General features: G+C 40.1%; 1 protein-coding gene across 1 annotated transcript; it reads left to right on the forward strand.

Moving 5' to 3' along the window:
* Nucleotides 1-127,433: 127,433 nt before the first annotated feature.
* Nucleotides 127,434-226,940, forward strand: LOC124805064 (protein AMN1 homolog). Its single transcript, XM_047265489.1, has 6 exons — nucleotides 127,434-127,606; nucleotides 156,014-156,291; nucleotides 168,470-168,684; nucleotides 183,683-183,848; nucleotides 225,899-225,967; nucleotides 226,098-226,940. The coding sequence occupies exons 1-5, from the start codon at nucleotides 127,581-127,583 to the stop codon at nucleotides 225,964-225,966; spliced, it is 753 nt and encodes a 250-aa protein (XP_047121445.1). The 5' UTR covers nucleotides 127,434-127,580; the 3' UTR covers nucleotide 225,967; nucleotides 226,098-226,940.
* The last annotated feature ends 61,418 nt before the right edge of the window (nucleotides 226,941-288,358 follow it).

A 288,358-nucleotide genomic window follows, 5' to 3' on the forward strand; every position in this document is an offset into this window, starting at 1 on the left:
ACTGTAATCATCAGTGGAGACTTCTATCATCCCACAATTAACTGCGAAAATTAGTTTTGTTAGAGGTTGGCTTGATAAGACATTCTGTGAAACATTATTAAATGCCTTCTCTGAAAATTACCTAGAACAGATAGGTAGGTACCCCAGTCGTTGTGGAAATATATTGGATCTAATGGCAATAAATGGACCTGACCCTTTTGAGGATGTTATCAGTGACCTGGACACAGCTGTGGCAAGAATGATTACCAAAGCACAAAGGACAACTAAAACAAGCAGATAGATATATATGTTCAGTAAAATAGATAAAAAATCAGTAGTGACATCTCAATGAGGAACTTGAAACTTTCAGCAGAGGGCAGGAGCATGTAGAGGAGCTATGGTTCAAGTTTAAAAGAATAGTCGACCATGCACTGGATACCACATAGAACAGTTCGTAACAGGAGGGAACCTCCATAGTGTAAAGTCACTATAAAGAAACTTCTAAAGAAACAAAGATTATAGCATAATAGGTGTAAGACAAAGCATAGGTCTGTAGATAGAGAGATGCTGAATGAAATACGTTTGACTGTAAATAGAGCAATGTGTGACGCCTTCAATGAGTACCAAAGTAGAATACTGTCAAACGCTATTACGCAAAACCCAAGGCAATTCTGGTTCTCTGTAAAGGCTGTTAGAGACACCAAAGTTAGTGTCTAGACGCTGATTAAAGAGACAAGAACTGAAACTGAGAGCTGCAAACGAAATGCTGAAATGATTAACTCAGTTTTCAAATGTTCCTTTACGAAGTAAACCTCTAGTGAACTGCCGCAATTACATTCTCATACCACTGAAAAGATGAATGAAAGAAATACTAGTGTAATTCGTGTTGGGAAAGAGCTGAAATCGTTAAAATTGAACAAAGCGCCAGGACCTGATGAATTCCCTGTCAGATTCTACACCGAAGTTGTGGCTGACTTACCTCCTCTCCTAACTATAATGTAGTAGTAGTAGTAGTAGTAGTAGCTTATTTCACCTGTAGATCTCCTTTTTACAAGGATATAGGACATGTCAAAGTATTTACAAGTTTAGATCAATTTAAAATAACCTAATTCGTATACACATATATTTACAGACTTTTAGTTAGAGGCAATCATTAGATTTACTCCTGGTATACAACACTTTTTCAAGAATAACTCATTAAGTAATGTAATGCAATACTGTTCACTCATATCTCACTATCAGTCGCTACACACACTATATACACATTGTTTCATAACACTTCACTTTTCACTACACACACAAATGCGCTCGCGTGTGTGCGCGCACACACACACACACACCCACACACACACACACACACACACCCACACACACACACACACACACACACACACACACACAAGTGATCTCTGGGTCATTTTCTGCAATGCAACTTCCCATTTGCTATCCTGAAAAACTGAGTCAGCATACCTTCATAATGAGTGAGATAATGAGCTCAGAAAGAAGAAGAGGTGTTAGTATTGTGCTATGCATAGCATAGAAGGGGGAAAAAAGAAGAAAAAAATATAAAGTGAAGGTGTGTTGTTTGAGGCTCTCCTGACAGACATGTTGTATATATGGTTCTTGGGCGAGACGTCGGATGTCATAGTGAAAACTCCACAATATTTCATCAGCTGATGAATATCAGCTGATGAAATATCAGCTGATGAAATATTGTGGAGTTTTCACTATGACATCCGACGTCTCACCCAAGAACCATACATACATAAAGAGAAGGTGTTACGTGGAATATTGGATGTTTTACAATCATTATTAGTAATTATTTATTTGTATAACTTTTTTTTATCAAACCCCTACTCTGTTTTATCTAAGTAATCCTTCAATGTATAAAATGTATTGCACAACAGGTACTTATTAGCTGCCTTTTTAAATAAGTGTATTTTTGCAATTTCTTTAATCTCTTTTGGTAATTTATTGTACAGTTTTATTCCTTGGTAGAAAATGCTGCTCTGAGTTTTATGTTAATTTTTTCTTGGTTAATGGAAGTTGAGTCTGTCTCTTGTTGCATGGTCATGGACAGAGCTGTTTGTGTAGTAATTACCAATGTTATTTTTGATGCATACAACTGAGTGGTAAATGTATTCACATGGAGCGGTTAAAATCCCCAGTGTTTTGAACAGATCTTTACAATGAGCTTGACTAGTATTTTTGGTTATTATTCTTATGGCTTTTTTCTGGAGTTTGAAAATTGTGTTCATATTTTATGCGTTTGTTCCACAAAAAAGAATGCCATAGCTAAGAATTGAGTGTACATATGAATAAGATGTAACTAAAAGACACTGCATGTTACACACTGATGATAGGATTCTAAGGGCATAACATGCTGATGACATTCGGTTTGCAAGTACCTTTGAGTGTTCACACCACTTCCACTGACAATCAATATTCATTCCTAGAAATTTTGCATTTGTTACAGATCCTATAAAGGTCCTACCTACATTTAATGTAACGTTGTCATTTTTCCTCTTCAAACTGAAATTCATGGCATTAGTTTTTTATGTTCAATGTCACTTTATTGCTTATTGACCAATCATAAACTTCCTTGAGAGTTTCATTTGCTTTCTAGGCAAGGAGTTCGCTTGTTTTCTCAGGGACTAAAATATTGCTGTCATCAGCGAAGAGAATTTTTTCACCATGAGTAACACACTGGGAAAGTCATTGATGTATATCAGGAGCAGTGTTGGTCCTAATATGCTACCTTACAGAACCCCTATATTAATGTATTTTGATTCTGATAAGTGTTTTACTAAATGTTTAGATCTATTTAAAATATGCGTTATCTCTACTCTTTGTACCCTATCTGTTAGGTATGATTGAAACCAGTCATTAGCTACCCCTCTTATTCCTAATGCTTCTAATTTATTTAATAGAATCTTGTGGTCGTCTGTATCAAACGCCTTAGAAAGATCCAAAAAATATGCCTGTGAAACACTCATCTTTATCAAGAACATCAAGTACACCTTTTGTGAATTCTACACTGGCTGACTACATATTTTTGCCACTTCGGAAACCAAACTGTGATTCGCTTAAAAGATTTATTCAGGTAATTCATTACTCTGCCTTTCATAATTGCTTCTATTATTTTTGAGAATGCTGACAGCAGGGAAATGGGCTGGTATGTCTTCTGCATTACCTTTCTTAAGTAAAGGTACAACTCTTGCCTGTTTTAACTGCTCTGGAAATGTCCCTGATGTGAAGGATTCATTTATTATGTTTGTTAAGGGGCCTTGTATAATCCCTATGCATTGTTTCAGTACCCACATTGGTACTTCGTTTACGTCTACTGACTTTTTATTATTTAGTTTTTGAACAGTTTTATGACTTCATTCTCTGTGTTTGGATGTAACATCATTGTATTTAGTGTAACATTATTTACAGGTTTTATATTTGTTTTGGGGAATTTTTGCTGTAACTTCTCTACAATACTTGAAAAATGCCCGTTTACATAGTTTGCTAAGTGTCATAGGTCATTTATTACCTTATCCTCCCCCATTAGCAGTATGTTATTCTGCATTTGTTTGCCTCTCCCCATTTCCTTTTTTATAACATCCCAGATGGCTTTGCTTTTGTTCTCTGTATTATATATTATTTTGTTATTAAATGATTTTTTTGCAGCAATCAGCACCTTCATATAGATCTTTTTGTATCTATAACAGAAATTTAAGAATTCTGGATCACTGCAAATCTTTTTCATGAAACTGAGGTGTTTAAGTGTTTGGGAGGACTCCTTAATACTTATTGTTATCCACCTGTTTTCGTGAGATGTTGATACAGACATGTATACTTTTGGAAATGCCTTTTCAAAGTTCAATTTAAACAATGTGGAGAATTTAGAGAATTTCATATTCACATTGATTTCCTTATACACTTCATCCCAACTTTACTTTTCTAGTACTTTTGAAAAATCTTTTATTTAGATTTCTGATAGATGTCGTTTGTAGGCTTTCAGGGAATGATTCAATGCCTGATTTTACTGTTGTTATTTGACATAGATGCTCTGATAGTCTGAGATCTTTTATAGCTATGTCACATTTTTCCCTGTCCATATTTGTGGCCACATGGTCAATTACTGATGCAGTCGTTGTAGTAACCCTTGTTCCACTATTGACCAATGGGGACATGCCAAAACTTTGAGGATGTTTATGAAGGTGATCAATTTCTTGGTGATATCAAGTTCAATAGCTGATATTTCAAAGTGTTTGTCTTCACTTATTGTACTGAGGTCATGTCTTGATTTTAACTGTGTCCCTTTTCTGATATAAATGCGTGATCCTCCACCCCTTGAAGTAGTTCTGCAGTAAGAGATTGCCTCATACAATGATAATACTAAATGTTGAATTTCTGTGTCTCTACACCAGTGTGCAGTAATATAAACTGCTGTGCAGTTCAAAGATTGGAGCTCAACTTCTAATAGTTGTATTTTAGTTGTTTTAATTTTTTATTGATTGCATGTTTTGATGGAGGATTGATAAGTCTGTGAAATGCCCCATTTTACTCTTTTCAGTGGTTTGTTTTTCTTTGTGACATCTGGTATATGTGATATTTGAAGGGCTAAAATCTGTTTTGTGGGTGATTGTTTCAGTATTTTTTAAACTGCTGAAGGTACTCTTCAGGCAGTTGAACCTGTTGTCTAAAAAAGACCTACTTTCCCTACCTATGACAACAGGTATTTGACCATGTGTAGCCCCTGATCCACCCCCTGTACTTTCATGAATCAGCTGTACCCATCTTCCCTTCCCAGTCCTGTTTAGGCATAGGCCACGCCTAATGAAACCCCATCTGTTGATAGTCCCGACAGGCACCAGACAAACATGAGCAAAGTTGCCTGTCCTCGGAGCCATCCCTAACCCCACATTGATTCGCCTCACAGCTCCATCAAGGTGTGGTCGATCATGACGCTGGAACAGCTCAACAATGTTTACATTGGTGTCATGAGTTAGGGAAGCTATCTTGTCCTGGTCACCATCTATGTCGTATGCCCCATCCCTGTCCAAACTGTATCCCACCCCACTCACTATCACTACATGGTCCTCATTTGTAAAGTCTTTACATAAAGACCATAGGTCCTCTATCACATGACTTAATCCTGCATTTGGCTTGAAGATACTGGTGGCCTGGTACGCTGCTCCTAAACTTTCCTGTAACTGAGGGCGTACACCTCGTCCATGGCTACTACCTAGCAGCAGCAGTTTCTTCTTCCTAAGAGTTTGTACATTCCCCAGCTTCTTGGACTTGGTTGAAGTGTGCTGCACATTTACTGCTCTTCGTTCTACCTGAGGCTCTTCTCCACTTAACTCTGGCTATGATAGATACCTGTTTTACGATGTTGATGATAAAACTATCAGATCGCATTCTCTTTCTTCCTATACTCCTACCAGCTGCAAGTTCCCAGCCACCCTCCTCCCCCTATCTCCCTTGATCCTTATGAGTTCCTTCCTTGCTTCCTCCAACTGTGCCTGAAGGGCACAGATTTTCCTTTCCTGTTCCCAATCAAAATGACCCTATTGCATACTCTGCAGTTCCAGGAGGGAGCCTCTTCTGTTCTCTCGACATTCTTCCCACTGCATCCCCCCAGTGAAAATATTTCCTACAAGATTGGCAACAAATCCCTCTACTCATTATCCTATAACAGCTCCCACATTTCTCACTCATGGCCAGCTTCGAAAGAATAATTAGGTTTAAAGAAAGGTTTTAAATTTATCAAGAACGCGAGGTTGGCAGTGTGTAAACAAAAAACGACACAAAGACCTTATGTGCGGTGGTTGTTGTTTTTGTACTGATTTAGAGATACAATGACAGAAGAATAAATTTGTAATTACTTTGCTTTTAGAGAATTTGCGTTATTAGGCGTGTTTGGTCAGGTATTTAAACGTTTATAACTCGGAAAATTTTGGTCTAAATTCCGTCTATCTAACTATAGTTCAATTGTTTTATCTTGCTGCTCGCGCATGCCCACCCAGACGCGGGAGATTGCTGCGTTGCTAGTTGCAATCGACGCACGCGCCAAGAGAAGTAGCGCCATAGTATAGTATAGTTCGCAAACTTACGTTTAGGGGGGAGTGCGCAGTTTATGAAGTAAAGCCACCACGGCCGCATTAACCCTTTCGCTGGTGCAGAGACGTGCTCCCCACATTCTGTGCTGTGCGCGATTTTGTCATCACTGCACTGCTCGTCTGTGCAGACACATGGTGTTCCGACTGCTTTGACACACTTATCATTCGATTTCACCAAAACTATTTGGCACAAAAATTTGATTTTTACACATACTCTTGACTGATACCTTCTCCCCTCCCTATAAATGACTTAATTTTGTCTCGATGTTCAACGCAGTTATTGTGCAGCATTAAATGTAGTAAACCATTGCACGAAATTTTGAAGAGTTTGCAGAGCTAAAAGTATACTTTCAGTATGGTCGATTTTAGTTGCCACAATATTGAGAATGAAATGTGGACAAGATACCTAAATTTCATATAAATTTACTGTATAACAAAATCTTATTTAATTTGAATACCAGATAGGTGTCATATGTAATATTGAGAAATATGCTGTCTTTCGTGTCTGTAATAAAACTTTTATTTATACTAGAGTCATTTCGCTTTTTTCTAAAACGTTCTGATTAAAACAAAGTTGGCGAAGTACACAAAACTGAACTGTGGGCGTAATAAAAGATAGAAACTAAAATATATTGTCAGTGAGGTGCAGTACACAAACAATTTGTGTTTGTCACAACGGACATCAAATACTTGCCAAAACATAGATCAGTCAACGAAAACATTGAATATGATGTTGCCAAAGCAGCGAAGCAAAGAATTGCATCAGACAATCAAGTAGCTCAGCAACGTATGAGCCGAAATTCTGATCTAAATAATACTTTTAATACTATCGCAAAAGAATATATCTCAATATGAATAGTGAAACAGCAACTGCGGAAGAGAAGGTATACAAACAAAACAGATAACATGAATATTGTTTGTGTGCCTTTTCATTGTTTTTAACTGCTGTGAAAAGAAATATTGGAGGATAAAATTAGAAAAACCGAAAACTTATTATGATTATAATGAAGACACTTTGATATCGTTTTTAAATAAAGAAAATAATAACCACTGAATAAGGTTTGAACTCAGAACCTCTCACTTAGCAACCAAACACCTTAACCATTACGTTATCGCAGATTGGCATTCAACATAACCTCTGGAGGAGTCTAAAATATCACACAAAATACCGACAAACACTGTTGGTATGACTATGAATTACTCACGTTTCGTCGAAGTACAATAGGAAATAAACAATTACCGTTGTTCTTTATTGCGAAAAAGCGGTCGTGAGAATGATTCAAACACGTTTCCTTGCTATTGCCTGAATTAGGAGGCTTATTGCTTGTTTGCTTTAATTAATTAATAGAATATGAAGCGACTGGTATAAAGAATGCTTTTTCCAAACTCTCTATAAACGAAAGTCTGCTATCAAGACATTGCTTTTGTTCAATTACTTTATTTATGACTGAACGTTTCCAAAACTGAAGACGCTCGGTCATGCTCTACACTGCAGTCGAGCTCTGGCAACGTCGTTCTCTGTTCATTGGCTACTGTGTTTTGTGACATCAGATGCACAGAACAGACCTAAACTCGGTCGCCATCGTAAATGACGTGCACTATAGTAAACAGTACGAAATGTGTTAGTTAAATATGACTGATAAACGTTTAATTACACTTTTATTGCGAAAATGGACACTGATGAAACTAGTAGGTTTCTTCTTTTTAAACGAATTTTGCACTATTAAGAAAACTTGTATAGAATTTATTTTATGATTATCGGGACTTCAGCTAAAGAACAAGTTTGTTCAAGAAAAGTTCTGCTGGGATGCTAATATTCAGTTGCGTGATAAGAACAGACACTACAGGAAGTATACAAAACAAAGAAAATTTAAATTTGACACTATTTCCTCTTAAATAAGTTCTTTTAGTGGACAAAGAAAATATCTGAGCTCTCACTCGGTGGCCATCTTGGAACACCAGCATAGATTCCTCAAACAAAAAACCGTGCACAGATTAGATTAGATTAGATTAGTTTTCCATTCCATAGGTCTGTGCTGTGGAGATCCTCAAGGATGTGAAATATGTCATTTTTTTTAAAGCTGAAATAACGATACTAATAGCATGAATATATACAATACATCATTTGTTTCTATTAAAAAATTCGTCGATGGAGTAGAAGGAGTTGGCCATTAGTAAGTCTATCAGGCTCCTTTTAAACTGATCTTTATTTGTAACTAAATGTTTTAAGTTTGTTGGCAAATTATTGAAGATGAGTGTTCCTGAGTAGTGGACCCCTTTTTGAACTAAAGTCAGTGCTTATAAGTCCTTGTGCAGATCATTTTTGTTGTGGGTATTGTATGTATGAACTGAGCTGTTAGTTGGAAAAAGAGATATATTATTTAGGACAAATTTCATTAAGGAGTAAATATACTGAGAGGCAGTAGTTAGTATACCCTGTTCTTTGAAGACGTTTCTACAGGACATCCGTGAATTTACTCCACAAATGATACGTATTACACGATTTTGGACCCTGAAAACTTTTGTTTGACTTGAAGAGTTACCCCAAAATATTATTCCATATGACATTATGGAATGAACGTATCAAAGTATGCAAGCTTTTTCATTTTTATGTCGCCTATGTCTGCTAACACTCGAATTGCAAACACAGATTTGTTAAGGCGTTTCTGCAGTTCTATAGTGTGCTCCTCCCAACTGAATTTATTATCAAGCTGTAATCCCAGGAATTTAAGACTGTCAACCTCTTCTATCTGCTCTTCTTCATACTTTATGCATATGCTGGGTGGAAACTTCTTACAGGTTCTGAATTGCATATAGTGAGTCTTTTCGAACTTTAATGCCAGTGAGTAGGCTTTAAACCTTTTATTAATATCCATGAAAATATCATTAGCAGATCTTTCTAGTATTACACTCGACATGCTATTTATTGCAATACGAACTCTGCTTCTGGCAATGTAACTGATGAGAGATCATTAATGTACACAAGAAAAAGCAATTACCCTAAGATGGATCCTTGTGGGACACCACATGTAATTTCTTCCCATTCTGATGATGACTGATGACTTAATTCACTAGTCCCTTACATTGACACCCTTTGTTTCCTGTTAGCGAGGTATGACTTGAACCATTTTGCAGCACTGCCTGTGACACCATAGAAGTCTAATTTATTTAAAAGGATGTTGTGGTTCACACAATCGAATGCCTTTGACAAATCACAGAAAATACCTGCTGCTTGTAACTTGTTATTTAATGAATTAAGTACATTTTCACTGTAGGTGTAAATAGCTTTCTCGGTATCGGAACCCTTCAGAAATGCAAACTGTGTTCTTCATAATATGTTATTTGTGGTCAGATGGTATGAAGCTGCCTATACATAACTTTTTCTAAAAGTTTTGAGAATGCTGGCAAAAGTGAAATCGGTATGTAGTTTGATGGTATCTCTTTATCTCCTTTCTTGAATAGAGGCTTAACATCTGCATATTTTAGCCAGTCAGGAGATGTCCCAGTTATAATTGACTGGTTACACAAGTAACTTAGAATTGTACTAAACTCACAAGAACATGCCTTAATTAACTTTGCTGATATTTCATCGTAACCACTAGAATGCATTGTTTTTAAAGATTTTATTATGGAAGTTATTCCTTTTGGTGAAGCGAGTGACATATTCATGTACCTGAAGCTATTTGTAAAGGCTAGTTTCAGATATTCAAGGGCATTATTTACTGATCCTGAAAATCACATTCTATCAATAATGGATATAAAGTACTTGTTAAATAGATTTGCCACACTATGCCCATCGGTTACTAATGTGTCATCTACCCTTAGTGCTATTTGGTCCTGTTCCTCTCTGGTTCTACCAGTCTCCTCTTTCACTATATCCCATATTGCTTTTATTTTGTTCCCTGACATTGTTATCTTCTTCTCGTAGTGCATTTGTTTAGATATCTGAATTACTTTTTTTAATATTTTACAATATTCCTTGTATTTAGCTAAATCATCAGCATTGGAGCTATTCTTGGTCGACAGATACATTTTACTTTTTGCCTTACAGGAAATCTTTATTCCTTGTGTAATCCATGGTTTTATTATAGACTTATGTTTAATTTGAGTAACTTTTAGAGGAAAATAGTTTTCAAACATGGTACTGACTTTGTTTATGAATGTGTTATATTTTTAATTCATCTCATGAGCACTATAAATATCTTTCCAGTTCATATCTTTGAGCAGTTTTCTAAAACACACAATTTTTGTTTATGAATGAAGTAAAGCTGTGAGTACCGGGCGTGAGTCGTGCTTCGGTAGCTCAGATGGTAGAGCACTTGCCCGCGAAAGGCGAAGGTCCCGAGTTCGAGTCTCGGTCGGGCACACAGTTTTAATCTGCCAGGAAGTTTCATATCAGCGCACACTCCGCTGCAGAGTGAAAATCTCATTCTGGAAACATCCCCCAGGCTGTGGCTAAGCCATGTCTCCGCAATATCCTTTCTTTCAGGAGTGCTAGTTCTGCAAGGTTCGCAGGAGAGCTTCTGTAAAGTTTGGAAGGTAGGAGACGAGGTACTGGCAGAAGTAAAGCTGTGAGTACCGGCCGTGAGTCGTGCTTCGGTAGCTCAGATGGTAGAGCACTTGCCCGCGAAAGGCGAAGGTCGCGAGTTCGAGTCTCGGTCGGGCACACAGTTTTAATCTGCCAGGAAGTTTTATATCAGCGCACACTCCGCTGCAGAGTGAAAATCTCATTCTGGAGCCAAAATTTCTTTGTTTCTTCCTGTTAAATAACCCAAAAGAGCTTCTAGATGATTTAATGAATAGATTATAATTTCCTGCAGGTGCTCGGTAAATGGTTACTATTATATAGGATCTGTTATGGAACTCTACTTCTGTTGCACATGCTTCTAGATGCTGCTCTAAACAGAATTTATTAATGTCAATGTCCTTGAATTTATGGCAGTTTTTAATAAATGTGGCAACTCCTCCTTTATCCATATCTACTCTGCAGAAGTAGGAAGCTAGCTTAAATCCTGAAATGTCTAACATATCTACACCAGTGGTCACTTGACATTCAGAGAGGCAGATTATGTCAATTTGGTTAGATGAATTCATTTCATCGATACAAATGAGTAGTTCATCAACTTTATTTCTGAGTCCCGGAATGTTCTGGTGTAATAAAGATAACTGATACTGCATGCTACTGCTTTGGCGAAGATGAACTGGCAGTTTCTGATTACCTTCTGTTAAACATTGTTTAAATGGAGGCTGTATGCTAAAAACTGACTCCTGTTCACTTGTTTTCTCAAACTGAGTGTGTCTGCCAATCACTCTTAAAACTTGTTTTCTTTCCCCCTTCCCTATCCTAAAAAAGGAATACCTGTGACCACTGGTATTTTACCACTTGTGACAGTGTCCCCCCTTAAGTTTTCTGCAATCAACCCAGACAGTTTTCCCTTCCCTTTCCTACTGAGGTGAAGGCTATGCCCACCTATCGATAGCATCCACAGGAATCAAACCAATATGGGACCCTATAACCGTCCTAAGCAGCCACACCAACTCCAAGTTCACCCTCCCTACGGAAGAGTTCAAATGAGGCCAATCATGGCGTCTCAACACAGACACAAATCCCACACTAGTATGCTTCGTTGCTGATGCTATCTTCACCAGGTCACTCTCTATGGAATATTCTGAGTCTCTGTCAACGCTATTTCCCAGACCACCCACTATAACCACGGCATCCTCCTTTGTCAAATCCTTGCATATAGAACCTACATCCTCTGTTACCTGACCCGGATCTGCACTAGGCTTGAAAATGTTTGTGACCTGGTACTCTGGACCTAGATTTTCCTGCACTAGTTGGGCAACACCTCTACCATGGGAACTACCTAACAACAGAACTTTCTTTCTCTTTACAAATTTCCCTACCTTTTTCAAGTCCTTGAAAGCTTGTTGTGCCCTTTCTACAGCTTCAGCTACATGAGGCTCATCCGATTCTGACTGAGGCAACAGGTCAAATCTATTTTCAAGATTTATGACAAAGCTGTCTGATGCTCTCCTTTGCCTGTTCTCCCTATTACCTGTTGCCACTTCCCACCGCTGTTCACCTTTCTCCCTCTTTAACCTGTCCAGATCCTCCCTTGCCTTGTCTAGGTCAGCTTGAAGGGGCTGCAATTTTCCCTTCCTGTTCCAGTATTTTCCTATCTCTACTGCAGATCCTACAAGACCACTGGTGAGCCTCATTTATGTCCCCATTTCCCACGCCGCTACATTCGCCCCAATGAAAGAAACTACAGCACCCATCACACCATACCCCGGAACTAACGATCCTACGGCATGTCACACACTTCTCACTCATGGTAAACACAGAAATCGTATAAACTGATTTAAGTACTGACTAAAACGTAAAAAAAAGGACCCTAGAAACTATTCAGGAAGATATAAATATATTGAAAGAGTACTGAATAAAGAAACTGGTGATTACATATAAGTTTAAGTCACTGTTTACTTACGATACACGCGCATGAAATGAAGCCTAAAATCGGTGCTATAGGCGCGAGAAAGAAAATAAACTTCTTACCCCGTTTAATCTTCTTTAACACTTCACTAACACTTCCACTAATGTAACAACACTTATATTATATTTATACCGACTGGAAAAGTACCTATAAGTTTAATTCACTGCTTACTTACGATTCGCGCGCGTGAAATTAGGGCTAGGATTCGTGCTACAGGCGCGAGAAGAAAAATACGCTTCTTACCCCATTTAATCTTATCTTATACTTCACTAACACTTCCACTAATTTAACAACACTTACATTTATAACACCTGTACACATTTAAAAATAGCTTAATAACAACGCCTTTTATAATTATTTAGTGCAGCAAATACTCGAAGAGTCCACATTGGCGCAGTGTTGCCACAGTTCTTGCAGAAAACATCAAGTCACACCTGTCTACAAGAAGGGTAGTAGAAATGATCCACAAAACTAGCATCCAGTATCCTTAACATTGGTTTGTTGTAGAATCATAAAACACGCTCTGAGCTCAAACATACTGAGGTATCTTGAACAGAATGACGTCCTCAATGCCAGCCAGCATGGATTCCCGAAACATCGAACATGTGAAATCCATCTCGCACTTTTCTCACGTAAATACTGAAAGCTTTGGATCGAGGCAGTCAGGTAGATGCAGTATTTCTAGATTTCCAAAAGGTATTTGACTCATTACCACACCTAGGCTTATTGTCAAAAATATCATTCTATTTGGGCGTGAAGTGCAATCAGGTATAGGAACTAGGCCTAAGCACAATGAGAAACTCAGACAGGAGAGTACTGCAAATGTTAGAATAAGGAAAGATTCTCATAAAAGTATAATTAAAAATAATGTAAGTATATTTCATCAAAATATTGGGAGTTTAAAGAATAAAGTAGATGAGCTTCTGGTTTGTTTAGAAGATTTAGAATCTGAGAATGAAATAGATATACTATGCCTGTCTGAGCATCACATTGTTACTGATATGGATAAGGTAAATGTAAGTGGATATAAGCTCTCTGCACATGTAATGAGAGAAAATATGGAGAAAGGTGGAGTTGCCATATATGTCAAAAGTTATCATTGTGCAAAAAGTATAGAAACAAAAAAGTTTTGTGTAGAGAAACATATAGAAGCATGTGCCTGTGAGCTTAAATTAAATAAAGGCACATTTATAATTGTAACTGTATATAGGTCCCCATCAGGAAATTTTCATCTATTTCTGAAAAATTTGGACTCCTTGTTGTGCTATCTGTCAGACAGGGGGAAGCAAATTATTATTTGTGGGGACTTCAATGTAGATTCTCTGAAAGAGGGTAATAGGAAAAATGACTTTGAAGTATTACTCGGTTCTTTCAATTTGACACCCGTTATTGATTTTCCTACTCGGATGGTAAAGGATAGCAGCTCACTGATAGATAACTTCTTTATAGACCAAGATAAGTTTAACCAGATAAATGCTCAGCCTGTTGAGAATGGTCTTTCTGATCATGGTGCTCAGCTAGTTACAATATATGACATAGCTCCATTCAGCAATACTAAACAGTCCTCCAAAGTAGTACGTTCAGTCAACGATTTAACAATTGCAAATTTCAGGGAAAGCCTACAGCAGTTAGACTGGGATGAGGTGTACCGTGAACCTGATGCCAATTTAAAATATAATTTATTTCATGACATTTTTGTAAATGCATTTGAAAACTGCTTCCCCAAGAAAATAGTTAAATATACTCGTAAGAAACCTTGTAACAAACCATTGCTTACTAAGGGTATAAAAATATCTTGTAACCGGAAAAGGGAAATGTATCTGGCAGCAAGAAAGAGTAGTGACCCAGAAACTATCAAAAATTATAAAAACTACTGTGTTATATTAAGAAAAGTTGTTAAAAAATCCAGGAGTATGTGTATCATGTCTGAAATCAGCAACTCTGATAATAAAATTAAAACAATTTGGAATATTATTAAAAGAGAAACAGGTCAACCAAGAGCAGAGGAAGACAGTATTACCATCAAATTGAATGAAAACTTTACGAACAAAAAGTCAGAAGTTGAAAATATTTTTAATAATCATTTTCTAAATGTTGTGGATATAGTAGGATCCAGGTGTTCATTAGAAGATGCTAGGCTGTTAATGGAAGAGGCCATACCTATGCAATTTGTTACAATTGAAATCTCACCCACTTCTCCCTCTGAAATTAGGAAAATAATAAACTTGCTTAAAAGCAAAAACTCACAAGGAATTGATGGCATTTCCAGCAAAATACTAAAAGCTTGTTCTCAACAGATAAGTAAGATTCTCAGCCACCTGTGTAATAGCTCTCTGGAACAGGGCATTTTCCCTGATAGACTGAAATATGCTATTGTTATACCTTTGCATAAAAAGGGGGATAGATCTGATGTCAACAATTACCGTCCAATCTCCCTTCTAACAGCTTTATCCAAAATTTTTGAGAATGTAATGTATTCAAGAGTAGCTTCACATATCTGTAAAAATGAAGTACTAACAAAATGTCAGTTTGGCTTCCAGAAAGGTTTTTCAACAGAAAATGCCATATATGCTTTCACCAGTCAAATTTTGAATGATCTGAATAACCGAACACCACCCATTGGGATTTTTTGTGATCTCTCAAAGGCTTTTGATTGTGTAAATCATGAAATTCTGCTAGACAAGCTCAAGTATTGTGGCATGAGTGAGACAGTGCACAAATGGTTTAATTCGTACCTAACTGGAAGAGTGCAGAAAGTTGAAATAAGTAGTTCTCGTAACATGCAAAGATCAGCACATTCCTCAAACTGGGGAACTATCAAGAATGGGGTTCCACAAGGGTCAGTCTTGGGTCCTATGTTGTTTTTATTATATATTAATGACTTGCCATTCTATATTCATGAAGAGGCAAAGTTAGTTCTCTTTGCTGATGATACAAGTATAGTAATCACACCTGACAAACAAGAATTAACTGATGAAATTGTCAATACTGTCTTTCAGAAAATTACTAAGTGGTTCCTTGTAAACGGATTCTCACTGAATTTTGATAAGACACAGTACATACAGTTCCGTACAGGGAATGGTATGACGCCATTAATAAATATAGACCTTAATCAGAAGCATATAGCTAAGGTAGAATATTCCAAATTTTTAGGTGTGTCCATTGATGAGAGATTAAATTGGAAGAAACACATTGATGATCTGCTGAAACGTTTGAGTTCAGGTACTTATGCAATAAGGGTCATTGCAAATTTTGGTGATAAACATCTTAGTAAATTAGCTTACTACGCCTATTTTCACTCATTGCTTTCATATGGCATCATATTTTGGGGTAATTCATCACTGAGGAATAAAGTATTTATTGCACAAAAGCGTGTAATCAGAATAACAGCTGGAGTCCACCCAAGATCATCCTGCAGACATTTATTTAAGGATCTAGGGATATTCACAGTAGCTTCTCAGTATATATACTCTCTTATGAAATTTGTTATTAACAACCAAACCCAATTCAAAAATAATAGCAGTGTGCATAACTACAATACTAGGAGAAAGTATGATCTTCACTATTCAAGATTAAATCTAACTTTGGCACAGAAAGGGGTGAATTATACTGGCACTAAAGTCTTTGGTCACTTACCAAATAGTATCAAAAATCTGACAGATAACCAACAAGTATTTAAGAAGAAATTAAAAGAATTTCTGAATGACAACTCCTTCTACTCCATAGAGGAATTATTAGATATAAATTAAGGAAAAAAAACAAAAAGTAAAGTTGTTATATTAACTTAAGTATGTTGTTAAATTAACCTAATTATGTCATGTATTGGAAAATTCGACTCGTTCCAGATCATTACAAAATATCGTATTCATGATCCATGGAACTAGTATTAATCTAATCTAATCTCAGTGACTGGACTGAAAACTTTTTGGTATGGAAAACACAGAATTTCTTGGATGCAGAGTCATTGTCAGATGTAGAACTAACTTTGGATGTGGCTAGGAAAGTGTGTTGGGACCCTTGCTGTTCATGTTGTTTATTAAGGACCTTGTAGACAATGTTAATAGTAACCATCTCTTTTTAGATGACTCAGTTATCTATAATGAAGGAAGCTGCATAAATATTCAGTTATATCTTGATAAGATTTCAAAGTAGTGTAGAGATTCGCAACTTGCTTTAAATGTGCAAATGTAAAATATTGCACTTCACAAAACGGAGAACTGTAGTATCCTATGACTATAACATCAATGAGTCAGTGCTGGAATCGGACAACTAATACGAATTCCTGGATGTAACAGTTTTTAGAGATATGAAATGGAATGATCACATAGGTTCAGTCATGGATAGAGCAGGTTGTAGACTTCACTTTATTGATAGAACACAGGAGAAGTGCCATCAATCTGCGAAGGAGATTGCTTATAAATCACTCATGTGACTGGTTCTAGAATACTGCTCAAGTGTGTGGGACCCATAACAAACAGGACAGCAGGAGATATTGAATGTATACAAAGAAGGGCAGCACAAACCCAATTGTTTCACTCACATTGGGATCTTGAGGATAAGATTAGAATAATTACTGAATGCACAGAGGTATTCAAACAGTCATTCTTCCTATGCTCTATATGTGAATGGAACAGGAAGAAACCCTAATAACTGGTACAATGGGATGTACCCTCTGCCATGCACCTTAAGGTGCCTTGCTCAGCATGATGTAGAAGTACCAGCTGAAGATTATGCAGTGATCTACAGAATGTATGAGATTTAACTAATGTAAACGGTAAGTGGGGCGAAAATTCTGTATTTTTGTTTGTACTTTTCAAGAATATAGTCACTACCTCAAAAATCAATCGAGAGATATTTTTTAAAAAATATATATGTTTAAGTTATTAACCCAAGTGCTTAAAATTAATGATAATGCCTTACAAAATAATTTATTGACATTTCGTTTTTACAGTGTTTTATTAACACTTCGTTTCTATAATGTTTTTTTGTACTTGTTTCACTGATCTATAAATAAAATAAGCTTGGTGAACTGCAGCTTTACCTGTCTGCTCACAAGATTTAGGTTTACCAAAATGATTTATTCTACAGATAAAATAATATTTGTGGTGGAGCTTTACGTTTCACATAAAATCTGCTCCAAATCAGGTGATGTAAAATGATAGTCACTGTCCACAGATGTCCACGATGACTACAGAGCTAAATCACATTACAAATTATATTGTAAAATTCTAAGCAAAGTAATCAGAACCTCCAAATGTATTTACTTTCAAGAAAAAATAAGTGCCTCTAATGACAAGATGAAAACTATATGGAACATAGTAAAAACTGAAACAGGAAAAACTAATCAGGCAAATGAGGAAATTATGTTAAATGTAAATAATGAGTTGATTAGAGATGCCTCCAGAATTGCAGACACTTTCAAGAACTTTTTCCTTTCATTAGCATTCCTTTCACTTGCATAGTTCCTCGGAAGACAGCTTAAAATCTTTTAAAAAATGCTTTTCCACAGAAGTTTGATAAAATTGAACTATATCCTACCTCACTGAAAGAGATTTCTAATAGTATTATCTCTCTCAAAAACAAATGTTCCAGTGGTTATGACGAAATCAGCACTACCATAATTAAATGTCTCTCCTCATAACTTTGTGACATACTGAGTTACTTATGTAATGAACCCATCCACAGTGATACTTTTCCAGGTAGGCTTAAATATGCTATTGTCAAACCATTACACAAAAAGGAGACAAATCATCATTTCATTATTGGCAATATTTTCAAAAGTGTTTGAAAGGGTTATGTACAACAGACATTATAATGTAAGGATCTACGGATTGCGCGTAGCCGTATGGTACGTAACACACACTAGCCAGCTGACCTGTCTGAAATACTGACAATTTGCTTGGCCAGTACAGTGTGTCTGGCAGGAGAGCTTCGCAGAGAGTACGTCACTGGCCGTGCCATCCACAGCGCGCCGTATTAACTAGCGCGGCCTTGGGCGCGAATATGTCTCTCTTCTTAGCTCACCATGGAGCCTTTCGATACGACTGTGATTAGCCAGTGTTAGGATGTTAGACACAGTGATGATGGGCACGCATAGCGTGCGTGTTTTATGATCAACATTTTGTTAATAAAACTGTTAAAACTTACTTCTCTTGTTTGCGTATTGCTGTACCTCAAGGACCCACCGCCTACAAATCCTGACAAATATTTCGCCTAATTATCATCCGGGGCAGCAACACAAACTACCCCCTTATAGAAGTAGTGTCAGTATGGGGATAATTATGGAAAATCTACAGTCTCGAAGAGGTGCAGCAGAACGTGAACTTCGAGCAGCAGCAGCGTGAACATCTTCTGACTACGCGGGGACATCCAACGCTGGAATTCAGGTTCGTCTACTCCAGTTTGGCTAGAATACGAAAGGCAGCGATGGATATTTATTTTACATTGAGTGACACATTGGCGTTAAATTAGCCAAAATGTTGCAATCCAGTCAGAGTAACGTTGTCGATCGACAAACTGTTATTAATGGACTGCAAGAAGAGATCAGCAGTTAAAAGCAGAAGGAAGCGAGTGTAACATCCCGAAAGACTTGTCAAATGATAGTTCATGCAGTACAGGTAAAACTAAAATAAAGATTTTTCATTATTGCCATCAGTACCAGTGTTAAGCGGGAAAGCCGAAGATGTTGTGAAAGTGTTTTTTCGTAAACTTGAAAGCGCCGCCCTGTTAGTATCATGGACAGATCCCGAGAAGCTAGTGGCTGACAAATTAAGAATTCAGGGAGCAGCACAAGATTTCATTTGCGCGGAAGCTACTTGCGTGAAAACAGAAGATTACATTGAGTTTAGAATGATTGTTGTTCAGAGTTTTAAACGTAAAAACGAGATCAGATTTTACAGAGATCAGCTTTACAGTTTGCGAATGCGACGAGACGAATCTATCGAGCAGTTTGTCGACAGAATTCGAAACATCAACGCTCAAACGTACGAGTTAGTAGAAGATGAAAATGAAAATCGAATTCAGTTGTTCGATGCCGACCAGAGAGCCTTCGACACATTCATTCATGGGTTGCAGCAAGCAAAGCTGTTCGATTGGCGCGACGTACAACGTTTCAGGAAGCAGTAGAATCAGCTGTTGGTTTAATTTAAGCAGTAAGACGACCGAATGAGATGCAGAAACAAGAACGCAAAGTTTTCAGCACAACAATACAGGCCTACAGATGCAATAAGCTGGGTCACAAGTGTAAGGATTGTAAAGAGAATCGAATCTGCTATCATTGCGGGATGCGGGGTCATGTTTCGTGAGACTGTCGCAACAAGAAGAAAGGTAATGCGAACAACAGACAATCTGCCAAATCTTTAAACGAGTATGGGTACGTACGGGCCACGACTCCGTCCGCACCTTGCCAGAGAAACTGACTGCTGTTAGTTCCAGTGAAAGTCAGACCGAAAATGACTTCGTGATAGGTGCCATATATCGTGGGAGAAACATGAAACTACTTATTGACACAGGAGCACAAATTTGGTGTTGCATAGATAAACGGGATAAATTGAAACCGCTGCTATTAAAAGTGAGAGGGTTAAACGGAAGAAAGCTACATAACTATGGAGAAGTTGACTTAGAATTAATTATTGGCCAAGGCCAAGGTGAAGGTGGAAATAAAGATAAAGATAAATACGCAGCAAGAGTGCAAATAGTTTCAAATAACGAAACGCGTTACGACGGTGTACTTGGATTTAATTTCTTCTCCGCTATCGAGGCTGAGATATTTGTCGCAGAAAGAAAGATCAGAGTAGGCAGTAGCAACTACAACCTAGGAAATCGTTCTTCAGATCGTACTCAAAGTAGCAGCAATACTGACGACGTGGGAATGGACCGCCCAAACGATGCATCAGTTCAAACTGTCCGAGTCGACGTTCAAATTGATCAGCCTCAGCAAATTCCCAAGGGAGAAACTTTGTTATTAATTGAGCGATCCGAGAAAAGTGAGTTATTGGATAGAACGCATTGTTATGTTGCTAAAAGTGTAGGTGTCGTTAGAATGGTGACACAGAATGTTGCAAAAGTCCCGGTTACAATAACGAATATGAGCAATGAGGATGTTGTTTTGCCTCGAGGAACGAAAGTTGCTGAAGTGTCGAACGTAAGTAAAAGTGACGTAATACAGATTCCAGATGAGTTAACAAATGCTGCAGTTATAAACACAGATTTTTGTAACAGTACCGAAAAATTGTAACGAGGAGACGAAGTTAATAATGAGCTGAAGTGCAAGATTTGGAAAAAGTTAGAACATTTGACAGTTGATGAACAGAATATTTTAGCACATGTTCTGTTGGAGTATGTAGATTTAATCCGAGAACGTGCAAATTTACCTGTCAATCGTTTAGTTCAGCATCGAATTCATACAGGGAATGCAGCTCGAAACACACAGAAACCTGACTGAGTACCATTCAGTCAAAGAGAGTTGGTAGAAAACATGATTAAAGAACAATTAGAAGCCAGAATTATAAAACCAAGAGATCATTCAGACCCACCGTGGTATTCGCCTGTTGTAATTGTAAAGAAGAAATCAATTTCTGGAGAACCACAGTTCCTTTTCTTTACTGATTACCGATCTTTGAATGCTGTGACCACATCCGGCATTTACCCCATACCAAAATTAGAGGAAACCTTGGATTACTTAGGCAGATGTCAATTTTTTTCAGAATGTGATTTAACAAGCGGTTATCACCAGTTAACAGTGCATGCAGATGATCAAGCAACAACTTAATTTGTAACTGGAACAGGAGTATACAAGTATCTTCATATGCCATTTGGACTTCGTAATGTTCCAGCTACATTTCAACGATTGATGGATTCAGTTTTACGAGGGCTCACCCCAACACAAGCACTTGCTTACCTTGGTGATGTAATAATTTTCAGAGAAAACATGAAGCAGCATACTGAGAGACTACAAGCTGTTTTTGAGCGTCTAAGAAGCGCAAACCTATCTTTATCAATAGATAAATGTCATTTTGCACAAAGTAAAGTTAACTATCTCGGTTATGTTATAACCAGTGAAGGTGTTAGACCTGATCCAAAATTAACTGAAGATGTAAAGAATTTTCCTGGGATTGTCAAATTTCTACAGACGATTTACAGCTGGTTTTGCGAATATAGCACGTCCAATGACACAGCTGCTAAAGAAAGGAGCCACATTTAATTAGTCAACAGAATGCAAAAAGGCAATGGAAGAACTTAATACTGCTCTAACCACAGCCCCAGTGTTAGCCTATCCGGATTTCAGTAAACCTTTTATTCTTTTAACAGATGCATCCAATTTTGCCATAGGTGCAATCTTGTCTCAAGAAGTTGATAGTCATGAAAATCCAATCTCATATGCTTCCAGACAATTAAACAAAGAAGAATGTAATTATACTACTACTGAAAAGGAGGTTTGTGCTTTGGTTTTTAGTACAACACATAATAGATGTTTCTTAACAGGAAGAGAATTTACAGTTATTACAGATCATGTCGCACTTAAATGGTTATTGAACTTAAAGGATCCCAGTTCCAGATTAACAAGATGGGCATTAAGACTGAGTGAGTACCAATTTAAGGTTATTCACCGACCTAGTAAACAACATGTGACTGCTGATGCAATGAGTGGAAAAGTCAATGTTTGTGTTACGATAAGTCGAGAAGAAGAGTTAAAGGCAGCTCAAGAAGAAGATCCACAATGCAAACTATGGAAAAATGATCAACGTTTTGTCGAAATAGATGAAATATTTTACAAAATCGCCTAGTTATTCCAGGAAGCATGAAATAGCAAATCATGAGGGAACAACACGATTTTTTAATATGAGGACATTGCGGTAAAAAAGCAACAAACATTAAAATAGCTCAAATGTTTTGGTGGTCGAGCCGCAAAGCTGACGTTTTCGAATTTGTTTCACAATGTGAGTCCCGTAAAAGACGGAATAATGTAGGAAAAAGTACAGTACCATTGCAAGAACTGCCAGAGACAAGTGAACCATTTGAATGAATAGGACTGCCTGAGGCTAAAGATGGAAACAAATTAATATTGACAATCTTAGATCATTTCTCTAGATACCTTCACATGATACCAATACCTGATCAGAGTGCTGAGATTATAGCAAAAGTTTTTGTAAAAGAATGAATTCTTAAGTATAATTAGTGATCAAGGAACGAATTTTGTGAGTGAAATACTTAAACAGACTTGTAAGCTCATGCAAATAACTCAGTTCTGGACTACACCAGCACACCCTGAAGGAAATGGAAGAGTCGAGCGAGTCCACAGAACATTTATTAAAATGGTTAGCCATTATGTGAGCAGCAAACTCGACAATTGGGATGTCTGTTTACAGTACTTGGTAAGCTGATACAATGCCAAAATGCACAGCTCAATTGGCCTAAGTCCATATGAGATCGTCTACAGGAGAAGAATGCATTCACCCTTGGACTTTGCACGATCGACTCCCGGAATCAGCAATTAACACGTATGGGATCTGGCTCGCAAGCTAAAGGAAGCATGGAGGGGAGTGCAACAGCGAAATCGTCAATCCTTTCTTCAGCAAGCAAGACAACACGACCGCCAAGCAGCAGTGCCACAGTATAGAGTTGGAGATCTTGTGTATCTGAGCAACGTGGTGTTAAAGAACAGTCAAGTCAAAAGGTTTAAGAAGCTTTGGGAAGGACCATATCCAATCTTGGAGGTGTTTTCGCCAGTCACTCTCAAGGTCCAACTGCCCTTTCGTTCTATTGTCGTTCATGTCAATCGCGTAAAGCCATTTCAGGGTAGATTTCCTGTAGTATTGCAAGACGACGTAGACCGACCGAGAGGCAGACCTGCTGTTCTCAAACACAGGAAGCGAGAATTGCGAGGTCACAGTCCAGACTTCGAGGCTAAGGCATCGCCAAGTTCCGAGCGATCCTGTTCCAGACACCCCTACAATCTGCGTTGACCTCTCCAATGAAATTATCGTATTATAGAATATGCAAAGAACCATTGCTAACCACACAGTTTTCATTGAACAGATTGTAAAGCAATTTGTCTCACGTTTAAACGTACTTCGTAATGAAACGAACGCAAATATCCAAGAATTAAATGCTGTGAGTTCACACTTAGATTCAAACACTCTTTTGTTAAGGATTACTGATAGTTTATCAAATGCTAGAATTGATGCCCTTAACTTATGAACAGCCTTATAAAGTAGTTCAAATGATTGTTTGAGCAGTGTACTACTACATCCAGAACAATTTTTACTGATCTTACTATCAACTGAGCGAAAGCTAGATTCAACATATACTATTATTTACCCTGTTAACTCTTACAGTTTGTATGCTTACTACAAGCTAACCACCACACACTCTTTAATGATTGAAGATGAATTAACTGCTACTGTTTCTATACCCATTACTAGATCAAAGCATAATTTTGAAATCTATAAGATTTATACTTACCCTGTGAAATGGAGACAGACACATATTCATGTAAAGTATGTACTGAATGATTATCTACTGATAAGCCAGGATCGAAGATATTTTGTGTCCCTAAATGAAAATGATTTGCATGTGTGTAAAGGTAGTCATAAGTTAATTTGCCCTGAATCAGCAATATTCTTATATAGTAGAGTGTACAGCTGTGAGAAAGAATTGTTTATGAATCTTTCCCCAAGAGATGATTGTCCTAGAATTTTAACACATGCCGCCCAGTGTAGCCGAGCGGTTCTAGGCGCTTCAGTCTGGAACCGCACGACCGCTACGGTCACAGGTTCAAATCCTGCCTCGGGCATGGAAGTGTGTCATGTCCTTAGGTTAGTTAGGTTTAAGTAGTTCTAAGTTCTAGGGGACTGATGACCTCAGCAGCTAAGTCCCATAGTGCTCAGAGCCATTTGAACCATTTTAACACATCTTTACCATCCATTTCTTAAACGATGTTCTGAAGGCATAATTTTCTTATTTAACTCCACCCTTGATGTCACATCTACATGTAAAAATTATGATACACCTGAGCTACCCTTTACACTCAAAGTGAATAATAGTGGATTAATCTTGAATGCCACTCATTGTGATTTATGATGTGAACTATTTGATATGCCTAGTGTATTGCCAACTACATTTCATGCAACTGGACATTTGCCATTAACGAGAATGTTATCTGTTTATTACAATGATTCATAAATATTAACATATGGGAAGCATTCCTTATCAAGTTTTTCTGGAGACAATGATTTAATTAAGGACATCCACAAAAATTTGATTTCTTCCAATAATGAGTTAAACTTCATTGAAGCAGCAAATAGAATTAAGTCCTTCGATTCATCCAGTAATGTTAATGCATACTTGATTGTCAGTATTGTGTTTTATTGCTTTTATTAATTTGTCTTTTGTCAACAGCATTTGTCATGTGTGAAATTGTCATCTTGAAGGCACACTTCTCTGTACCAAAAGTTACTGTGTCTGCAAATGAAATACATGTTGCAATGGCTTGTGATGCCACAAATGGCGAAATATATTCATAACGCACAGGAGGTCGTTTTGAGCCACCTATGATTGCTCTTTTTCTCTGGGGAGAGTGATGTAAAGGTCTACGGATTGTGTGCAGCCATACAGCATGTAACACACACTCGCCAGCTGACCTGTCTGGAATGCTGACAATTTGCTTGGTCAGTACATGTCTGTCGGGCCGGAGTGTGATGCAGAGAATACGCCACTGGCCGCCGTCCGCAGTGCGCCATATTAACTAGCGCGGCCTCAGGCACGAATATGTCTCTTTTCTCAGATCACCATGGAGCCTTTCGATACTACTGTAATTAGCTGGTGTTAGGATGTCAGACACAATGATGATGGGTATATGTAGTGTGCATGTTTTATGATCAGCTTTTTGTTAATAAAACTAGATAAACTTACTTCTCATGTTCGCATATTGCCGTACCTCAAGGACGCACCGCTTACAAATCCTGACAAGTTTTTCGCCTAATTATCATCCGAGGCAGCAACGCAAACTACCCCCTTATAATCAACACTTAGTACAGAAAAATATACTCATTTGCAATCAGTTTGGATTTCGGAAAGGATTGTCAACTGATCAAGCTATATTCACTTTTACAGATGATACATTAGAATCAATAAATCAAAATTTATTACCACTTGGAATATTCTGTGATCTGGATAAAGCTTTTGATTGTGTTAAGCATGATGTCCTTATACAAAAGTGAAAATATGGGATAACAGGAGTAGGGGTCTCATGGTTCTCGTCCTATCTTTTTAATAGAAAACAGTGTGTGTCTATATCAGGCTTACCACATAACAATAATTATTCAAAATATGAAACCATAAGACAATGGGTGCCCCAGGGCTTTATTTTAGGTCCCTTGTTGTTCCTATTATATATTAATGACTTTCCATATCTTATTTGCAGATGATACAAGTACTGGTATAAAAAACAGTACCCGTGATCTCACTGAGGAATCAGCTAATGAAATATTTGTAAGTATCAATGGGTGGTTCACAGAAAATTGATTATCACTGAATTTTGACACGACTCACTACATACAGTTTAGTACCTCACAAAGAATACCTGACCATATAAGTATAATGTATTCAAACAATGAAGGTAAAGCTGTAGACAGTATCAAATTTTTAGGGCTACAAATTGACCACAACCTAAACTGGAAAACACGCACTCTTAGACGTAATGAAACGCCTTAGTTCAGCTACATTTGCAGTACGCATGATAGCAGGAATAGGTGATTTAAAAATGAAGAAGTTAGTTTATTTGGCCTACTTCCATTCACTAATGAGTAATGGAATTATCTTTTGGGGAAATTCCTCTCACAAAGACAACATTTTCAAAATTCAGAAATGAGTCATTGGAATTATATCTGTTCTCAGTCCTAGATCATCACGCAGAGACCTCTTCAAGAAACTTGATATTCTAACTACTACTTCGCAGTACTTATACTAATTGATGTCCTTTGTCGTTTCCAACATGTCTCTTTTTACACAAACTAGTGCAAAGCATGATTATATTATCAGAACCAAAAACAATCTGTATAAGGACTATAAAAGCTTAATACTAGTACAACAAGGAGTCAAATACATGGATACTCACATATTCAGTAGCTTACCATAGCATTTCAAAGGCCTTGTAAGTGATAAAGATCGTTTCAGAGTGAATTAAAGAATTTCCTGTTGGCCAACTCCTTCTAGTCCATCGATAAATATCTTCACAACGATTATAGCTCATAACTGTCTGCATTAGAATTGTAAAATGTCCATGTATGTGAGTAACAAAGAAAAGAACCTTTGACTCGTTCCACATCCCAGAAACTTCTCTCCAACAGATCCATGGAAAACGTCTATATGTATAAACAGAATGAAAATGTGGGGTCACAGCCAATTTTTTATTTGCTGAGAATACTGTGGTACTTTACCACTCGCTTGAAGTTCCAAAAGCTCCTTCAACAGGTCGGTTATGTTTTCAGCATGTAACATTCAGAGACTGAACTACACACCATATTTTTCAAACCTGTATCTCAGATTTCTAATTGCACTATTATCCTTGCGTGTGGCACACTAAGTTGCTTTGTCTCACACACTAAATTGCTTCACTTGCTTCTTCAGCAGCACATTCTCTACTTGTGTTGTGCTTTCAGCATTTTTGGGAGTTGAAGGACCATAACTTTGACCATCATAAACAGGTGTACAATGCTCCAAAAGAATGAAATTCCATCCTAAAATTATCATAATAGTTGTACTGTATAAGCAATGAGAATTATCAGGCTCTGTTGGTATCTAAAGAGACTTCATAGATCTTGAGCTGCCTACAGTATGAATTTTTCTTTGGTGTCTGTCCTGCTTTTTAAGATACACTGTTTGTTTCCTTCGCTTATAAGTATCTGTGTGCTACGATTTTACTTTGACATGGTTCTCTGTTATGAATCAATAGCTTATTACACATTCTGTACTCACTGTTACAGGTTGTTTATCCTACCTTATAAAATACACTGGTTTTCTGCCTTACAAGTGTTATTGTGAAATGTCATTTATTTGTCGTACTGTAATTAATATTGGTGCATAACTGTTGCTATGATATATCATTTTGATACAATTCTGTATTATGAATCAATATTTTGTTACATATCCACTTTTATCGAGGTGCTGCCTTCTGCTCATTGTTACTGCCATTGTATATGTTTATTTGGCTTGTAGTTATTTGTGGAAATAAGAAGATGTATATTGTCAAATTCCCTATATTTTTGAAAGTATATTACATGATGTGATACGCATTTAATTAAACCTGTAGCTACCTACAATGCACATATGCAATAGCATATACATAATGATACCTATCGCATTTTTGTCTTCACTTGTTAGTATTCATAAAATATAGGTTGTCTACCTCATTCGTAAATGTTGTAGCTATGTGCTGTCATTTAGACATGGTCATAAACTATGTGCAGAATTACATATGTAATATCATAGACCTTGAGCATCCTACCACATTAATTTTTGTCCTTATATATTTTGTATTATTATAAAATATACAGGTTGTCCGCTCTGTTTTATATCCTGTGTAATATGGTGTCACTGTGACACTTCTGTACTGGTTGCACAGTTGTTGCACCTTATGTCACACAAAAAAGTAAAGTATGAATCACTTGTTAAACCCCCCCCCCCCCCCCGCCTGCCCCCCTCTCCCCAACCATTCATTTCCCACTCCCTGTACTGATTGTACTTTTGTATTGCCAAATTGCGTTATAGATGTAACAAATTTGTATTGATTACTTATTGTGTGCATAATTTTTTAATAGCGAGTAATGGGCAGTACTGTAATGGTTAGCATAGGATTATCACTTTATACTGTATTTACTACAGTATTTAGGTTGCCATAATGCTGCACTGTGAGGATATGTTTATATAGCACTATAATGTCCTTGCCATGCATTTTTCGCAGTTTACTCAAGGACAGAAAATCGAGTATGAATAACTTGTTTACTCTCCCTCTCCTCCCCCCCCCCCCCCCCAACCCTTCCTGTCCTTCTATGTGTGATGGTCATAGTTTTGTATGCACATAGTAGATGACAGACTAATTAATTTGTATTAATTGCTTATTCCTTACATATCTATGTAATAATGAGTAACAGATGACATCATAATAGTGAACATCGGATTATCACTTTATACTGTATTTGTAACATGCTACACTGTAAGGAAACTTCTTGCTGCAAGGTGTTACAATTCATCTACTACAATCGTGCACTCTGTCAACCATCTATAGACCTAATAGATAATGAATAGCAGCTTCTGGGTAGTGTTTACGTTTTAGCAAGAGACATGGAATTGTATGAATAAGAAAGAGAACGTTCTCCAGAGAAGATTCTTGGAGCAAAAGAACATTCTCTGAGCACATTCACAATTTCGTATAAATAAAACAATTCTATGCATATTCCGTGACGAGGGAGTTCTTTCTCGCTACCTGCCTTCCTTCTTGAGAAGGTTCTCTGTGTGTATCATATATCTTGTCCGGCACAAAACGCACTCGCCATGTTACATTTCACTCAACTCGCTCAGACAGACTGACTATTCAGTGTACAAATATTGAACCAGCATCAATGTTTTCTGGAAAATTTCGATTTTACTTTTGTGTGGCAACAAATTATTAAGACGATTATGGACGGTTAACAAAAACGCATTTTCTTGCGATGTTACCGAATTTTTGACATATGGGAAACATTTTTGTTATTGAAATTAGATGAATACATAATGAGAACGAAATCTTAAGATTACATGACATTTTCATCTACTCCAAACTGGAACTCTGTTAGAATTTTCCCAACACGAGATATTTCTAGGTTCACACGATGGATAATGGTCTGCTCGCCTGTCAAGTATATAAGCGGTCGCCCATTGTTATAGACCAGTTATTAATTTTTCTGATTCACTACTTAATTCTAACATTAATTTACACTGTAAGAAGCCATGATGACTAACATCTGGAAATGTCAATGGCACAGTTTTAGCTGTTGGGCCCAACGAATATGAGACAAACGGGAACTGCAACGAACTTGTGGCTTTACGCTAGAAGGCTCGTCCGCCACACTTCGCGAAGGCTCGTCTTCGCGGAGGGCCCTCGGAAAATCAATAATTAATTGAAAAAGTATACACTAAAGGTCTTAATATTATCGTGTGCTGTCGCGAGCTTGCATGCATTTAAACACACAGTCAAGAATGATTAAACTCGTCTGAAACAGTTACTCATTCCCCACCTGACACGGCTGCTGTCACTTGTAACAGCTGCACTGCCACGACCTCTGACGGACGTGCCACAGCCTGTCCTTCTCGTGAGCCACGTTTGGTGTATACTTATATCTTCTTGTACATCAGTCTGAAATCTTGTGTGGCCTGTCAGTGAACTTTGAATACGAGAAAGTATGGCGCCAGAACTCGTATTTTTAATTTGAAATACGTGATTTATATCACAATATTACTCATTTATACTTTGTGGGTGGGCCTCTAAGTGTAGCAGTAAAGTGTATGCCTGGAAATCAAAAGCTTTTTGTAATCTATTAAAGCAATACATTCGAGAAATCCCAATCATAAAGTAGGATTAACTTCTCATAGGCGAGGTTCACTGACATGTAAAATTTTGTAAATGACAGCGTGATTACCTTGTGACTGCAAAATTGTTTATTTGTAAAACACGGTATTGCTTTTTTGACCTAGTGGCCATTACCGAGTGGAAAGAATTCAACCTTAGTACATGTCAACAGGTAAACATTATCTGACATGAGATGACACAGAAGCTGGTTGAATTATATTAAGTTCTTGATTCTTTTTTCTTGTATAAACTGTAATCTTTGAATTGAATTGTGAATATGTTGCTTATACTGTGCGTTATTTTTGGATGCATTCATAATATTGGGTGGAGTAAATGATATAAAAACAAAGTTCCTTTATTCAAATACCGACTTGTGGATATTTGTTCCTGCCTATGACTCTGTGTGTGAACTACTCTATTTAAATGCACTATAGGTATATTCTTCCTATTCAACTTTATTTTAGTTTGCATCCATTTTTGTACTTTCTCTCATTTGATGGAGAACTCCATAATAGAAGCTTTTGACAGACCTGGTATTGAACTATATTAAATCTTGACATGGAATGAGTAAAGTGTAAGTATTTCTGCTTTGAATGGTGTTGCTTCTTGCAACTGCTACATACTGGTAGTGACCGAGGCATTCTTCCTTGCAAATGCTAAAACTGCACACTGCAACAGCAGTTACTGAAAGGTGTTCACACATTACTAGCAACTACTAGAAACAATACATTTTAACAAGAATCAATGCAAGTATATGTTTTTAGTGCGATTTTATACACAAAAACAAGCAAACGCACACACACACACACACACACAGTGTGTGTGTGTGTGTTTGTGTTAATAATCTTTGATAGTTGTCTATCACATGTAAATATATTTTCTTTCAGGTTCATATCTAGTAATGAGTGATGTTGGTTATTCACGAATGGCGTTGTTGTACTTTTGTGGTTGTTAAATAAATGTTCTGTTTCATAAATGGCATTGGGTGTTGTCTCAGTATGGTAGCAGAACATGGCTGCTAAAGTTTTCATGAAGTGCAAAGCTTGTAGCCGATTTCGATGATAACTTGACGTTCTGGAGGTGTAAAAGACAAGATAATGGCTGATGGAGGACAGAAAAGTGAAACACTCACTGGTGAAGATAATTGGAGTTATGGAAAATAACAAGGAGAACTATTTTAGTGTGTTATGAAATCTTTGAGGATTTAGTGAGCTGATGAAGTCAGATGATAGTGGACTATATTACGAAACCAATATTGCTAAATGGATCAAGATTAATGCAAAAACAAGGAAACAGCTTATTCTGTCACTTGACACCAAGCCTTTAATTCATGTTGAGGAATGAAAGGCTGATAAAGAGATTTACAATACGCTACATAAATTTTATGATGTCCACTCAGCCAAAAATATTGTGGAGAAGCGTCTAGTGGTATACAAGGCCATTTAGCCAAATTGTAGAAAGTAAAAACTCAACTTTCATTGATAGAGAAGTCAGCCAATGGTGGTGACCTCTGTGCGCAATTACTCAAAACATTGCACAAAGGGTTCTATTACATTTGTATTAAATGGCATGATTTACCTAATGAAGGGAAGGAGTGGAATACATTACAAAAACGATATTTAATTTATAAACTGAGATTGACAGATCTTGATGACAGAAGTGTTGCTACAGTAATGATGTCGAGAATGATGATTCACAAACAGCAGTAAAGGTGTAAACGAACTTTATCTGAAGCAGGCACAATAAAAACGTCTCATTATAAAAGGAATGACGAGAGAAAATGCTTTTTATTTGCTAAATTCAGTCGCTTCTCAGAAAAATGTAAAACAGAGTTGGTTTGTTTTGAATGTAAGAAAAAGGGCCATTGATCAAATAAATGTATTAACATTTATGAACGCGAAAATTTTGTTTTTTAAGAGGATAGTCAATGGAATTGTGCATACAAAGATGTAGAAATAAGTGACGAAAGTGTTAGCAACCATTTCTATGGCGCTGAACGACACGTTGAGAACAACTTTGAAGCTGGTAATGAAGACAAAGGAAGCCACAATTTACGTGAATGGTGAAATTTAAAAAAGATCATGCTATTGTTAGATTCAGCACATCCACCAAGGAGACAGAAAAAAGCAGTGCAATCAGAAAAATTTGGGAAGAATTGAAGAAAGCAATGGAGGAAGAAATGAGTACTCTGAAAAAATGAAACATGGCAATTAGCTAAAAGAAACAGAGTAATTGAAAATTGATGGGTTTTTGCTTCAAAATTAGTTACAATAATGAAGTGGTTTGATATAAGACTCGATTGATGGGCAAAAAGATGTATTCAACTTTTGGAATAGATTATGCTGATACATTTAGCCCAGCTGCAAGCTTTAAGACAATGAGATCCCTCTTGACTGTTGTAATTCAACTTGATGGGTGTATCAGGAGATTTGATGTGAGAATAGCATTTCTCAGTGGTATTCTGAAGGACGAAATATACATGTAACAGCCAGATGGATTTTTTGCCACGTACTACTTATTACAATCTTCAGAAAGACTTACAAAGTAGTTAGACTATAATATTTTATTTTTTTATTGCAATGAAAAGCTCATATTAACATTGAATCAATAACAACAGAATTATTATATATAATCAAAGAATAAACAATCTGTCCCTTGCGCGCGCCGCCACAGAATAATGCTATCCTTCACTGTGCATCTACGGAGGTTCTGCTGGCGACTCCCACACAGCCCCCCTCCGATAGAGCGGAGCTCCGGGAATGTAGGGGTATTTATATATCACCCGACGCCCAGCTCTTGTGTGTACTGAAAGCATTGGTTGAACTTCTTCAGCTTATGTTGCTGGTACTGATGGTACCGCTTCCTCTGGTGGTGACGAGGTGGTGTCATCCTGGTCCAGTGGTGTGAAAGGTGACGCTTGGTGCCTGACCTCTGTGTCCTCTTCAGTTGGTAACACATGTGCTGGTTTGAGCCGTTCCAATGATACTACTTGACTCTTTCCATTTAGATCTATCTCCATGGTATGTTAATCCTGTGAGAGCACTCTGCAAGGTCCAGAATATGGAGGCTGCAGCGGTGACTTGACAGCGTCCGTCTGTAGCATCACATGTGTACATGAGCGTAGATCTTTGTGCACGAAAGTATTTACCGCTCCATGTCTCGAGACAAGAGATGGGCGAAGTCTGGCCATATGCTCGCGTACCATTTGCAATGTAAACGGCAATTCGGTCTGTCGTACCCCTTCTTTATCGGTGAAGAATTCTGCAGGCAGTCGTAAGTGTTCACCATAAACTAATTCTGCGGTAGATGCAACTAAATCCGTTTTCAATGCTGTGTGTAGGCCCAACAAAACTAGTGGAAACGCTGACGACCAAGATCGTGCATGGCACATTAATGCAGCTTTCAATGTTCTATGCCAGCGTTCCACGATCCCATTGCTTGCTGGTTGGTACGCTGTGATGCGATTATGTTGGAACCCGCAGAGGTTGGCTAATTCTGAAAACAACGTCGATTCAAACAGACGCCCCTGTGGTGACATGTAAAGGGCACCCGAAACGTGTGATCCAAGATGAAAGAAATACACGTACCACCGTTTCTGCTGAAATATCCGGTAACGGAATCGCCTCTGCCCATCTGGTGAAGCGGACCACCGCAGTGAGGAGATAACAGTATCCTTCCGACGGCAAAAGCGGTCCCACGATGTCCAGGTGCACATGTGTGAAATGTTGTGTGGCAAGTGGAAAGTTTCCTACCGCTTTGTGCACGTGTTGTCCCACCTTGGCCCTCTGACAGTCCAGGAACATTTTTGCCCAATTAGGGCAGTCTCTATTTATACCGGGCCACACGAATCTGTCTGTCATTAGTTTGACGCTGGCGTTTATCCCCGGATGAGCCAGTCCATGGATGCTATCAAATAATTATCGTCGCAATCTCTCAGGTACGAACGGTCTCGGTTTTCCTTGCGATACGTCACACCAAACTCGGAAGTGTTCACCTGTAGGTTGTATTTGTTCCAAGCGTAACCCGGACGTACTGTCACGAGAGAGTTTAGCAAGTTGTTGGTCTGTTTCCTGTGCTGCAGCTATTTCCTTGTAGTCAATAGTCTGAGAGATTCTTTCCAACCTAGACAGGAAATCAGCCACGGCGTTCTCAGCTCCGTTTATGTGCTGCAGGTCTGTCGTAAACTGGGCGATAAACTCGAGTTGTCTAAATTGTCGTGGTGAGCAACCATCCATGTTCTTACTGAAGGCGAAGGTAATTGTCTTGTGGTCTGTGAAAACAGTGAATGGTTTACCTTCTACTTGCGGTCAGAAATGTCTGATGGCTTCATAAATTGCCAGTAGCTCCCTATCATATGCACTCCATTTTACTTGTGATGATGTAAGCTTGCGGGAGAAGAAACCTAGGGGCTGCCAATTGTTTCCCACCTTCTGGTGTAGAGCTGCACCTATTGCCTGCTGACTCGCATCCACAACAATTGCCAGTCGAGCTTGAGGAACCGGAAGTGCCAACATTATTGCCTGACGTAGACAGGTTTTGATATTGTTGAATGCCATCTGTATCTCTGATGTCCACTGTAAAGGTCGTTTGCCTACTGTATCCTTGTCGACTAGTGCTGACGTCAAAGGTGCTTGAATGGCCGCCGCATTAGGCAGATGTTTTCTGTAGAAGTTAACTGCTCCAAGAAACCGGTGTAATTGGCGATAGTCGATGGGGCGAGTCATCTCTTCGATAAGGTCGAGTTTGTCTTGCAGTGGGCTGATACTGGCTGCTGTCACTGAGTAGCCCAAGAATGGCACCTGACGTCGACGAAGAAAACACTTTGATTCATTGATTGAAATGCCATATACGTTGGTAAACAGTCCTTAGATGTAGTGCAATTCCTCAGACAACGAAAAAACCAAGATGTCGTCGAGGTACGCGAAGCAATATGGTAAACCTTTGAGGACTTCGTCAATGAAACGCTGCCAAGTTTGTGCCGCATTTTTTAACCCGAACGGCATACGGAGGTATTCGAATAAACCGAATGGTGTCGTGACAGCCGTCTTCGTTATATCAGCAGGTGCGACCGGTGTCTGGTGATACGCTTTTTTGCAATCATTGACAGTAAAAATGGTCGCGCCTGCAAGTGCGTGCGTAAAATACCACATAGGTATCGGATAACGATCGGGCATGGTAGGAGTATTTAGTGCCCTGTAATCTCCGCATGGTCTCCAAGTCCCATGTTTCTTCTTTACGAGGTGAAATGGCGATGACCACGGACTGTCGGATCTACGGGACGATTCGCGAGCGTAATAATTCTTCGCTGCAGCAAAACGATCCGGACCTAACCAGCGTGGGCGTTGAGACACTGGTTGACCGGGTATAGTCCTGATGTGATGTACCGTATTGTGGACATGGATTCGCAGTTTGCTACTTGTCTGCAATCAGACGTGGACATTGGGCTTCGTCCTAGGGTGCCTCTAATGCACTGTGTCCCCCGTCGAATGCTCACTAAGCTAATAGATACCTCAAGTGCATAATGAAACAAGAAATCTGCACCCAATATTGCGTCTGACACATCGGCAATTACGAAAGTCCATGGTAAACTTTCATGGAACGCGTGGTCTACCTCTATCTGACGTTTTCCATAAGTCGCTATCGACGTCTGGATTGCTGCTGTGAGTTTCGACTGAGATGGAGGGAACTTCACATCACAGTTTCTAACAGGCAATGCACTAACGTCCGAACCTGAGTCGACTAGATAAGCACGGCCGGACTTAACATCTGTAACAAACAGCCGATGGGACAGTGAAGATAAAGAAGAAAGGTTACTCACCCGCAGCTGCCCCTCGTCGATCTCACCTCGTAACAGTAGGCGCTGGTGCTCGAACTCGCGACCGGCGGCGCCTAACGCCGGCCGCTGTCGCCATTTGGGTGATTGCAGGGTGATGTGCAGCGCGTCGCCTCGCTTCCGAATCGTCGATGGTACCAGCAGATACGCTCCTTAGACACAATGTCATCTTCCTTGCTCTTCTTGTTTGTGCCTGTCTTGCCTCCGAGCAACGTTGATATCTGCTGCTTCAATCCGTCAACTTGTTTTCGTAGGTCATCCAGTTGTTGAGAAACGTCCGGCTGTTGGAGTCGTTGTATCGCCGCCGTTTCCTGTGAGTCTGTACTGTTGTGTCCGAACATCACCGTCTACGTATGCGCTGCGTCTAACGAGGTGTAGACCTTGTCGGGTAATGAGATCAACGACGAGATATATTGTGCGTCTGAGAGCGCCACAGCCGTTCTAACTGCCTCTCGCAACTGCACACGCCATACATATTGCAGTGTCGTATTAGGCAACTCGGTGTCGTTGACTAAACTTCGCAGGTGCCGCCAAAATTCCGAAGGTGACTTATCTTCTCTTTTTTCACCGTGCAATACTTGATGGATACGTTGTTCCACCGGCAGACGTAGTCGCTCAATGAGTAACTGCTTAAAACGCGTATACTTTTGCGAGGCGGGCGGCTGATGTATTATATATGCGCTGATCGTCGCTGTTTCATTGTCAAGCGCACTAACGGCGATCATAAATTTTGTCTCTTCGTTTACAATGCCATGATGCTGGAAAGTCAGGTCAAGCATTGCAAGCCACAGTTCAGATTTATCAGGTATGAACTGCGGTGGGCGTAATTTCATCTTGCTACTGTTCTCTGTCGAAAGGCCGTTACTTGATGGCGCAGAAAAATTCAACACAGCGTTTTCTTGTTCTTCAATGTCGCGCCGTAATTCCTCAATGTTCTTTAGCAAAACGTCGCTCCGATCCGACCCGCGCGGACTCGCCGATCTCCTGGTAGACGAAACTGAACTGGGCTGCATTTGTTCGTCTACAACGAAATTCTTTATACGGAGCCACCACTTTAGCCACGTACTACTTATTACAATCTTCAGAAAGACTCACGAAGTAGTTAGGCTATAATATTTTATTTTTTATTGCAACCAAAAGCTCATATTAACATTGAATCAATAACAATAGAACTATTATATATAATGAAAGAATAAACAATCTGTCCCTTGTGCGCGCCGCCACAGAATAATGTGCGTCTACAGATGTTCTGCTGGCGACTCCCACACATTTGATGATTGTACAGGATATGCAGTTAAATTACCGAATAGTCTGTATGGTTCAAAGCAAGCGTCAAAATGTTGGTATGGATGTCTTGTTAAATTTCTTACTGAATGTAATGTCTAGGAGAGCTGTTCAGATGCATGAATGTTCTGTGGTGAAAACCTGGTACTGCCTTTTATGTTGATGATGGTTTGGCTATGGGCTTTATTGACTCAGAAAGTAAGTTTATTGAATAAATCGGTAAATATGTTCAAATAATTGTAGAAAAGGTTGATTACTTCTTGGGCTTACAAATCAATAAATTTGGTAACTGCGTTAAGAAAATCCGTCGGCATATGTGAAGAGAGCTTAGAGAAACATGGTAAGATGGATGTAAAACAGTTATCTTTATCTATTGAACCAGGATGGATTCCAGGTGAGTCACATCCTTTTAGTAGTACTGAACTGTATCTACAAATCGTTGGAAGTTTGACATATTTAACACAAGGTAAAAGATCAGAGAGTTCAAGATTCACCACCACAGGACACATTTTGCATTGCTCAAACGAATGTCCAGGTCTTAAATCAACAATTACAGGTGGCATTAAATTTTAGGAGAATAAAGACTGTAATACTGAGGCTTATAGTGAGGCTGATCATGGCTGGGACAGAAGCACAAGACGACCAGCAAGCGTCCTACTCAAGTTCCATGGAGGACCAATTGTGTGTAAATCAAAATAACTGCAGTGTGTTGCTCTTTCTTCTATGGAGGCAGAATATGTGGCTCCTAGTGAAGCTTACAAATCACTTGTTTCGTTAGATGAACTTCTGAAAGAAATTGCAATTGTTGATGAGTCCTCAGTTCCTATTTTGCAAGGAGATAAACGAAGTGTTATCAGATTTATCAATGGATTATATTTGTATGAAAGACCAAAACACGTGGAGACAAGGTATCATTACACTCATCAACCAGTTAAAGAGAAGAAGGTTAGAGTGGATTAAACACCACCAACCAATAGACATGCAACAGACACTACGACAGAAAGGGTTGTCATTTAGAAAGTTACAGATGATAAACGAACTTGTTGGTGTTTGCGACAGTGGGTGAAAGTATCAGTGTTTCCAGGGTTGTTCTATGTATGTATATCAATAATATTTTAAAGTTCTCTGTTACATGTCGTTATATTTTCTTTGGGGTTCAGCTATAGTGATGAGTGGTGTGTTATTTATGAGTGGTACTGTCATACTTTTTGGTGTTTAAATGAATGTTTCGTTTCAAAACGAAATTTGATGTTTGTCAACAATCAATGTACTACAACCATCCTCCAACCCCAGTGAAAATGTAAAAGCAAATAATGCACCCCCTCATGCTTTCGTTACTGGATCTACTGCAATAGTGAAATCTTTATAACTAGAGTTAATCAAGTGCAAGAGCATTCAATACAGTGGAAGTACATTCACACTTTACTATATAATTCTACAGGGTGACGATTACTGAATTATATGAAATAAAATCGTCATAAAGCCTGAACGATTTGCGTTATAACGTTCAAACTGCCCACTTGGCCATGGGGCATGATGGGAAATAGTATGTGCATTATTGTTTGGTTTAGTGATGAAGCCTATTTGGGGGACTGAGAATCCGCAATTCGCGATCGGAAAGTCTCTTCACTCTCAGCAGGTTACTGTGTGGTGTACAACATCCAGTTCCGGAATAATTGGTGCGATATTCCTTGATGGCATGGTGATTACCGAATGGTATTGAAGGTTTTGGAACATTAAGTCATCCCCATTATCCAAAGTGATCCTGATTTCAACAACAACTGCTTCATGCAATACGGAGCTCGACCCCATGAAAGCAGGAGGGTGTTTGATGTCTAGAGTAGCACTTTGGAGACCGCATTCTGGCTCTGGGGTGCCCTGAGGTACTGGCATGGGTCTTGATTGGCCGCCATATTCTCTGTATTAGAACACATGCGACTCCTTTTTTGGGGGGCTATATTACAGACAATGTGTACAGCAATAACTCCAAAACCATTGCTGAGTTGTAAACAGTCAAACAGTCATTCAGGAGGTCACCGACAGCATCAATGTTCTGCGGGTCATGCAGAATTTCGCTATTCGTCCTCTGCACATCATGGCCAAGGAAGGCAAACATATCAAACATGCCATAACCTAAATTCGATTATCTGTACTGATGTTTACATGTTGAATAAAGTGTGTACATGCTGTAGTTTGTAACTAATTTACTTTTTTTAAAATTTGGTTCAATAATTGTCATCCTGTATGTATAAATGTGCACTTCGATCTAAAATATTTTTGCTACATGAACACCTGGCACAATAACTATGTACTCTGTCACTAATACTACAAAGCGTACTCTATTTGAAAGAGCAACACCATTCAAAGTCCAAATACATAGTTATTCCATGACAAGTTGTGATAAAGTTTAATACCAATTCTGTCAATAGCTGCTAACATGGAGTTCTCCATTAATCATGAGAAAGCACGGAAAACGGATGTGAACTAAAACGAAGTAGAATATAAACAATGTACTTACAGTGCATTTAAAAGTAGCAGTTTAGATTTGTAGCCAAGAAAAAATGTTCACAGAAGAATATCCGACAAAACCAGAGTCTGTTTTATGTGAAATAAAAATGAAGAGATAGAAAAAAATCAACCAACAAGTTGCAATGGGTTGGCTGACTTTTTTCAACCTCTCCAAACTTATACAGGTGCTCAATTGCAGCCACGTGTGAGGTTTTGAAATAAAAATATGGAATATTATAGATGAGAGCAAAATTCAAGCATAATACAAGCAACATATCTAAAATGCAAATCCAAAAAAGAAACACACACAATACGTCGTACTCAGGTACACAATGCAACGAAAGCAGCTTCTCTTTGCTACGAAATGAAAACAAATATGGACGACTTAAAATCACCAAATAATAAACTGAGATGATGGATTGAGAAATGTGTCACACTCCAAGTGGCAGGACTGCGACCCAAGTTAGTGTTACCAGAATAAGTTGTTTCATCCCATGTAGCCAGTGACAGGATCAAAGACTTTACAAAAATAGTTGACTTCTTGAGGGCGCTGCAGGTGCAGGATATTTTGAACCTTTGGCTGGACGCAATTGTGGTGGTAAGAGTCTGGTAAGTTGTCATGTGATGTGGCTCGTAAGGACACAGATCGAACGTTATATATTCATTGATGCATGCATACAGTATTTGTTACTCATAACTGTACTGTCTACACATTCCACTCTACATAAAGAAAAGTGACTTAGAATTGCGCACATTTAATTGCACAAGTAAATTCGGGAAAGGACCCAATATTAATATTCACAGATAGGTTTAGATGTTTCATATTAGGGACTTTTGGTCATAGCACTTACATTTTCAGAAGGAATTCGCTCTTTTTGTAACAGTGATTGCTATTTTTGGTAGTACTGATGGAAATGAGGCTCAAAACGTTTTATCTTGTGGTACTGTAAAATATCTCAGATCTTAGTGAAAATGGCACATAGCCAGGGGTCACCAACATGCTGCATATGGCAATGAAATGGTAGTACTGTAGTGTACCAGATACCGAAAAAATCATCTTTTCCAAAATACATTTCACTTAAAAAATCGGAGCGCTAAACAACGACATGATACATACCGTTCACACTCATGCTAATGTAATAAGCGGCATTTAGTTGTGAACAAATATTGTTATGAGACATTTCTTGTGCTTAATAAAAAATCGTTAAACAGTGACTATTTGCAGTTCGTTAATAAATTAAATTGCTATCTTCCAGTTATCTACTTAAATGAGAATTACGTTTGCGACGCAACTGAAAGAAAGATGTGTTATTATGCCTAACCAAAGGAGCATATGTTACCACCACAATGGCTGCTGGGGCGCCTCATGATAGACCACTTAAAGGACTGTGGGGTCCTGGACAGGCCATAAAGAAACAAGCAATGATATGATGTATTGTATGTGACTGTGCTAATTCGAGCAGGCTTCAACTGTATATTGCTGTATGGATTACATGTAAAAACCTCACATTTTGTTTCCTAATAACTTTTTATCTTTGTTATACAAGTGGATAGTGAAGGTGCATGAATTTCTGTAATTATTTAATCACCTGCTTTTTTCTCTCAGAATTGAAAATAACAGTGAATAATTAAGTTTCCCAAATCATGTATGTGGTGGAAATGAGAATGTGTAGAATGAATGTTGTGCAGTAGGATTGGGGTATATCTTTATAATAAGTGCACTCCCCAGTCTTGTGGCCTAATTTCAGTTACTTGTATAATCATGTATCTTATAATTACAAGAACACGTTTTAATGCACAATGTGTCATTTAGTATTTCAATTTAGGGCACTTTTTTTTACAGTTGGACAGAAAGCATCTCATAAAAGACTATTATGCACACACTGCTCAAACAGACATCAATTATGACAGCCAAATTTTTGTTTATTAAACATCTTACCAATGAGGCATGACTATAATCATGTTTCAGATAAAGAAGTGTTTATCCCTGTTGATGTGCTTGGTTCACCCACATGACTCATCTAAGAAACGAAATGCAATGGTCTACTTTTCGAGCAATATCTTATTATTAAATGTTGGTGGAGTCAACAATATTTTTGAAATAATTGTTTAATTTTTAATGAGGAATGACTATAATCATGTTTCAGATAAAGAAGTGTTTATCCCTGTCGATGTGCTTGGTTCACCCACATGACTTATCTAAGAAACGAAATGCAATGGTCTACTTTTCGAGCAATATCTTATTATTAAATGTTGGTGGAGTCAACAATATTTTTGAAATAATTGTTTAATTTTTACTACACAATGGTAATAACAGTTATGGACATTAAATGCGACATACTGGTCAAATTATTTACGAATTGGAAGGTTGATTAAAATATTAATAATAATCAACAGTCATAGGGTGAAATTGGAATTGTTGTAAATGTTGTTTGCCATCTTTTACAATAGCCTGGCAAGTATTTCTGTGGTCAGCCAGAAAGCGATGGATAACATACTGACCATAGTTCCCAGTCTGGAAGCCCACATTCTTGTCCAGCCCACTGAAAGAAACGTTTCTATCCTCTGTTTGCTCAGTGAGTTCAGGACTATGATTATAAATGAAGATTTTGAGTTCTAATTGATACATATGTTTGATAAAGTTTTAGACGCACAACATTGTGATATTCATTATATTCATACTGACAGTTAATCTCTCTATCCTAAACAGCATTATGAGCAGTTCAGAGGTAACCTCTACAGTAAGTTACTACTAAATTGTCTTTCGCCCTGAGTACTAATAATCAAAATAAACGCTCGCACAAAAGTGGAAAAGAATTGTCACCACTTGCCATGAGGATTTGTTAACATTACAGGTGACACACTAACAGCTACTTTTGCGAAATCTAAACAATCCAGGACGGTGTACAATCCTCATGAGTTCCAATCACATATCAGCCTATCACTACGTCTTCCTACCATACTGCTGTGATCATATGCGTGGGTCTTGCTCCAATCTCTATGCTCCAGCACACCCTATTGCTGTGGCAACAACGTAGCAACAACACCAGACATTTAGCACTATGTGTTATCAGTACAGTGGCCCCATCCCAAAAGTCCCCTCTGATGCTCAAGACAATGTGATTTAGTGCCACATTCTCAGCACAGTCATGAACATCGTGCAATGTGCAAGCACAGCTTGACACCCCATGAACCATTTTTTTCTTAAATTTCTTTCTCTAGTGTTGTTTTTGTAATGTATGTTATACCTTGTATGTGTTTGTGTTTTGCATTGTAAGTCTTATGTAAGTGATAGAGTAGGGCGTACAAATTACTATATTGTACTCTACACCATGTTTTTTTGTATTCTGTATTTATTGTTGTGTGTATGCCAACAGTGTGCCTGAAGTCCCCATAAACTGAAGCAAATATCCCCACTGTCATTGCGAATGGACCATCAGTTCAGGGAACATCTTGTAAAGGTCGATTACAGTCAGTTCGCATTTCTTCTTAATCCACGTGCAACAGCAAAAGTCGGAGTCAGAAAAGGGGGGGCTTAGAGTATCATTTCCATATGAATATTCTAGAAGAATTTAGTGTTAAATACACTACTAGCCCCGGCACCTCGCAATGTAGCGATCTGTGTAGAATAATTTTGCCTCTGAAAGCCTTGTCTGCAGAAAACAATGGCGGATGGTGCTCCCAGACCGGCAGTTTGACAGGTAAATTCACTGACAGACAGGTTGTCCTGTTAGGAATGTGCCCTCGGAAGCATAGCAACATCTCTAGGCGGTGGACCGAACCACAGCTATGCACCATCGCACCAGCAACTGTACTTAGCTGAACACGTATTTCGATAGGAATTTCCCATGTGTAAAGTATGAAAGAGATGTCAGCACCTCATCCTTGCAGAGCCCGAAATGCTGCATTGTAGCTTCGCTGGGTTCGCCAGTGCACCCGGACTCTGGTGTCGGCATCAGGTGTTGGGCGGCGGGATGTGTTTTTTATTATTAGCGATCTTTTGTTTAAACTATATTCCATCTACATATATACTCTGCTAGCCACCAAGCTGTGTGTGGTGGAGGGCACTATTTGCATCAAAGTTATATTTTCCTCCTGTTCCACTCGCGGTTCGCGCAAGGGAAAAACGACTGTCTGAACGTCCCAGTACGACCTATAATATCCGTTGGTGATCACTGCATGGAATGAAAGTTGGTGGTAATAGTATATGATCTACATCCTCGGCGAAGATAGGATTTGGAATTTAGTGAGCAGCCCCTCCCGTTTAGCGCTTCATCTATCTGCATGTGTGTCCCACTTCAAACTTCCAATTAGATTTGTAATGCTCTCGTGATGGTTAAATGTACCAATCACGAATCTTGCCATTCTTCTCTGAACCTTCTCAATCTCTTGAATCAGACCCAACGGGTAAGGGACCCCCCATACAGATGACCAATACTCTTAAGACCAATAGGATGCCGTGAATTAAAAAAAAGCTATGCCATACATGTGAAGAATATCCATTTAATTAATTTGCATAAATTTTTTATATCAATGTGGTATTAGCGGTACAATAGTTAGGGGAAGCTGTGTGTGAATGGGTAACATGGAGTAGAACAGCAGGTTAAGTGCAGAACACTAAGTTAATTAGAATAATTTTTATGTGAAACACAGTACAATAGTTTAAGGGGGTGGGGGTGACATGGAAAACCACTTAACAGAACAGTAGGTTAAGGACCAAACATGGGGTTAAGACACCCAGAGTACAGTGCTGAACATTAGATTATGCAACATGTTTGCCCCATGTAATTGCACCTTGTAAGAACTAGATGTTTCCAAACAGCAGAGAATGATGAGCAAGAGAATCCAACCTCCACAAACTGAAATTTTTATAAATAAATAGTATATCCTTTCCATATATTCCCTACATTGTCTAAGTTGTTTAAACAATATTCCATGCAGAGCAATCGAATACCCTCCAAATGATCGACCAACTGAGTCTTTGACTTAGGATAGTGGAGGTGCTCTTTTTATACGCCATTTTCTAAGGATCTTGGATGAGGTCGTGCACTGTGTATGTTAGTACACGTTAGTACAGGATAGCCTGCCATAATGGTTTGGTAAGGGGATGTGGCGGTCGGTTGAGGATCGTGGTGGAGCCTTTAACTATTTCAATCCAAGTCCAGGTGGGTGTGGCACTCGCGAAAATCTGACAAAATTTGAATTTCCCGCCTGGGGGGGGGGCGTGGCATGGGGAGCATGACAATTCCCCACCAGAGAGGTTAATTAACTGATCAGTTTAATTAAGTAGTCAATGTGGCCTATCTTCCCATCATTTTTCTTAGGTTAGTAGAGGTTGTATTGTCCTGATAGAATTTGTATTTCCCACCACGGGGTGTGTAACTTTCCCACCAGAGAGGTTAATTAATTGATCAATTTAATTAAATAGTCAATCAAATTGATAAGAGTGCCTGTCAATCAAAAGGAAATGGTGGTGACATGGAAAAGCACTTAACAGAACAATAGGTTAACTCAGACCTGAAAGTGTGCCTGTAGCAGCGAGGGGGGAGGGCATTGGGTGATCAGGTGGGGGGGAACAATAGGTAAAGGGCAGGGACATGGAAAATCGCTTAGCAGAACAATAGGTTAAGTACCTGTCAACCAAAGGAGAACAATAGGCTGGCATGGAGAAGCACTTAACAGGCGTGCCCCTGAATGCATTCCTGCCCCTGATGTAGGCAACTTGCACTAACATAATGCGCCAGATAATATGTGGCAAAGAGTACAGAAGACTAGAATCTTGTGACAGATGTCAAAAGGTGAGAGGAAGTAATAGAATTATTCAGGGACAGATGTATTCAATGGGACCTCAGAATAGGTTGGATTTAGTAGCGGTGGACCTTTTTGGCCCTTTGACAGTTTCAGGGGGAGGTTGTGAGCACGTATTTGTACTAGTAGATGGTTTTACTAAGTATGTGAGATTTTATAATATTAAAATGGCCAATGCTAGGGTAATTGTGAATAAACTAGAGAAAGATTAATTTGTAAAAATTAGGGTACCAAAAGCAATATTATCTTAGGGCCACAATTTATTTTCAAGCGATTTGAATAATGTTTAAGCAAAAGAAACGTAGAACTTATTAAAATTTCTGCCTATTTTCCACAGGGTAATATGTGTGAAAGGATCATGAAAGAACTAAACCGTCTCTGTAGAACATACTGTCACAAGAAGCACTCTGCTTGGGCCAATTACTTAGAATATTTCGAAGATGTGATTAACCATCTTAAACATAGAACCACTGGTTTTGCTCCAGTAGAATTAATTTGTGGGATTAGACCAAATAACCTCTTATTTGATCTAATAGAGTTCCCTAATCTTACTGAGTTGGCAATGGAACATAAGAAAAAATTAGCATGAGCTAATATTAGAAAAAAGGCTCTAGAGAGGAAAAGGCGACATGATGCAAGGGCAAGTCCAACGAGTTTTCAGATTGGTGACCTAGTGCTTGTGAAAACCAAACAGAAATCAAAAAAGCTTACAGCTGAGACGAAAAAGTTTACCAATGAATATGTGGGACCTTTCAGGATTGTAGCCAAACTTCATACCAATGCTTACAAACTAGGGTATTTAAAGTCGCACAAAGCATTGGGATAAGAAATATTATTTATTTGAAAAGGTACCTATTCAAGAAACAATTAAACAGCAGCAACTAGAGGCCTCAGAGGGCATTGCAATCTATGCAATGCTAGGTGTCTGACGAAAACCAGGTGCTTCAGCTACTGACAATGCTATTTCATTTTCCTTTCGTATTGCCAATCCTCCTCTTCTGACATTCTGAGCTTAATCATCTTTAATTTTCTTCGCTATGAGTGTAAATAGTGTACCTAGTGTAGTACAAGAATAGAGAGGCAGGAGAAAGCTAGTGTTCCAGTAGTGAATTAAAACACTAACCAGAATGAATGAGGATTGGAAATGAGAGAAAAAGAATCCAGTAATATGACTGTGCAACAGATGATTAGTTTTTGCAGAAATGTGTGACCTGTAAAGATGTTGTGGTAATAAATGTGTTCAAGGCAAGAGAGAACTGCCTACTAAATAAGTATATGAAGCTGTACAGAGTGTGTTGCAGAGCTATAGAGGAGGGCTTAAGTGGAATCTAGAAATTCTCTTTGAATTTTGGTTATGAGATATAATGAAGAGCCACAGTAGTTGGCTAGTGTAGAAGGTGTATTTGCAGAGACACAGAAGTTGGCTGGAGTCATGTTCAAATGTTTCTATAGAGTATGTATCCTTTGTGTGTAATAGTATGCAAGATGTGCTCCAGAGCTACTGAAGATGGCCAGAATAATTTTCAGTAATTTTATAAAAATTGTTTTCTCTTTTTGTAAGGTGTATATGAAGGTGTTGCAGAGCCATAGAGGGGGGCAGAACATATTTTTCTATGTATTTAATGATGTTGTTTTTCTTTATGTATATGATAGCTTATTTTATGGAAAGTCATGGGGCTTAATTAGTAACTGTAGAAGAATTATTTTTGCTGAGAGAATAAGTTCATAGAAAGAATATTTGTGGATTTTTTTATCAGCAATATTTGTAAGAATAACTTGCTTAATGATTAAAAGGAATTTGGAAAAGAATTTAGTAGTAGAACCAGTTTTGGATACTGTTGCTTAATGATTAAAAGGAACTTGGAAAAAGAATTTAGTAGTAGAGCCAGTTTTGGATACTGTTGATTTTTTTTAGAAACAGTTAATTTATTGTTGACTGAGGTGATTAATACAAAGTTTAACTACTGTATATACGATGATGGATTTTATTTGAAAATGAATTTGTCTGAGAAAAGGCTTTGGGTGAATAAGAAGTAAATTGTGAAGAAAAGTAAAATTTTGGAAAAGTTCTTAGTGAAGTTTTGCTTTTGAATTTGCGAGGAAGATGTAGGGACTATAGTAAATATGTGTATTAATTTAGGATGTAGATATTAAGAATAGACACTTAGATGTACTGTTTATTGCAGGTGCGAAAATTGTAACAAACCCAATAAGAGACTGTGAGTAACTCGATGTGAGACCGAGCTGGACACTGTACCCCTGTGACAAGCCATGATGCGCCCCTTATGACAGTGTTGAATAATGTGATTTTTGGAAAAAGATGGAAATTTTTGTAAATTAAATTGCATGCATGCTATGAAGCCCTAGCCTTTGATAATTGATGCAAAAATGTATAATATTGTCAAGTCATGTAATTTAGATATTTTGATTATTTAAGAAAGACTTCAGTTGAAAATAGATTTTAGTAGGAACTACTTACAATTGACAGTGTCGGTGTAGTTAACGAAACCATTACTAAAAAAAAAACCTCGTCCATTTTAAGAACCATAAAATATAATCAGGAGAAATTTTAGGTTCTTAGGGGGTGTGTACATTACAGTACAGCCTGCAGTATTGGAGCCGTTGGCTATGAAGGAGAGAGCAAGTTGTGTCTTAGCCATGAGTCATTCGCACTTGTCGTTGAAGCTAGCCATGAGATATAGTATCCATGTCACTTCGAGCAAGTGTATGTTCATGCCACCGATGAACTTAAATAAACTATATTAAATATTATTCAATAATTTTGAAAATCGCTACACTAGTTTTTGTTATTCAGGAGAAAATTGTATAAAAATTTCAACGTTGTAGCTATCATAGTATCGGAGATAGAGAAAATTACTTAAAAGGTCAAAAACCGACACTTAGGGAATTAAATTCAGTTAGGAACTATAACAGTTTACCTTTTACAAAACTGTTGAGGCTTTCGTGGCCACTTGTTGACACACTGCCTATTGGCTTCTGTCTCGGGCTCTTCGGCCGACGTTCATCTAATGATTTTTCTGACGTTTCGCCAGCACGAGTGGCTGGCATTGTCAGAGCTTCACCCTCCATTGCCGGTGGTGAACTGGAGCCGAGCTCGCGGGCGCAGACTATATGTACCTGGCGCGCCAACGTCCGAGGGCATCTACGCGGTCATTTCCGGTGCGGTTCTCCTCTTGCTACCTGCGACGGTCGTTCGCTGCAGTACGGGAAGCCAGGATCCGTTTACCTTAAGGCTTTCCTCTTTCTTGTTCAAACTGTTCGCGTGATTTTGTATTTCTACAGCTTCTCTGAACAAGCGCGTGTGATAGTGGTTCTCTACAGCCAGAACTTCCGTGTCGCCGAATTTTATTACGTGGTCGGTCTCATTCAGTGCGTGCTCTGCCACGGCCGATTTCTCCACCTGCCCCAACCTGCAATGTCGTTTATGCTGTTTGATCCTGGTGTTAATGGATCGTCCAGTCATTCCGATATAAACTTTTCCGCATGTGCATGGTATACGGTATATTCCCGACATTGCAAGTGGGTCTCTTTTCTCCTTCGCTGATCTAAGACACTCTTTGATCTTCCTTGTCGGTTTGCAAATCGTCTTTACGCCATGTTTGCGCAATATACGGCCGATTCTGTCCGTCACTCTGGGAATGTATGGCAGAAAGGCCGTACTCGACATTTCTTTTTCTGGTTCCTTACTTCGCCGAGTGTTTGGCTCTGTTACACTTCTAATATAATTTGTGGAGTAGCCATTGCTCCTCAGGACAGTTTCCAGGTGTTGCATTTCTCGTCTGAGGTGTTGCGGCTCACATATTCGTCCTGCTCTCGTTACGAGCGTACTAATCACGCCTCTTTTCTGGCTCGGGTGGTGGTTTGACAGTTTGTGCAGGTATCGGTCCGTGTGAGTCGGTTTTCGATACACGCCGTCCCTTGTGACCAGCACATCTAGGAATGGCAGTTTCTTGTCCTTTTCTAGTTCCATGGTAAATGTTATGTTGGCATGGAGGCTGTTCAAGTGTCTTAGGAAGTCACCGAGGTGTTCTTCACCTTGGCTCCACACCACGGAAGTATCATCGACGTACCTGTACCACACCACACGTCGTCCGATCTAATAGGTCTCGGATCTGGGGGGAGTCGAGAGTCAGCTATTGGACGTGCAGGTCATGTTGAACGTTTCACTCTTTATTATGTGTAAAATGAAGAAGTAATTGGTTTCTCGCGTCTAGATTGTGTTGCCATGAAAGCAGTTGCATTTCCGAACAGTTTGTTGAAAGCTGGAAGTTTTGTAATTGTTTTGTTGGAAAGTTAGCCACATGAAAACTTTCAGCCTGTGTGTAAATTCCGCGTGGTGTGTTTCGTATTCGTTTTTGGAATATTTGGCGAGCAGTTTCTGTTAAACAAATCCACTGAAAAGGATCGAGAGTGAAACTCACTATTAGTAGCGGAACTGTAACTTAGAAATCACGTAATTATTCGGGTCGGACTTCGGTACATTTCTGGCTGCTTTGCGTGTGGTTTGGATTACATGAAGTGTTAACTGAGAACAGTGCTCTTGTTAGTTAAGTATATTTGAACTTCATGACAGGTTTTTTTCATTTGAGCTAAAGGAAATAAAAAGTATTAGAATTTTGACATTCTACTAAAGGAATGAAGCAACCACCTTCCGCCCGAAAATTATTATAAGATATTACAGGATAGCTGGTAACTAGAGTTACGCGGACTTTGCAACGTAAGTATAGTCGTCGTTTTATCAACGCTGCTTTTTCAATGTACTAAGAGTATCTACGTTTGCAGAGAAAGGGTTGGTGAACTGACGCCGTACTGAGGTAGGTGGAACTATTGCAAGTGAGCAGTACAACCGAACGACGAACGAAAGAACAAAATCCCGCCACGTCGCAAGCCAGTGTCGTTGTTCTTTTTGTTGTGTGTGCGTCAGGTTTTTGAAAATGAAGCGTTCAGCGACATCGATCACCATCAGTGTCAGCAGCAAACGACATAGAACTGTGGAATAAGAAGAATAGAACTGCCACATAAGTAAATAATCTGTTTTTGTAAATATGTGGTTTGGTGTAGAAATCGGGGAAAAATTTAGTTTGTCAAAAAATTCTCGCCGGTAGTTCAGTTTCTTCTTCTTATTAACAGCGCAACTCCAGGATTTTATTCTGTATTGCGAGGGCCGACAAGACGAGAAGGAGGCTGGACCACAATGAACTCTCCCTGCCGAGGGTTCAGTCCCCTATCGAAAGCCTGTAAAGAGAACTGCCACAAGAATATTAAAAAAATTCGTGATAGTAGCAGTGTAATTTGTTTTTTGTATCGTTGGTTTATTTCTTATTTCATACTTGTTCTTGTTATAGCTCACATGGTGGAAATGCAACCTAAACTGGAGGCAACGCTGGAGGCTGAAAACATAGACCAGCCATATGCTATGGAACAGCCTCCAGCAGCGAATACACAGTGCCAATAGTCACATAAGCGTAGAAAAAATAGAAATATATGTGTATTAGTAGCTATGTAATTTAAAAAATTATGTTCCGTCTTGTTACAGCAACAGTTCTAGAAGGGTGAGACCTCCAAGAAAGGCAGCTGGAGGCTGTTCACCAGCTGCAGCAGCAGTGTCCAGCGCTCTGTGAGACAGCAGAGCAGTCCTGTAAGTGGTAAAAGAGAATTCTATTGTTTGTTTGTGTCTGTAGTACAGACAGTTTTTCTTCTTCTCTAACAAGTGTGTATATATGTCTTTTTGTTTTTGTAGACGAGATGGATCGGAGGCACAACATCGATTCTGATAGGGATAAAGAACCTAAAAGAGTCACGGAAATGGTCCTAGATGAAGAGCTGCAAAGGCAGTGTGACCTGGCCCTTTTAGAAGATGACTTTCCTGAAGGGGTGGTAGAGATACCTGACGATGTCGATGGAATGTTGACGCCATGGATCCAGAGTGTCAAAAGTAATTACTCACTCTATTTATATAACAATGCAATCGCCATCTGTGTTCTTCCTTTCCTTGTAGCAGCAGCAGCAAGCAATGTCTGGAATGTTACACTTCTTTTCTTTTCGTTATTCTCGCTCTTCTACAGAGGCTACATACCTGCAGCAGCAGCATACTGTGATGTGGGTGCCGGTAGCGGCTAAACCTTCCTCGCCAAAACGGCATCCGGTGAGGCACGCCGCACCAGCAAAAACACCGCTAGTCGCCGGACGAGAGGCCCATCTGTGACTGTCGAGGCCGCACCGACACCACGGCTGTGGATGGAACGACGAGCTACCACGACCCAGGTTAGAGAGTGAGACCTGCAGCGGCAGCAGCATGGCATAAGGAGCCGTCGCCACAGCCAGGCTGTTCCCACTGGCCTGATCTGGTAGCACTGCCTCATCCTCCTTCTCAGCCTCGCCAGAATTATCGCCGGCAATGAAAGGTATTTGTGCCTCAGGACACACCCAGGTGCATCTCGCCAACTCCATCATCAACAACATGGACCTCATCACACTCTAATAATAGTATTATTCGTAGTAGAGATCATCCAGTGGCTAGTGGCAGTTCCCTCTTCCGTCCTCTAAGTGAAGGACATCTGGCCAGTGATGCTATACCACAGTTAGAATACTCGGTGATTGCAGACGCCTTTGAGGAACGAACCTCGTTCACATGGATCGAGAATCCGGCAGGAGGGTACTCCGACCCTGTCGGGCTTAAGAGTCATGCCTTCCTGTCCTGGTAACGGAGCTCCTCAAAATAGTCAACGATCAGCAGTAGCCCGCCATCAAATGCAGTGAGGTGCTCTGTATCGAACTGTCAGTTCCCAATAACCCCCTCACCCCCAAAGTTTATTCTCGTACTGAAGAGATAAGTCCTCATTATCTTGGGGGAAAAATGGCGTGATAACGTGGAGGACGTCAATCGCCGAGTGGTTTCGGGAATCCACCTTGAGTGCTATACTGGCCCGGTTTCCTGAGATGGAAGTCAGAAGGTCAGTTAAAGCACTGAACCGAATACTACAACTGGAGCTCCATACACACGTCCATGATCCGGTAAACGGAGGGTCCAGTTATATCAGGCTCCCTAAGGACATAGCTAACAAGCAGGCATAATGTCAGAAATAGAAAGGATAAGGGTTGTTTTGCGTGGTCAATCCAGGCTTTCGAGAGAAATTACAACTGCAGAGACTGTAAAGGCAACAGTGATGAAATCTAAATGGAATTTTTATATTTTATGAAGTTGCCAAGACCGTTAATAGTTAAAGTTCATTACTGATAAAATGATGTAATATCTTTCAAATTTTTTTTTGTTTTGTTTATTCTTTGGTAGCAAAGATGTGATGATTCTGGGATAGCTGCTAAAAAAGTCAGTAAAGAAGTCTTAAGCAAGCCAAGTGGCTTCTGTTCATGGTGATTTAAAATTAGACTAAATATCGTCAAGCAACATCTTTTGGGAACTGCCGCAAATATTACGTTACAGCAGTTATATTTGGTGACCCCGACGTGATAATAAGAAAATATGACGACAGACGGGAGCGTTTCCGAAGATCGCCTGGAAGCAAACAAGGTTAGCATCGAAATTCCGCCTTTTGGAGAGAAAAACCCAAAATTTGGTTCTACCAAGTAGATGCACAGTTCAGCATTTGCAAAATTGTTACAGAAGAAACTAAATTTAACCACCTAGTGTCACAATTAGAGAATATTTGGGACATTATTTGCAGCACAGATGTGAATAAATATTCGTCGGCTAAGGAACGTCTACTATAGTTCAATTCTTTTATCTTGGCGGCTCGCGCATGCCCGCCTAGACGCGGGAGATTGCTGCGTTGCCAGTTGCACACGACGCACGCGCCAATCGAAGCAGCACCATAGTATAGCATAGTTCGCAAGCTTACGTTTAGGGGGGAACGCGCAGTTCATGAAGTAAAGCCACCACGGCCGCATTAACCCTTTCGCTGCTACAAAGACGTGCTCCCTGCATTCCGCGCTGTGGGCGATTTTGTCACTGCACTGCTCGCCCTTGCAGACACATTGTGTTCCGACTGCTTTGACACTCTTCATCACTCGATTCCACAAAAACTATTTGGCTCAAAATTAGATTTTTACCTATCTTCTTGACTGATACCTTACCCCCATAAATGACTTAATTTTGTTTCGATGTTCAACGCAGTTATTATGCAGCATTAAATATAGTAAACCATTGCACGAAATTTTGAAGAGTTTGCAGAGGTAAAGTCCATAGAGTATACTTTCCGGATGGTCGATTTTAGTTGCCACAATGTTGAGAATGAAATGTGGACAAGATACCTATATATTTCATTTAATTTAAGTACCACATAAGTGTCGTATGTAATATTGAGAAATATTCCACCTTTCGCGACTGTAACAAAAGATTTACTTACACTGGGCACGTTTGGCTTTATTTTAAAGCACTTCAATCAATCAAAAGGAAGTAGACAAAATACATTAAACAAAACTGTGGACTTACAAAAACATTAGGACTTGAATATACTGTCTGTCAGTGAAGTGCTCAGAGCTATGTCAAATATAATTTTGTGTGTGGCACACACAAACAGCATTTATTTGCTAAAACACTGATGAGCCAACACAAACGTTGAATATTGTGCTACCGCAGCACAAAACTACGAAAGGTGACTTGGAAATGGAGGACACAAAATACAGTCCTCTTATGATACTTCAAAAGAGAGAAACGCGTCTGGTCTAAATAAGTCGCTTATTACAATTGCAGAAGAGGGATATACAGGGTGATTCAAAAAGAATACCACAACTTTAAAAATGTGTATTTAATGAAAGAAACATAATATAACCTTCTGTTATACATCATTACAAAGAGTATTTAAAAAGGTTTTTTTTCACTCAAAAACAAGTTCAGAGGTGTTCAATATGGCCCCCTCCAGACACACGAGCAATATCAACCCGATACTCCAACTCGTTCCACACTCTCTGTAGCATATCAGGCGTAACAGTTTGGATAGCTGCTGTTATTTCTCGTTTCAAATCATCAATGGTGGCTGGGAGAGATGGCCAAAACACCATATCCTTAACATACCCCCATAAGAAAAAATCGCAGGGGGTAAGATCAGGGCTTCTTGGAGGCCAGTGATGAAGTGCTCTGTCACGGGCTGCCTGGCGGCCGATCCATCGCCTCGGGTAGTTGACGTTCAGGTTTCATAACTAACCTTTTTCGTAGGACTCTCCATACAGTTGATTGTGGAATTTGCAGCTCTCTGCTAGCTCTGCGAGTCGATTTTCCTGGGCTGCGAACAAATGCTTGCTGGATGCGTGCTACATTTTCATCACTCGTTCTCGGCCGTCCAGAACGTTTCTCTTTGCACAAACACCCATTCTCTGTAAACTGTTTATACCAACGTTTAATACACCACCTATCAGGAGGTTTAACACCATACTTCGTTCGAAATGCACGCTGAACAACTGTCGTCGATTCACTTCTGCCGTACTCAATAACACAAAAAGTTTTCTGTTGAGCGGTCGCCATCTTAGCATCAACTGACGCTGACGCCTAGACAACAGCGCCTCAAGCGAACAAATGTACAACTAAATGAAACTTTATAGCTCCCTTAATTCGCCGACAGATAGTGCTTAGCTCTGCCTTTTGTCGTTGCAGAGTTTTAAATTCCTAAAGTTGTGGTATTCTTTTTGAATCACCCTGTATTTCAATACCATTGGTAAAACTGCGACTGTGGAACAAAAACAAGAAATAGAACATGAATACCATTGTGTATGTGCCATACCTTTCACCGATGGAAGTGCTTTAAAATAAAGCCAAACGCGCCCTGTGTAAATAAAACTTTTATTACAGTCGCGAAAGACGGAATATTTCTCAATATTACATACGACACCTATGTGGTACTTGAATTAAATGAGATATTGTTTTACAGTAAATATTATATGAAATTTAGGTATCTTGTCCACATTTCATTCTCAACATTGTGGCAACTAAAATCGACCATACGGAAAGTATACGCTATGGACTTTTACCTCTGCAAACTCTTCAAAATTTCGTGTAATGGTTTACTACATTTAATGCTGCACATCAAAACAAAATTAAGTCATTTATGGGGGGAAGGTATCAGTCAAGAAGACGTGTAAAAATCAAATTTTTTGGCCAAATAGTTTTTGTGAAATCGAATGATAAGAGTGTCAAAGCAGTGGGAACACCATGTGTCTGCACAGGCGAGCAGTGCAGCGATGCACAGCGCGGAATGCGGGGAGCACGTGTCTGCAGCAGCGAAAAAGTTAATGAAGAGGCAAAGCACTAGAAATTTCATTCAAACGAATAAAATTCGTGAAGTAAGGCACTCCAATTTTGTTTTTAAATAAAGAAAACATTAAGCACTGCACAAGATTTGAACGCATAACCTTTCACTTTGCAGCCCAACACCTTAACCATTCCGCTACCTCAGCTCATTGCATACTGCAACTCCATAAGGCCTCTAACACCTCACGCAACTACTTATAAACACTGTTGGTATGACTATGAATTACTCACGCTTCGTCGAAGTACAATAGGAAATAAACAATTACCGCTGTTCTTTATTGCGAAAAAGCAGTTCGTGAGATTGAAACAAACACCTTTCCTTGCTATCGCCTGAATTAGGAGTCTTATTGCTTGTTTGGTTTAATTAATTAATAGAATATGAAGCAATTGGTATAAAGAATGCTTTTTCCAAACTTTCTATAAAAGAACGTCTGCTATCAAGACATTGCTTTTGTTCTATTACTTTATTTATGACTGAGCGTTTCTAAAACTGAGGACACTCGTCCGTGCTCTGCACTGCAGTCGAGATCTGGCAATGTCGTTCTCTGTTCATTGGCTGACTGTGTTTTGTGACGTCAGATGCGCAGAACGAACCTAAACTCGGCCGCCAAGATATATGACGCGCACTTTAAATATTTTCAAAGACAGTGAAGATAAGCGTATTAAGAGATTAGTTACTGGTATTGATTTGGGAGACCAAAAACCTAGTCAGTTATTACGCAAAATGCAAGCCATGGCAGGTGCAAATGTGTCAGAAGAAGTCCTAAAGACACTTTGGCTATAAAAACTTCCTGATTCTATAAGGAACATTTTAATTGTCAATGATGAGGGACTCGAAAAGGTGGCTATAATGGCTGATAGAATAACAGAAATAAATCTCCGTTACGAATTGTTCGTCACAAAAAGTTGTGCTTGTAGCCAACAGGATGTTTCGATAACAGTGGGTGATCTGAAGAGGGGCAGCAGCCTTTTCAGTAGTTGCAGGGGCAACAGTCTGGATGATTGACTGATCCGGCCTTGTAACACTAACCAAAACGGCCTTGCTGTGCTGGTACTGTGAACAGTTGAAAGCAAGGGGAAACTACAGCCGTAATTTTTCCCAAGGGCATGCAGCTTTACTGTATGGTTAATAATGATGTCGTCCTCTTGGGTAAAAATTCCAGAGGTAAAATAGTCCCCCTTTCGGATCTCCGGGCGGGGACTACTCAAGAGGACGTCGTTATCAGGAGAAAGGAAACTGGCGTTCTACGGATCGGAGCGTAGAATGTCAGATCCCTTAATCGGGCAGGTAGGTTAGAAAATTTAAAAAGGGAAATGGATAGGTTAAAGTTAGATATAGTGGGAATTAGTGAAGTTCGGTGGCAGGAGGAACAAGACTTTTGGTCAGGCGAATACAGGGTTATAAATACAAAGTCAAATAAGGGTAATGCATGAGTAGGTTTAATAATGAATAAAAAAATAGGAATGCGGGTGAGCTACTACAAACAGCATAGTGAACGCATTATTGTGGCCAAGATAGACACGAAGCCCACGCCTACTACAGTAGGACAAGTTTATATGCCAACTAGCTCTACAGATGACGAAGAAATTGAAGAAATGTATGATGAGATAAAATAAATTATTCAGATAGTGGAGGAAGAAGAAAATTTAATAGTCATAGGTGACTGGAATTCGGTAGTAGGAACAGCGAGAGAAGGAAACGTAGTAGGTGATTATGGATTGGGGGTAAGAAATGAAAGAGGAAGCCGCCTGGTAGAATTTTGCACAGAGCACAACTTAATCATAGCTAACACTTGGTTCAAGAATCATAAAAGAAGGTTGTGTACATGAAAGAAGCCTGGAGATACTGACAGATTTCGGATAGATTATATAATGGTAAGACAGAGATTTAGGAACCAGCTTTTAAATTGTAAGACATTTCCAGGGGCAGATGTGGACTCTGACCACAATCTATTGATTATGAACTGTAGATTAAAACTGAAGAGACTGCAAAAAGGTGGGAATTTAAGGAGATGGGACCTGGATAAACTGACTAAACCAGAGGTTGTACAGAGTTTCAGGGACAGCATAAGGGAATAATTGACAGGAATGGGGGAAAGAAATACACTAGAAGAAGAATGGGTAGCTTTGAGGAATGAAATAGTGAAGGCAGCAGAGGATCAAGTAGGTAAAAAGACGAGGGCTAGTAGAAATCCTTGGGTAACAGAAGAGATACTGAATTTAATTGATGAAAGGCGAAAATACAAAAATGCAGTAAATGAAGCAGGCAAAAAGGAATACAAACGTCTCAAAAATGAGATAGACAGGAAGTGCAAAATGACTATGCAGGGATGGCTAGAGGATAAATGTAAGGATGTAGAGGCTTATCACACTAGGGGTAAGATAGATACTGCCTACAGGAAAATTAAGGAGACCTTTGGAGAAAAGAGAACCACTTGTATGAATATCAAGAGCTCAGATGGAAACCCAGTTCTAAGCAAAGAAGGGAAAGCAGAAAGGTGGAAGGAGTATATAGAGGGTCTATACAAGGGGGATGTTCTTGAGAACAATATTATGGAAATGGAAGAGGATGTAGATGAAGATGAAATGGGAGATACCATACTGCGTGAAGAGTTCGACAGAGCACTGAAAGACCTGAGTCGAAAAAAGGCCCCGCAAGTAGAAAAGATTCTATTAGAACTACTGATGGGCTTGGGAGAGCCAGTCCTGTCAAAACTCTACCATCTGGTGAGCAATATGTATGAGACAGGCGAAATACCCTCAGACTCCAAGAAGAATATAATAATCCCAATCCCAAACAAAGCAGGCGTTGACAAATGTGAAAATTACCGAACTATCAGTTTAATAACTCACGGCTGCAAAATACTAACACGAATTCTGTACAGACGAATGGAAAAACTAGTAGAAGCCGACCTTGGGGAAGATCAGTTTGTATTCCGTAGAAATATTGGAACACGTGAGGCAATACTGACCCTACAGCTTATTTTAGAAGCTAGATTAAGGAAAGGCAAACCTACGTTTCTAGCATTTGTGGACTTAGAAAAAGCTTTTGACAATGTTGACTAGAATACTCTCTTTCAAATTCTGAAGGTGGCAGGGGTAAAATATAGGGAGCGAAAGGCTATTTACAATTTGTACAGGAAGCAGATGGCACTTATAAGAGTTGAGGGGCATGAAAGGGAAGCAGTGGTTGGGAAGGGAGTGAGACAGGGTTGTAGCCTCGCCCCGATGTTATTCAATCTGTATATTGAGCAAGCACTGAAGGAAACAAAAGAAAAATTCGGAGTAGGTATTAAAATCCATGGAGAAGAAATAAAAACTTTGAGGTTCGCCGATGACATTGTAATTCTATCAGAGACAGCAAAGGACTTGAAAGAGCAGTTGAATGGAATGGACAGTGTCTTGAAAGGAGGATATAAGATGAACATCAACAAAAGCAAAACGAGGATAATGGAATGTAGTCGAATTAAGTCGGGTGATGCTGAGGGAATTAGATTAGGAAATGAGACACTTAAAGTAGTAAAGGAGTTTTGCTATTTGGGGAGCAAAATAACTGACGAAGGTCGAAGTAGAGAGGATATAAAATGTAGACTGGCAATGGAAAGGAAAGCGTTTCCGAAGAGGAGAAATTTGTTAACATCGAGTATTGATTTAAGTGTTAGGAAGTCGTTTGTGAAAGTATTTGTATGGGGTGTAGCCATGTATGGAGGTGAAACATGCACGATAAATAGTTTAGACAAGAATAGAATAGAAGCTTTCGAAATGTGGTGCTACAGAAGAATGTTGGAGATTAGATGGGTAGATCACATAACTAATGAGGAGGTGTTGAATAGGATTGGGGAGAAGATAAGTTTGTGGCGCAACTTGACTAGAAGAAGGGATCGGTTGGTAGGACATGTTCTGAGGCATCAAGGGATCACCAATTTAGTACTGGAGGTCAGCGTGGAGGGAAAAAATCGTAGAGGGAGACCAAGAGATGAATACACCAAGCAGATTCAGAAGGATGTGGGTTGCGGTAGGTACTGGGAGATGAAGAGGCTTGCACAGGATAGAGTAGCATGGAGAGCTGCATCAAACCAGTCTCAGGACTGAAGACCACAACAACAACGAGTGACTTGATGACAAGAATTTCGGAGCTAGAGCAACAAATGGCCGTGCTGTCAACTGACTATCGAGGCAGGTCTCGTAACAGAAGCTGTGAGAGTCAATGTAAAAGAAGTCGTAGTAAGTCTCGAAATAAATACAAACCCAAGGGCAAGTACTGTTATTACCACTTTCGCTTTGGGCAGACCTGCAAGTCTGAAAAATGCACATTTTCATGTAGCTGGACTGAAAAGGGAAACGCGACCCAGCAGCTGAATTAGCGGCAAGTTCTGCTGCCCAAGTCCATTGCCGCAAAATGCGCTTATTTGTAACCGACAAAAAAACGGGATTGCAATTTTTAGTCGACAGTGGGGCGGATGCTTCTGTAATTCCCGCTCACGCAAATGTTAACGGTGAGTCACCATATAAATTGTATGCTGCAAATGGTACCGAAATTCCTACATACGGAATCGAACTTCGTACTATTGATTTGGGACTGCGACGTCAATTTCAATGACCATTTATAGTTGCGAAAATCAATAACGCTATATTGGGTGCCGATTTTTGAATAAATTTCAATTATTAGTAGATGTCCATAACAAAAGATTAATAGATGATGTAACCAAGCTCAATGCTGAGGGTAAAGTCATGTCAATCTCAGAGGAAAACGTCCTGAGCACCATGACCCAAAACACAAAATTTACAGATCTACTGTTACAGTATCCAGACATAGCTAAACCTAATTTGGTACCTAGCGAAATTAAACATGATGTCAAACACTATATTACCATGGAAGGCCCGCCTGTGTTTTCTAGGGCAAGACAATTAGACCCAAAGCGCATGGCGATGGCAAAACAAGAATTTAAATGGCTCAATACGTCCTTGTGGAGATTATAGACTGTTAAATAAAAGAACAATTCCAGACCGTTATCCTGTACCTAGAATAGCAGATTTCCATTGTATTCTTCAAGGCAAAAACATATTTTCTAAAATCGATCTCTTTAAAGCCTATTATCAAATACCTATTGCTGAAGAAGATAAGAACAAAACAGCTGTAATCACACCATTTCGACTGTATGAATTTAATGTCATGACCTTTGGCCTGCGGAAAGCACCTTCAACATTCCAGCGATTCATTAATGAAGTTATGTTTGGGCTAGATTTTGTGTTTCCTTACCTCGATGACATTTTAATCGCCTCATCCAGTATTGAAAAACACCGAACACACCTGAAACTAGTCCTGGAGCGATTGTCTAATTATGGACTTCGAATCAACATATCAAAATCAACCTTCGGAGTAAATGAAATTGAATTCCTGAGGGATCCCGTCCACTACCTGAGCAAGTGCAAGCAATTTTAGAGTGTAAGTTACCTGACAAACGGCATGAGCTCCGCAGATTTCTTGGCATTGTCAACTACTACCGTCGCTTCCTTAAAGATGCGGCACAGACTCAAGCTGTTTTGCATGACTATCTTAAGGGAGCAAGAAAGAAGGATAATAGACAAATTCAGTGAACTGAAGAAGCAAAGAAAATGTTTGAGAAATCTAAACAAGATATAGTAAATGCTGCATTATTGGCTTTTCCGAACTCGGAGTTACCCCTAGCATTATGTACAGATGCATCAGATATTGCTGTTGGTTCTGTGCTCCAGCAACTGGAAAATGGAAATTGGAGACCTGTTGCATTCTTTTCACAGAACTGAGTAAATCACAGAAGGGTTACAGTACCTATGACCGAGAATTATTGGGAATTTACATTTCTGTAAAAAAGTTTAAGCATTTACTGGAAGGAAGAGACTTCATAATCTTCACTGATCATAAGCCACTCACATTTGCTTTCAAGCATAACAGCGATAAGGCATCTCCTCGACAGATGAGACAGTTGCAGTATATTTCACAATTTTTGACCGATATTCACAGTTTAGATCGCAGTTGTTTAATAATCTGAGTATAGTATGTGGAATGAAAATTCAGCACACAACGCCATATCATCCTCAGTGCAATGGTAAAATTGAGCGACTACATAGAACTCTGAAGTCTGCAATCAAGGCCCATAACAGTTCTAATTGGACAGAAATTCTGCCTAGTGTTCTATTGGGGTTGCACACTGCAGTGCGAGAAACATTGAACCATTCCATTGCACAGATGGTATATGAAAAACTATAAAACTTCCTGGTGAATTTTTTTAAGAGCCCACGACAAAGATTGACCTTGATTCATTTGCATCTAAATTGCAAAAGCAAATGCTTCGTCTGAAACCTAGTAGACATACACAAAGCAAATCAAGATCAGTATTTGTTCCAAAAGATCTGCAAACCTGTTCCCATGTCTTCCTGAGATGTGATAGGGTTAGAAGACCATTAGAACCTACATATGATGGTCCCTTTCCTGTCGTTTCTAGACATGAAAAATATTTCACTATTAAAAGGAAGTGCAAACACATAAATGTGTCAGTGGACAGACTTAAACCGGCTTATCTCCTGCAAGAAAAATGGGAATCAGAGAAGGAACTTCCAAACTTTTCCAAGGATACTGAACCACAACATCCCACAGAGGAACCATCTCCAAATATCAGAGTATCGAAATAAGGACGGAGAATAAGGTTCCCACCTCGATTCTTAGAGCAGTTGTCTCTGTGCAGAATTAATCAAATATCATACCAGACATTGTAAAAAGTTTTTGATATTATTTTGTATCATATCTTTTGTCATTACAATACGTTTTTTATTGTTTTATATTAATGTTGTGCTGATATTTTTTTAAAGAAAATTCCTTCATCACCATGTATTAAATCGTAACCATGTTACTGGTGGGGGAGTAGTGTAAAGGCAACAGTGATGAAATCTAAATGGAATTTTTATATTTTATGAAGTTGCCAAGACCGCTAATAGTTATAGATCATTACTGATAAAATGATGTAATATCTTTCAATTTTTTTTGGTTATTCTTTGGTAGCAAAGATGTGATGATTCTGGGATAGCTGCTAAAAAAAGTCAATAAAGCAGGCCAAGTAGCGTGTGTTCTTGGTGATTTAAAATTAGACTAAATATCGTCAAGCAACATCTTTTGGGAACTGCCGAAAATATTACGTTACAGCAGTTATAAGACCATCCTGATTGTCCCTGTTTATACCATGTAGGTGATAATATTCTTGGGTGTTATAACTTTGCCGGCCGGAGTGGCCGTGCGGTTCTAGGCGCTACAGTCTGGAACCGCGTGACCGCTACGGCCGCAGGTTCGAATCCTGCCTCGGGCATGGACGTGTGTGATGTGCTTAGGTTAGTTAGGTTTAAGTAGTTCTAAGTTCTAGGGGACTGATGACCACAGCAGTTAAGTCCCATACTGCTCAGAGCCATTTTTTTGTTATAACTTTGATGGTACTGAGTTCCCTGTCCTGGGACATACTTAAATTTGAGGCGCTGAATTCCGGAATATCGATTCATGTTTATGACTTGTAGAAGAAAAGTAAGTCAGAAGAGCAGAACAACGGTATAGTCGTCAGCCCCCTCCAGTTTTCGAAATTTGCCGGTGAGTGCAAGATGCACGTAAACATGTTGCTGTTCTCTGAAGATTACAATTAGCGTTAAGTTTGGATCAAAGATATCTCCTGATTCCTTTCCATACAACTGAATAAGCATGTCGGTAAACAGCATATTTGCTTAAGGTGCCACAATGCCCTTTCCTCAGACAAGTTACTAGCAGCGTATCCAGCACACTGCACTTCCAGGGACGTGGTACGTATTATCATACCTACTGAGGAAAACAAATTCATAAAGTTTAGAAACGCTCACCATCAGGAGTGATGCGCGTCGTTTGTAGTGTACGCCGACTTTGAATGCCTCATAGCTCTTATGACCTGCTGTCAAGGTGACCTAGACCTCACGTACCACCTTTACAGAAAAACACATACCATACGGGACAGTGTATCAAATTGTATCGTTCTATGATTCGAGTCTTAACCGCTACAAATCGTATGTCAGGGATAACCCTGCAGCTTGGCTGCTCACTGAGCTCGAAAAACTTTCACGGGAGTTGATAAGCTTCACAGCGACAACATTCCCATGACCAAACCGAAGGAGAATGAAGATTTGTACAATAATGCGGTTGACTGTCATATTTGTGGGTGGCTGTTAGATAGGAAAACGGAAACTCCAGCAGGGACCACTGTCAGCTCTCAGGGAAGTACCATGGTGCAGCTCACAATAGGCGCAATTTCAAATACCAGCTGCCAAGGCACATATGCGTTGTCTTCCATAATTGAAGCGGGTATGACCATAATTTAAGCGGGTATGACACTCGATTTCTTATTAAACGCTTGGCTGATTTAGGCTGGGAGAAAAATCAGATCAGTGTCCTACCCGAGAGCATTGCGAACTATACACGACTGGCCATTAAAATTGCTACACCAAGAAGAAATTCAGATGATAAACGGGTATTCATTGGACAAATATATTATACTAGACCTGACATGTGATTACATTTTCACGCAATTGGGGTGCATAGATCCTGAGAAATCAGTACCCAGAACAACCACCTCTGGCCGTAATAACGGCCTTGATACGCCTGGGCATTGAGTCAAATAGAGTTTGGATGGCGTGTACAGGTACAGCTTCCCATGCAGCTTCAACACAATACCACAGTTCATCAAGAGTAGTGACTGGCGTATTGTGACGAGCCAGTTGCTCGGCCAGCATTGACCAGACGTTTTCAGTTGGTGAGAGATCTGGAGAATGTGCTGGCCAGGGCAGCAGTAGAACATTTTCTGTATCCATAAAAGCCCGTACAGGACCTCCAACATAGGTCGTGTATTATCCTGCTGAAATGTAGTGTTTCGCAGGGATCGAATGAAGGGTAGAGCCACGGGTTGTAACACATCTGAAATGTAACGTACACTGTTCAAAGTGTCGTCAATGCGAACAAGAAGTGACCGAGACGTGTAACCAATGGCAGCCCATACCATCAGGCTGGGAGATACGCCAGTATGGCGATGGCGAATACACGCTTCCAATGTGCATTCACCGCGATGTCGCCAAACACGGATACGACCATCATGATGCTGTAAACAGAACCTGGATTCATCTGCAAAACATGACATTTTGCCATTTGTGCACCCAGGTTCGTCGTTGAATACACCATCGCAGGCCCTCGTCTGTGATGCAGTGACAAGGGTAACCGCAGCCATGGTCTCCGAGCTGATAGTCCATGCTGCTGCAAACGTCGTCGAACTGTTCGTGCAGATGGTTGTTGTCTTGCAAACATCCCCATCTGTGGACTCAGGGATCGAGACGTGGCTGCACGATCCGTTACAGCCATGCGGATAAGATGCCTGTCATCTCGACTGCTAGTGATACGAGGCCATTGGGATCCGTATTACCCTCCTGAACCCACCGATTCCGTATTCTGCTAACAGTCTTTGGATCTCGACCAACGCGACCAGCAATGTCGTGATACGATAACCCGCAATCGCGATAGGATACAATCCGACCTTTATCAGTCGGAAACGTGATGGTACGCATTTCTCCTCCTTACACGAGGCATCACAACAACGTTTCATCAGGCAACGCCGGTCAACTGCTGTTTGTGTATGAGAAATCGGTTGGAAACTTTCCTCATGTCAGCACGTTGTAGGTGTCGCCACCGGCGCAAACCTTGTGTGAACGCTCTGACAAGCTAATCATCTGCATATCACAGCATCCTCTTCCTGTCGGTTAAATTTCGCATCTGTAGTACGTCATCTTCGTGGTGTAGCATTTTTTAATGGCCAGTAATGTATTTCACTCCCCAAACGAATGACTACAAGAATTACCCTCCACTTCCTTGACACGCTATTTTTTATGCAGGCGCCACTCCAGAAATTCGTTGAAACTCTACCTCGGGAGGATATGCGTACCACTAGAGCTGCATTTCCCGACGAGGGCAAGTTTCAACTTGTGACTAGGAAGGGGGTTTTCCCATATAAGTATGAGGACAATATCACAAAACTCAACAAAATGGGGCTACCTGATATAACTGCATTCTCCAGCTACCTTACAGGCGATGCCATAATGGATGCAGAATACGAGCATGCCATGAATGCCTGGCTGGAATTCAACATCTCCACTTTAAGAGAGTACACACGGCCTTACATGGACACAGGCCCGTGCTTGCTTACGGACGTTTCTGAGAAACTCTGAAGTCTATGCATGACCGCATATTCTCTGGATCCCACCTTTTATTGCATGGCACCTGGGTTCTCTTGGGACGCAATTCTCAAGAAAACGAAGTGCAGCACTGAATTATTGACCGATGCTGACATGCTTCTTTTCTTTGAGCGAGGATTCCATGGGGGACTTTGCCAATGAGTCCATAGGCAAGCGAAGGCAAATAACCCACGGACGAGTGACAGCTTCAGTGCATCCCTTGATTCGAGTAACAATTTATCTGGACGTAAATAACTTATACGGACACGCCATGCAGCAATCAATGCCGATTGGTGAGTTTCGATGGGGGCCCGAAGACGAATGCAAGGGATTAGGTGGAAAATCATGGGGGGGGTATGGCAGCTGATTCTGATGTAGGGTCTGTGGTGGAGGCAGATCTCACATATCTTATTAGTTTGCACAGTGCACACGCCAATTTGCCACTATGTCCAGAGCAACTAGTTCTGTGAGGAGTTTCCATCCCAAAACAGATGACAACACTGGGGAATAAGTGGAGATACAATGTTCATTATCATAATCTCCAGCAATGTCTCAGTGTGGAGTTGGAGCTGGTTAGAATCACCAAGGCTCTGTCCTTCAGCAGTCCCATGGCTGAAGAGTATATTGATTTGAACACGAGACAGAGAACTTCTGTAACATGTTCCTTTGAGAAAGATTTATATAAATTAATGAATAATTCAGTTTCGACATAGCAATGGAGAATTTGAGGCAACGACTTGAAATTTTGGTCAGAAGCGAATGGAATTGGCGTTGTGGAGTAATAAAATGCATTGCCAGACAAAATTTTAAGCTGATAACCATATTCAATAAGAACTTTGTTTCTGTGGAGATGTCGAAGACTGCAGCAGTGTTTATGAAACCTATTTATGTGGGGATGTACACACTAGACCTATTCAAACTCCAGATGTGCCGCTTTCATTATGAGTTTGCGATAATTCTTCTCGCAGATCCTAAATTACTTTATGTACATACAGAAAGCTTCATCTATTTGGTGAAGAACTTCGATCGATATGAAGTAATGAGGTAGCACGGTAGTGAATTCAACACAGCCCCATACATGGTCGATAATCCTAATGGTATTATTCCACAGAACGACGAGGCGAATGGATTGCCGATTGTGGCGTATGTAGGATTGTGATCACAAACATATGCGCATTGCACATTGGAAGGTGCCACTCAGGTGCGGACTAAGGATGTCTGTTGTAAAACATCGAGAGCTCTCTCTATGGCAGACTATTTGTGGTGCCTGTGTAGTGGTGTTCGCGTTGCTGCACCGCAGTCACCGCATATGGTACGGCAGACCAGTATTTGATTGAGAGGATACGAGGTGTACACTGTACTGCAGTCTAAAATCGGCCTGTTGCCTAATGACGATAAAAGCGTCATTTATGTTGGCGGGATTAAAAGTCTCCCATACTCACCCTAGTCACTTGTAGCGAGAGAAGGGGTGGGGGACTCTGAGTGAAGGACAAAATGAGTGTGAGAGGGAGAGAGAGTGTGTGCAGAGTGGCAGTATGACCCTTTTATCATAGTGTAAGTAATTTTGTGTCTGGGTGGTGTGCATATTCTTTATTTATATGTACTACGCACATGTGTATACACACTCACTCACTCCCACACACACCATGCGTGTGAAACGAAAAATATATATGTATATTTATTAAAAAAGCATAAACAGAAAGAAAATATTTATATATTTACACTCCTGGAAATGGAAAAAAGAACACATTGACACCGGTGTGTCAGACCCACCATACTTGTTCCGGACACTGCGAGAGGGCTGTACAAGCAATGATCACACGCACGGCACAGCGGACACACCAGGAACCGCGGTGTTGGACGTCGAATGGCGCTAGCTGCGCAGCATTTGTGCACCGCCGCCGTCAGTGTCAGCCAGTTTGCCGTGGCATACGGAGCTCCATCGCAGTCTTTAACACTGGTAGCATGCCGCGACAGCGTGGACGTGAACCGTATGTGCAGTTGACGGACTTTGAGCGAGGGCCTACAGTGGGCATGCGGGAGGCCGGGTGGACGTACCGCCGAATTGCTCAACACGTGGGGCGTGAGGTCTCCACAGTACATCGATGTTGTCGCCAGTGGTCGGCGGAAGGTGCACGTGCCCGTCGACCTGGGACCGGACCGCAGCGACGCACGGATGCACGCCAAGACCATAGGATCCTACGCAGTGCCGTAGGGGACCGCACCGCCACTTCCCAGCAAATTAGGGACACTGTTGCTCCTGGGGTATCGGCGAGGATCATTCGCAACCGTCTCCATGAAGCTGGGCTACGGTCCCGCACACCGTTAGGCCGTCTTCCACTCACGCCCCAACATCATGCAGCCCGCCTCCAGTGGTGTCGCGACAGGCGTGAATGGAGGGACGAATGGAGACGTGTCGCCTTCAGCGATGAGAGTCGCTTCTGCCTTGGTGCCAATGATGGTCGTATGTGTGTTTGGCGCCGTGCAGGTGAGCGCCACAATCAGGACTGCATACGACCGAGGCACACAGGGCCAACACCCGGCATCATGGTGTGGGGAGCGATCTCCTACACTGGCCGTACACCACTGGTGATCGTCGAGGGGACACTGAATAGTGCACGGTACATCCAAACCGTCATCGAACCCATCGTTCTACCATTCCTAGACCGGCAAGGGAACTTGCTGTTCCAACAGGACAATGCACGTCCGCATGTATCCCGTGCCACCCAACGTGCTCTAGAAGGTGTAAGTCAACTACCCTGGCCAGCAAGATCTCCGGATCTGTCCCCCATTGAGCATGTTTGGGACTGGATGAAGCGTCGTCTCGCGCGGTCTGCACGTCCAGCACGAACGCTGGTCCAACTGAGGCGCCAGGTGGAAATGGCATGGCAAGCCGTTCCACAGGACTACATCCAGCATCTCTACGATCGTCTCCATGGGAGAATAGCAGCCTGCATTGCTGCGAAAGGTGGATATACACTGTACTAGCGCCGACATTGTGCATGCTCTGTTGCCTGTGTCTATGTGCCTGTGGTTCTGTCAGTGTGATCATGTGATGTATCTGACCCCAGGAATGTGTCAATAAAGTTTCCCCTTCCTGGGACAATGAATTCACGGTGTTCTTATTTCAATTTCCAGGAGTGTATTTATTCATACACTATGGTTGGTTGGTTGGTTTGGGGAGGGAGACCAGACAGCGTGGTCATCGGTCTCATCGGATTAGGGAAGGATGGGGAAGGAAGTCGGCCGTGCCCTTTCAGAGGAACCATCCCGGCATTTGCCTGGAGTGATTTAGGGAAATCACGGAAAACCTAAATCAGGATGGCCGGACCCGGGATTGAACCGTCGTCCTTCCGAATGCGAGTCCAGTGTCTAACCACTGCGCCACCTCGCTCGGTCATACACTATGTATATGGATTGTGTAAATATACAGGGTGGTCCATTGATAGTGGCTGGGCCAAATATCTCACGAAATAAGCATCAAACGAAAAAACTACAAAGAACGAAACTCGTCTAGCTTGAAGGGGGAAACCAGATGGCGCTATGGTTGGCCCGCTAGATGGCGCTGCCATAGATCAAACGGATATCAACTGCGTTTTTTTTTTTAAATAGGAACCCCCATTTTTATTACATATTCGTGTAGTACGTAAAGAAATATGAATGTGTTAGTTGTGCCACTTTTTTCGCTTTGTGATAGATGGGGCCGTAGTAGTCACAAACGTATAAGTACGTGGTATTACGTAACATTCCACCAATGCGGACGGTATTTGCTTCGTGATATATTACCCGTGTTAAAATGGACCGTTGACCAATTGAGGAAAAGGTCGATATCGTGTTGATGTATGGCTATTGTGATCAAAATGCCCAACGGGCGTGTGATATGTATGCTGCTCGGTATCCTGGACGACATCATCCAAGTGTCCGGACCGTTCGCTGGATAGTTACGTTATTTAAGGAAACAGGAAGTGTTCAGCCACATGTGAAACGTCAGCCACGACCTGCAACAAATGATGCCCAAGTAGGTGTTTTAGCTGCTGTCGCGGCTAATCCGCACATCAGTAGCAGACAACTTGCGCGAGAATCCGGAATCTCAAAAATGTCGGTGTTGAGAATGCTACATCAACATCGATTGCACCCGTACCATATTTCTATGCACCAGGAATTGCATGGCGACGACTTTGACGTCGTGTACAGTTCTGCCACTGGGCACAAGAGAAATTACGGGACGATGACAGATTTTTTGCTCGCGTTCTATTTAGCGACGAAGCGTCATTCACCAACAGCGGTAACGTAAACCGGCATAATATGCACTACTGGGCAACGGAAAATTCACGATGGCTGCGACAAGTGGAACATCAGCGACCTTGGCAGGTTAATGTATGGTGCAGCATTAGGGGAGGAAGGATAATTTGCCCCCATTTTATCGATGGCAATCTAAATTGTGCAATGTATGCTGATTTCCTACGTAATGTTCTACCGATGTTATTACAACATGTTTCACTGCATGACAGGATGGCGATGTACTTCCAACATGATGGATGTCCGGCACATAGCTCGCATGCGGTTGAAGCGGTATTGAATGGCATATTTCATGACAGGTGGATTGGTCGTCGAAGCACCATGGCCCTCATGTTCACCGGATCTGATGTCCCTGTATTTCTTTCTGTGGGGAAAGTTGAAGGATATTTGCTATCGTGATCCACCGACAACGCCTGACAACCTGCGTCAGCACATTGTCAGTGCATGTGCGAACATTACGGAAGGCGAACTACTCGCTGTTGAGAGGAATGTCGTTACACGTATTGCCAAATGCATTGAGGTTGACGGACATCATTTTGAGCATTTATTGGATTAATGTGGTATTCACAGGTAATCACGCTGTAACAGCATGCGTTCTCAGAAATGATAAGTTTACAAAGGTACATGTATCACATTGGAACATCCGAAATAAAATGTTCAAACGTACCTACGTTCTGTATTTTAATTTAAAAAACCTACCTGTAACCAACTGTTCGTCTAAAATTGTGAGCCATATGTTTGTGACTATTACAGTGCCATCTTTCACAAAGCGAAAAAAGTGGTCCAACTAAAACATTCATATTTCTTTATGTACTACACGAATATGTAATAAAAAATGGGGGTTCCTCTTTAAAAAAAAAACGTAGTTGATATCCGTTTGTCCTATGGCAGCGCCATCTAGTGGGCCAACCATAGCGCCATCTGGTTTCCCCCTTCAAGCTAGACAAGTTTCGTTCTTTGTAGTTTTTTCGTTTGACGCTTATTTCGTGAGACATTTGGCCCAGTCACGATCAATGGACCACCCTGTATATATCTAAGCACCATGTGCATCTTGTAAATAGAATGATTTTTAAGTTTTTCACCTAGTGCTAGGCATCGAAGCCAGATTGGTTTTTCAGTGTGTGTGTATGTGTGTGTGTGTGTGTGTGTGTGTGTGTGTGTGTATATTTATCACTGTCCATCAGAATTGCTAGAAAATCTTTGCTACTGAGGCTTTGAAAATTAGTTTCTAAGTGTACACATTCCATCAGAATTATTGTAAAAGCTATGCTACTAAAACTGTGGAATTTAGTTGCAGTAGTAAAGAAATAGTATTAGGCTTTAGCGTAGATTTATACATCTGGAAAAACCGTAAACGTTCTCATCCAGTGCTACTAGAAAATAAATCGTAAAAAATTTTCTCAGGCAGTGTTACTGTTGTAGCATGTAAGCTAAAAGTATCTCTGCTTCAAATATCAGACTCGAATTGTACCTCAAGACCTATTTTGTACCTCAAGAACTATATTGTAACTCAAGAACTATATTGTACCTCAACATTTGAACTGTACCTCAAGAACTGAATTGTAATCTCAAGAACTGAATTCTAACCTCAAGAACTACATTTTATCTCAAGACCTGAGTTGTATCTGTGTGAATTTAATAAACGATAAAACTCGTTACCATACCTCTTTGTTGTTTTTATTTACAAAAAAACCAATCCTCTATTGCATTGTGTGTATATATAAAGGATGTGCATGACATCAATGACATTAGTTTTTCTGAAGACGAGTGCTATCAAGGAGGGGAAGTTTATAATGATAGATAATAAAATGTATAGAATGGTTGTATGGAATTACACTTATTTTGTTTTATAGGAACAGAAGGCACGTGACCGCATCCGCTTCCAAAGACATAAAGCAAACACGTCTGAAATTATATCTCCTGCACTTGAAGAAAACCACAGACATAGAATCTGGGCGAAACTGTATGCTCTCAGAGTGTGAACAGGATGAAGAGAAATCATATACATATTATTAGGTAAAAATTCATTTATTTCTCCTGGAGCTTAAACTTCATTTTATATCATCATAAGGAGAGACAGCAACAATATTTCCACATATCTTCTTCTAGAGTCCATGGAGAGCAGGACAAATAGAATTTCAGGTCTGGAATAGCAACAAACTTGAAGATTCGACACATCCATGAGACCTTCTCCTTCCCCTTCAAGTAGATGATCGTATCTGTGTGGTAAAATAATCGGAACTACTTCACCATATCTTTATAGGGTACGCCAGTGTGTTAACCACTTTGCACTATTCCGTGTTTTAGCTCACTTAACATCCTTGAAAGGTCTCGGCAAGGCAATGTTTGCTGAGAATGTCTCTATTATTCCAGCATCTTCTGTGTATGCTACAAATGCAACATCTTTAAATATGAACAATCTATGCTCATCATCATAGAAACGCTGAACGACTGCAATGAAGTTCATAGCTTGAGATACCATTGTGGAATGCTCTGGGTACGGCGCAGCACATGTTCGTTTATACAGCTTGTTGCACAACACCGGTGAGCGGGCAGTAGATGATCACACGGTCATGTAGGACTAGAGCATACATGGCAAAGTGTTCTTGGAAATTTTCTGAAGATTTAGATTCAGTTCGCACATCTAAAGGTCCAGACCTAATTATCTCATTCTGTTTCGAGCAGTCTATTATGATGATCGGTCAAAGCTGCTTGAATTTCAGTGGACTGGGTAGATGCTCTCCTCCTTCTTCAGCATTTTCATAGTAAGAAGCACGAAACCTTGCATGCATGACATATGCTAGGCTGTATACATTTTCATCCCACTGCAGGTGTAAATTGCCATATGGATATAATTTTGAATTCGGGTAGGCTGTGACGTTAGTTAACTTGCAGTTGTCGAATACAGCGGAATCATTTATTACATTCGTTCTATCAATCTGAAATGCAAGTATGATAAATCTAGGCGCGTCTAGTCGAAAAGAGGTTTTAATAGCACATGTTTCTCCACTTGCAGTCGGTAACCCTGGGTATTCGGAAACCTTCTAGTAGCGGAATGTTAACAATAGATATGTACCGGAATTCAGAACTATTAAAAGCTTTAAACGCTCCTCGTCTGATACACTGACGTGAGGCATTTTCCATATATATCTTGCTGATTGTGATCATATTCTCCTCTTGAGCTCCTTGAATGTATGAGTTATTATTCATCGTGCTATGTACCAGATGAGCTCTGATTTAGCATGCATAATAATCTGCTTCATGTCTTCATAATAGCCCATAAGTATTTTTAGAGGTATGTGTGCAGTAAATCGTTTCTACTCTGCAACTGCCCTACCCACCAGATCGTCCATGAACCATACTGCATTTTCTAAACCAATCAGATCTGTGGGTGATGCAGAGAAGTGTGCATTAGGGGTTGATGTTATTACATTACATTAGATTTATCGTTATCCATGGATCCCTTGGAGAGGAGTCTCTGGAAGGTGGAAAGAGTGAAGTTTTTTTTAGATACTTTTTTACTCAGATAAATGGATATTGTGCAATTCTAATGCAGTGAGAGTTATGAGCTATAATCCTTGTGAAGATATTCATCGATGGAGTAGAAGGAGTTGGCCAACAGAAAGTTCTTTAATTCACTCTGAAATCGATCTTTATCACTTATAAGACGTTTTATATGCTCTGGTAAGTTATTGAATATATGAGTGCCGATGTATTTGACTCCTTTTTGTACTAATGTTAAGCTTTTATAGTCCTTATACAGATTCTTTTTGATTCTGGTATTATAATGATGTTTCGCACTATTTTGTTGGACAAAATGGAAATGACAAAGGACATCAATGAATATATGTACTGAGAAGTAGTAGTTAGAATACCAAGTTCCTTAAAGAGGTGTCTTCATGATGATCTAGGACTGACACCAGATATAATAATGACTCGTTTCTGAATTTTGAAAATGTTGGCTTTGTGAGAAGAGTTTGCCCAAAAGATGATTCCTTAACTCTTTAGTGAATGGAAGTAGTCCAAATAAACTAACTTCTTCATTTTGAAATCACCTATTTCTGCTATCATGTGTACTGCAGACATAGCTGAACTAAGATGTTTCATTAAGACTAGAATGCGAGTTTTCCAATTTAGGTTGGGGTCAATTTGTAGCCCTAAAAATTTGACACTGTCTACAGTTTTAATTTTATGGTTTGAATACATTATACTTATAGGGTCAGGTATTTTTTGTGAGGTACTAAACTGTATGTACTGGGTCTTGTCAAAATTCAGTGACAATCCGTTTGCTGTGAACCACCCATTGATACTTACAAATATTTCATTAGCTAATTGCTCAGTGAGATCAAGAGTACTGTTTTTTTACCAATATTTGTATCATCTGCAAATAAGACAAAATTTGCATTTTGTGACACTACATATGGAAGGTCATTAATATATAATAGGAACAACAAGGGATCTAAAATAGAGGCCTGGGGTACCTCTTGTCTGATGGTTTCATATTTTGAATGACTGTTGTTATGTGGTAAGCCTGATACAGACACACCATTTTCTGTTCAAAAGATAGGATGAGAACTGTGAGCCTGCTACTCCTGTTATCCCATAATATTTTTTACTTTTGTATAAGGATATCATGCTTAACACAATTTAAAGCTTTAGCCAGATCACAGAATATTCCATGTGGTAATAACTTTTGATCCATTGATTCTAATGTATCATCTGTAAAAGCGAATATAGCTTGATCAGTTGACAATCCTTTCTGAAATCCAAACTGATTGTAAATGAGAATATTTTTCTGTACTAGGTGTTTATAATGTCTATTGTACATAACCCTTTCAAACACTTGTGGGAATATTGGCAATAGTTAAATGTGATGGAAGTTTTCCACTGATGATTTGTCTCGTTTTTTGTGTAATGGTTTGACAATAGCATATTTAAGCCTATATGGAAAAGTACCTCTGTGGGGGGATCCATTACATAAGCAACTCAGTATGTCACAAAGTTATGGGGAGCAACATTTAATTTTGGTAGTGCTGATTTCATCATAACCACTGGAACATTTGTTTTTAAGACAGCGAATAATGTTAGAAATCTCTTTCATTGAGACAGGATATAGTTGAATTTTGTCAAACTTCTGCAGAAATGCATTTTTAAATATTTTAAGCTGTCTTCTGAGGAACTATGCAAACCTAAGTTGTCTGCTAATTAAAAGAAAGAGTTGTTGAAAGTGTCTGCAATTTTGGAGGTATCTCTAATCAACTCATTATTTACATTTAACATAATTTCCTCATTTGCCTGATTAGTTTTTCCTGTTTCACTTTTTACTATGTTCCATATAGTTTTTATCTTGTTTTTAGAAGTTATGCTGACATTGTGTGTACGGTCGACCTCAGACCTACTGGGTTCATAACATATCTCTTCAAACACGAATACTATAGCGTTGCATGTAAGGTTGTATCCCACTGTAGCGCTGCCGCTGGTTTTCTTGAATGATCCCCCCCAGATTATGAAACTCTTGCATGGAAGGGTCAGCACGTCTTGGTGCTGAACGACAATCCGAATTTCATCTTTCTTGCCAAATGTGGCTGAAGCATAAGGTTTATGTGAGAAGTATTCCTTACGTAAAATTCGCTCACCATACTCTAGTGGACTGGTTATATTGAGTGAGGACGTCACTGCGAGATTTCGAGCCCACTTATTGAAGAAACTCGTAGATTGCACGCGATATCACTTTGCGGTTCAGCAGCAAAATTACGTGCTGTGGATTGCGTGCACTGGTTTTATACTGTAACGTTATTGTACAATGATTTCCTCACAGTGAAGGTCCACAAGTAGATTATTCTGGTCCGCAATACGCAACTCAAAACAGTCTGATATCTGAACTGTCACTGGAATGTATATTGCAGCTGAGGGGAAGAATCCGTAAATAGTATGAATCAGACTGTTGAGATAGTTCGTTGCAATGTTATACTCGATTCGTATTGTGCTGACAGGTAGTATGTCCACAGTCTGATCTGGCTTGTAAAATTTACTAGGATCCTTTCTCAAATCCTGTCCTTTTGTGACCTTTCTGGCTAAAGTCAGTCGTTGTATTCGCAGTCATTATTTCAGATTTAAGTTTATCGATGTCTGCTCGTAGCTCAGTACCTTTTCCAGACTGTTTTGAGACTTTATTTAAATAGGCGATATCGTATGTACCAGGTTCTATATCCACAATGTCTTTTTCACCTTTAACATCCATATGCAGTTTGTTGTTAGCGTCGCTGATATTTGGGATGCTGTTGCACGTCTCCAGCCCAATCAATCCAATACCCCATTCGCCAGTGCTCAAATCCATTGGCGGTAAGAAATTTGCACGTAAAAGAGATGATCGTTCTTTTAAAGTCGAGGTGTACGACATTGCATCTGAACCTCAACTGATGAAGGAACGTTAAAAGCTCGTCCTTACATATTTTTTTCTTCTTTATAACTGTCAAGAGAAACATGATGTCCGCGGAGGTGTGTATTAAAGTCCTGCTATCGCCGAAAATGGTAGAAAACACGGCTTCTGCGAGTGAAGTGTCGTTGTAATTTTCTGGCTGTTGCAGGTTACCAAATCAGTCGAAATAGTGGACGGTGCCCGCATTTTTCATAACATACGACACCCAATGGATGCAGGGACGTCCAGCAACATCTAATTCACAGCACCAAATTCACCAGTTTTTCACATAGTCTTCGGTAATGTATTCCGCATAAACGACCACGGAATCTTGAAATGTTGAATTTTTTGTAGCAGACTTAATAAGATCAGTATTTGTGAGTGGTCGATACGGTAGGACTGCTAATGGGCTTTTTTTATTTATGAATAGATCAATCCATTTTCAGTACGGTTTCAACTACAGTCCTTTACCGATGGCTGCGGCTTCCATCATGCGGTTATGTCTTCTTGCCTCTTCTAACTGCGATTGGGAGTTTTGCGTGTTCTTGATCGTTCGAGCAACAGCTGCAGCACCACCAGCGAAGGACCCTACCGCCGAGAGAGTGCAGAAGGCTGGGATGAGAAATGGAAGAAAACCACCAGACGTCTTGGGTACTGGTAAAACACGAGGTGCTTTAACCGAACCTCCTGTTTTTCGTCCCGCACCTTTCTGCTTCACAGTGTTTTTAGCTGCATATATCGCTGTCAGGACACAGTTCTTCAAACAGCTCTGCTTCCCGCCCTTGTCCTTCTCCTTGTTCAGTGCGCAACGTTCAGCATTCATAACTTGCTTGAAATTCATCACTCCTAAACACAACTTAATTTTTCAACACATGGTTTTGTCAACCGCAAATGCTGCAGTGTGTTGATCTACAGCAATATCCTTTCTTCTGCGTATCGCCTTAGCCTTATAAGCTAAAATCCTGTCTGCAATGTGACGACTTGGGAGATCTTTATTTGCAGCACATGCAACGTCGTGTTCCATACTTCGTCGAGCAGATTAATCCTCTTATCACCTCGTGCCAAGCGTTTTTGAAGCTTTGTTCCAGGCCCGCAATAATTATTCCCGGAATGTGTAATTTCAATGGCAGTTTGTCTAGAATACCACCACTCCTCTAACGCGGCTCCTAGCAAGCGTGTTATGCTACTGCGGTCGTTGTGGACTGCACACCCCATTATATAGCAAATCGTTAGCACCAATCCAACTGTTTTGTGCTGCAGGAAAACCAAACCATTTGATTAGCGCTCCATTTTTTCGACGTCTTATGACTCTCTCCACGAGAAACACATCCAGTCCTGCGCTTTTCTGCAACTCGTCGGTGCAGAAGCAACCTGCCGTTTCTTCACCTTTACTATCCTTCAAGATATAAGTTCTAGGATTCGTTATTTGCACTTTTGAAACTATAAATATCTCTGACGACCAGTTTGGCAGGTATGATTTTTCAAATGCTGTCTTGTGTTTTGAGGCATGTACCAAACCAACCTACATTAAATTTCTGTTTACGTGGATCCAACATTTTAATGTGATAGTGCACTGTATCCATGAGTCCATTACCACGAACGTTGATTTGTCTCTTTTTTATTGTGCTATGCTTGGTTCAATTACACTGAACAATTATTTCTGGAGGACATCTGTCAATTTGTACGAGTCGCGAAGATTAAAATGCATCCACATTTGACCTTATATTCTTCTGTTCAGAGGTTCCTCGATACCTGGCTTCAGGTGGGTGAAGGTTGAGCAGTGATGTATTCCATACTGCTGCATCATGGTCTTGAAATACCTATTGTAAAACTCTCCACTGTGATTGGTTTGGAGGTTGTCTGTTCATCGATTCGTCGCCTGTCTGCATCAAACACTCGAAAACATCTGTAATATTTCTACCCATTTTTGTTTTAACAGGTAATGTCCAGGCAAATTTAAAGTATTATCAATAACCATGAAAATATATTTGAATCCATTCTTCTCATGTGAATATTTCCTCATATCTACAAGATCAGCCTGTCATAAGTCATCCAAACCTTTAATCACAACATGCCTATGAGGGTATGTTTAAGTTCTCGAACTACTGTCTCCTTACTTATTCAATGATAACTCTCTCTCTATTCCTGAAGATTATTGATAGAGCCTCATTTGAATGAACTGCATTACCTACAACAGCTGACACCATGAGCAGACATGTCGATCTATTAGCTTGTTGATATTGTCGTAATATATATATTGAGGGATTCGATTGTTCACTGCTTTATGGCCAATGTCAATACCATCAACGCTGCTGCAGTTGTCGTTTTCACAATCAGGTATTGGTTTTATGATTATTTTATATTTCTTGTTGCTCAGGCTTTTTGCAATCTTATGTACATCAGTTAAATGCAATATTCCACTCTACATTTTCCTATCAGTAACTGAATAAGTTATACGTTTTTTGGCAGGTCTTAGGAAAATAAGATTCATTAAGCCAGCTGTCCTCTCAAACCGCCTATCACCAATCTGTATTGTGTCATCAGTTGCATTTATATGATGCATGCCTAACATGTACGGTCTCCCCCTGCTAACGCCGAATGTTCTATCTATCTGACCAGGAGCTTGACAGATAATAAATTCGTCAATGGTGACACCAGCATTATCGTGTGGTTTCGTTTTTGCTGAGAGCTGCCTGAGATATTCAGTAACAGGCTTAAAGGTCTCTCTTAGTGTTTGCTGTCAATCCATATGCCCTAACCTAAGCACCCGTAATTTCTCTCGAATTGCTTACCGCGCTTGAATCACTTTCTGCTTCCTTGACATCTCAGTGTATACTAATCAGACGTCTCCACAGCGTGAGGCTTTATATAGCCGCTCTTCTTCTTCCCCTTACTATGTGCCTGCTCCCCCTACTCAATAACAAGGGACTCTACGTGCCGGCCGGTGTGGCCGAGCGGTTCTTCAGTCTGGAACCGTGCGACCGCTACGGTCGCAGGTTCGAATCCTGCCTCGGGCATGGGTGGATGTCCTTAGGTTAGTTAGGTTTAAGTAGTTCTAAGTTCTAGGGGACTGATGACCTCAGATGTTAAGTCCCATAGTGCTCAGAGCCATTTGAACCATTTTTGAGCTCTACATCTATTTTCCCCTCAATATCCTCGACCTTTTCAGTTAAGTCGGTTAGTTTCTTACCGATTTCATTAACTAACTCATTTAACGCACTGATAATTATCAGAAGAGTCTGGTAATACGTCTCTAGTACCCTACACATACTTCCAACATTATGCACAATAGCCTGAATTTTCACATCCATGTAAAGGCGAATGTCCTGTCTGTATACACCCATTCTCTCAGGTTGAGAGGTGGACATGGGAGCGAATTTGTCCATGATATTGCATATACTGATGTACTAACCTCTCTTACCTGGCTACATATACAGAAACTCTTGAAAGTTTCGCCTGTACCTACCATCACTCAGCTTTCTTGTTCTATCGGTAACGAGAAACCCATACTGTGAATGAGCCCAGCAATCAGCACATATCTTTACAAAATCATTAAACGACATGTCAGTCCTTACACGTGCCTGGTAAACGCGTTTTAAATTCAGATTGTCTTGTTTGGAGGCTATAATGAGGTTTGCATTATCCCTAACCAACTGTTTAGGGATTTTGGAATATGTTTGCCTTATCTAAAATACTTCAGCACACATATGAAGATCGAAACAGAAGTATTTTCGAATTGGTATTGTTTTTCCACAGCAACATCGTCAAATATGAAGACAGTGTTTGGCTCTGCTATTTCAGTTGGGGAGATATCACTGCTTTCACTAAATGTCGTGTATACAACATCATCTACATCGCGCAGTATCTCCTATAATAGCAGATACTTGGGCTGAAACAGTGTTTTTGAGAATACACAAACACGTTCAAATGGACTCCATCTACATGTGTTGCGAGGTGCCAGGGCTAGCAGTGTATTTAACACTAAATTCTTCTAGAGTCTTCATATGGAAATGATGTTCTAAGCCCCCCCCCCCCTTTTCTAAATCCGACTTTTGCTGTTGCACATGGATTAAGAAGAAACGCGAACTGATTGTAATCGACCCTGCAAGTGGAGTAGAAAAGAGTTTCGCACCTGCAATAATTTCATTTGATAGAAATTAATTAGATAAGGGACAGTTTCATTAACATAGTGAGAAATGAAAGGCTTGCTCTACCGATTAACAGAATGAAAGTTCTGTCCAAAATAGCAATTTGATTTATTATGACTGAACTCAAAATAATAAACAAAACACATGAAACATTTACAATACATCAAATTGGATACTCAAATAAATGCTGTGAAGGTGAGGTTGTCCATAAACTGGATTTTCACATTTATGACCAAGTGGTATGTTGGGCTAATTCCTTGCAACTCAAGTCTTAAGAGAAACACCCAGCCAACCCAACATTAATTGCTGCTGCAATAGCGAGAACTCAGACAATGAACACCAAGACAGAACAAAATTAGAAGAGACGAACAGGCGCGCTCTGCTGAGCTCTGATTATCACCTAGCAAAATTCCCTAATCTTTTGCTGCTGCGAACATACATTACCAAGCTGTCTTCTTAACTGCAAGGACACGATCTGGCATACCAGAGGCGATGACTGGTTGCTTTGATGTCCCGTCGTGGTGATGATAATGTTGCGAGTATAGCCCGAAACAAATTATCCTGTTCTGGTTGTTCCAGACTAAAGACTTCCTGGCAACACAAATGCGCCTCTGACGGTACAGTGAGTAATTTTAACAGACGAAGTCACACAGTAACTCCGATACAGTCAACTTTAGCCAAAACTGCTCAAGACGGACAACATAGGTCGCCTGTACGCAGAACGCTCAAATGCCAACTGTACTCGGAAAGTTACGTTGAAGTCGAATCTTCAGCAACTTCGTCAAACAGTTACAATTAGATGAAAGTATGTTAGACAGCCAACGGAAGGCAGGCTGTCCATAGCAGCGAGAGCTCAGTCTTATAACCTACTCCGACTGAAAAGCAAGAGCCGACTCTCTCAAGAGCACCTGTACAAGCCAAACACAGAACATTCCCGCCCCCACGACAGTGGCCGTGGTTAAACGTTCCAATGAGCAACTCGAAAACCGGCGAAAAATTCCACTCTATTGCCGACGCACTACTATTCCACCAATGGGGATACTTGGCGCCAATTTCTGCGCCGATTTTGCTACGTCACGGAGCTATCCCCTGAGCAAGCCAATCACAGTTATAGTTTTGCAGAAAACGCGTGAATTTGCCCACCAAGACTGCCTGGGAACACAAGTCATTCCCACGCCTCGCTGGTAGCCCGCCAGAAAGTGTTTTCACTAAGTTTCTGCGAAGTAACAGAATCTCTAGCCCAGCCGCTCCGTCAGGCCCCTGTGGGCGTGTCGCCCCCGCTCTTATGACAATGTCGGCGTCTGGAAAGCATCCACTCGACTCCCTCACACCCGTCGGCCTAACCCTTTCAAGATCAGTGGAACCCGCCTATCACCAGTCCACCTGGGTGTCGAGAGACGCTGCGTGGGAAGTCCACGTGTGAAGGAATAGCAACTTTTAATTGCATGCAATTAGAGAGGATAATCGAATTACTCAGAGTAAGATAGAAATATGAGAGGGGGCTCATGCCACCTCTCAGTGTTAGCAGTGTCCTGAGGACATTAGTCTTACCAGAATTGGATGGACCTGCAACAACTGCTCGTATATTATCAGGAAGATGAATTCTGTTCTTCTTCTTCTTCAGGTCTTCTCTTGCATTTTCACAGGACCAGTCACTGATAACAAAGTCCTTGTGATGAGGATGTTTCATCCACCCTGCCATGATACTAACTACGCCAGGTACTGACAAGTAGTTTCCATATATAGAAAGATATACTTGAAGGGACGGTAACAGTATGTATAGCCACTACAGCTCCAACACTAAACCAACTGAGCTATATTGGCTACACAGGGAAATCAGCTATATGTATTTTACCCATGAAGAGTAACTTTCATTTGTCAATAACTGGTGAGGCAATGTTTGGGGCAATTGTATGCTGCTCCATCATTATAGGTGTAGCATTGAAAAATAATGATATTAATAAGCGTAAAACTTTGACTATAATGAGAGAAATGAAATAAATCACAAACGCACTACACTCGTTCATCCTCTGCTGTGCGGTGCGGTGTGGGATCCTTACCAGGTGGGATTGATGGAGGACATCGAAAGGGTGCAAAAAAGGGCAGTTCGTTTTGTATTATCACATAATAGGGGAGAGAGTGTGGCAGATATGATATGCGAATTGGGATGGAAGTCATTAAAGCAAATACGTTTTTCGTCGCTGCGAGATCTATTTACGAAATTTCAGTCACCAACTTTCTCTTCCGAATGCGAAAATATTTTGTTGAGCCCAACCTAAATAGGTAGGAATGGTCATCAAAATAAAATAAGAGAAATCAGAGCTCGAACAGAAAGGTTTAGGTGTTCGTTTTTCCCGCGCGCTGTTCGGGAGTGGAATGGTAGAGAGATAGTATGATTGTGGTTCGATGAACCCTCTGCCAAGCACTTAAATGTGAATTGCAGAGTAGTCATGTAGATGTAGATGTAGATGAACACGATTTGAGATTATGTATACATACTTTATTTATTTAAATATCGTATGTAGGATGCAGAATTTAAAAAAAAAAAATCATCAGACTCTTTCTTCTTCTTCTTCAAACCTGTACAGTATTTCCCAAACAAAGCGATAAATTCCGCGCGTATATCTCTCAAGCCAATGGATACATCACAGTACTCGGGTTTTTCACACACACGTTTAATCTGTTTCTCTTTTGGTTCAGCGTTCTTGTGCAAACAAAGGTACAAATCCAAATCATCAACATGTACACTGTGCACACATAGGATGTTTTCAACAACCAACGATTCAGTCTCTCTAGTGCAAGATGTAGCGCAGTATCCATATTATATAAGTTCATAACTGAGGCGTGCCTTACATAAACACACTTGTCACTCGATTTCACACATAGTGCATAGTCATCATACACTTTCGTAATAGATAGTGTCACACCAGTAAGGCGAATGTCTGGGGGAGAACGAGTTGGATAATACTCTGTAGCCATCTGCTGATTGATGTAGCGCTCTGCACGACATATTTCGTCCCAGTCGAACTCAGAAATTGGCACTTTAACACTCTGCAATGCATTTTCAGTTTCTATTTTCGCCTGCAGCCCCCAGACATGACGTGCTTCTATACCAACATTTACACGCTTCATTACACTGGGAGTTAAATTGTATATAGAACTGAAAAGCATGGCTGCACTTGATACCTTCTTATTCACAGCATCTGCACTCTGCATCTGCACTAGCACAGGGATGTTCTGCTTGGATGGGTCATATGTTGGTGACCAGTACTGTCCTCCATCTTGCTGTTGTTTAGGATCAACAGCAGCTTTCGATTTGTTGGGAGCAGATCCCGTGTCCTCATGTACAAATGGGTGAGTGGGACAGACAACAACAGCTCCTTGTCCAGCTCCAGCCAGTAGGCTATGTGCTCTACAGGATCCCATGTGGTCGCTACAGGTTCAGACATACCAGAGGTTGTTGCTGCCACAGTTCCAGAAACTGGTGCAGGTGTCAACAAGATGGCAGCTAAGGTTGCTACAGGTCCAGACGCGGCAGAGGTCGTCATGGTGGCACTCGTCCCTGCAGGCTTGGACGAATCGAGGGCTAATGCTGAACAATGACGAGGAAGCATTACATATGGACCAATATGCGAAAACAACCAATAATAACCATACTAACAACAATAGTAATAATGCTTACCACAGAAAAAGATGTGATATGGGGTACTTACCTTTCTGCTTCTTCCTGTTATGCAGGGCTGTGTTGGATTGCAACTTCTGTTGATGCTTCATGGTTCTTCTTCTTCTGCTACTGCTGACTGACTGAGCAGGGTTGAGGTCCCAGACTTTCTGAACCTGCCCTATACCCCCTCCAATGACGTTACCAGATACCACCATCCTACTAGCTGAAGTCTAACATGTGACTGGATTAAGGATTCCTATTAGCTCCCACCATTTTTCCCCCAGACTGCCATCTTAGATTATGTCATGGGAGGGATGATGGCGCTCTCTGGTGGCAGTACTGTGTGCTAGGTCAGTTGAGCTCCGGACCTCATGGTGAACACACTGGATGGAGCTTGTGCCTCAAATTGTTTAAATAAACACTGCATACAAACTAAAGACTTACTTCTATCCTATCTAGCACAGCCTAAGTCCTTTTCTCGTCAATTCCAAGGAGTAGGTGGCGGTCAGATGCCTTAGGTTAGTGGAGGTAGCACAAGTGACCTATTTTCTGCTCATTTTCTTAGGTTAGTGAAGGTAGCCCAAATGAAGTTTTTTCTGCCAAAATCTGAACATCCAGCCATTTTCTGGGGGAGGGGTTGGGGGAGGGGAGGGGAGGAGGTTAGGTTAGTGGAGGTAGCTCAATTGACCTATTTTCCCACCAAAATTTGAACTTTATGCCATGATGTCATTGCGACATTGCCACATCTCTCTCCGCCATCTTGATTAAATCTAGCAACAATACAGAGTGAGGTGGTGCTCTCTTTGTCCTACTACTGTTTATCATGGTATCCTCTTGAAGGCTTATATCACTGATGCGGCATTAACTAACAAATTATTATAAGGATGACATGTTTGTGATAAATCCTCAATGTACCATTACTTTGAAAGGACATAGCGCGAGTTATAATTCAAGATAGCTAAATACAAAATCAGTAGGGTTAGTCAAGATGCAGTCAGGTAAAGTCAGGCAAGATGTCATTGTGGCTGTATTGGAAATGATAGAGGCTGTGTATGGCCCTTTATGATCGTTTGAGATGTTAACTGGGGTAACCATTCTTGCAATTGAATTAAAGGAGCAGCGCAATATACCTTCGGTCAGTATATTCATTGCAGTTTTCGAAGATATCGATATCTTTTCTTGCTTTGAAAATGTGAATCTGCAAACTTTTCGAAAAATGATTTCACAATATGCTTTGTAAACAGCACATTAGGAAATTTGGAACTAATGATATATTGATACTTTCATGTTTTCATTTTGTCCACCTTTGTGGATATTATCTTTTGATGTATTATTTATATATAGTTCTGTGGCTCTGGCTCTACTCGTATGACACATTTTAGAATACATATGACATAATTATTTCCCCTCATTACAGTCTTGATGTTCCCTACATCAACATTTACATTTTGTACATACTACGAGAGATGTAGAAATACATGTACATTTTCTTTTTAACCACATTGCCTACATTGGGTTCTCTGATGATGGTTGACACTACTCACTGACTTGTCCTTTGCAAGGAGGACTTGCTATATAGAAGCACATTTATTTTCTTGCTTTCTGATTTTACTGAATACATCTTTGCATATATCTACCTTACTCTGCAAATATTCCCATACACCTTTGAAGACTTACTTTGGGAATCTGCAATCTATTGCATCACCTAAATACCCATATATTTACACATAGAACACCCACTTCTTGATCTTATTTTGCTTGCAGTTATCTTTCATATCATATTTTAATACTGTTCGTAGAGTGGAAATTCGATACTGTGTGTTATATTATTTTTGGATTTAAGTTTTTTTACTATATATCAGACACCTTTAGTAGCGACATATATTTCTGCTCTCTGACACATAGGTCAGTTTTTATCGTTCTATGACATTATATATTATGTCTTCCAGGTAATATTCACAATGTTATTTTATTACTGTTCTCCTTTTACTTTCAAATGGTTCACTAACTTAGATGTAACATCCTGTATGGTTTGGCTGTTGGCAAATATGTTCTATAAATTCCCTTGGAGTGTTATTGATCTCTCAGTTGTTGTACTGGCTCCTTATTAGTATGTTTGTTAACTTGACTACATTGTCATTGTTTTCTTTTTTTACAGTGGGACCTGAGGATAGTGTGATGGGACACTGAAACTGGTTGCATAAATAAATTAAATGTAAAAGAAATGGCTACCGGTCTTTTCATTTTCGTTTCATTTTTGGGAAACGGTTCTACTTTTATATGGGAGTGAAAATTAGCTGTGGAAATTGAAATATGTGCACTAGAAGTGCTTTTCCAGAATCAATATTGGAATGTTTACATGATCATCTAGAAGTGGAACTGGGAAATCGGTTTATGAAATCTGATTCTGGGTGAACCTTGTAAACATACTGAACATCTGGTCCACATGCAACGGTCTATGTGCACAGACACCTTTGCAAATGTGTGAATGCAGTGAATTGCCAAAAGTCTCGTGGGTGCACACTAAACTGTTTCAATTAACCGCTGCATTGCTATCTATCAGTCTTGGAAAGAGAAATCAGAGCCAAGGGCTTCGATCTTATACCTTGGTCGTGATGTAGGATATTCTTTTGTGATCTGCGTTCACAAGTCTCACATATAAATATGCAGAAAGTCAGTCAGAGATAGAAAGGACGGCATAAATGATCAAAACAGTGGCTCGTTAAGCAACAGCAGCTTTCACATATTAATTTAGTTTGTGATTTACAAGGTGAAATTGACAACTGACCAAATTATTTATGAATGGAAATGGAGAAGGACAAATTCGTAACTCCTTGTATTCCTTTCCCTCTGACACTGACTCTCCAGCTACACATATGTTCCCTATTACAGGTTTTTTATCAGCTGCCTCTTTATCCTGACCACTGAATACCTTACACACACTGAGGTAAATTTTCCACAAGTCTATGTGACCCCTACACACATAAAAAAATACACTAACGAACACACTAGAACACTGATTCAACAAAGAATGAGTTAAATACCTTTAGCTCACAAAATTTGGGGCGATTTCCAGATCATATGCTATGATTTGTGTGTGCAGATGTGATATGTGGCCACAAATTTAAGAAATTTTAAATAAACTTTCAACTTAAACTTTCAGTTTCGGCACATCTAATATATACACGATTTTCCATATCTGTGCAGATCAGTGTGCAGACATTTTCTCCAACAGATCATTCTTTGTGGATTATCCTTAATAAAGAGTTAACTTTTCTATTTTCATCACCCACATTATAAATCTATTTTAGGAGCTTTATCGTCAATTTTTCTCTAAATATCAAAATTGAGCTGTTTATGAACCTGTGATAGAAGATTTTATCCAACCAACGATCCAAATCAATTTTTTCACATTTAACTATAACAGTCAGATAACTATTGACTATTCATTTAATACCTAAATCACTGTAGATTCTTGGATCTAAAGACAAATTTTCAACAGCTGTTGCCATATGTCCTTCAACCCTTATTGCCAACTTTACCTTCTAAGTTAATCAAAAGCAGGATTTTGAGAGTATCCTATATCAAGTCAGATTGTACATTTTTCACATTTACTCTACATCAGTTTCTTATTCTCTCACTTGGTTGCTTAGATATCGAATTATAATTTGATTGTATATTGAATACCCAGTTGAAAAGCCAACAAGGTTGGTGACAAAGGGAAGCAGAATGTCGGGTTTATTCTTTTTTAATTTCACTTCTGTAGGTTTACAATTTACTCAGCATCGAAAAGAATCGATATCCAGATTGTTGACCATGGTAACAATTCAGGCAAATACATTCATAAATTAATATACAAATGTATGTACCTACACTGCTGGCCTACTTTCATAGTCGTCCATTAAAAGTGATTCGTTAGAATCAGTAGAAAGCAGTTAGCTATGATCAGATTTTTTTCTATCATTTATCAGCCCAAAATTTCAGGCTGATATCATTACAAGTCAAATTGCTAGCATTCATACTACCAATCATGTTGGAATTGAGAATAATCATACAGTTTCCATGTGGAGTATTATTCGAGATATGACCATAAAGTAATTTGCATTTTATTTGTAACTTCATTGCTCATGATAATCCTCATTACAAGTAGTAGGCTTACATGAAGACAAGTTCCTTATCATTGGATTAAAGTTTTTATGCAAACCGACAGTGACCACATTATAAAACATTTCTTAATGGAGTTTCACTAACGAATATCGATTAGTGTGCGAAACCTAAGGATAAGAGTAGCTTTCGCATGATGTGTCACTGCCAAGTAACATATCTCGATGAAACCTGTACCATAAAGAAAAATAATTACTACATTATACCCTGAGGTGAAAAGAGTCATCTAATATCTCTACATATTGGGTCAGACCTCCTTTTGCCGTGCAGACTGCAGCAATTCGACTTGGCAGGGACTCAACAACTCATTGGGATTCCCTTGCAGAAATACTGAGGCATGCTGCCTCTACAGACATCCATAATGGCGAAAGTGTTGTGGTGCCGTCTGCTTCACATCTCCTGTGCAGCAAGCTACGTAAATTTAAGTATTAACTGTGTTTTCTTACTTGTCACTTCTTTTTCCATGTGTTTTTGCTTTTAGGAAGCTTTAATTTTTGAGAACTAGTAATAGTGTTCCATAGATTTCGTGTTTGTTTTGAATACAGTCCAGAGACAGTTAGTGCTTATTTTCATTGTTTCCAACAAGAAGTGTCTAATAACCACAGTTTAGTCAGCTTTCAGCCGCCTTTAGTGAATTAGCAGTCTAGTTAATAGTTCATTACTTAACTCATTACAGTAAATTGTTGATTTCTTAGGATGGATAGGATGTGTGACTGCTGCGTGCAGACGCAGGTGGAGCTGGCCACTGTTCGCGAACACCTGAACGTGCTGATGGCCGCGTTCAGCCGTCTTCAGGCTGCTGCCTCGGAGTGTAGCGGCAGTGGGGAGTCTGGTGCGTCGCATGGCACACCCCAGGTGTTACATGCTTCACTCATGGTCCCTGCTGTTGAGACATCTTCGCGGGTACCGGGCGCAGTTGGGCCACCCTCTCCCCAAGGGGAGTGGTGGGATCAACGTCGTTCGTGTCGCACGAGGCGTAGGGTAAATGTGGAGGCTGGCCATGTGGCATCGCCCGCTCTGCCTGTGAGTGGACATGTGGCCGCTCCTTCTGCAAGGTCCAAGCAGGCACACGGAGTTACGGGGGGTTTATTAGTGACTGGGAGCTCCAATGTTAGATGGGTAATGGAGTCCATTAGTGAAATAGCGGAAAGGTCGGGGAAAAAAGCCAGTGTTCACTCTGTCTGCTTGCCGGGGGGTCTCATCCGAGATGTGGAGGAGGCGCTGCCGGTGGCGATAGAGAGCACTGGGTGCACCCGACTGCAAATTGTTGGTCATGTCGGCTCCAACGACTCCTGCTGTCTTAAACCAGAGGCTCATACGATTCTGCGGAGATCTGGGGTGCAAATTTCTCGACCTCCACTATTGGGTGGAGAAACGTAGGATCCCCCTGAATAGGTCAGGTGTGCACTACGCGCAGGAAACGGCTACAAGGGCAGCGGAGTACGTGTGGAGACCACATGTGGGTTTTTTAGGTTAGAGAATTCCCTCCCTAGGCCCGACAAGACGCCTCCTGAGATGCAACAAGATAGCAGTAGACAAAACTCAACCAGGAATGACAATATTAATGTGGTAATAGTAAACTGCAGGAGCGTCTATAGAAAGGTCCCAGAACTGCTCTTATTAATAAACGGTCACAATCGCCACATAGTACTAGGGACGGAAAGTTGGCTGAAACCAGATGTAAACAGTAATGAAATTCTAACCTCGATTGGAATGTATACTGCAAAGACAGGCTGGGCAGTGAAGGGGGAGGCATGTTTATAGCGATAAAAAGTGCAATAGTATCGAAGGAAATTGACGGAGATCCGAAATGTGAAATGATTTGGGTGAAGGTCACGGTTAAAGCAGGCTCAGACATGGTAATTGGATGTCTCAATAGGCCCCTGGCACAGCAGTTGTTGTGGCAGAACACCTGAAGGAAAATTTGGAATATATTTTGAGTAGATTTCCCGACCATGTTATAGTTTTGGGTGGAGATTTTAATTTACCAGATATAGACTGGGAGACTCAAATGTTTATAATGGGTGGCAGGGACAAAGAATCCAGTGAAATTTTTTTAAGTGCATCATCTGAAAATTACCTTGAGCAGTTAAACAGAGAACTGATTCATGGCGATAACATATTAGATCTTCTGGTGACAAGCAGACCTGAACTATTTGAAACAGTTAACGCAGAACAGGGAATCAGCGATCATAAAGCGGTTACAGCATCGGTGATTTCAGCCATAAATAGAAATATTAAAAAAGGTAGGAAGATTTTTCTGTTTAGCAAAGGTGACAAAAAGCAGATTTCAGAGTACTTGACGGCACAACACAAAAGTTTTATCTCAAGTACAGATAGCGTTGAGGATCAGTGGACAAAGTTCAAAACCATCATACAATATGCATTAGATGAGTATGTGCCAAGCAAGATCGTAAGAGGTGGAAAAGAGCCACTGTGGTACAACAACCAAGTTAGAAAACTGCTAAGGAAGCAAAGGGAACTTCACAGCAAACATAAACATAGCCAAAGACTTACAGACAAACAAAAATTACACGAAGCGAAATATAGTGTGAGGAGGGCTATGCGAGAGGCGTTCAACAAATCGAAAGTAAAGTTCTATGTACTGACTTGGCAGAAAATCCTAAAAAATTTAGGTCTTATGTCAAAGCGGTAGGTGGATCAAAACAAAAAGTCCAGACACTCTGAGACCAAAATGGTACTGAAACAGAGGATGACAGACTAAATGCCGAAATACTAAATGTCTTTTTCCAAAGCTGTTTCACAGAGGAAGACTGCATTGTAGTTCCTTCTATAGATTGTCACACAGATGACAAAATGGTAGATATCGAAATAGATGACAGAGGGGTACAAAAACAACTAAAATCGCTCAAAAGGGCGCAGGTCATCCCCGTTTTCAAGAAGGGACGTCGAACAGATGTGCAGAATATATCTCTAACGTCGATCAGTTGTAGAATTTTGGAACACATATTATGTTCGAGTATAATGACTTTTCTGGAGACTAGAAATCTACTCTGTAGGAATCAGCATGCGTTTCGAAAAAGACGATCGTGTGAAACCCAGCTCTCGCTATTCGTACACGAGACTTAGAGGGCCATACACACAGGTTCCCAGGTAGATGCCTTGTTTCTTGACTTCCGCGAGGCCCTTGATACAGTTCCCCACAGTCGTTAATGAACAAAGTAAGATCATATGGACTATCACACAAATTGTGTGACTGAATTGAAGAGTTCCTAGATAACAGAAAGCAGAATGTCATTCGCAACAGAGAGGAGTCTTTCGAAGTAAGAGTGATTTCAGGTGTGCCGCAGGGGAGTGTCGTAGGACTGTTGCTATTCACAATATATATAAATGGCCTTGTGGATAACATCGGAAGTTCACTGAGGCTTTTTGTGCATGATGCTGTAGTATATCGAGAGGTTGTAACAACTGAAAATTTTACTGAAATGCAGGAGGATCAGCAACGAATTGACGCATGGTACAGGGAATGACAATTGAATCTCAATGCAGACAAGTGTAACGTGCTGCGAATACATAGAATGAAAGATCCTTCATCATTTAGCTACAATACAGCAGGTCAACAACTGGAAGCCGTTAATTCCATAAATTATCTGGGAGTAGGCATTAGGAGTGATCTAAAATGGAATGACCATATAAAATTAATTTTCTGTAAAGCAGATGCCAGACTGAGATTCACTAGAAGAATCGTAAGAAAATGCAGTCCGAAAACAAAGGAAGTAGGTTAGAGTACACTTGTTTGCCCACTGCTTGAATACTGCTCACCAGTGTGGGATCCATACCAGATAGGGTTGATAGGAGGGCAGTGCGCTTCGTTACAGAACATTTAGTGATCGCGAAAGCGTTTTAGAGATGGTAGATAAACTCCAGTGGAAGACTCTGCAAGAGAGATGCTCAGTAGCTCGGTACGGGCTTTTGTTGAAGTTTCGAGAACATATCTTCACCGAGGAGTCAAGCAGTACATTGCTCCCTTCTACGTATATCTTGCTAAGAGACCATGAGGATAAAATCAAAGAAATTAGGGCCCACACAGAGGCATACCGACAATCTTTCTTTCCAAAAACAATACGAGACTGCAATAGAAGGGAGAACTGATAGAGGTACTCTAGGTACCCTCCGCCACACACCGTCAGGTGGCTTGCGGTGTATGGATGTAGATGTAGATGCAGATGCAGGATTTTGTGCACAAACTGAACTCTGGATTATGTCCCATAAACGTTCGTTGGGATTCATGTCGGGCTATCTGGATGACCAAATATATCGCACAAACTGTCCAGAATGTTCTTAAGAACCTTTCGCAAACGACTGTCGCCCGATGATATGGCGCATTGTCATCCATAAAAATTACAGCGTTGTTTGAGAACATGAAGTTCTTGAATGGCTGCAAATGCTCTCCAAGTAGCTGAACATAACCATTTCCAGTCAGTGAGCGGTTCAGTTGGACCAGATGACCCAGTCGGTTTCATGTAAACACAGCCTGTATTGAAACTTCCTGGCAGATTAAAACTGTGTGCCCGACCGAGACTCGAACTCGGGACCTTTGCCTTTCGCGGGCAACTGCTCTACCATCAGAGCTACCGAAGTACGACTCACGCCCGGTCTCACAGCTTTACTTCTGGCAGTATCTCGTCTCCTACCTTCCAAACTTTACAGAAGCTCTCCTGCGAACCTAGCAGAACTAGCACTCCTGAAAGAAAGGATATTGCGGAGACATGGCTTAGCCACAGCCTGGGGATGTTTCCAGAATGAGATTTTCACTCCGCAGCGGAGTGTGCGCTGATATGAAACTTCCTGGCAGATTAAAACTGTGTGCCCGACCGAACCTAGCAGGAGAGCTTCTGTAAAGTTTGGAAGGTAGGAGACGAGATACTGGCAGAAGTAAAGCTGTGAGACCGGGCGTGAGTCGTGCTTCGGTAGCTCAGAATGTAGAGCACTTGCCTGCGAAAGGCAAAGGTCCCGAGTTCGAGTCTCGGTCGGGCACACAGTTTTAATCTGCCAGGAAGTTTCATATCAGCGCACACTCCGCTGCAGAGTGAAAATCTCATTCTGGACAGCCTGTATTATTATGGAATCACCATCAACTTGCACAGTGCCTTCTTGACAACTTGGGTCCATGGCTTCATGGGGTCTATGGCACACTCTTATCAACTGAAATCGGTACTCGCCTGACCAGCCCCCCAGGGGCTCAGCATTCATTTGCTGAGCACGGGCTTGGCGACCCCGGGGTCCTGAGCTGGGGACTGGTCAGCGCCGCCAGTCTCCTGTCACCGTAAACCCCGGACATGCTTCAGCGACCACCGCATGGCGCAGCGGTGGAATGTTGTATGCTGCGGGGAATGGTAATCTTGGCTTGACCGCCTGGATTGCGAGGAAGGTAAACCTCTATAAAAACCCCTCAATCTTATGGTGTGCTGCGCGCCTATAAGATGCATGGCTGTTGGGGTGGAACAGTCGCAAGCGGGCAACCTCTGGGGCACCTGCCGCACCCCAGTTGTATAAGGCTTACTCAGGCACACGGGGCTCTGTCTGAGCGGACCTTTAGTTCCCTAGCTGCTCGTGGGACCACAATGGACCCTTCGACCTCTACGTTTACCCCTACCAGTGGATTGGGTGGGCCACTGGTAGGAAAACACACCCAATCGAAAAAGCGACTTCGTGCTGCGAGTCCTCCAGCGCCTGGTGTTACTAGAGATTTATCAGACTGTCGTAACAGAGCACATGCTGATATCCAGAATGTGTTTTTGATTGTCAAACGGAAGGAAGGTAGCTTTGAGAGAGTTTCTCCCTTTTACATCCACAAGGGTCTTGAGGGAATTGCAGGAACACTGAAATCTGTGAAGCGTCTGCGCAATGGGACTCTGTTAGTTGAAACTTCTAGTTCCCGTCAAGTCACTTCTCTTAGGAAAGCAACCTGTCTCGGAGAGTACGCTATCGAGACCGAGCTCCACTCCACTTTGAACTATAGTAAGGGTGTTGTGACATGTAGGGACTTGGTGGATATCCCCAAGGACGAGTTGAAATCTGAGTGGGCTGACGAAGTATTGTCGACGTGCAGCATATTATGAAACGAGTCGATGGGGACCTAGTCAAATCCGACTCGTTTATTCTCACGTTCAATCGCCCGAGACTCCCAGAGCACGTTAAAGCGGGTTTCTTACGTTTGCCAGTACGGCCATATTTCCCCAACCCAATGCGCTGTTTTAAATGTCAGCGCTTTGGGCATACTACGTTGGGGTGCAATGGGATAGCCACTTGTGGTAAATGTGGTCAGCCTGCCCATGAAGGAGCCGATTGTTCATCGCCTGTGAAGTGCGTGAATTGCTCTGGGAGTCACCCTGTCTGGAGCCGGGTCTGCCCCATCTATCTCGAGGAACGGAAGATACAGGAGATCAAAACATCTAAGCGCATCCCCTATGGTGAGGCCAAGAAGCTCTTTAAGGCCATGCAGCCTCCTGTGTTTACAACATCTTTCGCTTCCACTCTGCAGAAACCGGTACAGTTGGCCACTGTTGCTACACAAACGGAGGTTGCTAGTGTCAGCACTAATACCTGCATTTGCCAGTGCACTTGTGCTGCTGCGGTTGTTTTGCAACCTGCAGCTCTCCCCACAAAATTGGACAAGGCCGTGGTTGCTGACATTGGGGTACTTCCTGCACCTCCCCATATGGCACCTTCTGCCCAGGCGAGTAAAGCTCCAACTGTTGACAAGGTTCTGCATTCTAAGCCCCCCAAGACGAAGACGCCAAAGGTGAAGGTTTTGCCACCTGAGGAGACTAGTCACGGTCAGTCCGATGATGATGCCATCGTACTATCTGACATCTCCCTTGGGTCGCCATCGGAGCTGATGGACATTGATGTCGACCGGGGGCGATCTTCTCGCCCCAGGAATAAATCTCCGGCCAGTACGGGCTCTCCTCCAAAGCACAGGGGCAGGGTGAAAATTCAGCCACCCTGATCACTGGCTCCCATATTACAGTGGAACCTGAATGGGTTCAGGACGCATGTGGCCGAATTACAACTCCTTGTACGAGAGCGCCCCTTGTGCTTATGTCTCCAAGAGACACATTTCCGGACCACTGATGCTCCTTCTTTACGGGGCTATACCGTGTATCGAAAAGATGATCTGATGGGGGAAAGGGCAAAGGGTGGTGTTGCGGTTTTTGTCCATGACATGCACCACTCATCTGAGCTCCCTCTCGTTACGGACTTGCAAGCAGTTGCAGTTGACCTTCTTGTGGGGCAGAGGCTCACAATCTGTTCCGTTTACTTACCGCCTCAGGACGCCATAGACTCTGAGGCTCTCACAGACCTTATTACCCAACTCCCCCGCCCATCTCTCCTTCTGGGGGACTTCAATGCTCATAATGTCTTATGGGGCTCTACGACTACTTGCCCCAGGGGTCGCATTCTGGAAAGCCTCATGGCATCCGAAGAACTGTGCATCCTCAACTCTGGTGCTCCCACTCATTTCTGTACTGCTTCTGGGTCGTCGTCAGCTATTGACCTTTCCTTTTGCTCTCCAGCACTCGTGGATTCTGTTCTGTGGGAGGTTGCCGCTGACCTCCATTCTAGTGACCACTTCCCCCTTTGGATTTGCCTCCTGGATGAGACTGTAGCATTACCAGTGCCACCCAGGTGGAACCTCTGCAGAGGTGACTGGACACTTTTCAGCGATTTAGCTGTTTTGGAACACCGTGCCAGCGTCCACGAATGGGTCGACCATGCTACAGCCGTGATCTCCCATGCTGCTGAATTGTCGATCCCACGGTCCTCAAGTCATCCCAAGAGGCGCCCTGTCCCTTGGTGGACCACTGAGTGCCGCTCAGCCATCCGAGCCCGCCGTGCAGCTCTGCGCCGCTTCAAGTGCCGTCCCTCAGCTGACAATCTTGCGGCCTTTCGGGTGGCAAGGGCCAAGGCGCGGCGAGTGATTAAAGAGAGCAAACGACGGTCATGGCAATCGTTCTTGAACTCTATCTCCCGCTCCACTAGTTCTACAAAAGTGTGGGAAGCCATCAGGAGGATCTCCGGGAAACGCAGCCAACTACCTGTCACGGCATTGCTGCATCAGGGTAGTCTACTCACGGCGCCGAGAGACATTGCCCAGACACTGGCCACGTATTTTGCCGAATCTACTGCCACTATGAACTGTGATCCAGATTTCTGCCGCTACCGCACTGCTATCGAGAGGGATCACTTGGACTTCCGGTCTCCAAATTCTGAACCCTACAACTGCCCCTTCACAATGTGGGAACTGGATTCGGCGCTGTCTGTGGCTCATGATACTGCGCCAGGTGCTGATCAAATCCTGTACAGCATGCTGCAGCAGTTGTTGCTGCCATCCAAGGAAGTACTCCTGAATTGTTTTAATATGATATGGTCATCCGGCACGTTCCCTGACTCGTGGAGGGAGGCGATTTTGGTTCCCCTCCTCAAACCGGGAAAGGACCGAATGCATCCCAGTAGTTATCGGAGTATTGCTTTGACGAGCTGTGTCGGGAAGACATTGGAACGCATGGTCAACCGTCGCCTGGTTTGGCTGCTCGAGACCAGGCAGCTCCTTAGCCACTCTCAGTGTGGCTTTCGGAGATGTCGTTCAACTATAGACAACTTGACCCTGCTTGAGGCGGTCATCCAGCAGGCCTTCTTACGTAACCAGCATTGTCTAGGTGTATTCTTTGACATTAATAAGGCGTATGACACTACTTGGCGCCGCCTTATCCTCAATCAACTCCATCAGTGGGGCTTTCGTGGCCATCTCCCCGTCTTCATTCGGTCCTTTCTTTCCCGCCGCCTCTTTCGATATCGGGTTGGTAATGTGCTATCTGATTTGTACGTGCAGGAGAATGGTGTTCCTCAGGGAAGCGTTTTAAGTGTCACCCTCTTTGCCGTCGCCATTAACAGTATCACGTCCACAATCCGGAGTCCTGCCCAGTGCTCCTTGTTTGTGGACGATTTTGCTGTTTTCTGTTCTTCCTCCAGTCTTGTCACTGCTAGTCGGCAGCTGCAGCTTACGATAAAGCGATTAGAGGCATGGACTGCGAAGACGGGTTTTACCTTTTCTGCAGACAAATGTGTGTGTGTTCATTTTAATCGTTCTCGACGTGCTTTTACCTCCCCTGAATTGCGTCTGAGGGGCACCATTCTTCCTTTTAGAGACACTGTGAGGTTCCTGGGCCTCACTTTTGATTCCAAGTTGTCGTGGTTGCCGCACCTTAAAGACCTCAAGGTGCGGGCCCTGAAGGCGCTGAATATTTTGAAGTGTTTGAGCCATCGGTCCTGGGGAGCAGATCGGGCGCGTCTGCTGCAGTTTTATAGGGCTTTCGTCCGGTCGCGTCCTGACTATGGATGCACTGTGTATGGGTCAGCGAGGCCTTCGTATCTGAAGATTCTTGACGCAGTACACCATGAGGGTATCAGGCTGGCCACTGGTGCCTTCCGTACCAGTCCCATCCCCAGCCTGTGTGCTGAGGCAGGGGAACCGCCGCTCGCCGTCCGGCGGAAACTCCTCATGGTGCGACGAGTGTGTCAATTCCTTGCCTGTCCTCCCTCCCCTGCATACCCTACTGTTGCCCGACCGCCTATGGAACGTCTCTTTTCCAGTCGTCCAAGGGCAACGAGACCATTTGGGATTCGTGCCAAGCATTTGCTTGAGTCCCTTGGTGTGGAGCGTGTGGCACCCCAACTCCAGGGTTTTACCCGCCTGCCTCCCTGGTTGCTCCAGAGGCCCAGCGTCCTTTTAGACTTGTTAGAGTACTGGAGGAGCTGCACTCCTGCGTTTGTTTTTACCTCCTTATTTTACGATATTTTAAACCAGCATCCTGACCATGTACCAGTATTTACGGATGGCTCTAAACAGGGGGACTCTGTGGGTTGTGCTGTGGTTTTCCCTGATCGAGTCATCAAATTACGGCTTCCTGCAGCGTTTACCATCTATGATGCCGAATTGTTTGCGATCTTGCGGGCATTGGAGCAGATGAGATGTGTTCCCAGTCTTAAGTTTCTCATCTGTTCTGACTCTCTGAGTGCCCTTCAGACCATGCAACACTTGTACCCAGCGGATACGGTCGTCCAGAACATCCATGATGCCCTACTCCACCTGCAACGGCAGGGGAAGGAGGTTTCTTTCTGCTGGGTGCCGGGGCACGTGGGTATTAGGGGAAACGAACTGGCGGATGTGGCTGCCAAAGATGCATGTTCCCTCCCTCACGTTGTTGAATGTGCCGTCCCCCTCCATGCTGTTACCTCCCTTTTGCGTTCTCGTGTTATGCGTCAATGGGAAGAGGAGTGGCTGGCAGTCGGTGAAAATAAGCTGCGACTGGTCAAGGCCACCACGCGGCCATGGCGTACATCCTACCAGTCATGCAGGCGGGATGAGGTTCTCCTCACCCGCCTCCGCATCGGGCACAGTCCCTTAACGCACGGTTTTTTACTCCGGCGGGAGGACCCCCCAATCTGTAGTGCTTGTGGTGTCCAGATAACTGTCCGCCACATTTTACTTGACTGTCCTTTATTCTCTGACCAGAGGGCGGTGGTTTCCTTGCCACCGGATTTGCCCTCTATTTTGCAAGACGACGCAACGACTGTGGTTAAGGTCTTATGGTTTTGTGTCCTGTCCAATTTGTTGCCTCGGATTTTAGGGAGACGATTTTAATGTTGCTGCTGTGTGACTGGCTCACCCAGGTTTTAGGTAAGAGGTCCGCCAGTCACGATTACCTACTTGTTTCACTTCGATTTCTGTTCTCTTTTCCTTGAGCTTCCTTCCTTCCCTTTTTTAGTGCGTTTCTTCTCCTCTTGTTTTGCCTCTGTATGTGAGGATTTGTAACTGCGTCAGGTCTGTGTCTTTTAGCCGTTCTCCTTGTTCGCTGTCCGTCTTCGTCCCTTCTCCGCATGTGTTCCTGTTTCTATGCGTTTGGGCGCTGATGACCACGCTGTTTAGCGCCCGAAAACCTCAAACCACACACACACACACACTCGCCTGACCAGGTCACGGATTACCAGATGTCTAGGGCCAACTAATATTCTCATGAGACCAAATGTCCCAGTCTGTCCAACTTGATATGTTTGCTGCATTCTCGGTACACTCTTGACACTACGGTTTTTGAAATATTGAATTCCCTAACGATTTCGAAAATGGAAGGTCCATTCATGCCATGTGTATATGTACGTATATATCGCTATCCCATTACTTTTGTCACCTCAGTGTAGTACAGAATTTAACTGAAAGAAATACTCAAAGATATGACGAAAAATGACACTTATTCAAAGACAATAATTACTATTTCAAAGTTAATTTCATTTTTCTGTAGGAAAACCTTATATTTTCTTTTATAATTACGAAAATCTTTATTTTCATGATGGGTTAAACATTTAATATCTTGAAAATCTTCACAGAAATAATTATATTCCTCTAGAATTCCATATAGAAAACATAAAACTACATTAGTAATTGAAACATTCTTTTCTTCAAATAATGGAGATCTAATATCTTTAAATCAAGAACCTAAACTTAGTTGATAGTTCTTGTGATTAATAAATTCAAATGTAGTCATCACAGATGATTCAGCATTAAATGTGCTTGCAATAGCTGCCATTTACTGGAAATAATTTTTATTCGATTTTATTTTATTTTATTTTAATTTTTTCAGTTGTAGATTTCTAATTTATCTTTCAAAAATGGAGTAATTTTTAAAGGGGAATTGACAGTTTTTATTTACTTTATAGAAGTCTAATAAAAATTATTTATAATAAATGGCTATTCCAAATGGTCTAAAAGTCATCGAATTAAAAGGTATGGATAAAGAAACTTAGAAAACAACGACTTATTGATTTTGTTAATAGTCATAATATTACTGAAGGAATGAATAACAACAACAATGAAGTGAAAAATTATACTGTGAAGGAATTAAGAGTTGAAGCAAAAGAATTTGCAACTGAAGGATATTATAAACTTAGAAAACAATAACTCACTGAACTTATCCACAATAATAATAGCAATGAAATTAATAACACCAATAATGAAATGAATAATTATACTGTAAAGGAACTGAAAGCAAAAGACTTAGGAATTAAATGATATTATAAGGTAAAAAAGGAGAAGTTTATCACAATAATTAATTAAGATTCTGCAATTTGTGTTTGAGTAATTACACAAAGTAAATGCTACAACACCTCAAACATGTAGAAATTAAAGTTGCTGACTATATACAGCCTTGAATACAATACAGAATGGGCATTTAAATTAGGACAGTATGAATCAACTGAGAGAATTTCAAGATAAGTTGGATTGGAATCTTATATCAGGACAGTAACAATTAACTGAAGATTTTATGAGCGAATTTCAAGATAAATTACATTGGAATATTATGTTAATATTATGACGAAATTTATATCAAGATTTTAAGAGAGAAATTCAATTTAAATGAGATTGCGATCTTCTAACAACTGCAAGAATATTGTCTGATAATTTTATAAGAGAATTTAAAGTAGATTGAAATGCAATATCTCATAATAATTAACTAATAATTTTGTAACAAAATTTCAAAGCAAATAAGATTGGGAAATTATATAAAGTAGAAAACTATTATTTGAAGGGCTTGTTAAAGTATCAAAATAAATTATACTGGGTTATAATGTCACAACCTAAAGTGAGTGAAGATTTTATGTGAGATTTTCAAAAGAAATTAAATTGGAATCTTATATAACTTACTCAAATTTTATCTGAATATTTTATGAGAGAATTTCAAGATAAAGTAGATTGGAAGTACATATCAAGATATCTAAATATTACTGGAGAATTTATTAGAGAATTTAGAGATAAAGTAGATTGTGAGGAAATATCACACTTTAATTTGGCTGAAAATTTTATAAGAGAATTTCAAGAGAAAGTATACTGGTATGCTATACTTTATAAACAAAAATTGTCTGAAGACTTTATTGGCGAATTGAGAGATAAAGTAAATTGGAATGAAATATCAAATGAAAAAAAATTATCCAAAGATTTTATAATACAATTTCAAGATAAATAAAATTGGGAGTATATTTTAAAATATCAAGAATTATGTGAATTATTCAAACAAAAATGTCTACTACATGTGAACTAATAGAACAATCTGAAGATAAAGAATGTTTTATATGTTTAAATAATGAAAATCACCAATTTGTAAAAACAGAATGTAACATATGTTTCATGAAGTGTGTATTGATGAATGGTTAAAAGAAAAATTTATTTGTCCATTGTGTAGAAATGTTATTAAGAAAATGCAAATACAATTTGTCATACCCTGATTCAATATATCATTACAGATACAGGGTACTCATAAAAGGTGGAAAAATAGAAATTTTTTATGACTTTACTAAATTCTGTAGTCTTTCCTGATTAGATTGTTATACACATTACCAGGTTTCAAAAGAAAAATGACCTATATATACCAAATTTCCAATTTACAGTCATGTATGCTGCCACACCCCCTTTGTATCTGTTACAGAAACCAGTATTATAGCGAAACCAACTGTGAACTTTCTGTTTCCAGCGATTATACATATGATTCATTGTATATGTTGGTGACAGTGCAGGTTTCTAGTACCTGTAAATCATTATATTTGCTGGTATTTACCTTAATTTCGCTGCAGCAGTTTGTTCACGTGTTACTGAATGTTTGTAGCCCAAGTGTTACGTATATTTGTGGAAGTACATATTCTTTAGTGTGCAATAAATATGAACTATACCACGCATCAAGAAATTCAATAAAAGTTAATTCCGTGATAACCAGTTCACAAACAATGCAAGCCACACTGTTGAAACTAACCTATCTATTGGTTCGTCAGGTAAGAAACTCCCACATGGCACGCCTCCTGGTGATTCAAATTTTTGTGTTAACAGTGACTCTGAAGTGGATTTGTTGTTGTTGATGTGTACATCTTATCTTCTTTGATAAAGGAAGTGGCAAAATGGAAACAATGTCATGTTGTAGGCTGTCTGGAAATAACTGAACAGCAAAGTAACACGAACCGTTTAGCGTCAAAATTAGTTGTTCTGTGTAGATCCTGCGATGAATGTACCTCGAAAATGACTTCGAACATTGTGCATAATTCATATGATGTGAATTGGAAGTTAGTGTATGCAATGCATGCAATAGGAAATGGAAAAAAAGCGTTTTGTGGTTTAATGGACCTTACCCCTCCTCTGAGTAGGCTCAGCAAGTACATAAAAATACTTTTAGGTGCCTTGAGGGATGTGTCTAAAGCATCTATGAAACTTGCAGGAGAAGAAACTATAAATATTAGTGGAACCAGGGACACAGCTGTTGCACTTGATGGGACATAGCAACGTCAAGGACATCGTTCCTTGAATTGTGTTGTAAGTGCTACTTCTCTGGAAAAGTTGTTGATGTTGAGTGCTTATCTAAGTACTGCCACACCTGTCATGGTAACACTGAAGGACATATTGATCATCAGTGTTCTAAGAATTATGATGGTTACAGTGAAGGTATGGAGTGTGATGGAGCTCTAAAAATATTTCGGAGGTCAGTGCATGTTTATAACATTAGATATTCGAAGTACCTAGACGATGGGGACTCTAAAGCTTCAATAAAATTAGTGAGTTCAATGTTTATGATGATAACTTGGTAACAATACTCGAGTGTTGACATGTGCAAAAGAGAATGGATGCTAGATTGAGGAAGCCACGAAGAGAAATGGAAGGAAAGTTGCTATCTGATGGAAAATCTCTGTCTTGACGAGGCAGATTGACAGAAACTGAAATAGACCTTTTTCAGACTTATTATGGACTGGCCATTAGACAAACTGCACCTCTGAATGATTTTACATCTATGAGAAATGCTGTATGGGCCACCTACTTTCATAAGTTGTCCACCTTGTTCTTGGACTTTTCCCTAAAGGAGCAGATTCTTGGTGTGATTATTAAAAAGTAAAAGAAAGTGGTCAAATATGCCGTCGTAAGTATTCTCTTCCTAAACTTGTTATGAATGAAAGAAAACAAATGTTTAGAGACCTTAGCGTCCTTGTTTTACTTGGTAAATGTCTTCATATGGGCACTCAGAATACAAATGAAAGTTTCAACCATTGCATATGGGAAAGATTACCCAAGAATGTTTTTGTAGGACAAAACACAGTAAAAGTTGGTGTACTAGATGCAGCGATATGTTTCAATGATGGAAGGTTGGAAGTTCTGAGAAATTTAGTCATAAAATGTGGCTTTAATATGGAAGATCAATTGCTTGCATGTGACAGACAACGGGTGCATCAAGCTGAAAAATTCGCTCTTCGAGTTACCAAAAAAGCAAGAAGTGCTAAAACGAATGCCAAGAGGAAGCTTGCTGCAGTATGAAGACTATGCTTCAGGAATATTCTGAGGCACAGTTTAATTGGTCTCATATCTTCATTTGCATTTCCCACAAGTTGTATTTTTCAGAATTCAGGTACAAATAGTTTATAAAGCATTGCTCAAATTTTTTCTGTAACTTGCAATAGTCGTACTTATGTAGTAGACCTAAGCTTTATTGCAGAATCAACTAAATTATAGAAAAATAACATTTTTATTTGGAAAAACGTTATAAAAATTAAAATGTGAGATGTGACTTCTTTTATCCTAGTAACATACAGAATAGGTGGAATTAAATAGGAATAGTACCTCAGCCATCATGCCATGCATATCTGGTAAAAATTTGTTACCTTCAAATTTATGAACTCGAATTAAATGGTACCTTAATTTGAGGAAGCATTTTGGAAAAAATTGCATCAGTTTCGTTGTATTTTGTAATAACCCAACTAGATTTAAAAATATTCAAAATACTTCGAATTTGTTTAGAAAGTGTGCTGCATTACCTGATATCAACAAAAAATATGTGAAGAATATACATTATAAACAGTGGCTAGAAGAAATAGATGTTGATTTTGGCATGATATTGAGCCAGAAAAGTAACTTGTATTCTTAAACAATCGTTCTTGAGTAATAATTTAATATGTTAAAATAACTCTATCAACAAATGATACTTTCAGTTTCTTTCATTTGTTGATATAAATTTATAGAATTAAAATTATAACTAAGTCTTAACATTTCTTCACAATTAGGATGTCTATCTTCGATTCTATACAATTATTTTTGTAAATTTATTCATTATGTTCTAATTACATGATAAGAATATTCAGAATCAGTGTCCAACAATTTTAAAAGAATATAAGTAGGTCTCAAATTTTCATTAACTGTTTGAGGAACAACATGAGGTAATAAAGTATTTATTTCTTTGTTTCTTTCATTTATAGTTACTGAACCAATATAAAGTGTTTCTCTTAAATTTAACATTCGTTGCCCCTCTAATTTAATGATTTCTTCATTTTTTACATAATTTTCCAAGTTGTTCTCCACCATAATTTTTATGATTCTTCTGATCTTCATAGGAAGGCATTACTTCTTTTCTAATTTTATATTCTCCATATTTTCGAATTGATGGCAAAACTTCTTGATAAACCTAATCTTGAAAATTTTCTGCTGTACTCATTCTTGACTTCATGATTAATGAATATAGTACAGTTTCGTTATAGAATTTTGTTTCAGAATACAAGAAGAACGAATAGTTCCCCTTGCAGTTTTTATAATTAATATGATGTTTTCCTCTAACATGATCTCTAATTGCCTTTCTTGTGTTTGTAAATTCTAAAAGTTTAGCAACATCTTTTGCTTTAAACCATGGATTATTCTTTAATCAATAATGATAAACACTTCCTTATGATGACATGTAAGATTGCTGATGAACATGTCTCTAATCTACCCCATTTAAGAGAAAATTTGTTATTAGATCTTTTATTTCCCTAATAAATTTTTTCTATATAAACGTATAGTTTTAACATCAAGGAGAGCATCTTGCATCAAATCCATATTTTGTAAATGGTGTAAGACTGAGAATTGAACTGATACTTTTACTTCACAGACACATACAAAAGATGGATATGGAACAATGTGTAGACAAGTGTAAAGGAATGTCATGTAAAAAAGTATAACAGTAAACAATTTCCTTGTGTATGTGATCAAAAATATTTCTGAATTTTATAATAAAAACCATTACAAGTTCTGAGTGAAGCACATTCGAAAATATTACTATGGATGAATAATGATGAGAAACAAGACACTGATACACCAACAAAAAGTGCAAAAAGCTTGTCAAGCAATTAAAAGCTTAGATTCTTTCTATATCATCCATCACATAAATATAATCACAATAATAAATGTACAAATGTACTTAATATTTAAATATGTATTAAATAAGGAATCTTAATAGTCGAAATTTTGGAAGTTATATTTTATACAAATAGAGAAATTAACAGTTGTTCAACTTCATGATTTTTGTAAAAGAAATAATTTATGAGGTTATAGTAAATCAGATAAAGTTAATGTAATTAGATTTCTTAGTAGAGATCATCTAATGCAAGCAAAAATTTGAAGGGATGTTGATTTTTTAAAAAAATTATAGGGTAAACCATTAACAGAAATATTTCCATTTTCTAATGATGTGTTTGCGAAAAATTAGGACTTCCTTTTTGTATCGATTTTGTTGAGAAATCAAGAGACAGAAGAACAGTTCATGATTATTAAGGTGGTAATGCATTTGCAAGCAAATTACAAACTACAAATTTTCCAAATAGTATAAAATCAATTAAACCTAATTATTTCTTTACTGCAGTAACACCAAAAATTATGAAAATTGTAAAAAGCATCTAAGAATACATTGTGGTTTGAAAGTAACTTTTAAACTTTTTTGTGAGTACCAAATGCACACAATTAGAAATAGTATGGAATCTCATTTTCAGACAGATAACTATAAGATTACAAATGAAAGAGAATTAATAAAAAATAAAAAATTGGTAAACAAAATATTTTATGAAGAATAGACTATTGTCAAGTGGGTTGATCATGATGGAAGTGAAACAGAATTATCAGATTACAGCTAGGAATTGATAGGTACTTTCCATTGAGACCACCATCTTACATTTAATTACCAGATAAACTAAAAAATTAAAATTCATGTATTAATGCAAAAAATAAAGATGAAAGATGCTTTGTGTGGGCTATAAAATCTGCTTTATATCCTGTAGATAAAAATTGAAAAAGAGTTACAAAATATAGAAATGTTGGTCTTGATCTCAATTAGAAATTTGAAAATTTTGAATTTCCTGTAGTAGTTGATAATATTCCAAAAATCGTGTGTAGACTTAATGTGTTTATAAATTTTTATTCATTTGATAGGATATAAAGTGCATTCATTAAAATTTAAAAAATGTAAGAGAGAGAAACATGTAAATCCCCTTTATTTCCAGGATAGATTTTTTGAGTCAAATTAGTAAACACGAAGAATCAAAATTTATGTCTGATTAATGTTCACTGCCTTTCGCTAGTAAAGAAAAATTAGATAACCAAACACAAAACCTGTTTAATTAACAAACCATTAAAAGGTAGATATGCCAAATAATTTCTTTTTAAAAATTATCAACACACACAAAAAGTTCAATTTGTTATTTATGCTGATTTTGAAAGTTTATTGTTGAAGATGGACAACTATCAACCAAATCCAGAAAATTCATATACAATGAAATATAAACACATGAAGCAAGTTGATTCTGTTACTATATTAAATATATAAGTGTACACTATAAAGATATTGCCATTTATGGAGGACAAAATTATCATAAGATGTTTACTGAATGCAGTCAAGAAGAGGTTGAAGGTACTGGAATAATGTATTCTGAAATTGTAGAAATGAAACCATTAACTCCTGACAAACAATCAAGTCATAGAAATATAAAGTTTACATGCTGTGTAAATGCCATTGCTCACAGAAAAACAAAAACGTTCGACATAATTATCATTTACCTGGAAAATATATTAGTCCATTATTTAACAAATGAAATTTACAGTTAAGTCATATGAGTTTTGTAAAAATTTATTTACATAATTTATCAGGATGTGATTCGCACCTGCTTGTGAAAGAACTTGGTTATGATAAAAAGAAATAGAGTTAATGCCAAATAATGAAGACAGATATATCAGTCATGCTAAGAGAGCAGAAATTATGAAAGTTTGATTTATTGACACATTTAAATTTATGTCTTCTTCACTCGATAAACTTTCATCAAATTTGAAGAGAGACCAAATGAAAAACTTTAGAAAATATTTCCAGAAGAGTTTTTTAATCTCATGATCAGAAACCGTTCCTTGGAAGAATTTTGAAGAGACACAATTACCAGCAAAAGAAGAATTTTATAATAAAGTGAATGACTGTGAAATAAGTGCTGAACATTAAAACTTGCAAAAAAGTCTGGAAAAATTTAATATTAAAAATTTTGGTTAATATCACGATCTGTGTCTTAAAATGGATGTATTGTTATTGTCCATTGCATTTGAAAATTTTAAAAAACAAGTATAAAAGCATATGATCTTGATCCCTCTTGATATTTTACAGCATCAGAATTATCTGGAGATGGAATAATAAAAATGACTAAACAACCATTACATTTATTACATGATTGTGATGTGATTTTAATAGTTGAAAAGGGAATAAGAGGAGAAGTATCAGTGTTGTAAAATAGAAGTTAAAGCAAACAATAAATATATGAGGGATTTCGGTAGTAAAAAGATATCAAATTATGTAGCTTCTTTAGATGTGAATAATTTACATGGTTATGCCATGAGCCAATATTTACCATGTTGTGGATTTGAATGGGGTGAAGCAAATAATTTCGATTGTATAAAAAGTAAGAGAAACGTCAGATACTGCTCAAATTGGATATGTTTTTGGAGTAGATTTAGAATATCCAAAGGAATTATATGATTTACATAAAGTTTTACTAATAGCTCCTGACAATAATATTGTACCAGGATCTAATGACACTATAATTATGTAGTTCACTATATAAATCTAAAATGGTGTCTGTCTCTTGGAATGAAGACTACAAAAATACATAGCGTCCTAAAATTCAGCCAATCGAATTGGCTGAAGAACTATAGAGATCCAAGTACAAAAATGAAAACTAAAGCCAAATGTGATTTTGAAAAAAAAATTCTATAAACAGATGAATAATTCAGTATTTGGTAAGACAATGGAAAACATTAGAAACAGAGTTGATGTAAAATTAGTATCAGATTTCGATAAATGTGATAAACTTACAGATAAACAAAACTTTAAAGGAAGAACTATATTTAATAAAAATCTTGCTGCTATTCATATGAATAAAACAAAAATTATATTTAGTGAACCAGTCTATGTAGGATTGTGTATACTTGATTTATCTAAAGAACTGATGTGTGATTTTCATTACAGAATAACGAAAGCAAAATATCAAGAAAATATTGAGTTGAGTTAGCAAGATATGGACAATTATCTCTAAACTGAAGATTTTATTGAAGACATGAAATCAATTATTGATGCATTTGATGCTAGTGATTATCCTGAAAATAATACTTATGTTATTCCACAGGTAAACAAGAAAGTTTTAGAAAAAATGGAAGAATTTTGTGGTTTGAGAGCAAAAATTTACGCTTATAAAGTTGGTGATAAAATAGAGAAGAAATCGAAACGAATTAAGGAATGTATTGTTAAAAATAGAAGAAGCTTAGAAGATTATAAAGGTTGTTTGTTTAACAATAGAGAACAGTACAGAAAAAGAAATATGATTCAAAGTGCAAAATATGAAATGTACACAGCTGGAATAAACAAGAAGTGTTGACTCCTCGTGATGACATCAGATTTGTTTTGGAAAATAAAGTAGACACATTACCATATTGGCATTACAAATTTTAAAAATTGTAATAAAAATTTTTCTGTATAAATGGAGATTCTAATCAAGAAGTTCAACAATGTAAGTATCTTGAAAGAGATTCAAAAATTAAGTCACTCAGCGATGAATGTTTATATAACATTACTGGATGTGCTTCTTTAAATTCTACATACAGAGAAAAAAATTTATGGAACTTAATTGTGAGGTTAAGATTATTTTACTACATAAGTTTTACAATACTGATTGAGACCTTCAATTAACTTAAGTATTATAATATAATTACTGATTGGGATGTTCAGTTAACTGAAGTATTATAATATAATTACTGATTGGGACCTTCAATTCATTGAAACAGAATTGATGAAACTGAAATATAAAGGAATGAAGAAATTAAAAATAGAAAAAAGTAATTTCATGATTTGGAATTCACTCGGTGATTTTTTTAATTTTATTTTTCCTATTAAAATTTATAATCTTTAAATGGACAGTGTTGTCTGTCTATAGAAAAAGAATATCAATGAACTTCATAAAGATAAGTAGCAAAAAGATGGATATCATTGGATTTGTAAGGAATGTATATGTTATTACCAGAAAATTAAGTTTAGATGTGAATGTGGTACAACTGCAAGTAAGTCTTATCTCTTACATTCACCTTTTATAATAAAATACACTGTACTGTAGAGCCAGTAAAATTTTAATATGAATTATTGTTAGTGAGCGCGAATTAAATTTTTTCTTACATGCACCATTTATTTAAAAATTTTAAAATTCATTTTCTTAAATTCACCTTTTTTGTGAAAAAATGATTATTTTGCAATAGGTGAACATGATAGGAAAAAGTACCCTTTTTTATTCATTTTCTAAGTAATATATTATAATAAGTATTTTTAAATGAAATTAAGTGAGTTAGAGCTAAAAACGTGGACTGAGCCAAGTGAGCTAGAAACTACATACCAGTACCTGTATACTTACTAGGATCACCACATATGCTTGATGTCAGCATGCAGGCGGGATTTGTTTTTGATATATCAGAAGAGAGGGATGTGGTAAAATCTTATCGTATTTTCTGCCAGGTGATAGTAATTAAGTTTTAAGAGTACGTAGTTTTTCTGTGTTGGATGGTACAAAATAACGAGGAGGGAGAGAATGTTAGGGTGACAAAGATGAATCCAAACTGAAAACGGAGATCTCCTTCAGACTGCAGAACCTATATAAGAAACACCACTATAACTGCTCATACTGTCTTTTCTGCTACCTCATGTTGCAGGACAAAGCTTCGTTTGGCACTGACCTTACACATTGTACACCGAGCTACGACAACTGGTTTCCATTTCCACCATGTGGTCAGAACACGGTATGTTCACATTAACTAAGTTCCAGGGGGGTGTAGTAGGTGGTAGATATAGCGCATTCCGATTTCCACTCAGCTCCGACTTAAACTGGAACAATCATATACATGAAGTTGCAGAGCAGGTGGGACAGATACTGAGGAATAGTTAAAAGATGCAGAGAGATTGTGTAAAACCACGGTAGAGTTTTGTTGTATCGGGTCCTTAGCTGATAGCTTTGGAAAGGTGACTCATTTCAAGATAGGATTGTGCCACAAATATGATTCACCAGTGGCTGTAATCATTAAAAGACATCTCCATAGGATCCAACACAAGTGTATGGTTGAATGGAGAGACCTGATTCCAAATCGCAGACAGAATATCTACCAGAAGGTGTAACACTATAGATCCGAAAAGCCAGTGTACATTTCTTATGACTTCAGTCTAGTGTTGCATTTAAGCGAAACCTCACATAGCATACCATCTACTGTATGTGATCGTTCTCACTCAACCATCATCCTCTCTCACCTAGAATCCTGTGGATGTATCACAGAACCTCTGTTACACTGTCTACATGGTATACGTTACAAATGTTGTTTGTTAGCGTGGGAAATATCTATCAGCAGCATGGGGCAGTAGCAAATATTGGCTTAATACCACGTTCCTTAGTCTAATCACTTTCTGAATTCGGTGAGAAGGTCATTTTATTACAAGCTTTCACCGATGGTGACGTGCACCTACACTTTCAGTCTGTTGATACACACCCCTGTGATCACTGTCCATATTCTGTGTCACGATATTTGTTTAGATTAGATTAGATTTACTTTCATTCCAATTGATCCGTAGTGAGGAGGTCCTCCAGGATGTGGTCATGTTTGTGTGGGAGACCACCTCATTCAGAAGTAATACCATACCTCGATTTATAAACCATATATAATTTTTAACATGGATTAGCGATACTTGTGTGCCCATAGAACCAAGACCGCTTTTTATGCAGGATAACAGAAACATAGTCGTTACGATCGTGTTTCTAATAGCTGGTAGCTTATAAGACGATTACATCTCTCTTGCTAAGACATACTGGAGCATGTCCATCAATTGCGGATTTTCGCTCAGTGTTGTTTCGTGCCACCAGCATTCAGTTCCTAGCGAAGTATCGTACACAGTAGGGGACATGTGAAGATTTGCTGTGATCAGTAGGCTTATAAAGTATGTGTTGGGCTGTCAAATTACTGTGGTCAGTCTTCCGATATGTGCAAAGATAATGACTATGTACCGTGGTATGGGAGGTATGGATCTGATGAGGAAAACTACGATTTCACAGCATCGATAGCCATAAGGGAAATGGAAGATTTTATGTGGAAAATTAGGTCCACTCACAAGGAGGATACAGATATTGATATTTCAACGTGAGATTCGTCCCAGAGCCACCACCTTCAGGCGGAGGTATTTCCGATATTTTGCTCATTATAGAATGTCACCAGATTGGGGCTATAATCGCAATATTTAATTGTAATTATAGTGATGAACATGTGACTGGTTTCCTAGACGACTCTGCCATTCATCTGTGTACATGTCGGAGGTAGCCAGTGACCAGAACGAATTGTCAGTTCTGGCTGGGGCTATCGCGATTGGAAAGTACAAAGAAAAATTCTGACTGGCCTGCTAGTCTTGCCATGAGGATAAGTCCTGGCTGCGGCCCTCACGGCGGCCTCTGGATAGCTGAATAGTGAACTAATACTCAGTATGTGTTAGGCTGCCTCTGCGATAACTGGAAAACTGAGCGATTCGATTCGATCACTATTAAGTGTTGCTGCTGGATGTATTGATAACATCCGAATTTCTACCACTCCAATCATCCCAGGATGCCCTCGATGGCCATGGCCTGGTGCACTCAGGCAGACAAGTGCGTTCACAATTCCAGCTACAGTCATGGCGGCAGTAGACTCCAGCCTCTGAGCGTTGGTGCTTATGGTGTACGAGGGCACAGGTGTGCTGTGTGTGTTCATCTGGAAGGTGAGTGGGCTGTATGTAGGAGTGTTTTCAACGATCTCAGCCATCTAGCCACGACAACTACTAGGATCGTGGTTTAGTGCTTCTCAGTACATTGCAGTGCACTCTGTCTTGTAGTGGTATTTGTTGTTGTTAGTATCCTATCACATGGTAGACCCTTTCCCCCTCTGTCCTCTTCCTTTTGTAGCCGAGAGAACAAACTTAGGAATTCTACAGTGCTTTATAAAAGCCAGTGACCAGAACGACTTGTCATTTCTGGCTAGGGCTGTCGCGATTGGAAAGTACAAATGTGACACTATAAATTCTCCCAAAATTTGATATTCCAAATATCATTTTACACAGTATTGCTTCATTGCTTCCAATCGACATGTCAAATTCCCTATTGGTCAATTTATTCTTTCAAACAGTGGTATTGCGAGCACACACATTAACCAATTTCTCTGCAGATTGTATGAGGACATAGCGTGCAGTTGAGCTGAAATTTGAAACTCTCAGCTTCCTCCAACATAAGGGACTTCTTACCAAACGATGTAACTGTGCCAGTATCCACCAACATCTACACATCTACACCTACATCTTCGTGATTACTCTGCTGTTCACAATATGTGCCTGGCAGAGGGTTCAATGAACCACCTTCAAGCTGTCTCTCTATCGTTCCACTCTCGAACGGCACGCGGGAAAAACGAGCACTTAAATTTTACTGTGAGAGCCCTGATTTCTCTTATTTATCGTGCTGGTCATTTCTCCCTATGTACGTGAGTGCCAACAGAATGTTTTCGCAATTACAGGAGAAAACTGGTGATTGATATTTCATGAGAAGATCCCGTCTCAACGAAAAACGCCTTTGTTTTAATGATTGCCATTCCAATTCATGTATCATGTCTGTGACACTATCTCCCCTATTTCACGATAATACAAAACGAGCTGCCCTTCTTTGTACTTTTTCGATGTCATTCGTCAGTCCCACCTGATTCGGATCCCACACTGCACAGCAACACTCCAGAATGGGGCGGACAATCGTGGTGTAAGCAGTCTAGTGGATCTGTTGCACCTTCTAAGTATTCTGCTAATGAATCACAGTCTTTTGTTTGCTCTACCTACAATATTATCTATGTCATCGTTCCAATTTAGGTTATTTGCAATTGCAATCCGTAAGTATTTAGCTGAATTTACAGCCTTCAGATTTGTGTGACTTATCGCGTAATCAAAATTTATCTGATTTCTTTTAGTACTCACGTGAATAACTTCACACTTTTCTTTATACAGGGTCAATTGCCACTTTCCACACCATACAGATATCTTATCTAAATCATTATGCAAGTCGTTTTGATCATCTGATGACTTTACAAGATGGTAAATGACAGCATCATCTGCAAACAATCTAAGATGGCTACTCAGATTGTCTCCTATGTCGTTAATACAGATCAGGAACAATAGAGGGCCTATAACACTTCCATGGGGAACGCCAGATATTACTTCTGTTTTACTCGATGACTTTCCATCTATTACCACGATCCGTGACCTTCCTGGCAGGAAATCATGAATCCAGTCGCACAACTGAGACGATACTCCGTAGGCACACAGTTCGGTTAGAAGACTCTTGTGAGGAACGGTGTCGAAAGCCTTCTGGAAATCTAAAAATATGGAATCAATTTGACATCCCTGTCGATAGCACTCATTACTTCATGAGTATAAAGAGCTAGCTGTGTTTCGCAAGAACGGTATTTTCTGAATCCGTGCTGACTATGTGTCAATTAATTGTTCCCTTCGAGGCACTTCATAATGTTACAATACTTGCAGAACTAGCACTCCTGGAAGAAAGGCGTGATAGTTCTGCAAGGTTCGCAGAAGATCTTCTGTGAAGTTTGGAAGGTAGGAGACGAGGTACTAGCAGAATTGAAGCTGTGAGGACGGGTCGTGAGTCGTGCTTGGATAGCTCAGTTGGTAGAGCACTTGCCCGCGTAAGGCAACGGTCCAGAGTTCGAGTCTCGGTCCAGCACACAGCTTTAATCTGTCAGGAAGTTTCAGTAGTTTAGTCTGATTGTCAGGTATAACCTCTACCTACACTATTTCACACGAACTATCTACTTCAATTTCGCTACAAGACAAACTACCTCTGACAGCAATAAATACTCCACCACCAACTGTATTTAATCTGTCCTTTCTGAGCACTGTTAGGTCGTTTGACAAAATTTTGACTGAACTTATTTCTGGCTTTAGCCAGCTCTCTGTACCTACAACTATTTGAGCTTCAGTGCTTTCTATTAGGGCTTGGATATCTGGTTCTTTCCCAACACAGGTATGACAATTTACAACTACAGTACCAATCGTTTCTACAACTACCTTACTGCATTTTACCTGCCCTCTTTTAGATGGCAGCAGGAGGAAAGGGAAAAAATCTGGAAGGGTTTGGAAACGAGACAGTTGTTGGATCAAATTCTACCAAATGTACCAGTTCTAGTATCCACCAATAGGAAGCAAGGAAAAACTGCCCGGCACAGAGGGTATTGATGTAATTAATTACTCAATCAATCTGACAAAGGGAGGAAAGTTTCCAGGACATCTACAGCTGGTGATTTACCAGGTATCCACTACTTTTTCAGGACAAAAGAGGGGTTAGTGTGGCACACGACAGACACTAGTTGGGCAGGAAGCAGCCACTTGAGAGAGAGAGAGAGAGAGAGAGAGAGAGAGAAGAATGCCTCTAAGCACTATGGGACTTAACAGCTGAGGTCATGAGTCCCCTAGACTTATAACTACTTAAACCTAAGAATATCACACACATCCATGCCTGAGGTAGGATTCGAACCTGCGACCGTAGCAGCTGCGTGGTTCCAGACTGATGGGCCTAGAACCGCTCGGCCACAACGGCCAGCTAGAGAGAGAGAGAGAGATAGATAGAGAGCATGTGTTTTGACAGGCATTTCTCAGGTACCGATATGAAAGAGTTGTCACCATCAGATGCTTTGTTCGAGTTCGAGAGATCAAAGGAGGCCGAATCCGTTCCGTGGTAGGTGTTATTTAGTATCTTGATCTGTAATTAGGATACTGGGTGGTTTTTGACATTTATGACAGCGCCTAGACCACAGACACATGGTTGGGAGGCCTCAAACGGCGGCTGCTATACTGCACTTCATTCCATTCCTCGGTGCATGCATTTACTATGTCATGGGGAGCTGGAGTTGGTGGTGCAGACATGAGTGCTACCCAAGTGGTGGAGTTCTGTTCCCCACAAAGTGATTGAATAAAGAATATGCATCAGTATATTATTGACATTGATTTGAATTTCGTGTTGTGAGATCCTTCCTCTCCAGTACAGAATGAGTCTTTTTCCCGCCCATTTTTTTTGGGATGAGTGGGGGCAGGGTCAAGGGGTGAATGTTGGAACGTCATCTGGTGGTAACACTAGTCACTAGCTCAGTCGATCCCTGCATGTCAAGGTGAGCACACACTTGAAATGTTTCCAACAAGACAACACCTCCAATCTGCAGCCATGTAATTACATAATTAGGAGACGTGGTTGTTGGATGTGAGTTTTTCCTGCAAAATAAAGAAATTCAACCCCTGAAATCCTGATTGGTTGGCAACCCTGACGCCGTCTACGAGCACTTTTAGCTTGCTGTGTCATGAGATAAGTAATTTAGCTAGTAATTTAATTGTTTTTCTGTATATTCTATAGTATTTACGTGCATTAGTGTCAGATACTCTTAATATATTGAAGATTTCAGTTTTTATTTGCGTCTGAATAGGAAAAGCGAAGTTTCTGTTTAGGATAGTTTCGCCTGTACGCAAACGTTTGTTTACATCTTAACTGACGTTAACACGTGGGTGATCAATTAAGTCACTGTACAGTACTCAGTATTTACGTTTATTAGTGTCATTTAGACACGATACACTTAAGGTAGCAGTTTTTATACGTTTTATTAAGTCATTTTTCGCTTGTACATAAAAATTTGTTTACATTATAAATATGAGGGTTAATCAGACTAAGTTAGTGTACAATACTCATTATTCACGTTTATTAATGTCGGTTGGATTCGATACATTGAAGGTAGCAGTTTTTATACGTTTTATTAAGAAAAGTGATACTGAAAGTGAATTCTGACCTGACATGTGCAACTTCTGAGCTCTTCTTACATGCGGTTAAGTTAGCAGAAAGCTAAAACTAACCTCGCTATTGGCTTAAATTCCTTAGCTTTTTGTGGGCTTTAGTGACTGTGTACTGTAAGCCCGTCAGTTCCTCTAAAGTAGAGTTCGTATTTGTGCTTTACATTCTGAGCTCTTATTGTTAGCTTAAGGATTTGTTTTGTATCTGTATCTGTCAGTATTTACGTTTATTAGTGCCATTTAGACTCGAACATTGAAGATAACAGTTTTTATAGTTTTATTAGGTTATTTTGACATGTACATAAACGTTTGTTTACATTATAAATACGAGGGATAATCAGTAGCTGTAGTTTACTGTGGGTTACTGTTTAATTCTTTAATAATATTCACCACATAGCCCCTATAAGTTTACTGTAGGTCACTTTATTTTTCTTTAGTATTCACTAGATAGCCCCTAGCAGGAAAAAAAGCACCAGATCTAGCTTCTACCATACATTTTTATTGTTTTTCATTCTTGAGTGTCCTTTCTGCCAACGAGAGTGTAGCTGTTAACCTTGTGTGGCAGTAGGTTTCCTTAAGTTTCTTACAGTAAATCACATATTAGCTAGATGGATACGGACTGTGTCTGTTGTGTGCAGATGCAGGAGGAGTTGGCCGTAGTCCAAACACAGCTGGAAGCTTTGTTGGCCACAATCAACAGGCTCCAGAGTGCCACCCTGAGGTGTGGTGGGGAGGGGGTGCCTGGGACAGCCTCTGCCGTACCAGATGTGTAGGGGGGATATCACAGCTCTCTGTCACTGAGCCGACCTCAGGTGCAACTGAGCCGGCAGGCCCACTCTCACCTCAGTGTGGGTGGCAGACTGTGTTGAGGTCTTAAGCCTCAAGGCGAAGGCTGCATGGGGGATGCAGGCTCCAGCCAGATCCCATGAACTTTGCTTTTAGAGTCAGTGTGCTATCTGATGCTGGGAGGGGGGGCAGGAGAGGAGAGGCTGAGCCAGATCAGAATGCATCTTCTGCCAGGATAGTGGCTGCTCCTTCAGCAAGGTATGGACAGGTACATGAGGTTTGTTAGTTATTAGGAGCTCCAATGTTAGGCAGGTCATGGAGCCCCCTAGGAACATAGCGGCTAGGGCGGGGAAGAAGTCCAACGTGCACTCGGTGTGCTTGCTGGAGGGCCTTGTCCGGGATGTGGAAGAGGCTCTTCCGGTGGCTATCGACTGTGCAGGCTGCAGCCAGCTGCAGAATGTTGCGTATGTCGGCACCAACGATGCCAGTCGTTGGGGTTATGAGGAAATCCTTGGGTCCTTTCAATGGCTGGCTAAATTGGCGGAGGTGGCCTCCGTCTCTCGAAGAGTGGAAGCCAAGCTGACAATCTGCAGCATCGTACCGAGGGTGGAGAGGGGTCCTCTGGTTTGGAGTCGAGTGGAGAATCTAAACCAGAGGATGTGTCAACTCTGTGACGAAAATGGTTGTAGATTCCTCAACCTACGCTATGGGGTGAAGGTTGTAGGACGCCCCTCGATAGATCAGGGGTGCACTACAGACAGGAAGCAGCTATGTAGGTAGCACAGTACTTGTGGCATGCACATGTTTTTTTTTAGTTTAGGTTCCTCCCCCCAGGAAACAAACTGTTGGGCTGAAAAATTACCAGTTCATAATACTGACATGGGTGTGCTGACCGTAAAAATTGTTAGTTCGCCTTAACAGGTCATTCCAAAGGACTTAAATATGCTAAATCTCATGTTAGTAAATTGTACAAGTGTCTGTAGCAAGATCCCTGAGTTAGTCTCCAAAATAAAGAGTAGTAATGCCAATACTGTATTAGATACCGAAAGCTGGTTGAAACCAGACATAAATAGCAGTGAACTTCTGAACTCGCATTGGACAATGTTTAGGAATGATAGGACTGATGCTATGGGAGGTTTTAACGCCGCAAAAGCATATCCTCCTATTTCCATCTATTGTATTATAATTTTTTTCCTTATTTTGTTACCTGAAGATATGACATTTCTGTGTCTTTATATATTGTAATTGTTTTATTATATATATGCATTTATGTCGATGTATAATTGGTTTGTTTTGTAAATACACTCCTGGAAATTGAAATAAGAACACCATGAATTCATTGTCCCAGGAAGGGGAAATTTTATTGACACATTCCTGGGGTCAGATACATCACATGATCACACTGACAGAACCACAGGCACATAGACACAGGCAACAGAGCATGCACAATGTCGGCACTAGTACAGTGTATATCCACCTTTCGCAGCAATGCAGGCTGCTATTCTCCCATGGAGACGATCGTAGAGATGCTGGATGTAGTCCTGTGGAACGGCTTGCCATGCCATTTCCACCTGGCGCCTCAGTTGGACCAGCGTTCGTGCTGGACGTGCAGACCGCGTGAGACGACGCTTCATCCAGTCCCAAACATGCTCAATGGGGGACAGATCCGGAGATCTTGCTGGCCAGGGTAGTTGACGTACACCTTCTAGAGCACGTTGGGTGGCACGGGATACATGCGGACGTGCATTGTCCTGTTGGAACAGCAAGTTCCCTTGCCGGTCTAGGAATGGTAGAACGATGGGTTCGATGACGGTTTGGATGTACTGTGCACTATTCAGTGTCCCCTCGACGATCACCAGTGGTGTACGGCCAGTGTAGGAGATCGCTCCCCACACCATGATGCCGGGTGTTGGCCCTGTGTGCCTCGGTCGTATGCAGTCCCGATTGTGGCGCTCACCTGCACGGCGCCAAACACGCATACGACCATCATTGGCACCAAGGCAGAAGCGACTCTCATCGCTGAAGACGACACGTCTCCATTCGTCCCTCCATTCACGCCTGTCGCGACACCACTGGAGGCGGGCTGCACGATGTTGGGGCGTGAGCGGAAGACGGCCTAACGGTGTGCGGGACCGTAGCCCGGCTTCATGGAGACGGTTGCGAATGGTCCTCGCCGATACCCCAGGAGCAACAGTGTCCCTAATTTGCTGGGAAGTGGCGGTGCGGTCCCCTACGGCACTGCGTAGGATCCTACGGTCTTGGCGTGCATCCGTGCGTCGCTGTGGTCCGGTCCTAGGTCGACGGGCACGTGCACCTTCCGCCGACCACTGGCGACAACATCGATGTACTGTGGAGACCTCACGCCCCACGTGTTGAGCAATTCGGCGGTACGTCCACCCGGCCTCCCGCATGCCCACTATACAGCCTCGCTCAAAGTCCGTCAACTGCACATACGGTTCACATCCACGCTGTCGCGGCATGCTACCAGTGTTAAAGACTGCGATGGAGCTCCGTATGCCACGGCAAACTGGCTGACACTGACGGCGGCGGTGCACAAATGCTGCGCAGCTAGCGCCATTCGACGGCCAACACCGCGGTTCCTGGTAGTCCGCTGTGCTGTGCGTGTGATCATTGCTTGTACAGCCCTCTCGCAGTGTCCGGAGCAAGTATGGTGGGTCTGACACACCGGTGTCAATGTGTTCTTTTTTCCATTTCCAGGAGTGTATTATTTGTATTTTTACGCTGGGTCTGGCCTAGGGAAAACTATGCTATCGAACGATTACATCGATAGGTCGTGTGGAGAACCAAAGTGTTTAGGATCTTTGGTAGTGTTAACTCTGCTGCATGGAGCACGGGCAGAGGGAGTCTGGCTGGAGTAGGGCGGTGGAGCAGGTGTGTTGTGTGACGCTCCCGCGAGTTGCCGTGCTTTCGGGGTTTGGCAGCATGTAATTACACTCGACCTGCTATGATAGTTTCTGACACGGTGTCGCGGACGCGAAGCATTAGCTAGCGCATATCAAGAGCCCGTTTCGCCTGGTGACTGTGTCGAGAAGAAGGCGCGCCAACATCCAGCTTCTGCAACGGCGACGGCCGACAATGAGTGACTGTCGCCACCTCCTCGATCGACGACCTCAAACCTTCAATCAACCAACAAGGAAGACTGGAAGCATGTAAAGTTTTAGAACTGTATGGCAGACCTCAGCTTTACAAACTTAAATTTTTCTCACTAAATTACAGCAACGTAGCATGAACCTTTGTTGCTCATTGCCCCAATTGCATTACCAAGCAGGGTCCTTCCTTTTCCTGAATGAACCCGAGTGTCGTTGAAATTCAAACGCCAGCATTAAAGTGATATCATTCCATTTCACTGCTTTAATTTCAAAGTTCAGTTAAAGTATTCATAGCTGGCTACAGCATTTAGATTACACAACCACAAATTAAGAGTGCGAGTTTTTTACCATATTTTAGCTTACCTGTGACTGCAGCTCAGCCTGGTACGTACTAAATTTTACTATTGTTAACTGTTCAGAATCATTTAATTCAAGTTCAAAGTTAAATCTCTTATTTCTAAATTGCGTAGATTCAAGTAGCTTTTGAAATGATTGTTGAGGTAGCCCAAGACTAACCTTATTTTATTGAATTTCGTAGTGCTTCAGAAACAAAGTTCACTATTAATTTCAGTCACTAAATTAACTTTCAATTTTCTGGGTTTATTAATTCTTTTGCTAAATTAAGTGAGAGTGTAGCGAAATTTATTACTTCTGACAAACATTCAGTTTTCACACAACACGTGTCACCCTTCAGTTGCCACGCTTTTAGTGCTAAATATATGTGCATTAATCTTTCAGTTATAGTGGTTGTCCATGGGACGGCGACTGTAATTTTCCCCAAATCTCAAGTATCTAATTAATGCCAATTAATTGTTAACGTAACGACTGCACATTTACTTTCTTTATTAACTTTACCCCTTTTCAAAATTAATTTCCACCAATTTCATTTGCATTTTTCCTTCATTTAGATGTAACCCTTTCCTCCCTCTTTACCGACAAATTAACTTCGGTGACGATTGCTTTTCCCAAATTTCCATTAGGTGCACGCGGTTTAATTTTTCACAGTCATTAAGGTCGATAAGTGAGGGGGAGGTTACAAGGTGGTGAGTTCATTGCAGTTAAAAGCTATTTAAATGCAGTTGACATCGATACTGGGTCGGACTGTGAAGGTCTGGATAAAGCTCTCAATGAGACAACAGGTGTCCATTACATTAGGATGTTTTTATAGACCACCAGCATCTGCAACAAACATCGCAGAACGTTTCAGGGAAGTCTTGAGTACATAGGAAATAAATATCTAAATTATCCATTAGTAATAGATGGAGACTTTAATCTGATGTCCATTGACTGGGAAAATTACACGTTTATCACAGAGGGGAAAGGGAAAAGACTTGTGAGAAGTTATTCTAGGAGTGCTCTTAACATACAACCCTGAGCAACTGGTTAGAAAACCAACTCGAGATTGGAACATGTTAAATATTTGGCGACAAACAGATCAGATCTTTTTGAGGAAGTTAACCTAGAAGAAGGTATTAGTGAGCGTAACTTCGTTGTGGCTTCTATGTCAGTGGGAGTGGGGGAAAAAAAGCAGTGTAGAGTTTTCTTGTTTTGAAAGAAAATAAAAGTGTCATTAATGAATATCTTCATATCTCCAAGTATTCACCATGGGACACCAAGATATTGAGCATTTTTGGTCGGAATTTAAAGGTATTGTCCACCACGTGCTAGAGAAATATGTACCTAGCAAAAATATAGGGGAGGGAAAGGATCCACCTTAGTTCGACAAACATATTAGGAAGCTGCTGAGAAAGCAGAGGATTTTGCACAGTCGTTTTAAAGATAGTCACTGTCCCACCGACAAACATAAATTATGTGAAATGAAAGCAGCTGTCAAAAGGTCAATGAGAAATTCTTTTAACGAATTTGAAAGCAATATTTTACCTGCAGATTCTAAAAATAACCCCAAAAATTTTGGTCATATTTAAAATCTATGATCGCTACAAATACTTCAATACGTTCTCTTGCTGACAGTATGTGTAATGTAATAGATTATGATAAACAGAAGGCCAAAATTCTAAATCTAACTTTCAAAAACTCGTTTACTGTAGAGGACTGCAGCACCATTCCCCCTTTCAATTATAAAACCAATGTTAGAATGGCGGACATAGTATTTAGTGTATCTGGAATTGTAAAACAGTTAAGATCCTCAGATGCTAGTAAGGCAACTGGCCCAGACGGTATCCCTGTAAGATTTTGTGTTGACTATGCTACAAATATAGCACCATTCTTATCCATGATCTATCAGAGATCACTGGAACAGCGGAAAGTTCCGTGGGACTGGAAAAAGGCCCAGGTCATAGCAATCTATAAAAAGGGAAGAAAATCGGATGCACATAATTACCGGCCAATTTCACTGGCATCGATTTGTTGTAGAATCATGGGACATATTTCGTGTTCAGACATAATGACCTTTCTAGATTCTGAGAAGCTCATCTGCAGAAACCAGCACTGTTTTAGGAAACAGCAGTCATGCGAGACACAGTTGGCCCTCCTTGTGGTGATATACAACAGGCTCTAGATACCAGCTCCCAGGTTGATGCCATATTCCTCGACTTTCGAAAGGCGTTCGACACTGTCGCTTGCTCCAAAAAGTGCGCGCTTACGGTCTATCCGATGACATATGCTGTTGGATCTAAAGTTTTCTAACATACAGAGAGCAGTATGTCGTCCTGAATGGTGAGACTTCAACAGAAACAAGCGTAACATCAGGTGTGCCCCAGGGAAGCGTAAGAGTTTCGCTGCTTTTTACAATTTGCATAAACGATCTGGTTGATGGTATTGACAGAGGCATTAGACTGTTTGCCGATGATGCTGTAGTCTACAGGAAAGTAGTATCACACGAAAGTTGTGAACAGATCAATGAGGATTTGTAGAAAATAAATGCATGGTGTAATGACTGACAGTTATCTCTCAGTATTAGTAAGTGTAACCTGCTACGTATAACTAAGCGAAAATCCCCATTAATGTACAAGTACAAAAGAAATGTCCAGTCTTTGGAAGCAGTAACATCCGTCAGGTATCTGGGTGTGACTATTCGAAATGATCTCAAATGGAATGATCATATTACACAAGTAATGGGTAAGGCGAACTCTAGATTGCGGTTTATTGGTAGAATCCTGAAGCAATGCAGTCCTTCAACAAAGTAAATTGCTTACAAATCTTTAATTCGTCCAGTCTTAGAGTATTGTTCGCCTGTATGGGACCCTTCCCAGTTGGAACTGATTCAAGAGATTGAGAAGGTCCAAAGAAGAGCGACAAGATTCGTGACTGGTACATTTAGCCATCGCGAGAGCATTAAAAATTTCATAGAAAGTTTGTAGTGGGTCACACTTACAGATAGACAAAGCACTAAACGGAAGAGGCTGGTCACTAAATTTCAAAATCCGATCTTCGCCGACGAGGATGTAGAGCACATATTATTACCACCAACTTTCATATCACATAATGATCACCATTAAAAGATAAGGGAAATTAGAGCTCGTACTGAGGCATTCAGATAGTTGTTTTTCCCTCGCGAGATCCGCGAGAGGAACATAGGGTGGGAGGAATATGACTATAGCGTGAATAGTGCCCTCCGCCACACACAGCTTGGTGGCTAGCGAAGTATATATGTAGATGTAGATATGTAGATGTAGAAAACTGAACTTCATAAATAAACGGTATATCCTCGGCTACGTAACTGACACTAAAATCAATTTTGTATCATGAGATCCTTTCTCTCAAGCACAGATTGAGTCTTTTCCCACCAATTTCCTGATGGGAGTAGGGGAAGAGGGAATGGTGAATGGGAGGGAGGGGTGGAGGTTCCCCAGAGGAGAAAGGGTTAATTGATTGGTCGATTTATTTAACTAATCAATTATTTATCAAATGTGTGCTTCTACTGGCAAGAGAGAGGGGAGAGGGTTTGAGATTTTCCAGAGGAGTGGGGGAGGAGATGGGGAGGATGAGAGACTTTCTCAGATGGATGGATTATCACCAGGAGTCATAAATCAAATAACAGAACAATAGATTAAGGGGGGAAGGGGGTTATAAATCAATCAAGTTTGCTCCTGAATGTATGCTTGGCCCTAAATGTATGCAACCTGCACTACTAAAAACGCCACAGCAGCGCCATTACGCCGCTACTGCTGTGGTCTTGCTCAAGTGTCCGTTAATCTTGAGTAATATTATAATTAAATTGCACAAACGACATCATGGCTCTTTAGCAACAACTACTTCACTCCCTGGTCGAAATCAGATAATACAGTAACTCCTTCTGAGAGCAGCAAATACGAATAGATGTCCTTTCGAGAACTGAACAAAAGTGTTCTGTCTGTATGCAACTACAATGACACATAAACTGTCTCCGTAACACAGAGAATACAAAGAAGCATAGTTTTTCTACAGGCCTAAGAAGAAACAGTAACTTAGAGAATATAATAGAAACACAACACCTTGGTAGCTGTCACAAAAACTATCTTTGACAGTGCAAAGTTTGTAAACACATGCATCACAAAACACACACACACACACACGTCACATTGGACAAATAGTGCTGACAACCATGGTCACTACAACAGCCCTTCAGTGGAAGAAGAGCACCACACAGGATTGTTGTTGTTGTGGTCTTCAGTCCGAAAACTGGTTTGATGCAGTTCTCCATGCTACTCTATGCTGTGTGAGGCTCTTCATCTCTGTACAAGTTCTGCAAAGTACATTTTTCTGAATCTGCTTACTATATTCATCTCTTCGTCTCTCTCCACGAGTTTTATACCCGACACTTTGCTCAAATACCAAATTGATGATCCCTTGATGTCTCAGAATACATTACTAGTTTCAGTGAACTAAGCTCAACATTATGGAGAAAAATCAAAGTGGGACAAAGTTATTTTTTCAGAGTGTTTTAATTATGGAATATCTGTACAGACAAAATAGTTGTGTAATAATGTGAAATCGTCATAAACAATATGATATTTAATAGTGGTTATTTACTGGCTTCTGATGAATGAGTATTTCAGAGGTATTTGGTAAGTTTAGTGCAGTAATTTCACATATTGTGTTTCTGTGCTCGTAACAGTGGCAGGTTAAGGAGGGAGTGCGGGCCTCTCGTCCTGGGGTGGGGGGGGGGGATGAGGTCCTCCAAATCTCAAGGGCCAATTTCCAGACAATACTAAAATACGTTCATTAAATGAGAGGCATTTGTGCGGAGGTGGGTGGGTACAAGACCAGGACCTCATTTTGTTTTGCCACCCATGGTTCCTGGGTGGTGGGGGCGGGGGGTTGCAAGACCAAGGACCTCTTTTGTTTTGCCACACCAGGCCTCCAACAGGTTTTGTCCGCCGCTACCTCTTTCTTAATACAGCATTACTAAAATATTTTAGCATCACAGTTATAAAATACGGATCTTTCCCTGCAATCTTCCGTCTTTTCCTTATTAAACTTCCGATTTAATTTTTTTGCATCTGGCAACACTGACCGGGTGACGCATTGTCGCGGTACAAATTGATGAAGTTGTGCATTGTCCGTGTAGCGCCTTGTTTCAGTTGTCTCTTGTGATACATTCTCAACCAGTCTTCAGCTTTTGAGACCATAATGAGCGAAAAGTTGAAAGATTTCATCATTAATAATGAGGGCCAATTTCATGGCTATTGTGACTCGCAAGAAGAAATTCATTAACTTCTTATGGAGCTGAAACGGAATAGCGAGTAGTGAGAAGTAGCACTCACCTCTCAAAATATCTAGTGATGCGTCCAGAAGTAAGTCATTAACTGTCTCACTTTATTTCTGTCGGAACTGTGTTGCCCTCTGCAGACAGTATGTTTACAGTGATCTGTTCATCGCATCCTTCCGCTCCATTGGTGGTCTGTGCGAAGGATTTCGTAAACCGATTTCCCAATACCGCTTTTTTCAGTCATGTAAACACTTCAAAATTAATTCTGGAATTACGCTTCTAGTTGCCGATTTTCCAATTCCGCAATCGATTTTCGTTCCCATGTAAACACATCTGGTTTTGAAACATGTTCGGGCTGTCAGGCTTTGTCTTGTTTTTAAAACAAAATCGGCTAATATGGACGGAGTGGCTTTTTGTACAGTGTAGCAGAAATAGAAATATTGGACTGAAGCTGTTTACATCTTGTCTATCTGGAGAGAAATAGTGGTTGTGCTGACTAAATCATAAACTGCAACAGCTGTTTTGCAGGCTCTATAATTAACTGGGCTAGCAAATCCGCTTCCATGCTTAACATGTAAAGACGACAGCGGTAAACAGTTTCAGAAATTCGGTTTTCGTCGTTTGGAAAATGTGTCGCACGTAAACGTAATGCATTTGTGAAGTGCTGTCGAACGTTTTGAGGATCCGTCAAGTGTGAATGAATCGACTTGGTTGCCATCCAAAGATGTTCCCTACCCCGTATTTATTCCACATCTATGACTTGTTGTTGTTACATTGTTTGAAAAGTAGCGCCGTATGATAGTTGTTGGGTATTGTTTGATTAATAGATCAGTCAAAACATTCATACGTTGATGAGACAGTGTATTAAAATACTAAGGTAAACAGATTTTGCCCTGCACTGTCATCGTGACCCAGAATGCAGATCAGATCGCTGCTTCAGATGTAAGCAATTCATATTTCCCTGAACTGCAAAACTTGTTTATTTGTTTTCGAATAATAATGATTTACGGTGTGTTAACTCTTAAGTGTTACGTGTTAAGTGTCTATCAGCTTCTATAGTATTTGTAATTAATAATAAAAAAATTAAATTTAGGATGAGGTGTGATGTTTACTACAACACTTGAAGTAAGAGCAATCCTTGTGTGTTACTAGAATTTTATGTTCAACTGCGAACTTGTTCAGTTTTAATAATTTACGCCTACACCTCGGATTAAATTGCGAAATAGTTCGATTCTAATAATTTCCTCCTAGACCTCGGGCTACGCTGCAGATTAGTATGTTGTGTCAACCAAAATGTCGAGTACATTGGAGTGGACCTCTTTTACATTCTAGCCATGTAAACTGATACGTATTGGTTATCGATCTGTGTTATGTTTGTTGATATCAATGAATTTAATATGAGGTGTGAAATTCATCACACTGCTATAAGGAGATACCATTTCGATGTAGTCCTAGCTCTTTGTCAGGGATTCAAAATGGAGTTTCATATTCTGGTGTAGAGAGAAGTCCTAGAGTAGCCTGCAGTTGATTGGAAATCTGCAGATGTTGAAAAACAGTAAAAAATTATCGTATTAGTCGCACCAACTATAAGTTATCAAAATAACTGGACTTTCAGTGTAGGGGTTCTGGGTAACACTAATGTGCATGTTTGCAGTAAATAGAAAGCTTATAGTGGTCGCTGCAGTTAGTAATGTTACATAGTGTACCGTTGACCTATATAGCTCCACAGCAGCTCCCGATCCCATACATTAGGATCAGACACTTCCCATGGCCTATATAGCTCAAAAACATCTCCCAATACCAATACCAACACCAACATACACCGCCACACATTAGGATTGAACACTTCCCTTGACCTATATAGCTCAACAGCAGCTCCCGATCCCATAAATTGGGATCGAACACTTCCCTTGACCTATGTAACTCAAAAACATCTCCTGATACCACTACCAATATTCATAGCCACACATTTCAATAAAACACTTCCCTAGACCCCAACACACAATACATGCACTGAAACCAAAACAATAAAAACTTACCACAAAAAGTTCTGGCACCACAAACTAGGTTGGCCACCACAATCACACACAGGCACACGTGCGTGCCCTCACACACACACACACACACACACACACACACACACACACACAAAAAACCATTGAAAAAATACTCAACCAAAGGAAAGACCCGACCCACCCACACCTCAACCCCCCCCCCCCCCCAACCAACCCAATCTCACCCCTCACCCCAAAATAAAAAACCCACAAACAAAAACCAACTGCAACATAAAAAAGTCTCAATCACACAGTAAAACTCAACAAAAACTTCAACAAAATATATCCTCAACAACGAAAACACAAACCAACACACTCTCCCCCCCCCCCCCCCCCCCAAACGCTCCGACACGAAATAAACCACCCACCCCACCCTTAGCTGCAGCCACCCACCCACCTACCCAAACCACATTAACCAACCTCTTTTGGCCTATACATTTTACTGACAGCCCGTAAGAAAACCCAAAAAACACAATAGCCCTCAGGGACACTCTTCCGCCAACAGTACTCATCTAAATGAGACTGAAGGTTGGAAGAGCGCCTCTTCCCCTCCCAAGTATTGGCTTAACAGCCCCCCACATCCCCTCTATTGTATTTGTGCAAGCCCCCGTCTCATAATTTTTGAACTCTAAGTTATGGTTAACTACTAAATGATGGAATCCCCTCTCACCCAACCCCCTATATGAAGAAAATGCATCTGAAACTACTGTGGACGCCGGTTCTATGTACTCCTCAATTAACCCCACTAATTCCGCCTTGGACCTCCCTTCCACAACCCTAAAAATACATTCAGAACACCCACCACCCAGAACAACAGCCCCCCACACCCAGAGACCAACCACAGACTTACCCCTCCCATACTTCCTTTTCCCAAACTGTGACTCGTCCACCTCCACAACAACCCCATGACCCCCCCCCCCCTCCCCACACCCAGCTTACTCCTGTACTTAATGAACTCTGAACACACTTCACGGCAAAAATAAAACTAATCAAGCACACTCCTTTCAGTCAGGCGTGTAAAAACTGCGTGGGGATCTATAACAAAAGTAATAACTCACCAGTACAATCTCGCGCATGCCCAACCTAGACCTCTCGAACCAGGTACCGCGCCGTATGGAACGCCAAATGTCGTCTTTCCGGCAGCGCCACATATAACCGTCCCTGGTCCGAGACCCCGGAACTTTAGCCAACTTCATTTCTTCCCCACAAATACAGCATTTCACAACCTCGGCAATTAAACCGAAAAGCTGCAAGACTTGATCAGTTCCAAAGGAGTGTTCCCCATCATATTCCTGAGACATGCACTGTTAATTTTGTCTGTCATATCCATTTCTGAACAAAAAACAACAACCGATTAATTTTACTAAAATTACTACACGACGTACAGCGAACAACACTAAATTAACCTTCACACAAAACCACAAAATCGTTAACTCACTGAAACGAATTCCACTACAAACACAGCTGACACTTGAACAATTCTGGATAATGAGCAAGAGGGCAATTCCATAGTTACGGGTGTTATATGTACCCACACTTTAAAATCAGGAAAAATAATGTAAGGAAAAATTTAATATTGAAAACTTTTAAGGCTTGCATTATATTTCATGTTAGAAATGTTGATACCGGAATTGTTTCATTGTTCTCCTGGTTATTAATCAAAAAAGTAGTGTTACGGGTGTTACCAAAAGTGGACCTGCCCCCTGTTATGAGTTAGGGAATTCTCTAATTTCTGCAAACTTGATGTTGCTTTTATTCTTGTAAAACAACTGTTAAGAGGTATCCCCCCCCCCAAATTTTAGGAAAAATATATCTAAAAACAAAGATGATGTGACTTACCAAATGAAAGTGCTGGTAGGTCGACAGACACACAAACACACACAAAATTCAAGCTTTCGCAACAAACTGATATATATAAAAAAAATCTAAAAACAAAGATGATGTGACTTACCGAACGAAAGCGCTGGCAGGTCGATAGACACACAAACATACACACAAAATTGTAGCTTTCGCAACAAACGGTTGCTTCGTCAGGAAAGAGGGAAGGAGAGGGAAAGACGAAAGGAAGTGGGTTTTAAGGGAGAGGGTAAGGAGTCATTCCAATCCCGGGAGCGGCAAGACTTACCTTAGGGGGAAAAAAGGACAGGTATACACTCGCGCACACACACATATCCATCCACACATTTACAGACACAAGCAGATGTCTGCTCATAGTACAAACGGTTACCTTGTTGTTTGATTTCTGGTGTTGTTACCTTAGATAGTACTTGACTGAATTTCACAAAACAAACATCAGTTTCATCTAGTTTAAAAAGGTTTTACTTTTTCCTACTGACGTCAGAAACATTATTATTTTCACATCCTCCTCTTCATCAACCTCACTCTGGCAGATTCCCATGTAGCAGTATTGAATTTTGGATAGGGTTTGCTTCTTTTTGTCACTTGGAATGTCAACCAAGACAAATAACCCAAATTTTAAATCAGACTTTTCACTCACAAGCACTTCCAATATTGTCTTGTGATTCAGATAGAGAAACAGTCTCCTGATCAGAATCATCAGAATTGCACACTTCATAGAAGTGCATGTAATGTTTTAACTTTGACCTCCTCAGTAATAAATACTGACACCCTTGTCATTAATGACTCTGCTGTTTTTGAAACCAGCAAATCAGTTGTGTTATAAGGCCGAAAGTGATGGCAGCCCTGGATTTGAGGAATCGCTTGTAAATTTTTCTACCTTTCATCCAAAATAGGAATGTTATGCTCCACTGTTATCTTATCAACCTGTAGTACCTTAATTTTAGAAAAATTCTTCAGAGTGTAGTCATAAAAGTCAATTGTGTTGTTAATAATAACTTTCCTAGATCAAACAGCTGTCCACACGCTCCTCTCCAATGCACCTCCAATGCCATCCATGGCTCCTTTACCATGTTAACTGGCAAAAAAGTTCCACTCAACTGTCAATCCAAAGTCTCTCTCAAAATAACATAGATTGGACAAAGCATATTTATTTTTGAACTGCCCAGCACAGTTGTCAGAAAATATAAAAAACTCTTTTAACTTTAGGAAACGCTTTTTTAATCTCCGTTACAACAGTTTTAAGAAAGGTCCACACAGAATATTTTGTGTGTTAAAGGTCGTTACTGATGACTGCATAGGACCTGACTTCATGGTTTGCAAACCAAATGCAGAAAGTGCAAATAGTTACTTGTGAATGCGGCCAGTGTGCGCTCTGTACCTCATCTTGTGAAATTAGAGCATAATTCTCTGCAAAGTCTGTTTGAAGAACACATTTTTCAGCGTCAAGGCTGTTTTTCTTTCCTTGGAAGAAATCACTCTGCTTTATCTTCACTTAGCAATGTTTTTTAAACTGAGGCAATTTGTCAACCAGTGATGCTAAGGCATCATCGCAGCTCCCTGAATGTTCACTAAGACAAGGACAATGTTTCACATCATTTTCCCATTGCTTCCAGACAATCTTTTTAGTTAAGTCAAAGCCTTCTGGGATAAATTTGCTCAATTTAATTCATGACATTCCTGGCATGACCCAAAAAACACAGTCTTCATTCTGTGAATTACAAGTTAATTCGTTCAATAATTCCTTCTGATTCCTTGGAACAGATGGAACAGCTTTGCTCAAAGACTCGGGTATGCTTATGAAATTGTAGTGGTACTTACACACACATACATTATGTGGTGTATATGATGAACCATGGACCTTGCCGATGGTGGGGAGGCTTGCGTGCCTCAGCGATACAGATAGCCATACTGTAGGTCCAAGCACAACGGAGGGGTATCTGTTGAGAGGCCAGACAAACGTGTGGTTCCTGAAGAGGGGCAGCAGCCTTTTCAGTAGTTGCAGGGGCAACAGTCTGGATGATTGACTGATCTGGCCTTGTAACAATAACCAAAACGGCCTTGCTGTGCTGGTACTGCGAACAGCTGAAAGCAAGGGGAAACTACAGCCGTAATTTTTCCCAAAAGCATGTAGCTTTACTGTATGGTTAAATGATGATGGTGTCCTCTTGGGTAAAATATTCCAGAGGTAAAATAGTCCCCCATTTGAATCTCCGGGCGAGGACTACTCAAGAGGATGTTGTTATCAGGAGAAAGAAAGCTGGCGTTCTACGGATCGGAGCGTGGAATGTCAGATCCCTTAATCGGGCAGGTAGGTTAGAAAATTTAAAAAGGGAAATGGATAGGTTAAAGTCAGATGTAGTGGGAATTAGTGAAGTTCGGTGGCAGGAGGAACAAGACTTCTGGTCAGGTGACTACAGGGTTATAAACACAAAATCAAATAGGGGTAATGCAGGAGTAGGTTTAATAATGAATAGGAAAATAGGAATGCGGGTAAGCTACTACAAACAGCACAGCGAACGCATTGTTGTGGCCAAAATAGATACGAAGCCCAAACCTACTACAGTAGTACAAGTTTATATGCCAACTAGCTCTGCAGATGACGAAGAAATTGAAGAAATGTATGATGAGATAAAAGAAATTATTCAGATAGTGAAGGGAGACGAAAATCTAATAGTCATGGGTGACTGGAATTAGAGTGTAGGAAAAGGGAGAGAAGGAAACGTAGTAGGTGAATATGGATTGGGGCTAAGAAATGAAAGAGGAAGCCGCCTGGTAGAATTTTGCACAGAGCACAACATAATCATAGCTAACACTTGGTTCAAGAATCATGAAAGAAGGTTGTATTCGTGGAAGAACCCTGGAGATACTAAAAGGTATCAGATAGATTATATAATGGTAAGACAGAGATTTAGGAACCAGCTTTTAAACTGTAAGACATTTCCAGGGGCAGATGTGGACTCTGACCACAATCTATTGGTTATGACCTGTAGATTAAAACTGAAGAAACTGCAAAAAGGTGGGAATTTAAGGAGATGGGACCTGGATAATCTGAAAGAACCAGAGGTTGTACAGAGATTCAGGAAGAGCATATGGGAACAATTGACAGGAATGGGGGAAAGAAATACAGTAGAAGAAGAATGGGTAGCTTTGAGGGATGAAGTAGTGAAGGCAGCAGAGGATCAAGTTGGTAAAAAGGCGAGGGCTAGTAGAAGTCCTTGGGTAACAGAAGAAATATTGAATTTAATTGATGAAAGGAGGAAATATAAAAATGCAGTAAATGAAGCAGGCAAAAAGGAATACAAACGTCTCAAAAATGAGATCGACGGGAAGTGCAAAATGGCTAAGTAGGGATGGCTAGAGGACAAATGTAAGGATGTAGAGGCTTATCTAACTAGGGGTAAGATAGATACTGCCTACAGGAAAATTAAAGAGACCTTTGGAGATAAGAAAACCACTTGTATGAACATCAAGAGCTCAGATGGAAACCCAGTTCTAAGCAAAGAAGGAAAAGCAGAAAGGTGGAAGGAGTATATAGAGGGTCTATATAAGGGCGATGTACTTGAGGACAATCTTATGGAAATGGGAGAGGATGTAGATGAAGATAAACTGGGAGATACGATACTGCGTGAAGAGTTTGACAGAGCACTGAAAGACCTGAGTCGGAACAAGGCCCCCGGAGTAGACAACATTCCATTGGAACTACTGACGGCCTTGGCAGAGCCAGTCCTGACTAAACTCTACCATCTGGTGAGCACGATGTATGAAACAGGCGAAGTACCCTCAGACTTCAAGAAGAATATAATAATTTCAATCCCAAAGAAAGCAGGTGCTGACAGATGTGAAAATTACCGAACAATCAGTTTAATAAGCCACAGCTGCAAAATACTAACACAAATTCTTTACAGACGAATGGAAAAACTGGTAGAAGCCGACCTCGAGGAAGATCAGTTTGGATTCCGTAGAAACACTGGAACACGTGAGGCAATACTGACCTTTCGACTTATCTTAGAAGAAAGATTAAGGAAAGGCAAACCTATGTTTCTAGCATTTGTAGACTTAGAGAAAGCTTTTGACAATGTTGACTGGAATACTCTCTTTCAAATTCTGAAGGTGGCAGGGGTAAAATACAGGGAGCGAAAGGCTATTTACAATTTGTACAGAAACCAGATGTTAGTTATAAGAGTCGAGGGACATGAAAGGGAAGCAGTGGTTGGGAAGGGAGTAAGACAGGGTTGTAGCCTCTCCTCGATGTTATTCAATCTGTATATTGAGCAAGCAGTGAAGGAAACAAAAGAAAAATTCGGAGTAGGTATTAAAATCCATGGAGAAGAAATAAAAACTTTTGAGGTTCGCCGATGACATTGTAATTCTGTCAGAGACAGCAAAGGACTTGGAAGAGCAGTTGAATGGAATGGACAGTGTCTTGAAAGGAGGATATAAGATGAATATCAACAAAAGCAAAACGAGGATAATGGAATGTAGTCGAATTAAGTCGGGTGATGCTGAGGGAATTAGATTAGGAAATGAGACACTTAAAGTAGTAAAGGAGTTTTGGTATTTGGGGAGCAAAATAACTGATGATGGTTGAAGTAGAGAGGATATAAAATGTAGACTGGCAATGACAAGGAAAGCGTTTCTGAAGAAGTGAAATTTGTTAACATCGAGTATAGATTTAAGTGTCAGGAAGTCGTTTCTGAAAGTATTTGTATGGAGTGTAGCCATGTATGGAAGTGAAACATGTACGATAAATAGTTTGGGCAAGAAGAGAATAGAAGCTTTTGAAATGTGGTGCTACAGAAGAATGCTGAAGATTAGATGGGTAGATCACATAACTAATGATGAAGTATTGAATAGGATTGGGGAGAAGAGAAGCTTGTGGCACAACTTGACCAGAAGAAGGGATCGGTTGGTAGGACATTTCCTGAGGCATCAAGGGATCACCAATTTAGTATTGGAGGGCAGCGTGGAGGGTAAAAATCGTAGAGGGAGACCAAGAGATGAATACACTAAGAGATTCAGGATGTAGGTTGCAGTAAGTACTGGGAGATGAAGAAGCTTGCACAGGATAGAGTAGCATGGAGAGCTGCATCAAACCAGTCTCAGGACTGAAGACCACAACAACAACAACAACAACAACAACAACAACATGATGATAGGAGAACAAAAGGTGCTCGCAGTGAATAAAACGTGGACCATCCTACAGAAATATCTGGATGGAGTTTTTTGAATTTCTCATAAACATCTCCTACAGTCAGAAGTAAATGACGCTGTTGGAATTTCTGTTTACATTCTCCCTTTTTCCATACAGTTACAACATCTTAATGCCCTGGAGCTTGGCGGCTAATGTCGTCCCTAGTGAAGAACTCGTGAATTTTTAGTTTTTCCTCTTCACTTAAGACTGGAGTTCTGTTATGTTTTGTATCACATATGAAAGTTTCAGAGCCAACTATATCGGAAACTATCTTTTTAATAACAGCAGATTTTTTTACTGGGGCTTTTTGGAAGTACCTTCAACAGTTTCTTCACAGCTTTACCAAATGTCTGTCCCAATAGGAGAAGGTTCATTTGGAACTTTTGATCTTGCGAGTTCTAATTTTTTCTTTTCTGTCAATGCTCTCTCTATCTCTCTTATTTTTCTTCGATTCTTATCTCTAAGACGTTGATTGTTGTTCAGTTTTTCTTTAACCAGCAATCTTCTTAATTGGTCTCTTTCTCATTCTTTCTTCAAGTAAGCTTCTCTGTTTTCTTGCTTTTCTTTCATCTTTTCTCGGTGCTTCTTCACTCTTTCCCTTGCTGGTACTGGTGCAATGGTCTGCGAAGACAGAAATCCTGATAATGTAGGCCTATTTATGTATAAACATAACACTGTGCAGAGAGATAAAAGTAAAAGACATTGTTAAACATACACTCGTATGAATGACTAGACTTTGCCTCAATAAGCAGTTTACTGGGCCTATATAAAATTTAAAACTGAGGTTAACAATATTGTTGTTCTTGGAAAAGTTAGAATGGAAAACATAAACTATGTGTAATCAAAAGAATTTTGGGCTTAATTAACTTTCCAGGAGAACGTCAGTTGAGTCAGGTCAATGCCCTAATTAACTTTTATGATGTGGGTGTAGCGCTTAAACAAATGTATGCAGAGGAATAAAAATTTTAGTTTTTGTGCTTAAAACTGTTTTCATATGTGATAAACATAGTTGAAAAACTTTTTTCATTCATAATAATTCCCTTTGGTTATAAATTAAATGTAGGGCCTAGGCCTACTAAAGATGAAGGTGGCATTAAACCTTCCAGTTCAAGTTACGGGTGTTACGCATTTGTTAAGTAACACCCGAAACAAAAATTAATAACGCCTGTAACAGCTCTAAGAGTGTTAAATAAGATTTCAAAATGCCATGTAATGGTATGATATTGTAGAACATGTGCATAACCTCACTTTTACAGGAAGGTATTGTACAGAACAAATTTACTAGATATATATCTAAAAACAAAGATGATGTAACTTACCAAAAGAAAGCGTTGGTATGTTGATAGACACACAAACACACTCACACAAAATTCAAGCTTTCGCAACCCATGGTTGCTTCATCAGGACAGAGGGAAGGAGAGGGAAGACAAAAGGATGTGGGTTTTAAGGGAGAGGGTAAGGAGTCATTCCAATCCCGGAAGCGGAAAGACTTATCTTGGGGGGAAAAAAGGACAGGTATACACTCGCACACACACACATATCCATCCGCACATACACAGACACAAGCAGACATTTGTAAAGGCAAAGAGTTCGGGCAGAGATGTCAGTCGAGACAGAAGTACAGAGGCAAAGATGTTGTTGAATGGCAGGTGAGGTATGAGCGGCGGCAACTTGAAATTAGCGGAGGTTGAGGCCTGGCGGATAACGAGAAGAGAGGATATACTGAAGGGCAAGTTCCCATCTCCGGAGTTCTGACAGGTTGGTGTTAGTGGGAAGTATCCAGATCACCCGGACGGTGTAACACTGTGCCAAGATGTGCTGGCCGTGCACCAAGGCGTGTTTAGCCACAGGGTGATCCTCATTACCAACAAACACTGTCTGCCTGTGTCCATTCATGCAAATGGACAGTTTGTCGCTGGTCGTTCCCACATAGAAAGCTTCACAATGTAGGCAGGTCAGTTGGTAAATCACGTGGGTGCTTTCACACATGGCTCTGCCTTTGATCGTGTACACCTTCCGGGTTACAGGACTGGAGTAGGTGGTGGTGGGAGGGTGCATGGGACAGGTTTTACACCGGGGGTGGTTACAAGGGTAGGAGCCAGAGGGTAGGGAAGGTGGTTTGGGGATTTCATAGGGATGAACCAAGAGGTTACGAAGGTTAGGTGGACGGCGGAAAGACACTCTTGGTGGAGTGGGGAGGATTTCATGAAGGATGGATCTCATTTCATCTTTGACGAGGGCTGTTTGGATGAATCTGGGAGTAGGGCTGAAGGTGAGACCTTTGGATAGGACACAGGTTTCGGATTGGGAGAGAGGTTTGGAGGAAAGGTTAACTACTGAATTAGAGTGTTGTGGTTCCATCCTTCATGAAATCCTCCCCACTCCACCAAGAGTGTCTTTCCGCCGTCCACCTAACCTTTGTAACCTCTTGGTTCATCCCTATGAAATCCCCAAACCACCTTCCCTACCCTCTGGCTCCTACCCTTGTAACCGCCCCCGGTGTAAAACCTGTCCCATGCACCCTCCCACCACCACCTACTCCAGTCCTGTAACCCGGAAGGTGTACACGATCAAAGGCAGAGCCACGTGTGAAAGCACCCACATGATTTACCAACTGACCTGCCTGTGGGAATGACCAGCAACTAACTGTCCATTCGCATGAATGGACACAGGCAGACAGTGTTTGTTTCGTAATGAGGATCACCCTGTGGCTAAACATGCATTGGTGCACGGCCAGCACGTCTTGGCACAGTGTTACACCGTCCGGGTTATCTGGATACTTCCCATTAACACCAACCTGTCAGAACTCCGGAGATGGGAACTTGCCCTTCAGTACATCCTCTCTTCTCGTTACCCGCCAGGCCTCAACCTCCGCTAATTTCAAGTTGCCGCCACTCATACCTCACCTGTCATTCAACAACATCTTTGCCTCTGTACTTCCGCCTCGACTGACTTCTCTGCCCAAACTCTTTACCTTTACAAATGTCTGCTTGTGTCTGTGTGTGTGTGTGTGTGTGTGTGTGTGTGTGTGTGTGTGTGTCCCAAGGTAAGTCTTTCTGCTCCCGGGATTGGAATGACTCCTTACCCTCTCCCTTAAAACCCACATCCTTTCGTCTTTCCCTCTCCTTCCCTCTTTCCTGATGAAGGAACCGTTGGTTGCGAAAGCTTGAATTTTGTGTGTATGTTTGTGTGTCTATCAACAAGCCAGCGCTTTCGTTTGGTAAGTCACATCATCTTTTTTTTTATATATATATATATATGTTAACAAAATAAAGAAATGCAATTAGCTTACCTCAACAAAATGAATTATTATGAGCTATAACAATGTTGACTTCAATATTCTTTGCAACAATAGAACAGTCAGCCATAGATAACACAACTAATACTCATCTGGAAATAGCATAAAACATACCTCTCTGTGGTGCCATAGAGTAGTGCACTTTAAACACTTAGTGAAGGTAAAAATTTAATTTTTTCATATTCATGATTATTTTGCAATGAACAAATGTACTTTTAACTTGGCATTTTTGAGGTTATATTTGTAATATTGTCATTTTAATTTTTTTGTCACAAAGTCTCTTTAACATGGACTGACCCAAGAGCAAACTGAGCCCATTACACCACACAAACAAAAACCCTGAACATACCATCAGAGGGCACAACAAACCGCAACACGACGACATCTACAAACACACCACACTCACATACCAAACTCCGCAGCGTCATGACATCACACACAACACCCTTACGTCACGGGTCAAAGCCGACGCGTGGGATCGGACGCTTCTGTCGACCCTACCATGTCGTAGGGTTCCTTCCCGTTCCGCATAGATATTAGGAGCACAATTAGCTTAATATGTCCTTCACAATCCCATGAGACTGGTATGTAAGAGAGTTGTAACATATTCCTAGATTACTCATTTAATCATTGTTCTTGAAACTTTGTAAGTAGCCTTGGTGTGTCTATCTTTAGGTGTCTGCCAATTTAGGTTCCCAGTGTCACTGTGACACTCTCCAGTGGGCTGAACATTCTTGTGACCACTTGTGCTGCTCTTTCTTATATTTGTTTAATAGGCTGTTCCTTGTAAGCCCTGTTGAGTAGTGTCCAACACACTTGAGCAATAATCTGGGATGGATGCAATGCGCTTGGCCACTCATGCAGAAACATTTGAACTTCTTCCTGAAACATCATTTCTCAGAGCTTTTGCAACCAGAAACACAGTGACAAATGCTTGTTTTGTATCGTATTGTACACTTTGGTTCATTATTGGACTTACATGAACTATTGTTATTGGGCCATAAGAACCGTGTCTCCTGTGCTGCCTTATACTGACAGTAATTGTTTCATTAACATCTTTGTGTACCTGTTAGTTTATGCAATTTGTGATGTACCAAAGCCACATTTTTGTTTGTATTACTTTTCTATTTCTTTTCATACCATGCTCTCTTATTTTTCAATTTCACAGCTCTTTCTCACTAAGAGTGTACATTGTTAGTTTTGCATGCATTACTTTACATTTCTGAGGAGTTCTTCATGACACACTAAAGCACATACACTAATATGCACAGACAATGTGGCCCAACTGAAGTATACGGCACTCTGTGTCAGCATTCACCAATGATGTAATCATGCTGTGGCATGTTCTGTCATATGTGAACAGTTTATTTGAGTATTAGTGTGTGGGAAGAGGGCATTACGAAGCAGGTATGTCACTTGAAGTGGCATTCTCATATGGTAAATTTTGATGTCAGGAAAATTGTTACATTAATGTTTTATTTGTAAAAGGCCATTGCATATGTTGGTTGTGTCGTGATTCTAACACTGAAATTTAACAGCTGTATAGTGAACCATGGACCTTGTCATTGGTGGGGAGGCTTACGTGCCTCAGCGATACAGATGGCCGTACCATAGGTGCAACCACAACGGAGGGATATCTGTTGAGAGGCCAGACGAATGTGTGGTTCCTGAAGAGGGGCAGCAGCCTTTTCAGTAGTTGCAGGGGCAACAGTCTGGATGATTGACTGACCTGGCCTTGCAACATTAACCAAAACGGCCTTGCTGTGCTGGTACTGCGAACGGCTAAAAGCAAGGGGAAACTACGGCCGTAGGAGAATGAAAACTGGCGTTCTACGGATCGGAGCTTGGAATGTCAGATCCCTTAACTGGGCAGGTAGATTAGAAAATTTAAAAAGGGAAATGGATAGGTAAAAGTTAGATATAGTGGGAATTAGTGAAGTTCGGTGGCAGGAGGAACAAGACTTTTGGTCAGGTGAATTCAGGGTTATAAATACAAAATCAAATAGGGGTAATGCAGGAGTCGGTTTAATAATGAATAAAAAAAATAGGAGTGCGGGTAAGTTACTACAAATAGCGTAGTGAACGCATTATTGTGGCCAAGATAGTCACGAAGCCCACGCCTACTACAGTAGTACAAGTTTATATGCCAACTAGCTCTGCAGATGATGAAGAAATTGAAGAGATGTATGATGAGATAAAAGAAATTATTCAGGTAGTGAAGGGAGATGAAAATTTAATAGTCATGGGTGACTGGAATTCGAGAGTAGGAAAAGGGATAGACAGAAACATAGTAGGTGAATATGGATTGGGGCTAAGAAATGAAAGAGGAAGCCGCCTGGTAGAGTTTTGCACAGAGCATAACTTAATCATAGCTAACACTTGGTTCAAGAATCATGAAAGAAGGTTGTATACGTGGAAGAATCTTGGAGATACTAGAAGGTATCAGATAGATTATATAATGGTAAGACGGAGATTTAGGAACCAGCTTTTAAATTGTAAGACATTTCCAGGGGCAGATGTGGACTCTGACCACAATCTATTGGTTATGAACTGTAGATTAAAACTGAAGAAACTGCAAAAAAGTGGGAATTTAAGGAGATGGGACCTGGATAAACTGACTAAACCAGAGGTTGTGCAGAGTTTCAAGGAGAGCATAAGGCAACAATTGACAGGAATGGGAGAAAGAAGTACTGTAGAAGAAGAATGGGTAGATCTGAGGGATGAAGTAGTGAAGGCAGCAGAGGATCAAGTAGGTAAAAAGACGAGGGCTAGTAGAACTCCTTGGGTAACAGAAGAAATATTGAACTTAATTGATGAAAGGAGAAAATACAAAGATGCAGTAAATGAAGCAGGCAAAAAGGAATACAAACGTCTCAAAAATGAGATCGACAGGAAGTGCAAAACTGCTAAGCAGGGATGGCTAGAGGACAAATGTAAGGATGTAGAGGCTTATCTCACTAGGGGTAAGATAGATACTGCCTACAGGAAAATTAGAGAGACCTTTGGAGGAAAGAGAGCCACTTGTATGAATATCAAGAGCTTAGATGGAAATCCAATTCTAAGCAAAGAAGGGAAAGCAGAAAGGTGGAAGGAGTATATAGAGGGTCTATACAAGGGCAATGTGCTTGAGGACAATATTATGGAAATGGAAGAGGATGTAGACGAAGATGAACTGGGAGATACGATACTGCGTGAAGAGTTTGACAGAGCACTGAAAGACCTGAGTCGAAACAAGGCCCCAGGAGTAGACAACATTCCATTAGAACTACTGATGGCCTTGGGAGAGCCAGTCCTGTCAAAACTCTACCATCTGGTGAGCAAGATGTATGAGACAGTCGAAATACCCTCAGACTCCAAGAAGAATATAATAATTCCAATCCCGAAGAAAGTACGTGTTGACAGATGTGAAAATTACCGCACTATCAGTTTAATAAGCCACTGTTGCAAAATACTAACACAAATTCTTTACAGACGAATAGAAAAACTGGTTGAAGCCGACCTCGAGGAAGATCAGTTTGGATTCCGTAGAAATGTTGGAACACGTGAGGCAATACTGACCTTACGACTTATCTTAGAAGAAAGATTAAGGAAAGGCAAACCTATGTTTCTAGCATTTGTAGACTTAGAGAAAGCTTTTGACAATGTTGACTAGAATACTCTCTTTCAAATTCTGAAGGTGGCAGGGGTAAAATACAGGAACCAAAAGGGTAATTACAATTTGTACAGAAACCAGATGGCAGTTATAAGGGTCGAGGGGCATGAAAGGCAAGCATTGGTTGGGAAGGGAGTGAGACAGGGTTGTAGCCTCTCCCCGATGTTATTCACCCTGTATATTGAGCAAGCAATAAAGGAAACAAAAGAAAAATTCGGAGTAGGAATTAAAATCCATGGAGAAGAAATAAAAACTTTTGAGGTTCACCGATGACATTTTAATTCTTTCAGAGACAGCAAAGGACTTGGAAGAGCAGCTGAACGGAATGGACAGGGTCTTGAAAGGAGGATATAATATGAACATCAACAAAAGCAAAACTAGAGTAATGGAATGTAGTCGAATTAAATTGGGTGATGCAGCAGGAATTAGATTGGGAAATGAGACACTTAAAGTAGTAAAGGAGTTTTGGTATTTGGGGAGCAAAATAACTGATGATGGTCGACGTAGAGAGGATATAAAATGTAAACTGGCAGTGGCAAGGAAAGCATTTCTGAAGAAGAGAAATTTGTTAACATCGAGTAGGCCTGTAGATTTAAGTGTCAGGAAGTTGTTTCTGAAAGTATTTGTTTGGAGTGTAGCCATGTATGGCAGTGAAACGTGGACGATAAATAGCTTAGACAAGAAGAGAATAGAAGCTTTCGAAATGTGGTGCTACAGAAGAATGCTGAAGATTAGATGAGTAGATCACATAACTAATGAGGAGATACTGAATAGAATTGGAGAGAAGAGAAATTTGTGGCACAACTTGACTAGAAGAAGGGATCGGGTGGTAGGGCGTATTTTGAAGCATCAAGAGGTCACCAATTTAGTATTGGAGGGCAGCGTGGAGGGTAAAAATCGTAGAGGGAGACCAAGAGATGAATACACTAAACAGATTCAGAAGGATGTAGGTTGCAGTAGGTACTGGGAGATGAAGAACCTTGCACAGGATAGAGTAGCATGGAGAGCCGCATCAAACCAGTCTCTGGACTGAAGACCACAGCAGCAACACAACAACCACATAGGTCATACTTTTGATGAAAATAATAGCTATAGTACTGAACCAAATGCTCTTTGGTAATGAAAAAAAAAGTGATACATCTGCCTGACTACCTTGATTCACCGCTTTCAGGAAATACCTGAGTTTCGCACGATTAATGTTTTTGTAGTCCATGCTGATTGGCATGCAGTAGATCATTTTGTTCAAGATAAATAATTATTTTTGAACTTGGAATATGTTCTAGGATTGTGCAATGGACTTATGTCAGTAAGATTGTACAGGGTTTCATGGATGTTACCTTGCTCATAAACAGGTGTGACCTGTGCTTTTTTTCCAGTCCCTAGACATATTTTTTTGTGAAATGGATCAACTGAATATTATGGTTAAAAAAGGAGCTAATTCAGCACAAATTCTATATGGATTCTGACAGAGGTCCCAACGAGCACAAGCCTTGGAGACGTGTTTAATTTTAAAAATTTTAGCTTCTTCTCAGCATTGGCTGACACTAATATTCATATCGCCTGTCTTTATAGTTGAGTGAGAACTAAACTAGGGTGGTACTTCTGTATCTTCCTTTAGGCCTGGCGGTAGTTTGAGGTACTCTGATGAACACTTGCTGTTGACACTCAGCAACGGAAGTCAGCTATGATTACAAAAGTAAATAAATCAGGCAAGACGGCTAGGAGAGTGTTTGTGCCAGATAAGCCCTTTACCTGACTTGCATTTACCGTGAATCTCTCATTCAACACAAAGTCCCAACTGACTGGAAAAAATCACAGGCGATTCCAGTATATAAGAAAGGTAAAAGAATAGACCTGTAAAATTACAGACCAATATCCTTAACGTCAGTTTTCTGCAGAATCCTTGAACATATTCTCAATTAGAATATAACAAAAATTTCTTCAGGCCAAGAAACTTTTGTCCACGAATAAGTGTGGTTTTAGAAAACACCACTTTTGTGAAACTGAGCTGCCCTTTTGTGACATGATATACTGTGAACTATGGATAAAGGGCTACAGGCAGATTCCATATTTCTAGATTTCTGGAAAGCGTTTGATACAGTGCTCCATTTCAGGAGGTTAAAGAAGGTATGAGCATATGGAATAGTTTCACAGGTATGTGAGTGGCTCGGAAACATCTTAAGTTATAGAAATTGATATGTTGTCATCAATGGTGAGTGTTCACCAGAGACAAGGGTATCGTCAAAAGTGGCCCAGGGAAGTGCGGCAGGACCGCTGTTATTCTATATATACATATATGATATGGCAGATAGGGTGGGCAGCAACTACAATTGTTTGCTGATGCTGCTGTAGTGTACAGTAAGGTGTCATCGTTGAATGACTGTAGGAGAATACAAGATGGCTTAGACAAAATTTCTAGTTGGTGTGATGAATGGCAGCTAACTTTAAATGTAGAAAATCATAAGTTAATGCAGATGAGTAGGAAAAGAACCCCGTAATGTTCAGATACAGTGTTAGCTGTGGCCTACTTGACACAGTCACTTCGTTTAAACATCTGGCCGTTATGTTGCAAAGCAAAGCGAAATGGAACAAGCATTTGAGAATTGTAGTAGGAAAGGTAAATAGACAACTTCGATTCATTGGGAGAATTCGAGGAAAGTATGGTTCATCTATAAAGGAGACTGCTTATAGGATGCTAGTGTGACCTATGCTTAGCACTGCTTTAGTGTTTGGGATCTGTGCCAGATCAGATTAGAGTAAATGATTGAAGCAATCCAGAGGCTGGCTGCTAGATTTGTTACTGGTAGGTTTGAACAACGAGCAAGTGTTACGTAGGTGCTTTGGGAACTCATCTGGGAATCCCTGGAGGGAAGAAGACATTCATTTCGAAGAACACTGCTGAGAAAGTTTAGAGAACCGGCATTTCAAGCTGACTGCAGAACGACCCTACTGCCGCCAACATACATTTTGTGTAGAGATCACAAAGATAAGACACGAGAAATTAGGGCTCATACAGAGGCTTTATAGACAATCGCTCTTCCCTTGTTCTATTTGCGAGTCGAACAGGAAAGAAAATGACTAGTAATAATGCGGTTACCCGCCATGTGCCGCAAGGTGGATTGTGAAGTATCGATGTAAAGGACTTTCTAATTTTGATTTGTTGCCCCCAATTTCATTTCAATTCCTGTGTCCTCCATAAGTGGTTGCACACTAACTTTGACGCCACTGACAGCATATACATACGGCTAGAAATTCTTTGGGTTTTGTGAGAGATCCTATAATGAAGAATTTCATGAGTGGATGTTTTAGTTGCTGGTGAGTCTCCCAGGTTGTGCGGCTGTGGTCCAAAAAAATTTTCAGTTCCTCACATTTCATCCAGAACTCCACTGGATATTTTTGGAGGTGCTCCTGGTGATGCTATCTTGCCCACTGACAAATTTGACGTAGGGGAGCGACATGGCATTTGTAAAGAGGCCGTGGTCAAATTTGCATGTGATCAGGAGAGAGAATCCTTGCCATAGATAAAATTTAACTATTGATCGTCACCTGTTTTTGAGCATAACTCAAATGGCTCTGAGCACTATGCGACTTAACTTATGAGGTCATCAGTTGCCTAATAACTGATCTATTAATTCTACAGAGCCACTGTTAATATATCACGAAGTTTCATAGCATCTTCTTTCCTGCCAAAATTGTACCCATGCTTATATATTTTGTGGCTTACGTGTGTAGCTGTGAATAATAGTTTGCGATTGTAGATAAAAGTTAGGTTTCAGAAAACTTCATTTCATGATTTCCTGACCTGAGAGAATCCTCTACTATAGCTGATTTTTCTGTGTTTCCTAGTTGGCAAAGACTGTTATGTTCTTTCAGTCTTGTCTTCACATTTATCTTAATGTTTCCAATCTTGATTTTCCACAAGTTCACGGAATCTTAAATATTCCACATTGCTGAGAAATGGGGGCTTTCATCCGCTATAGATTGGAGTTCTTGACATATTTTCTTGTTGTTGTTATTGTGGTGGTGGCGGTGGTGGTGGTGGTGTTGGTCTTAATCCAAAGACTGGTTTTAATGCAGTTCTCCATGATGCTCTGTCCTGTATCCTATTCATCTCCGAATAATTGCTGCAACCTACACCCTTTTGAATCTGCATACTGTATTCATCCATTTGTCTCCATCTACAATTTTTACTCCTTATACTTCCCTCCAGTACTAATTTGGTGATCCCTTGATGCCTCAGAATATGCCCTACCATCCGATCCCTTCTTCTAGTCATGCTGTGCCACTCCTTTTCTCCCCAATTCTGTTCAGTACCTCTTCATTAGTTATGTGATCTACCCCTCTAACTGTCAATAGTCTTCTGTAGAACCACATTTCAAAAGCTTCTATTCTCTTCTTGTCTAACTGTTTATTTCCCATGTTTCACTTCCATACATGGCTACATTACATACAAATACTTTCAGAAAAGACTTCATGATAATGAATGTATAATTGATGCTAACAAACTTCTCTTCTCTTTTCTGGCCATTGCCAGTCTGCATTTTATATCTTCTCTGCTTCGGCCATCATCAATTATTTTGCTGCTCAAATAGCAAAAGTCATCTATTACTTTAAGTGTCTCATTTTATAATCATATTCCCTTAGCATCGCATGATTTAATTCAGCTACTTTCCACTATCCTCGTTTTTGATTTTGTTAATGTTCATCTTATCTTCTCCTTTCAAGACCCTGTTAATTCAGTTCAGCTGCTCTTCCAAGTCCTTTGCTGTCTCTGAGAGAATTACAATGTCATCGGCAAACCTCAAAGTTGTTGTTCAAACAAATTTTGGGCTTGCAGCCGGTCGTCGTTCAATACTTCGCACGATATTTCAACTTGGCACCTGCCAGTCATCTTCAGGTGAGCCGTCGCAGGCTGGCGAAAACGTCCTTTGTTATTTGTTCTCCATGGACTTTAATTCCTACTCCAAATTTTTCTTTGTTTCCTTTACTGCTTGCTCAGTGTACAGATTGAATAACATTGGCAATAGGCTACAACCCTGTCTCATTACCTTCTCAACCACAACTTCCCTTTCATGCCCCTTGACTCTGATTTCAATACAAGCTGTAAATAGCCTTTCACTCCCTGTATTTTAGCCCTGCTACCTTCAGAATTCCAAAGGGAGTATTCCAGTCAACATTGTCTAAAGCCTTCTCTACGTCTACAAGTGCTATAAACGTAGGTTTGCCTTACCTTGACCTGTCTTCTAAGATAAGTCGTAGGGTCAATATTACTTCACATATTCCTGTATTTCTCTGGAATCCAAACTGATCTTCCTCAAGGTTGGTTTCTGTAGAAATCTCATTGTTCTGTAAAGAATTCGTGTTAGTGTTTTGCAACTGTGATTTATTAAACTGATAATTTGGTAATTTTCACACCTGTCAGGACTTGCTTTCTTTAGATTTGGAATTATTACATTCTTCATGAAATCTGAGGGTACTTTGCCTGTCTTGTACATCTTGCACACCAGATGGTAGAGTTTTGTCATGGCTGGCTCTCCCAAGGCCATCAGTAGTTCTAACGGAATGTCGTCTACTCCTGGGACCTTGTTTCGAGTTAAGTTTTTCAGTACTCTGTCAAATTCTTCTCACAGTATATCATATCTCTCATCTCATCTTCATCATCTATGTCTTCCTCCAGTTCTATAATATTGTCTTCACCTTCTATGTATAGACCCTCTAAATACTCCTTCCATCTTTCAGCTTTCCCTTCTTTGCCTAGGGCTGGCTTTCCATGTGAGCTCTTGACTTTCATACAGCGGCTTCTCTTTTATCCAAAGGTCTCTTTAATTTCCCAGCAGGTGGTATTCATCTTTTATCTAGTGGTATATGCTTCTAAAACCTACATTTGTCCTCTAGCCATTTTGCACTTCCTGTCAATCTCATTCTTTGTACATTTGTATTCCCTTTCACCTGCTTCATTTACTGCATTTTTATATTTTCTCCTTTCTTCAGTTATATTAAGTATCTCCTGTGTTACGCAAGAATTTCAACTACCGTAAGCCTTGTATTTTTACCTATTTGATCCTGTACTACTGTCACTATTTCTTTTTTTCAAAGCTACCCATTTTTCTTCTGTTGTATTCCTTTCCCCTGTTCTTGTCATTTTTACCTAATGCTCTCTCTGAAATTCTCAACAGCGTCAGGTTCTTTCAACTATTCAGGGCCCATCTCCTTAATTTCCTACCTTTTTGCAGGTTCTGTTGTTTTAATCTGGCCCCTGGAAATGTCTTACACTTTAAAATCTGGTTCCAAAATCTCTGCCTTACAATTACATAATCAGTCTCAAACATCCGGTGTCCCCAGGTTGCTTCCACATGTGCAACCTTCTTTCATTAGTCTTAAACCAACTGTTAGTGATGATTGAATTATGATCTGTGCAAAACTCTACTAGGTGACTTCCTTTTTCGTTCCTTTCCCCCAGTCCAAAGTCAATTACTATTTATCCTTCTCTTCATTTTCCTAGTATCAATTGCATTCCCCCATTGCTATTAAATTTTCATCTCCCGTAACTCTCTGAATAATTTCTTTTATGTTGTCATACATTTCTTCACTTCCCTCTGGAAGGCGCTGGAATGGTATTTATCTTGTCTACAACAATGCATTCATTGTGCTGTTTATAGTAGCTTACCCACATTCCTATTTTCTTATTTGTTATTAAACCTACTCCCGTATTGCCCCTATTTGAGTTTGTGTTTATAACACTGTATTCACTTGACCAGAAGTCCTGTTCCTGTCACTGAACATCAATTCCCACTATATCTAAGTTTAACCGATCCATTTCCCTTTTTAAATTCTCTGACCTGCCTGCCCAATAAAGGGATCCAATACCTGGTTGTATTTCAGAAGGTTTTGGCATTGTTTTGCACTTTAAAATAATCATTGGATTAAGTTTTGTACTTTCAAGACAACATAAAAGAACAACAGTGTAGATGTTCCATCACAACAGTGTAGATAATTTTTTTCATGTACACTTGTTTGCATAGTTGTAGCACCTTTCATGACAACAGTTCTGTCACTCAGCACATCAAATTTTGGAGGAGTTTCATACATATCCGCTATTTTGCTTATTTCTACACGGTTTTCTTTCAATGTCGAATAATAAAGCGATGGAAAGATAATATTTTCTCTTCATACTCGTGTGCCATTTACTGAGATGTTTTGGTTTGCATGACAAGTCCATGACACTTCATGAACCTGTAGCACCAACCAACTCCACCCTTAAAGTCTGCTAAGTTCTACTGTAGTGCTAGGTTACTAGCATGTATTTGAATCATCTTTACATTAATTCCAATGATATTTTGATGGTATCCTTCAATTCATTTCAGTACATCATCTTCCAGTTGTGGCCATTATGCATTCAGTCCTCTATTCGCACATTTAGTCCTCCTCATTTTTTCAGTTCTTTACTAGTCGGCCAATCGCAAATGGTTTTTTTCTGTTGCTGGAGGGTCGAAATGCCGCTCAGTTGCTGTGTTTCCATATTCTTCTGCATATGCTATTATTTTCAATTTACAGCCCGAATCCTCTGGATACCTTTTATTTTTTTCCTTTACAAAACTACCTACTGACAAAAATATTATAATATTACACATAACATAAATCACTATCAGTTCAAGTACACTGGCACTGTAGACTGCAATGAGACATCATAGGATAAACAGTGTTCCGGGTTTGTGATTGCGGGGTGGGAGGGAGACAGTGTTGGCAAGCTTTTAAATCTCCGCAACTCATGTTCATTGGACCTGTGCACTGCTGCTGCCGCCTGGTGAATCCATTGTTGCCAGATAGAGATAGGTTTCCTGTGGCATCAAATATATGGCCATTTTTAAGACTGGCGGGAATTTTAAATCAAATACTGGACATTTTCATATTAATTTTGAGTATGAGATGGACTTGAATTTTGGAAGCAACTTTTTGAAGAAGAAAGTGCATCTTATTCCATAAAATATAGTATGTGATGTTGGCATGATCATTGGTTTTCGGGCCAAGGGTATAAGTATTTCCAAAATGCTAAGTGTGTAAACTGTTCGCGTGCCACCGTGATTAAAAAGTGTACCGTACATGACAAAATAGTGCTATCCAAAACTGGCACCGAGCAACTGTGATGCATCACTGACCATAACGATAGGAGTGAATGATAGCTGTCGTGATGTATATGGACGAATAGATGTGCAACTGTTCAGCAACTGACTGCCCAGATGAACCAAGGCACTGTTAACAGTGTCTCCTCAATGACCGTTAAGTGAATGGTGCTGTGTGTGGGCCTCCACAGTAGGTGCCTGGTTTATGCACCCATGCTGACTGCTGTTCATCAACGACAAAGGCTGGAATTTGCATGCCATGCCGCAACTGGACATACACTGAGGGGCAACAGGTGGCCTTTTCTGATGAATTGTGTTTTATGCTGCATCGGCAGAACCATCTGAAAACAGTGAAAACAGACACCCCGCAACAACATTTGGAAGTGTCCAGGCCAGAGGAGGGAGCATTGTGATCTGGGGAATGTTTTTGTGGCCATCCCAGTGGATGAACACAAATATGCATCTATCCTTGGGAATGAAGTTTGTTTTTCCTCAGCATAAAGGCATCTACCTCCAGGACAGTGCAGTACATGCTTGTTTCAAAGAGCACCAGGATGCATTTAACATATTCCGCTGGCCACCAAACTCCTCGGATTTTAAACACAGTTGAGAATCTGGGGAACCACCTCAATCGTGCTGTTTGCACTGTGGATCTTCGTTTGAGAAACCTAGTGCAGCTGGCCATGGTACTGGAGTCAACATAGCTCCATATCCCTATCAGTACCTTCCAGAACCTCATTGACACTCTTAATGCCCATCTTGCAGTGGTCTGCAGTGCAAAAGGTGGCTATTCATGCTTTTGACAGGTAGTCACATTAATGTAACTGGACATTACCTATTTGGAGGTATCTATTTGCGATGCTACTCAAGTTTTGTTTGAACCTTTCAGCAACTGTATCATCTCAGTCAAGATTTGATAAAAGGAACCAATTATTAATTTATTCTGGTTGTCAAGTATAACCTTTACCCATACTTACAGGAATTCGTACTCCAATTTTACTACAAGATAAACTACTTCTGAAAGCAACAAACATGCCACCGCCTACTGTATTTAATCTATGCTTTCTGAACACTGTTAGGTCCTTTATAAAAATTTTGGCTGAATTTATCTCTGGCTTTAGCCAGCTTGCAGTACCTTTAACTATTTGATCTTCAGTGCTTACTATGATGGCCATCCAGAAAGTAAGGACTGTTACTGCATACTGTCCGTGCACCTTTCTTGTGGCAGCAGCTCACTGGTTTCTGATGTTCATCGTGATGCAAACAGGTACCACATCCAGTTGTAGGTCAGGCCCTATCATTTGGTAAGTGCAGAGATAGCTTTGACCATGACTGTGTTGATTGCTAATCCCACCAAGTGTGAGGTGCCAGGTGTTATTAGTTTTCTGCAGGCAGAAAACGTTAGACCCTGTGATCTTCACCACCGACTTGTTACCATTTGTGGTGAAGGTTTAATGAATGCACCCAGTGTTGGAAAGTGGTGTACAATGTTTAAGAATGAGAGGACAGATGTTCATGACAGAGATATCAGGACGACCATCTGTCACCATAGATGCGCTGAAAGAAAATGTGGATCGTGTCGTGTAAGAGTAGGTGATTCACGATTAGCGACATGCGTGAACAGTGTCAGAAAGTGTCTTGTTCAGTTGAGCACAAAATTGTCTCTCAGCACTTTGTGCGCCAAAAAATCTGTGCATGATGGGTGCCACACAAGATCATAGATGACCAGAAAGCTGAGAGTGGGTGCTGCATTAGATTTCTTGGAGCATTTGCAATGGGCATCAACACATTCCTTGACCAGATTGTTACAGGAGATGAAACATGGTTTTTTTTATAACACCTCCACAAAAAGTGACGATCTGTGGAGTGTCATAATCTGGAGTGTCGTCATCCTCAAGAACCACACAACGGCAAACAAACTCCATCAACTCAAAAACTGATGGCTTCTGTGTTCAGGGCAGGGAATGGGTCCCACTCATCAATTTCATGCCCTGCAACACAACATTCAATAGTGATGCGTAATGTGCTATCCTTGAATGTCTTCATTGGGCCATCCAGAACCACTGAAGAGGCAAGTTCTGGCATGGAATTGTTCTGTTTCGCAACACTGCGTGTCTACACACTGCCCAGCTGACACGAGCCATGCTGTATGAAATATTGCGGGGGTACACCATCGAGCGTACTCCGTACTGTCGGACCTGGCTCCATTGGACTTTTTCCTGTTTCCTCATTTGTAGGAACACCTTGCTACTAAATGCTTTGCAAATAATGAAAACTTGAAGGTTGCTTTTGTGACAGGGTTAAATAGACAGGTATGAAGAGGGTGTACACAAACTGTCACCAAGGCACCACAAGTGCCTGAATGTCTAAGGCAACTATGTGGAAAAATAGACAAAGTGTGTGCCAGAATGTGTGTTTTCAGTTTTTGTGTTGTTATCGTAGACTATGTTGGTACAATTAAACTTTCGTTACTGTCTGGATTGCCCTCGTATTAGTACTTGGAACTCGTGTTCTTTCCCGACACAGCTATGACAATTTACTACTACAGCTTCTAAATCTAACCTCATCCTGTATTTGATCTGCATCCTTTTTAGGCAAACAGCATGATGTGAGATATTTGATAGAAAGGGTAGGTCTTTCAAAAGTACATTTTGTACTAACTCAGAAAATATGCAATACATGTGAAATAAGGGATTCAATATTAGAATAGTGATAACTGCAATAGGAAATTTCATTTACTGGGTAATAGTATTGGAGATATTTCCTCTCGTGGAGACAAAAATATGATGGTCACTGTTTTTGGATGCTATTGGCTAGCTTAGATTATTTGTCACCGTTGATGAACAGAAGCAGTTGCTGTTTGACAGTGGAAGAATTAGGCTTTCAGATCTGTGTATGACCTTTTAGTGGAGTGAATAGAAGCTACTTATTTAGCACCTTAAACATCTGTGGTTTTGTACCTACAAAACAACATTTGCAGGAAGTGTTGCTCTTCTGTTTTCATCTCAAAAAACTTGTTGTGGAAAACCTTTGTTTATTTGTGGAAGTGTATGGAGAACTTGAACTGTTGGGAACAGCTTGCAGAGATTGATTTTTGCAATTCAGAGACAACAATTTTGAGGTGAGTGACAAACTGCATACTGGTGCCTGTGGTCTAGCATGAGCTGAGCTGGGTTAAATGGTGAAATGCTACAAAGCACAGTTAGTCAGTTGGAATAGTGCATTTAAAAACTAACAGCTGCAATATGCTCAGAGACACGACAATCATCCTGCTTTATGACAGTGCAAACCACATGTTTCAAACCAAGTGAAGGAAACTTTGAAAGGGCTTTGATGGGAGATCTTACTCCACCACTACATTCACCAGACATCACCCCTTACGATTATCATTTGTTTCATGTAGCATGGCATATCTGAACAATGTATCACATCTTTTAATGATCACAAGAACTTTCTCCATGTGTGGGTCACCTCAAAAAACCTGAACTTTTTGAACAAATCCACTTGTTACCCACAAAACTGGGAAAAGATTATAGCTGCTGAAGGAAACTAGTCTCATTAAATTATCTTATACCATGCTACTAAAATAAATGTATTTTCTGTCTAACAGACAATAAGAATTAATTTGAGTACCCATTACATAGATCAGATTGGAAAAAAGTTCCTCATTAGTTGTGGGCCTCAGGTGACAAACCTTTATCGTATTGGTAAAGGCAATGACTATGAATATGAGGTGCAGATCTTGTGCTATGTGAGTGGTCAGTGTATGAACAACTCGTCTCTGTGAGGAGACATTTGTTACACAACCGGCATCTGTCTGACATGAAAATAAAGATAAATGGAAGAATAAATGGAAGATAGTGAACTGCTTAGTAGCATTTCTCTCAGGGAACAAAAATTAAGAATGTCAGTCTATGCAATGAGGACATTGTCACAAATTCTGTGTAGTGAGCAAATAAGTGTAGTATATTTTGCACTTGTGTGTCCATACCTCATACTGTGTATGGAATTGAAGTATGGGAAGGTGCAGCAGCCTGACACATAAATAAAGTGCCTATAATTAAAAAGGAGTAAGAATTCTGAGAAATCACAGTGATAGCGTTTATTTATTTATTTACATTTTCTTTGTGTAGAGCCATCGTAATGATGGCTTTTGCAAACATCAGACTTAATACTATGGTTATATTTATACTTATAAAATACACTGTATTCTGTAGCTGTTGCTTCTTATGTTTATTTTTTACATTTATCATATTACAACTGATATGCTAATGCCTCATGTTACAATCACTATCTTAAAATTCATTGAAAGAATATAAACATTTTTCTATTAGAAAATATTTTAATTTTGTTTTAAAAACATTTCCCGTGTACATTCTTAGTTTGGTAGCTTGTTATACCAAATTACTCATACTGATATCACTAAATATTCATAAAACTGTCCAACTGATTTTTAAATGCAATAAACTGTCCAACTGATTTTTAAATGCAATAAGTACAATAAAATTTTCAAAGACATTCATATTTATAACACTAGTAGAGGGTGTGACTATCACATGACAAGGCTTAATACAAAAGCTGCAGACAACTTCAGTTAAATGGGGATCAGATTGTATGACAGAGTCCTGGCTATTTAAAGCGTTCTTTTTAGGAAACTGCATTGAATGCATTTTCATAATATTTGACATTTCCGTACAGAGAAGTGTGATTTGTTCACACTGGTATCATATTTATAAGGTGATTGAGATAGGTCACATATTTGTACTTATTTACACCAGGTTATGACATGAATTGTTCATATGTCCAAAATCCAGAATAAATCTTGTCTTAGTCTGAGGAGAATAAATGAATAAATTTCTAGACCTCCAATAGAATGACCTAGTTGCAAAATAACATAGGAAAAATCTAGGAGTGTAGGCTCAGATTTGATGGTTGCTTCCCCAGATATCCATTGATATTCAGATTTATTTAGTAAATTATTATATTAATTATTCAAGAATGTTAGCCAATTCCCAGACAGTTCTTTTAAAATGGCCTCGTCCTTGTTAATCTGTCATTATGTTCTGCCCTTAATCATATTGAACCTTGTGCTTTTATTTTATTGTGGTAAATAGACTGTAATATGTTATTCCTGGGAATTCTATGTATTTATTGGTTTTGTTTCCATGTTTCAGGTGCATTGAAACTATAGTGAGCAGCAATAGATGCGATTGTGGCTCACTAAAATTACTACCACCTAATCTTAAAACTAGGATTCTTGTAGTCTTCACAAAGAGGGGTAACATTAGTAATAATAGTTTATCCTCTTTGTTGCATCCAGGAATTACCAAACTAGATTTGAGTGAATGTGAAATTGACAATAAATCCTTGGAAGCTGTTTCAGTCTGTCAACAGCTCAGAAAGCTCGACCTCAATCCTGGTCGTAACCAAATAAGAAACTTGTCAGTAACAGGTAATATGATTTCATTGCACATTTGTATTTTTTTTTAAAAAAGAAAAAGAGAGTGGTTAACAATAATGCCTCTGAATTTTTTTTATGAAAACTCTGAAAGCTTTTTAATGAAAAGAATGTTATTAACATTCTACATTTTATTCTACATGTCTACATATTTATTTCTTAACGTAGTCTCCCTGGCAACTAAAACATTTCTACCAACAAGAGGCCAGTTTGTTTATACGATCTGTTCAATTGTTGGAATTTGTTGACAGAACCACAGCCTCACCTCTGCTTGCACTGCTTAAACACTGTCAAAGGGAAGTCCTCCAAGGTGATATTTAACTTCTGGAAACAGATGAAATTTGGATGGGGATAATCCAGAACTCTGTGGAAGATAATTGATGATGGTGAACCCAAGGTACAGTTTGGAGCCCTCTAGAGGCAGAGAGCTGCAAGCAAGTAGACATAAAAAAGAAAGATGTTGATTGTTAATAACATTTGTTTTATTTATAAAGCTGTAAGGGTCTCCACATAAAAATTCAGAGGCATTACTTTTCAACATGCCCCCGTAAAAGGGTCATACTAAATCATGAGCAACTCATTGTTGTGAATATTAATTTTTTTAAGATAAGCTCTGTACTTCCTTTTAGTATACAGACTGTTCTGCCGTTTTTTGACAGTCTCCACATGTTTTCTAACTTTTCCCCACTATTCTGAAAGTGGAAATTTCCTTGTTGCAGCCATTCATTCCAGCTGTCCAAAGACACTGACACCATTTTCTGGATATAATCTAGTGTCCTGTAGTTTTGGCCTCACATCTGTTCTTTTACAGAAATGACAAGAAGACAGCTGGAGGGTGCCAAGTCAGAGCTATAGGGAGAGTGGGAAATACAGTACCAGACTGATGTCCTAATGTTGTGCAGTGACAGAAGCTGTATGAGGCCACTCATTATCATACTGCAGGATGATCTTCCTGCAGCGTTTATTGCTCAATGCCTGATGGAGCTTCAAAATCTTCTGCTTTTTGGCAGACAGCATTTATGGTCAACTCAGGTTGAAGATCAATGAGAATGCAGTCCACTGCAGTGCCTATAACTTTCCCGGAAGATCATATTGTCCTTGCTTTCTCTTTTGATGGGAAATCTTGGAGCCAGCTATAATCATGTGTCACAGTACTCAAGAAATCATGTCCTTCATTTAGAACTCAAGAAGAAAGCTGTGAGTGGTACTTCTATTTTAAACTTTGTGATACTTGGTCAATAAATATGATTCAGTGGGTAAAAATTTTTTAACAAGACAGATTCTCTAATCATTTTCTACACAGCATGATGTTTGGTTGCATTTTGGAACAATTTTATTTACTGTGAAATGTCTGCTTGTTCTGATGATTTTGTGAACTCTTTCCTTGTTGGATACAGTGGAGAAGTTTGAGGGCAATCATTTTGAAGCCCATCTACAGTGCTTGTCTCTTAATACTCCTGATACCCATGGACACATCTCCATATGCACAGTGAAGTCTGAGAAAATATTAGCAGCAGATTTTTACTTTTTGCATAGCTCTTCTATATATCCCTTCCACCATACAGCTTTCCTTCCTTTGCTTAATACTGGCTTGCCACTGAGCTCTGGCTATTCATACAGCTATGTCTCTTTCTCCAAATCTTTTTTTAATTTTGCTGTAGGCAGTATCTGTCTTCCTCATTGTCATGCATACGTCTATAGCTTTGCATTCCGTCTCTAGCCATTCCTGCTTACCTATTTTGCACTTTTTGTCCACCTAATTTTATAGATGTCTGTATTGGGTATTGGCTGTTTCATTAATTGCATTTTTATATTTTCTCCTTTCATCAGTTACATTCAGTATCTTGTGTGTTATCCAGGACTGATTTTGAGGCTTCTATTTTATTGCTTTTTCCGGATCTCAGACGATTGTTGTCAAATGCTCCTGTTGAAACTATTATTGACCTCTTGTTATTTCTACTTATTCATGTTGTACCTTCTTATTTTCCTTCCCCTCTATGGTTTTATTTTGAATCTACAGATCATAACCAATAAATTATGGTCAACCCACACCGGTCCTGCATAGGTTTTGCAGTTTAAATTTGGTTTCAAAACCTCTTACTTATTGTTATAATACCTCCCTGAAACCTTCTGGTGTGTCAAGGTCTCTTCAAAGTGTAAAACCTTTTTTCATGATTCTCAAACCAAGTGTTTGCAATAATTAAATTGTGCTCCGTTACAAATTCTGCCAGGTGGCTTCACGTGCTTTTATTTCCCCCCAGTCCATGTTCTCCAACTACTTTTCCTTCTCTTTCATTTGCCATTATTGAACTTATGTCCCCCATCACAATTAAACTTTCATCTCCCTTAACTATTTGAATAATTTACTTTTATCTCACCATACATTCTTTCAATCTCATCATCATCTGTGGAGCTAGTAGATATTTAAACATGTACTACTGGAATTAGACATACTCCATTACCCCTATTTGGTTACTCCGTGATCCCTATTGGGTTTTGTGTTAATAATCCAGTATTGAGTATTGAAAACATGGACGATTAATAGTTTGGACAAGAAGAGAATAGAAGCTTTTGAAATGTGGTGTTACAGAAGAATGCTGAAGATTAGATGGGTAGATCACATAACTAATGAGGTGGTGTTGAATAGAATTGGGGAGAAGAGAAGTTTGTGGCACAGCTTGACTAGAATAAGGGATCGGTTGGTAGGACATGTTCTGAGGCATCAAGGGATCCCCAATTTAGTATTGGAGGGCAGTGTGAAGGGTAAAAATTGTAGAGGAAGACCAAGAAATGAATACACTAAACAGATTCAGAAGGATGTAGGTTGCACTAGGTACTGGGAGATGAAGAAGCTTGCACAGGATAGAGTAGCATGGAGAGCTGCATCAAACCAGTCTCTGGACTGCAGACCACAACAACAACAACAACAACAACAACAACAATCCAGTATTGAATGGGATTCTGCTATATCTAACTTTAACCCACCCATTTCTCTTGTTAAATTCTCTAACTCACCTACTTATTTAAGGGACCAAGCATTCCACACCTCCACTGCTAAAATGTCAGAATTGTTTTTCTGATGTAGTCCACACCTTGAGATCTGAATGTGGGGACTATTTTACCTCTGAAATATTTTACCCGAGAGCAGGAAATGTAGTGTTTGTACTTTTTGTATGAAATTTCTGCCATTTGATTGTAAATTTATTCCACAAAATTGTGATTTTGGCTTTGTAGCCATTATCAAGTGCAAGGTGAACTGAAAATCAATAAAATGTACAGATCATACAGTGCCGGGCATAATTTGAATAACATATGTAAGTCAGTAAATATTTGAATAACATTACTTACATATCACAAAATTTCCAACATTCTGCCATGACATGGCGTAATTTTGATTTTTGTGTATATGTGTGTGTGTAGTACCCCTCTCGTGAAAAATCTAAATTAAAACTAAAGACCTTTTCCCCCTTGTGTGTCACCCGCCATCTTGTAAAAACTGCTAAGAAATTTCACTTTTTTCAGTTTTTCTTCAGCAACTCACTTCCAGTTCATTTTAGACAGAAGTATCCCATTATCAGTTGTAAAAAGAGTTAAATTTCATGCAAATTTCATACATAATCTGGTGGAAAACAACTACTGAGATATAAGGCAGTGAAAATCTGCAAAAATACCAAGAAATTGCAAAAAGATAGAGACACTAGTGGTTTCACCTTAACGTCATCTTTTGTAACGCAGTTTTCTGCACAGTGCACAATAATAAGCATTGTAGAGGATTTAATTTCCTTGAAGATTTGTGCAGAATATTTATAATTACTTCCTGTACTGACCGAGGAATGTTGCATTAACAGTTTCAATGAAAGTGGGTGCGAAACTAAAAAAACACCATCCTTAGTCAAAAATAGTACTCCTGAATAAATCATCATCTTTAAGCCATTACGTATGCAATGTATACGCGCAGTTTATGAGATTAATGTAATTTCAGGGGAATAAATATTTTCAACACTTTTACCTATACTTATATTCCAACAGAATACAGTTTAAGAATAAATCTCAACTTTTATTTTAACTATATACACAAAATTTTAAGGTGGAAAATTGATCGATTTCTGTTGCTTTGGCTCAGATGTGGTTAATATGCACAGTTCAGTACATCAACTGACAGGCAGTGGATCATTTAACTTTCCTTCTTCTGTGATGTATTCAACCTCTGTTGCCTTACTGCATGATTCAAATCCACAGTGAATGCATACAGTGGAGCATCAAAGTCCTGCTTTTTTGCAGCTGTATTTGTTGCCACAAGTCTTTCTGCATTTGCATGAAGTCACGCTTAACAATGCCTGTGGAGCTGGTTCTTTACTCATTGGCACTGGCATTAGACCGCCAGTATACTTCTTCCGGCATTGCTCAAGGATGTCCTTTTCATTCCTCATCATCGTTTGAACTTGCAGGTAAACTCTATATGCATGATATTGTACTACATTCCCTGTTGGAGATAGGCATGCCAAATCAAATTTGGTGTTTGTAGCAGCTTTAGAAAAGCAAAGATATCGCAACTTGTCCATAGAAATGTTAGAGACACCCATAAAAAGCCACAAGCAAATCTTCTGTTGCTTCCGTGATTTTCTCTTTTTCTGCAGCTCGATATTTGAAAATAGAAACACTTTTGCTGTGGAAAGCATCACTCTCGAGTGGGGTGCAAAATTTATTTTTCCTGCACCAGACAGAGTGGAGGTAGTATCGCAGCTGCTTATTGTGTGGAGAAATAGAATATTTTCCACAGTATCTATGTATGTGAAGGATGTTTTTGATTACAGTGCATCTTATATGTTACCCCATCCGTATTTACAAAAGCACTCATTGTTTGACAATAGAGCTGTCTCCAAAACTGAAAGATCAATGTCTTCTTCAATGACCACAACATAATTGTATTTGGAAGACAACTAAATTGCGGTTTTTGTATCTGCTTCTCCTATTGCCTGCTTGGTGACCATTTATGCTTGCTGTAATTCTTTGTGAAACAATGAGATGAAGTGGGATTTGCTTTTTCCACCTGATAACAATTTATTTTGTGGCATCAGCGGAAACATGATACCCTCAAAAAGAACTTGCGCACAGTATTGTAGCCTGGAACGATGAGCTCTTGTGTGTGCTTATTGTGCTCCTTTTATTTTGTACCCATCGAAGACTACCACACTGTCATTTTGACCGTGATGTCACTGTGCATAGGTCACAAGTCTTTTAAAAATGCAGAAAAACATTCACACCAATTCCAGTGAACTCTGTATAGGAGGTAGCCACCATCTATGCTCCTTTCTTTTTCTACATCACTTGATAAGGATGTGAAGGCAGTGTAAAATGTAGACTTCTGAATGACTTTCTCAGAAAAAAGTTACAGTGGAAAGGGAGCAAGTTTGTACTCTAAGTATTTTATTGGGTCACCATCAGACTGCTTAGAGATGATCACACTATGGAAAAAAATGAGACAATCCGAGGTGCTTTTCCTCTCTTCATGTTTGTATACTTAGCGACTGTTACCAGAGACATGACTGCACATTTATGTCAGAAACGCATGTTCTCAAAATTGCTGTTTACAGTGTTATTCATTTCTTTGGAAGAAACCTCCCAGGACAGATGGCAGTTAATGTCTTCACCTCTAATTACTCCATTACGTATTGAAATTTTGTTGAAATATATGAAAAATTGCTGAAATTTTTTCTCCTTTCAAAAATACTTATTCTCCAGAAATGACGCGAATCTCATAAACTACATGTACATACTGTATACACAATTCAGGAATGCTACTTTTGACTGAGAATGGCATTTTTAGTTTCAAGCTCACTTTCACTACAATTGTTAATGCAACATTTCTCGACCTGTGTTAGGAGTAATTACAGATAGCGAATCTTGAAGGAAATTAAATCCTTACAATGTCCGGTGTTATGCACTGTGCACAAAATTGCACTAAAAAAAAAATTATTGAGGTGAAACCGATGACGTATATAACTTTTTGCGATTTCTTGACATTTTTGCAGATTTTTCACAGCCTCAAATCTCAGTAGCTGTTCGAATTTTCCAACGTGTTATATATGAAACTTGCAGAAACTTTACTGCTGTTTAAAACTGATAAAGGCATATTTACACGTAAAATGCACTGCAAGTCAGTTACTGAGGAAAAACTGAAAAAGTGACATTTCTTAACAGTTTTTACGAGATGGCAGATGAGGCACAAGGTGGTGGTCTGAAATCTGGATTTTTCACAAAAAGGATACTACTTACAACATACTGGAAAATCAAAAATTATTCCACCTTTTGTGAGCCGACCCATTTTTCAGAGATGTCTCTGCTGTGCCATATGTGTTGGCATTGTTACACACATCATGAATGCCTTTTCCTTTATTCTACTTGATAACACATTTGGTTGTTCAGGCTGCTGTCAGTATTGAGCAGAATGGCTAGTAAGTTAACACAGTCTATATTCTGCAGTCTTGTTGGTGGTAGTGGCTTCTATTTTATCACATCTCTGTAAATTGGCTTAACAGTGCACACTATTTCATTGTTTTTGATGCATTAGTGGTAGATTAATTGTATAAAAATGTATATGGACAACAAACTATTTTACTCTTTGGCTTAAGTTTGTTATATATTCAGTAATTTACAATATAATTTTATCACAAAATTTTCTCTCTCTCTTTTCTTGATCCCTCTCCCCATTTTCCTTTGGTACCTCCCTCCCTTTCATTTCTCATCCACTTTTCATGTACTATCTTTGACCTCCTAGTCTCTGATGCCCATCCCCTCATCTTTGTTTCCTCTTGTTCTCGCAACAGAAGGGTCCCCCTCAATAAGGGATCTGTGTGACCTACCTCTCATTTCCAGCCTTCCCCAGTCTATCCCTCTTTTCTCCCTAAGGTGAAAACTAGCAGTCCAGAAAGTTGAGCAATATATTTTTCTGCTTTTATGGGGCATTGTATATCATTATCCGTGAGAGGTGACTACTGAAAGTGACGGATTCAATACACTATGAGCTGAAGCTGCCATCCGGAATGAGTTGGCCCTCTGCCAGGCAGTTTTCAGTAGTGTCGTCAATATTCGATTCTCAGAACAATAATGTGGATGCTATGATCTGGACTTCCTTGTTGTCCATAGAGTGGCCTTTCTTGATGCAGTGTTCATCTACGACTGATATGTCAGGCTGTAGCATCAATGGTGGGTGCAGCATCAATATTCCATGGATCATTGATGAACAATTCATACTGTTTTTCTGGAAATCCATCCCCATACAAGATCTTACACATGCCTGCCTTATGAAGCACCAGATCACCTTCAGAGAACTGAGCAGAGCAACCCATCTTGAGTGGTACGTGTAGATTACTTTCACTTTACATTTGCTGAGGATCTGACACCATTATTGAAGACAGATCCCTGACATAATGCAGGAAGATAACATATTGAAACCTTTATTCATGAGCCTCTTAATATTTGGATATTCACCTATGGTCTGTACTATAATGCTGTATGGATTTTATATATTGGGTAGGCATTATCTTCAAACACTTTGCTCAGTTAAATGGCTCTATTCATGGAGATATCAATTAAAATTTACAACAGGGCGTGTATTTTAATACTTTATATAGAAATTCCATGTATCAAAAAAATGACTAAACAAATGGCCATTAGAAAAGAGAGTAATGAAACATATTTAAAACATATGCCAGAGTAATGCCAGAGTAATGAAACAGATATATGTAGGGGTCAACACAAACTGATCTAGTGCTCCATCTGTCAATGCTGATATATATAGGGTCAGCACAAACTGACCTAGTGCTTCATCTGTCAGTCAGCCATCAAGCTCAGATTTTCTGCCTCCCTTGTGATTTCTGTTATTCCTAATATCTCTGCTTTCTCTTTGACATTCTTGTCCAGAAAGTATAAAGTTATCTCCCGGTTTGTAAGTTTCTCAAGCAATTAGTCTTCTCACCAATAATGTGTGTGTATCGTGCGCAAGTGTTCATACGACACCACCCTGCTGCTTACAAGTGGCCACTTCTAGACAGAAATCCATAGTCGTAGGTAGCATGTCCAGGGTACCAACAAATTTTAGTGAAATACAGCACCCAACAAAGGGATTTATCAAGCCTCTTCTGTCTCCATAGTGAAAGAAATGTTTTCTTTCATCATCACAAATTGTCATTATAGAGTGCTTGCAGGCTACTCATACCTCTGCTGCCCAAGTGGTATTTTGCCAGCCACTATTGCCAGTAGTTGCATGTGTACTGGCACAGTCTGTGGATTTATAAGGCAGGTGAGAGGGCTTTAAAGTCTTTAACAGCTGGTTGAGAAGATGGCTGGATGTTTTGCATAATTGGAGAACAATTGACTGTTTACTACTCCACTTACAGAATTTCCTGGATTGAGAAATGTCTGCATCTACATCTACATCCATACTGCGCAAGCCACCTGACGGTGTGTGGCGGAGGGTGCCTTGAGTACCTCTATCGGTTGTCCCTTCTATTCCAGTCTCGTATTGTTCGTGGAAAGAAAGATTGTCAGTATGCCTCTGCGTGGGCTGTAATCTCTCTGATTTTATTCTCATATTCTCTTCGCAACATATATGTAGGAGGGAGCAATATATTGCTTGACTCCCCGGTGAAGGTATGTTCTTGAAACTTCAACAAAAGCCCATACCGAGCTACTGAGCATCTCTCTTGCAGAGTCTTCCACTGGAGTTTATCTATCATCTCCGTAACGCTTTCACGATTACTAAATGATCCTGTAATGAAGCGCGCTGCTCTCCGTTGGATCTTCTCTATCTCTTCTATAAACCCTATCTGGTACGGATCCCACACTGGTATTCAAGAAGTGGGCGAACAAGTGTACTGTAACCTACTTCCTTTGTTTTCGGACTCCATTTCCTTAGGATTCTTCCAATGAATCTCAGTCTGGCATCTGCTTTACCGACAATTAATTTTATATAATCATTCCATTTTAGATCACTCCTAATGCCCACTCCCAGATGATTTATGGAATTAACTGCTTCCAGTTGCTGACCTGCTGTACTGTAGCTAAATCATAAAGGATATTTCTTTCTGTGTATTCACAGCACATTACACTTCTCTACATTGAGATTTAATTGCCATTCCCTGCACCATGCGTCAATTCGTTGCAGATCCTCCTGCATTTCAGTACAATTTTCCATTGTTACAACCTCTCGATATTCTACAGCATCATCCGCAAAACACCTCTGTGAACTTCCGATGTTATCCACAAGGTCATTTATATATATTGTGTATAGCAACAATCCTACAACACTCCTGTACGGCACACCTGAAATAACTCTTGCTTCATAAGACTGCTCTCCGTTGAGAATGACATGCTGCGTTCTGTTATCTATGAACTCTTCAATCCAATCACACAATTGGTCTGATAGTCCATATGCTCTTACTTTGATCATTAAACAACTGTGGGGAACTGTATCAAACGCCTTTTGGAAGTCAAGAAACAAGGCATCTATGTGGGAACCCGTGTCTATGGCCCTCTTGAGTCTCGTGGACGAATAGCGTGAGCTGGTTTTCACACGATCGTATTTTTCGAAACCCATGCTGATCCCTACAGAGTAGATTTCTAGTCTCCAGAAAAGTCATTATACTCGAACATAATATGTGTTCCAAAATTCTGCAACTGATTGACGTTAGAGATATAGGTCTATAGTTCTGCATATCTGTTCGACGTCCCTTCTTGAAAATTGGGATGACCTGTGTCCTTTTCCAGTCTTTTGGAACGCTACACTCTTCTAGAGACCTGCAGTACACTGCTGCAAGAAGGGGGCCAAGTTCCTTCACGTACTCTGTGTAAAATCGAACTGGTATCCCATCACGTCCAGCGGCCTTTCCTCTTTTGAGCAATTTTAATTGTTTTTGTATACCTCTGCCATCTATTTCGATATCTACCATTTTGTCATCTGTGTGACAATCTAGAGAAGGAACTACAGTACAGTCTTCCTCTGTGAAACAGCTTTGGAAAAAGACATTTAGTATTTTGGCCATTAGTCGGTCATCCTCTGTTTCAGTACCGTTTTGGTCACAGAGTGTCTAGACATTTTGTTTTGATCCACCTACTGCTTTGTCATAAGACCAAAATTTCTTAGGAGTTTCTGCCAAGTCATTACATGGAACTTTACTTTCGAATTCGTTGAATGCCTCTTGGATAGCCCTCCTCACACTACATTTTGCTTCGTGTAATTTTTGTTTGTCTGCAAGGCTTTGGTTATGTTTATGTTTGCTGTGACATTCTCTTTGCTTCTGTCGCAGTTTTCAAACTCGGTTGTTGTACCACGGTGGTTCTTTTCCATCTCTTACGATCTTGCTTTGCACATACTCATCTAATGCATATTGTACGATGGTTTTGAACTTTGTCCACTGATCCTCAACACTATCTGTACTTGAGATAAAACTTTTGTGTAGAGCCGTCAAGAACTCTGAAATCTGCTTTTTGTCACCTTTGCTAAACAGAAAAAAATCTTCCTACCTTTTTTAATATTTCTATTTATGGCTGAAATCATCGATGCAGTAACCGCTTTATGATTGCTGATTCCCTGTTCTACTTTAACTGTTTCAAATAGTTCGGGTCTGTTTGTCACCAGATGGTCTAATATGTTATTGCCAAGAGTCGGTCCTCTGTTTAACTGCTCAAGGTAGTTTTCAGATGATGCACTTAAGAAAATTTCACTGGATTCTTTGTCCCTGCCACCCATTATAAACATAGAATTCTCTAACCAAAAAAACCCACATGTGCACTCCACATGTACTCTGCTGCCCTTGTAGCTGCTTCCTGCATGTAGTGCACACCTGACCTATTCAGGGGGGCCCTACATTTCTCCACCCGATAGCAGAGGTCGAGAAATTTGCACCCCAGATCTCCACAGAATCGTCTGAGCCTCTGGTTTAAGCCTTCCACTAGGCTCCAAACCAGAGGACCGTGATCGGTTCTGGAAATGATACTACAAATAGTTAGCTCAGATTCCACCCCGTGAACGAGGCTTTCCACCTTCACCAACTCCGCCAACCGCCTGTATAACTGAGGATGACCTCTGAACCCAGATGGCAGGAGCCATTGGTGCCAACATGAGCAACAATTTGCAGTCGGGTGCACCCAGTGCTTTCTGTCGCCGCCGGCGCGGCGTCCTCCACGTCTCGGATGAGACCCCCCCGGCAAGCAGACAGAGTGAACATTGGCCTTCTTCCCCGACATTTCTGCTATTCCCCTAAGGGGCTCCATCACCCGCCTAACATTGGAGCTCCCAGTCACTAATAAACACCCCCCCCCCCCTCCGCCGCCGTGTGCCTGCTCAGACCTTGCTGAAGGAGCGGCCACATGTCCACTCACAGGCAGAGCGGGCGACACCACACGGCCAGCCTCCACATTGACCCTTCGCCTCGTGCGACACTAACACCGTTGAACCCACCATTCCCCTTGGGGAGAGGGTGGCCCAACCACGCCCAGTACCCGTGAAGATGTCTCATCAACAGGGACCGTGGGTGAAGCATGTAACATATGGGGTGTACCATGCGACACACCAGACTCCCCACTGCCGCTACACTGAGGCAGCAGCCTGAAGATGGCTGACCGCGGCCATCAGCATGTTCAGCTGTTCGCAAACAGTGGCCAGCTCCACCTGCATCTGTACACAGCAGTCATACATCCTTTCCATCCTAAGAAATCAACAAACATGAAAATACTCAACTCTGACCTTCATTCCAGCCTCTGTAATATCTTAGTCCATCCATATACCACTTATGCTCCACTCGCAGTCCATGACCCAGTTGCAAGATCTGTTCTGTACACTCTAACTTAACTAGTTTTCTCTCTCGCCATCCTCTACCCACTCTCTCAGCTTCGCCTTCTTTATTCTTCCCTCTGTCAGTTTGTTCCTTCAATATGGTCATGTAGACAGCAGACTCCCCATTTTTGTCACTCTCATACTCTGCTTCTCAATAATGGATTTAGGAAACTAGCAATTATTTGATTTTTTTTTTCTTTGTGCACCTGTGCATTGCCTGTATTTCATATGTAGACGAGTGGTTGTCAACTCCTTTTCTTGCTTCTGTGCTGGAATTTACGTTAGGATAACATTGTTACTCTTTTTTATTGTTGTTTTTTTGTTTTTGTTTTGCAGCTCTGTCTCAGTTATTTCAGAGTCTTCCTTACCTGTCAAAACTGTCCATGAGAAGAATTTTTGCAGTAACTGATGAAGTGATTATTTCTGTCAGCCAATATTGCCCATTGTTAAGTGAACTGGATATAGGGGGTTGCACTCACATCACAGATGAGTCCCTCATGGCACTCCGAAATTTAAATTCACTTACTGCTATAAATATAGCACATTCAGAGGTAGGTGCCAAATTATTTATTCAGAAAAGTATGTTAAGAACATTAGCAGAAGTAAAAACAATAACATAATGTGGTTCTTGTTGAAGAGTTCAAAAACTTTCACTCTTGCCTTTTTAAAGATAACTTAAGACTGAGAATGGTGTGATGTTATTCAATAGGAGCAGGATTTATATTCTTATTTAGTCATCTTGTTTTAAGATCCTTCAAATCACTTCCAGCAAACACAAGGATGATTTCAGAGATACGGTACTTTCCAATACAGTCCACTATGTTTAATAATTTGCAACTTACTCATCCACTTACTGATTTCTGACAAGCCTCGGGACTACTTAGACTGGTGCTGTGTCACTATGAGGCTGGAATGGATACTATATGACCCCCTTGGTATGTCAGCACTGCTCTCGGCTTACTGTTCTCGACTTACCAAGCACTAGCAAATGATTTTAATGGTGTTCTAGCATGTAATTTAGGCAAAGGAGATAGTACAAATAGGACAGATATCTATGGGGTAGATATTTTGTGTAAACACTTCTTTTCTTGGCGTGACTAATCTTTCCTTAAATGTGTTGTACTCTCCGTTTTTGGCCTTTTTAGTATAGTACACACTTAGAGACAATCACAGTGCACTATGGGCTATCAGTTACAAGGTTGTTTAAGAGTTCTCATGCGACTGTGATTCTAAAAGAGCAACTACTTACACCTTCTTCAGCATATTCTCTCATTTGTTTGCTGTCACGCAGGTTCAAACAAAAATTTCATCAAGAAAATGTTACAAATGTTAGGTTTGGCCTGAATGTACCATTTACATGTAACTTTGTTCTAGCTTCTTTGCTGTCGAGCAACTACGGGAAGTATGATCTGTATGAAATAAAAGATAAAAGGCAGTAGCCCACTGATTAACAGTTGAGTCAGCAATTGTGACAGGCTCCATCTGTGTTCATCTTTTGTCCCTTCTGAAGATGGAGCCACATAACAGTGTGTGCCAGAGGGCATTTCTGGTACCACTATCATTTTTCCTCTTACCTGTTACGTTCACGAATGGTGCATGGGAAGAATGAATGTCAATAAACTTCCATGTGGGGTCTAATTTCTCTTATTCTTTTCTTCTTCATTTTGCAAGACACGTATGGAAGGAAGTTACATGTCGCCCAACTCTTCTCCAAACGTAGACTCTTAGAATTTCAGCAGCAACATTCCCCCATGATACACAACACCTCTGTCTTGTAGCAACTGCCATTGACATGTTGAGCATCACTGTAATTTTCTCGCATTTACTAAACACTGCCTTTTGATCTGTGGATGAGTACTTATGTAGCCTCTTTGGATCTTTGTTGTATTTACAGTCGTTTCTACTCTGTATATTCTTATACTGAAAATGACCAAGATCTTCTTGTAGTGTAGGCAGTATTTTACACCACAATCAGTAATTAATTTTCTAAGACCATTGGCGAACGGCGAAGACCATTGGTCAGCAATAAAAAGAAATAGGTAGCATTATTTGTTGGCACAGAGTGGCCTTGCCTTTTCCAGGGTCTGTCCTAGCAGAGAGACTATGCAACATCTTTCTTTCCAGCTGAAATCTGTTCACAATGGGTGCTCCAGAAAAGCTTACAGGATGTTATACTCGCCCGGCCTTCCTTTCCATACTGGACAATGAAAGCTGGTCAATAAATAAACACATAAACAGTCTCCACTTTGCTCAGTAAAATATTTCTGTTCTTGGAGATGTCAGTTAAAATTTACAAAGAGCTTGTATTTTAATAATGTATGTAGAAATTCCGTGTATCAAAAGTTTGATTAAACAAATGGCTATTAGATAATGAGTAATGAGACAGAAATACAGGATGTGATCAATAAGTAGTAGGACTGAATTTCTGTAGCGCGAATGGAGCGGTGGAGGGGGATTGGACTGCCTGGGCATGATAGTGGGGAGTCTTCCAGAGAGATTGATGTTTTTTCCAGTTGCCTGCGGGGAACCGGAGGGTGAGCACGTCGATTTTTGTGGTCCTCTGTTTAGCAGAACGGCCGCATTTCAAGATGGAGGAAAACCTTGAGCAGTGCTGTGACATAAAATTCTGCATTAAACTAGGGAAGATCATGACGGAGACCCTTGGAATGATTAAGGACGCCTACAGGGATGATGCTCTGAGCCGCTCAATAGTGTTCGAGTGGCACAAGCTGTTCCGGGAGCGCCGGAGCTTGTCGAAGACGACCAGTGCACCGGTCACCCATAAGCTTCAAGGATTGAAGGATCACTCTCCTTACAGTCCAGATCTGTCACCGGCACACTTCTTCCTCTTTTCCCCGGCTCAAGGGGGACCTCAAGGGACACTGATTCAGCTCTGTAGATGATGTCCAAAATGTCTTGTCAGTGCCTGTAAAGAGGATCACAGAAGCGATTTTCAGAAGGTGTACGTGCTGTGGAAATTGGGTTATACGTGGTGTGTCAAAGCCAAGGGTGCTACTTTGAGGAATACTAAGGATTTGCACCAGTTAGTTAAAAAAAATTAATTAATTCAGTCTTATTACTTATTGGTCGCACCCTGTATTTAGGTTCAGCACAAACTGACCTAGTGCTTCATCTGTCAATCAGCCATCAAGCTCAGATTTTCTGCCTCCCTTTTGATTTCTGTCATTCCCAATATCTCTGCTTTCTCTTTGCAGTTTTTATGCAGAAAATATAAAATTATCTCTGTAAATGTTTGCCAGATAATGAAGGTGGCTAAAAAATGTTATCATGATGTAAGTAACGTGATATGATGCCTGTTGAAATTAAAATTATATGTTGCAGAGCTATTGTTATTTATTTGGTTTTCTAACTACCAATTAAAATTTTGTCTCTCACACAACTGCCATTCTAAATGAGAAGGAATTTTTTCTCTGTCTTACCATTATAAAATCTATCTGATACCTTTTAGTATCTCCAGGGTTCTTCCATGTATACAACCTTCTTTCATGATTCTTGAACCAAGTGTTAGCTATGATTAATTTATGCTCTGTGCAAAATTCTACCAGACGGCTTCCTCTTTCATTTATTACCTCCAATCCGTATTCACCTACTATGTTTCCTTCTCTCCCTTTTCTTACTCTCGAATTCTAGTCACCCATGACTTAAATTTTCGTCTCCCTTCACTACCTGAATAATTTCTTTTATCTCATCATACGCGTCATCAATTTCTTCATCATCTGCAGAGTTAGTTGGCATATAAACTTGTACTACTGTAGTAGGTGTGGGCTTCGTGTCTTATCTTGGCCACAATAATGCGTTCACTATGCTGTTTGCAGTAGTTTACCCGCACTCCTATTTTTTTATTCATCATTCATACCTCTTCCTTATGCTAATGCAGTTTTTCGTATGTTTTAGCATAGATGTTGAAAAGTGTTGGTGACAAACTACAACCCATTGACTATTAATCGACTGTCAATGTTTCATAATATGAAAAAGTTTTCAGATATATCTAAACAGTCACAAAATTTGTTGACAACTAAATTATTTACGTAGTGACATGTTTCGAAGATTATACCTCATCATCAACCTATATTAGCATTAAAAAAACATGTAACACATGTTTGTACAGATATTAAAGCTTCTTTAAATTACTGCTGTGATCGTCCTTTAAAGACGGAGAGAGAGAAGGATAACCAAGTAAGAGTAGTAGTATCGGTCGTCTGTTCAAAGATGGGCAGCACGTTTTGTTTTATCGCGAAATACGGGAGAGAGTGCCACTGAAATGATACAGGTGGGCTGGACATCATTGAAAGAAAGGCGTTTTTGTTGCGACGGAATCTTCTCACAAAATTTCAATCACCAACTTTCTCCTCTGAATGTGAAAATATTTTGTTGACACCGACCTACATAGGGAGAAACGATCACCATGATAAAATAAGAGAAATCAGAGTTCGTATGGAAAGATACAGGTGTTCGTTCTTTCCGTGCGCTATACGTGATTGGAATAATAGCAAATTAGGAAGTGGTTCGATGAACCCTCTGCCAGGCACTTAAATGTGATTTGCAGAGTATCCATGTAGATTAGATGTGGACATGAAAACTTTATAAAATGGTCACTCACTTTGTTCTTGTGGAATGGCAGTTTTCTTATGATGTGTTGAGACATCATTATTTCCACAGTTCTTTTGGACTTCTTCACCACACACAAACTTCGCAATGGTGTTTTTAAAGTTCAATATACAAAACAAATCAATAGTGCAGAAACACAGTTTGGCGGTCAAAACAAGGTTAGTTTCTATTTGACTATCGATATGTCAATCCTGCTGTAGCATTGTCTTCTGCATGTCTTGCTATTGATGTTGGTTGGTGTAATACATTACAAAATGAGTGACTGTGACAGTTTAATATAATGCAAGCGACAGGATAAATACTGTTTATTTCAGAATTACAAAGATATTTCTGGGGTCTTTGATAACATTGGTGTCATGTACTTACTCTTCTAAGAGTACTGAATTAAATTCGTTAAGACTTGTGGATTTTTTAACTCAAACTGACAACACCAGGATCAAAAGATTGATAGACAAATCAAAACTAGCCTTGTTTTGACGGCGACTGCCAACTTGTGTTTGCACTACTGATTTGTTTTGCGTAAGTTCCTTTAGAAACACCATTGTGAAGTTTGTATGTGTTGAAGTCCAGAAAAACCATGGAAATAACATCTACATCGATACTCTGCAAATCACATTTAAGTGCCTGGCAGAGGGTTCATCAAATCACCTTCACAATTCTCTATTATTCCAATCTCTTGTAGTGCATGGAAAGAACAAACACCTATATCTTTCCATACATGCTCTGATTTCCCTTATTTTATCATGGTGGTCGTTTCTCCCCATGCAGGTCGGCATCAACAAAATATTTTCGCATTCAGAAGAGAAAGTTGGTGCTTGGAATTTTGTGAGAAGATCCCTCCACAACAAAAAACGTCTTGTTTTAATGCTGTCCATCCCAAATCCTGTATCATTTTAGTGACACTCTCTCCCCTATTCCACCACAATACAAAACATGCTGCCCTTCTGTGAACTTTTTTGATGTACTCAGTCACTCCTATTCGGTAAGGATTCCATGCCACGCAGCAGTATTCTAAAAGAGGATGGGCAAGCGTGGTCTAGGCAGTCTCCTTAGTAGATCTATTACATTTTCTAAGTGTCCTGCCAATAAAATGCAGTTTTTGGCTATCCTTCCCCACAACATTTTCTGTGTGTTCCTTTCAATTTAAGTTGTTTGTAATTGTAATTCCTAGGTATTTAGTTGAATTTACAGCCTTTAGATTTGACTGATTTATTGTGTAACTGAAGTTTAACGGATTCCTTTTAGCACTCATGTGGATGACCTCACACTTTTCGTAACTTAGGGTCAATTGCCAAGTTTTGCACCATACAGATATCTTTTCTAAATTGTTTAGCAATTTATTTTGATCTTCTGATGACTTAACTTGTCGATAAACGACAGCGTCATCTGCAAACAACCTAAGACAGCTCCCAAATAGTTTATATAGATAAGGAACAGCATAGGGCCTGTAACACTACCTTGGGGAATGCCAGAAATCCTTCTGTTTAACTTGATGACTCTCCGTCAATTACCACGAATTGTGACTCCCCTGACAGGAAATCATGAATCCAGTCACATAACTGAAACGATATTCCATAAGCACACAATTTCACTGCAAGCTGCTTTTGTGGTAAAGTGTCAAAAGCCTTCCAGAAATCAAGAAGTACAGAATCAATTTGAGATCCCTTGTCAGTGGCACTCAACACTTCATGCAAGTAAAGAGCTAGTTGTGTTTCACAAGAACAGATGTTTTCTAAATCTGTGTGCCTGTGTGTCAATAGACCGTTTACTTCGAGGTAATTCATAATGTTCGAACACAGTATATGTTCCAAAATCCTGCTGCATGTCGATGTTAATGATATGGGCCTGTATTTTAGTGGATTACCTCTACTACCTTTCTTGAATTTTGGTGTGCCTGTGCAGCTTTCCAGTCTTTGGGTATGGATCTTTCATCTAGCGAATGATTGTATATGATGGTTAAGTGTGGAGCTATTGCATCAGCAAGCTCTGAAAGGAACCTAATTGGTATACAGTCTGGACCAGAAGACATGCTTTTATTAAGTGATTTAAGTTGCGTTACTAGCCTGAGGATATCTGCTTCTATGTTACTCATGTTGGCAGCTTTTCGTGATTCGAATTTCAGAATATTTACTTCGTCTTCTTTTGTGAAGGCACTTCGAAAGGCTGTGTTTAGTAACTCTGCCTTGGCAGCACTGTCTTCGATAGTATCTCCTTTGCTGTCGTGCAGAGAAGGTATTGATTGTGTCTTGCCTCTAGCATAGTTCACATACGACCATAACCTCTTTGGATTTTCTGCCAAGTTTCGAGACAGAGATTCGTTGTGGAAACTATTATAAGCATCTCACATTGAAGTCTGCGCTAAATTTCGATGCCTCAACACATCACAAGAAAAATGACACTCCATAAAAAAACAAAGTGAGGGATCATTTATAAAATTTTCATGTGAATGGAAGACCAGTACACAAAGTGACATAGTCTCTTACCAGGTTATCCTTCTCACACTTCACAGAATGGTCACATAGTCATTTAAAGAAGCTTTAATATCTGTACAAACATGTGTTAAATGTTCTTGTAATGCCAATATAGCCTGATGATGAGGTATAATCCACAAAACATGTCACTAAATAAATAATTTAGCTGTCAACAAATTTTGTGACTGATAGCGGCATTTGAAAACCGTTTAAAACTGAAACCTTCTGTGACAACGCTTCCCATACCTGCTTACTTATTGAAACTTACTACTAACATTTTTTGTCTTGCGTACTTTTTCTTTATCAGTCTTCCGTGTATGTGTTTATTTATGACAACTTTCTGTGTACTGTAAGAGGCATGAAGTATAAAGCAGTGAATGGGCACAGAGAGAATACAGAAAATTATCCCATACTTCTCCTTTGGAGTGGTTGTTATCCTTTGAAAAGGAAGGAACACACACACACACACACACACACACACACACACACACACACACACACACTCTACTGTTGAGGGATTACAAGGGATCTTGATGGGGTAGGATGTTGAGATGTATACAGATGCCAGTTAGGGACTACTAGGAGGCACAGTGAGAGAAGAACACATATTGCAGTAGGAAGGTGGCAGAGACATATATGGGAAGATTAAAATGGTTGATTTAGGATAGGATGAAATAGTAACAGAGGGCGTGGGTGGCTGGTGTTGGGACACGGGTTAGGAGTTAAACTGGGAGAGAAAAGGGGAATGAGAGGGGGGGGGGGGGGGGATGCAAGCTAGTGGAGCGGAGGATGTGCGATTGCAGGAACAGAGAATGTGTTGGAGTAGGTTTAACTAATGCACAGTTCAGAAAAGCTGACATGAGGGGCAGAAACCAAATGGTACAGGTTGTGTACCTGCTTAGTGCCTGACCGGTGTCTCTCTTAAAGTTGTCACTCAGTCTAAGTTCAACTGCTTTCTTAATCACAGAGCCCCATTAGTTCAAAATATGAACCAAAATCCCCATCTGCTGAAACATAAATTTGTTTTGGAATGTTACAGGTGCAGTTTCGATTTAGTTATGACATGTTCCACTCCTTGGATGCTCTGTCGCCCATTTGATATATATGCCACCTTTTACCTTATAATTATCTTGTGGTCACTGTTTCTGAAGTTACATTCTGTAGTTGACCTGCTATGTGGTGCCACTGGACAGTGATATGTAATTTCTTCAACTTCTGCCAAGGGTGGACGCTGAAAAAGATCTCTGATCTGTTCTAGCTACTAAATGATGCAAACAATTTTATGGTAACCCTTCTGTATTGTAATGTTTTTGTGTAATGATTCTGTGCAATTGTGGGTGACCAGATTTCTCTTCACAAGTAGCTACACACAGAGCACAACATGTGTTTATCTACTAATTTCACATTTCAGAACAGATGTTCGGGCATCGACATTGTTGCCCACGTCCTTTGCTCTATGGCTTCCAAGGCACCACCCAGCCATGACACCAAAGCGTAAATGAGCCTCCACGGCAGGTGGACACGCGCACCCATCGTCATGCCTTATCAATGATCTGAGTTGCCATCTTTTAAATCCACCTGCGCATTTGGAAAACCAGAGCGCACATAGTGGGATGTCCAATGCTTAAGAACTACTGAAACAATGTTTTCAGTTTACACAAACATCTTTTGTTGACCTAAGTGGTTAGAAGTGGAACATGTTACTGCTTGGAATCAACATGTTTCGCCACATTGTTCATGAGATGTTGTGCTGAACATCTCCCCAACCCAGATATTTTTGTCTGTTTGTTAATGTCTGGAAATAAGATTCATTGTTGAATAAGCTACAATTTTTTTTTCTGAAGGAGTCTTGCAAAATTGTTTTAATATCAATAATGCTTGTGTCACATGATTCTCGTAGTTTACAGAATACTGTAGCTGCAAGTCTTAACTTTTTAAATTAATAATGAATGTAGACAATGCAGAACATGAGTTTTCTTTAAAAAAACAAAGGAGACTGATAATTTTGTGGGAGTTGCCTCTGTTTTATGCTCTGTACTTGAATTGTCTAAATTTACCTTGGGTGTAGTGTTGTGAAGGAGCAAACTGCCGCAATTTGTTAACATTACATAGTGAATCTTAAATGTTGAGGATTCCAGTTTTATCTTGAAGTCAACAAAGAGAGGACGGCAGTTTTCCCTTGGCTCACCATTGCAGATTATTCTAACTGTGGTGATACAAAACCTTCTGGCTGTTAACACACAATATCCAGCTCCCGCAGACAAGTTTGCAAGCTGTCACTCATGAGACCACTACTGTGAATAATTTCCTATTATTGTTTTGAGAGTTGTTAGTGTTTTAGTGAAGTTTGATTGAAATTGAGGTCAGCTCCAGATAAAAGCTACGAACACCAAATTATGTGTTTGTGGAGTTAGTGATTGGAACAGTAGTTTTTGAGTTATTCATGTTTATTTCCATTTTTGATCAAATCGTTGCCGGTTATCTAGTATCAGGTTTTACTCACCATACAGCAGAGATGCTTTAAATTAAATTATAATTTTATATTATTTTGGAGGTTGTTGGTGTAATGATTCAGGGATTCAGGACTGGAGCAGATTCATTTGCCAAGAAGACCTAAGCTGTAGGGAAGGGACCGTTTGATATGGAATGGGTGGCAGCCGCCATAATGGAGGTACTGTTGCTTGTTAGTGGGTTTGATGTGGACGGATGTGTGAAGCTGGCCATTGGACAGATAAAGGTCAACGTCGAGGAAAGTGGCATGGGATTTGGAGTAGGACCAGGTGAATCTGATGGAACCAAAGGAGTTGAGGTTGGTGAGAAAATTCTGAAGTTCTTCTTCACTGTGAGTCCAGATCATGAAGATTTCATCAATAAATCTGAACCAAACTTTGGGTTGGCAGGCTTGGGTAACCAAGAAGGCTTCCTCTAAGCAACCCATAAATAGGTTGGCTTACGAGGGGGCCATCCTGGTACCCATGGCTGTTCCCTTTAATTGTTGGTATGTCTGGCCTTCAAAAGTGAAAAAGTTGTGGGTTAGGATGAAGCTGGCTAAAGTAATGAGGAAAGAGGCTTTAGGTAGGGTAGCAGGTGATCGGCATGAAAGGAAGTGTTCCATCGCACTGAGGCCCTGGATGTGTGGGATATTTGTGTATAAGGAAATGGCAACAATGGTTACAAGGATGGTTTCCGGGGGTAACAGATTGGGTAAGGATTCCAGGCGTTCGAGAAAGTGGTTGGTGTCTTTGATGAAGGATGGGAGACTGCATGTAATGAGTTGAAGGTGTTGATCTACATAGGCAGAGATACGTTCTGTGGGGGCTTGATGGTTTTGTAGGGGGCCTAAGGTTCTGAGGATTCCTTGAAGCTCCACCTGGACATAAGGAATGGGATTACCTTGGCAAACTTTGTATGTAGTGTTGTCTGAAAGCTGACACAGTCCCTCAGCCACATACTCCCGACGATCAAGTACCACGGTGGTGGAACCCTTGTCAGCTGGAAGAATGGCGATGGATCGGTCAGCCTTCAGATCATGGATAGCCTGGGCTTCAGCTGTGGTGATGTTGGGAGTAGGATTAAGGTTTTTCATGAAATATTGAGAGGCAAGGCTGGAAGTGAGAAATTCCTGGAAGGTTTGGAGAGGATGATTTTGAGGAAGAGGAGGTGGGTCCTGCTGTGACGGAGTACGGAACTGTTCCAGTCAGGGTTCAATTTGGATAGTGTCTTGGGGTGTTGGATCATTAGTAGTAGGATTAGGATTATTTTTCTTCATGGCAAAGTAATATTCCAGCAGAGATACGAGTGTAGGACAGTAAATCTTTGACAAGGGCTGTTTGGTTGAATCTGGGAGTAGCACTGAAGGTGAGGCCTTTGGATAGGACAGAGGTTTCGGATTGGGAGAGAGGTTTGGAGGAAAGGTTAACTGCTGAATTGGGGTGTTGTGGTCCCAGACTGTGTTGATTAGAATTTTGAGGTTTTGGGGGGGAATGGAGCTGGAAGTGGGAGATTGAGTAGATGGGAGAGACTTGGTCTGTGTGCAATAAGAGGAGGCTGAGGTTTGTTGGAAAGGTTGTGAAGGGCGAGTGAGTTGCCTTTCTGGAGGTGGGAAACCAGGAGATCGGATAGTTTTTTAAGGTGGAGGGTGACATACTGTTCTAATTTGCGGTTGGCCTGTAGGAGGATGCTCTGAACTGCCGGTGTGGATGTGGGATAGGAAAGATTGAGGACTTTGATTAGGGATAGGAGTTGACGGGTGTGTTCACTGGCTGAGTTGATGTGTAGGTGAAGCATTAGGTGGGTGAGGGCTATGGATTGTTCGGTTTGGAACTGGTATAGGGACTGATGGAAAGAAGGATTACAGCCAGAGATGGGAACTTTAAGTGTGAGGCCTTTGGGGGTAATGCCAAATGTCAGACAAGCCTGAGTAAATAAAATATGGGAGCGTAATCTGGCTAGGACGAAGGCATGTTTGCGAAGGGAATGTAAATAAAACTTAATGGGGTCGTTGTGGGGATGTTGTGAGGGTGACATGGTATTTAGAAGGTGGAAAGTGTAACATGAGGCTAAAATGAAAATAAAAGTATATAGGGAGAGATAAAATAACCCGAAAACAGCTTTCGCATCCCACAACTACCCTCCCAACCTTGTACAAAAGCAAATAGCTAGAGCCACTTCCTCATCCCCTCAAACCCAGAACCTCCCACAGAAGAACCCCAAAAGTGCCCCACTCGTGACAGGATCAGACTCTGAATGTGGCTCTCCAGCAGGGATATGACTTCCTCAAATCCTGCCCTGAAATGAGATCCATCCTTCATGAAATCCTCACCACTCCACCAAGAGTGTCTTTCCGCCATCCATCTAACCTTCGTAACCACTTGGTTCATCCCTATGAAATCCCTAAACTATCTTCCCTACTCTCTGGCTCCTAACCTTGTAACCACCCCCTGTGTAAAATCTGTCCCATGCACCCTCCCACCACCACCTACTCCATCCTGTAACCCGGAAGGTGCACACGATCAAAGGCAGAGCCACGTGTGAAAGCACCCACGTGATTTACCAACTGACATGCCTACACTGTGAAGCCTTCTATATGGGAATGAGCAGCAACAAACTGTCCATTCGCATGAGCGGACACAGGCAGACAGTGTTTGTTGGTAATGAGGATCACTCTGTAGCTAAACATGCCTTGGTGCACGGCCAGCACATCTTGGCACAGTGTTACACCGTCCGGGTATCTGAATACTTCCCACTGACACCAACTTACCAGAACTCCGGAGATGGAAACTTGCCCTTCAATATATTCTCTCTTCCTGTTACCCAGCAGGCCCCAACCTCCGCTAATTTCAAGTTGCCGCCCCTCGTACCTCACCTGTCGTTCAACAACATCTTTGCCTCTGTACTTCCGCCTTGACTGACATCTCTGCCCAACCTCTTTGCATTTATATATGTCTGCCTGTGTCTGTATATGTGCGGATGGATGTGTGTGTGTGTGTGGGGGGGCGGTGGGGGGGGGGCGTGAGCGCGCGTGCCCGAGTGTATACATGTCCTTTTTCCCCCTAAGGTAAGTCTTTCTGCTCCTGGGATTGGAATGACTCCTTACCCTCTCCCTTAAAACCCACATCCTTTCGTCTTTCCCTCTCCTTCCCTCTTTCCTGATGAAGCAACCTTGGGTTGCGAAAGCTTGCAATTTGTGTGTGTGTTTTTTATTGTGTCTATCAACATACCGGTGCTTTCTCTTTGTTTTATATTGGAAAGTCCAGGATGGAATGTAACAATACGAGAGAAGGAAAGTTGCTATTATAATTTTTTATATACATATATATTACCTTTGGTGGCTCAAGATTATAATGCCACTGTGTAAGCCATTCGGATGAGGAAGCTGTGACAAGTCTGAGGTCTTTCTGAACAATAACGCCAGGTATAGGAATTCACAGAGCACTGCTGTGCCCTGTGCTCGAGTATACTGTGGTGTTATGGGGCAGTGCTGCTGAGAAGCATTTCAAGTGGCTCCAAATACTGCAAAACCCAAATTCTAAGGATAGTGCAAACCGGATGCCAACTTTCGTGATTCTTGTGGATCGTGATGCCCCTTCAGTGATAGTACACTAAATTGTCAGTGTTCAGTGTCTTCGTGAAAGCTCCCACGAGACTGCATGATCTTTGTAAAGAAAAAAGAAGGTCTTGCAGAGCCCAATAATTCAGACTCTTGGTCAAAAAGTACACTTCTGAGTGTCCACTGGATGGCCTGATCTCCTACTTGGAAACCTCAAGTAGCAGCAAAAGGGACAAGAAAACAGGATCACCTAGACAACAGAACAAAAGAAAAGCATAACTAGAAAGGAGCACGTCAAGAATTTGAGGAATAACTTCAAGGTTTTAAATTCATAAAACAACAGAAAAGAGGAAATCACAGTGAGGATATACCAGTGTTTGGGAGCAAGGGAGTTAGTTAACAGTGAAGCTACGCTGTGTCCATGTCTCTCAATTATCTGTTCTGTGGAGGTTTACAATGTTATGGACTTATAATGTCTTCATCCAAGCAACAACGTGTTTTAAAAGTAATTTAAAATTTTGACAGTGCGATTCGGACTCTGTATCTGCAGACTTGCACTGTGTAGACACTTTAAAGTAATTATGTCCTATGAACTATGCTGACAAACTGTAACTTTCAATTGTGTGCTAGCCTTCAATTTTGAACAGTTATATTGAGTCACGATTTCAAATAACTTTGGTTAGACGTGTTCAAGTGTGGTACTAGGAACATTATTGTATGCATTCTGCTCTACACTATAAAACTATGTGGCAGCACAAATGCTTTTAGGACATTTGAGAGAGTGTGTTTCAAGAACTGTTACTATTTTTCATTCTTCAGCTGATGGGCTGTAGGATTTTTATAGATTTTATATTGAGTTGTTCTGAGTAAGAACTCACACCTTCTATAGAAGAATATGTGAGCTGATTGATCATAAACTGTGTTTTCCATTGCAGTGCTATGTGATTATCTGTATCCAGTTCAATAAATTTTAGTGCAAATTTGGATGTGCTGGTGGCTAGGCCAGTTCTTCCTATGTCTTTGCCATAATTTAGGCAGCATATTTACACGCATATGGGGAGTTGAAGATGAACTAAGAGAATAAGCATTTATAAGAGCTACCTCTGCACACCTCCCCACTACCTTATTTTGCATCTTTAGACTGTGTAAGGTGGCATAGTGGTAAGACAGTGGCTCAAGTTCCCATCTGACCACCTGGATTTAGGTTTTCCATGACTTCCATAAACTGCTTAAGGAAAATGTTGAAATGGATCTTTTGAAAAGGCCACGGCTGATTTCCTTCTCCAACGTATCTCAGTCCAAGCTTGTGCTCCTTCTCCAGTGACCTCTATGTTGACAAAATGTTAAATCCTAATCTTCCTTATTGAATTGTTAGAATGCCTGTAACATCGATGGCTTGAGTGTCCCTACAACAACAGGATGCACAAAATGACTGAAAGAAACTGAAGTAAGCTGTGCTTAGCTACTCATCTATGGCTAAACATATTAGTTTGTGCACCCAGTAGGACACTCCTGCTGCTTTCCTGCAGACACCGGTAGTGTGTTGTTCTTAGTACAAATTTTAAGAAGTATATATTTCTAAAAGTTTTACTGATGTGCTTTCTATGTTCGCAGTAGGTGAAGCAGATGATGACATGTTCCTTTCTGGGTTGCAGAGCAGTTTGTTAGATGCAAACTAATTAAAAGCTGAGAGCCTAGGACTTCCAGCATAGGATGATGCAACTCTGTTACTCTGTGATGTGCATTAACTGATGTTGTATCACCTGCAGGGCAGAAAACTGACTGCTGCACTACATAACTGGATAAATAATTTGTTGCAGCTATGAAGAAGAACAGGGTCAAGACAGCCCTGCTGCACGTGTTTTTATTTCCTTCACAGCAGAATGCCTATTGTGGCTGAGACAAATCGCCTCATGTTGTTGATTAAATACAAACTGATTACTGCTGAGGATAAGTTATATATCCCACAGTTTTCTAGCTGTGCACAGTAGTAACCTATACAGATATCAGTGAATTAGCACAAAGCAACAGCGGCTGAGCTTATGTTAGTGAAGTAGTAATTAGTATGCCAAAGCAAAAGTTGCTGAATTTAGCTGTCTTAGAACCTCTGTAATATGTTCATGGTATTTTTTAAAAAATTGTCAGTATTTCTGAAAACTTGGAAACATCCTGTACTATCCATTGTCTCATATGTTATGACTGGTTTGTTACATTTGCTGTACAGGTGTGGCTATAGAGCTATGATGGTGCATTGTGTGATTTCTGTTTATGGATTCGTATGAATTCTGTGTAAGAGAAAAGAAGCCTTCATCCAGAAAGTGGAATTTCTGTGTTAACATATGTTAGATTGTTCGCTATTCTATTTTAGGATAGAAATAATGGATATAACTTACATTGCAGGTGACTGATGCAGGTGTGATAAGCCTTGTATCTGGAGAGAGCCGTGAAACTCTTTCAGAATTTCGCTTGGAAATGTGCAAAAAGGTTACTGATGATTCCATCGAAGCTATCATTTATAACTGCAGAAATATTAAGTACTTAGTCTTCCATGGCTGCTCTGTAATAGGTGGGTGATTTTTTCCTTAGTAAAATGCAAAATACATATTTGACTTCTTGAAATGCACATATTAACTTTGTGTGTGTGTGTCTTTTGGTTTCGTGGGGGTTGTGGATGTGGGTGATGGTCACCAGTTTTTTGACTGGCTTTATGAGGCATGCTCCCATTTTATTTCCTCTGCCAGACTCTCTATCCCAGAGTAGCACCTTGTTGCAACAGCCTGACTTATCTATTATCTAATAACCTGTTGTCTGCTGTTTTGTATACAATGGTGAGGTGAGATGGACTACAGAGTTCGTGTGGCAGCTATTGTCATAGATAATGTGGACGGGAGCAGGAATGATTAATGAAATAGGTAAATATTTTGTTTATCGTGTTAACTATCTTGTATTTCTCCGAGCGAATGAAGACATTACAAATAATGCAGTAAGAAACAGAGTCCAGCTATTACAACAGTAACAACAAGGAATCAGAGCTGTGACTAGGTGGCATCGGCATAGCTTCATGTAGCAATGTGGCTCCGAGCGCAAGTGGGCTGAGTGGGCTGCCGGTTGTCCTATATTGCGGTGGCAAAGGACGCTCAAAGTACGGAGCTGCTGAAGGTGTGGCTCAGCGGGCGCACACAATTGGATCTGCCAGATCGCCCTTAACTGCTATCGTCGTCAGGAAGAAACTTGCAATTCCATTGCTATGATGCCCATGGGGTGGTATCAACACGTGATACTACAGTGTGTACATTTTGTTGAACTGACTGCTTTATAATCAACGGGCTTAGTGGAATGAGGCTGTATCCCTCAAAAGTGTACTTCTGAGATATTTATCATTTCATTACATTGCCTATACCTTTATCGAAACAATAAGTATCAGAAAATGTTTTACGAAATAAACTATGTAGGTTCTCTGTTAACTTGCTGCAAATACGGCACAGAATATGTTGATTGTTGTTGTAAAATCTTTCACATTAACACCCGGTAGATTAATATGTTTGCCCATGTGAAAGAGGATTTTCAGGAGCCCAGTACAAATAGTTGTGGCAGTTTACGGGAACATTCAGTTTGAATTGTGCCTCCTCAAAACAGATAACAATCACTGCAAACTTTTCATCCTCACAAAGCATGCCGTCAAACCCCTTGCAGTACTCCATCCTTTGATCCGGGTCATCCTCATTCATGGCATGCTGCTATCTTGGAAAGTACACTTTCCACTTTGCAGCCTTCAGAATTCGTCATATGCTTGATCAGCTTACCCCCTTTTCATGTGCACCCTGCTTCACAGATTTTTGAGGTGACTTACTAAAATGTTGCAACACAGCAGTGCTGGAAGCTGGACTTGTTGTTGTTGTTGGTCGGCCAGACCTTTCCTTATGCACTTCCTGAACAGTTAAATCGACTTCAAATTTATACTGAATGCAATAAATTGTTGTAGGTGTTGGTGGATTAGTTCCATACATATTATACATATTATGCCATTGCCGTTGTGCCTCTATCATGTTTTTTGTACTTCCAGTACCACTTCAATATGGCCTTGCATTGCTCAAACAACAGTCTTGCTTCATTCATTGCTGCACTGTCATCTGCTGGAAAACATGCACCAGTATCTGTTGAGAAAACAATGAACAATGTTACCATGCAAAATGCAACAATATGTCATTTTGTTCCAAAGACATTAACTATCAGAGTGTGCGTACATTTTTCTGGGCCTCTCTGTATATCACACATTTTGGAACCTTTGAAGGGCCTTAGATTCCAAAATAGTGACATTTATTTTCTGTGCCTTATTTTTTCCCTTCTGCAGAATTAGTGTAGTATAGTGGCTTATATCACTTTATTTGAATCATATATGACTTTATGCCATCTGTGGTATCTTAAAACTGATGCTTTTTGGAAGTCCATGCTTATACCAGAAGGGTTCTCATTAAATTTTTTGTTAACGGATTCTAACCAACAAAATACTGATTCTGCATTTCTGATACTTTGAATGGTTGTTTTTCCTTGCATTTTGGATCAGATTTGCCCATTTTTGATGGGATTAAATGTACTGTGTGTGTCGCTTCTACTTTTCAATGATGCCAAATCTGTATCACAAAGTAAATAGGTATGGCTGGACACCAAAAATTTATGTTTTATGCTCTCAAAACATCCCAGAATAACAAGAAACAATAAGGTATTTCATATGGCCTGTAATTCTGGGGATAGCATGAGGCAAACAAATACTTATTTCATCTGCTCCCCTTTCTGACAAAATATGCACAGATGTATCACTGGTATTGTAAAGATTAACACCAACATTGTAGGTCTGTAGTTGCCCCAAATAAAACATAACTTCAGGTGAAATCTATTGCAGTAACCAGCGTGTCACACACAGGGTTGAGAGACTTTTCTTTGCTTCAGACAGACTTTGGTAACACATGTCAGCTGTCTGTAGATGTAGACAATGACTTCGTGCCATATTGTACAGTAGGATGTATGCAGCTTCATCAGTTTTAAAGGGACAGCCTGATGCTCAACAGCAGTGTGTGACAGACAGTCGATATATTTCCTTGATTGAACTACACTGAGAATATAATGTATATTTATATTCTGTGTAAGTGAATAATGAGGTCTGTATCTAGACACAATGCCAGGTATTTCTATGCAAATTCGACAGACATCATAATCTTTGCACACAGTGAGTTTTGTTTTGAGGAACATAACCATTACTTTTGATGACTGTATTCTGTTAGTAACTATAATGTGTAAACACATTTAATGTTATTTCAGAAATGAGCTTTGTACTATGTTGAATTAATCTTGTGTGTATGAATATAGTTGTGATAACTTTCATTTCAGTTTAAATTTAATTTGGCATATAAATTAGGAAGCTTAAACCATTGTTAAAAAAATAACAGTAATACATACCTTGTAAATAATCTAGCCGTTTCTTTGAGATCCCATGCAGTGAATGTAAATGTGTTTTGCACAACCTGATCTCAGAGCTATATGTTTTTTTAACATAATATTCAAAGCTCTTACACCTTCTTAATGCTTCAGCATTTAGTCTGTCATTATGGTAATGTCTTTTACAAGAAATAACTCTAAATAAGTCAAAAAGATAAGCATTTTGATCTCTTAATTTATGAAAAGTATTAGAAAAGTCTTCTTCTTGTCTTCTTTCATGTCTTTGTACCTACACCATTCCGTTTTGCAGCACTGGATGCTGGTGTACAATTTGATAGGCATAATTTTCCCCCTGTGTGTAATATATTCTTGTGTACTATTATGAGCTTTCTTCCTGGTATTCTTTTTCCTGTTTTCTGGATTTCTTTTTCTTTTTTACCTTTAATTCTATATAAAACTGCTCTCCTGTTGGTCGATTAGGTAGCTGGTATGCCAATCAGAACTCAGGGAGACATGGAATACCCCTTATTCAACTCAGAAGTTAGAGATTGCTTTGTAAAGCGTGGTATCTTATCCTGTTTAGTATTAACATTTCGCTATCCCATACTCTGATAGTTCAGTAAATTGACATCAGATGGACTCAGCTCATATATTATGTACCTAGTTCAGTTTTCACCAAACCGATGAATACCTCCTTATTCCACTAGGCCTTATAATAAACAGGTTCAAGTGGACATAGGTCACAGTAGTTACGTAGAGATGAAGAGGCCTTCAAGGGATACGCTCGCTAGATTCAGGTTGTGAGAACGTCTTCCACCAGAACTAGCAAACTGAGTGGGTTGAAGCTGTTTACATAAGTTTAATAACCATGGATATAGTTCAGAGACTGAGGGATGTCTCTTACTCACACAGTCCTCTAACAATAGCATAATAGGGAAATTTATACATAACATCACAAAGGTTTTTTATGAATTGTTCCCTCCAGGGAGTAGTTAATAGGCAATTTGGTAATGGAGGGCATTGTGTGTATGGGGGGGGGGGGGGGGGGGGCAGTAGATAGGGGGAACCAAGGCTTGACTGCAGTGAACAGTTTGAAATGGACAAAAATTGCAGTAGTTGTGCAGAGGAAAATACACTTGTGGAGGACAGGCGATAGACCAGCTTGGAGAGTGCACTAAAGCACTTTTCAAACTGATGACGACGACACTTAATCAGTATTATATTATAAAAGTAAGTGTACACTGTGCATACTACTAAAACTCAAAAATGAGTCCCAATATGATCACGGTAGTCATATTATGAGGTAGCCCTCTATCCCCCATCCATGGAGAAGGTTCTGGTTTTTACCTTAAGGGTGTGTTTTTGAAGATATAAAGGCTGAGAAGTTTCGCCCTCTAGGAATTTCTAGAACATAACCAGAATATTCAAGAACTTTCAGAACAATCGAGAGCATTCCACAACTTTCCAGAATGTTCCACAATGGTCTGGGATGAGCTGGAATGTTCAGGAACGGTCTGGAACATTCAGAAAGATTCCACAATGTTCAGGAACTTCCCAGATCATTGTGGAATATTCTGGACCATTCAAAGCCTTTTTGGTATGTTTCAGAATGCACCAGTGGTGGGGCTACCCACCCATTGGTAGGGGTATATAAAGCAATACCTTTTGTGGGTTTGAACATCAATTACTTATGAGTGATGAAGGGAGGAACTGAAAAAGTAGTGCAGTGAGTGAATAAAAACGAACAGTGAAGTGTGAGTAGTCAAAGTGACTACTTTACTGTACATAAATTGAAAATAAAGCATGAAGAGTGTGTAAAGTGTACTTAGTGTATTTATTAGTAAAAAGTTAATTTGATTAATATTTTAGACAATTCCCAAATGTAAAAGAGATCTTGCCAGTTCTGAAACAAAACGTCAAAAACAAAAATACGGACTGGCTATTTGAAATGGCAATATTGTCAGTGATATTAACTTTAATGTTTGTTTGTTGTTGTGGTCTTCAGTCCTGAGACTGGTTTGATGCAGCTCTCCATGCTACTCTATCCTGTGCAAGCTTCTTTATCTCCCAGTACGTACTGCAGCCTACATCCTTCTGAATCTGCTTAGTGTATTCATCTCTTGGTCTCCCTCTACGATTTTTACCCTCCACTCTGCCCTCCAATACTAAATTGGTGATCCTTTGATGCCTCAGAACATGTCCTACCAACCGATCCCTTCTTCTAGTCAAGTTGTGCCACAAACTCCTCTTCTCCCCAATTCTATTCAGTACCTCCTCATTAGTTATGTGATCTATCCATCTAATCTTCAGCATTCTTCTGTAGCACCACATTTCGAAAGCTACTATTCTCTTCTTGTCCAAACTATTTATCGTCCATGTTTCGCTTCCATACAGGGCTACACTCCATACAAATACTTTCAGAAACGACTTCCTGACACTTAAATCTATACTTGATGTTAACAAATTTCTCTTCTTCAGAAACGCTTTCCTTGCCATTGCCAGTCTGCATTTTATATCCTCTCTACTTCGACCATCATCAGTTATTTTGCTCCCCAAATAGCAAAACTCCTTTACTACTTTAAGTGTCTCATTTCCCAATCTAATTCCCTCAGCATTGGAATTATTATATTCTTCTTGAAGTCTGAGGGTATTTCTCCTGTCTCATACATTTTGCTCACCAGATGGTAGAGTTCTGTCAGGACTGGCTCTCCTAAGGCTGTCAGTAGCTCTAATGGAATGTCTACTCCCGGGGCCTTGTTTCAACTTAGGTCTTTCAGTGCTCTATCAAACTCTTCACGCAGTATGATATCTCCCATTTCATCTACATCCTCTTCCATTTCTATAACATTGCCCTCAAGTACATCGCCCTTGTATAGACCCTCTATATACTCCTTCCATCTTTCTGCTTTCCCTTCTTTGCTTAGAACTGTGTTTCCATCTGAGCTCTTGATATTCATACAAGTGGTTCTCTTTTCCCCAAAGGTCTCTTTAATTTTCCTGTAGGCAGTATCTATCTTCCTGTAGGCAGTATCTATCTTACCCCTCATGAGATAAGCCTCTACATCCTTACATTTGTCCTCTAGCCATCCCTGCTTAGCCTTTTTGCACTTCCTGTTGATCTCATTTTTGAGACGTTTGTATTCCTTTTTGCCTGCTTCATTTACTGCATTTTTATATTTTCTCCTTTTGTCAATTAAATTCAATATTTCTTCTGTCACCCAAGGATTTCTACTAGCCCTCGTCATTTTACCTACTTGATCCTCTGCTGCCTTCACTACTTCGTCCCTCAAAGCTACCCATTCTTCTTCTGCTGTATTTCTTTTCCCCATTCTTGTCAATTGTTCCCTTATGCTCTCCCTGAAACTCTGTACAACCTCTGGTTTGGTCAGTTTGTCCAGGTCCCATCTCCTTAGATTCCCGCCTTTTTGCAGTTTCTTCAGTTTTAATCTGCAGTTCATAACCAATAGATTGTGGTCAGAGTCCACATCTGTCCCTGGAAATGTCTTACAATTTAAAACCTGGTTCCTAAATCTCTGTCTTACCATTATATAATCTATCTGAAACCTGTCAGTATCTCCAGGCTTCTTCCATGTATACAAACTTTAATATTCAAAAGAAAATTCCTATTGAAGAGACAATATACAGATCTATCAACATGATGGTAAACATTGAAGAAAGTGTGAACTTGTAGTAGAAGAAACTGTTAAAAAGAACCAATTTTTTGATGTATTCAGTTAACTTAATGAGTTATGTTTTAATTGTAATTTCTGTAAATCTAACTTTGAACAATGTGTAGTTTCAGCACCTATTATTGTTGAGTATATATAAGGGCCTGATTTTTGGTCCCGAGGCAGTCAGTCCAGGGCCGAGTTTCAGATGAGAATCCGTTAGTAAACTATTGTAGCAGTATGTGGAGGTTTGCCTGCAAACTATTAATGAAGCATATGGAAAGTTAAAACGATAGTGCACTGGCCATATATAACTGTATTATTGGGGGGTTGTAAGCAGTGAAAGTAAAATACTATGAAACGCAACTGTACACCTGTTGGCTACATTATTTAAAGTTGTCAGTGTTGTACTTCCACACCCCATTCTTCATCCAGTATCACAATGTAGTACGTCGACACTGAGGACAACAAATGAAGAAATAAAAAACAGGTGAACAGTCACATTTGGTGCTCCAGGTGAAGAATATTGTATGTGGGCATAATAAATTAGGACTTGCGGAATTTCGATAGTGAAGCATAACTCGAGTGGTTTACAGTGATTGAAATGGAAGAGATGCTACAGCCAATTAGCGCTTGAGTTTCATGGCCACAGTAGGACAGCAGCCAATCAGCGAGTGGGTTCTATGGAAGCAGCCATTGAGTGCAGGAACAGCCAAGGAGCACGCAAGTGGACACAGCTGACCGAGATAAACAAGATACCTCGCCGAGGGAATTACAACTTGTAGCAGACAATGAGTCGAGATGACAGCCACAGCAGAGCAACAGCAGATGAGTGATTAAAAACAAGGTAATTCATTGCAAAAGCTGTTTTGTATTAAGTGATACATAATGAATGACCTTAACAAACAAGACAGTGTGACTGAGAACAAAGCTGTAGAGGTTAAGTGGGACTGGTTCTGTAGGCAACAGTGGTTATAAATCAAACTTGAATGTAATTTTGAATGATGGGGATGAAAGTCCTATTGTCGATGGAATGATAACAGTGTCATAGACATTGTATGGTGATGTGAGCGAAATGGACGTTGACGATCACAGTACTGAAGTGGATGAAATTGTGAAGGTTGAGGACGAACCTAGTAGGAAAAATCAGCAAGGGCAAAAGTTCATGGCAGATGGAAAAGTGGAAGCGATGTTAATGTAAATTATGACTAGTCTGAGTAATATGAGTATGAAAGAAGACATTAGTATTATGAAAAATGACATTAGCAGGGTGGAAAAGAAAACCGATAGCATTAGAACTGACATGGTTAGCTTAAAGGATGAACTGAAGAAATAAATTAAAAATGAGATCAAGATAGTCAATGCTAATCGTTCAGAATTAAATAAGAAGGTTGAGGCAGTAGTGAAAGATTGTGATGAAAATATAAAGAAAAGAGAGCAGAATACTAATAAGAAATTAACATTAATGAGTAGTAAGTGTGTAAAAGAGAGAAAGAAGCTTTGTAATGACTATAGTAGGAAGGTGGAGGCTTCTGAAAAACTTTGTAAAGATGAAGTCAAAGCAGCCAAGAAATTTTGTGCTGAAAATAAGGCTAAACTTGAGAACCAAATCGATCAGATTAAAAACGATTTTGAAACGGAGGTAGAAACCAAGTGTGCGGTAGTGGTAGATGATTAGATTAGATTCAGTTTTCATTCCATAGACCCAAAAAAATGAGATGATTCTCGTGGGTGTGGAACATGTCAGAAAGTATAACATAAAACATTTGAATATAATACTTACTACCCTGATCATTTGTCACGAGATAGTCGAAATAGGTTAATACAATGCAGTAAACTGGAACAGCTAATATTTACAGAGTTAACACACTGTCAGAATGAAACACTTTTATGCACTATTAATAAATTTATCATACAAAAAATACTTCAGCTTGACTGTTGTGACCAAGTGTTGTCAAAACTAATATAACAGATATTTTTACTTAAGCTGGCTTAACAGTCTCTGTTAAGATATTCATCTATGGAGTAGAAGGAGTCACCTATCAGAAAGTCTTTCAAACTCTGTTTAAACTGTGCTTTATCTGAAACCAAGTTTTTAATAGTTGCTGGTAATTTATTGAAAATAAAAAAAGTGGAAAAAACTGGTAAAAGTAAGTAAAAATATAAATTCCAAATTGACTGAAATAGAGAAAAAGGTGGAAAAGTACAAAATCTAAAGCATAGGGTATGTAGTGTCCCAATCAGTCCTTCATTTGGTAGTTGTAAGACATTTAATAATTTTGAACCATATGCATCCACTGGATTTCATTAGGGAATTTAATGATTTGCCTGAAATATGAAATGACAATTAGAACATGTCATCTGTGAGAAGTTTTTTGGAAGAGGATGCTTATGGATGGGCAGCTCAGGTAGCTGATAGCTGTACTTCGTGGCAAAGCTTTGAGAAAGCATATTTAGATGAATATTGGTCCAAAGAGAAGCAGCACAGAATTTTGAGTGAATTAGTGAATTTTGGGGAGGGGAGAGATTTGACTCTAGGAAGGGTACTGTGAAAGGTTTCCGTCAGCTTCGGATAAACAAACTGAAATATTTGGACAAAGAGTTAGGTAGTCATTCAGTAATTATGGGTTTAGAAACTAAGTTGCCTCAGAAAGTTAGAGAATTGCTTGTACCTGGCCCTAGGGGTAATATTAGCGATTTCTTGAATTATGTTGATTAAGTGGAGAGGGTGATGTCCTCAGTGGAAGATTGTAGGAGGAATTTTGATGATAGTAATCAATCAGGGAGAGAATTTCAGGTAAATAGGATGAACAGGGCTAATTATAGTAGAAATTCAAGGAATGCTTGGCTGGAGGATTGCCAGAACGGGCTCGGAAATGGTAGGAGAAATTAAAGTAAAAGAAATGAAGGAGATGACTTTAATTCTGGATCAAAGCATTTAAACTAGATAATGCTCCAGTTTTGGCTCACACTCGAGCAGGTAGTGATGAAGAGCCACTTGTATATAAATGTGCTGTAATCACAGGTAAGGGTAATGTAAATAATAGTAGTAAGATGAGTGTAATTTCTAATTCTAGTGAGGTGTTGAATGATGGTGTGGGTAGCAATGTTTATCCCATAAAAGGAGAGGAGGAACTTACTATAATAAAATCAAGTGATGAAACTGTGAGTTGCTGTTGCTCAGGATGTCCAAAGTGTCAGAATGGATTTTGAATTTTTAAGAGAACACAAGGAATTCAGGTGCTTTGCTTTGTGGTCTAATACTGGAAACAAGGATCAACTAATTAGCCATATATCTGAGGACAATGAAAGTGAAAGTGGATCTGATTCTGTCATTAGTTGTAATGATGGTAGCAGTGACAAATCCAGTAGTGATAAGGACGAGGTATTTGAATATATGATTGATAATGATGGCCATGTGGTAAGTAAAGAAAGAATAAAGGAGGATAATATTAGGCCTAATGAAGATTTAGAGTTTGAGAGTGGTAATGAGGAAGAGGGCCATGCTACCTGCACTTGATTGTGTCTGATAATCATTTTGATAAGCAGGAAGATAGTTTTCTACGGAAAGGATTAATGAGGATTTGTTGTATAAAGAAAATCATATGGTAAGTAAAAAGGAAGTGTGTTAACCTGTAATAACAAACAGCAAGGGTTTACTGGACAGCAGTAGTGACTTGAATGGCATTTCACAGGCATTTTTTGAATCTATTAAGAACACAGAGGGTATAGTAGTGATTCATGTTTCTGGAATAAAAATTATTGATGCTAGTGTGAAACAAGAGGTAAAATTAACTGTGGAATTGGCAGGACAGCTGTTGGAGTGCAATTGGTTGGTGTTTCAAAATCTCAACATTGATGTAATATTTGGGACTAATTTCTTGTGCAATTAGCAAGTAGGGGGTTCAACATTCTGTGTTGGGTGGCGGTAACGCTTACCGCATATGTCTGTCTCATTTTTCATGTTTCATGAGGCAGTCAGACACTTCTATCCTATCTGTAGTTTATAAGTGAATTTCTAAACTATCTGTAGTTTATAAGTGAACCAGAATTATTCTATCTTCTACTTTCATGTGATTTTGTACAGTAGGATACTTTAGTATGGGGATATTTTAGAGGAAGATTACTCTAGTGTTATCTATGTATATATTATGTTGTGTTAGTTATAAGTAATGGAATCACAAGAGGATGGCAGAAAGTAAATTAGTACCATGGTTAAAGAATGTCTGTCAAACAAACAGGCAAAGTAAACAGAAAATGAAAGGTGTCAGCTTTTATCTGGAGGACAATTAACATCTGAAGTAATCAGCTAATGAGTGCAACAGCAGAGGCAATATGCAGTAAAAACAGTCTTGAATATGAGATCTTAATATTAATTGTGGTATAATAGAAGTGTTTGTGTTCAATGCAGTCAGTATATGGAGATAACTATCTACCCATAGAAGTTTGTCATGGTACCGCCTTTCTAACATTAAGGAATTACAATTTTAAATGTAGTTGCCTGGTGTAATGTGTGCAGAAAGAGGAAGCAAGATTTGTATGTACATTGCCTTCCAGACTTAGCAGTTTGATGGAATATAGTGGCATAATAGTTTTTCTAAGTGATAATTTTGTCTGATCGGTAATGAGAGTTAAGTTTGCCTTAGCATAAGGATCTGTTGCTATGGAGTGTTTTTCAGTAGAATCAATTTTGCATTGAATAAGCAGAGCAGATGTGTGTTTGTTAGTCAATGAAGTAATAATGAGATAACGACACAACACATATGAGTCACTGAGCAAGTTGACCAAGCAAGACATGTGAACACGGTAACATTCGAATGAGCACTGGCAAGTTGACCAAGCAAAACATGTGAACACGGTAACATTCGAATGAGCACTGAGTCCAAGCCTAGCGGCCGCTGGCTGGCTGGCCGCTTAGGTGGCGTGGCTGCTGCATGGCTGGCAGATAGCGTAATTGCGCGGCGGCACATTGAATGATCGGCGAGTCACAACACTTTCCCCCCCCTTTGAATTTTTGCACTGGTCTTGATGGAGGTGGCCTGTAGATTGCTAACGTCCATAGGCGTTGTTTGACTGGCCGTAAAATCTTGAGGAGGAGGAATCCCGTACGGGTGGAAGTGTCCCCGATGATAACGGGTCGAGATGACAGGAGACATAGGGGTCGAATCTGCTGGGGCCCTGTGCACCAATCTGCCCGTTGTGGCAAGCAGACATGGGCGATGTGTCGGCGTTCGTAGGAGAAGGAGGCAAGTAGATTGGTTCCGACAGATGATGGTCATTCGGTTCCTGCATGGGCATGTCTCCTGGTGGCGTCCGTTTTTGTACTGGCACCGAGATGATGGTGGGAGGGCTGCATTGTGAGTAATGAGAGATGCCAAGATCCCGGGCATCAGGTAGAGCCGAAGGTGATGTAGCAGCATTTGGAAAAGGCGTTGCCGGCACCCGAGGCTGAAGCTGATCCGAATGACGCACTGCAACACCCGTGTCCGTCTGGATTTCATACAGGCGTCGGCCACGGTGTCATAAGATGCGGCCCGGACTCCATTTTGGCCGCCTGCCATATCCCCGTACCCGGACAAGGTCATCGCCGATGAACCGGCCAAGCGAAGGCACCCGCGGCAGTGAGGTGGAAGGCCGCAGAAGATGAAGTAGCGTGCGGGGCTGTCGGCCATGTAAGAGCTCAGCCGGGCTGTGGTCGCCCATGGGGGTGAAACGGTAAGAAACCAGAAATTGGAGAAGTGCATCATCAGCAGCAGAAGAAGTCAGGAGTTTCCGCATCTGAGCCTTAAATGTGCAGACCAGTCATTCAGCCTCACCGTTTGATTGTGGATGGAATGGAGAGGCCGTGACATGCATAACGCCGTGACGAGCACAAAAATCCGCAAATTCGGAAGAGGCAAATTGCGGACCATTATCAGTAACAAGAGTAGAACGAAGGCCTTCCAAAGAAAAAATGCGGGCAAGAGCACTTGTGGTTGCCGCGGTGGTAGGCGACGTGCAACGGACAATGAAAGGAAAGTTAGAGTAGGCATCAATTACGAGGAGCCAATAAGTACCTAAAAAAGGTCCCGCGAAGTCAGCATGAACGCGCTCCCACGGCATCTCAGGCGAAGGCCACGTTGACAAAGATGACTTCGGGGTAGCGGCCTGTGACGCACAAGGGCCGCAGGCAGCAACCATGTGTGATATTTTAGAGTCGATGCCAGGCCAGTACACATGACGGCGCGCCACAGATTTTGTGCGAGAGACACCCCAGTGTCCATGGTGAAGGAGGCGCAAGACCGAAGCCTGCAAAGACGCAGGTACCAACACACGCGGCGAAGCATTGTCGGAGGAATGGAGAATAACACCATCCCTAGCCGTGAGGCGGTAGCGCAAAGCGTAGTAGTTCTGCAACAGGTCAGAAGTCTTAGCGGACGGACGATCAGGCCAACCCTTCTGAATACAGCGTAAAATCCGGGAGAGGGTAGGATCAGAACCTGTAGCAGCCGCCAGCTGGTCCTCGGGAATCCGTCCACAACCCGCTGCTCGGCAACATCCAGGTGGAAACACAAAAGTTCGTCCCTATGGAATGCCAGATCAGGACCAATGGGAAGGCGAGACAGTGCATCAGCATTCGCATGTTGAGCCGTCAGCTGGAAATGAATTTCATAATTGAAATGAGACAAGTACAGAGCCCAACGCTGGAGGCGGTGTGCAGCCTTGTCGGGAAGTGACGTTGATGGGTGAAACAAGTGGTTTGGGGACCGTAAGAAGGTGAAATTTGGATCCATAGAGAAAAACACCAAACTTATGAAGAGCATAAATAATGGCCAAAGCTTCTTTCTCAATTTGAGAATACTTTTGTTGGGCATCCGTGAGGGTTTTGGAGGCATAAGCTTGTTCAGAGATGTCAGAAAAACGGTGCGCAAGGACTGCACTGACCACATATTGAGAGACGTCCATGGCAGGAACAAGATGTTGGCCAGGTCGATAAGTAGCCAGCCACCGGACCTGTTTCAGCATAGTCTTCAATTTATGGAAAGCCGCATCGCAGACGCGGACCAGTGAAAAGGCAAGTTATTATGCAACAGGCGATGTAACGGCTGAGCCACCGAAGCAGCAGACAGTAAAAACTTGTGATAGTATGCTATTTTCCCCAAGAAGGCCTGCAGTTCCTTAACAGATGTAGGGCGAGGAAGGGCATCGATCGCAGCGGCAGTTTGCTGAAGCGGATGAATACTATCCCGAGAGAGTTGAAACCCCAAGTATCTGATAGATGCCTGAAAAAATTGTGACTTCTGAAGATTACACTTAAGACCGGCAGTCTGTAAGACATGAAAAAGTGTGCGGAGGTTCTGAAGATGTTCTTCATTGGTGGAGCCAGTGACAACAATGTCGTCCATGTAATTTATACACCCAGGGACAGGGAGAAATAATTGTTCCAAGATCTCTGAAAGAGAGCAGTGGCACTGGCAACCCCGAATGGCAATCGCAACCCCGAATGGCAATCGTTGGTATTGATAGAGGCCAAAAGGCGTGTTAAGGACCAGAAACTTCTGGGAAACAGTGTCAAGAGGAAGTTGATGATAAGCTTCTGACAGGTTAATTTTAGAAAAATACTGGCTTCCCGCGAGTTTAGTGAACAATTCTTCAGGTCGAGGCATAGGGTAAGTGTCGATGAGGCATTGCGTATTTACAGTGGCTTTAAAATTGCCACAGAGACGAATATCACCATTGGCCTTAGCAACGACAACGACAGGAGAGGACCACTCACTGGAAGTGACAGGAAGCAAGACCCCTGAATCAGTGACACGATCCAGCTCCCGTTTTACCCGATCGCGAAGGGCCACAGGAATGGGCCAAGCCCAAAAAAAATTAGGGGGTTTGAGCGTGATATGAGCTTCCAAGTCGTTTGCACGGCCTAACCCAGGAGAAAAAAGGGACAAAAATTTCGTAGGTAAGGAATCCAATTGAGCGAAGGGATAGCATCAGAGACGGTATTGACAGAGTCATCTATTGAGAACCCAAAAATGCGAAAGGCATCGAAACCAAAAAGATTCTCTGCGTTACTCTGGTGGACCACAAATATGGGAACAGTGCGGATGATGGATTTGTAAGATATCTCAGCATTAAATTGTCCCAAGAGAGAAATCTGTTTATTGTACGTCCGTAATTGCCAAGTGACAGGTGATAGGAGTGGAGAACCCAACTGAAGATACGTCTGAGAATTAATTATAGTGGCAGCGGAACCAGTATCCACCTGCATGCAAACATCCCGACCAAGGATTTGGACAGTGAGGAATAACTTCCCTGAAAGGGAAGAAGTGCAATTGACAGACAACACAGAAGCAGAATCAGCGTCACGGTCATGAACATCATGTATGCAGTCAGATTTGCAAACGGCAGACACATGACCCTTCTTTTTGCAATTGTGACACACGGCCCAACGTTGGGGACAGTCCTCCCATGAATGTTTCGTAAAACACGACATGAAGAAAGTTGCCGGGGGTTTTGCTGCAGTGTTTCTTAGAGGGTTGTTTACGATTAGGCCAAGGCTGCACGTGAGAGCGTACTGCGGCCATGTCTGCCGGCGGAGACCACCGCACGTGTCGTCAACAGAGGTTGCATTTCCCCGACGTCACCCCCTGCCTCTGTTTGCGCCCCAGCGGAGCAAGAAATGTCAAAAGACTGCGTGATGGATAGGACTTCATCTAGAGTTGGATTTGCCAACGGGAGGGCACGTTGCCTCACTTCTTTGTCGGGCACTGACCAGATAATAGCATCCCGTACTGTGGAATCGGCATAGGTTTCTTTGTGAACGTCAGTAACAAATTGACACTTTCGACTGAGGCCGTGAAGTTCAGCAGCCCAAGCGCGATAGGATTGATGCGGTTGTTTTTGACAACAATAAAAGGCAACACGAGAGGCTACCACATGCGTTTGCTTTTGAAAATATACAGACAGAAGTGAGCACATTTCAGCAAAGGACAAAGACGCAGGATCCTTCAAAGGAGCCAATTGCAACAACAACAACAACAACAATGAGGTGAAATCCATGAAAAGAACAGAGACTTACATTTTCATTCATCCGTGACATGAAATGCCAAGAAGTGCTGTCGAAGACGTTTTTCGTAAGCAGAGCAGTCTTCCACCGTCTCGTCGCAAGGAGGAAAAGGAGGTATAGACAGCGACGAAAAACGCCCCGCATTTGATGCCGCGACGAAATCGCGAATCGCCGATGTCGGAAGCATTTGCTGTTCAGTGAGACCTTGCAATAGTTGCTCGAAAGTGGCCATGGAAACCTGTGGGTCAACGATGAAAAGGAAAAATACCACCCTCGTCGCCAATTGTTATAACATCAAGTTGAACACACATATTTCAAAACGACACAACACATATAAGTCCCTGAGCAAGTTGACAAAGCAAGACATGTGAACACGGTAACATTCGAATGAGCACCGAGTCCAAGTTTAGCAGCCGTTGGCTGGCCGGCCACTTAGGGGGTGCGGCTGCTGCATGGCTGGCAGACAGTGCCGCATGTAGAGGACGCGTGTAATTGTGTGGCGGCACTTTGAATGATCGGCGAGTCACAACAAAATGTAGGTAAAATAATGGAGCTGACAGACATGTTTGAGTAATGAAAAAGATGAATGTATAATGTATACAGATAAAAAATAAATGTGGTGTAACTGTATTGAGGATCTAAATTTTGAAGTAGGCAACATTGGGTACTGTGTGTATTGTGACACTGCAGCTGGGAATGAGAGTTTGACAGAAAGAGTAATATTTTAGTGAAGTACAAATAATATAATACTGCATCATTGGATCTATAGGTTATCTGAAAACTTCAATTTGTGTTCTGATGAGCTTAACATGGTAATACTGGGATGAAGAACAGTAATTTTGCTGATTAACTGATAACTGTGGTGCTAGACTGATGTAAATATTTCGGATAGGTCAACTGTTTGGCAACATTTTGTGATTTAGTGAGGATTTAATTTCCTGGTTTAAGAGAGTAGTGCTCAAAGTTGAGTAGAGAAGTGGGGCAGTGATTTGATACAATTTCCATCCCCTTAATTTTGGTTTTAGTAGTAATTAAGTTAAGCAATGATGACTCTATTTTTTTCATAACATGTTGTTGTTATTGTGGTCATCAGTCCTGAGACTGGTTTGATGCGGCTCTCCATGCTACTCTATCCTGTGCAAGCTTCTTCATCTCCCAGTACTTATTGCAACCTACATCCTTCTGAATCTGCTTAGTGTATTCATCTCTTGGTCTCCCTCTATGATTTTTACCGTCCACGCTGCCCTCCAATGCTAAATTTGTGATCCCTTGATGCCTCAAAACATGTCCTACCAACCGGTCCCTTCTTTTTGCCAAGTTGTGCCACAAGCTCCTCTTCTCCCCAATTCTATTCAATACCTCCTCATTAGTTATGTGATCTACCCATCTAATCTTCAGCATTCTTCTGTAGCACCACATTTCGAAAGCTTCTATTCTCTTCTTGTCCAAACTATTTATCGTCGATGTTTCACTTCCATACATGGCTACACTCCATACAAATACTTTCAGAAACGACTTCCTGACACTTAAATCTATACTTGATGTTAACAAATTTGTCTTCTTTAGAAACGCTTTCCTTGCCATTGCCAGTCTACATTTTATATCCCCTCTACTTCAACCATCATCAGTTATTTTACTCCCTAAATAGCAAAACTCCTTTACTACTTTGTGTGTCTCATTTCCTAATCTAATTCCCTCAGCATCACCCGATTTAATTTGACTACTTTCCATTATCTTCGTTTTGCTTTTGTTGATGTTCATCTTACATCCTCCTTTCAAGACACTGTCCATTCCGTTCAACTGCTCTTCCAAGACCTTTCCTGTCTCTGACAGAATGACAATGTCATCGGCGAACCTCTAAAGTTTTTATTTCTTCTCCATGGATTTTAATACGTACTCCGAATTTTTCTTTTGTTTCCTTTACTGCTTGCTCAATATACAGGTAGAATAACATTGGGGCGAGGCTACAACCCTGTCTCACTCCCTTCCCCACCACTGCTTCCCTTTCATGCCCCTCGACTCTTATAACTGCCACCTGCTTCTGTACAAATTGTAAATAGCCTTTCGTTCCCTGTATTTTACCCCTGCCACCTTCAGAATTTGAAAGAGAGTATTCCACTTAACATTGTCAAAAGCTTTCTCTAAGTCTACAAATGCTAGAAACGTAGGTTTGCCTTTTCTTAATCTTTCTTCTAAGATAAGTCGTAAGGTTACAATTGCCTCACGTGTTCCAACATTTCTACGGAATCCAAACTGATCTTCCCCGAGGTCGGTTTCTACCAGTTTTTCCATTCGTCTGTAAAGAATTCGCGTTAGTATTTTGCAGCTGTGACTTATTAAACTGATAGATCGGTAATTTTCACATCTGTCAACACCTGCTTTCTTTGATATTGGAATTATTACATTCTTCTTGGAGTCTGAGGGTATTTCGTCTGTGTCATACATCTTGCTCACCAGATGGTAGAGTTTAGTCAGGACTGGCTCTGCCAAGGCCGTCAGTAGTTCCAATGGAATGTTGTCTACTCCGGGGGCCTTGTTTCGACTCAGGTCTTTCAGTGCTATGTCAAACTCTTCACGCAGTATCGTACCTCCCATTTCATCTTCATCTACATCCTCTTCCATTCCCATAATATTGTCCTCAAGTACATTGCCCTTGTATAGACCCTTTATATACTCCTTCCACCTTTCTGCTTTCCCTTCTTTGCTTAGAATTGGATTTCCATCTAAGCTCTTGATATTCATACAAGTGGCTCTCTTTCCTCCAAAGGTCTCTCTAATTTTCCTGTAGGCAGTATCTATCTTACCCCTAGTGAGATAGGCCTCTACATCCTGAAATTTGTCCTCTAGCCATGCCTGCTTAGTCATTTTGCACTTCCCGTTGATCTCATTTTTGAGACGTTTGTATTCCTTTTTGCCTGCTTCATTTACTGCGTTTTTATATTTTCTCCTTTCATCAACTAAATTCAATATTTCTTCTGTTACCAAAGGATTTCTATTAGCCCTTGTCTTTTTACCTACTTGATTCTCTGCTGCCTTCACTACTTCGTCCCTCAGAGCTACCCATTCTTCTTCTACTGTATTTCTTTCCCCCATTCCTGTCAGTTGTTCCCTTATGCTCTCCCTGAAACTCTCTACAACTTCTGGTTTAGTCTGTTTATCCAGGTCCCATCTCCTTAAATTAGCACCTTTTTGTAGTTTCTTCAGTTTTAATCTACAGCTCATAACCAATAGGTTGTGAGGTTGTGGTCAGAGTCCACATCTGCCCCTTGAAATGTCTTACAATTTAAAATATGCTTCCTAAATCTCTGTCTTACCATTATGTAATCTGTCTGATACCTTTTAGTATCTCCAGGCTTCTTCCATGTATACAACCTTCTTTTATGATTCTTGAACCAAGTGTTAGCTATGATTTAAGTTGTGCTCTGTGCATAATTCTTCTTTCATTTCTTAGCCCCAATCCATATTCACCTACTATGTTTCCTTCTCTCCCTTTTCCTACTCTCGAATTCCAGTCACCCATGACTATTAAAATTTCATCTCCCTTCACTACCTGAATAATTTCTTTTATCTCATCATACATTTCATCAATTTCTTCATCATCTGTAGAGCTAGTTGGCATATAAACTTGTACTACTGTAGTAGGCATGGGCTTTGTGTCTATCTTCGCCACAATAATGCGTTCACTATGCTGTTTGTAGTAGCTTATCCGCACTCCAATTTTTTTATTCATTATTAAACCTACTCGTGCATTACCCCTATTTGATTTTGTATTTATAACCCTTTATTCACCTGACCAAAAGTGTTGTTCCTCCTGCCACCGAACTTCATTAATTCCCACTATATCTAACTTTAACCTGTCCATTTCCCTTTTTAATTTTTCTAACCTACCTGCCCGATTAAGGGATCTGACATTCCATGCTCCGATCTGTAGAATGCCAGTTTTCTTTCTCCTGATAATGACGTCCTCTTGAGTAGTCCCCGCCCGGAGATCCGAATGGGGGACTATTTTACCTCCGGAATATTTTACCCAAGAGGACGCCATCATCATTTAATCATACAGTAAAACTGCATGCCCTCGGGAAAAATTACGGCTGTAGTTTCCCCTTGCTTTCAGCCGTTCGCAGTACCAGCACAGCAAGGCCGTTTTGGTTAATGTTACAAGTCTAGATCAGTCAATCATCCAGACTGTTGCCCCTGCAACTACTGAAAAGGCTGCTGCCCCTCTTCAGGAACCACACGTTTGTCTGGCCTCTCAACAGATACCCCTCCGTTGTGGTTGCACCTACAGTACGGCCATCTGTATCACTGAGGCACGCAAGCCTCCCCACCAACGGCAAGGTCCATGGTTCATGGGGGGGGAGTGTTCATAACATAATGATTAGTAAATGTATGCAACTGCACATCTTGAGTTTTTGCTAATTTGCAATTGAAAAAGAAACCTAAATCTTTCAAGTTTAACCAGTTTCAGACATTTATGACTTAGAGTAATGTTTTGTTATGTAATGTGCACTTGATTTAAGATTTTTACTAGTCACCACCTTTCATACTATAGTCAATTTCAGTGCTAATTATTGTATATTATGATAACTATGTAATGTATTTATATATGATGTAATGGCTATCATTTGCCATTAGTGTTAAACATTTTTAAGGCTTAGTTAGAAGTACAAGTAAGTGTACTAAAGTAGGGTATTTTGTCTGATTATTTCATGTACTGTGGCAGAGGATGTAATGTCTCTTTCTGTTATAAGTTATATGAGGATTCTATTAAGTTCGTGAAGTTAAATTTCGTAAAGCTGTCTTTCATAAAACCTCGTAAGAAACAATTACAAATAAGCAATATTATATTTGCAGGTTGCCAAATTAAACATTAAATTCTGATTGAAAACGAGCACCAGGCTCCCTACAAATAATATCAGATGTGTTAGCGTAATAAAATATATGCAAAGAGGCACCTGACCTATAATAAATTATATCACTGAAAATAGTCACTTTATGATAAAATAAATCCTGTGATTTGATGCTAATTAATTTTGATAGTATTTTTAAAGAAGTTCTTCTGCTCCGGCTTCGTCGTATTTCCTGCGGAAATAAAAAGTTTAAATGCGCCGCATGATGGCGGCCAACTTTCTCAGTCAAAGATGATCGCAGCTAGCTCCACAGAAGCTGCAAAAAATGCTACACGAACTCTTGCGTTATAACAAATGTGGCGTGGGTTCCTTAAATCATTACTCTGCACTCCAAAGTAGCTTATTATATTTTCATAACTCTTTTACACATCAATTATGTTCTGGTAATTAAATGAGAGCAAGACAAAAGCTATCGCAATACAATCGTACCTTCTGCACTCAAACAATAGCTAAGACACAAGAAAACATCAGAAGACAACTAAGTTTATTGTCTTCCAGTCCTTTTACAATATAACAAAGATTATAGTGTTCAGTTCTTTAGTTTACACATATGATCATATATCACGCAGAATAATGTCTTTTTTCTATTCAGAATAATGTCTTTTTTCTATTATCAGAATCGATAAATTGTCTTTAAAGTTATTTCGTCACTTTGTCCATATCACAATTAGGCATTAAAGTTCACACAACATTACACATGTATAGTTCTTTTGTCGTTATTTATATTGTTCATGTCAAATATATGGAAAGGGACACTAAAAGGAGAACCACCTCCAAGGGAACTGATGGCAATGCATTTCCTAGCTAACTGGCACTTGTACCTGTTGAGGCGTGGACAACTTGGTGAGAATGTGTGTCAAAGCTCATTGAAGAAGTTAAAGTACTTGTGAAAATTACTACACATTGAGCAAGTGAAATTTTTTGTCTAAAAATGAACTGTGCCGCAGTGTAATTTAATTTTTTCCTACCCTTTTTGAATTTTTTTGTTAGACAAGGCAGGACTTGTATAAAGTAATATGGATCTTAGAGTGTAATCTTTGTTCACCCAAAAAGGACATTACTTATGATGAAGATGCCAAATTTTTATTAAAAATGTAACTCGTAGATATTTTGTGCGAATGTACAATACACTGTACGTAAATATTTTGTATGGGGATTTCATATGGCCAGTTCATATAAGTATAAATTTGAGAAACATATGTACTGTAGTTTTTGATAAGATTTCTTATGAAATATTTTTTTTGTATGTAGATTTTAAATCCAATTTCTGGGGTCACTTGTGGTCACTGAATTGCCCAGTTAGCTATTTCCAATATCTATCTGGTCAAGCCAATGATGGGGTGATGTGACGAAGCAAACTGGGGTAATTCTACTTCCCCTCTTGTTTTGCCATCTGCCTCCTTGAAATTTATTTTGTTCTTAACTAGTTACCATTAACATTCGTGAATATAATCTGCATTTTCATAAAAGAGAAAGGCTGACCCTCAGTTTTAAAGAATATAATACCAGATCTAATTTTGTGCTTAGTTTTATGTACGTAATGAATTTTCCAATTTATTTGGACTATTCCTAATTAGTATCTTTTGTTATATGGTGAAATCAGTATTTTTTTCATAACTTAAATTCTATTGTTGACTTATAAACAAATATAGATTCTGTACTAATTGTAAAAATTTGGAGGAACAACTAATAGTATTCTTACAGGATCTATTTGGCTCTGTTTGAAAACATTAAATCCTATTGTTGACCTATAAACAAATATAGATTCTGTACTAATTTTAAAAATTTGGAGGAACAGCTAATAGTATTCTCAAAGGATCTATTTGGCTCTATTGGAAAACATGTTAGCAAAGCCAGCTCTTAATTAATTCCAAAGTAATTTCCAGGTTCATCAAAAGTATTGTTTGCATAACTATATACATTAATTTCATGATTTAAACCCTCATGATTTAACCCTTGTAGTAGAAGAACCTTTTTTTGATGTATTCAGTTAATTTAATGAATTAAGTTTTAATTGTAACTTCTGCAAATTTAACTTCAAACAATGTGTAGTTTCAGCACAACTTCAAACAATGTGTAGTTTCAGTACAGTTAGAACAACGTCAATGCTTCAACTTAACTGTGAAATAAGTGTTACTCCATTAGGCCGTGTGTTAAAACAATGACAGTGTCTGCTCCACACATACCTTTCTATTCTTCAAAAACTATGAACTTTATGGTTAGGTTTTTACTGCTCGTAGATGTTCAATAGTAAACTATTGTAGCAGTATGTGGAGGTTTGCCTGCAAACTATTAATGAGGCTGATGGAATGTTACAACTACATTAGTGCACTGGCCATATATAACTGTGTATTATTGGGGGGTTGTGAACAGTGAAAGTAAACTACTGTGAAATACAACTGTACACCTGTCAGCTACATTATTTGAAGTAGTCAGTGTTGTACTTCCACACCCCATTTTTCCACTGGTATCTCATCACAGTATGTCAACACTGAGGACAACAAAGGAAGGAAAGAAAAACGGGCGAACCACCACAAATCTGAGGTGGAGCAGAGTGCAGCAGCTTAAATGCTGCACAGACCAATCACAATTGTACAAAATGAGGTGATGCATACTCAGCATCCTTCAGTGGATTGTGCAGCAACACTTGGTGATGTCTGGCAAACCATCTCTAGCAGCGCCCCTTGGTGTCGTATTTAAATGTTTCTTCTGTGGTGATGGGAGCAGCTTGCAATGTGCTGAGCATGATCTGTACTGCATTCCCTCCTCCCAGAATTGTACACTGTGGTTGCATAGCATGTGTGCAGGTGACAGCATGATGGAGTCTGTGCTGTGGCGCTGCTAATGGAGTTAGCTGTGGCACAATAGCAGATGGCAGCAGCCAATCCATGTCCCAACTTTCACCTTGCAAACCACCAGGAACATCTCCAACAAAGCAGATGTAGGGCACTGGTGGGTCCAGCATTAATGCTGCTGTGGATGCTGAAGTCCTTAACAGCCGAGGTAAGCTTGATGTCTGTGATGGATGTAACTGTGAACAGAGACAGAAGCTGCAGGGGCATCAGCAACTGCACGGGTGGGCAGGGCTCGACCTCCATGACAGCGTCACCTGATGAACCGTGCACCAGAGTGTCAGGCACTGGCAAAGGGCTGGTCTGGGGCAACAGTCTGGGATGCAGGCTGTGTTTCTGAAACATGAAAAATCTCTGGAAGGAACACAATAATCTCAAAATCATAGTTGAGTTTGGTACAGTCGATAGGTGCCTGATATGTTGTGAATGGTATAATGAGCTCAGCCAGTCTTCTGAAAGACGATGCTGAATTCCCAGCTGTTAGTCTTGTTAACCCTCAAGTGGTGCACCATTTTTCATAACACGAGTGAACACGTGGTGCATTTTGTACACGTGTAAAGAATAGCTGTCTTTATGTTACCAAGCATGTATGAACAAAATTACAGTTCAATCTTAGTTTAAACAATGATAAAATAAGGTAACATTATATGAGCTAAACAGTATTCAATAAAACAGTAATAAAACAAACCTTTCATTGTATCACTTGCATCACACGCAAGTGCTTCCCCTCAGTAATGACCCACTGGAAGCATTAAAAAATGCAGTTGCATCAGATACCTGCCAAATGCTTATTGATTACCAAATATCTCATACATAACTGCTTCATTGTGTGTTTGTGCCGCTAGCTTGAAATCTGGTTCGTTTTCTTGGACGGATCGTGAATTTTTTTTCACCTAGCTTGCTTTTTTATTTATATTGCTACTGTTCACATGAAGTATGACAACACAACTTATTATTGTGTTTGCTGAAGCAATAATGAAGGAATAGATATGCGCTCACAATTGTAAAACAATAATGTAACAGTACAAAACATTGTTACTTTCGATTGGCTCACTTTATATGCAGGTGTGCCTACTTGAGCATTAAAGACACAATAGAAAACTTTTTGCAGAACTAACTTGTAAAATTGGTGTCTGAAGCAGGCTGTCAAGAGTGAAAGAGATGCAGTGGAGTGCGAGACCGATGACCGTGTAATAATTCTGCTCGCAAAGTGTTGTCAAAAGGCAGAGTGTGGTAGGTGCTGAGAAACAACAACAAACCATTTTCCCTGCGGGGTGAAGCAGGTGAAGCACAAAGTTTGGGCATCAGTCCCTTGAAAGTGCTAATGAAATGTTTGGCTTCACCATTCCATTGAGGAGAGGACGGTGCCTTTTGGGTATCATGAGCCCAATTTTGTTGGTGAAATTGTTGAATTTCCAACAAAGAAAACTGTGGACTATTGATTGAAACAATTGTTCATGGCAAACCTTCAAACAAAAGACAGGAGTGAGGCCTTTTATAGAGCTATCAGTAATTGTCAAATTCATTGGCATGACAAATATCTACCATGCATTGATGATGGCCTCCATGATGTCTTCCAGAAAGGACCAGCAAAATCATTGTGGATGCATTGCCAAGTACCGTCAGGTCTATGCCAATTGAAAAATTCCGGGGCGGTGCTGCCTAGTTATCCGTGCTTGCATGACAGTGAGCAGTCACTTGTTCTGTCTGCTTCTAAAGACTGAGCTACATTTATTACAATGTTGATGCACTAGCTGCTTTGTTCTAATGATTCCAAAATGTACTTTATGTAATAGTTTTGAAACATGTTCCTGCAGTGATTGGGTGTTGTGACTTGGCTTTATTCATTAGGAGTATGCAATAAAATGACACCATTCTGAAGAGAAAGTCTATTGCATTGTTTATAGTATTTGCATACTACTGCATCTGAAATTTATTTTGGATTACGAGTCCAACCCATTTGAATGTAATACTTGAGCAATCATAGTGATTGAAGCTCTTTAGTAGCTTGTGCAATCTGCCAAAATCAGTGGGAAAAGCTTGAAGTATTTGTGAATCGAATAGATCAATTTGAAAACAAGAAGCTTCTGATGCATTGAATTCTGGGTCATTTCCCTGAGGTAAGTGAGACAAAGTGTCCGTGTTCACATGCTGTGCTGCAGGCCAATAGAGAATTCCAAAGTTGTAATTTTAAGGGGTAGTGACCCACATTGCACCTTCTGTGCTGTATGATCAGGCACATCTTTCATTGAATGAAAAAGGGCTGCCACTGACTTATGGTCTGCCACGAGAAAAAATTGTCTATCCTGCAGATACTGATTACACTTACTGACTCCATAGATCATGGCTAAGGCTTCCTTTTCCAGCTGACTGTAGTTGACGTGGACCTTGTTATGCTACAGGTAATTGATTGTTGCCAACTTTTTGAGCTAAAACTGCCCCTATTCCACACAGTAATGCATCAGCTGTAAGTACTACTTGTTTTTGTGGATCAAAATGAATGAGGCATGGTCAACTAGGCATGGCATGTTTAATGTTTAGAAGTTATTGTTCGCATTATCCAATCCATTGGAAAGCAACATTTTTGCACTGGAGGTAATGCAGAAGTGCAGCATTTTGCATTCGGAACAAAATTTGATACAGTTGGTCAGTTTGCACTGAACTGTTTGTAGTTCTTGTACATTTTTAGGAAAAGATAATCTTAGATGGCCTTTAAGTGCTTTGTCGAGGGATGAGTACCCAGGGGAATCAATAAGAAGCCCCAAATGTTTGTGTTGAAAAATGAACGCTTCTGTAAATTATGCTTAAACCTTGTGTCAGTTAAAACTTGAAAAAGAGATTCAAAATTTTTGAGTTGCTGTTCTGGTGTGTTTTTCCGGACACAATGATGTCATCCAAATAATTTGAACATGGTAAAACTTTCACTAGTTCAAGAAATTGTTGAAATTACGCAGGAGTAGATGTGCTTATGGAGGGAAAGGGCTGGTATTGGAACAAGCTGATGTGTGTATTGACCACCAGAAGTTTTTTTCTTTCCTCATCCAGGAGAAGTTGAAGGGAAGCATCAGCTAAGTTGATTTTAAAAATGAATGTCTACCTTTTTGCCAGGTGATCCATAAGCTCCACAATAAGTGGAAAGAATCAGTAAACATTTGAATGTTTACTGTTGCTTTAAAAATGGCACAAAGTCTGATTTTCTTTTGATAACCAGAGGAGGCGCACCCATTGACTAGCAGAAACATATTGCTATAGTTCAGAAGCAACTTTATGGTGAATGGTGTGAGGCACTGGACGTGCACGGTTAAACTTTCATTGAGCATCGTATTTGATTGTAATGTGTGCTTGAAAATTCTTTGCCTGTCTCAGAGAGCCTTCAAACAAATGTTCTGTTTTTGACACAGTTGATGAACGATGCCAGGGGATACTTGTGTATCAAAAGCACGCACATTGTTATAAATATCTAATTTACAGCTATGTCTACATCTATGTGATTACTCTGCTGTTCACAGTAAAATGCCTGGCAGAGGGTTCAGTGAACTACCTTCAAGCTGTCTTTCTACTATTTCTTCTCGAACGGCATGTGGGAAAAACACGCACTTAAATTTTTCTGTGCGAGCCCTGATTTCTCTTATTTTATCATGATGATCATTTCTTCCTATGTAGATGGGTGCCAATAGAATGTTTTCGTAATCGGAGGAGAAAACTGGTGATTGAAATTTCATGAAAAAATCCTGTAGCAAAGAAAAATGTCTTTGTTTTAATGATTGTCACTCCAATTCACATATCCTGTCTGTGGCACTATCTCTCCTATTTCGCGATAATACAAAACGAGCCACCCTTCTTTGAACTTTTTCGAAGTCATCCATCAGTCCCACCTGATGTGGATCCCACACCGCACAGTAATACTCCAGAATAGGGCAGACAAGCACGGTGTAAGCAGTCTCTTTAGTAGACCTGTTGCACCTTCTAAGTGTTCTGCCAATGAATCACAGTCTTTGGTTTGCGAACTTTAGCGGATTTCTTTTAGTACTTGTTGTGACTCGCCAATCATTCAAATTGCTGCCGCGCAATTACGCGCGTCCTCTACATGTGGTGCTGTCTGCCAGCCATGCAGCAGCTGCGCCACCTAAGCAGCCAGCCAGCCAGCGGCCGCTAGACTTGGACTCGGTGCTCATTCGAATGTTACAGTGTTTACATGTCTTGCTTTGTCAACTTGCTCAATGACTTATGTGTTTTGCTCGTTTCGAAATATATTTGTTTAACTTGACGTTATAACAATTGGCAACGAAGTAGTGGATTTTTCCTTTTCATCGTTGACCCACAGGTTTCCATGGCTACTGTCGAGCGACTATTGCAAGGTCTCATTGAACAGCAAACGCTTCTAACATCGGCGATTCGCGATTTCGTCATGGCATCAAATGCGGGGCGTTTCTTGTCGTTGTCTATACTGCCTTTTCCTCCTTACGACGAGATGGCGGAAGACTTGTCTGATTACGAAAAATATCTTCAACAGCACTTCTTGGCATTTCATGTCACGGACAAACGAACATGTAAGTCTCTGTTCTTTTCATGGATTTCACCTCAAATGTTTTGGTTGTTGTCGCAGTTGGTTCCTTTGAAATATCCTGTGTCTTTGTCCTTTGCTGAAATGTGCTCACTTCTATCTGTCTATTTTCACAAGCAAACGCATGTGGTAGTATCTCGTGTTGCCTTCTATCGTTGTCAAAAACAACCGCATCAATCCTATCACGCTTGGGCTGCTGAACTTCACGGCCTCAGTCGAAAGTGTCACTTTGTTACTGACGTTCACAAAGAAACCTATGCCGATTCCACGGTACGGGATGCTATTATCTGGTCGGTGCCCGACAAAGAAGTGAGGCAATGTGCCCTTCAGTTGCCAAATCCGACTCTAGATGAAGTCCTATCCATCGTGCAGTCTTTTGACATTACTCGCGCCGCTGGGGCGCAAATAGAGGCGTGGGGTGATGTCGGGGAAATGCAACCTCTGTTGACGACGCGTGCGGTGCGTCCCCGCCGGCAGACGTGGCCGCAGTACGCTCCCACGTGCAGCCTCGGCCTAACCGTAAACAGCCCTCTAAGAAACTGCAGCAAAACCCCCGGCAACTTCCTTCATGTCCGCGGTGTTTTACGAAACATTCATGGGAGGACTGTCCCCAACGTTGGGCCTTGTGTCACAATTGCAAAAAGAAGGGTCATGTGTCTGCCGTTTGCAAATCCGACCGCATACATGATGTTCATGACCGTGACACTGATTCTGCTTCTGTGTTGTCTGTCAATTGCACTTCTTCCCTTTCAGGGAAGTTATTCCTCACTGTCCAAATCCTTGGTCGGGATGTTTGCATGCAGGTGGATACTGGTTCTGCTGCCACTATAATTAATTCTCAGACGTATCTTCAGTTGGGTTCTCCACTCCTATCACCAGTCACTTGGCAATTACGGACGTACAATAAACAGATTTCTCTCTTGGGACAATTTAATGCTGAGGTATCTTACAAATCCATCATCCGCACTGTTCCCATATTTGTGATCGAGCAGAGTAACGCAGAAAATCTTTTTGGTTTCGATGCCTTTCGCGTTTTTGGGTTCTCCATAGATGACTCTGTCAATATCGTCTGTGATGCTATCCCTTCGCTCAATTGGATTCCTTGTCGACGAAATTTTCGTCCCTTTTTTCTCCTGGGTTAGGCCGTGCAAACGACTTGGAAGCTCATATCGCGCTCAAACCCCCTACTTTTTTTTGGGCTCGGCCCGTTCCTGTGGCCCTTCGTGATCCTGTAAAACGGGAGCTGGATCGTCTCACTGATTCAGGGGTCTTGCTTCCTGTCACTTCCAGTGAGTGGTCCTCTCCTGTCGTTGTCGTTGCTAAGCCCAATGGTGATATTCGTCTCTGTGGCGATTTTAAAGCCACTGTAAATACGCAATCCCTCATTGACACTTACCCTGTGCCTTGACCTGAAGAATTGTTCACTAAACTTGCGGGAAGCCAGTATTTTTCTAAAATTGACCTGTCGGAAGCTTACCATCGACTTCCTCTCGACGCTGTTTACCGGCAGTTTCTGGTCCTTAACACGCCTTTCGGCCTCTATCAATACGAACGATTGCCATTCGGGGTTGCCAGCACCTTTGCTCTCTTTCAGAGATTCTTGGAACAATTATTTCTCCCTGTCCCTGGGTGTATAAATAACATGGACGACATTGTTGTCACTGGCTCCACCACTGAAGAGCATCTTCAGAACCTCCGCACACTTTTTCATGTCTTACAGACTGCCCGTCTTAAGTGTAATCTTCAGAAGTCACAATTTTTTCAGGCAACTATCACGTACTTGGGGTTTCAACTCTCTCGGGATGGTATTCGTCCACTTCAGCAAACTGTCACTGTGATCGATGCCCTTCCTCACCCTACATCCATTAAGGAACTGCAGGCCCTCTTGGGGAAAATAGCATACTATCACAAGTTTTTACCGTCTGCTGCTTCGGTAGCTCAGCCGTTACATCGCCTGTTGCATAAAAACGTGCCTTTCCACTGGTCCGCGTCATGTGATGCGGCTTTCCAGAAATTGAAGACTGCTGAAACAGGCCCCGTGGCTGGCTACTTATCGACCTGGCCAACATCTTGTTCTTGCCACGGATGCCTCTCAATACGGGGTCGGTGCAGTCCTTGCGCACCGTTTTTCTGACGGCTCTGAACAACCTATTGCTTATGCCTCCAAAACACTCACGGATGCCCAACAAAAGTATTCTCAAATTGAAAAAGAAGCTTTGGCCATTATTTATGCTCTTCATAAGTTTGGTGTTTTTCTCTATGGATCCAAATTTCATCTTGTTATGGTCCACAAACCACTTGTTTCCTTGTTTCATCCATCATTGTCACTTCCTGACAAGGCTGCACACCACCTCCAGCGTTGGGCTCTTTACTTGTCTTGTTTCTATTATGAGATTCATTTCCGGCTGACGGCTCAACATGCTAATGCTGATGCACTGTCTCACCTTCCCATGGGTCCTGATCTGGCATTCGATAGGGACGAACTTTTGTGTTTCCACCTGGATGTTGCGAAGCAGCGGGTTGTGGACGGATTCCCAGGGACCGGCTGGTGGCTGCTACAGGTTCTGATCCTACCCTCTCCCGGATTTTACGCTGTATTCAGAAGGGTTGGCCTGATTGTCAGTGCGCTAAGACTTCTGACCCGTTGCGGAACTACTACGCTTTGCGCTACCGCCTCACAGCTAGGGATGGTGTTATCCTCCTTTGCACCGACAATGCTTCTCCGCGTGTTGTGGTACCTGCATCTTTGCGTGCATTGGTCTTGCGCCTTCTGCACCAAGGGCACTGGGGTGTCTCTCGCACAAAATCTCTGGTGAGCCGTCATGTGTACTGGCCTGTCATCGACTCTGAAATATCACACATGGTTGCTGCCTGCGGCCCTTGTGCGTCACAGGCTGCCGCCCCGAAGTCATCTTTGTCACCGTGGCTTTCGCCTGAGATGCTCTGGGAGCGCATTCATGCTGACTTCGCGGGACCTTTTTTAGGTACTTATTGGCTCCTCATAATTGACAGCTACTCTAACTTTCCTTTCATTGTCCGTTGCACGTCGCCTACCACTGCGGCAACCACAAGTGCTCTTGCCCGCATTTTTTCTTTGGAAGGCCTTCCTTCTGCTCTTGTTACTGATAATGGTCGGCAATTTGCTCTTCCGAATTTGCGAATTTTTGTGCTCGTCACGGCGTTATGCATGTCACAGCCCCTCCGTTCCATCCACAATCAAACAGTGAGGCTGCGCTCTTACATGGTCGACAGCCCCGCACGCTACTTCATCTTCTGCGGCCTTCCAGCTCACGGCCGCGGGTGCCTTCGCTTGGCCAGTTCACCGCCAACGACCTTGTCTGGGTACGGGGATATATCAGGCGGCCAAAATGGAGTCCGGGCCGCATTTTACGACACCGTGGCTGATGCCTGTATGAAATCCAGACGGACACGGGTGTTGCAGTGTGTCATTTGGACCAGCTTCGGTGTCGTGTGCCGGCAACGCCTGTTCCGAAGGCTGCTACACCCTTTTGGCTCTACCTGACGCTCGGGATCTTGGCATCTCCCATTACTCACAACGCCCTGTCACCATCATCTCGGCACCAGTACAACAACGGACGCCACCAGGAGACGTGCCTATGCAGGAACCATGACCATCATCTGTCGGAGCCAATCTACTCGCCTCCTTCTCCTACGGTCGCCGCTCCTTCTCCTACGAACGGCGACACATCGCCCATGTCTCCTGTTATATCAACTGGATTTGCTGCAACAGGCAGATTGGTGCATGGGGCCCCAGCAGATTCGACCTCTACGTCTCCTGTCATCTCGACCCATTATCATCGGGGACACTTCCGTCCGTACGGGAAGCCGCCTCCTCGAGACTTTACGGCCAGTCAAACAATGCCTATGGATGTTAGCAATCTACAGGCCACCTCTATCAAGACCAGTGCAGAAATTTCAAAGGGGGGGAAAAGTGTTGTGACTCGCCGATCATTCAAAGTGCCCCACTAGACTTGGACTCAGTGCTCATTTGAATGTTACCATGTTCACATGTCTTGCTTTGTCAACTTGCTCAGTGACGTATATGTGTTGTGTCGTTTCGAAATATATGTGTTTGATTTGATGTTATAACAGTACTCATCTGAATGACTTCACATTTTTCGTTATTCAGTGTCAATTGCCAATTTACGCACCATACAGATATCTTATCTAAATCATTTTGTAATTTGTTTTGGTCATCTGATGACTTTACAAGACGGTAAATGACAGCATCATCTGCAAATAATCTAGGAGGGCTACTCAGATTATCTCCTATGTTGTTAATATAGATCAGGAACAACAGAGGGCCTGTAACTCTTCCTTGGGGAACACCCGGATATTACTTCTGTTTTATTCAATGACTTTCCGACTATTAATACGAACTGTGACATTTCTGACAGGAAATCATGAAACCAGTTGCACAATTGAGGCAATATTCCGTAGGCTTGCAGTTTGGTTAGAAGACGCTTGTGAGGAACGATGTTGAAAGCCATCTGGAAATCTGAAAATATGGAATCAATTTGACATCCCTTGTCGATAGCACTCATTACTTCATGAGTATAAAGAGCTAGTAATGTTTCACAAGAACGGTATTTTCTGAATTCATGCTGACTAAGTGTCAATAAATCGTTTTCTTTGTGGTACTTCATAATGTTCGAATACAGTATATGTTACAAGACCCTAATGCAAATCGACGTTAGTGATATGAGCCTGTAATTCAATGGATTACTCCTACTTCCCTTTTGGGTATTTGTGTGACTTGAGCAGTGAGCAATTTTCCAGTTTTTAGGTACGGATCTTTCTGTGGGCGAGCGGTTGTATATAATTGCTAAATATGGAGCTATTGTATCAGCATACTCTGAGAGGAATGTGACTGGTATACAGTCTGGACCAGAAGCCTTGGCTTTATTAAATGATTTAAGCTGCTTTGCGATACTGAGGATATCTATTGCTATGTTTCTCATCTTGGCAGTTGTTCTTGATTGGAATTCAGGAATATTTACTTCGTCTTCATTGGTGAAGGAGTTTCGGAAAACCGTGTTTCATAACTCTGCTTTAGCGGCACTGTCATCAGTAACTTCACCATTGTTATCACGAAGTGGAAGTATTGATTGCGTCTTGCCACTGGTGTGCTTTATGTATGGCCAGAATCTCTTTTGGTTTTCTGCCATATTTCAAGACAGAGTTTCATTATGGGAATTATTAAAAACATCTCGCATTGAAGTATGTGCTATACTTCGAACTTCTGCAAAACTTTGGCAGTCGTTGCGATTTTGTGTTCTTTTAAATTTGGCATGCTCTTTTCGTTGCTTCTGCAGCAGCGATCTGACCCGTTTTGTGTACCATGGAGGAGCAGTACCATCACTTATTAATTTATGTGGTACATATCTCTCAATTGCTGTTGATACTGAATCATTCCACAACTTTTCTATGCTTTCATGATCAGATCAGGAGTGAAGACTGTCTCTTAAAAAGGCGTTAAGCGCATTTTATCAGCTTTTTTTTTTAAATAGCTATACTTTATGTTCCTTTTCAATGGTTGTACATGTTATGGCATTCAGCCTAGCAGCAACTGCCATGTGGTCGCTAATCCCTGTATTCGTCACAATACTCACTGTTTGACCAGGATTATTTGTTGCTAAGAGGTAAAGTATGCTGTCGCAACCATTTATGTTTCAAATGGGCTCGTGAACTGCTTGTTCAAAATAATTTTCTGAGAAAGCATTCAGTACAATTTCGGATGACGTTTTATTCCTGCCGCCAGCTTTAAGCCTATAATTTTTCCAGCATATCGAGGGTAGAGTGAAGTCACCACCGACTATAACTGTATGAGTGGGGTACCTATTTGAAATAAGACTCAAGTTTTCTTTGAACTGTTCAGCAACTATATCTTCAGAGTTTGGTGGGGTGGGGGGCGGTAAAACGATCCAGTTAATAGTTTAGTACGATTGTCAAGTATAATCTCATCCCGTACTATTTCACAAGGACTATCTACTTCTATTTCACTACAAGGCAAACTACTTCTGACAGCAATAAATACTCAACCACCAACTGTATTTAATCTATCCTTTCTGAACACTGTTAGATCATTTGAAAAAATTTCGGGTGAACTTATTTCCGACTTTAGCCAGCTTTCTGTACCTATAACTATTTGAGCTTCAGTGTTTTCCATTAGGGCTCGGAGCTCTGGTTCTTTCCTAACACAGCTACGACAATTTACAACTACAATACCGATCGTTTCTAGAACTAACTTACTGCGTTTTACCTGTCCCCTTTTGGACAGACGCCCTTTCTGTGGTTCCCTGGGACCCTTTAACCTAAAAATCCATCCAGTCCCTTCCACTCCTGACCTATTAAGCAGAACCCGGAAACCCACCACCCAATGGCACAAGTCAAAGAATCTGCAGCCTACGCGATCACAGAACCACCTGAGCCTCCGATTCAGACCCTACACTCAGCTCTGCACCAGAGGACCACAGTCTGTTTTATCGATGATGCTACAGATGGCGAGCTCCGCCTTAATCTCGCAAGTAAGACTGGCAGTCTTTACCATTTCTACTAGCCACTTGAAACCAGAGAGAATCTCCTCCGATCCAAAGCAACATACGTCATTGGTAGCAACATGAGCCACCACCTGCAGTTGGCTGCACCCTGTACTCTTTGTGGCATCCGGAAGCACCCTTTCCACATCCGGAATGACTCCCCCCCCCCCCCCCCCCCCCCCTCCTTGGCAGTAATGTTCCTAAGGTACCCCATTACGTGCCTAACGTTTGAGCTTCCAACTATCAGCAAACCCACCCTCTGTGAATGCCCAGACCTTGCGGGCCAAGAAGCTTCCTCTGGAACAGGATGGACAACTGCATCCGGCTCAGAGACATCGTCAGCCACAGATAATGCCGGAATCCTGTTCATCAAATGAACCTGGGAGGCCCAACAATCAGCCCCTTGGAAAATTTTTCACTGACTGCCAGACTTTGGAATGATTTCCCACTCAACCATGGGTGAGGTGTCAATCTCAGTGCAGGCAGTACCTGGGGCAATCACAGCAGTGAACCAATCAGGGGACACTTGGTTCATGCTCGACGTTCCTCAAATCCAGGTCCAACCCCCCTCCAAACAAATCAGATGATCCATGCCAAAAATATTGGAACTCGAATATGATTGAACTACTGTGAATGTCACTGATAGAATTGTATTTTGATATTTTGCTTGCAAAATGCACATCCCAAGAGCACAGGTATGTTCGCTGTTGGCTATGTGGTGCAGGTGTGATTTTCGGAGCCGAAAATGTCCCAATTGCTTGTTTGTGGTTTGATTAATCAGTTTGACTGAAGCACCAGTATCTAACTGAAAAGGTGTAGATTGATTGCAAATCTGTAAAGATATGAATGGTTTGTGGTTTGTTCTCAGAACATGACTGTCAGTTTTAACTTTCAGAAGGTTGTTTTGGTCCATTTTGCGAGAGACATGTGAGGAGAGCTGATCTGCAGCTGTGCACATTGTTTTGCGGTTCATAGTTCCTGTGAACTATGTGGAGTGGGTAAAGATTCAGAATATGTGACCATGTTAGTTTCCATTTGCTCAAATCTAGATTGAAGTGGAAGAGAGTTTGTTTTGCAGGGGAGCGTTTGCTCTGTGTGTTCCAGCTTATGACAATGTTGCCATTCCATTTGGTGTAGAAAGCAGTGTTTGTGATCATGTATGATTTAACATTTGACACAAGACTTTGGAGTGCACGAATTTGCAGTATCAGTGGCTGGGCTGCCATTCCCTGCTTAAGCCATGGCTTGTGGCTGTAGTCAATATAAGCAACGTGGGGTGAGTTTGCTTGGAACTAGGTTTGGTCAGTGTTGTGACAACAAGCACATTAAAGTCAAGATCTGCAGAATCTTGTACTTCCTGAGCTTTGATTACTTTAAGAATATTTTTAAGACAATGACTGCAATGCTTTAGAATCTGTCTGCATTCTGTGATCTGCAAGGTTCTGATAATGGTATTGTGAAGCATTTCATCTTGAAAAGAAGTTCCTCAAGTGCAGTTGAATTTGCAGTTCCAAATCATGCCCTGGAATTCAGCCATCCATTTCTTGTAAGACTGATTACTAAGAAGACACTTGCAAAAAATTCTGAAATGAGCTGCAGCTACTTGAATCCGTGCTTCAAAAAATTTCGTCGAGCTTCCAGATAACTTCCTCATAGGACAGGGTGTGGAACTCTACTTCAACACAGGCTAAGGATTGACACTCTGAGCCAAGGAAAAAAGAAAGATCATGAGTTTCCTGTGGTTTGGGCTGTGAAGTTAACAATAATGCAAAAATGAATAAATCTAGACACTTTCCGCCCCTGACTATTCCTAGAAAAGAAAAATTCTAATAGTTCCATTGACATTGAAAGAAATATTGATCATATAAAACACTATAAAACAGTTAAAACATAAATCTATTTATTTACAGTATACTTTCTCAAGCTAGGCTCTTCAGTCTCACTATCTGATTGCACTGTCATCTGTACACTCAGTGTGATCAGAGAATAGTCTGAAGATAATCTGAGAACAATCTGAGGCGGAGCTCAGAGTGGAGATAGCCCTCTCGAGCAGTGGCTCGCAGTAGTGGATTTAAATGTTTCTTCTGTGGAGATGAGAGCAGTGTGTGACATGCCTTGTGTGGCCAACCAAGAGACGGTTGGTACTACATTTACAGCATAGAGTGTTTTAAACAAATTGCATAATAGTGCAAAACATTCTTAGATTTGTTGGCTTTTTCAGCAAATTTAGAGATGACATCTATATAAAATGTTGCAACACACTGTAACTTCAGAAAAGAACCCCTTTTGATTTTGTATAGAACATTTCAAGTTATGAAATGCCTTTCAACAGTAGGTTTTATTTATTCATTCATTCATTCTGTTCCGTAAATCCCATTGTGTTGGAGAGCATAAAATTACAAGGAAGCAGAATGGCTGTCCAGCAGGCTTCCAGGACTGAAAAATCTATGTGACACTGGCATGCACACATAAAAGTAGAAACTGCTATTCCAGCTTTCAGAACTGAGGTGTGGAAACAGAAGAAGGAGCAGGTCACTCAAACCTCAGACTGAAAGCTGCCTGTCCAATAAGTTGTTTATATACGGGGAAAGATAAAAACCTGTTTAATGTGAATAGAATTTACATTCCAATATTCTGGTAAATTTTATGAGGAATGGCTGATAAGTACTCTTTTATTTAATTTTTAATATCTGAGGATTTTCAATTACATGGCCGTGTTCCCAGGTAACTTGTTGAAGGACTTTTGCGCCAGAACTCCTTTCTGAATGGTAGACAGGGATGCATGATCTTTGTGGAAACTATTTTTACTTAAAATGTTGTAGTCAGAGTTCATCCTTAATACACTCTTATACACGAATACCATTACTAGAGTTAATATATTGACATTAACATCTGAGAATCCCGAGTTTTTTGAAGAGGCTTCTGCAAGGTAATCTGCTGTCAACTTTGTGCAATATTGTCATTGCACATTTCTCTAGAAGAAATAATGTTTCAACCTAAGCTGTGTTGCCCCAGAAGATTATGTTTTAGGACAATATTGAGTGAAAGCATCAAACATTTCTGCCTGCAGCTCAAAACAACGAGAGATATATTTGTAAATGCGAAACTGGCAGAACTGAGCTTTTTAGTTAGCTTATTTGTGCACTGGTGACACATCATGTATTATCCATTTGTATACCCCAATGAACCATGGACCTTGCTGTTGGTGGGGAGGCTTGCATGCCTCAGCGATACAGATAGCTGTACTGTAGGTGCAACCACAATGGATGGTATCTATTGAGCGGCCAGGAAATTGTGTGGTTCCTGAATAGGGGCAGCAGTCTTTTCAGTAGTTGCAGCGGCAGTAGTCTGAATGATTAACTGATCTGACCATGTAACATCAACCAAAGTGGCCTTGGTATGCTGGTACTGCAAACAGCAGAAAGCAAGGGAAAACTATAGCCGTAATTTTTCCTGAGGGCATGCAGCTTTACTATATGGTTAAATGATGATGACGTCCTCTTGGGTAAAATGGCGTTCCATGTATTGGAATGTGGTATGTCAGATCCCTTAATCTGGCAGGTAGGTTAGAAAATTTAAAAAGGGAGATGGATAGATTAAAGTTAGATATAGTGCGAATAAGTGAAGTTCGGTGGCAGGAGAAACAAGATTTCTCGTCTGGTGAATACAGGGCTATAAATACAAAATCAAATGTGGGTAATGCAGGAGTAGGTTTAATAATGAATAAAAGAATAGGAACACAGATAAGTTACTATGAACAGCATAGTGAATGGATTATTGTAGCCGAGATAGACACGAAGCCCTCCCCTGCCACAGTACAAGATTATATACCAACTAGCTCCACAGATGTTGAAGAGACTGAAGAAAAGTGATGTAATAAAAGAAAATATTGAGATAGTTAAGGGAGATGAAAATTTAATATTCGTGGGGGACTGGAATTCGATAGCAGGAAAAGGAAGAGAAGGAAAAGTAGTAGGTGAATATGGACTGGGGCTAACGAATGAAAGAGGAAGCCGCCTGTTAGAATTGGTTATGAACTGTTGATTAAAATTGAAGATACTGCAAAAAGGTTGGAGTTTAAGGGGATGGGACCTGGATAAACTGAAAGAACCAGAGGTTGTAGAGAGTTTCAGAGAGAGCATTAGGGAAGGGTTGACAAAATGGGGGAAAGAAATACAGTAGAAGAAGAATGGGTAGCTTTGAGAGAAGAAATAGTAAAGGCAGCAGAGGATCAAGTAGGTAAAAAGACGAGGGCTAGTAGAAATCCATGGGTAACAGAAGATATATTGAATTTAATTGATGAAAGGAGACAATATAAAAATGCAGTAAATGAAGCTGGCAAAAAGGAATACAAATGTCTCAAAAATTAGATCGACAGGAAGTGCAAAATGGCTAAGCAGAGATGGATAGAGGGCAAATGTAAGGATGTAGAAGTATTTATTACTAGGGGTAAGATAGATACTGCCTACAGGAAAATAAAGAGACCTTTGGAGAACAGAGAACCACCTGTATGAGTTCAAGAGCTCAGATGGAAAGCCAGTCCTAAGCAAAAAAGGGAAAGCAGAAAGGTTGAAGGATTATGTAGAGGATCTATACAAGGGCAATGTACTTGAGGACAATATTATGGAAATGAAAGAGGACGTAGATGAAGATTAAATGGGAGATATGGTACTGGGTGAAGAAAAGGACAAAGCACTGAAAGATCTAAGTCGAAAAAAGGCCCCAGGAGTAGACAACAATGCATTAGAACTACTGATAGCCTTGGGAGAGGCAGCCATGACAAAACTCTCCCATCTGGTGGGCAACATGTATGAGACATGCAAAATACCCTCAGACTTCAAGAATAATATAATAATTCCAATACCAAAGAAAGCAGGTGCTGACAGTTGTGAAAATTACCAAACTATCAATTTAATAAGTCATGGTTACAAAATATTAGCACGTATTCTTTACAGACCTCGGGGAAGATCAGTTTGGATTCCATAGAAATGTTGGAACATGCGAATCAGTACTGATCCTACGATTTATCTTCTAAGATAGGTTAAGGAAAGGCAAACCTACGTTTCTAGCATTTATAGACTTAGAGGAAGCTTTGGCAATGTTGACTGTTACACTCTCTTTGAAATTCGGAAGGTGACAGGTGTAAAATACAGGGAGTGAAAGGCTATTCACAATTTGTACAGAAACCAGATGGCAGTTACATGAGTCGAAGGGCACGAAAGGGAAACAGTGGTTGAGAAGGGAGTGAGACAAGGTTGTAGCCTATCCCCGATTTTATTCAATCTGTATATTGAGCAAGCAGTAAAGGAAACAAAAGAAGAAGAAGATTTGGAGTAAGAATTAAAATCTATGGAGAAGAAATAAAAGCTTTGACATTTGCCAACAACATCGTAATTCTGTCAGAGATAGCAAAGGACCTGGAAGAGCAGCTGAATAGAATGGACAGTGTCTTGAAAGGAAATAATAACATGAACACCAACAAAAGCAAATCAAAGATAATGGAATTTAGTCAAATTAAATCAGGTGATGCTGAGGGAATTAGATTAGGAAATGAGACCCTTAAAGTAGTAGATGTGTTTTGCTGTTTGGGAAGCAAAATAACTGATGGTGGTCGGAGTAGAGAGGATATAAAATGTAGACTGGCTATAGCAAGGAAAGTGTTCCTCAGGAAGAGAAATTTGTTTACATTGAGTATAAATTTAAGTGTCACGAAATCTTTTCTGAAAGCATTTGTATGGAGAGTAGCCATGTATGGAAGTGAAACATGGACAATAAACAGTGTAGACAAGAAGAGAATATAAGCTTTCGAAATGTGGTGCTACAGAAGAATGCTGAAGATTAGATTGGTATATCACGTAATTAATAAGGAGATATCGAGCAGAATTGGGAAGAAGAGGAATTTGTGGCACAACTTGACTAGAAGAAGGGATCGGTTGATAGGACACATTCTGAGGCATCAAGGGATCACCAATTTAATATTGGTGGGAAGTGTGGAGGGTAAAAATTGCAGAGGGAGACCAAGAGACGAATACACTAAGCAGATTCAGAAGGATGTAGGTCGCAGTAGTTATTCGGTGATGAAGAGGCTTGCACAGGATAGAGTAGCATGGAGAGCTGCATCAAATCAGTCTCTGGACTGAAGACCACAACAATAACAACATGTTTAGGAATTTCACACAAACCCTTGCTACACACAGCACTTACAGTGGTCTGCACGGAAGATGGTGGCTGTGTGCTGCATTCAGCCCAGAGAGAGAGAGAGAGAGAGAGAGAGAGAGAGAGATGGAGAACACTTTCTGGTCTCGCCACTGACTGCACACACACACACACACACACACACACACACACACACACACACACACACACACACACACACTCTCTTTCTCTCTCTCTCTCTCTCTCTCTCTCTCTGTGTGTGTGTGTGTGTGGGTGTGTGTGTGTCTTTCTCTGGAATTCTGGGTGAGCACTGCACTGGCCCAGTGTTTCTGCTTTTGACTCTTCCCAATAAAATTTATATGGTCAGAAAACAATTCAGTGTTAGTTCTTAATGTTATACTTTTCATATTTGTTTTATTCCATGTATAATAAATACTTCATTGGCTAAGTACTCTCACCATATCTAAAATAAAATTAAAATTGGTGTGAAATGCTCTACACGCATCCCAAAACATATGCTTACACGCAGAGGTGGTGGAATGACAGTATTGGCTGGAGTGTCACGTAGTTCATTGCTCCTTGCCACTGCGCATCACCCCACCATCTGCCTTCTTATGCGCACACCACTATAGCACGTGACGACTGGTGGGAAATTTGGTTCTGGCAACAACTTAATGACTTCTGGATTGTGTGTGACCCCATTTACATATCTATGGTTGGTTTTTGCATCTACTGTAAAAAATCCTCTGGTCAGAAATGTGAGTTGTCCCATAGCTTAATTTTTAGATGAACATGAAAACAAATTCCAACAACTGACTGACATTGCTCCAGCAGTGTCTGAGAGCATTTATCTTACACTCAGTCTGTAGGATTTGTTTTGAAGGGCTTCCTCAGCAGTTCTACTTATTATCCTTTCACTCACATCAATTATCTTTGGCAATGACTGCCTCAGAATTTGCAAAATCACCACTTGAGCTCTTTTGATGACTTCAAGGGTCCCTACAGTGTAGACTTGCTAGTGAGACTTGAAAATGTAAACATTTTTAATAGTACTTGAATTTAAAGCCAAAATAAAGATAATAGGAGATAAGGCTAACACAACTTAGTTCAGTAGAGAACTCTATAATGTGTTTGCTTGTGACGGTCATATAAATTGGGAGATTATCCAAGTTATTCATTTTTCTAAATAACTCATTTTGCTAATATCGTCTTAAAGCAGATGTTTCCCACATCTCACTCTGCATCAGTAAAATATGTGATCATTTAAAACAGTCTGAATGGAACAGTTTGAGAGAACATTTGTAGCATTAACTGCATGCTAACATTTCTGTATGCTCTCTAGAGAGTGTAGCTCTGTACATTTTTTATATGGACTTGACGATTTCCATTTGTAGCAGTAGCTAAGAAATTATGTTTCTTGTTTTCAGGAGACTGGCATGAAGCTATGGAGGCTATGGGATGTCATGTTAAGGATTTGCGATGGACGGTATATTGAAGTAAGGCGTTACATCTATATTTAATTAGTTTAATGAAGAATTTTTAACATGTTTGTCTGTAGGTTTTGCTGAGTATTCTGCATTTTTTGAGAATTACTTAGTTAAGAGTTCTGTTTTATTTTCTATTCAGTTTGCAGACTATAACCTCTGGCACAATAAGATGTAGGAGGTGTCTGTTTCGACTGAAGAATGATGGATTGCATGTGAGACATGTCCTTGCCTGTCTTGCTTGTATTAGAGTTAAAATTGCACAGCTTCCCAATCCTTTTTCACTCAGTGCCTGATTGAACTTCTGCTTCGAGTACAAACTGTTTCTAGCATTTCTATTCCTGCAAAGTCAGAGAGATGGTGCTTTGTTGAGTTTTCCTGCATTATGTACAAAATGTTAATAATTGTACAAATTATTTAAGAAAAAGAGGTTGCACTTGACAGCTTCTTTGTGACTCATTAAAAAAAGAAAACAGACTGTTTAATGTTTATTATGCAGGCAGTTAAACTGCCTCATTACAACTGATAATGAATATGCAATGTGATAGTGACTTAAAGAAACAAGTTAAGTGTAATTCAGAAATATATTTCTCTGATCATGCAATAGAAATTTCTGAGTGGTGATTCAGTTTCCTGTACTTTGATGCTTTTGGATCTCCACATGGGTGGAAACTGTTGAAAAAAAAGTTATCTCAAAATTCTACAACCATTAAACGTTTCTAAACAAAGAAGTTGAATGAAAAGGAATAGGTAGTATGCTTGTTTGTGCAAAATAAGAGTTGGCCTCTTGAGGGACAATCTGCCTAACTGATTGATTTGCTGCCTTTGTTTTGGCTCTCTGCTCCTCATGATGCTTGTACTGTTCTGCTAGCTGCCTCTTGGCTCGCTCACATAGTTCTGCCATCTGTTTTTGATTATTGGCCTCAGACAACATTAATAAACTGTTTTAAAAAACCCACACACAAAACTAGTTTTGATAATGCATTAGTTAGCCTGCACAGTATTACAATATTGTTGATGCATGGCTCTGAAATATATAACGTGACCAGTACACTTTAGAGGTCATACAAATATCATACAGTGACTTTTGTTTAACAGAAATAAATGTTGACAAAACAACTCAGAACGTGAGCTTTAAAGTTAATAAGAGCTGGAAGTAAGTAGCTCTATGATTAACCATCCGCAGTCACACTTACTACCTGCATTCCTTAGCTACCTACTTATGCCATAATCAGACATGCCAACTCTCCAGATTTAAGCAGCAGACTCCCAATTTTTCCTTCTTCCTCCCGATCTCCCGACCGTGAAGACCGATCTCCCGATTTTCAGAAAAGTTTCAATACTTTCCTTACTATTTGAAAATACTGCGCCTTTGATATATTGGTGGGTGACAAGCTATGGCTGTTACTTGTATGTGTTAACTTGGAAGATTCGTGTGGTGGCTGTTGGGAGCAGAAGTAGGCATAGCTCGCGCTTTGTATCTACAAGAAAGTAAGGGACTTACCGTTGGCAGCGTTCGGAGACAAATGAATATTTTTCAACTAGTACCAGTTTCCTCCACCAGCTCAATCATAAAGTTATCATGGACAAGGAGTAGTCAGCCAAGCGAAGTGATTAGAGTTGTTGTGTCTGCAAGGCAGTGTTGCCAAGTTGGGGGATTCCCCCCTAAATTGAGGGGGAATTGAGCTGCCTGTGGGGAAGTTAAAGGGATAAATGTTTCAAGGGGAAAATATTTAGGGTTACTATCCTCCCCTCCCCACCCCTCCTCATGACAATTTCATTCTTGACTCCCTTTTACTGTGCCCCCCGCTCGCTTACCCTACAGTGTGAGAAATTATTTAGGGGTATTTAAGTGTAATATAGGGGGAAACTGTGTGCCAGGGTTGGCATCACTGCTACAAGACCATTTTCTAGAACATAGGACCATTGTGTTCTCGGTTCTGCTGCGCGATTTGTGTACTCTGTAGTAGTTGTTGGCTGCATATCTTGGAGGTGTTGATTATTTTTTATGCAGAATGGTGAAGAAATTCGATGCAGTGTTCAGAAACATGTATAAGGAAGAGTTTCCATGTTTTACGTGAATTGAGGAAGGGATAAACTTACGCATTTTGTAGTGTATGTAGATGTGACCTTTGCTCATGGCAGGAAATGTGCCATTCTTAAACACGTGCAAACTGAAAAACACAAGGAGAGTGTCCATTGTGTAGAATGGAACCAGAAATTTAACTTCTCGTGTAAACCCCAAAATGTACATTCTGTGACGAATGCCGAGGCTTTGTTTACCTCATTTATTGTAGAGCATAACTTGACTATAAACTGTGCTGACCATGCTGGGCCTTTGTTTCGCAAAATGTTTTCCGATTCTGAAATTGTGAAGCGATATGGGTGCGCCAGAACAAAAACAACTGCTATCCGTATGGAAATGTGCATGGAAGAAAAAGCGAAAATTATTATGCACTTGCGGTTGAATCCATTCGCTGTTGCTACCGATGGTAGTAATAAAACGGACTTTAAGTTATATCCTATTATTGTATTGTTCTTCAGCGCTGAACTCCGTGAAATTCGAAATTGCCTACTCTCTGTACCTAATTTAAAAAAGCTAATATTGCAGATCTTCTACTTTCAACTATACGGGAATTTCGTGTTCCATTAAAAAACTTTCTGGCTTTTGGTGCTGATAATGCTCCTGTAGTGGTAGGGCTAAAAAAGGGTGTGGCAGGATGTTTGAAGCAAGAATTGCTAACTTAATCATTGTAGGCTGTTCTTGTCACCTAATTAATCTTGCTGCTGAGAAGGGGGTGGCATGTTTGCCTTTAAACGTTGACGAAAATATTATTGACATATTTTATTATTTGGAAAGGAGTGCAAAGAGGAAAGAAAAATTCAGAAAGTTTCAAACTTTACACAACACAGAAATGAGGAAAATTCTGAAACATGTGCCTACATGATGGTTATCAATGAAAAGATGTTTAGGTGGGATTTTGGAGCAGTGTTGTTCAAGAGTGAAATTGTAAGTAAGGATTCTGAAGTGGAAACTTTGAAGAATTATACAATTCCAAAACACACTCAAAATGTAGATGTGTCTACTTTATACCACAAGTCCAAGCACTGTGATAAGATTTCACCACACTCCTCACTTAAAAGAAAAACCAAATCATCAATTTTACAGAAAACCATTGACACTGTGGACCATGCTTTATCACGTGAGGAACAACTGTTAATGTTTCTGTCATGAAATTTACATAAATTTTTATGCCTTTTCCTTTCACGTTTTATGCCTATCTTTGAGAGCCCAATTGCAGCTCTTCAGTCAAGTGCCCCACATATCCACTTACTGAGGTCAGTTTTGGAGGATCTATTGAAGAATGTGATGACAAGATTTGTGAGACCACTCATTATTAAAACCTCCAGCTCTCTTATTGATGTAGATTATCACACCAGCAAATCAAAAGGATGATTGTGATCTGATGATAGGTAATTCTACGTTTGCTTTGGTGACCACTTTGAAGCCTGAGGAAAAGTCTATATTCCTTAAGTCTGTAAGAAAATGTTTCTTATCATCATGTGATTACATGACACGCAAATTTCCATTCAGAGATGAAGTTTTAATGCATGCAGAAGTTGCAAATATTTCTACAACTGGCAAGGCATCATTTTCCAGCCTTAGATTTTTCATAAACAGATTTCCTAATGTTCTGACTAGCGAAAGTGAACACTTAGATACAGAAGTTGATATTCTCCACTTTCAGTTCTGTAACTTTCAGCTGGAAGAAACCAACTTCGCAGCAGAGAGAATTGATGTTCAGTGGGCGTTGGTAGGTCAGATGAAATCGGCTGATGGGATTCTTCAATATGATAGACCTGCAAAGGTGATGCTGGCTATTTTGTCAATTCCACATAGTAATGCGGAACGTGAGAGAATTTTTAGCACTGTTACAAAGACCAAAACTCAGTTCAGGTCCATGCTTTCAGAAACATCTTTGGAGAAATTTGTAATTTTAAAATCAGTTCAAAAAGGCAAGTGCTTTGAGCAGAAATTTAGTTCAGAGTTTTTGAAGAAGGCTAAGTCATCTACGGGTATGATGAATCAGTAACTACCATAATCAGACAAATTCAGACTGATAAACTATTCAGATTATTTGCTAAGCCTAACATGTACATCCCATATAAAATTGGTTTAAATTTGGGAAAGATGTCTTACAGATATAAGATGTCATGCAAATATGGGTTGCATTATGAAATGAAAATGTGTGATCATTTAACAGTGATTTAGTCATGCAAAAACTGTGCTAATGTCAAAACAGAAATCTAATAGACGTTAATTTGTTTCCTCGGATCGTAATTTCGAACTGTAGTTCTCTCGAGAGTGCTTCACTTGGATGTGTGTGGATCCATAGAAACCTACAGAGCTCATGATTCATGTTGTTAAGCGTGTTGAATGATAAATTATACAGTCCAAAGACTTAGGTATGTCCATTATTTAGTATGTACATGTAAATAATAAAGCAAATGTAATTGAGTTGTTACAGGTATTGAATTATTGCAACTTTAATCGTCAGGAATGTGTTGTAATTCACAATAGTACACTGCTAAAATTCTCCTGATTTTTCAATTTTTTTTAGTGGTTATTTAAAATGTCCCAGTTAATTGAAAAACTCATTCAGAGTGAAATATGTGCAGTGATTAGTTTTCTATGTGCAAATGATGTGAAAGCAGTAGAAACTAGTCAGCACATTAGTGAAGTTTATATGGTGTAAAGTATATGAGCAATGGAATAGTAATAAAAAGGGGTCAGAGTATTTGAGGAGCTCAGAGTACAAGTTACTGATGATAAGAAAAGACCTAAATGCACATTTGGAAAGTAAAAATGTAGGTCACTTCTAAGTAAAAGAACTACAAGTGATTTCTTGCATAGTGCCACAATTTGTGATGATAAAGTTTAAGCTCTAAATCAATGCCTTGATTGCATTTAGGATACAACTAGTAAAGTACACCAATACCCTGATGTATATGCTTTTAAAAATACTTCTAGTAATATTTAATGCATGTTTAAATAGGCTATATTTTGAAATACTGCTCGTACATCTTGAGGCAAAATCAGCATGGCGACACAAAAGCTCATGAGGTCCTTGAACCTGGCCATGCATATATGGAATGTGATAAAAGATTTTGGTAACACTTTAAACATGTATTTGTTTCTCAAGACAGGATGGAAGCACGTCAGCAGAAAGTTTTCCATAGTGGACATTAAAACAGAAAACTTTCTTTCAATTAAAAGCCATGGATTACATAGCAAAGGATAAAGTTTCTAAAGACACAGAAGGAAACAAAACACAATGGAGGAACACAAGGTGGGTCTGAACCAGGAAAGTAAGTCCTCTAACAGTGCAGTTTAAGTATTCACTGAACTGTGATCTTGAGTTTATAGAAGCGGATTTTAGGAGGCCCAGTACTGGTCTCTCAGCAATGCCTCTTCTACAGCATTTGCATCAAGATGAGTTTGAAATAAAATTTTGAGAAATGGCAAAATTGTCAGGAGATCAAGAACTACATCCGTCCACATTATCATGAGTTCTATAACAATATATCCCATTCCTGGACAGCAGCTACTGTGGGTGTAAGCAGAGGGAGTGGAGAAGGAAGAAGATGTGGTCAGAGAACGGGTCAAGGAAAATTGAAAAATGTGCAATATAGTGGTTGTTGTCGTTATGGTCATCAGTCCTGAGACTGGTTTGATGCAGCTTTCCATGCTACTCTGTCCTGTGCAAGCTTCTTTATCTCCCAGTACTTACTGCAACCTACATCCTTCTGAATCTGCTTATTGTATTCATCTCTTGGTCTCCTTCTATGATTTTTACCCTCCACGCTTCCCCCCAATACTAAATTTGTGATCCCTTGATGCCTCAGAGCATGCCCTACCAACCGGTCCCTTCTTCTTGTCAAGTTGTGCCACAAACTCCTCTTCTTCCCTATTCTGTTCAATACCTCCTCATTAGTTATGTGATCTACCCATCTAAGCTTCAGCATTCTTCTGTAGCACCACATTTCGAAAGCTTCTCTTCTTGTCCAAACTATTTATCGTCCATGTTTCACTTCCATACATGGCTACACTCCATACAAATACTTTCAGAAACGACTTCCTGACACTTGAATCAGTACTGGATGTTAACAAATTCCTCTTCTTCAGAAACGCTTTCCTTGCCATTGCCAGTCTACATTTTATATCCTCTCTACTTCGACCATCATCAGTTATTTTGCTCCCGAAATAGCAAAACTCCTTTACTACTTTAAATGTCTCATTTCCTAATCTAATTCCCTCAGCATCACCCAACTTAATTCGACTACATTCCATTATCCTCGTTTTGCTTTTGTTGATGTTCCTCTTATATCCTCCTTTCCAGACAATGTCCATTCCGTTCAACTGCTCTTCCAGGTCCATTGCTGTCTCTGACAGAATTACAATATCATCGGCGAACCTCTAAAGTTTTTATTTCTTCTCCATGGATTTTAATACGTACTCCGAATTTTTCTTTTGTTTCCTTTACTGCTTGCTCAATATACAGATAGAATAACATTGGGGAGAGGCTACAACCCTGTCTCACTCCCTTCCCCACCACTGCTTCCCTTTCATGCCCCTCGAATGTTATAACTGCCATCTGGTTTCTGTACAAATTGTAAATAGCCTTTTGCTCCATGTATTTTACCCCTGCCACCTTTAGAATTTGGAAGAGAGTATTCCAGTCAACATTGTCAAAAGCTTTCTCTAAGTCTACAAATGCTAGAAACGTAAGTTTGCCTTTCCTTAATCTTTCTTCTAAGATAAGGCGTAAGGTCAGTATTGCCTCACATGTTCCAACATTTCTACGGAATCCAAACTGATATTCCCCGAGGTCGGCTTCTACCCGTTTTTCCATTCGTCTGTAAAGAATTCGCGTTAGTATTTTGCAGCTGTGACTTATTAAACTGATAGTTCGGTAATTTTCACATCTGTCAACATCTGCTTTCTTTGGGATTGGAATTATTATATTCTTCTTGAAGTTTGAGGGTATTTCGCCTGTCTCATACATCTTGCTCACCAGATGGTAGAGTTTTGTCATGACTGGCTCTCGCAAGGCCTTCGGTAGTTCTAATGGAATGTTGTCTACTCCCGGGGCCTTGTTTCGACTCAGGTCTTTCAGTGCTCTGTCAAACTCTTCACGCAGTATTGTATCTTCCAGTTCATCTTCATCTACATCCTCTTGCATTTCCATAATATTGTCCGCAAGCACATTGCCCTTGTATAGACCCTCTACATACTCCTTCCACCCCTTCTTTGCTTAGAACTGGGTTTCCATCTGAGCTCTTGATATTCATACAAGTGGTTCTCTTTTCTCCAAAGGTCTCCTTAATTTTCCTGTAGGCAGTATCTATCTTACCCCCTAGTGAGATAAGCTTCTACATCCTTACATTTGTCCTCTAGCCATCCCTGCTTAGCCATTTTGCACTTCCTGTCTATCTCATTTTTGAGACGTTTGTATTCCTTTTTGCCTGCTTCATTTACTGCATTTTCATATTTTCTCCTTTCATCAATTAAATTCAATATTTCTTCGGTTACCCAAGGATTTCTACTAGCCCTTGTCTTTTTACCTACATGATCGTCTGCTGCCTTCACTACTTCATCCCTCAGAGCTACCCATTCTTCTTCTACTGTATATCTTTCCCCCATTCCTGTCAGTTGTTCCCTTATGCTCTCCCTGAAACTCTGTACAACCTCTGGTTTAGTCAGTTTATCCAGGTCCCATCTCCTTAATTTCCCACCTTTTTTCAGTTTCTTCAGTTTTAATCTACAGTTCATAACCAATAGATTGTGGTCAGAGTCCACATCTGCCCCTGGAAATGTCTTACAATTTAAAACCTGGTTCCTAAATCTCTGTCTTACCATTATATAATCTATCTGATAACTTTTAGTATCTCCAGGGTTCTTCCATGTATACAACATTCTTTCATGATTCTTGAACCAAGTGTTAGCTATGATTAATTTATGCTCTGTGCAAAATTCTACCGGACAGCTTCCTCTTTCATGTCTTACTCCCAATCCATATTCACCTACTATGTTTCCTTCTCTCCCTTTTCCTACTCTCGAATTCCAGTCACCCAAGACTATTAAATGTTCGTCTCCCTTCACTACCTGAATAATTTCTTTTATCTCATCATACATTTCATCAATTTCTTCATCATCTGTAGAGCTAGTTGGCATATAAACTTGTACTACTGTAGTAGGCGTGGGCTTCGTGTCTATCTTGGCCACAATAATGCGTTCACAATGCTGTTTGTAGTAGCTTACCCACACTCCTGTTTTTTTATTCATTATGAAACCTACTTGTGCAGTACCCCTATTTGATTTTGTATTTGTCACCCTGTATTCACCTGACCAAAAGTCTTGTTCCTCCTGCCACCGAACTTCACTAATTCCCACTAAATCTAACTTTAACCTATCCATTTCCCTTTTTAAATTTTCTAACCTACCTGCCCGATTAAGGGATGTGACATTCCACGCTCCAATCTGTAGAATGCCAGTTTTCTTTCTCCTGATAACGACGTCCTCCTGAGTAGTCCCCGCCCGGAGGTCCGAATGGGGGACTATTTTACCTCCGGAATATTTTACCCAAGAGGACGCCATCATCATTTAACCATACAGTAAAGCTGCATGCCCTCGGGAAAAATTACGGCTGTAGTTTCCCCTTGCTTTCAGCCGTTCGCAGTACCAGCACAACAAGACCGTTTTGGTTAGTGTCACAGGACCAGATCAGTCAATCATCCAGACTGTTGCCCCTGCAACTACTGAAAAGGCTGTTGCCCCTCTTTAGGAACCACACGTTTGTCTGGCCTCTCAACAGATACCCATCCGTTGTGGATGCACCTACGGTACGGCCATCTGTATCACTGAGGCATGCAAGCTTCCCCACCAACGGCAAGGTCCATGGTTCATGGGGGGAAATATAGTGGTACAGCATCACAATAGTTGCCCAGGAAGGACATTTGAAGATACCACAGAAGTAAATGATTTTGATTCTGCATTAAGGCACAGATTGCGAGAGGATTATAGAAAATGACAATGTGTGTTACAACTACACCAGTATATTTTTGTTCTGGTATTTTTATTTTTTTGCTATTTACCTATTTATTCAGCTTGTTAGATTAATTTCACTTTAATCACTCATCTATCTTGTTTTACTGTAGCATGTATTATACAAATAATGCAGGTGCATTACAATCCCTAACCATATCTACAACTACACTGAGGTTACAGAAGTCATGGCTTCCTCTAATATCATGTTTGCAGTGCAACAACTTGATGTGGCATGGACACAACAAGTTGTTGGAAGTCCTTTGCAGAAATATTGAGATATGCTGCCTCTATAGGTACCCATAATTGCGAAAGTGTTGCCGGTGCAAGATTTTGTGCATGAAATGCCCTCTTGATTATATCTCATAAATGTGCGATGCTATTTATGTTGGGCAATGTGGGTGGCCAAATCATTCGCTTGAATTGTCCAAAATGTTCTTCAGACTCATTGCAAACAATTGTGGCCCAGTGATATGGCACATTGTCGTCCATAAAAATCCCATCTTTGTCTGGGAATGTGAAGTTCATGAATGACTGCAAATGGTCAGTGATTGGTTCAGTTGGACCAGAGGACCCAGTCCATTCCATGTAAACACAGCCCACACCATTATGGAGCCACCACCAGCTTGCACAGTATCTTATTGACAACTAGGGTCCATGGCTTTGTGAGTTCTGTGCCACACTCGAACTCTACCACTCCTCATACTAACTGCAATCGAGACTCATCTGACCAGGCCATGGTTTTCCAGTCATCTAGGGTACCATTATGGCCACAATCCCAGGAGAGGCACTGCAGGTGGTGTCATGCTGTTAGCAAAGGCACTCGCATCAGTTGTCTGCTGCCATAGCCCATTAACGCCATAATTCGCCGCACTGTCCTAATGGATACATTCGACGTATGTCCCACATTGTGGTTATTTCATGTAGTGTTGTTTGTCTCTTAGCAGTGGCAACTCTACTATACAAACGCCGCTGCTATCTGTCGTTAAGTTAAGGCCATTGGCCACTGCATTGTCTGTGGTGAGAGGTAATGCCTGAAATTTGGTAGTCTCGGCACTCTCCTGAGACTATGTATTTAATAGAATTCCCTAATGATTTCTGAAATTGAATGTCCTATGCATCTAGCTCCATCGTGCCATTCTGCGTTCAGAGTCTGTTAATTCCCAGTTGTGTGGCCAGGCATATTGGACAACTTTTCACATGAATCAACTGAGTACAAATGACATCTCTGCCAATACATTGCCCATTTATGCCTTGTGTATGCAATACTACCACCACCTGCATATGTGCATAGTGTTATCCCATGGATTTTGTCGCATTCATTTCCTCAGTAGTTTACTTCAATAGGCTCTTGTACTGCTTGAACACTCAGACCCTCATGTGAAGATAACAGCACAAAATTTCATGATGAAGTGTGAAGTGGGCAACCATATGCCATTACTGAAAACTTGGGACAGAATGCTGATGCAAAAGTTCAAGTAAACAAATGCTTCATGATTTTATTTTATTTACAAATAAGAGTTCCATTGGTCCTTATAGCATTAAAGTTGTTACAATATGGAATGTGTTGGTGTTATTACAGTGTTTGCAATCATGATGTTTTCATAGAATTTTAAATACTGGGCATTGTAGGGTACAATATGCTAAATTCCTGAGATGTCATTGTGAAAACCTGTAGTTTCTGGAACAGATTCCTACAAGAGTGTCTCAGATGAACACCACTTATAATGTATATCGCTCTCTTCTAAGCAATGTGTGTGTGGGAGGGAGGGGCGGTTCCCTTTTTTCCTAGGGTTGATTATTTCAAAATATGACACTGTAAGACAACAATGCCTGGAAATAGCCAAAGTAAGCAGCTGTGTTTGCAACCTTATGTGCACATGATGCAGTTATGTGTTAGAAAAAACTTACAGATTAAGTTATTTTGCTGGACCTAGGATATGACATGACTGATTTCATTTGCTAGCAGTGTACATACCCAAGAACTTAACAAAATCCACTTGCTGCATTGGCTGTCTGTTACATTTTATATTTATGTCCACTTGTTCTTTCTATTATCGTGCAGATAATGAGTCCGTAACAGTTAATCCTGTTGAGGATATCATTGAATACACTGTTAGCAGAGCTTTTCAGGTTTTCCATAGATGTTTTATCTATTAGGAGAGAAGTATTGCAATGAGGGTGAACTTTCTCACTGTAGTGAAATGAGTGGGAGATCATTTTCAAACACAGGAAACAGAAAGGTCACCAGCATCGAGCCTTGTGGCACTCCCGTGTTCACTATGCTCCACTTAAATAATTTGGAATTCAATTACTGTTTGTGATTAGTATCCTAGGCAACCTTATAAAAATCCATGTTCTCACTATTCCATTTAGCCCATTTAATTCTGTTTTATTCATCATTGACTTAGTTGACAGCGTTGGATACGTCACATTGGGTTCTGACTGGTGACAATTTCCTGTTAAGAGAATTCAGAATTTGATTAGTGGAGGAGAAAACATCATATATTGATAGGCCTTTCCAGAAACGAAATTGCCATTGACTGAGAATATAGTGGCTGTTTGTTTAACCAGCAATTCTCTCAACCACAAGTACCTCTAGGGCCTAATGAGTCTAGGATTTTAATGAGTATCCTCAAATTTCAAGGAAAATCAATAGGAAGTTAGCACCACAATGACAGCAATGTATCAAAATTGGTATTTAGGAATGATTTGCAGTAGTTGAGAAGAGAGTAAGACAGGATTGTAGCCGATCATCAATGTTATTCAATCTGTACATTAAACAAGCAGTAAAGATAACAAAATAAAAATTCGGAGTAGGAATTGAAGTTCAGGGAAAAGAAATAAAAACTTTGAGGTTTGCTGATGATATCGGAACTCTTCCAGACACAGCAAAGGACTTGAAGAGCAGCTGAATGGAATGGAGAGTATCTTGAAAGATGAGTGTCAACAAAAGAAAGGATGATGGATGTAGTCAAATTAAGTCAGGTAGTGCTGAGGGAATTAGATTAGGAAACGAGACACTTAAAGCAGTAGATAAGTTTTGTTATTTGGATAGCAAAATAATTGATGATGGCTGAAGTAGAGAGGGTATAAAATGTAGAGTGACAATGGCAAGAAAAGCATGAAATTTTGTTAACATCAAATGTAGATTTAAGTGTTAGGAAGTCTCTTCTGAGAGTATTTGCATGGAGGGTAGTTGTGCATGGAAGTGAAACATGGACGATAAACAGTGTAGACAAGAAGAGAGTAGAAGCTTTTAAAATGTGGTGCTACAGAAGAGTGCTGAAGATTACCTGACTAGAAGAAGGGATCAGTTGATGGGACACATTCTGAGACATCAAGGGATCACCATTTTAGTATTGTGTGGGGAGGGTGGAGTGGGTGGGGGGGGCGGGGGGGGGGGGGGGGGCAAGAGATGGATACAGTAAACAGATACGACAACAGCAACAACAACAAACAGTGGTGTCAATTCTTACAAATAGTGTCTTAATACTTGTGAAAATTACATTAAATAGTAGATTAAGGTGTAGTTTTCTTTAATATAAAACAGTATTTACTTGGAAAACACTCTTTTATGTAGGCAACTTCCAAATTGTGATACAGACTTCTGTGTGTAGTCAGAATCCTTCTGATTTGATATTTCATAAAACACTGTATACAAATAAATGTAATTTATATTTCTGTGATATGTAGGTCACTTAATGTTTCTGCCAAGCTTTCCACGAAATGGACAGGAAAAATATCATGGTCATCTATGACATATCTGAGATTTTAATAGGTAGTGACCTAAACAAGATTAAAACTAAAATTAAACCTGAGGAATTGTTTAAAAATTTAAGATCAGATACAAAATGGGGCACCTACTTCCAGTTTTGAGGAAGAATTATGGTGAATTGTGGGAGGAAGAAATGATAAAAAAAACATACATTCACCTTTCTTCTTGGGACATTTCTTATGTTCTTTACTCCATTTCTTAATTTTTATTCTGGTCCTTTTTGTACAATTGGTTTTGGAGCTACTGATACCAAAAGTTTTTCTAGAAGAAATACTAATAATGTTTCAAGGCACTCATTAACACACAACCCTAGACAATTTACAAACAGACTGAACAAATGAGATTTGATTCTAAGTATAGTTTCAACTTTCTCCAATCCAGTCCAATTGCAGACAGTGGCCCTACATCACAAAATGAAATTGCTCATTATAGTGAAAACGAGAACAGGTTAATCAACAAATACTGTTGTTGTCACCATTAAACATCAATATGATGTAATCTACAACTTGTGTGTTAAGAGAGAAATAAGAAAAACAAATGTAAGATTTAGAATATCATGCTCAGAATGTGAAAAATGTTCAATTCTTGACTTAAGGGAATTAAATAAAAGCCTGCACACCAAACATGGATTACATTAGAATTAAGCCCACCATGAAAAACATTAATGACACTCTTAAAAGATTACAGTGGTCAGTGTAAATGAGGGTGAATTGATATCAGGTCGTCATGTGACCCTGAATTACTGACATGAGTCTTGGCACTGAAGTGGTGCGTACATGCGAGTTGGTTGTATGAAATTGACACAATTACTTGTGTCGACACGGAGAGGTGAAATAGTGATGGAGAGTGGCTGTCTCATCTGGACGTGCCTGTGACCACACCATGACGAAATTGCTTGATTTGTTGTAGCCGACTGCCGAATGAGGCAGGTACCCCGCAGTATATAAAGGGTGTAGTTCACGCCAGAAGTGGTTTCATGATGTTTTTTGTATTGTTACTTGGGTCCATTCATAAAGCTATTGTTAACATGTACAAGGATGTTTATTTCAACATTCTCATTGAGTGTTGCCTTTTATTGTACATCCACATGATGAGTATGCTTTCAAGATGACAACAGCTGTTTTTGTAGGGTTGTAAGCATACGTTCCTAGTTTGATGAGCACCCTGGCGCCCTGTCACACCTAGACTAGCCTGATACATCACTTGATCTTTATCTTGTAAAACATTTCCGAGACTATTTGGAACAGTAGTTAAATTGTAGCAGTCATTGCCCTCACAGTTTGATAGCTCTATGAGATCCGATTTATGATGACTGGCTTTAGCTGGACGCCGTGTATGCGAAGAAACTAGTGAACTATGTTCTTCACCGAATTGAGGCCCTTATCGAGGCTAGGGGCAGCATTACACAGTATTGGTATGTCATCTTCTGAGAGGCTAATTTGGATTAGACTGGACAACATAAACAAAATTAGTCTTGCTCAGTTTCAATTCCGTGAATCATTTGGTACATTTTTGCTAATTAGAAACTTCCCATATAAGTTATGAAGTAGTACTAGATTTGATAAACCTGAGCTATGTTGCAAAAATGAAGAGATGATCTCAGCAGTGAAATCACCGCCCAAGATACTCATTTGCAGGGTCCCATATGAAAGTATTCTTGGGCCATTTATGTTTCTTCCATATGTTAATTATTTGATAGTTACAAAACTGTTCGTGAGCTATGTTGGCGATACATCCTTTATCAGATGGTGCTGTGTCCCATATGAAAGTATTCTTGGGCCATTTATGTTTCTTCCATATGTTAATTATTTGATAGTCACAAAACTGTTCGTGAGCTATGTTGGCGATACATCCTTTATCAGATGGTGCTGTGTGGAACAGTTAGCAGTGCAAAACAATAAAGGGAATTTTGGTCTAATCATAGAATATATTACATGCATAAACCTGCGTTGTGTTAGGGTAAAAAAGCAACACACATACACACACACACATCGAAAAGTATTTGCCACATGTGAAGTTGACACGTGAAGTTGTGTCAACTTCACATGTGGTAAATACCTTTTGTTGTGTGTGTGTGTGTGTGTGTGTGTGTGTGTGTGTGTGTGTGTGTGTGTGGTGCTAATATTTCAGAAATACAAACCTGCAACTTTGCAACAAAATTTCGTGAAATTTTCGATGGCACCAACACACCAAGAATATTTCGCTACAGTGGGAGAATAAAAATCATAAACTGACAGTTATGTAAAGTGCATCTTGTGTATCTTGTGAACAGCCATCTTATAATGAACTCGTCAGTTTGAAACCGGTTACAGTGCTGTTTACTTAAATAAGTAACATTATTAATAGTGGCTGGTTGCTGTAAGAATCAACCTACATTAATTGTACACAACCACTGTCTGACCATGTCAGCTTTAAACAAATGTTGCTGTAGAGACTACTTTACTAAGTTAAATTTATAATTGGTGTACTTTTTGTATATTCTTAAGAAACTTATTTTTATAAAAGAGAATTTAGAAAATAGCTCAATGCATGGAGACAGTCGTCATTACAATATATAAACCAGAGATGATTATCGTATGACTTTAAGTAATGTAAGAGCTACAGATAATTAGGAACATAAATAAACATAAAAGCTTTCTGTTTGAAGACATTTCATTAACACGTTGCCAAACAATATAAAGCAACCCCATGGAAACATTTTTTAAAGAGAAATTGAAATAGTTATTAATGAAAATATGTTTACACTCACTTGAATATTTCTAAACGCCATTATCCATAATACTATTTTTAGTATGTGATTTTGTATTAGTGGTAGTAAATATTTATCTAGTAATATCTAATGTGATACTTTCTCTTGTGTATTCATAATATTTGTGGTGTGGTTTCATTAATGTAAATGAACAAAAATTGAATGTATCCAAGACTGTGAAGTTATTATGGGCAAATAAAGATTATTATTATTATTGTTGTTGTTAGAGAATGGTTGGCAAAAGTAAAAAGATGACAAGAACACAAATTAATGCTTATGAGTGTGTTTTTATTTTTTTATATATGTGATTTATTATTTGAGAAAAAATGTGTGTGTCATTAACAGTCACCATAGGGATTGGAAGCTGTTGACAGCTAAAAATATCTGTGAAATACCAATGTCAACATCATCTGATACTCGTTTGGCTGTCTGTATGGAAGAAGTACTGCAGGGTTTAACCCCTAGGTAGAAGGGGAAAGGTATCACATGTAGAAATAATCAAAGTCTACTAACATTATTATTGAACAGTGGAAATTCCAGATTTATAAGGGAAAGATAGATTGCTACTTACCAGTGCTACAGCAGCTTGGGGCAGAATGAATTCCAGTCCTAGCTGGCAGAGATGGTGAACGTGAGAGTGTGTGTGTTGGCCAAAAAGTTAATGTGTAAGTGTCTTTTCATTGTTCCTGTCTGCATCTCAGCATTTCTCCTTTATGGTGAATAGCAATCTATCTTTTCCTCATATTGTTAACATTATTGTTCAGTTGCCATCCTTTGGGTTTGGGCTGCTGGGCTGTCAGTGAGCATCTGGATGTTATTTTAACCAGGGAATGAGGATAGAGGTGGGTATGGAAAGAGGGTAACATGTGAAAATAATGTAAAACAACGTACCTAATAAATGTTGAATCCACAGTGTTGGGGGTGCTGGCATGAGTGGTGGGAGCCATGATGACATCTAAGTCTGCGTAACCAGGTGAGCAGTTAGTAGTATTTGATATTTTCATTCTTAAATATGTTTCATAACTCTCATATACTTGGTCGCAAAGTTTTTATAGCTACCACTTACTAAGTTCCTAATTGATATTAGACAATACACAACTCACAATTCTTTCAGCAAGCCCTAAAGTGAAATGGAACAGTAAGTAAGTAAGAAAGCCTGTGAATTATTCCGTATGAACACATGCTTGGACAGGACAGGGATACAGAAAAAAATTCACTCTTTTCATAAAAATTATTCTGGTATCTACCTTAATCAATTTAGGGAATCAATAAGGATGGCCAGGTAGGGATATGTATCCTAGTCCACAGCACCACTCCGCTCTGCAAGTGGGATGAAGATGCAGTTGTCAGAATACGGCTGAAAGTACGTGCATATCTTTACATGAAGGGCGTCGAAATAGGCCAAGAAGTATACAAACTATCAGCATCTCTCTAGAATATGCTACTGTGTAGTAATAAATATTTAGTAACATATATTTCACACCTTTTTTACAACATTTTAGTAGCTGACACACAAAAACTTAATTTTAATTGTGTTTCCTATTCTCGACCAAGTTATTCATCATTTGGTTTAGATGTGTATTACATACAGAAAGATGAATTAGTGACAAAATACATTAAATTTAACATACTTGAAGGTGAGTACAATTGTACCTGTAAAGGTGAGTTCAGTCGGCGAAGATCAACACAGGATGCATTATGAAATAATCTAAGTTGATGGAAAAACAAAAAAATTATGTACAGGGTAAAGCAAATTGTATAGGGTAAAGGAAATAGCTTTTGTCCCCTTAAACTATTTTTGACTGATTAAAGATCTTTATAATATATTTCTATCTCGACAAATACTCTCTCTGTCCTTAATTTTCTTCCTCTTCTACTTCTTCGACTTCTTGTTGTTCGTGTTTTCCCCCATCAGAATAATGAGCCGCTACATGACAAATATATTTCTTATGCAGGTCTAAAAGCAATCATGGAGTAAAAATACATTGAATATTTCTGTTTTTGTGCTGCTGTTTCCCCCTTTGGATGATCTGTCAAAGTTAACACCCTTCTCCTTGCAAATATGGCCTACTGGAATGATACATGAAAGAGAATGTTATTTCACTGAAAGTCATTCAGCCTGACAAAGTACCTCTTGTCTTAAAAACACAAGATTGCATTGAGTGAGACATAAACATCACATATTGCTTCCTGTAGCAGCTCCAATTTCCATGAAGAGTGGAATAAACTTCTAGTCAACAAACTGTTCAAATCAACATAGCAACAACAGCACAAAAATTACCCTGTAATTGGTTCTTAGGTTGAATATGCTTCAAATGTCAAAGATTTGGTCATACCACTGTGGCATGTAACAGGAGGGCTACATGTAGAAATTGTGGAGTCTCAGCTCACAAATCAGGTGAAAGCTCATGAACCAAGTGATTCTTGTACACTTCCTTCAAAATATATAAACTGCTCCGGGGATCACCCAGTGTGGAGCAGAAAGTGTGGGATTTATAATAAGGAAAGGAAAATTCATGAGCTAAAAGTTAAAAGATCGTACCCTATGGTGAAGCTATAAAAGCTTTTAAAGCTGTGCAACCTCCAGTGTTTGCTATGTCCTTTGCTTTGGCCCTTCAGAAGCCAGTCATCAAGTGTGATGGCTCCACACAGACCAGACCACAGATTCAAGTAAGAGCACATGCACTAGTCAGTGCACCTGTGGGTGCAAAGCTACACTTGAACCTGAAATGTTTCAGCAACTGTCAACGATGGACTTAGAACCTTGTACACGTGCCACTGCTGACCATCAGAAACTCACTAACCCACCCTCCCTCCTCTCTACTCATGCAAACGACTCCACCATAAGCAAGGAAAAGCTGCACAAAAAGTTGTTTGAAATCTTAGGAAGTGGCAGCTAAACCTTCAGATAGGTGACCACCTCATTCCAATGGTGGTTTTACTGTTGAGGGTATTGATATCCACATGCAGAAACCAGAGAGCTGGGCACCATCTAATGTTCACCCTGACCTCTCAGGTAAATCACCTCCACTGAGGAGGGAGGACAATGACAACCATCACTAATCAATAGCTCCCCCAGGGACTTCTGTGTTGCAGAGGAAGTTAAATGGGTACCAGTCACATTTAGAAGGATTATGGCTTCTGGCCCAAGAGAGACCATTCTGCATCTGCTTACAAGAAACCCATTTTAAAGTCGCCCATAAACCTGCATTGAGGGGTTATCACCCCTACAGGAAGGATGATGTTACTGGAGGTAGGGTTAAGAGTGGAGTGGCTGTTTGCATTGATGTTAGATGTGCCATTCCTCTCCTGTCGCCCTTACCATGGCTGTACAAGCACTTCCAGCAGAAGTTCTCATAATGGTTGAATTCAAAGTGTTCTTTACACCTTTCACCTCATGATCCTTTGGATGCAGAGCCTCATGATCCTTTGGATGCAGATGCACTGACAGAACTTTTCTGGGTACTTCCCGCTGATCCTCCTCATGGATAATTTCAGTCTGCACAATGTGCTGTGGGTCTCAGCTACCACATGCTCATGGAGTCAAAAATCAAATGGTTTGTCCATTCAGTGAAGATCTGCCTTTGGAACTCTTTCAGATGACACACCTTTCTACAGGCAAAGGGTCATCCTTAGCCACCGGCCTTTTAGTTTTGCTGCCCAGTTGTTGCAGACACAGTTCAGTGGGAAGTGGCCACAGATCTGCATGTCAGTGACCACTTTCCAGTGTGGAGCTGTCTGCTGACACAGACGGAGGTCAACGGAAGACTGTAAAGATGGATGGTTCAAAGTGTAAATCGGTCACAATACAGCCAACAGGCCCTCAGATCACAGCTTGTCCCTTCGTGGAGTGATGAGTGTCACTCGGCAGTCAGAGCCCGGCATACAGCTTAGCAGAAATTCAATCACACAACTACAGAAAATCTTTGTGCTTTCAGAACTGCAAGAGCAAAAATAAGGCATGTGATAAAAGAATGAAAGAGGAACTCCTGGAAGGAATTCACAACTTCCATCTATCAGTCCACTTCCACTGCACAAGTTTGGGACAATACCAGGTAGATTACAGGCAAAAGCAGTACACCTCTCATTATGGCCTTGGTGAGAATTGTAGTCTTGGTGGATGCACCATAAGACAGGGATCAGGTTTTAGCTGAACATTTTTTTACTAACATTGTGTCATCTAGACAGACTCCTGTGTTCCATGTGTTCTGTAGGAATGTGGAGATGAGGAGACTGCATAATGAGGGAGTCTACAACCTTCCATTCTTCATGTGGAAATTGGAATCAGCTCTGTCTGCGGCCAGAGACACTTGCTACAGCACCTGATCAGATTCATTATGCCACGCATTGTCATCTTTGCCATGAAGCCAAAGGCAAGCTCCTATCTTGCTTCAGTCAAGTCTGGTTTAATGGACAGTATCCTATGACTTGGAAGGAGGAAATATTAATTCCGCTATGGACACCAGGCAAAGATCATGCTGACCATAACTGTTACTGGAACATACTCACCGTTACCTATTGTATGGGTAAAACTCTTGAACACATGGTTCAACTGCTGGCTCCTCGAACTCCGAGGTCATCAGTGCCACTCCCAGTGTAGTTTCAGGCATTACCGTTCTACCCTTGACAATTTAATCATTCAGAATACAGTAATATAGGATTACTATTTTCGCCATTATCACGTGGTTGATGTGTTTTTCAAACTCAGAAAGGTGTAAAACACCACTTGGAGATACATCATCCTTCACCAACTTAATGAGTGGGAACTACGAGGATTTCCGCTGTGTCTTATCCAATACCTCCTCAAGGACCGGTGCTTTCAATATCGCTTAGGTGGACGCTGCCTGATTATTATATTCAGAAAATGGGGCCCACCAAGGCAGTGTACTCAGTGTCACTATGAATGGCATTTCTTCCACAGTCAGGAGCCCTGTTAAATGCTCTTTGTTTGTAGTTAACCTTGCAGTCTTATACTCTTCCCCTCCCCAATATTACAGTGACAATGAGGCGACTTCAGCTGGTCATCAGGAGGTTGGAAGCTAAAGCCAATAAAACTGGTTTTAGGCTCTCACCAGAGAAGACTGTGTGTCAATTTTAACCAACCACAGCTCACAATGGGGACAGTACTTAACATTTAAAGCACTTTGTGCACTTCTTGAGCCTAGTATATGACTTGAAATTAACCTGGCTCCAGCACCTGAAAGATCTATGGACAAAGAGCTTCAAATTTTTGAGTATTTTGAAATTCCTCAGCATGGGGAGTTGATGTGTCCCACCACCTGCTGTATGTGTCAGATTATGGCAGTGTAGTCTGTGGATCAGACCATATTTCCTACTTCAAGATGTTAAGACACTGTTTCAATGTGTGGGTATTCAGATGTTGATTGGAGCCTATCGGACTAGCCTAGTTCAAAGTCTTTGTACAGAAGCTGGTGAACCATCACTCTGGATTAGACGGTGCCATCTCCTGGTTCAACAGGCCCTGAAAATCTCAGCATTCCATCAGTCACTGTGTTTAGTGTGGTCATCCATTCCAGCTTTTTTGAGCAGCTGTTCAGGAATTGACCCTATGCGATCAAGCCACTTGGGATGCATGCTACTGACTATTTTATAGATCTAGACACACAGCCAGGGACGGAACAAACTGGCACCTTGCCGTCTTCAGAAGCACAAAGTGGTTGTAAGCTTGATGTAGTACAAAAAAATCTTGTACTCCAGATTGTTTTTACAACTCTATTTTCTTCCATTTTAAGTACGTACCACAGTTTTTTCATTGTTAATACAGATGTATAAGAGAACACCTTGGTTGTTCAGCTGTTTTCAAAGTGCACCTTCTGGAACCATTAACAAATTATATGGAGTTATGGGGCATTATGATGGCACTGGAGTGGACTCACAATGTCACAATATAAGGTTCCTCATCTGTTCTGACTCGATCAGTGTGCCATAAATGATCCGCAAAATGTATCTCAGCTGATTCAGTTCATCCATGAATCCTTACAGGGTCTCCAACACTGTGGTAAGATGATGATCTTTTGCTGGTTTTGTTTCTCCCACACGCCATTCGAGAGTGGGATGGCAGAGAAGTATGAAAATGGTTTGATGAACCCTCTGCCAGGCACTTAAGCGTGAATTGCAGAGTAACGATGTAGATGTATGATGACACAATGGGATGCAGGAACAACATAGCCTAAAAAACAGCCAGGGAAGCATGTTGGGTTGGTGGTGTATATCAATTGTCACCCCCTTGCATGCCGTCATCTCATTACCTGACAGATGAATCGTGTATCAGTGGAAGACTGCACGGCTGGAGGTGGTGGAAAACAAACTTATGCAAATATTGCAGTGACAGCTTCAGTGTTCAAGATGATAATAGATCGAGATGCAAAGCTGGACAAGGGCGCCTATACTGCTGCTTTCACATTTGAAATCACATTTCAAGATGGTAGTTTCAATGCTTTTTATACATAATTTTGCAAATAATTCTTCTCTCACTGGTGCACTCTTTGGCATATTGCATACAGAGTTGTGTTGGCGATTTGTTTAAGTTTATTAATTCAGGTGGTCTCTGCACAGTATACTGTGAATTTATTCGGCTTATTCCTGCATCTAGTACCTCATATGAGAAAAGCTTTAGAGCCCTAGGAAAGACAAACGACAATGCACGTTGTTCTCAAACTGAGGAATGGCTTCGTAACTTAGCTCTGTTATCAAATGAAAAGCACTTCCTGCAGCAACTGCGGTCTGAATCATTGACAAAATTCATTATACACCTGTTAACAAGGGCATTTTTGCAGCACTAGTTTTCCATAGAATCTGAACCATAGAGCAACTTGAAATTTTTCATACAAATAAAAAATGCCAAGGATGTAAGCTATGTTAGCCTGATAAAGAGGGTAAGAAAACGGGCAAGCATTCAATTTCAGAACTTGGGATGTGTGTTTTTACAGATACAGCCATCAGACTGAACACCACCCAGACCTCTTTCAATATCACTTCACTTCACTGTAATGAGACATTAAGCTGTGATTTGGGTTGATATGAATTATTGTATATAGGTACGATACATTATTTGTCGAGCATTGGTGCAGTCATAGCTTTCAGGTTGTTCAAATAAGTGCGCATCTGGGATTTTTGTATCTTGTTACTCCTCACTGATCAACAGCAGACTTATGTTTCATTGGTAAAATATGGCATCTAAAATTAAACCACATGGGCAGCTAGTTTTTGTGCAGAGTGTCTTGCCTTATTTATAGCTTTGGCACTGAGTATAGCACATAAATTTTTACCATCTTTATTATTAGATTGCAAAGGCCGACTAAGGAAAAAAATCGAACTGACGTTAAAAATCTCCAAGATAGTCATCTGAACTTTCTTCTTCTTCCTCCCTTTCGTCGTCATCGTTATCCTCTAAGGATGGTCTTTACTGCCATCGGGGGCGTTAATTACGCCCCACTTGTCGAAAGATTCAACAATATCTTCTCTCACTCTGGGCCACTACTCTTCGGCGTGAATTCATCCAACATCCATTTGTTCCATTGCTCTCATATTTACTTTAAATGGTTTATTTGTCGACACGTCAATAGGTTGCAATTGTGAAGTAAGCCCCCCCCAACATATCTGCAAGCTCTGCATTTCTGTGTTTCAATGTCTTTTTCACAGATTTTTTCAATTGACTACTAAACTGATCTAGCGCAACAACAGAATTCTTCTTTAATAAAGCATCTTTCCTTCTGTTCCACATTCTATTAATCCATAATTTCATACCAGCCTCGTCCATCCAACCCCTATTACGTACGTGAACAGCACCACCTGGCGGTGTTTCAGAATGTTTTGTGCTTGAAAATGACCATTGGATTAATTTCGTACCGTCAGCTCAACAGGAAAGCATAACAGTGTAGTGCATTTTTTTCATGTTCACTTGTTTCTATAGTTATAGTTTTGACATCTTTTGTATCAACAGTTCTGTTACTCGTCACATCAAATGTAAGAGGAGTTTCGTCCATATTCGCGATTTGGTTTAGTTCCACGTTGATTTTCTTTCGATGTTGAATAATAAAGAGATGGAAAGATGATATTTTCTCGTAATTCTCCTGTCGCAGTTTCTGAGATATTTTGGTTTTGGTTCGCATGCTAAGTCCTTATGCTTAGCACCAACCAACACTACCCTTAAAGTCTGTTAAGTTCCATTGTAGCACTAGCTTACGAGTGCGCATTTGAATCATTTGTGTATTAATTGGAATGCAGTTTTCACGGTGTACTTATATCCATTTCAGTACGTCATCTTACAGTTTTGGCCACTTTGCATTCAGTCCTCTACTTGCACATTTAGTCTTACTAATTTTTTTCAGTTCGTCTTTACTTACCCGCCAGTCGCGAATGGTTTTTCAGTTGTTGTAGGGCCGAAATACCGCTCAGCTGCTCTGTTTCGATCTTCTTCTGCGTATGCTATTACTTTCAATTTATAGCCTGCATCATATGAATACCTTTTACATTTTCCAGTACGAAATAGCTACTAACAGAAATATTGTACTGATACCGATAACACAAGTCACTATCAATTCATGTTCACTGGCACCGTAGACTACAATGACGCATGATTGGTAAAATAGTGTTCTAGGTTTGTGATCGTTGGGTAGAGGGAAACAGTGTTAACAAGCTTGTGAATCCCAACAACTCTTGTTCTTCGCATCGGTGCACCGCTGCCAGTTGAATCCAGTGTTGACATATAGAGGTAGGTTTCCCACGGCGTCGAATATAGAACCATTTTTAGGACTGGCAGGAATTTTAAATCAAACACTGGTCATTAAATTCGAGTATAAAACCGATCTGAATTTTGAAGGCAGTCTTTCGATGAAAAAAGGACGTTTTACAGTCCGTACAATGCGGTATTGTTCGCCACAAATAAAGACGTGTATTATTGAGGGAGGTAACCCGAAAACTGTTGTACCTGGTAAGTGATTACCAGTAATGTGCATACAGCTCAGAATCAAAATCTTATACTATGTCTTATACTATGTACACCTTGTCCCAGTATCAGTCCGACTAGTCAAACAAAACGTTTAGTTTGAAAAAAGGTGGAAAGTTTAATGCTTTTCTCTCCAGTAAAGCAGGATAGTATAGTGTTTCTTCCTCTTGTACTGCTTTTCCTCCTCAGCAGGTTCAATCAGTTTTCACAAAAGCAAGCCACTTTGTAGATCAGTAACTGCAGGAGACGAATTCCAGTTGGCAGCAGTGCGCTGTCACCTCACTCAAAATCTTTCTGCCTTTCTTTTTTAAACAGAATCAAATTCTTTCAGACTATATTTCAAACATTAAATAATAATATACTAAGGGCATGAACTAACGATAGGAGTACGAATACAAACGAATAATTTAAGAAAGTTCGTTGCTATCATAGTAAGATGGCGGCTAGTGTAAAAATTCGTTGTGCGTGTCCGAGAAAAAGTGTGAATTTTGCCGTGAAAAAGAAAAATTGTGACAGTTGTAAGGATGAAATTACAAAGCTCAGCGAACGGGTGTCTAGTTTACAATTTATTATCAGTTCCTTGAAGATGGATATCAAGAAACTTAAAGAAGAAAAAAGTGAACGGAACATGAAAAACTCACGCCATGAAAGTACGAATATGTCGGAGAATTGGACGGAAGTGAAGTATAAAAGACGCAAACAGATAATACAAGATACAGAAAACGGCGAAAGAAACATAATTATAGTGAACGAAAATTACTTTCAAGCTCTTTCGACTACGGATTGTGAAAGTGAAGTTAACAGTGCGAGTGTACCATGTGGAAAACCAAACGACTTTGCGAATAAGGTAAAACATGGAATATTTCAGCAGCAGTTAAGTAAAAGATCATATGCGAAAGTGCTCACGAAAAATCTTCCACCGCTAAGCTGCTCTACTGAGACAATATCGACATGTGTTAGCAAAAAAGACATAATAAATAGTACCAAACAAGAATTCGCTTACTGCAAAGGTAGGCAGAAAACAGGTAATCTCGGAACAGCAAGTACCGGTAAAATTGAACTGTATGCCGACAGCCAAGGACGAAATACAGCCGCTGAATTTCGGCGTACAAGTAGTCAGAATTTTAGTTTTAACTGTACAATAAAACCAGGAGCAAAATTCAGTGCTGCTATGTCAATGACTCAAGAGAAAATTTACTCATTGAGCAAAAAGGACTTTTCCATCTTCCTGGCGGGATCAAATGATATAGCTAGGAACGAAAAACACGATCTCTTAATCTCGCTAAAAAGAAAACTGTATGAGCTGAGAGGAACAAATGTTATTGTTTTTTCAGTGCCACACCGTTACGACTTGATAGAATGGTCCTGTGTAAATAAAGAAATTGAAACTGCAAATAAAGAGATGCAAAATATTTGCAAGCAGTTTGAAAATGTAACATTTGTGAACATCAGCAATCTAGGGGAAAGATTTCACACAACACATGGTTCCCATCTAAATGTACTTGGAAAAAACGTAATAGTAACAAAAATTTTAGAACTTGTAAATAAAATCTCAAATGTGCAGTTTGATGATAGAAAAGTCATACCTCTCATGGACAGGAAGTGTGTGTATCCTGTAGACTCCAGTGTGAAATCTGCTGTCAGTGAAGCTACACCTCTCCAAGACAAATGTGAAATTTTATTAATGCAAGTAAACACTCCAAATGTTAATAATTCACAGAAAGGCACAGCAGTTATGGAACAACAAACACCAGAAATAAGTGAAACAGCGGCAGCACCATCATTATCAGCAGAAGCAGCAACAGCAGCAGAACCAACAACGACTGGAGCAGCAACACAGCAATGCTTAAGGAGGAGCCAAAGGAAAAATACATCTGTGTCATTCAGTGATAATTTTTTATGGTTTCAAGCCAAGAAGAAAATAAAAATGTGAAAAACCAGCCTGCTAACTCACAGATAAGTCACAACAACATCCTATTTTTAAACATTCAGGGTGTTGAAAATAAAGTTGAAATTCTGGAGGAGTCATTGCCACAGAATAAGTATTCTTTCTTATGTCTATCAGAACATTGGCTTAAAACAGAACAAATACAATACTATGTACCAGAAGGTTATAAATATGGAAACAGTTTTTGCAGATCTCAGTACCCTAATGGTGGTACTGTTATCTATGTTTCAAATGAAATGGAGTGTAGAGAACTAGATCTTAGTTGGGCATGTGTAGAGAAACGCTTTGAAATTACCGGGATCATATGTGATATGATGGAACTTATCATAGTATGTATCTACCATTCCCCTGACTCAGATGATAAAACTTATGTAGATAATTTAGACAGTGTAATCTGCTACATAACGAAATGGAAACAGTATGTAACTGTAATTGGAGGAGACTTTAATTCAAGCTTTGATGTAACATGTAACAAACCCAGTGTAAATAAGTTACTGAATATGCTAAGGCAGCACAACTTCCATCATGTAAATTCAGAACCAACAAGACTACATGCGTGCTTGGATAATGCTTTTGTCAACTGTGCTCGTGATATGTACTCCACCAAGGTAAAGGAATTTGTTTTCTCAGACCACTCGATGTTAACAGTAAAGTTAAGACATTTTATAAAAGGGGATGAGAGCAAGGCTGCAAAAAAGTTAACAAAATCTAATACCTTAATATTAACAAAACACAATCTCATAAAACTAATACACCAGCTGAGCATAACAAACTGGGACAAATTATTTCAAAACTGTGATTCCAGTTGTGGGGCGGCAGTGGAAATTAAATCGTTGTTATTTATATATAAAATGTTTTGTAATGTAGAAACTCTTCCCAGCCGATGCACCAATTGTGGGGCGGCTGGTTGAAATAATGTTGTTATATAATATGTTTGAATGTAGAAACACTGCATTTCCTGGCCGATTAAACATATGTGCGGCGGCGGGTGGAATTATTGTTGTTAAATGTTCCTTTTATTTATGCTGTCTTTTGCCGTTCTCAACACTGGCTCTCTAACTACAATATTGGCAACCAGAAAGTGATTAGCAAAACGTGAAACCTGTAATTAGAATTCCTAGTGCCCACTTCATCTGAGAAACACACTTATAGCTACAGCTTATAGCTCTGAGGAATTAGGAGATTGTCTGGGATTTATAATCAAAAACGATTGTGAAAAAAACACTTTCTCTATATTCTGAAAGTCACAGATGAAAAAAAAGAATCCACACAATCTGACTAACAGAACAGTTCAGAATCTAATGCGCTGATGCCACTATAACTGTCCAAATTAAATATTTAAATGAATGCTCGCCATAATTTGATGATAATGTTCATCAAACGCCACGCTAAATAATGGTAGAATGTCTGTCCCGCGGCGGCACGTGAAAATACGACATACGCAAACTGAAGCTAGATAATTAAAGTCAACCGAGAATTAACACTTCACTCGAAAATGATTTCATGGTTACGCGTATCCCGAGTAACTTAATACGGCATCCGAGGCTGTTTATAGCAATGATACCGACGCGACGCGACTCCCGACACAGATGGTGTGCTATTTAGCGTCTGGAGAGAACTGGGGCCTTACTCTCTCGCGCAGCGTTCTTATATATAAAGCCGCGGTGCGGACGGCTAAGGGAACGCCTGATCAAAGCGGCTCTCCCGACTAGCCGCTGGGCTAGTAACGCACCACTTTAAGTTATTGAATAAATCATAGCTTCTTTTGCTGATGTCCGATGAAGCTCTCAATTTAAATGTGCATTCAGCACACAGGTAAGTAATCATAATAAAAGTTTGATGTGGCTAAGTCAATTATTTTGGGCGAGAGAATTAATTTAATTACACTACACGCAGTAGACGAGCTCTGAACTTGCCCTTTGGAAATACGCTATCGCTATAGTTTTCTAGTTATTCAATTGAAACTTCTCACATCTTTATCATTATAGCGGATCTCCATTTTACTTAAATTTAAACATCCTAGCCTTATTTATTAGCCTACTTAATCTATCTTGCTTCCTTAATTTTTAAGACAAAAACCAGAAAATCATGAATTTCAACTAAAATCTTAATTTGTGAGATCCAGAAGACTGTTTCTATTAAATATTTATGAAAAAGGAATCTAAATATAAATTTTTAAGTCTCTAGCTCTTTTCTGTTGCGCCAATGATTTTTACTGATTACCTACTTCAACTATTTAAATTGTTGGCATGTTCACTGCCTCTTAAGCAACATTATCCCTCAAAATTTAAGCAAAATCAATGAAACACTTTGGCATACATATTGCCTTAGACAAACAAACACATAAAATTATGTAAAATCATGAAAATCTTAAATCCATTAAATACATTTTTACATACACAAATTCAAAGAAAATAACACAGTTATTCATGATACATAAACAGATGATTATATCTTAGCAGTCTTTTCTAAACCTGAAAGAAAATTTCACAAATCATTTTTACACACGTGGTTGTAGCCGCTTTGGCTGGCGTTCTACACTTCCATTCACAAGGGTAGAGGAGGGGAAGTTGCTATGGTCTGTGTCCTTCACGTTCACTCTAAATTACATGGGGAAAGGGGAGGGGTCACTGTGAGCTGTGTCCAAGTCACTCCATGCTTTCACGCAGTTATCAGGCTGCCACTATCTGGTTTGTCCCGTAGAACAAACAAAAAGAGTGCCTCAGACTCTGTTCACTTATTATCTAAGGGTGGGTCACAATGAAATGGGGATATATACATTTTATCCTTCAATATTTTGCTGGAACAAAGTTAACAGAACCTTTTTAATTTTACTCTCATTGTTACTTGACTGTCATAAAATCGGTAAACACATGGCTCAAAACGCCGTTAGTCACGTACTAGAGAAAATTTATGCTCAAGGCATACAATCATAAATCCCATTTAATCTGAATTTATTATTTCTGGGCCAGAACACTGAACCAAAGCTCGGTACATTCCTGATACATTTGTATTTTATTCACTTAGCTGACTCCATCTTCGATTACCTTATTCTTAGAGATAGTATGAGTACATTTGATTAGTAGTTGTATTCTCAGCTTCTTTGTACATGTGAGTAACATTTGGTAATAGTACAGTTCTGAGTGTTCAAAACACACTACGTTTAGTTGACTACAAAATCCACTTATTGGTCCTCTGCTGCTGTGTCAATTCCACATCTGCAATTATGTACTTACTTCATCGAAGTGTATTTATGCTGAGCTAAAAATAATGTTTCACGTCTGTCATTATGTTACTTATTTACTTTGCTAGTGTATGAGCTTAAGTAATACTCCATTAACATTTAAAGCATAGGATAGCACATTTATTTCATATGTATAGTGTACTGCAGCTGATCAGTTTGCTCACGTGGCAATCCATTTCCACTCGATCAGACGCTGAAACCACAGGTAGTCTCTCTCGACCTACCACTAAAGTGCATTAAGTAATTATGGCCAAGCGTAATGCTAAATTCCTTAAACCTATAGGACACCATGAGCTGCTCTATCTCATCTAACATAAGGGTATCTATGGTCGCATTCACGCCTCCAACTCATAACCTCAATACATGTAGGTGTGTCCTGTCACACACTACCCCAAATAACGACCAGCTCCAAAGTTATAAATATTTAAAAGACGTGTCCTTCACGTCTCAACCACAAACACTGTTCAATTCTGTTACACTGCCATTCCTTGCTACACAAGGTGAGTTCATTTTTACAACTTATCTGCATATTTTTCATAATACTAAGCAATCTCTTTTACTATTAATTAGTTAGCTCTACAGCATACAATAGGTTTCACTACCACTTCAGATCCTGCTTGAACACGAATTTGTACATCTTTTTAAAATTTTATTGTTGGTGGACCATTTCCAATAAAACAACACTTTGTACTTACAATATTGCCAGGGTTCTATACATAGTTGTTACTCAAATACTTTTGTATCTTAATTACATCATACTTCTCTATTGTTTATGTCACTGTTAGGTTTGTCACATTAGGTATTTTTCTTCACTAATCGGTGGATAGAATGGTTACAGAACTCATGGCTTGATAACCATGATGGAAAATTTTTGTATTGCAAAGAAGGTGTCGAAACTTTGGTGGATAGGAAAGATGAAGAGTGAGTGAGACCTGAAATGGAAAGAAGATCTCACACAGCTGGGACTGCACAGCTGCCACATTGTGTAGAGGTTGCAGAACAACCTCCTCGCTATAGAATTCATTAGTTTATTATTGGCTTGATAACCATACCGGAAAATTTTGTGTTGGAAAGAAGAGGTCGAAATTTTATGTGGATAGAAAAGATGAAGAGTGAGTGAGACCTGAAAAGGAAAGAAGATCTCACACAGCTGGGACTGCATAGCTGCCACACTGTGTAGAGGTTACAGAACAACCTCCTCCCTACAGCATTCATTGGTTTCAGAAATTTTTCACAGGGGTCGAAATTTTTGTAGATAGGAAAGATGAAGAATGAGTGAGGCCTGAAAAGGAAAGAAGATCTCACACAGCTGGGACTGCACAGCTGCCACACTGTGTAGAGGTTACAGAACAACCTCCTCGCTATAGAATTCATTAGTTTATTATTGGTTTGATAACCATAACGGAAAATTTAATGTGCTGTAAAGAAGAGGTCGAAATTTTTGTAGATAGGAAAGATGAAGAATGAGTGAGACCTGAAATGGAAAGAAGATCTCACACAGCTGGGACTTTACAGCTGCCACACTGTGTAGAGGTTACAGAACAACCTCCTCCCTACAGAAATCATTGGTTTAATGCTGGCTTGATAGTCATAACGGAAAATTTAATGTGTTTAAGAGTAAAAGCCGAAATTTTGGTGGATAGGAAAGATGAAGAATGAGTGAGACCTGAAATGGAAAGATCTCACACAGCTGGAACTGCACAGCTGCCACACTGTGTAGAGGTTACAGAACAACCTCCTCCCTACAGAATTCATTCATAACCTTTGACTATGCCACGTCGATCTGAAAACACCTTATGATGCCATTTTAAAACTTGTCTCAGTTCTTCCTTCTGATTAGCTGAAATTTTATCGATTTCCTGCAATTTAGTTTCTATTTTGTCCAAAATAAATGCTTCTTCTTCTTCTGTGTTTAGCTTACTTGTACTAAGATTAACACCTTCGTCCCAATATCCTCTATTTTTCAGAACTCGTATTGGCAGCTCCCAAGTTTCATCATTAGTTACTACATGTTTATCAATAAAAGGTACCGTAATTACTCTGGTTATCGGCAAGACCATTTTTAACTGGCTTCTTTCAAAGTCAACAACACTCTGATATTTCGACAAGAAATCCATGCCAATTAAAACCTCAATACTGAGATTATTTACAATTAAGCATGGATGATCAATTAAATTACCATTAATGTTAAAGGGCAGCAAAACTTCTTGCTTTACCGTTTTTGGCACCTTGCCAGTAGCACCAATTATTCTTAGTCCTGATACCCTCATTACTGTAAGCTTGTCTTTACCAGGTAATGCATCAAAGAAGGACTGAGATATCGCACTCACCTCACTTCCACTGTCTAAGAGACAACGTACATTGATACCCAACATATTCACTATTATTATAGGGTGGCTTATTCTAGGTTGTACAGGTGGTTCCTCAAACTCATGCAATAGTTCCTTTTTGATTTGTCTCCAACTAAAGTGATCGACATCTGTCTTCATTACATTTAGGTCAAAGTGTGTAGGGGTTTCCTCAATTACATTTTCAGCTGCCTTTTCCAGTCGGTCTATTAATTTCAAATCGAAACACCGCACTACTTCATTACACTTAGTTTGCTGAACATTACCCAAATTACTGTAGTCTGAGCGATTCTGCGCCTCCAGACCGGGCATAACACTAGTTACAGCTAAACCACTTTTACTATTATCGTCGGGTTCCTTCTCCAGTGAGAACTGGTCAGAGCTACTGGGTTCATCGACCCCAACAGGCTACTCTCTACATTCTCACTTACCTCCTGTCCTAAATTTATTAGTACAGTATCAACTTCCTGCACAGGCACTTTAGATAAGAGCACATCATCCTCATCGTAATTATAAGCATGAATTTCTTCTGCTTCTTCACCTGACAATTCAGTATTTTGTAGCTCTTCCCTTCCATTACACTGCTGCGCCTTCTCTTTCTCTTCCCACTTATAAAGCGTCTCTAACACGGTATCTATCAAATACTGTGAGTGATCTAATATTTCTGCTGTATTCTTAGATGCTACCGACCCCTCATCTACATGTTCCGTTTGAGTATTCTGATCTGTCTTACCAATTACTGTAATTACTGGCTTAGGAAAAATAGCCGCCTGGTGAGCACCAGTGTCCTCATAGACGGGAACTAGTTTTCCTGCCTCGGCCTACTACTGTTTCCTTTATTTCCATTATAGTTAACAGCATTGCTTTCCGTACTGTTGTTTACCTGCATAATTTTGTTCGGAACAAAATTACTATCATTTGGATGCCATTGTTGGTTCTGATAATTATTTCTCCAATTCCTACCTCTCTTAGGATGGCGAACACCTACTGTTCTGATGTTTACATTGCCATTCTGCTCGTTCTTAAAATTACTACTATTGTTATTAGCATTTCTGTTATTACGTGCTTGCTCCTCATTGGCAGCAACACGTTCTACACGTTTCAAATATTCAATGAAACGATCCAGATTGTCTCTAGGGGCAGATATAATTCTAGTTTGCCAATACCATGGCAGTTTGGCTTCAAAACCTAGTATTATCATTTCAGGTTTTAGCTTTTCGTCCAAATGTGACAAACGTGAGATCCATGACCTAGCAAACTCTTTAATAGATTCCTTGCCTGCATTGAAGCGTTTCCCACTCCAAAATTCTCTCAACACTTCATTTTGCTTATTGCTAGACCAATACTCATTAATGAAAGCTGTTTTAAACTCCGCTAATGTTTTACACTTCCACATAACATCAGCTGACCAACGCATGGCGTCACCTGCTAAATGGCTTCTAATAAATGAGAGTTTCTCTCGTTCAGACCAAGCTGGTGGAATCACATCTTCAAAATCGTTCCAGAAATCTAGCGGGTGGATATTTTTATCTGGATCGAACCGCAAGAGCTGCCGACCTCCGATAAAAGCGGCGTTTGCAGCTACAACTTGTTGTATACTACCATTACCAGAAGTTACTGAAGCTACTTAATTCTCAGTGTTAGCAATGTTAGTACTAATATTTTCTACTCTCCTTTCAACATTATCTACTCTTTGCACAATATGAGTAGTATCAGTGTTGATTGCGTCTACTTCTGCTTGACATATGTTCACTTTAAACCTATCTGAGCATAGTTCAGATTCCGCCTCGATCTTTTCTGTTAACTTGTGCTCCAGCTTCGCATCTTCCATTTGGAAGTCCTTGCGAACCTCAGCAACTTCGGATTTTACTGTTTTATACATTTCAGAAAATTGTTGAGCAACCTTTTTTTAATATCCTCATGGTTGTAATCAATTTTATAATTCAAACTGTCCAGATCCTCTTTCAACTTACTGCAACCAGCCTTGAAGGTATCGTCCATTACCTCCAATCGTTTATTAAAATTGGTTTGACTGGCCACAATCCTGTTATTTACCTCAATTATATTAGATTTTAATTCAGCATTACTGGCTGACAATTTTGCATGACTGGCAGCTATTGCTTGTAATATAACATTTACATCAATAGCTCCAGTATCTTTCGGTTGCTCACTAGCTGGCTTTTTATCACACTCAGGTGACGAAAAACTAGCTCCAACACCAGAATCATCAAAACTAAATGAAACTTCTGATTGATCAGTCATATCTAACTTCTCCTGTTTAAACTCTACCATCTCTGATGACTGTTTCGTTTTTAACTCATCAGATAAACTATCATCCAATAAATTAACAATTTCTGATTTCTGCTTTACTACAGGGGTCTCTATTAATGAATCATTGCCCCTTTTCACACTACTGTTGGAGACAATACTTCATATTTGACTTTAATATTACTATTTTCATGCATATTTACACTTGAACCATTGTCTGGATTTACAGTTCCCTCAACAGACATAGGTTCTAATTTAAGTTTAACCTCAGTTTCTTTTGGCGGTTCCATCGCCGACAGTCTTTTAGTGCAGGTTAGTAAAATTTTTAACAGCTTTTCACTTAACTTAGTTCCTTCTGTACGACGTATGGCGTTGCCGGCGCGGCGTACCAGGATTATTGATGCGACACAGCGCGCTGAACTGCAGACGGCACTCCGACGGCTGTTGTGTGTTTGCGTGGCCCGCAACTGCAGGTGCGGCTCCGGCTGCTCCGGCGGATGACTGCGGTGCGGCGAAACTGGCTTCTCGCGATACCGGCAGCGCCACTAGACTCAGTGCCAGCTCCGTCAATCCAGATGCATTGTTAATCCAATTGCGTCGTCCACATGCACACGTCCCTATCACTGTTTTATTACTCAGTTGCGTGTCGCATTTCACTCCCGAATCCGAATATTTAAAAATCACTTTCACTTTACCCAGTTTCTTTTCCTGGCCGATGCACCATATGTGGGGCGGCAGCTGGAAAATTTACTGTTGTATAAATGTTTGAATGTTGAAACACTTCCCAGCCGATGCACCATTTGTAGGGTGGCGGTGGAAATTAAATAGTTGTTATTTATATATAAAATGTTTTGTAATGTAGAAACTCTTCCTGGCCGATGCACCAATTGTGGGGCGGCTGGTTGAAATAATGTTGTTATATAATATGTTTGAATGTAGAAACACTGCATTTCCTGGCCGATTAAACATATGTGCGGCGGCGGGTGGAATTATTGTTGTTAAATGTTCCTTTTATTTATGCTGTCTTTTGCCGTTCTCAACACTGGCTCTCTAACTACAATATTGGCAACCAGAAAGTGATTAGCAAAACGTGAAACCTGTAATTAGAATTCCTAGTGCCCACTTCATCTGAGAAACACACTTATAGCTACAGCTTATAGCTCTGAGGAATTAGGAGATTGTCTGGGATTTATAATCAAAAACGATTGTGAAAAAAAAACTTTCTCTATATTCTGAAAGTCACAGATGAAAAAAAAGAATCCACACAATCTGACTAACAGAGCAGTTCAGAGTCTAATGCGCTGATGCCACTATAACTGTCCAAATTAAATATTTAAATGAATGCTCGCCATAATTTGATGATAATGTTCATCAAACGCCACGCCAAATAATGGTAGAATGTCTGTCCCGCGGCGGCACGTGAAAATACGACATACGCAAACTGAAGCTAGATAATTAAAGTCAACCGAGAATTAACACTTCACTCGAAAATGATTTCATGGTTACGCGTATCCCGAGTAACTTAATACGGCATCCGAGGCTGTTTATAGCAATGATACCGACGCGACGCGACTCCCGACACAGATGGTGTGCTATTCAGCGTCTGGAGAGAACTGGGGCCTTACTCTCTCGCGCAGCGTTCTTATATATAAAGCCGCGGTGCGGACGGCTAAGGGAACGCCTGATCAAATCGGCTCTCCCGACTAGCCGCTGGGCTAGTAACGCACCACTTTAAGTTATTGAATAAATCATAGCTTCTTTTGCTGATGTCCGATGAAGCTCTCAATTTAAATGTGCATTCAGCACACAGGTAAGTAATCATAATAAAAGTTTGATGTGGCTAAGTCAATTATTTTGGGCGAGAGAATTAATTTAATTACACTACACGCAGTAGACGAGCTCTGAACTTGCCCTTTGGAAATACGCTATCGCTATAGTTTTCTAGTTATTCAATTGAAACTTCTCACATCTTTATCATTATAGCGGATCTAGCTCTTTTCTGTTGCGCCAATGATTTTTACAGAAAAACATCCAAATTTCGAAAATGGTTAAAGTTATCGAACTGATATTTAACATATATTAATTTAGTATTACTCTTGACATGCTAGAACCGTTTCAGGTTATTTACTTGATTTTTAAAGTATTGCGCAACATTTATGACGTCAGAGCTAGTTACAGCGGACTGGCTGGCACACAATGGAAAGACTGATGTGAATTTATTACGGCGTGAGTAGGCTACTTCCCTACACAGTGGCCAAACAGTTTATGAAACATTCCACAGTTACTTATCAGGTATTTTAAAAGCCCATCTTGTTCAAAAGAAATACCATAAAACAAGAAAGGGTAAATTTTGGTACACCAAAGAACTGGAGAATCTAAAAAATAAGCTACTGCTGTTGAAGCGCCTTGCCAAAGTAAACAATTCTAATGAAATTAAGGATCTCGAAAAAAATCACTAAGAAACTGTATAAGAAAGAGTTGCAATTGGCGAAACTTAGATACAACACAAATTTCATAAAAAATAGTAAACACCAGTGCAAAACAGCCTGGTCAGTAATTAATACTGTTAAAGGTGAAGTCAGAAACTTCGACATGACAGGCTCAATACCAGCAGATACATTCAATAAAAATTTTGTAAGTTGTGCTGATGATATCAAAAAGCTGATCAGTAAACCCAATGTAACATTTATAGTTTATTTGAAGAGAGCAAACCTAAATCATAATAGGGCTAGACCATCATTGAAACACTTCAAAGAGGTATGCCAACATGAAGTTCTTAAAATAGTCAAAGAAATGAAAAATTCATACAGTACAGATATTTTTAATATGTCAAACAATCTATTGAAAGAAATCATACATTACATTGCAGCACCATTAACATATTCTATAAACCTGTGTCTCATAGAAGGTTTTTTTCCTGATCCTCTCAAACTATCCAAGGTAACTCCAGTCTTTATGAAGGGTGTCAAATCAGATCCTGCAAACTACAGACCAATTTCACTAATTCCAGTACTAGGAAAAGTCTTGCCAGAGACTCATTGAGATCAGTCAGTCGAGGACTTAACTGTGTTCGAATGCTGAATTGTGATGTTCGTTTCATCAGTAAAAATAGTAGCTATTGTGCGGTCAGTCGGCATCGTGGCAGTCGGCGCGGCCGTAAACAAAAGTGAACTTCGACTGTCCGAGGTGAGAGGAGTGGTGCGGGTGAATAAGCCCCGCCTCCCTCTCGAATGGCTGCCATTCTACATCCGCATTCTGTGCTTCCACGAAAGCAGAACTGACATAATAGTCATCGGGATCGCTGATTTCCTTTTTTGTGAGAGCCTTATTCTAATCCCTTTATGTACCAGGATTAGTCTCCCCAAAACAAGCAATTCACAACACAAAGTAAATTGGAGCACACAAAGCATTTTGTAGTGGCAGTTGTTTGCTGCAGTTGTCAGTGGTAGTTAATGTCCGCCCTCTACTAGTATCTTAGGAAACCATGGTTAAAACACTCCCCAAATAAAAGGACCAGGATATAGTGTCCACATAATACGACAGAGGATTAGAACTGCGTGTTTACTTGGTTTAACCATTTTCTATAACCTGTGTAACAAAATTGTTGACGATTGCAATTGGGTAGAAATTCATAATTCCCAACAATTGCGCAACGACGATGCTGCCAACATGCTAACAGTGGTTGCACAGTTTTCGTTGATAGCCACCGTCTCATCTTTCACGGTGTGAGTCACAGTGGGAAACACTCCAAATGCAGCCTATGTGATAAAATGTGCTATGTCAGTGTGCAACAGCATTGAACTATGGAATGTGCCAAACAATGTGCTTTGTTACTTCACTTTGAACTCTGCTGCTTTTCGAAACCAGTTCACACCCAAGTCAAGACAATCCAACTGATTGAACACATGTTTAATGGCATCTGATCAGTCACCCAGGTCACTCTTAAATACGACTGCACTGCAACTCCTGTAGCTGGCTGAGTCACCTACCAAGCCATATACTGTCCATCACATCATGTTGCTGTCAGACAATATGTGCATGGCTCTACTTACAATGCGAACATTGTCGCGGAACCCATCTTGAACAATCGCCTTATGGACCAGACCAACCAGCGTTGCGGTTTGCCATTGTGGATAATAGATTTGCTTGGAACGATACAGTCAGAATCGCCACCTAGTTCATTATGCTTCCAAGCCGCGTAGGAGAAAATACAGACACAATAAGTGATATCACCTTTGTGCCACCAGCAGAATATAAATACGAAACTATAAAAGCTGCTCAATTTAGTTGCCTCAACCGCTTCCCAGAGGAACAAATTCACTATGTCATTTACAATGAAGTGTTTAGTGATAAAACACCATCACAATTGTGGTGACGTCTTCATACACAGATTAACATTCATCTCATGCCTGACCACATGCTGTGGGCTCTGTGGGCTATGAAATTTCCTCTGTAGATATAACTGGATATGGTCACCCATGAGCATTAACCTCCGGATGCCCATCTTAAACTAGTGGCTCGAATACATTCAATCAGGCGACATAAACAGTACATAAATAATGTAGACAACATTGCTGTGGGCATGATGCACGCCACAAGTTGAGCCAACCCTGGCCGACTCTATCTGTGATTTCACAGTGCCTGGCTGGAGCGAAGACTTCTGCCTGCCTGCCTGCCTGTCATCCATACTGCACCCACAGGTGTGCAGAGTACTGTCAATCGCATCACATCTGCGCAGCTGAGACATGCCATTGACCTTGCTGCGCTCAAACTCTGCACAGAACGCCACCAACTTCATCATGCCAATGCAGCTGCGACGTGTAACTGATTGCACCAGACCTGAGCAGAACTGCTTCCTCTGGTAACATGCAGCATACATTGCCACTGCCTGCAACTGCAGACAACAAACCACTTTCCCAAACTAAATGCATGGTTTGCTGGAGGTGCACTGGACCATGTTGTATATTTAAGTCACATGAACACCCACAGAGATGGCGACAGATTACATGCATTGTGCCTGCCAAATAATAACAGACATTTTGTGTGCAACAACACCAGTGGTCAACTATACCTCGTTCATCACACAGGTTCCAGGGTAGCATTGAACCTCTATCTTCACCATATGCATCACATGTCTACATATCTGTTCATCTCTGCACAGCAAATAATTCAACAATCCATGTTCACAGGTTCACACACTCGACCTTAGCTTCACTGAACAACTCACCTAAACATTTATTGTCACAGGTGTGGCAATATCTGTTATCAACGCCGATTTTCCCCAGTGCCCAAACTTGACTCCAGACCTCCCCAGCAACAGGCTCACCCACATGATCAGAAGCTGCTCCACCCATAGTACCTTTGGCTCAACACAATGGCAAAATGCTCATCACACCCTGATCTCCTCACCCTGAGGACGCTCCCAACCACTATCAGATATTTCAGGAGAGAATTGAGTAATTGTTACACGTCCACCAACTTTATTTTGATATGCATGAAGTGAATCTTCAATTACATCACAACAATGGCACCATCAGGGAAAAGATTAAAAATGTGAAACATCAACTCATTGCACAGCAGCATCTCGACCGTCTACACTATCACCTCCACTCATTGCCTCCTCCTTGCTGCCTTGCACACAACACGCCAACCCAGTATACCACCCACAGAGAAACTCACATCATCATCACCTCCGGCAGTTGCTTTCCAAGCTTCGTGCACTGGAGCTTTTTTGTTCATTCTCTCCGAGTTTTTGTGTGATCCTCTGCAAGTGTGTGTCAGACGGTGTGTCATTACGAATGGAACAGTCCATAAAATCACCACCACACCTGGGCCCGCAATACATCACCAACCACACTGATGGACTACTTCTTGAGCTCTCATATTCTTATAACTATCTTAATTTTCTCATCCTACGAAGTATCACACAACCACTACCTCAAACAAATTTTCGACATCCTCTCTGAAAACTATGCATAATAAACGAAGACAAATGCCAAGTTCATCACAAAGAAGTCGTCTTTCTTGGACACATCATAAATGCATGAGGAAGTAGGCCAACATCACAACATATTGAGGTCATCCAATAACTGCTGTCAGAAATCACCCAGATTCGTTGGCATGAGAAACTCCTACAGGAGACAACTTCCACAAGTAGTAGTTTTGCAAGAAAGCACCCCTAACCTAAGCCCTTGTCTCCAGACGTACCACTGACAAATGTAAACTAACTTGGATGGACCAGATGCAGACAGCGTTTGAACACACCAAAGACTGCACACCCACTCCTAGACACACAGCTTGCCATAACAGTAGATGTGAGTGGCTCCACTATCAGCACTGTGTTACAAAATGAGATGGGGAGAATACCGCAACATTCTCCCATAAACTCACACTGTTTCAAAGCAAGTGGGTAGCTTACAACAGGATGCTCCTTATGCTCTATGAGGCAGTTTGATATTTCAGGCAGGATGTTGGAGAACGCCTCCTGATTACTTATATGGATCACTACCCTCTCGCAGACTCTATCCACAAGTCACCCAAAGGTCCTTGTCACTGACATTATTGACACTTGGACTGTATAGATCATTTTACAATGGATGTCCACTACGTCAAAGGCGAGAGAATACTACAATGGATTATTGCACAGTTCAGTGCTTTTTCTTCCACTATCGATTATAAGCAGTTTGCTGAGACACATAAAATGACCATCAGTTACAAGCCCTCACCCCTAATCCAGAACAAACCTTAGAAATGAACTTTGTTGTATCCCAGATATGACCCTCCCCATACTACGTGTACTTCTGAAAACAGGATATGCCCTCATCACCATCATCATCAGTTATCTGCTATATTAGCAGGTCCTTTGCTCCTCCATTTTCTGCGATCCATTGCTTCCTTCTTAAGGCTGCTGTATGTTGTACTGTCCATCATGTCATCCAGTATCTGGAATCTCTTCCTTCCTTGCTTCCTTTTCCCTTCTATGTAACCTTCTAAAACCGTTTTGATCAGTCCGTCATTCTTTCTTAATATATGCCCAATTCCATTTCTTTTTCTTCTCTTTATTACATCTAGTAACTGTCTTTTCTCTTCCACTCTTCTCAATAACTCTTCATTTTTTACTCTGTTCATCCAACTTATTCTTTCCATCCTCCGCTATGTCCAGATCTCAAAAGCCTCCAGCCTTTCTCTGTCTTTCTTCCTCATAGTCCATGTTTCAGCGTCATATAGAAGAACACTCCACACAAGACATTTTATGAGTCTCTTCCTGAGTTCTCTGTCCAGACCGCTGCAGAAAATTCTCCTTTTCTTATGAAACGCCTATTTTGCCATAGCTATCCTTGTTTTAATTTCTGTGGTGCACTTCCAGTCAGTGTCTATCCTGCTTCCAAGGTGCACCTGTTCTAGTATTTCTCCATTCAGCATAATTTTTATTTCCTTATTTCCTCTTAGTGCCAATACTTTTTTTTTATTTGTGTTAATTTTCATTCCATATCTTTTCCCGTTAGTTTCAATGGTGTCCACCAAATCCTGTAATTCTTTTTCCCCTGTGGCTAGAAAGACCATGTCATCAGCAAACCTCAAACACCTTAGTCTTGTTCCTCCAATTTCTACGCCTTTGTCATCTAATGAGCATTGGTCAATCGTATTTTCCAAGTAGAGATATGCCCTCATGTACCTGAAAGTTTCCGTGGAGCCATCTTTGTACAGCTTCACAATCTTCCGAATCCAGGCATTTGCCCTACTACCTGTGTAGTCAGGGACAGATTTGTTTGGCCTAAATTAAAAAAGACTGCAAACTGTGGGTTCACACATGCACACCATGTCAACAAAGGAAAGCTTTGCACCACACGCAATCACCATCAAGTCAATTTGACGTTCCTAGAGGACCCCCCACCCTCTCTGGTGCACTCTACACCAGATGACCACTGCCTGCTGCGCTTTCTGCTTCCAAAGCTCCCACACATTTGTACTGTGGCCTGCTCCACTGCATGCTGGCCAAACCGCACGATTTTCAGCTATACATTTTTTGGTGTACCTTATCACCTGATGACTGTGGCGCTGCAGATGACAAAGCCTACCTGAATGTGGGCTTTCCACGACAGTTTACTATCTACCTGAACACCTAGAAATCTGAACTGTTCAGTTTCACTAGTCATATGTCCTTTCTGTGAAATTAAAACGTTGTGTTTTGTTGAATTTTCTGTTAGAAAGTAAAACAACTGAGTCTTACTGTGATTTAGCATTACTTTGTTTTCTACAAGCCATGAAATTATGTCATGAAATGGACTATTTGAAACAGAGTCAAGTGATTGTTAGGTACTGTACATATATCTAACTTACCAGTAACAGAAATATTTTTACTGTGAACTGACTTTATATCATCGACCTTGTACTGCTGATCAAACACTTCCTTCACATCTGACTGTGTGGTTTTCATTTTATCCTGGGGATTAGCTATTCTACTTGTATACCTCATACTCTTTGCCTTCCTAATAACATTTTTAAGCGCATTACAATCCTGTTTGCATTGGGCTACTGTAGCTTGATTGTGACTCCTCCTAACATTCTGATATAATTCCCACTTTGTCCTACATAATATGCTTATCCCACTAGTCAGCCACCCAGTCTGCCTTTTACTACTAGTAATCAGTTTAGAACGTTCTAATGGAAAGCAGCTTTCAAAGAGAATGAGAAATGTTTTAAGGAAAGCATTATACTCGCATTTGTCAGCTATATTATTGGCAGTATAAATATCCTGCAACTCTTGTTCTTTAATGAGGTTTAAAAAACTCTCTGTTGCCAATGGATTAGCTTTTCTACGTAGTTTGTAATTATACAGGGCGAGGCATTTAAAACTCTTTGCCGGAATATTTGGCGAAACACACATTAAAAAAAAGTTGTACTAAACGTTGTTCACCTCGAAGAGAGACATCCATTAACACAATGCTCGACCTCCATGCACCACACCTGGGGGCGGGAGGGGGAGGGGTGATTTTGAAATCTTAAATAGGAACCCCTATTTTTATTGCAGATTTGAATTCTCTGGAAAAAAAATGTAACTTTTGTATGAAACATTTCTTTCCTTTCAAGATAGATGGTGCTGTAATCGGCACACATGAATATGAGGTGACAATTGTTGCAAAACCGTAATATGTGACAAAAATACTCTTTCGATTAGGAGAATCAAAGTACATTATTTGATATTTGGGAAAATGGTGTCGTGATAGCATCTACCCTCCCGATGCATTCGTAGACTACATTTAGCGTTACCCACGAACAAGGACGTGAATGTAGTAGTAATGTGTTCCCTTCGGGTTACATGATTCTGTTGAGTCCCCTTGCCTCTCACTATTCCAGTGTGCTTGATACCAGTGAGTCCCCTTGCCTCTCATGAATGTTTCAGTGCAGCAAATGTTCGAAATGTTGTCCGTTGTTCCTAATGCACATTGCAACTCTTGTGTCTGGATGACAATTCGACATGTAATTGTGTCTCTGCGCTAATGTTTACACGTTCTTCGCGAATTCGCTGCCGCATATCTTCGGTGGTTGTTGGTATATCCATGTAAACTATCTCTTTTAGCCCTCCCCACAGGAAAAAAATCGGCAGAAGTCAAATCAGGTGAACGTGCGGGTCATGTTTGAGGCCATCCTCGTCCTATCCATTGACCAGGATAGTTTCGTTTCAAAACTTCTCTAGCTAGTCGTGAATAATGCGCTGGGCATCCATCGTCTTGAACCCACATATCTAGTCTTGTTTGAAGTGGAACATCGTCCATTAACATGGGTAAAAAATTATCCACAATGTCGCTATACATGTGAACTGTCAGAGTACCTTCTATGAAGTTTGGGTCAATTGCCTGCATACCTAAAACACCTCACCAAACTCATTTTAATTGAATCAACTGTGGGTTCTTGGTGAAACATTGTAAATTAACTAAACAAACACTGTTTTAGCCTTGTTTCATAATATATTAATAATGTTATTGTGCAACCTAGGTTTCGGGTTACAAGCCTATTTTGATTCCCAAATATTATAATACATAGATAAACATGATGACAGGCAAAGATAATTTCAACTTCTTAGGTATCGACCCATAGCTTAATGTACACTTACAGGTATCGACCCATAGCTTAATGTACACTTACATCAATGACCATTTTTTAACAAATTGCATCCATTATTACACATTCATTAATTATACTACAATGATCAGACTAAAGTTATGCATCAGCTAAGATATTTTTAACTACAATGGACTGGGGTCCAAAGTTTTGCTTCTCTCCAGTGGTTGTGATCTCATCTAAAAGAGGTGAATAATTAAATTGGGTTTACTTGTTTAATAATAGGTGTGGGGGCATACACATATGTCTTTCAATTTCTAAAATCTCTAATTGGTCGAGTTTGGGCGCCTTTTCCTCTTTGTGGCAGACTTGTACATCTCTTGTGTATTTGTGATTATTGTTCAGGCAATGTTCTGCAAAGGCTGGATCAGGCTTCCTCAATCTCCAGCTTCTGTGATGTTCCTTAATCCTGGTACAGATTTATCACCCCGTCTGTCCAATGTAGCAAGACTGACACTCCCCACATGTGATTTTATAAACGCCCCTTTTTGTGATAGCTGGTTGTTTGTCTTTTGCTTTGAACAGGAATCCACCTATTTTCTGAGAAAAATAGAAAAACAGAGAAACCCTTTCCCTTCAAGATGTTACTTATGCTATTTGATGTTTTCCCTATAGAATGTAATCTGCACCACTTCTTTTCCCGTTTGTCTGTGTTTTTCATTGAGGGCAGTAGGGACCTGTCATGTTTCCTTATCTTTTTACCTAAAATTTTATCAATGGTGTTGGGGTCAAATTCTTTATTTATGGCTACTGTTTTTATTGTGTTAAGTTCCTGGTCAAAGTCTTCTTGGGACAAAGGGATAGAACGGAGACGGTGGATCATGTGATGGAATGCTGCAAGTTTGTAGGTTATAGGATGTTGGGAGGAAGCTAGGATGAAAGTGTCAGTGAAGGAATCTTCACGGTAAATTTTAAGTTTATGGTTACTGTTTTCTATCTTTAGGCTAATGTCCAAGAAATTTATGTTGGGTCCCCCTAGCTCCATGCTGACTTTATGTTAGTCTGCCACTGGTTCATATTTTCCACAAATTTATGGAGTTGTCTGTTGGAACCTTTCTACATACAAAGAATATCATGTACATATCTGTACCAATACACAACATCTTTTGCCAGTGGTTTTCTCTTCAAAAAATCATTGTCCCACTTGTCAATGAACGTTTCTGCTAGTAAGGGGGAAAGGTGAGCCCATTGCCAGACCATCTGTTTGCTGATAATAGCTCCCTTGGAAGCAGAAGTAATTTTGATTAAACAACATTCTACTGTACTAACAATGTCAGCTGCTCTTCTAGATTTATGTTGTGTGAATACAATGAATGTGACACAGTATCTATACAGTCTTACACTGGAATACATGTGAACAACCTATGCACATCAAAAGAGACTAATGTTGCATTTGTTGGAACTTTAACATTTGTCAGTCCGAACCAATGAAGTAATATGCACAGTCTGATAGCAGACTGAGAGCATGATCACAGTCTGTACTTCAATCGATTGTGGGAGTTGCCACATGATAGCATTATCACAAATATTAAAATAGTACTTCGACTGTCTTAATCGGATGTGTATTTGTATGAGCTAGTACCGTTTTGCAACAATTGTCACCTCATTTCCATGTTTGCCGATTACGGCGCCATCTATTAGGAAACATAAGAAATGTTTCATACAAAAGTTACCCCCCCCCCTGGGGGCGGTACAGTGCGTTCGAGCGTTATGTTATTGGATGTCGCTCTTCGAGGTGAACACCAGTAGTTACCGCTTTTTTAAAATTCGATGTGTATTTCGCCAAATATTATGACAAACAGTTTTAAATGCCTCACCCTGCATATAAAACGTTTGTTTTAGTACAAAAACCTTTCAGTGTTAAAATTTGTGTGTCGTGGTCTGAAAGGCCATTCACCCTTTTATTAACAGAATGTCCATCTACTAATGAAGAATGAATAAAAATATTGTCTATGGCTGTGCTACTGTCCCCAGCACCCTCGTTGGAGAAAACACAGCCTGCATCAGATCATATGAATTTTGGAGAACTTCCACTATCCTTTTTCTTGCACGACCACGACACATAACTAACATTTGGTACTTCCTATAAAGTGAACTAAGAACTCTCTCTAGCTTGAGCAGAAATGCTCTGAAGTCAGAGTTAGGGGGACCTATAAATAACAAAAATTAGTAGTTTGGTTTCACTAAATTCAATGCCCCAGCACAACATTCAAATACCTGTTCAGTGCAGTGCTGTGATACGTCTACAGACCCAAATGGATCACTCTTTTTTTACATACATGCCCCCCCCCCCGCCTCTGCTCTGCAAAGCACTTCTTGAAAAACAGCCAGCTAATCTTTATCCTGGCAAGAGAAGCCTCTGAATTGTCAAATTATTTAAGTGGTGCTTCAGTATACCAATAACGTCAGAGTCAACATCTGTAAGCAGATAATTAACTTCATCTCTAATATCTCTTATGTTGTTGTTGTGGTCTTCAGTCCTGAGACTGGTTTGATGCAGCTCTCCACGCTACTGTATCCTGTGCAAGCTTCTTCATCTCATAGCACCTACTGCAACCTACATCCTACTGAATCTGCTTAGTGTATCCATCTCTTGGTCTCCCTCTACGATTTTTACTCTCCACGCTGCCCTCCAATACTAAATTGGTGATCCCTTGATGCCTCAGAACATGTCCTACCAACCGATCCCTGCTTCTAGATAAGTTGTGCCACAAACTCCTCTTCTCCCCAATCCTATTCAGTACCTCCTCATTAGTTATGTGATCTACCGATCTAATCTTCAGCATTCTTCTGTAGCACCACATTTCGAAAGCTTCTATTCTCTTCTTGTCCAAACTAGTTATGGTCCATGTTTCACTTCCATGCATGGCTACGCTCCATACAAACACTTTCAGAAACGACTTCCTGACACTTAAATCAATACTCGATGTTAACAAATTTCTCTTCTTCAGAAACGCTTTCCTTGCCATTGCCAGTCTACATTTGATATCCTCTCTACTTCGACCATCATCAGTTATTTTGCTCCCCAAATAGCAAAACTCCTTTACTACTTTAAGTGTCTCATTTCCTAATCTAATTCCCTCAGCATCACCCGACTTAATTCGACTACGTTCCATTATTCTCATTTTGCTTTTGTTGATGTTCATCTTATATCCTCCTTTTAAGACACTGTCCATTCCGTTCAACTGCTCTTCCAAGTCCTTTGCTGTCTCTGACAGAATTACAATATCATCGGCGAATCTTAAAGTTTTTATTTCTTCTCCATGGATTATAATACCTACTCCGAATTTTTCTTTTGTTTCCTTTACTGCTTGCTCAATATACAGACTGAATAACATCAGGGAGAGGTTACAACCCTGTCTCACTCCCTTCCCAACCACTACTTCCCTTTCATGTCCCTCGACTCTTATAACTGCCATCTGGTTTCTGTACAAATTGTAAATAGCCTTTCGCTCCCTGTATTTTACCCCTGCCACCTTCAGAATTTGAAAGAGAGTATTCCAGTCAACATTGTCAAATGCTTTCTCTAAGTCTACAAATGCTAGAAATGTAGGTTTGCCTTTTCTTAATCTAGCTTCTAAAAAATGTCGTAGGGTCAGTATTGCCTCACGTGTCTCCACATTTCTACGGAATCCAAACTGATCTTCCCCAAGGTCGGCTTCTACCAGTTTTTCCGTTCGTCTGTAAAGAACTCGCGTTAGTATTTTGCAGCCGTGACTTATTAAACTGATAGTTCGGTAATTTTCACATCTGTCAACGCCTGCTTTCTTTGGGATTGGAATTATTATATTCTTGAAGTTTTTTATTATATTCTTCTTGAAGTCTGAGGGTATTTCGCCTGTCTCATACATTTTGCTCACCAGATGCTAGAGTTTTGTCAGGACTGGCTCTCCCAAGGCTGTCAGTAGTTCTAATGGAGCCTTGTTTCGACTCAGGTCTTTCAGTGCTCTGTCAAACTCTTCACGCAGTATCATATCTCTCATTTCATCTTCATCTACATCCTCTTCCATTTCCATAATATTGTCCTCAAGTACATCGCCCTTGTATAGACCCTCTATATACTCTTTCCACCTTTCTGCTTTCCCTTTTTTGCTTAGAACTGTGTTTCCATCTGAGCTCTTGATAATCCTACAAGTCGTTCTCTTTTCTCCAAAGGTCCCTTTAATTTTCCTGTAGGCAGTATCTATCTTACCTCTAGTGAGATAAGCCTTTATATCCTTATATTTGTCCTCTAGCAATGCCTGCTTAGCCATTTTGCACTTCCTGTCGATCTCATTTTTGAGACGTTTGTATTCCTTTTTGCCTACTTCGTTTACTGGATTTTTATATTTTCTCCTTTCGTCAATTAAATTCAATATTTCTTCTGTCCCCCAAGGATTTCTATTTGCTCTCGTCTTTTTACCTACTTGATCCTCTGCTGCCTTCACTACTTCATCCCTCAAAGCTACCCATTCTTCTTCTACTGTATTTCTTTCCCCCATTCTTGTCAATTGTTCCCTTATGCTCTCCCTGAAAATCTGTGCAACCTCTGGTTTAGTCGGTTTATCCAAGTCCCATCTCCTTAAATTCCCACCTTTTTGCAGTTTCTTCAGTTTTATTCTACAGTTCATAACCAATAGATTGTGCTCAGAGTCCACATCTGCCCCTGGAAATGTCTTACAATTTAAAACCTGGTTCCTAAATCTCTGTCTTTCCATTATATCTCTTATAGTTTGATGAAATACGTTAATTCCTTCTCTACTTGCATACCTGACCTCCTCCAAATGTGATTCCTTTGTTAGAGGGACTTCATTTAAGCGGGATACCTATCAGCTGACTTCAATCCAAAAAAGGTGCAGCTTTAACACAAACTACTACCGGAATTTTGCCATGAGAGATCCCACCACCGCCCACATTGAAGCTGCCAATTAAGTCGAAAATGTTCTAGTCTTTTACATACCTAACTCTGCCCAGGACTTATTCGCCTTTTTGTGTCATATAGGAGCATTATTTTTTATTGTGTTTCGAACGATGTTGCTTGTATCGTGGCAATGGATAAAGCTTTCAGAAAACAGGACGACCATTGATGACATTTATTTGTGTACCGTCTCAAAAAAATTGAAACGATTCCACAACTCTGAACATGGGTGTACATAGAAAACCACACAAAATTGTGTTTTTTCCACAGAAAATCTGAACGAATCTAGATTTTTTAAAGCAAGTTTTCTATGTTATCGTAAGAATGCAATTTTTATTTATTTGATCCACTTCCAGCTGTTTTCGCACATTTAGTTCTTGTAAGAACGAATTTTACATGCTACATTTAGCTCAACTTTAAACCACTGTATCTCGAAAACGGGTAAAAATTATTGGATAAAAATTTCGTTTTGACTGTATCAATTTATCTACCTTCATGCAAAGTTTGAATCGATTCATACAAAATTAAAGTGTGGAAGCTTCAGAAACCCTCCAGAAAAACGTCTTTTTTGCATGTAAAATCCAAATGAAACAAATTTTTTCAAACAGTTAAAACTTATTTTAGACCAAGGTCCAATATGTAAGGTAAGATGGCGGCCACTGAGTGACGCGCGTTTCTTTGGCTCGCGAGTTTTTCCGCTCATTGAAGGTGTTACAGAGAAGTGCGGCAGTCCACAACGTGTACATCCGACTAAACAAGTGTTACTTGCCGTGGTGTGTTGTTCTCCGTTGATTACCACAAGTGATAAGTGATAAGTGAGTGAAAAATGGGAAGAGCACGAGTAAGCGGCAGCAGGCGAGGCTACAGGGGCGCAGGCAGCGCGGGCGCCCCGTCTCCGGCGGCAGGTGAGGCCTCGCTTCCCGACATCGGGGAGATCGTCCGGTCCCAGGTGAGTGCGGCGCTGCACAGTAAAGACACGCTAGACGTAATAGTGCAATCCATCACGGATTCTGTGACGGCCGCGGTCATGGACAAACTGCAAGAGTCTGTCGGGCGAAACAGCACCGAAATCCAGTCTCTTAAAAAGTCCTTGGCCGCACAAGAGAAAAAAGCCGCCGACGTAGAAGCTAAACTGTCTGCGGCCACCGATGAAATTGAGCAGTATCAGCGAAGGAACAGCTTGCGCTTGTTCGGGGTAGCTGAAAACGATCGTGAAAACACCGACGACCTGGCCATTAGCCTCGTGCGTGAAAAACTTGGTGTGCAGATCGACGTGGCCGATATTGACAGAAGCCACCGTGTTGGGCGCAGGATACCAGGTGCGATGAAACCCAGGCCCATAATAATTAAATTTGTGTCATACCGGAAAAGAGCTGAAGTGTTTGCTCAGAAAAGAAAACTCGCCAAGAGTGGGTTTACCCTGAGGGAAGATCTGACGCGTGAAAGACTAAAAGTTTTGAACACTGCGATCACACAGTTCGGCCTTCAAAATGTATGGACCCAGGATGGCAGGATCGTAGTCAAGACGGAAGGAGGGAGGAAAACGGTGACAAACATGTCCGAACTGAAAGACTGAGCGAAATCTCGCGAGACACAAAGTCTCATATTTTACTCTGTCTAATATAAGTTAATTTTTATTCTTTCTTTTCATTTTTTTACGTAAATATTGCTTCGTTATTTCTATATGTACCATAAGTACCCTATTTAAAATCAGTCAATTGTTTCACATAAATATTGCTTCTTTAGTTGCCTATCATAAGTGCTCATTTATATTCATATTGTCAGTCAAACGGGAATTAACATTCTCCATTAACAGGAATCTCCTTAAAACCGCCTTTCTATATCTGTTATTTTCATCCTCGTCACTACCACTACTACTACTACTATCTTTTTCGTAACCACTACTGCCACTTTCCATCTTTCTTTTCGCTCCCTTCTCCGATAGCTCCAGCTTGTCTTTCACCTTTAGCCCACAGACGCTTGAGTCAGTCACGACCTTGGACACACCTGTAAATATGTCTTCCCCCGCGAAATCCAGCTTTTGTCCCTCTTCCGGCCAGCAGGTAGACGGAGCGCGCTCGGTCCTGCAGGCGGCCACAATGGGACGGACCGGTTCCGGCGGCAGGCTCTTTGTGGCCCACGCGAACGCTCAGTCGCTAACGGCTCACTTCGACGAGTTCTGTGACCTGTTCTGCCAATCGCTGTTCCATATTATCCTCGTCTCTGAAACTTGGTTGAAACCAAACATTTCTTCCGACGCTATCCGAATCACTGGTTACTCTCTCCTAAGGGCAGATCGTGAAACACGACGTGGGGGTGGTGTGGGTGCCTATATTCGCTCTGATCTGAGACCTACTATACTATGCACATCGGATGCAAAGGGCGAAGGAGAAGCAGAGTTCTTGTTTTTCGAAATAAATACATCAAATCAGAAACTGCTAATTGGAGTAATATATAAACCTCCAAACGTCGGTGCTATGTCCTCCTTTCAGTCTGCCCTGTCCTCGCTCGTGACACTGTATGAACACATAATCATTATGGGCGACACAAACATCGACTTACAGTTAAAATCTCCCTCTGCAGAAAAACTTAGGAGACTGTTCCACTCCAATGATATGAATTTAACACCGCTGGACCCAACTCATCACACGCCACACAGCCATACACTCATAGATATAATAACAACAAAGCGACCAGATAAAATAATTCGCGCCAATCAGACATCCGCTCCAGGACTCTCTGCTCATGACGTGATTTTCTTAAATTACTCAGTACATACTACCAAAGAAAAATCTCACCTGGTAACCTACAGAAACCTAAAAAATGTTAACCATGACGCTCTTCAAAAGGATTGCTCAGACATCCCTTGGCATGATATAAGCAATGAACCGACTTTAGACGGAAAAATTCGGGAATTATGTCGCAAAATTATTGCACTGTATGATAAACATGCTCCTCAACGCACTGTCAAGGTAAAGAGAGCTCCCGCTCCGTGGCTCACCACTGCATTATGCCAGTTAATGAATGAACGTGATGCTGCACATAGGGCCTTCAAGCGTAACCCAACTCCCGAGGCGTACGAAGCTTATAGGAAACTCCGAAATAGAACCAAGCAAAGCGTGAGGAATGCCAAAATCAGACATGCCCGCTCTGTCGTATGCGGCATATCAAAACCTGCTGCACTGTGGAAAAAGCTGCGCAGTTTCGGTATAGGGAAGCGAAGATCTGACGCTGTTTATCAAGCGTCTGCAGAAGAATTAAACGATTTCTTCTCCACAGCCATAAACTGCCACGCAGCGACAAATTACCAGCCCCAAGATATCAATCTCTCGAGAGACAAGTTTTTCCTAAAACATGTCACTACCGGCACAGTACACAAGGCAATTATGAGAATCTCTTCCGAGGCAGTAGGAAATGATGGAGTGAGCATTGGCATGATTAAGAACGTCGTAAACACTATTACTCCAGTTATCACAGACATCTTCAACCTGTCTCTTGTCAGTAGTACATATCCTACTGAGTGGAAGCAAAGCTTAATTCAACCTATACCCAAGACTGACAACCCTATGTCGCCAGGTGACTACAGGCCGATCAGCATACTTCCTGCAATATCTAAAGCCCTAGAACACATCGTCCATGAACAGCTGACGGATTACCTCGAAACTCATAACATCCACGACAAATACCAGTCAGGCTTTCGAAAGCACCATAGTACAGCAACTGCATTAATCAAAGTAACTGATGACATTAAACATGCTATGGACAGACGGGAAGCTACCATCCTAACACTGTTTGACTTTAGCAAGGCTTTTGATACAGTTGGCTTTGATATATTACTAATTAAAATGAAGCAGCTGAATTTCTCAAACAGCGCAATACACTGGTTCGACAGCTACCTCAAAAACAGAAGTCAACAAGTCATTTGTGGGTCGGAAAAGTCATCATGGAAAAACGTGCGCTTTGGAGTTCCCCAAGGCTCTGTCCTTGGTCCATTACTCTTCTCACTGTACATTAATGATATTTCTTCAGTGAGTCACTCCTGCAATTACCATCTATATGCCGACGACATCCAACTGTACATAAGTGCAAGCCCCAAGAACATTGCTGACGCAGTAGCGAGTATGAAGGCAGATATTTGCTCTGTTTCTCGATGGGCACAGAACCTAGGTCTGAAACTAAACCCCAAGAAATCCCAGGTCATACTTATATCTCATCCAAAGTTAATCAGCCGGTACTTTCGCGAAACAGTCCCTCAAATACTCCTCAATGGTACCCAACTACCATACCAAAAAACAGTAAAAGACCTTGGAATAATCTTGGATGAACACCTAAACTGGGAAGAACAAACAGTCACAGCTTCCCGGAAATCGCTCTCCTCCCTACATGCAATTCAAAAATTTAGAAAAATATTTCCAACCCATGTTAAACAAAAATTAGTCCAAACACTAGTCTTGCCTAATCTTTACTACTGTGATGTAGTTCAACATGGCACAAATAATGAAAATTCGAGATGCCTCGAGCTAGTGATGAATGCTTGTGTTAGATACGTATGCAACATACGGTTGTATGATCATATCAGTCCTTCATACTCCCAGCTAGGTTGGATACGCCCACATAAGGCACGCGATCTCCACATGATGTGCTTACTTCATCGATTTCTTAGCCACTGGTGCCCCCAATACTTATCTTCTCACATTAAACACCTATCATCATTCCACAACCGCAATACCAGATCGGATACGTCTAGCATCTTGGCTGTACCTTTACATAACACAAAATCTTTCTCCGTGTCATTCTCCATCTCAGCCATACGACTATGGAACGCGCTCCCCTGTGATCTGCGTCTTATCCAAAACCACTCAACATTCAAGAGGGAACTTAAGACTTACATATTAGGGTCGGTATAGCCACCATTGTTGTGCCCCCACTCATCTTTTTCTTTCTCCTCTCCATCATAACTTCGAATTTTACCATTCTATTTCTCTTCCTCTAACCTATCTACCTCTTCTATATCTCTTTCACCCCATTCCATCGTCTTATGTCTCTGCTTGATGAGAATAACTCACAAGCTGCAAGAATATAACGAGAAAATTCCCAACTAGCAATAGGACTGACACTCATAAAAGAAAAATATGTTTACTTTCATATACATAGTCATTATTATTATTATTATTATCATTATTATTATTATTATTTTTATTATTCTTGATTGTTATAATTATTTTTTGATTGTTATAATTATCATTGTACTACTTTTATAATCTCTATTTTTTTTCTTTAACATTAATACTGTATAACATGTTATATGTCCTAATTTTCTGTAGACACTGAAATTTGTTGAATCTGAGTATGCCTGGTTAGGTGTAAGAGAGGGCCTGAAGGCCCTAATCTTACCAGATAAAATAAATGCATAAATAAATAAATAAATATGCCAGTGGACCAAATTTGAACCAAGAACCTTGCCCCAGTCCGGAGTTATTTAAGGGTGACTGTTTCTGCACGTAAAATCCGAACGAGGGTGACTATTTTGGACTTAAAATCCGAATGTGGTTGATCGTATTTGCACCTACAATTCGAACGGCGCACATACAAGTAGTGCCATTAACTGAGTATTAATCTGAGCCCGATTAAAATCCTTTGCAAAAGGAATTAATTGATTTTAATTGACTGAAGCCGGTACTGAAAACTTGTACCAAGGCTGGGAATCGAACCCAGGTCCCCTGCTTACTAGCCAGAAGCATTAGCCACCCGGATCAGAATGACGAAGTGATTGACGTCTAGCTGCTCACAGGGCTGCTACCACAGCAACAACCAATCGTAGAACACGGTCGGCCGCGCCTCTTCTTCCGTTCACCCCTAAAAAATCTCTCTCCTGCTGCAGTTAGCGGCTACTGTAGCCAGTTGTAGACGACGCTCGTGGCCGGTAACGTAAACAGTTATGGTTCGTTTCGGTGTGTGCTTTGTTTCTCTGTACGGCAAGTTTATTTTGCGTTACAAAATGTCTGAAGCTTGTAGTGGAAGTGTGCAAAAAAGTGTGGCTGCTAAACGGAAAGTTCAGTGATCTACTCATGTTTTGCGTGGCCAGGCACGTGAGTTTGTGTGCCCGATGCGAGAATACTTCAACAAAGAGAGATACAACGGTGTAACTCTATTGCCTCTAACGAAATAAGTTGAAAGAACTGCAGACGCCTTGAAGATACACAAAAATACTGTCTTCAAAATCTGTAAGGAGAAATATTGTGCAGAAGGGGAAGAGCCAGGTTCATCCAAACTGCGGATACCCAGAAAGAACAGAACAGAACCACGTGCAACAAACATGGACTCTTTTCAACAAGATCCTGTTCTCAGCCACATATATAGATATTACGAGAGGAAAGACCATTCAACTATTGAAAAAATTGTGCGCTACTCTTCGAGAGGCAGAGTTATTCAGTTGCAGCAAAACATCTTTGTTGTCAGAGTCCTCAATTTTCGCTATACAAAAATCAATGGATGGAAAATTATAATGGAAAGAGCTGACATCGTATCTTCATGGCGCTGTCGTTTTTTAAGAACTATAGTTAAAGTGTCCAGGAAGGGAGCTCGTGAAGACAGAGAAAAAAACAAGAATAGTATGAGCTGATGAGGCAACTGAACATCGTTCAAAAACTGAAAGTGCGAAGAATAAGCTTGGCAGGCCACATTGCTAGGAGCCGTATTTATGGGAAGAACTGATAGTACTCGTCCAATCAGAAGACCCAGGAAGCGATGGGAGGATGAGCTACAGAAAGACCTCTGCCATCTAGGAGTCCGTGACAACTAGATCCAAAGTGCACAGGATCGCCATCTGTGGAGGAGCATTGTGAGGTCGGCGCGTGTTCTACAGGGTCCTCGATCGCCGATTTGATTGACTGATTGATGGTTAAAGTGCCGTTTGAAGACATTGTGTGGCTCGACGAAACCTGGATAAACGCCGGTCATTCGGTGATAGACGCGCGGGATTAGCCGAGTGGTCTCAGGCGCTGCAGTCATGGACTGTGCAGCTGGTCCCGGCGGGGGTTCGAGTCCTCCATTGGGCATAGGTGTGTGTGTGTTTGTCCTTAGGATAATTTAGGTTAAGTAGTGTGTAAGCTTTGGGACTGATGACCTTAGCAGCTAAGTCCCATAATATTTCACACACACACACACACACACACACACACACACACACACACACACACACACATTCTGTCATAAAAGACTGGACAGATGATATATGTGGAAGTGCTGCTGTTCTAGTGGGGAAAGACGCGAAAATTACTGTCTTGCATGCTGGAACTGCATCAGGCTTCGTACGTGACTGTCTCCTCGTTTACAAATCGAGGAAAACAAACGATTACCATGAGGAAATGAACCACGATAGTCTTCTGAAGTGGTTGAAGGGGCAACTACTGGAAAACTTAAATGGGCCGTCTGTCACTGTAATGGATATAGCCCCAAACCATTCAGTTATTAAAGATAAAGCTCCAACAATGGGAACAAAAAAAGCCGACACGGTGAATGGTTAAAGCTCCACATGTGGTACTGGTCGTATAGCTGACATTCCCTGTTTAAGATGAGGCACCATATAAAAATGACAATCACTGACATGAGTTGAAGGTTCTTGCTATGTCATGGGAACTGCAAATGGCATTGATTTTACTGCTTTGTTTCACTAACAACTCTGATATACTGCACATCAGTTACACCAAATATTTGAGGCCCAAGGTTTATCCTTTATGATCGAAGTAATGGTAATAATTACAGCGCGAAAGCACTTAACAAATACGTGTGAAAAGGCCGCAAGCTGAACCATGGTTTGAGGGGGGGTCTTGATGCTCGGTTCGTATTCGAGATTTGGAACATGGGGTAAAATGTTTTTGGTAAAGCCCAGACTAGCGGCCATTTGTATAGCCATTTGAACTTTTGTCTTACTGCAACTATGTTAGAGTATGTTAAACAAAGTTTGAAGGGCAAACTGGGGCTGACACCAAGGCAAATTGTGCAAATCGATTAATTTCTTTTGTAAAAGATCTTAATTGGGCTGAGATTAATGCTTAGCTGATGGCATCACTTTAATGTGCACTGTTCGCATTTTACGTGCAAAAACAGTCACCCATAAATAAATCTGGACTGTAATGGTTCAAGTTTGGTCCACCGGTGTATCGAAACTTGGTCTAAGGTAAGTTTTAACCGTTTGAAAAACTCTTGCTTTGTTTGGATTGTACATACAAGAAACACGTTTTTCTGGAAGGTTTCTAGAGTGTGCCACTTCTGTACTTTAAATTTGTACGCATTGGTTCAAAATGTGCACAAGGATAGATAAATGGATAAAGTCAAACCGAATTTTTTTATCTCATAATCTTTGTTCGTTGTCGAAATACAATGGTTTAAAATCGAGATAAAGCTAGTGCGTAAAATTCGTTCTTACATGAATTGAATGTGCGGAAACAGTTTAAAGTGAAGCAAATGAATAAAAAAATCATTTGCTCCCCTCACTCTCCCCCTTCTACAGATGTGCTGTGTTCAGTGCCCAAGCTATAAATAATGTAGGACACTCAGCACAAGAACTGCTGTGTATGTGGTTTAATTTTAGAAATAATATCTTACCAATTAAATAATATATTAACACCGGATCAGTTTATTTAATTTATCTGGATCTACACAATGATTAAAATCAAATGTCCTAATGGCTGACACAGTAATATTTGGGATTCAGGTATCAGTCTGCAGATGATTGGTGAAAAATAACAAGATACAAAAATCTAAGAGGCTCACTTATTTGGACAAGCTAAAGCTATAGCTGCACTAATGCTCAACAAATGTTGTATCACGCCTATATACAACAATTCTTATCTAACCAAATCAGAGCTTAAATTTTTATGATACTCAAATGATACTGAAAGAGGTCTATGTCGTATTCAGTCTGATGGCTTTGTATGTGTGAGAATACAAATTCAAAGTTCTGAAATTGAATGCTTCCTCTCTCTTGTTTTCTTAACTCTTACCGGGCTTAGCTAACTTAGCTCTTATCAGACTTAGCTAACACTCCTGGCATTTTTTATCTGTATGAAAAATTTCAATTTTCTCTATGGTACACATTCCATGAAAAACTAGTTCTGTAAAACTGGTTAACAGGTCAGAGGAAGGCAAGGGTATATCAATTACCAGTGGTGTATAATGACTTTCGTCAATTTAATTAGTCATACAAGAATTACATATTAATTTTGTATGTGAAATTTCATTATATGTAATGAAACTGTATCCTTGTCCCCCATTGGCAAATTTCTTGATGACTGGGTTATAAGACTTGGGTTAAAATCACAGCTGCTACAGGAGGCGCTTTCCAGTTGATATCAGAGCGAAGTTTGGAAGCCAATCTTGAGTTTGTGAAGAAAGTGCATTGTTGTTTATCGTTTTTAGAGGTGAGAAGCATCTCTCATACGAGGCACTAGATGCCAAAATCATCATCATAAACTAAAGGCGATGCCTTGTCGATTTAGCCACGTCCCTCTCTCCATTGTCATCCTCTTCAATTCTTCATACGATTTTATCCCCATATCTTCTTTGATATTATTAAAATACGTTGCTCTTGGCCTGCCTCTTGATTTTTTCCCTAAAAATTTTCCTTCAAATACATTCTTTAGGAACTGGTTGTGTCTCATAATGTGCCCTATCATTTTTGATTTTCTTCTTCCTATATAATTTAGCAGCGTTCTATTCTCATTCACTTCTCTTAAGACCTGTTCATTACTTTTTCTATCTACCTAGCTTGTTTTCGTCATTCTTCTCCATATCCACATTTCCATTGCTTCCAGTCTCTTTTTCTCTGCCTTTCCCAGAGTCCACACTTCACATACATATGTTACAGACATTCCAGACAAAAGTTTTGGCAAACTTTGTCCTACTTTCTGGGCTTATATGATTGTCTGTCAGTAAATTCCTTTTATTTTGGAAAGCTTGCTTTGCCAGGGCTATTCTTCTCTTTATATCTGTGATACATTTATTGTCGTCAGTGATTGTGCTCCCCAAATAACACAAGTTCTCATCCTGCTCTAGAACATCATCTTCTAGTTTAATATTAAGTTTACCATTTTCTTTTGTCTTCCCTACACCATAGTTTTTGTTTTCTTCTTATTTATTTTTAGCTTAAATTCTCTTAGGATTTTGGCAAATTTTAGCAACATAAACTCCATTTTCTTTACTGAGTCAGCAAGCACTACTATATCATCTGCAAAATGGATACAGTGTATTTGCTCCCCATTAATTTTAATTCCTATGGTTATTCTTTTCAGTTTTTCAGTGGTTTTTTCAATAAATAAGTTGAACAAATATGGTGATAATGGGCATCCTTGCCTTACTCCCCTCCTTATTTTTGCTTTCTTCTTCGCACCATTCACTTCTATCTCTGCTTCCTGCCTTTTATACAGGTTCCAAATTAATCTCCTGTCCCTACAATCAAGATTTATTTCCTTCATTGTTCGGAATAACAGTTTCCAATTAACCATGTCAAATGCTTTTTGAAAACCTATAAAGGTCAAACACTCCAATTCGTCTTTCTAATACCATCCTCAGAGCCAGTATTGCCTTTCTAGCTCCTTTTCCGGATCTGAAACCAAATTGGTCTTCTCCTAGGTTTGCCTCAATTTTCTTTTTTATTCGATTTTTTAAAATTATGTTAAACATTATTTTGGAAGTGTGGGATAGTAAGGCGATAGGTCTGTAGTTCTCACAGTCCAGAGAATTTCCTTTTTTGGTATTATTACTGTTTTGCTGTTAAGCAAATCTGTAGGTGGTCCTTTTCCATCTTCATAGTACTCTTTAACAAGTTTATATAAATACTCTTTTGTTGATTCTCCAATTTCCTTCAGTATTTCTGCTGGGATGTTATCAGTGCCTGTCGCTTTGCCCTTATGTAGATCATTCAAGGTACTGTTGAATTCATCTTTAGATATATGTGGCCCTATCATGTCGATATCCACACTGCTCTCTTCTGCCAGACTTCCCCCCTCGTCAGCAATATCTTATTCTTCATATAGTTCCTCAATATACGCTTTAGATTTTTTGCATACATCCTGTAATTCGAAAAGTAGGTCACCGTTTTTATTCTTAACCATATTTGTTTTTGTTCTTTGCTTTATCTGCATTGATTTAATTTTAGAGTAGGCTCTATCAATTTGACCTCCACTTACATCTTGTTGAATTTCCTTATGTTTGTCGTGCATCTGCTTTCCTTTTTCAAATCTACATTTCTGTGTAACTGCATCTTTTACTCTTTTGAACTTATCGAAATCTATTTTCCTCAGCCTGTTTCGTTCTTCAACAAGGTCTAGTATTTCCTTGATCATCCATGGTTTTCTTGGTTCTAGTTTCCTTAATCCTACTAGTTCTTTAGCAGCTACTTCTACGGTCTGTTTGAATCCTTCCCATCCTTCCCTGTTACTTATCAGGTTATCTGTCAATTCTTTCATGTCCGCAGCTACTTGCTTTTCCTTAAGTTTTTCTACAAACCATCTGTGTTGGTTAGTTCTTTTAAAGTTCTTAAATCTGCTACTATAGTCTGCTATCAGTATAACATGGTCACTGTATATATCATATCCAGGGTATGAGTGGCTAGACTTTATTTGATTCATAAATTTCTTCTTGAATAGGATATAATCTATGTGATACCTTTTGCCATCTGATGGACTTTTCCAAGTATATCTTCTTCTCTGAGGCATTTCTAAACATGTGTTGGTGACTATCATCTCATACTGTTCACAGAAATCTAGCAACCTTTCTCCTCTAGCATTCATTTTTCCTGGCTCGATCTTGCCATTCCATAATCCTTTGTTATCTTCATCAATTGATACATTTAAATCACCAGTTATGATAAGATTGTCCTTTTCTTTAACCAGTTTCATTAAGTCATCAGTTTGCTCATATACTACTTCTACTTCCCCATCCTTGCTATTTGTTGTTGGTAAGTAAACTGCAATTACACACAAATCCGTGGGTTGTGTTTTAATTTTAATCATAATTATCGTATCACTGGAGTGGTATGTGTTCAACAGATTGTTTTTCCATTTTTCTCTCAAAATAGCGACGCCATTTCTTCCTGTTTGAGCACTACCACTGTGAATGATCCTGAAATCCCCTGACATAAAATCACCATTACTGCCCCATCTAGTTTCACAGATTCCTAATATGTCCACCTGTGACTTTTCCATCGGCATCTTAACCTCTTCTAGTTACCCATTTTTAATAGGGTTCTGACAGTCCATGTTCCAATTCTCGTCAGTTCTTTTATTTCTTTACTCCTTACAGCCTTGCCCAAGATATTCCCCCCCCCACCAGAGATCCGAATGGGGGAATTGAAACTCTGAAAAATTTTGAATTGGATCTAACCATATTTCTATTTGGGAATACTGTATGGGATCGTTAATGCAGTGGTTTCCCGTTGCCTTCTGCATCATCCTGCTGTTGACCATGTTAATGATTCCTCCGCCTTTAGGGACAATTTCTCATCCCTGGGACAACAGGACGCCTTTTCCCTACCCACCCATCTGCCCCTTACTGGCCGTTGGCACTTGGTAAGGTTGGTCTCCTTATACTGGGAGCCATTCAGTTAACAGCCATGTGTTAGAAAAGAAAATGAAAATGGAAGTCACCCTCGGGCCTCGCAACCTAATCCCGTCGGGGTCAAAGCAGCAAGAGTTGACCAAGAGAGCCCAACAGGAAAGAAGAAAGCAGAAGTCTGACCCAAGTAAGTAGAAGCAATGCCAGACTTAGCTAAGGGCCCGTGTGGTTGCCACCCACATACTCCTAAGAAAGGAGCCCCCTGTGGAGGACGCCGAAATAGCCCAAATAAATCGACAGTATCTGCCTGGAAATCATCTGATTTAATAAACTTAAACAAATCATCAACATATCGCTGTTCGCAATATGCGAAATAATGAGCGATTGAGAGGAGAGTTATTGGCAAAATTATGTAAAAAT

The sequence above is a fragment of the Schistocerca piceifrons genome, chromosome 7 (assembly GCF_021461385.2).
Source record: "Schistocerca piceifrons isolate TAMUIC-IGC-003096 chromosome 7, iqSchPice1.1, whole genome shotgun sequence".
Classification (NCBI taxonomy): Eukaryota; Metazoa; Arthropoda; class Insecta; order Orthoptera; family Acrididae; genus Schistocerca; species Schistocerca piceifrons.

Excerpts from the sequence above, each read along its gene's own strand:
- LOC124805064 (XM_047265489.1), top strand. The coding sequence starts at position 127,581 with ATGCAGATCAGATCGCTGCTTCAGAT. Across the intron at positions 156,292-168,469 it reads AAGAAACTTGTCAGTAACAG|CTCTGTCTCAGTTATTTCAG; the intron begins GTAATATGATTT and ends TTTGTTTTGCAG. Across the intron at positions 183,849-225,898 it reads CCATGGCTGCTCTGTAATAG|GAGACTGGCATGAAGCTATG; the intron begins GTGGGTGATTTT and ends TCTTGTTTTCAG.